The 247,838-nt window shown below is 44.9% G+C and overlaps 6 protein-coding genes across 9 annotated transcripts; 3 read left to right on the forward strand and 3 right to left on the reverse strand.

Annotated features, from left to right (window-relative positions):
* Window positions 1–4,484: 4,484 nt before the first annotated feature.
* On the forward strand, window positions 4,485–138,714 carry NXN (nucleoredoxin). Its single transcript, XM_031968738.1, has 9 exons — window positions 4,485–4,985; window positions 122,715–122,872; window positions 124,411–124,654; window positions 124,788–124,874; window positions 125,190–125,280; window positions 125,600–125,725; window positions 132,780–132,959; window positions 134,148–134,272; window positions 137,348–138,714. Exons 1-9 carry the CDS (start codon window positions 4,608–4,610, stop codon window positions 137,528–137,530), a joined length of 1,572 nt encoding a protein of 523 aa, XP_031824598.1. The 5' UTR covers window positions 4,485–4,607; the 3' UTR covers window positions 137,531–138,714.
* A 6,941-nt stretch (window positions 138,715–145,655) lies between these two features.
* On the reverse strand, window positions 145,656–154,599 carry MRM3 (mitochondrial rRNA methyltransferase 3). 3 transcript variants are annotated; one of them, XM_031967762.1, is made up of 4 exons: window positions 154,231–154,599; window positions 152,676–152,920; window positions 151,895–152,062; window positions 145,656–146,312 (listed from the first exon to the last, which is right to left on the reverse strand). In XM_031967762.1, exons 1-4 carry the CDS (start codon window positions 154,581–154,583, stop codon window positions 145,717–145,719), a joined length of 1,362 nt encoding a protein of 453 aa, XP_031823622.1. In that variant the 5' UTR covers window positions 154,584–154,599; the 3' UTR covers window positions 145,656–145,716. The 3 variants fall into 3 exon arrangements, with proteins under 3 accessions (XP_031823622.1, XP_031823624.1, XP_031823623.1); XM_031967764.1 differs by lacking the exon at window positions 154,231–154,599 and adding an exon at window positions 153,116–153,620 and having other exon boundaries at window positions 152,734–152,920; XM_031967763.1 differs by lacking the exon at window positions 154,231–154,599 and adding an exon at window positions 153,116–153,617.
* Window positions 154,600–154,670: 71 nt separating this feature from the next.
* Window positions 154,671–164,161, forward strand: GLOD4 (glyoxalase domain containing 4). The gene is made up of 9 exons (XM_003770093.4): window positions 154,671–154,794; window positions 156,514–156,563; window positions 158,230–158,350; window positions 160,161–160,305; window positions 160,974–161,110; window positions 161,191–161,277; window positions 161,641–161,754; window positions 161,834–161,920; window positions 162,980–164,161. The coding sequence occupies exons 1-9, from the start codon at window positions 154,684–154,686 to the stop codon at window positions 163,043–163,045; spliced, it is 918 nt and encodes a 305-aa protein (XP_003770141.1). The 5' UTR covers window positions 154,671–154,683; the 3' UTR covers window positions 163,046–164,161.
* Window positions 164,162–168,248: 4,087 nt separating this feature from the next.
* Window positions 168,249–168,714, reverse strand: LOC116423461 (diazepam-binding inhibitor-like 5). Its single transcript, XM_031967765.1, has one exon. The coding sequence runs from the start codon at window positions 168,639–168,641 to the stop codon at window positions 168,381–168,383; it is 261 nt and encodes an 86-aa protein (XP_031823625.1). The 5' UTR covers window positions 168,642–168,714; the 3' UTR covers window positions 168,249–168,380.
* Window positions 168,715–170,564: 1,850 nt separating this feature from the next.
* GEMIN4 (gem nuclear organelle associated protein 4) lies at window positions 170,565–176,757 on the forward strand. 2 transcript variants are annotated; one of them, XM_031967761.1, is made up of 2 exons: window positions 170,565–171,021; window positions 173,085–176,757. In XM_031967761.1, the coding sequence occupies exons 1-2, from the start codon at window positions 170,604–170,606 to the stop codon at window positions 176,255–176,257; spliced, it is 3,591 nt and encodes a 1,196-aa protein (XP_031823621.1). In that variant the 5' UTR covers window positions 170,565–170,603; the 3' UTR covers window positions 176,258–176,757. The 2 variants fall into 2 exon arrangements, with proteins under 2 accessions (XP_031823621.1, XP_012405296.1); XM_012549842.3 differs by lacking the exon at window positions 170,565–171,021 and adding an exon at window positions 171,640–172,100.
* Window positions 176,758–176,975: 218 nt separating this feature from the next.
* On the reverse strand, window positions 176,976–186,753 carry TLCD3A (TLC domain containing 3A). Its single transcript, XM_012549849.3, has 5 exons — window positions 186,267–186,753; window positions 185,787–185,870; window positions 180,463–180,667; window positions 179,577–179,672; window positions 176,976–178,699 (listed from the first exon to the last, which is right to left on the reverse strand). Exons 1-5 carry the CDS (start codon window positions 186,386–186,388, stop codon window positions 178,430–178,432), a joined length of 777 nt encoding a protein of 258 aa, XP_012405303.1. The 5' UTR covers window positions 186,389–186,753; the 3' UTR covers window positions 176,976–178,429.
* Between the last annotated feature and the right edge of the window lie 61,085 nt (window positions 186,754–247,838).

Raw genomic sequence — 247,838 nt, forward strand, 5'->3', positions numbered from 1 at the left:
TCAAAAGTTTTAGGGCCACTAGATGGCGCAGTGACTAAAGCACTGGCCCTAGAGTCAGGAGGACCTGAATTCAAATTTGACTTGAGACATTTAATACTTACTAGTTGTATACACAGACTCTGGGCAAGTCGCTTAATCCCTATTACCTTGCCAAAAATAAGAAAAAAAAAAAAAAGCTTTCAAATTCATGTGACAGAAATTATTCATTTTTGGGAGACTGCCTCCTTCCTTGTTTTGTTAAAACTTTTCTACTAGCCATAGTTATGAAAAGTACCCAATCTTAATCTCTTTGAATTATTTTTGTGGCATGAAATTTCTTGTTCAATCCAAACATCCATTTTGTGTGTATTGTGGTGTATAAATTATAGGATACTTTTGACAGAAATCTTCATTGTAATAGGATTTAACCTGTAATAAAAAAGAATAAATATATATGTGGAGTGTATGCATATATGATTTCATATGCCTTTGAGTATAGTGCCTTACAACTGACAGAACACATCTTGTTTATTGGAAGCAATGTTAGGCTAGTGAAAAGTACCCTAGGCTTAAATTCAGAGAAACAGTTTGGAGCTGCCCTTCTGCCATGATTGAACAAGTCACTTAACCTTTAGGATCTATTTTCTAGTTATCAGTGAAATGGGAATAATAATACCTACAATCTCACTAGGTTGTTGTGAGCAAGCAATATGCTCCATAAATGTAAATGTTAATTTCCACATACTGCCAAACATGTTATAAGTCATGAATATATGAGCAATAATAATATGCCTGAATGACCAATATGTATAACTTGCTAAATACCAGGAGGGACATTTTCTTGCAGTTAGTCTTTTTATCCATAGAAACATTGAGTGCTCTCCATAATTCAAAGGATGTCAACTATTATTTTAGGAAGCTAAACTAGCCTCATTGGGCTACTTTTTATAATAAGCTCTCACTAGTATTAGAATTCTGGAATCATTTCCATTGGAAATTCCCCTTTCCACACCAATTTAAAAGGCAGCTGGTGCACTTGGCTTCAAACCAAAACCTGCTTTACCAGTGATTCTCTAAATTTTATTTACACTGATTCTTATTTCATGTGTAGTAGGCTCAAACTCTCACTTTCCCAGGTGCCAGATGCTGGTTTGGACACACTCCAGTGGAAAGTGCTTTCCTGTAAAATACTAAAAGTGAAGTGCTAAATACACACATGCACACACACAGCCATTTTATTTCAGGCTTGCCCCTATACATCAGTAACACTAGCCAAAGGAAGTAGTATAATCATGAGTTCACTATTTTGCCTGAACTTGCAAGTCCCATGATGCCCTCTTCTCTTACCATTCCAGCTAAATGGACTTGCCCTTTTCCTGACACGTAACGTATTTGCGTATCTATAAGCTTGAGTTTAAAATTATGTTTAACATGCTTCAAAGAGTGCTTTAAAACATGCTGAAAGGGGCTTAACAAATATGGTTTTTTCCCTTAAGATACTACCATTCCAAACTTAAAAAAAAAACTTTTTTTTGTACTTAATATTATCTTATTTTTACTAATTACATGTAAAAATGGTTTTCAAAATTCACTTTTGTTTAATTTTGAGTTCCATTTTTTCTTCCCTTCCTTCCTTCTCTCCAAAACAGCAAGCAATCTGATATAGGTTATACATGTACAATCATGTTAAACATCTTTCCACATTAGTCATGTTATGAAAGAAGAATGAGAAAAGGGAAAAACTACGAGAAAGAGGAAACAAAAGAAAATGAAAATAGTATCCTTCAATATGGTTTCAAATTCCATAATTCTTTCTCTGGATGTGGATGGTGTTTTCCATCGTGAATCTTTTGGAATTGTCTTGTATCATCGTATTGCTGAGAAGAGCTAAGTCAATCATAGTTGATCATTGAATAACTGCTGTTCCTGTGTACAATGTTCTGGTTCTGCTCACTTCACTCAGCATCAATTCATATAATTCTTTCCAGGTTTTTCTGAAATCTTCCTGATCATTATTTTTAATTAAAAAATTGTATTCCATTACATTTATAGAGCACAACTTGTTTAGCTATTCCCTAATTGGTGATCCTTTAATTTTCAATTCTTTGCTACCACAAAAGAGCTGCTATAAATATTAATGAATATGTTTTGATCAAAAAGCTGCAGCATTCACACATACAACTTTTGAGACATTCAGGAACCTTTAGCCATGTTATGTAAACATCCCAAGTGAATTAATTAAAAACCCAACATTTCATCTATAATTGAACATACATATCTATGTGTAATTAGGCAGTAACCAGTTAATATTGTCACCATAGTGACCAATGCATTGATGCGTACCCCTTCTAAAAACTAACATGGAAATCCATCTATGCTGTGTATTAGGACAATAATTTTCCTTGTAATTACAGGCAGTCCCAAGATTTTCACATGCATAGTGAGCAACAGTACTAATGGTGAAAATAAGGAGATATAAATCGTATCTTGTTCCTCTCCTCTCCTCTTGGCTTTCCCTTCAATCTTTTCTTGGGTTATGTGGTAACATTTTACTGAATTGAAAATCCAAGTACTGCCTTGTTCTACACTAACAAAATTGAGAATCTTAGCCCTGAATTTTCCTTCCTGTGCCAGAAAGTTGTGGTTATGTTCTGAGGCTTAAATTAGCTCCCGTAAAGCATTTTAAGATTGTTGGTGGAAAGCCACTATAGAAAATCAAAATATTCTGCTTGGCACAAGGTAGTGTCTTGTTTTCATATTGGAGTTTGGAATGTCGACATTTGTTTGGGGATTTGTCCACTAGATGGTGGTAGAGTCCAAGAAAAACTTTTTACGATTTCTGGGGTATCCCCATTTAAAAAGCTAAGGTTGGGGGTGCCCCAGTGTTTTGTAACTGTGATCTTGGATCTGGACAGCAAAACTTGGTACTCTTGACACAGAGTAGAGGTAAAGAACATTTTTGAGTCAGGGGATCTGGGTTCAAATGTAAACAGCACCGGATAACTCATTCTGGTGCACTCAGGCCCTTGGTTTCCTCTTCTGAAAAATGAGGGGTTTGGAACAGATGATATTTAAGGTTCCTTTCTGATTTCAGTCCTAGGGACTGAGTCTTTTGCCTGCTGACCTGGGAATTTGAATCACAGACCCACCTGTTAAGAGCCCTGGTGCCGCTGGGTGCCACTTAGGTGCTCATCAGATGGTGGGGTAGCAGGGGTGAGATGCCTTGAGATGTCCACTTTTTCTTGCCCCTCTTCCCTGGTGAATGCGCCCCTGGCCTGCTCTGAAACTGCACAGTGCGTCCATTCAGTGAAACCAGCCAGCGACACCAACAAGTGTCGCTTTACTTGAGTGCTTGAAGGATGGATGTTACGGGGAGACACGGTTCCCATCTCCAAGGAGCCTATGCGCTAGTTAGCAGAAGGTTTAGGCGTGGTCCCTAAGGGGGCTGATTGTGTGGTAGTGACCAAAGGTAAAACGGGAGTTGGGGAGAGAGAGACAGAACTGCCGCCTCAGGCTCACGGAGGAGAAGAAAGGGCCGGGAGGAGCAGCACTACTGGCCGCCCGGTTTTAGACGTCGGCTGAATGGTCCCCTCTGGGCCTGAGCGAGCCCGGCCAGACCGCCTCTGAGGTTCCCTGCACTTCCAGTGCCTGACAACTTATGGCCGGCGGGAACTGGGACTCGGCTTTGGAGGAAGGCCGGGAGGTGGGGAAAGGGGCTGGGGGGGGGGGGGGGGGGGGGGGGGGGGGGGGGGGGGGGGGGGGGGGGGGGGGGGGGGGGGAAGGGAATGATGGGAAGTGAGGGGATTTCTGTGAAGATGGAAAGGCTGCTTGGCTTGGCAGGGGTGCTGCAATGGGCGCATCATGGGGCAGACCCGGAGACAGAGCCTGGAGAGAACTCGGGGGCCAGAGGAAAAGCCGGCAGGGACCGGGATTGGGGCTGGGACCTGGCGGTCTCCTCCAGCTCTAAGCCCAAGAGCCTGCGAGTGTTCCGGAGCACAGCAAGTCCGCAGAGGACTCGGGTTCGAGTCCCATCCCTGCCGCTGATGTACTCGCTAGCGTTTGTGCGGTTCCCGCCGGCTAAGCGCTTTGTGATTATTTCCCGGGTTAGCCTCCCGACAATCCTGGGAAACGGAGACAAACGCAGGCTAACGGCCTTGCCAGGGTCACAAAGCTAGTAAGCGTCTGGGCCGGACTGGAACTCTGCCCGCCTCGGGTCCCAGCTCACCCCTCGCCTTCTCACCCTCCCACGCGATTTGTCAGAGAAGGGGATGGGCCTCTGGGTGCCCTTCGGCTCCGGATCGAGCGTCCTGGGGCGCCTGGACCCCCCAGCACGCCCGCTGCCCTCCCGGGGCGGCCCCTTCCGCTCCCACCTGGCCGCAGCCCGGCCCTGCCTGCAGCCCCCCGGGCAGCGGGCGCCGCCGCGGCACCACGGAGCCCCCTAGCGGCCCTGGCGGGCAGTCGGGCGGCGGCGGCGGCGGCGGCGGCGGCGTGGGGGCGGGGAGGGGGCGGGCGGACGGCGCCGCTCTCCCAGTCCGCATTTGCCGCCTGCGCGCCGGCTGCCCGCAGTTCGCTGGGTCGGAGCCTCGGGACGCGGCCGGGCGGCAGCCGCAGCGCGCGCTCGCTCCAGGATGTCGGGCTTCCTGGTGGAGCTGCTCGGCGAGAAGCTGGTGGCGGGCGGCGGCGAGGAGGTGGACGTGCACTCGCTGGGCGCCCGCGGGATCTCCCTGCTCGGGCTCTACTTCGGCTGCAGCCTGAGCGCCCCCTGCGCGCAGCTCAGCGCCAGCCTGACCGCCTTCTACGGCCGCCTGCGGGGGGACGCGCCGGGCCCGGGGCCGGGCAGCGGGGGCGCCGCCGCCGCCGCCGCCGCCGAGCCGGAGCCCGAGCCCGAGCCGCGCCGCCGCCTCGAGATCGTGTTCGTGTCTTCGGACCAGGACCAGCAGCAGTGGCAGGAGTTCGTGCGGGACATGCCGTGGCTGGCGCTGCCCTACAAGGAGAAGCACCGGAAGGTGAGCCCCCGGCCCCGCCGCTGGCCGGCCAGGCACGCCTGCGAGCGCGCCGCCCCGCAGCCCGGCCGGCCTGGCCCGCGCCTCGTGCCCCCGGGCACGATCCTTCCGCTTTGCCCTCTCCCCTCGCCGCCGGTCCGTGCTCGCCGCACCGCCCGCTTCGCCCGGGGCTGCGGAGACCGGGCTTCCCGGGGCTCCCGGGGAAGCGGGCGGCAAAAAGTTTGACATCCGCGCCCCGCCCCCGGCTCCGTGTCGGTGCGGATTCCCAAAGTGGGACTGGCTAGACCGGGAATGCCGAGACCCCCTCCCCGCGCCCGCGATCGCGGTCCGAGGGGGGGGCGGCGTCGGGGGAGGATTGTCCAGGCTCGCCTCGCTCCTTTCTCTGCCTTTCCCACCCCCACCGTGTTTGCGCCATTGACCCAGCGCCGACTGCTTTCCCAGTGGCCCAGCGTGCCCCCTTCCCTCTTCCCCAAGATTCCCGGACAAGAAGAAGCTTCTTGGGCCCCATTGGGGAAATCGGTTTCTCCCACTCGAAAGGACGGAGCCCAGGCCGGCCAGATGTTGCTGGAGGGGCCCCTTCCTCCGCCTCAGCCTATTGACTTCTAGCTGATCTATTGGTCTGTTGTGGGGGAGGGGGGTTGGCCCCCTACCCACAATGCCGGAACTGGGAGGCTTCCTCCTTTCCCTCCCGGGAGCAAGCTTCCAGAACCAGCATCGTTGATACCGATGCCGCGGTGATCGGCGCCCCGATACGCCCGCCTTGTGAAAGGGATCCTGACAAAAGGTTAGGAGAAGCGCCCTGAACGCCTGGGAAGGCTTCCCTTAGTCCCTGGGTCGTTCCCTGCGCAGCATCAGGCCAACGAGGGGCTTTTTTCACCATGTGGGATGCTTGCCCCAAGAAGCCCCCCCCCCCTTAGACACACACCCCATGGCCCTGTGGGCTAGCTCTCACTCATCAGGCTCCTCTAGCCGGAGGGAGAGCTGCTTGCCGGGTGCACGGTGCCTGCCTCCAGCTCCCCTTTCTAAGGGGGCACGAGATTTTTCGTCTTAGATTCGGGTCCCGAGCTGGTAGTTGGAGATTTAAGATTTTGTGGAAATGAGAAAATGGGTGACATTGACACTTGACTGCCGGTTGAATTACTCCGGAGACGAGTCAAATCATGGAGAATAGTTCATCTGGATTAAAAGGTATCTTTGAACGGGGCATTTATGGAATAAAATGAAAAGTTTGGGGCCGGATGTTTCATTTTAGTGACTAATAAAATCAAGTCAATTGTGAATCGTTAACTATTGACCTTTTCTTCTAAGACATTCAGTTTATGAGGTGATCAGGGGAATTGTGTAGGAGGAATATCTGGGGTCACTTAGTGAGTGGGTTGGCACCAAACCCGTATCTTAGGTAGGAGTAATCTGCCTAAAAACTCAATTAGGTTGAAGGAGCAAAGCAAAAATCTCTCTTAGGAAGTGGTCTTAAATGTCTGGAATAAATCTTTGTTCTTTGAGAGTGGAGGAGGTACCATTCTGAGCTTGGAAATAGATAACACAATTTAATAAATTTGTTGTGGGGGAGGGGAGTTGACCCCTACCCACAATGCCGGAACAGGAAGGCTTTCTCCTTTGTAATTTTGTAAATTTGATATTGGGAAGGCTTCTCACCACTTCAACATCTTCATTTGCAAGGCACTGAGGTAGACTGTGAAAACTGGTACAACTCCTCATTACTCTGCCCTAATTGGATAAATTAATCTTTTTTAAAAAAATATATTTTTATTGATATCTTTTGTTTATACTTCACCTACATTTCCCATTGTATCCTCCCATCACCAACTCAAATGGAGGAAAAAAATTGGTCAGAAAAATTACCCAACATAATTATAAATTTGCCTTTCTACAGTGTTCCACACCTGTAGGCCCCCCCAAAGATCGAGGAAGTGACAGAGGCTGTTTCTTCTTTGGGCTCAGACCTGGCCATTAATTGCATAATATTTGGTTTGGATCGTTTTGTTGTTCTTTCCATTTATGTTGTAGTCCATGTGTATTGTTTTCCTGGTTTACTTCAGGCTGCTTTGGCTCAAAGACGTTTTTCTGTGCTTCTCTGTATTCACCATTTCTTATAGCATAGCAATTAAATAAGGTAAATTTGGGGATTTAAGCTATAGTCTGGATTATTTTGCATACTTTTCTATATAATCCAAGACATTGATATGACACTTTTTATATAGCACTTTTTGATTTAGCTACACATTTGTTCACAACAATCACATGAGACAAGTAGTGTGTGAGCCTTGTTATACTGGCTGTCCAGACCCAACTTGCCCAGGCTTACATAATCTGGAAGTTTCCAAGACAGTATTGAACTCTGAGAAGAACCAGGTGCTCCAACCCTAGGCCCATTGTTCTTTCCACTGTGCAGCTAGTTATTAATATGTGCAAATTATAAGCATGCATGACAAATAAAAAGCACTGGGATGTTTGTGTTGTTTTTTTTTAAAAAATAATTCTTTAAGGGGGAAAATGTCAGGTTTATAAAGTTATTTACCAAAAGCTTATCTTATGTTCCCTATAGCCAATTTTAGTGTTCCCTAGCATTAAAAAAAAAAAAAAAAAAAATCAGTGTTCTCATTGAGTAGCTAATAAAATTGGCTAGCATTTGAAACTCTGTACTGCACTGCCAAAATACTCTTAAAGTAAAATCTTTAAAAGATTAAGATCTGTTACTGAGTATTTTTCACTGATAAAGAATGGAATCAAGATTTGGAGGAAAGTTTGTTATCTTTCATATTAGAAAATGAATATTGTATATTCTCATGGATCTGGGCTCATTTGGTTAGAACACAAATGTATTCAACAATCATTCATTTCTAGCAAATGCTTACCGAGCTACTGAAAGAAAATTGTATTAAGGATGCCAGTAGTTGAAAGTTCTTTCCATATGGACCAGTTAATTTGATATAGGAAAAAGCTCGGTGACCACAGACTTCACCCCCCCTTGTTTATAACAGAGTGAAATATTCTGCAAAACTCACTCAATGCAAAAGTCATCTCTGCTATGGAAACAATGCTGCTTTGGGTTTTCTAATTGGATTTCTTGAATATAGATTAAAGATGCTGGGATCAGCAGCCATTTATTAATCACCTCCTGAATCCCAGGCTATGTGTTAGAGTACTGCTTAGAAAGATAAAAAACAGTCCAGCATTATACTCTGTTGGAGAAACACCACATAAAGAGCCATCTATAGCTCACGTATATCTATCTTTTGCATATACATTCATAGAAAATAAACAGAAGTTAATTTCTCCTGAGGATAGGGAGCTCTGAAAAGGCCTCAATATCTAGGAGATGAGTTTTGAAGGAAACTTAAAAGACTTTCAAGAGGCAGAAATAAAGGAAGAATGCATTTGAGATTGGGGGTGGGGGTGAGGGTGCGTTTTGCCGTGGCCCAGTCCTTAGGCCTGTTATGAGTGAAGGGCAACAAGTGGGTCTACAGTATATGAAGGGAAGTCATGTGTAGTAGGTCCGGAAATGCGAGCTCTTTGGGCTGGAATCAAGCAGCGAGTGCACATTCCAAAGCATCTGCAGTTCCAGGTTCCCTCCAGGGCCTGGGCATCTAGTTTGGTTTCAGACCTGGAGTCTTGTCCCAGGAGTCAGATGGGCTTTCTGTTGCCAAAAATGGAGTTAGCAACAGGGAGCCAAGCATGCTTTTTGAACAGAGGACTGACATAGTCAGACATGTGTGTTAGAAATATATCTCTTTGGCAGCTGTGGGAAAATAGATGAGAGAATGGAGAGACCGAAGGCGGGGTGTCCATTTAAGCAATTGTAGAGACTCTGAGTGCCTGAAATCTGGCTGTGGGAGTACAGAGAAGGAGGGATGGTGCTCAAAGTCAAGGATACCAGGCATTTGCCTGGATATGTTGGATGCAGGCAGTGCCATCATCAGGGAATGGCGTTGATGTGGCGAAGCTGAGGGCCTGCAAAGGTTTTAGAATCCTGAGCAGATATAGCAGTTAGAAAAAGGAATGGGTGTGAGTCTTTGTAAGTGACCAGAAACCTTTTCAGAGCTCCCCCACCTTTTCTCTTTCTCCCTGTCCCTTTCTGAACTGTGGTCCTTGTAAGTGTGGTCTTTGTAAGTGACCAGGAACCTTTTCAGGGCTCCCCCACCTTTTCTCCCTCTCCCTGCCCCTTTCTGAACTGTGATCTTTGTAAGTGACCAAGAACCTTTTCAGAAGCTTCCTCTCCCTCCCTTTCTGAACTGTGGTCTTTGTAAGTGACCAGGAACCTTTTCAGGGCTCCCCCTCCTTTTTTCCCTCTCCCTGCCCCTTTCTGAACTGTGGTCTTTGTAAATGACCAGGAACCTTCTCAGGGCTCCCCCTCCTTTTCTCCCTCTCCCTGCCCCTTTCTGAACTGTGGTCTTTGTAAGTGACCAGGAACCTTTTCAGGGCTCCCCCTCCTTTTTTCCCTCTCCTTGCCCCTTTCTGAACTGTGGTCTTTAAGTCTTTGTGGTCTTTGTAAATGACCAGGAGATCTGGTCACTTACACCTTTTCAGGAGCTTCCTCTCCCTCCCTTTCTGAACTGTGGTTTTTGTAAGTGACCAGGAGCCTTTTCAGGGCTCCCCCACCTTTTCTCCTTCTCCCTGCTCCTTTCTGAACTGTGGTCCCCTTGTAATTCTTTGTGGTCTTTGTAAGTGATCAGGAACCTTTTCAGGAGCTTCTTCTCCCTCCCTTTCTGAACTGTGGTCTTTGTAAGTGACCAGGAACCTTTTCAGGAGCTTCTTCTCCCTCCCTTTCTGAACTGTGGTCTTTGTAAGTGACCAGGAACCTTTTCAGGGCTCCCCCACCTTTTCTCCTTCTCCCTGCCCCTTTCTGAACTGTGGTCCTTGTAAGTCTTTGTGGTCTTTGTAAGTGACCAGGAGCCTTTTCAGGGGCTCCCTCTCCCTCCCTTTCTGAACTGTGGACTTTGTAAGTGACCAGGAACCTTTTCATAGCTCTCCCTCCTTTTCTCCCTCTCCCTGCCCCTTTCTGAACTGTGAAACAGCAAGCCTGCCTCATCACTGAAAATGACACTGTAGAAGCAGCATGATTCTGCTCTTTGGGGTCCATGACCTCAGAAGAACTTGCAGTTCTGATGGCAGTGATTTCAGACATTTAAGTACCCTCCTTGTGCAGGGCAGCACTAATGAATCCAAAGTTCCTGCTCCTGAGAAGCATACATTCAACTGGAGGATATGACACGTACATAGTAAAATAAATACATGGTCATTTAGGGAGGGAAAAGTCAGGTACCAGCAGATGGGAGGATTCAGGAACAGGGAATGAGCACGGGAGCTGATCTTTGAAGGAAAATGAGTGAGTGCATTCTAGGAAAGGCTGTCAGCTTGTGGGAAGGCCTGGAGATGGGAAATGGGATGCTCCGCAAACCAACTAGTCATGGCAATATGCAAGTAGAAACACTCTAGATAGGTTTCTGATGACGTTATAGCATGGCTTAGTTTTCTGAAATTGAAGGTATTAGAGGTCTGGGAGACATGACGTGTAATTAATTAATACTAATATAAATGATAGAGTAGTGAAGAGAGTCCCTGTGTAGTATCCTAAGTAGAACTGATCAGGATATTTCCCTCTTTTTCCTGGACTGAGTCTGCACTTTTTCTTGCATTGTAAAAACAGCATTTCACACTGAAAGGAAACAAATGTTTGAGATTATGAATTTTTCTAAATTTCCATTAACTTAGCATCAGGAAAATAATAACTAGTATTCCTTAAAGCCCTCCACATCCTTCTTTCCAGTAAAAAAACAGGATTATGGTTCTAATTATTTACTGGTGGGCATTTCTCTAAAGAAAATTGAAAAATTATGCAGGAAAAAGAAAATGCCATGTGGTATTTTTTCTGTTCACTTCCTTTTTCTATAGTAAGCAGCTTCAGAGATGAGCCTTATGTGTTGTGTGCATTTCTGTTCAGCCATGTACCCCTATAAGTGCAATGAGAAAATAATACATATAAAGATTATGGGGTCTTAACTGCCCCCTCCAAGGTTTAATCTGTTCATGCTTGTTTTAGAAGGGGCTTTTAAAAGTAATTTATGCTTGAGGTTTTATATGTTGTTGTTTTTTACGTACCACTGATGTTATGGAGGTGACTGAAAATTTTAACCAAGAGATAATAGTATCTTGTAGGTTAAGTTTACTAGGGCAATTATATCTTGATATTAGATTCATAAATATCAGATTTGTTTGAAAGCATCCTTTTCAAACAGACAGAATTTCTTGGATTAATAAGTAAGTTTTTGGTCATTTTTATTTCTTATATGTTAGGTAGAAGACAGTGCATTTTCTTTGGAAAGTTGATATACATATGGACTTTTGATATTTGGTATATTCATCTAGCTCAGGAAGAGTTGAGAAATCATTTTCATCCTTCTCTGGGGCAAAGAAAGTCCTAACTGATGTTCCATCTGTGTATCATACGGCTAAGACTGTTGATCATTGGATGCTTAGAACTGGGCTCCAGGCATTCCTGTTTTGGTTTAAAGGGACTGATCTCCCTCCTTAATGCAAGTGCCTTCCTCTTTATAACTCTTTATAACTGTGTTTAGTTCCACTCCTCACAAAATAAACTAGGAGTCAACTCTGATCTGTAGTGTTTGTGGGTCATTTCTGGTCTGACTGGTACACTCATGGAAGGCTGGTTCATTTCTATGGCTACTCTAGAAGGTTTTTTTTTAATTATATTATCCATTACCTTTTTATTTGGAATGACCCTGGAGGTCCCAGAAAAAAGCACACAAAAAACTAGAACCTTAGGTCCTCTTAGAATGATCAGGAACTCCTAAATACTTTGGATGGTGAAAGATCTGCATACAATCGGTCCTAAAGATCTCTCTCTATAAAATATAAGTCCTTAAAAAATTTTAATTTCTCCATCCTCTGAAATGTATATGACCCATATGAAAAGGTAAAGTTTTTTTTTTTTTAATCATCCCTGTTAAAGTGAATTTGGGTCTCTTTTTTTTTCCTCCTTCCCTCTCTCCTCCCTCCTTTTCTCCTCCAAAAAAAGATATTCTTTCAAATAAGAATTTGAACCCGTCAGTTAAGTTAGTTGAAGACTATGTGAGAAAAATTACTAACCTGTCCATCTCCTTTGATCTGAGCATCTGTTTCTCAGAAATCAAAGAAAAAATTTCCATATATTTTAAAATATTCAGAGCAGTACTTTTTGTAGCAGTAAAAAACTGGAAAAAATTATGGGGAATGGCCAAAAAAATCGTGTTACTTGAATATAATAGAATATTATTACATATTAAGAAATGATGAATATGAATAATTCAAAGAAACTGATGTACTACAAAGGGATCCGAACCTGGAGAATGATATGCACAGTTATTTAAATAAAGATAACACTAAAAGACAACAACTATCAGATCATTTGCAGTGACCGATGTTGATTTCAGAGGACTGATGCTGGAACATGTTTCCTTCCCTCAGCAGAGATTGACTGTGGTTATGGAATATTATGACTCTCATTCCTTCCTGGTCAGTGTGTTGGATAAATTTAACATTTGACAAATGTGAACAAACATGAACATTTTTGTATCCAAAGAATAGGAAAAAACCATTATATGTAAACCTATAACTCTCTTTATATATAATTTATTACTTTTTGTTTTTAAAGTATATTCTAAATCAACATATTAGTTCCCAAAACTATCCTGTTTGTCTGTTTCTCTCTGAGCCTCCTCCATTTCTGTGCACTTTTAAAAGATGCTTCATTAATACATTTTTTGATAACATTGCTATTAAATAAAAATTACTTTTCCCTCTCCTAATTCTCCCTTCTTCCCCCCAAAAAAGGAGAAAAAAATAGTCACCTAAGCAGATCTACATATTGACCATGTTAGGAAATTTCTGTCTCATTCTGTATTTTTAGTCCATTCTCTTTTTTTCAGATGGGGAACAGGCTTCATCAAGCGGTTACATTGATTAAAGTTAAATTTTTCAACATTGTTTTTCTTTACAATGCTATTGCCATTACATCATTCCCCTGATTCTGCTCACTTCATTCTGCATCAGTTCACACATATCTTCCCATATTTCTCTGAAACCATTCCTTTCAATCACTTTTATTGCACAGTTATATTCATATGCCATAATTTATTCAGCTGCTCTTTATTGAACAGTTTTTCAAAATTGTTTTATTTTTAATAAGAGAGGGAAATATAAAGGGAATATATAAGTATGGAATTGTAGCATGTATACAAATTGCATCAATAAAATATTTTTAAAGTAAAATGTGGCTTTGTAAGGATAATCAAGACAAACATGTTTAGAAAAAGCATTACATACACTCAGTACATACTGTGATAGGAAGAGCAAGACTTTAGAGAACATAAATGCTCACTTCAGAGAGAATAAAAAATAACGTAGGATAAAAGGCTGCAATAGTTAGAGTGTTTAACTGTTTCCCTAGAAAACTAGGTTGGAGATAGGTGTCATGGGAGGCTGTTTTTCAGAACTATGCCCAGTCTAGTTTTAAAAGACTTACTTGGTGATTTTTTTTCTTTCTCATTTTTTCACTTTTGATCTGATTTTTTTTGCCCAGCATGACAAATATGGAAATATGTTTAGAAGAATTGCATTGGATTTCTTGCTGTCTTGGTGGGGGGAAGAAAAATTTGCAACACAAGATTTTGCAAAGGTGAATGTTGAAACTTTGCATGTATTTGGAAAAATAAAATACTATTAAATGTAATTGGGAAATTTTAACAAATTAAGTAAAAGTACAATATAACATTAAAAAATAAAAATAGAAGACTTAAGCAAAATATCTTTCTTTCCCCAGGTGTTGACCTTTTCAGATATTTGCTTCAGATTTTTTTCATTCTGCTTTCTAGTTACTTAATCACACCCCACATACCTTGGAAATAAATCAGAGTAGTTGGTTACCACAACTTGAGGCTTTGGAATTTATCAAATTACACATTCACCAAGTCATTGGAAGGTGGTGGTGACTCCTGCTCTCCCCCAAAACCCTCCCCCCCAAACTTTTTACTTAAATTTTTTTACTTAAACTTTTATTCATTGGAAACTTTTATTCATTGGAAATGAAGATGTATAAATGAAACAGCTGAGAGAACAGGGGATCGGAGGAAATCTCAGTTTCTTTAAGCCCCAGGATATCACTAATAATGACAAATCTTTCTCTGTTTTATTTTCTAGTCTGTCCACAGGCTGTTTAGGCCCCTGAAGTCAAAACATGAAGGCAGAAATGGTTACGGGGCAGCAGCTTTTGAATGTCATTTTAAGGTGCACGATTCGCAAAGCACCGTGTACCAACTTTAGCCTCTGCCGTTATCTTGCCTCTGAATGCCGTTATCATTCCATGTTATAACTGAGCAGATTCCTAGAAGCCCATGACTGGTTCCTGGTCCTCTGGCCAGTAAGTGGGGGGAAGGATTCCATCTGAGATCTCCACTGGCTGAGTGCATGCGCCTTCCTCTGTACAGCTGGCTCTCCTTAAAATCCTGTGGTTGTTAAGATGATTAGACGTTATTCTGCTTACACTAGTCCGTCAGATTTGGTCAGTTTGGTAGATTACAGGGTTGTGTTTTCTCCATATTGGAAACATGATGCAGCAGAGCGATTAGCAAACATTTGTAGCGGAGGAAAATTCTTCTCTTTGGCCGAGCAGGATGGGCTTTGGATTTCTGTTTGAAAGGTTTGCTCAGATATCAAGCCATTTGAGCTCCAAAGAACATCCTTCTAGGTCTGGTTTTGACTTTGGAATTTATCAAATTACACAATCACCAGACCATTGGAGGGTGGTGGTAATTCCCTCAAAAAAACAAAGCAAAACAAAAAATGAACGAACGAACGAACGCAACAACGACAAATAGCCAATACCATGAAAAATTTCCAAAGGTATCATTCATTCAGCAGCATTTGCTTGTTGTATTGATTTGTAGTCTGATGGTGGTTAAAATAGCTAAGCCAAAGTAAAGCCAAAAATGAGGGTTGGGGCCGATATTGTTGATTTCCATTGTTTTACCCAACCCTTTTGCTCATCTTACGTCTATACAAGTTTGGGGAGGAAGATTTTGAAGTCCAGTATTTTATACAGAAAGACAGATTGAGAGATGCTATAAGGCAGAAATGTCATACACATCACTGGCGACAATCCCTAGGGGAACTTGGAGATTAAAATGTAATTGGGAAATATTTAACAAAAATACGATAAAATATGGCTTACATTACATTTTAAGACTAATTCAGTATGTTCCCAGGGACCCTTGTGTACAGGTTAGCCCCTCATTGCTATTTGACTTTGACACTGTTGATGTGCTTAGTGGTTAGCATCAAAAAAGACTTAGATTTCTCTTCAGGGAATAGGGGTGTGATTATGAGCAAGTTGCTTAAATTTTCTGTGCTTCTGTTTCCTCATTTATGAAAAGTGATATGAACTTACTGGCCCCTGAGGACATTTTCTGGCTCTGTCAGTGACCCTGTAAACCCTGGGCTTTATTGCTCCACAGTCCTAACGCACTCCACTAGCCCCGTTGGGGCTGGGGAGCAGAGGGCGGGGGGATTGCCAGGACTCATGAACAAGGGGCTTTCACAAATTAAACAAGACCTCTCTGCAGTTTTGTTTTGGGGAGCAGGTTAAAAACTGGACACCCTATCACCCTTTCTAGCCCATGATGGCTGAGCTGGGAGGATTAACAGGAAAAGAAAATTTGCTGCTGTACTTTATAACTCCTTATTTCTCATCTGTTCACCTGGCTGATTTTAGAGTGCTTAATGCCCTGTGCTTAATTAATTTTACCTTTATGCATGTTTAAGGACGCTGTTGAACAAATTGATTTTGAATTGATTTAGTTTCTTACTGGCAAGCCTTCTAACTTCATCAGGCTTCTTTGTTCTGTTTCTACCTTGTGTTTTACTATTTTCTAAACAATTAAAATCTTATTGAATCATTTGATCCAACCAACATTTATTTAAGTCCCTAGTAACTGTAAAGGGCAGTGCTGGATGTAAGTAAATAAAAGGAAATTTGCAGCCACCAAAAAATTATAGAATATCAATACATTTTATTTTTATGAAGAAAAGCAGAATGAGAAGAGAAACCACGTGGTTATCCAGCTAAATGTGAATGGTGGTTTTCCTTTTCTGAAATTTGGTGGCATTATAAAGCTATGAAATGAGAAAAATTTTAAAGAATCAAAATGAGTTCTACCTCTCTCCTCTTTCCCCCAAAGATCCAGAATTAGAGACAAAGAAAGGTTGCTTTTCACCCCTTTCAGCAGCATCACAATTTTTTAAACTTGAAGTTTCCAGGAAAATTGTCCCTTGCCCATCCCTCCCTATCTATCCTAGTCAGTGAAAGAAAAGCATTGTTATAGATGTGCTTGCATACATAAAGGGCGTGGGATATTTTATAAGTAAAAAAAAAATACAGTTTTAAATTTTCTGAATGGTTACTCTAAAGAATAGACAAACAAATGCAAACAATAATGCATTGAGATTCTTTGTTATAAAAGGAATTTCAGACCTTAGAAATTAAAAGTTCATCCAGTTGGAACTCTTTAAACAAGCCAGCTAAAGATTTATTTTTAGTGGGGAATGAGGGGAAAAAAACCTTATGGTTCATTCAAAAAGAACATTTGTGAAAAAGATTGCATTTATGAATACTTTTTCTTTTTTTCTAAGTTGAGTTTAATAATTTTTCTGTTCCATAGGGTAACCAAGAATTGAATCACTCAACAATTTGTTGCCCCCTAACTTAAAATGTTTTAAGAGCGTGAGGTGAGTTAGCTTGATGTGTGTACAGAGTATTAGATGCTCCTGAGTTAGGGGAAACCTGATAAAGTTTGGCAGTTTGATAAATCTGATACCTTCTCTAGTATCTACTCTCTAAATAGTCCATTCTTTCCTCTTTAAGGAGATAATTAAGGAGTTTTTTTTCCTAGCCATCAGCTTGTTCTTAGTATTTTTATATTATTACAATAGAGTGTTAATTGAACTCTGATCACATATATGCTATGCAGTATGTGGTTTCACTTAATGAATGCCTTTAAAGATATTTAAATGATAATTTAATATTAATAATAAACAAATGGGCGCAGCTAGGTGGTGCAGTGGATAGAGCACCAGCCCTGAAGTCAGGAGGATCTGAGTTCAAATCGGGCCTCAGACACTCAACACTTCCTGTGTGACCTTGGACAAATCACTTAACTCCAATTGCCTTAGCAAAATAGATAAATGAATGAATGAAATAAAAGATGTCCCAGCTAAGGAAAGCTCGAACTATTTTAAATTGTACAGTGCATTGCCCCATAATCAAATAACTGATCATGAGAAGGAAAGTAGGAAGAATAATTCAAAAACTCAGTTCTCAATTTCAGATGCATCGTCCTTTAAACTGAGAGAGCAGAATGGGCGTTTTTCAAGTCAGTTTAATCACTTACCTTCTGTTTATAGACCTATAAGTGTGATTTTAAGAAACATTTCATATTTACTGTATGTTTATCCCCTTTCTTTTAAGTCATTTGCAATGCACTCTGGGCTCTTTTCATATTAATTTTCTTAGTGTCCCACAAGGTAGACAGCAGGAAGCCTAGAAGTTTGACATCTTAAAAGGTGTTTTTAATAGAAAATGAATGTGGAAGTAAGGAACAGCTATTGAAGAACTTAAAGCAAAGAGAAGATAAGGTTTTCTCATACTTGGTATTATTGACTGAGAACAAAACACCAAACGTTCTCAAATTCACATTCTTTTGTCCCTGGCTCTTGATTTCTTCTTCTTAAAGAAATTTCAAGAGATACTTACTACTGAAGAATGCGCATCTAGAATTCCATTGGAAAAAGGTATTCACAATAAAATAAGGGGGGAAAGTTTGTGCTTTTTTGTTCACATTTTATAGGCCTTCCTCATCACTGTATATTATACTCAGTTAGCTAATAAGCATTTATTAAACATCTTCTGTATGCTAGGTGCTAAAAATAGACCAAAATCCAAAAATTTCTCTTTTTTCCCCAAGGAGCTTACATTCTTTTTTTATAATAGCTTTTTATTTTTCATAATAATATACAAAGATAGTTTTTGACATTCACCCTTGCAAAACTTTGTGTTCCAAAATTTTTCCCCTCCTTTCCCAACTCCTCCCTCCCTTGACATTGAATAATCCAATATAGGTTAAATATATGCATTTCTTCTATACATATTTTCACATTTATTGTGCTGCACAAGAAAAATCAGATTAACAAAAGATTAGAAAGAAAAAAGCCAAGCAAACAACAACAAAAAAGATGAAAATATTATGTTGTGACCCACATTCAGTCCTCATAATCTCTGGATGCAAATGGCTCTCTCTGTCACAAGTCCATTGGAACTGACCTGAATCACTTCATCATTGAAAAGAGCCATGTTCATAAGAATTGATCATCACATAATCTTGTTGCTATGCACAATGTTCTCTTGGTTCTACTCATTTCACTCAGCATCAGTTCGTGTAATTCTCTCCAGATCTTTCTGACATCATCCTGCTGGTCGTTTCTTATAGAACAATAATATTCCCTAACATTCATATACCACAACTTATTTATCCATTTCTCCAACTGATGGGCATCCATTCAGTTTTCAGTTTCTGGCCACTACAAAGAGGGCTGCCACAAACATTCTTGCACATACAGGTCCCTTTCCCTTTAAGATTTCTTTGGGATATAAGCCCAGTAGTAACACTGTTGGATCAAAGGGTATGCACAGTTTGATAACTTTTTGAGCATAGTTCCAAATTGCTCTCCAGAATGGTTGGATTCATTCACAGGTCTACCAGCAATGCATCAGTGTCCCAATTTTCCCACATCCCCTCCAACATTCCGCATTATCTTTTCCTGTCATCTCAGCCAATCTGCCTGATGTGAAATGGTACTTCAGAGTTGAAGGAGCTTACACTCTATCAGAGGAGATACGTATATATATAAAAAGAATAAATACAAGGTAATTTGGGAAGGTGGGGCATTAGTACTTGGATGGGAGAAGATTAGGAAAGATTCCTTGGAGAATTACCAGGTTCTGGAGATCGAGAGATACCAAAATAAAAGAAATAATGAGCTCCTGTCCTCGAAGAGCAAACCGAAGGATGCAACAAATTAATTTCTGAAGGGAGACAACACTATCCAAGCTGGGCTTGGGGGCCTTGCAGTGAGCCCAAAATTCCATCTGTATTTCCAGCCCTCAGTAAAATGTCAGGCTAGTAAGAATTGGAAATAATTGGAAGTTGTTTAAGTTCTTTGATTCCACAGTAAAACCATGTAATGGAAACTCTTAAGTTCTGTGGCATCTGTGATTAAAAACAAACTTGAATTTTTTGTTGCTCATTCTTAGACCAAATTTACAGTATATTTTTATATGTACTGCAACAGTTTAGCAAACTTAGAAAAACACTTAAGTTTAGCTGTATTATATATTTTATATTATAGAAAAGGAAAACTTTTCCTAAAGAGAAAAGCAGTTTACCTCTGCCTCTCCCTGAAACATGAGCATAGACACCATTAGAAGGTAGATTCCTGTAACTTTTCCACAGGCAGAAAATTTTATCTTGGGCTGTTTTTGAGTAGTCTCAAGCTGGGTGTGGTAAGATTGGCTGTGTGGGGGATAAAATTTCACTTTTTTCTTCAGGAATTTTATCCAGATGATTCTGTTTTGCTTTCTCTTCCCACTTCCCACTCCCCTCATTCCACCCCCATAGAGTCCCTAGGATTAAAATCTGTATGGATTTAATCTGTTTAAAATCAGAAGATATTCCTTTTCTCCATCCTACTGCCCCCCCTCACATAACCCCCTTTAAAGTGTGATCCATTCAGCACAGTATTCTTTTGATCATGGTGACTTGCAGCACCAACCCCTCATCTGTTACTCATTGCTCAAGGTTTGATGTAAAGTATAAAGACTGGACAGAGTAAAATGTCCACGGAAATCATGGTGTAGCTGCCAACATCCCTCTGAATGACTTTGAATCGGGAGACCCTTTCAGGAGTGTTTTCAATACATTTCAGTTTTCAGCTCCATCATTTTACAGTAAACTTCCAATTGAAATGTTCCCCAATGATGATGCATTGTTATTCTTTAAAATATTATACTTAAAAAAAAAACATTTTTCTGAGGTGTCTCATTCCATTCCTTTGATTCCTGGTAATAATTTATACTTATAAAATTTATACTTTGCTGGAAGGCACAATCCGGAACTTTTGGGGGGTATCTACCATGGCTCCTACCACCATGTCTTGCATATAGTAAGCCTTTAACAAATATTTGAATAATGTTGTGGAATACTACCTGAACATTTTTTAATCAGGCACTTTCTTTTATGTAGCTTTGTTGAAGTTTCAGGAGTTTATTTGGACCTATTTTGGTGGGACTCTTGAATTTTGAGACTCTTAAAGTACAGATACCCAATAATGAACCTTTTTGTAAGATAATCTAAATCTATTTCTCCATATAAATGGAGGTATGAGCTTAAATTTCTTTGTGTGATTAAGGCATTTTGTATCTCTTTGTAGTATGATGTGTACACTTGTATATATGTACAATCAAATGAATATAAACATTGTTTTATGTATTTTTTATTTTTTAAATGCAGTTTATATTTCATGTCTTGCTAGATATTAGTGACTTTTTCTTTTACCTTAATAACATTTTCCTCCATTCTCAGAAGGATTGTAGGAGCATCAAAGACATCTTGTCCAACCTTCTCATTTTAAAAAATGAAGAACTGAGTCTTGGGTTAAACAGCTTGTCCAGGGTCACAAGTAGTAAGGAGCATGTCTGGATCTGAATTACTCTCTGACTTCAAATTCAGTGCCCTTCCATTGCTCACTCTGTAGGCGCAACCCTTTTAAAAGAAACTTTTAAAAGGAATTAAATTTTAATGTTTGTTAATGGCAGGCAAGCTCTCCGTGTTCAGTTATATCTTAGTTGGATAATAACAAGCCCAAGATATCACTAATCATTACCTCTAATTTATGTGAAATACCTCAGTAATGATCTCATTTCTAGTGAAGACAAGGAGTTACATTACAGACTTTTCCCCTTGCCCTTTTCTTTCTCTCTCTCTCTCTCTCTCTCTCTCTCTCTCTCTCTCTCTCTCTCTCTTTTCTCTGTGTGTTTCAGTCTCTTTCATTCCTCTGTCTCTGCTTTCTCTCCACCTGTCCTCCTTTTTTTTCTCTTCTCCTCTTGTTTCCTCTTGTCTTTTTTCTCTCCTTTCTCTCTCTCTGCCCTTTTCTCTTTTCTCTTCACTCTTCTTCATCTCTCTTTCTCACTTTCTCTTTCCTCTCTGTTTTTCTCTCTCTCAGTGGCTCCCTCTGACAAGCTTAGGGGGGATATGATCTGGACAGACATTTGAAAGCATTTTCAGTCTCTTGAGAGAGGGGGCCCCCATAGTATTGACCTATAGCAATGAGAAGAGAGTGTCTGTGAGATTCCCACTACTGCTGCCCAGTCATTTGGATAAATTAAGAAGTTCATTCTTTGAAGCTGTCAATCTTCCCTTTCAAGAGTGGTCAGATTCATAAAAGAAAAAGAGATTTTTCAGTGAGGGGGCATTTGTGTCCGCAGTGCCTTTTATGGAGATGTCTCAGGCATTTTCCATTGCATATAGGCTTTTTGTGGGGGAAGTGTGTCCCACTTAAAAAAAAAAACACAACACTGCACAAAACCCCAAAGTTACAAAACAGATAAATTGAGGGGCTGAGTGAATATTTGGGGCTTAGGAAAGCAAAGGCTTACTTTATATGATAAGTGCTCATGATGCATTTAAAATATTCAAAGTAGAAAAACGATCTTTACAAGTTTTTAAGTTCACATCTATTGTTGGAAGATGGACCAGTTCCATGTCAAAACCTCTTTTGTCAAATACTATGTACAAAACCTCCAAACCTTCTGGTTCTTTAGTGTTATGCCATTAAATAAGGAAAACTGCTTATAAATCCTATTCAAGGTTCACAAGGGAAGCCTTGATATACTTCATATGATATTCTAACATGTTGCTAGGGGGGGATGTTTAAGTAGACCAAAGACAGGAATTATGAAAGCCAGACTACAGATCTGACTGAGAATAAGCCAAGAAGGGAGAATAAAGTTTTAGAGTGGAAATTCAAATTGACTTGGAAATGAGGCAGATTTTATTTTTAATGTCATCAATATCATCATCAATATTGATGACTGAATTTATGCACCACATACATTTTTTTAATATAGTGGAAACATGATCTTTGCCTACAGGGATCTTATATACTAAAGGGATGGTGAAATAGAGAATATTTAAGGGTTTATGCTCTGTGTAAATAACAACACACAGATATATGTATCTGTTTCAATTAAGCTATAGAAATAGATTTATTTGAGGGGCCTAGAATTTTGAGTGAATGGGGAACCATCATTACTACTATAACATTTAGAGTTTTCATATGTATGAAAATATTTATAGCAGCTTTTTGTGATGGCAAAGAATTTGAGTGGATGCCCATCAATTGGGGAATGACTGAACAAGTTGTTATCTATAAATGTCATGGAATACTATTTTTCTACAAGAAATAATGAGCAGCTCTTGGGCCTATATCCCAAAGAGATCATAAAAAAAGAAAAGGACCTACATGTGCAAAAATGTTTGTAGCAGTCCTTTTGGTAGTGACTAGGAACTGGAAACTGAGTGGATGCCCATCAATTGGGGAATAGCTAAATAAGTTATGGTATATGAAGGTAATGGAATATTATTGTTCTTTAAGAAATGAACAGCAGGATGATTTTAGAACGAACTGGAGAGACTGACATGAACTGATGTTAAGCAAAGTGAGTAGAATCAAGAGAACAGTGCACACAGTAACCAAAAGATTATGTGATGATCAACTGTGATGGACTTGGCTCTTTTCAACAATGAGATGATTCAGGAGAGAGACAATGAGAGGATTATGGGGACTGAATATGGATCACAAGATAGTATTTTCACCTTTTTTTGTTATTGTTTGCTTGCTTTTTTTCTTTATCTTTTTTTTCCTTTTTGATCTGATTTTTCTTGTGCAGCACGATAAATATGGGAATATATTTAGAAGAATTACACATGTTTAATCTATATTGAATTGCTGACTGTCTAGGAGAGGAGGGTGGGACAAAGGGAGGTGGAAAAATTTGGAACACAAGGTTTTGCAAGGGTAAATGTTGAAAACATTTCTAGTAGTAGAATGTGCACATTGATAGCAGCAACTCATACATGGGAAAACTTTTACCAATTCAGGTTAGCATCTTATCAGCAACTTTGAGGAAAGTTCTGATGATAATGTATTAATTCCTTGGTCACTCCTATTTCCTATTCCTTCTCTATCAGGAAAGGAGGGGAAAGAAAAGGGGATTTATGATTACAACATTTTCATAATTAATCTTTGTATGTATTTCAAAAATAAAAAGCTATTATTAAAAAAAAGAAAGAATGAGCAGGCAGATTTCAGAAAAATGTGGAAAGACTTCACTGATACTGAGTGAAGTAAGAACCAAGAGAACAATTTACACAGAAAACAGCCACGTAATATGATGATCAACTTTGATAGACTTAGTTCTTCTCAGCAATAGTTATCCAAAACAATTCCAAAAGACTCAAGGTAAAAAATGCTATCCATATCCAAAAAAAAAAAAAAGTATGAAGTCTGAATATAGATTGAAGCATACTATTTTACCTTTTTTCTTTTTTGTGGTTTTTTCTGATTTCTGATCAGAACCTTTGTTCTGATTTTTCTTTCACAAACATGACTAATGTAGAAATATGTTTAACACGATTGTATGTGTATAATCCATATCAGATTGCTTGCTCTCTTGGGGAAGGGAAGGAGAAGGAGAGAGAAAAATTTGGAACTCAAAATCTTATAAAGATGAATGTTGAAAACTATTTTACATGTAATTGGGGGAAATTTTATTAAGTGGGAGGGGGGAAGAAAAAATCAGCTCTATGAGAACAGAGACAGATTGTTTTATATGTGTATACCCCCCATGCCTTAACACAATTTGTGGCACTTAGTATGCATTCAATAAAGGATCTTCATTTATTCATTAAAAACAAATCAAAAATAGGGTCTTGATGCCCTCCAGAACCTTGGATGGATAATCAACTTTAACTTTATTTTGCCTAGGCCCATCATTTCCTGGGCTTTTGCCATATTGTGCTACCACATGCATCTGAATTCTCTTATCCACTTTTCTAAAAGCTGTTTTTCCCCACTAGAACATAAACTCTTGAAGATATCAACTATCTTGTCTTCTTAGATTTGTATCCCCAATTTAGTGTAGTACCTGGCACATAGTAAAGGTAGTAAAATAAATGTTCATTCACTCTGTCTACCTAACTTTGTATCTTTCCATCCATCCATGTATGTATGGAAGTATCCATGTTTTATTTTTGTAAGTATTTATGTATCTACCTAACTATGTAGCTGCCCATCCAGCTCTTTATGTATCCACCTGTCTCTGTCTCCATCCCTCTCTCTCTCTCTAGGGCAGAAAGTGATATCATGGTTATCTGGTGGTTTAACCTGCTTCATTTATAATGGGATAAACTCTTGGGCCTTAGATAAGTCACTTAAACTCTGGACCTTCTGAAAGGGTTGGGTTCAGTGTCCTCCATAGGCCCTTCCATCTCTTTCAGATTCTCCACTGCTTTTCTGTTTCATGAGGCAATATTACTTGTAGAGTTCTAGTATCCTACTCTTGTCATATTTCACAAATAACTTTACATTTTAAACCCTTGTTGACCCTGACGGCCGTGTTCCTTTACTTGGCAAAAAATTCCAATTATTTGAGGGCTGAGGCTGTTTCTGAGCTCTTTCTACTCCTCAGTGTGGTAGTTGCTTTATATCAGTTCAGTTTTTGGAGGATATGGTCATAATAATCACTTTTTTTTGCTTCTTGCCCATTTGGAGGCATTAACTACTTATTTGAAAAGGTTATGTTTTAGCCATTATAATTGGACACAGTCTCTGTTCATCTTTATCCACTTTTCTTGTTTAGTCTTGATTTTAATTTTTATTTCAACTAATAGACAATCTGACTACTTATAAACAGATGATTCAGAAATGACTCCCACATCAGTAATTAGTTGTTTCCTTTAAGATGTTCTCATTTCAATTTTCTTATGTTGTATTTAGTTTTTCTCCTAATTAGAACCTATTGAGACAGTTCTGAAAGAGAACAACAAGGAGGCTAAAAATGACCCCCATTCCATCTCCTACCTCCTTGCATTTGCACAGGATAACCCCAATTTCTGTAAGGCCCTCTGGCTGCCCCTGAGCTTCTTAGAGCCCTGAATTACCTGCAGGTCTCAGCTTAAGAGCTGTATCCTTCAAGAAGCCATTTTTAACTCCTGGAGTTGCTAGTACTGCCCTATTCCCACCTCCTCCAAGACCCTATTTATTTTGTATATATCTTTATCTCTCTTCCCTTCCCTACCCTTCCTGCTCCCACCTCTTCCAATAGATTAAAAGGTCATGGAGAACAGAGATTGTTTTACCTTTTTTTTTTTTTTTTTTTTTTTTTTAATTTCTAGTATTTAGCATAGAGCCTGCCACATAAAGGCACTAAATTAATGCTCATGGATTGGTAAGAAACATCTCCATATAAGAAACATTACTTCCTTTCACAAACCCTTGGTCCAGCTAGAGTCTACCTTATAATGCTCTTAATCACTAATAATTAGAAAAATGCAAATTGAAATTGTTTCTACTGAACATCCATTAGATTGACTAAGTTGACCAAAAAAAAAAAAAAAAAAAAGAAATGACAAATGATGGGAGAGACTATGGCAAAACAGTAATATTAACACATTATTGGTGGCCTTGTGAATTGGCCCAGCAATTCTAGGAAACCCAAAAGCTTAATTTCAACATTTGAAATCCATAAGCAGGAACAGGGAGATTATTAGCAGACTCCCTGAAATATTTTTTGAGAAGCAGATTTAATTCTGTTTTATTATTATTATTATTATTATGATGATGAATCGGACAAATGTAAACAAACTCCCTTTCAAAGAATAGAAAAAGAGTACTGCATGAATCTCTACTATGTATAGTTTATTATTTAAAAATATTTTAAATATTGGCTTGGCTGCGTTACCTTCTGGACTTTCTTCTGCTCTCTTTTTATATATTTTTTAAGGGATTCATTGATGCTCTTTTCTGTCTTTTTTTTTTTTTTCAGGTATTACTGTTACTATGAGGATAGGAATTATAATGGTCAGGATTCTTTTAAATTGTTTTTAAATGTTCTAAGATGCTTTGTAGGATGAACCGCATCAGTGTAGTTGTAACATCTGCTTAGCTTAAGCGGTAGAAAGTTTTGTGGCAGTTCTTTGGAAGGGAGGATGTTTATGTACTGTAGCTCCGGCCAAACAGGACACAGTAGTTCAGGCAGGAGAGGATGAGGGCCTGTTTCTGGGCTCTGGCTGAAGGTATAGATTTGTGAGGCGATTTTTGGCACAGAATAGGAAGAATGAACAACACACACACACACACTCACAAACACACACACACACACTCACACTCACAAACACACACATTCACACTCACACACACAAACACACACTCACTCACACATACACATTTACACACTCACACACTCACATTCACACACACACACTCACCACACACATACACATTTACACACTCACAAACACGCACATGCGCCAAAGCTTCTCTGTGTAGTGCAATAGACATGTGCCACTGATTAGCGGTAATAGTTGGGATCAATAATAGTTGTGAAATTAAATGGGATAATGGAGCTGGAAATTTTTAGGAACTTCCCCCGCTTTGTGCACTAGTTGGAAGCCCCCAAACCAGTTCTGTGTCACTCTCCGGGGGCATATTTTTATGGGCTGAGTGGGTAACTGAGAGCTTCCTTTCACAGTTTTGAATTTTCATTGGTTCTGACTATTTCTAGCAAAGACCAATCGGCCGACGAACATTCAGGAGTTTGCCTTGTCTAAGACACTCATTACAGATTGTCAGGAATATCCGGAAGGACAAGGCAGGCCCTTGTCTTCTTCGCAGGATGAAGGAAGGAACCATGAGCACCGTGGAGGACAGAGAAGGACTCCGGGAGTTATAGCATGTGGAAGGAGAAGAGAGGAACCGTGGGCTGAGCGGCTCAGTGCTCCAGGTTGTTTGTGCCCCAGGTACCCTTCCGTCCATCAGTCCCTCTTAGACTTTCCATAAGGGGCCTTGGAGGCTCTTCATCTCACGGAGAGGAAAACGGAGCCTGGAAGGGTTCAGAGCCAGCCCCTGCGTCACCATCTAGGGCTGCTTCTGCCAGGCGGCTCTCTCCGTGCTAAGGAGCAATATCTGTTATTTACGCTGCGGGGCAGGAACGACGGCAGCTCTCGTTCACGTTGTGCTTCATGCTCGCCAACAACCTGTATCAATATACACAATATCACGCACAGATAATGTGAAACGTAATGTTGTTTTATTGCAGTTGACCTTCCCCTGGCCCTGAGCTGGGCTGAGGCACAGTCCGGGCCTTACCTGAGAAGGCCTCTCTGGGGCCAGCCCGGCCAGGTTGGGGTCCCAGAGTAGGAAGTTTACCGGTCGGTATTTGCTGCCTCTCCAGGTGCAGGCTGCTCTCCAATGTCGGGGGGGGGGGGAGGGGAGAAGCCCTAGGGAGCTCCTGCAGGACTTCCCCGGGGTTCTGCTGCACTTGGTCACCGTGGGAAGAACCAGAGCTGACCTTGCCCTTCTCAGGACTGAGGCGCTTTAGAACCGGGAGGGAACCTAGAGTTCATTTCGCCCACCCCCTGTGTAAATTGAGGTGCAAAGAGGGGGAGGGGTGGCTTGATCAGACCAGAAGTGCCATCAGTACAGCTGGGGCACAAGGGGCCTGGCTGCGGTTCCATGGTTCTCCTCGCTGGGCTCCCCTGGGCACTCTCTGCCCGGTCTGAAGGAGGCGGGAGAGGCCGGGGGCAGACTCACAGATTTTACTTTGTGCTCGTGGAGGACGGGGCCCTGTGGGGCACTGCCAGGCTGACATGCAGAGGGGAGGAGGACAGGGAGTTTGGCGGCTGCCGGACGTCACTGGACCTTGTGTCCAGGGCTCCGAGAGCGGAAGCCCTTTCCCGGGGCCGGGGAGAAGAGCCGTCGGACTCCTGGATGGTGCCCGTGGGGGCAGAAGCCGGCAGGTGATGTCGCTGCCAGCAGCGCTTGGGGGGCATCTCTGCCCCAAGGGGCGCGGGGTGTGAGGGAGGAGTCGGGGAAGGCCGAGGGCCCGCACTTCCGAGTGTCACGGGGAGTGGCCCAGCTGCCTTGTGGAGGGGATCTGGGCCGGGGAAGAGCACAAGAGGAAGCATCAGAAAGGCGGATTGGGCCCAGAGCAGCTTTTGACAAGTGTTCATCCTGGGACTCATGAATATCCGGAATGATGACAGCTGGGCAGGAGAACTCCTGCAGCAGAAGGGTTCAGACTAGAGGGAAGGCTCAGTGGGTGTAATTCTTCAGGGTGGGGAGAGTTTCAGAAGTAATTTCTTGTGAATAAATCATCTGCAGCGCTCTGAAACCCTCAGGAAACCATGTCCGTGTTTCCCCTGCGGGGCTGCCTCCTTGGGACTGACGCCGGGATGTGCGGTCCCGCAGCCTTGGGGAGAGGACAGCGTCATCCCGCCTCACTTCCTGTCCCTGCTTCCGGGCTCTGGGAGGTCCCAAGGGAAATGTGAATTATTTATTGACTAAGAATTAAAGCTCCTCGGTGAGAGTGTGGCCCGGGTGTAAGATTGTGAAGGGCAGAGGAGCCAGTTTAAGAGCCGGGATGGGGTAGAGCCGAGGCTGCTGAAAGGGCATCGCCTTCTGGGACCCCGGAGACATGCCGGTGGGGCAGCGCCTGCCGCCGTGGAAGGGATCCCTCTCTGGGCTGGACCTGACCTGGGGTCCAGAGAGCTATTGCTCGGAGTCTTTCTGAGCAGCGCAGAGGGCAGCGTCTTCCTCAGCCGGCCTTCCACCATTTTTATCCCCCTGCAGAGAAGGCTTATTTGTGATTATGGGGGCATTGGGACCCCGCGGAAGCGTTTCTGGTCAGCCTGTACTTGCAGGATCGTGCACAGACCTAGAACTCAGAAGCGTGACAAAGGCCCTGCCGCTCAGAGAGAACCTGGCCTAGCCAAGACCCCGCCACCGGATTTGGGCCTGACCCCGAACTCAGGGTCCCGCCCTCTCCCCACCTGCCTCTGCAAGCCCGAGCCCTCTCCCTCCGTACCCGACAACCACAGATATCAGTACATTGGAAGAGAATCGTGGCCAGGCCAACAGGGGACTCAGTTCCGGGGCCCAGCAAACGCACTCCCCGAGTTACCCCGGCCCCAGACACGTGTGAGCTCCCAGGGAGCCTCTCAGCCCGGCCCGGGTGGGACAACCACTCACTGGTGAATTGGGAGCGCCTGAAGGTCTCCCTTGCGGGAGAAGGAGAAGGGTTTGTTCCAGAGGGATGCCAGTGGTCAGGGCTGAGTCAGACCTGCAGGTGCCAAGGCCGTCTACCTCACCATCATCTGCCCCCGAAGGCTGGGCGGTCCTGCTCCCCGAGCTCCCACTCATGCCAGAGTCAGGAAGCGGCCGGGGAAGTCTCCAAAGGGGAGAGATGAAGAGTGGGGGGCCTGGCCCCTTCCTGTAAGGGGGGAGCCTCTGAGCCTCTCCCCGGGGGAGAAGTCACCTCTGACTGGCCCGTTAGCAGGGTTAGGGGATTTAGCAAGTGACGGGGTCCGGGGTGAGCGGCCTCCCCGAGGCTGGCTCCCAAGCCGCCTGTGCAGAATTCCTGAGGGGTCTGAGGAGGGGATGAGGGAGGGCAGTGGGACCCACAGGGGCTCACGGGGGGGGAGCGCTGTTCCTCGTGCTGCACAGGGAAGCCTGGCAGCCTCCCCCTTGTGTCTGTCAGGGGAGGGGCCCGCAGTGGGACAGGTTGGCGGTGTCGGCACCCCGGGCCCATCCTTTGCTTTGACTGGAGGAATGCCGGCCCCCGCCTTCCGCGCCCTGCCCGGGCTCATGCCTGTGGTTTTACTACTTTCATATATTTCCATACATGGAAGTGGAACGTGGCCAGCCTGGACTCACCGAGGTGGCTGCAGCGGGCTGTTTGTTTTTCACAGCTGACACCCCACCGGCCCCGAGTCTCAAAGGCTGTTTGATGGAAAATGCCCCAGCCTTAAGCTCCCATGCCCACAACGAGGAAGAGCAGCCAGTACAAACTTGTTCTAGTCTCTCTGGGGTGAGTCCCAGCTTCTTCCACGGACCGGGCGAAGATATTTCGTCGGGAGATTTGGGACCTCATCCGTGTGGGGCCCGCCTCCCACGGGGCATCTCGGAGCCCACCCACCATTCTTCTTCCCGGGACTTTTCTTCCGTCTGTATCCCACAGATAGTTTTCCTTTTGCATTCTTCGGATACTAGCGCTCAGTCTGTCCCTCTCTCGGGCCCGGCTCTTGCTATGTAACTCAGCCAGCAAATAAACAAAGAATTCCTATGTCTTCCTAGGTGTTTTTTTTTTTACTTGAAATCTCCGATAATGCACATTTAAGTCTTGAAAAGCAAAAAGAAATGTTTATTTTATTGAATTTGGGAAAATTGATGAACTGCAAAAGAAGTTAGAGACAAAAATAAAGCGCCCAAATCAGAAGCTACGGAACTGACTGAGATGGGATTTGGAGAGTTTATTTTGGTGTGGTGCAGTCCCCCACTGCATGGGAGTTGCCGGGATGGAGACCCTGAAATGACCGAGAACAGACATTTTCATCCCCTCAAGGAAACATGTGCTCCAGGGTTTGAGTCCCAGAGAGCAGATCCTCTGTCTGAGGCAGCCATGTGATCCCGAAGCCATATTTGGAAGTGCCTGCACTTTTGTTCAACCCTCTGCTCAGGGGGTTCTTGGGAGGAGGGAGAGTGTGCTTCTCATAGAGCTGTGGTTTGTCAGGGAGAGCCGCTGGGAACTTGTAACCGGCTTTTGCTAACTGCGCCTTTGTTGGGTAAGTCTCACCTGAGAGTCGTGCCCACGACCCCGCCAAGCTTATTTCCAGGGTTCAGAGCCTTCATATTTGTCATTGAATATATAGATATAAGTATGGAGATGGATACATCGAAACACACACATGTATGTGTATGTTTATGTATGTATGCATGTATGTTCCTTCTTCCAGAACATATCAGTGTAAATTCTGAATTGTGGTTTAAAGCCAGAGCTCTAACTTGTAGCTGTCTCCAGAGGGCCAGGGACTAACGACTGAGACGTTCCATATTGGGCCTTGGATGAAGAGTGACAGAAACCCCTGCTTGGAAGGGCCAGTGACCCTCAGGAGCGAAAACAGACTCTTCTGTTTATCTAAGTTCTGGAAAAAAGTTCAACTTCTCTGACATTTATCACCATAATTTATATATTTTTTGGTTAATATTAGCTTTTTATTTTCAAAATACATGCAGGGATAGTTTTTAACATTCACCTTTGCAAAACCTTGTGTTCCAGATTTTTCTTCCTCCCCCTCAGAGAGCCAGTAATCCAATATATGTTAAACATGTGCAGTTCTTTTATCCATATTGCCATAATTTTCATGATGCACAAGAAAGATCAGATCAAAAAGGAAAAAATGAGAAATAACCAAGTAAATAACAACAAAAAAGTGGAAATTCTATATTGTGGTCCACATTCAGTTGCCATAGTCCTGTCTGTGGATACAGATGGCTCTCCATCACAAGTCTATTGGATTGCCCCGAATCCCCTCATTGTTGACAAGAGCCACGTCCATCAGAATTGATCATCATATAATCCTGTTGTGGCCATGTACAGTGATCTCCTGGTTCTATTCATGTCACACTGAGCCTCAGTTCCTGTAAGTCTCTCCAGGCCTCTCTGAGAAATCCTCCTGCTGGTCGTTTCTTATAGAACAAAAATATCCCCTAACATCCATACACCAGAACTCATACAGCCCTTCCCCAGCTGATGGGCAGCCACTCAGCTTCCAGTTCCTTGCCACTACAAAGAGACCTGCCATAAACATTTTGGCACACGTGGGTCACAATTTATATTTTGAGCTTAAAATAGCAAGACTGATGCTTTTTCATGGCTCCAGCCTCCCTCCTTTCTCTAATTATGCTAAGGGATTATGTTGGTATTCTTTCTTGACTCTGCTGCTTCGGTTTTTTAAAAAATCCCATTGATTTCCTAGCTTTAGTCAGTGCTGCTGACCCCGACTCCTCTGTCTCTTTGCTAGTTAAAAGAGGCCACGCTGGGCCGGATAGATCTGTGCACCCCAGAGACGCTGGGCTTGCGGGGCGGGTGGAACTTCCTCCTGAGTAGAAGATCTGCTTTTAGCAGTTCTGGTTTTGGGTGATTCCTCAGGCAGGCTGTCATCGACCCACTAATTGCTTCACCTCCAAGTGGGGGGCCAGTATTTGCACAGATTACGTCACGGCCTGCCCAGCTGCTCTGCCTCGGTGTGGGAAGATGGATGCTGGCTGAGTGACAGCGGAGCTGCTGTTTACCCATGGTATATGCAGGGCTTCCAGGATGCCTTTGTACTGTGGTGTGTGAGCACAGAGCAGTCAAGAGGAGAGAGAGGCCGGGGGGACTCGGGAGCACGGTGAGAGAAGGAGGAAGCTGAGGGGCTCCGCGCACAGGCCCACAGAAAGAAGGCTCTGGCTGCTCGGGAAGACGTGGGAAGGGGTTTTCCAAACATTTTTCTCATATGTAGGGAAATGAAGAGCAATAAAGGAAAGGAAAAGGCAAAAGGAATTATGTTGTTTTCCTCATTGTCGGTGACATATCAAAAGGTACTTTTGTCTATATTTCACATTTAAGAATGATAATAATGGCTAATATGTATTGTGCTTTCTGGTTTTCCATGTACTTTCCACGTGTTATTTCATTTGATTTTCCTGACAACCCTGGGTTGTTTTTTCCATTTTGCAGATGAGGAAACTGAGGTAGGTATTGGTTAAATGACTTGCCCAGGGTCACACATCTAAGTGGCTGAGGCAGGATGTCAGAAGCAGGGTTTGAAGAGGAATTTCTGACTCCCTGAGCAGCCCCTTCCCTCCAGCTACTCTCCTACCTTTGAAGGCCATGCAAAGTAGTGAGACTTCCGAGGCTGGATGGTGTCAGTAATACTGACTTAGTCAGTTAGCAAGTATGTCTTGGGGTCTGTGTCAGCGGCTTTGCAGGAAGCTGACCCTCCATGAGAGAGAGTGCAAAAAGCTGAGGCCTAAAAATAAACAAACAAACAAGTAAGTAAGTAAATAGATAAATAAATAAATAGAAATTTAAAATAAAAAAGCTGAGACCTGCTGCTGACCAGCTGGGTCACCTTGGGCAGGTCCTGTGGCTCCTTTTGTGTTTCCTGACTTATCCCTGGTTCCCTATGCACTGCACCACCCAGCTGCCCCATCTCACACTCTGGTTAAGTCTTTGCAGATATTCTTTTAAAATCAGTTACTGGCCTTTAACATTTTATATGAAACTGGATTCAGTGGCGGTGAAGGTGAACCATAAGGCTAAATGTCCCATAAAACATGATGAGGATAACAAGATAATGTACTTACCTGCGCCACCCATGTGACAGCTCTTACAAACTTCCAGCATCTAATGCGGGACCTTGTACACAGGGGGCACTTAATAAATGCTCGTTGGCACAACAATGGCAGATATTTTGGCTGGCTGTAGGAAGATGATGCTGTGAAATCCTGTTTCTGATACTATCGGGTATCCAGAAAAACTCAGGAGTTGTAACAAGAGGAGTGGGAGCTATATTTGGACATATTAATTCGTCACTTTTTAGTAATGAAAAATTGAGAGGAATCATTACAAATGATGTTTAGTGACTGACTTGGTATGCAGAGAAGAAGGGAATAAAGACCGAGAGGTTGTTGATATTTTTAAAAGACCAGTTTTTGTCACATGAAAGCCCAAAGAAAGCTTTAAGACTAAAGGGATCAATAAGAAAAAAAAAAAAGAAAAGAAAAGGTTTTTAAGTAGGAAATGATAAGAGACAGGGGGTGGGGCCTATCTGTGAGATGGGGGAGCAGAGGGAAAGAGGGGACCATCCTCTGGCTTCCTTAGTAGCCCCTGGGAGAAGCCCTCCCAATAGTAGAATATCCATATTAAATTACCACCGAAGGTCTTCTGTGTGAAAAGGAAATCTTTAGTTACTTGGGGGAACCCTCTTGTCCGCTGATGATGATGGTTTTATAATGAGCTCTCCTTGAAGGCACCTGGTACTGCGCATCATTAGGGCCCGCCCTCGGTGGCGTCCCAACCGCCCTGTCCCTTTTGGCAAGCTGCTGCTGTACCGTCGGGGAAGTCGGTGGGTAAGTGCCCAATGAGCGCTTGGGATTGCCGCGCTCCTCTGGGGGAGCAGCGCCACATTCCCTTCCTTCAAAGTGTCAGCCAGTGGACAGGGCTCTACGAAATGGAGCAATAATGAAGGCCATGAGGCTGTAAGAAGCGGAGCAAGGTCTGGCCTTGAGCTCCCAGCTGCATCAGGACAATAGCAAGGCTACCTCCCATACAGCCCTTTTGTGAGAAAAGTGCTTCATAACCTTCGAATGCTCTAGAAAAGTGAATGAATGAAAAAGCATTTATTAAGGGCTTACTGTGTGTCAAGCAGAGAGAGAAGCTGAGGCAGCTTCTGCTTTCAGAGACCTCCCATAAAAGACATTTCTGGCACAAGGCAGAAATGAAAGACCTGGTTGTCCTTCAGGCAGGGCCACAAACCTTAGTGATCTTGTATAAGTCACCTCTCTTCTGGAGGCCTTCGTTCCCTCCATCTTTAATGGAGTTGCTCTTCAAGGCCTTTTCCACTCCAAGTCCTTTGTGACTATTAAGAACTTCCAAGAAGAGGGAAGGACCCTTAGAGGATGAAGACAGCCTGTGCTAGGACTTGGGGAGCCAGGGGTGGAACATGTCACATGAGGGAAGGTACGTGGGGGTCGGGGGGGACAGTGAGGAGGCAGCTGGACTGGAGCAGAGTCAATGGAGGGAGCCGGGAAATTGGACTGGGAGAGTGGGTGATAAGTTACTGAGAACTTTAAAAGGTAAACTCCTTTTACTATGATCTTAAGTTCAAATCCTGCCTGTGAACATTTCCCCATAGCTCCATGACCCGAGTAAGTCACTTTAACGCTCTGTATCTCAGTTTCCTCATATGTAAAAACTTTAGAAGGAGTTTACCTCTGAGGCAGGAGCAGATGGGACCTATCGAAGGTTGTTGAGCAGAGGAGTGGTCGTGAGATTTAGAGACAAAAGGTGTCGTAGAGGGGATCTAAGCTGATGGGAAGGGTCATGGCTGGCAAGGAGCAGAGCCGGCCTTCAGACGGACCTTCTCGGGGTGGCCAGCATGGGTTGGTGGCGGCGTGCTCACGAGAGATTCGGAGGGGGGAAGACCCAGGCTGGGAACCGTAGTGCCCCGGACCTGGGAGAGCGGTGAGAGGGAGGATGGAGGGGAGGAGTTTGTGTCACTTAATGATGTAACACTCAGACCTTGTGCTGTAGGGAACTCCACAGCGACAGGGAGCTAAGGAGAGGTCCTTTCTGTCTCCCGTTCTCATCACTCCTGTGGGATGATCCCCCTCAGGAAATGCTTCTTAGGGATTTTCTTCCCTGTTGGAGTTGTTTTTGGAGGATCACCCCCCCCACACACACACACACCCTCACACACTCACACACACATATTAATGAGTAATTTTCTCACCTTCCCTTCCTTGCCGAGAAGGAGGAGGAGAGCTCAGAAGCCTCCTCTTGTTTTTGTTTGCTTTTATGAGTTTTTGCCCGTCTGGCTTTCTCTCGTCAGCCTTTTGGTTTCGTTACTGTGTGTGACAAGTGTGACTTGGTGTGAAGAAGAACAGAGGGAACCCCCAGAAGCCCCGGGCCGCTGGAATGGGGAGGGAGTCCTGGGCTGGCCCTCACTCCCAGAGCCACACACCAGAGACAGAAGGACCCTTCTCTTTGTCACCCGGGACAGATCGATTTCCTTTGGCCGTCTTTCAGACCGGAGAAAGAGCCTGAGAATCCTTCCACTGCACTTCTGTTTCTAAACTAGAACAGGCAAGAGAGATAGCACCGCTGATTATTACTGAGACACAATTATTGCTGACAAGAAAGGGAATGTCCATATAAACTTCAGTCCATCCACAGGCATTTATTAAATACCTACTGTATGCCAAGCCCTGTGCTAGGTGCTGGAATTATATAAGCAACAAAGAATCCTCATTTTCAGGGAATTTTAACTTTAAAAAAACAATATCTGAAATAAAGTATTATTTAAATACCTAAAGGCTGGAGATATAATACTCATAAAATATATGTTGTACTGGAAAAGCGCCTGATGGAACAAGACAAAGAACAAGACCAGAAACAACCACCTCTTTCTTATCGTATGTTTTCAGGTGTCAAGTAGAAGGAAGAGTCCCTCCTGCCAGGCCTAGCTCCAGCCCTGCTCTGGCTGGCTGGGACTCATTCTCAGAGACTAACGGTATTGCGTTCCCTACTTGTGAAGAAAATACTTGGTACATTTTTTTCTTTTTAAAAATTTTGACAATTATTTTATTGATGGCCTGTTCACCTTTGAACACATCTCCCTCTTCTTTCCCCACCCAGCAAACCGGCTTTCATAACAAACTAAAAAAAGAGAACAGAATAAGCGCAGCAAATCAGCCGATACTTTGACTAGATCTTCCAGGGCGGCTCTGTCCCCCTAGTCTCCTCCTTCTGTGGAGGAAGGGCCTAATTCTCAACTCTTCTGAGTCCAAAATGTTCTGTTTTCTTGGTATTTCCATTTTCATTGTTTTAGTCAGTCATAAGATCACAGGTTTAGAGCTGGAAAGGCCATTGAGCTTAAGCCTCTCACTTTTACAGATGAGGAAACTGAGACACAGAGAGCTAACGTGACTTACTGGTCATGGGGCTAAGAAATGTTTACAGGTAGGTTTTGAATTCTGGCCTGACTCCAAGCCCCCTGGCCCACCCATTATACCGCTCTCCCTCTCAAGCCCTTTACAAAATGGAAGCTTTTATTCTTGTTACTGGTATTTTCTCATGTTTAAAACATGGGGGTTTGACTGAAGAAGCTCCACATTCCCTTTCCCTCTCTGAGGCTGTTTTCACCTTTTTCACTTCTATAAAATGTGTCTTAGCTCTCATTTGTAAAGTTGGAACTTTACCAGTTAAAAGGTCATGAAGAGTCGGGCCTTCCCCTGAAGGAGTCGGGGTAACCCCAGAGGTCGTCCCTCCACCTCTGGAAGCAGGCAGGCTCGGACCGCCCGTGGGGTCATCCCGGGCTGGAGGGGGTCAGGTACTCCTTCGCCTGGGTGCCCGGCGAGCCTTTGCCCGGGAGGCCCCGGCAGGTCGGGCATCCGAGGCCGGCCGGCCCTGAGGGCCCCGAAGGAGGCTGTTGCCTGGCACTGGCGGGCGTGCTGCAGGCACGCAGCTTGTTGGGGCAGGAGGCCTTTGCCCGGGCCGGGGGAGCTCTGCTTTCTTGGCCCCACTCCTGGGCTTTCTCAGTGCCTGGGGCTCCGGTGGTTTAGAGTTTCGCTTGTTGAAGGTTTTTTTAGTCCTTCTGAGTGAGTTTATTGCGGCCCCCTCCCGTCCCGCCCTCCAAAAAGAACACTTTGATAGCGGACTACATTTCTCCTAAGCCAGGTCCGTTCCAGGCCTCCTTCCTTCTCTTCCCAATGTCTTCACGGCCTCAGAGGAGCAGAGAGAGTTGAGGGAACTTGTGAGGGAGGTGCGAGGCTAAGGCCTTGGTTCTGTGGGTGAGCACCCGAGGTCCGGCCCGGCCAGTCAGGGCTGGGGCAGGGTCTGGGAGCCTGGGGTGGGGCTGTGCTGGAGTTGGGCCCTTCTCCCAAAGACAGCCGCCCTCAGGGCCAAAGGAGGGAGATGTCTGTGCTTTAAAACAAAATGAAACACCCAGTAAATTCTGTGACGGGTGATGGGCTCTGGGCTGTCAGCTGGATTCCCTCTGATGTTTGTCTCCACAATCCCCTCTTAGGGTCTGTACAGTGGGAGCAGAGGGGTGTGTATGTGTGTGTGTGTGTGTGTGTGTGTGTGTAGACAGAGAGATAGAAGAAGGAAATATAGAGGGGGGAGGGAGGGACAGAGAAACAGAGACAGAGCAAGAGAGTGAGAAAGGGAGAGAGGGAGAGAAGGGAGGGAAGAGAGAAAGAGACAGAAAGAGATAGAGACAGAGAGAAGGGGAGGAGAGACAGAGACACAAAGGCAGAGAGACAGAAAAAGACAGAGACAGAGAGGAATGAGAGAGACAGAGATAGAAACAGACACAGAGAGAGGAGAGAGACAGACAGAGACATAGAGGGGAGAGAGACAGAAAGACACACAGACAGAAACAGAGAAAGAGAAAGAGAGAGACCGAGACACACACACACACACACACACACACACACACACACACACAGAGAGAGAGAGAGAGAGAGAGAGAGAGAGAGAGAGAGAGAGAGAGAGGAGAGAGAGAGAGAGAGAGAGAGAGAGAGAGAGAGAGAGAGAGAAGGAAGAGAGAAACCGACAGAGAGAGAGAGAGAGAGAAGGTGAGGGGAATGGAAATGACTAGGAAGACCTCTGTAAATATTCTCCTTAATCAACACATACTATTTTATCCACTTTCCTCCTTCTCAGTCAAGTTTGCTTTATGTAATTATACTAGTGACTGTGGTTTCCAGATTTCTTCCTAGCAAACCTGCTTGACGACTCTAGACTTGCCTTAATAAACTCCCCACCAGGGTCTACCCTGGATCCTCCTCCGCCTGGAATCCTTGTCTCCTCCTCCTGCTCAGGCTTCAGGCCTGCCGGCCTTCCAAGCCCTGCCGGCCTTCCAAGCCCTGCTTACCACCCACCCTAGTGAGTTTCCTTGGACTGGCCCACCTCTCTCTGCTCTCCCAGGCTCTTCACTCACATTCTGTATAACTGTGATGAAACAAGAACTCACGATCCTATTTAGCTGCATTTAAAAAACAGGATCCCTACATTGTTCTTCCATTCCATTCTCCTCGCTCGTTTTTGATCCCAGAGCTTCTGATTCCACAGTATCAGGAACTGTTGGGAGGGTGTGAGGAGAACAGAATGCTTGTTCATGGGAGACTCTGATGGTTTCCCCCTACATCCCCCTGGAAACACGTGCCTTCTAATAGTGGAGCCCACAAAATTGCAAGCAGTGCCCCTGCCAGCTCTTCCCAGGGGATGGTAAACCTCATGCAGTGGGTAAGTAACTCTTAGTCTAGGATTTTAAATTAACTTATTAATTCTGAAGGCTTCTGTGCTCCAGTTATTCTTCAAAACAGTGAAAAAGATTGTATTTCTGAGAGGAAGGGTGACTTTGGAAGCTGAAGATTCAGGACAAAATCCCACCTGTGTGACCTTGGGCTTCACAGAGAACAGTCAGAACTATTATATTATATTCTACTATACAGTATGATATAATTAAACAATATTATACTAAGGGAAAAGCATAGAGAGGCCCAGAGCAGTCCGACGAGGAAGAAAGACCCGTTGGTTGGGGCTGAAGATCTGCATTCTAGTCCCACCTCTGATATCCCTCCCTGAGGAATCTTAGGCGAATCCCTTGTCTCTCTGCCTTTCCTCCATAATCTGGACCAGATCCTGCTTAAGCTGTAGGTCACCATCCCATGTGGGCTCTTGTAACTGACTGTGGAGGTAGCAAAATTGTGATTTATTATGAGTAAACGTTTGGTTTGTTTACCTATTTTATATACCTATATACCCGGGTATGTTTCTTGGGCAAAAAGGCTTGTGAGTGGGAAGTTTAAGAAGCCCCATTCTCCGGGACCTCCGCGGCCCCTTTCGTCTCTCTATCTGCTTATGAGATGGAGCCTTCTCACAGGCTGGGGGAGGACCCTGACAAGCACAATGGTGATGGTCACAGTCCCAGGGAAGCAGGGAGAATGGGGCCTGGAAGCTGGTGGGGAAAGCTCGGAGGGTTGTCTGCTGGCCAGCATGGAGGTTTGGCTGGGGTCAGGGGCCTGGACCTTTTGTGAGGCTGAGTGACTTGGGTTCCTCATTCTCCAGCTGCCGTCAGCAGCCCCCAAACAAGAGAGGATTTGGAACATGGACAGAGAGTGCAGGACGTTGGTGTGGTGGGAAAGGGCAAGGGGGCAAAGGACTCCAGAGTGCTCGCAAAAGCAGGGGCGGCCGGTCTGGGAAGAGAACCGCGTGGCTCCGTGCCCTTCGCTCGCTGTTCTCTGCAGAGGAGCTGAGAGACTTTCCAAGTGGGTGAAACTTTTAAAAGTCTGGGCGATGCAGCAGCGAGCGGCAGCAGAAGAAGACTTTGTCGGACCAGAAAGTCAGCAGGGAGTCAACAGGGCCGTGACTGGGATTGGGAGCCGGCCAGACCAGCCTCTTCGGCAGCCAGAAGCGTGTGGGCCAGCTTTTCAGATGTGGCTCTTATGTGGCACAGACGGCCCCTTTTTTACTGAGAAATGACATGTACTTGCCTGGCTCCATGTCTAAAAAAATACATGTTATTTTTCCAAAGTCCCAAAGAAAAACCGGTACCTAATCGGTCTCTTAATTGGGGCTCCCAGGTTTAACAGAGCAGGTGAAGGGAGGGATTCAATGGCTGAAAAGGCTGGCAGCTTGGCAGGGGATGCTCCATCCATCATCGGTCTCTGACAGCCACCACCCTGCATGAGATGGCGAATCAACGTTGCCTCTCCGTGTGAGCAACGCACCCAGCCGCCCGTATTCCGCAACCTCCAAGCACAAGATGGCACATGTCGGAGGTGCAGTTCCCAGGGCCGGCGTCCCCGCTGAAAGGCGGAAGGCTCCCAAAGCCAACACAGCCAGTTACAGACCTGCTGGGTTCTGTCAGGAGCCAGTCCCCACGTCTGGTGTCAAAATAGGAAGCTCTGTCCTGCGATGTGGGAGCGGCGCGCAGTCTGGGAAAGGGCCCTGCCTGCGGGCACAGGCATAAGCAGCGGGATGTTGGGGGGCTTCTCTGGCCCTCGGGCTTCTGTAGGAGAGCGTGACTCTCGGGCCCTGTCAGCTTCTGCGCCCGGGATCCTCTTCTCCCAACTTGCTCACGGTGATGAGTATGTTGTGGATGTTTCATAAATGTTGATTGTATAGAACTAAATAAGGGGCTAATGTGTGACCCAAACCCTGATCTGGAATGTTTTCTCTCTTATACACACAAATACAAATTAATCTTCCTTAAGTTGATCAAAGAAGTTGTGTAGAATTTTAGGCACTTTACTTTTAGAGACTCAATAAAGACTTGTCCAGTTTCTAAAAGGGTGCTAGGAAATTCTCACCATTTATTTTAATTTGCTTTCCTTTTAAAACTAAACGTCCGCCTTAGAGTGCACGTGAGTGACCAGGGTATGGGCAGGAGGATTGCAAGAGCCAGCGGGGACAGGCGGTGGAAGGCTGGGGGGGGAGGGGGGGGAGACTGTCGTGGGGCTGGGATGAGAAGTTGGCTCCCTCCCAGGAGGTCAGCAATCCATGCTCAGTTGCACCTGCTGCGGGAGAGCCCCCATTGTGAGCTGTGGCCGAGCTCTCTGGGGAGAGCAGAGGGCCCCGGGAACAATGGCTGCTTGTGCACATGCCCAGGCTGCCGGCCGTCGGTGATCCTGGCCGAGACCCCACGGTCCCGCTCTGGCTTAGTTTGAGCCTGTGTTTATGACCTCCTCGGCATCCGGCACAGAGATGGCTTCTCATTTGTGTGCTTTGGCCTCGTCTTTAGAGAATGGATTTTAAAGTCTAAAGGCTTCTAAAGTTACTAATAACTAATCCTTGTTTTCCTGGGAAGCACTTTTATTCTGAATAAAAACAGTCTAGGTACATAGGAAAGATAAGCAGAAATCTGGAGCTTTGAAGAATTAAGATTCAAATGGGTAACATTTTGTTCTTTTTTATTAAAGCTTTTTATTTTTCAAAACATATGCACGGATAATTCTTCAACATTAACTCTTGCAAAACCTTATATTCCAGTTTCTCCCCCTTTCGCCCACTGGCAAGTAGTCCAATATATGTTAAACATGGTAGAAATATATAACGTTTTGTTCTTTGTTGTAAATTGTAGGTGAGTGGGCAGCCAAACCCTGATCTCTAAACTTAATTTTCAATTGATAAAGGATAAGGAATATCTTTGCTTGAAGCCCTAGTATTTAGGATATTTAGGGTGGTAGAGAGCAAAATATCCGATTTTTTCCCAAACATTAATATGTTAGTATTTATGTAATAACTCCAAGCATTTAAGAACAAAATAGACCATCCTCAGAGAGTCAACAAGCATTTGTTAAGTCCTTGCTGGGTTTCAGACATTGGCCTAGCAAAGGATGATTAAATAAGCAGCTCCTTCCTTTTCAGCGCTTATATTGTTTTAGCCAAAATACAGTTACGGCTAAAATCCCCGTGACAGATTTTTCCCGTTTGCTCTGATTTTTCTCTCCCAACATAATTCATCAAATAATATGTTAAAAATAAATAAAATAAAATTGCTATGACATAAATGTAGTTTTGGAAAGGGAAGGAGACTAGCAGCTAGGGAGTCAGAAAAGGCTCATATAAAGGTGGGGCTTGGTGGAATATTTGAAAGTTTATTATTTTAAGTTAATTAGATATTGGTGTAGGGGAAGGTCAACATAAAGATGCCCAATGAGTGAGAGTGAATGGCAACAAGGAGAGGCTGAAGGAAAAGGAAATGGATTCACGCCAATGATCATGGAAATCCTTTTGTTCAGCACAATCTCAAGCTGGCCTGAAAGATGTTCCCCAACTGTATTAGCACCAGGCCTATGGTTTTTTCCTCTGGAAATAGGAAATAGGCTTTCTAATTGCCTTGCTTTAGAGAATTAGTTCTTATCTGACAGTTTGCTCCTTCCCTTCCCCCCATTCAGTTTTCTACTGTCCATTCCACAAATTCAGTGTATGCACAGAATCATCTCCTGTTCTTCCTTCCTGTGCTCTCTGTGAGTAATTATCTTGTTAACTTAATTCATTTCTCCCTTGCTGACCTTAAACACCAAACAACATTAGCATTTTTCCCATAAGTAGTAGATTTGCAAAGGTTACATGAAACTATGAATTTCTGTTTTGAATAAATTGCTTTTCTTTTTAAATATATAATCCAGTATGTAACTTTCAAAGTTGTTCTATGCTTATGTTTCTTTGTGCCCTTCCTTTTGTTCTTCTGTACATTAAGAAAAATGCTTCGTGACTTTCTTTTCTCTTTCCTTCTTTCTTTTTCTTTCTCCCTCCCTCCTTTCCTTTCTGTTTTCTCTTTTTCTTCTTTTCTTTTTCTTTCTGTCTTCACTTCTTCCCTCCTATTTTCCATTCTTCTTTCCTTTCTGTTTTTCTTTTTTCTCCATTATATTTACCCTTTTCTTGACCCCCTTTACCTCCCCCACTGCCATTTTTAAAAAAAGGAAAAACAAAACCTTTGTAGCAAATATGCACAGTAAAAATAAATCCCCAAGTCAGACAAGTCCAAGATCATTTGTCTTATTCTGATCTCTGCCATCTTTGTCAACTAGATAGGTACCTTTGTTCACCATGGTCCTCTTCAGCTGTGGTTGGTTCTTGCATTGATATGGGTTCTAAAGTCTAAGTTTGGAAAACATTTTTTCCTATAGTCCTTCAGATGCAAACCCCGAGGTATTTTGATGCTGTCTTCATAAAAGAAAGGGAACATGCTCACTTCTGCCCTGCAAAATGACTTCAAGGGAAAAAAAAAAAAAAGCATTCATTTTATAGCTGGGAGCATCGGTGCTTTGCCTTTGGAAATTGAGGGAATTTGTAGGATAAGGGGCTTGAGCTGGAAGGGACCACAGAGATGTTCCAGCCTCCTCATTTTATGGCTGTGGCTAGAGTTCTACACTCCCTATCTGTGTGACCTTAGTCCTTTCACTTGGCTGAGCATAATTTCTTCATCTTTAAAATGGGAATGATAATGTTTCCCTTACGGGGTTTCTGATATCACAGATTTAAAGCTGGAGGGGGTCCTGACACTCCATCATCTCGTCTGAAGGATGAGGAGGATCTGGGACCCAGCGAGGTAAAGCAGCTGGGTTGCAGTCGCCGACAGCAGGTCATATGAATCCGAGATCAAATGAGATTGTGCATAGGTCCAAGAGAGGCACGGGGGTCGTGGGTTACTTCGGTGTGGCAGCAGAGCTCTAAGGTAAGGGACCCCCTAGGGTCACCACGTAGCTTTTGCCAGGTTTACATCCTGCACGTGGGCCCCCTCAGCCCCTGTTGTTCTCCAAAAAGCCATCCCGTTGTACCCACGGGCACCAGGTGACTGGTGGGAGAATGCACTGGGAGGAGAGCGTTTGGGGATTGATGGTTCTGCGGGGCCGTTGCTGAGAGCTGGGCCTGCGGGCTGACTGCTCATGGGCCTTTTTTGCTACAGTGGCCCCCCGGGGATGTGCCCCCCAACCCCCAGGAGAGCAGCCCCTCTGGGGGCCACTTTATGAGGGTGAGCAAGTACACGCTGAGAGCAGCCCAAAGGAGGCTCACTGGGGGCTGGACTCTGCCCTGAGAGGAACCCTAGATGTGGCCACAGGTTAAAGCACCTATAAGGGGAACAAAATATAAAGATTTTTGCATTAGATTTGAGTTTATTGGAAAGTTCATGTGAATAAAAAGGCTTTCCCCCCCTTATTTGAAGTAAAAAATAAACACAAAAAGGTGTTTGATTTGTAAAATAATATCATAGATTTGGAATTACAAGAGACCTTGCTTAGGTGTTTTTACTCTGATCCTTTCATTTTACAGGTAAGGAACCAAGGGCCAGAAAAGTTCAATGTTTTGCCCAGGGTCACCCAACTAGTAAGTAGATGAGGTAGGATCTGCACCCAGGACTTTCTGGCTCCAAGTCTAACATTTCATCCATTCGCAGCGCTTCCCCGCAGAGGCAGAACAGGTCTCTAGGCCCATGAAAAATATTCCCTGGATAAATTACTTGGGATTCTATAACAACTTTGGCGTGGCCCTTGGCTGGCTTTAGTTCAGCACTTTCCCCCAAGTGCAGTTTGGGGCATTCCTTCCTTGGGTGTTACTCATATTAGCAACTGAAAAATGTGTCCGCCCGGCCTTCATGACAAGGGATTTCAGTAGCAGGATGTGAGTTTTCAGCCTAGTGGGATTAGCCGTGGCGGTCCGCCCTTCATTACCAGTAATTGTCCAACATCCCCCAAACCCCTCCTCTTTGGTAAGTGTGTTGTTCTTCATGTTTAGACTGAGCATCATCTGTAATCACATCCCTCATTTTCACTCCTTCCTCAGCAGTTACACCTGGGCAGGAGCAAGCCGCAACTCTGACCTCTTGCAGCAGGACATGAGGAGTTTCCCATTTCCCCTGAGCTCCAGGATAAATCTCTCTGGTGGCAACTCAGATTGACTTGATATTGCTTTAGTTGGAGAGTGAAAAAGAGGGAGTGAGACAGAGAGAGATATTTACTGGGCACCTACTAAAACTCACCTGAATGACTGCAACAATCAGGACAGGAGAAAGCAGAGCTAGGTAATTCAGGTGAAAAAAACCTGGGCCTTAGTGGGCTGTGTCGGATGCAACGTAGACAGTCGTGTGAAATGAGGAAGGTGATGCTGCCTTGCTGTATATCTGCCCTGCCTGGAGCACATCATGGTATCATGTTTATTTCCAGGCCCCACATGGGGAACATATTCAGAGGATGGCAGGTAACGAGGTAAGAGAAAGATTAAATTTGTTCTCTCTCTCCCAGAAGACAGAACTGGGAGTAATAAGTACAAGTCGGTGAGGGAGCAGTTTCAGGTCTGCACAAAGAACAATTCCTCACAGAGCTGTCCCAAAGTGGAGGGTCTAAGTTCCCTAGCCCTGGAGGCTCCCAGGAGAGGTCTGGTGGAGACTGTTCATTTGTACCACATGATATGCTGGTGGAAATTCCTTTTTTTTCACTTAGGTTGTGATTGGAGAGTTTGGAGATCTCATTCAGCCCTGAGATTTTGTGACTTTGGCAATTAGGTGACTCATTCTTGGCTCCAGAGCAGGAAAGGAGTATTTCTATGTGACAACTTTGTAAACTATTATAAAGTCCTGTGTAATTATTACTGACACTTAGGCAGATCTTTTCTACATTAGCCTTTAAAGAATCTACTTTTAAAATGTAAGTATGGGGGAGTGACTTAACCTTATCAATACTTTCTGTAATTTTCATTTCTGTATTTATATATTCTCATGCTACCATTTTGTGTTATGGCATACAATATATCTTTTTTTGTAAATAGTATTTTATTTTGCTTCAATTACATGTAAAGATAGTTTTCAACATTCATTTTTATGAGATTTTAAGGCATATTTTTCTTCTTCCCTTTCCCCTCCCCAAGACGGCAAGCAATCTGATACATGTGGTCATGGAAATGTACTTCCACATTAGTCATGTTGTGAAGGAAGAAATAGAACAAAAGGGAAAAGCCACAAAAATAAAAAAAAGTAGCCTTTGATCTGCATTTAGACTTCATAGTTCTCTCTCTGTTATGGACAGCGTTTTTGTCATGAGTCTTTTGGGATTGCCCTGTATTATTGTGTTGTTGAGAAGAGCTCAGTATTTATGCAGTGTTACTGTTGCCATGTACAATGTCTCCTGCTTTTGCTCACTTCATTCAGCATCACTTCATGCAAGTCTTTCCAGGTTTTTCTAAAGTCAACCTTCTTGTCATTTCTTATAGAACCATAATATTCCATTACATTCATATATCACAGCTTGTTCAGCCATTTCCCAATTGATGGACATCCATCTTCTCATTTTCTAATTGTTTGCCGATACAAAAAAACTGCTATAAATATTTTTGAAAATGTAGATTATATTCTCTTTTTTATGATTTCCTCTGGATAGATCTTTTATGCCTCTTCATGTGATAATTTACTCCCCATTTTGCCTCCCTCTTTCCTCTTCTCCCTACAATCCTTTTTTTAAATCCCATAATTCATGTTTTATTGTTACATCAAAATCAACTTATAACCACACCCTCTCAGTATATTCCTTCTAACTGCCCTAAAAGAGATACATTTCTTTTTTCATTCATTCATAAATGTACTAAGGATAACAACTATGTCATATTCTTGTGTGGTAAAGCAAATATTTATTTGAATAAATGAGTGACCACCTGACACTTTTATTTAGAAATTGCTTGGTCTTTAAAGTTCTTTACAAACTGGTTCCCATCTACCTTTCCAATCATTTTATATTACTTTCTTTCAGATATTAGGCCATGTCACACTGGCCTTCTTGCTGTACCTCACATACGATTGTCTCCTTGAGCTTCTTAAATTATTTCCTGGATCTAAAGTGAACTCCCTCGGTCTTTGAGAATTTGTTTTTTTTTTTCAAAGCTAGCTCAGGCTGTCTCTGTTTTTGGGGGCCCTTCCTGGATCCTCCCCCAAAGAACCTTTTATTTGTTTGTTTGTTTATTTATTTGGCTCTGAGTGCACTGTGCACTTGTCAAAGGTGGGGACTCTAGTTTTTGTCCTCAATACCCAACATATAATAAACAACACATTATCACTTGATCATGGTTCCTTGATGGTCATCTCATCTCACTTCCACCTTTTAAGATGTTTTTCATTCTTTAAAACTCTGCTCAAAGATCCCTTCTCCGTGAGACTTTTCCTTCTCCCCCTAAAAAAAAGATTTACCTTCATTTTTTTTTTTTTTGTAGCATGTATCTATTTTGTGCACACTTCACATCCACGTTGTCTCCCTTGCTACACTGTGCTCCATTTGGGCAAGATCTGTTCATTTTAGTTTTTGTATCCCAGCTCCCGACGTTCAGTAGGTGCTTAACAAATGCTTGTTGTTGAGAAGGTAGAGCATCTTCCCTTCGCTTTTCAGCGTTGCCTTTGGTAGGACAGTGATTCCCCAAGGAAATTTTATTGTGACAGAAATAATTGTTTGGGTTAGAATTTTATTTTGGCCTATCTCACCATTAGAATCCTGTTACTGAAGCAATAGTAGATAATGGAATGTTTAAATAAGGCTATAAGCCTTGAGACAGGTAAGTGTAAATGAGATTCAGTTGTCTTTTGATTGAACACATTTTAGGCATCTTCTCTCAGAGTGAAAGAGGAAGTAAAGTGGTAGAATTTGGGTTTTCTCCCAGTGTGGCTTAAAAAGTACTTTCTTTTTAAACTATATTAAACTTAATCTATGGACATATTTGAGTAGGGAAAAAACCATTAGTTTTCTTGGGGAAAAACTGTGTAATCATTGTAAATTATGTCCTCGGGGCAGAAATCCAGAATTCATACTTTAGAAGATACACAAAACATCTGTGAAACCGGTTATTAGCATTACTATAAAATAAAGTATAACTGTTCTTCCATTGTTTGTTCTGAAAAATTTCCCTTTGAATTAGAACTAACTTCCCAGAGACCATTAGGGTGAACATCTGTTTGAGAAAATTGAAAATGTTTTATGTGTAATTTATATTTACAAGATGGACAAACATGGCTCTGAGTTCTTTCTTAGGTTTTCTAGTTCTGGTGTTCATCTCTGAAGCTGGATATGCTGAAAGATTGGAGGCAGTTGTTAGTCAATACTTGTGATTCCATTCAGCTCGAAGAAGACTCGTTCTTTGGGAAGTTTATAATTATCGGGAAGATATAGACAGTCAACTTATAAGATTGGATGGCGATCAATCAACACATATTTCCTCAGGTATCTCCCGTGTGCTTACTTGCCTCTGCTAAGGTTCTTCCTTAAAGCAAACTGCCTTTGAAACCCTCCACAAGCCTTGATGACAAAGTATCTTGTGCTTTGAGATGGAAAATCTTGGTCTTCCCCTGAAAGTTTCTTTTTCTGACTCTGACTGTCACCCATCTCCCCTCCCTCAAGCTGTGCTGGCGGGTACCCCTTGGGATCATCCAGAGCGACCGCTGAGTTGGGGAACTGGTAGGTTCTGGTTCGGTTTGTTCGCTTGTTTGTTTGCTTTTCCATGTAACTTGAAGCCCTTGAATTTAAGGAATGTTCAGGCTTCAGTAGTAAAGTTCCGTGGTGGAACCTACTGGTAAACAGTAATATTGCATCCCACTTGTATTAGCTATTATGAGACAAGTTCCAAGAGGAGCCAGGGCACAGTTTGGGATTTGAGGGTATTTAAAAATATATAAATGTATCAGTGAATGGAGTGGGGAGAGGAAAACTTAGAATTAAGAAAATTCTGCTTTTACAAAGAAAATCAGTAGGAAAATAAGTTTCTTTTCTGAATTAATATGCTGGCACCTAAGGACGTGTTTAGTATTTCCTTGACGTAGTGTTTAACAAATATTTCTTATATATATGCTATTTACAAAATACAGCCTAGTACTGGTTCCTTGCACATGGTAGGTTTTCAGTAGATGTTTGTTGAATGGAAGCTCTATGCTGCCTTTGGTAAGAACCTACTTCACTGTGTTGCTTTGAGGGTCAACTCAGAAAATACATGCAAAGTGATTTGAAAACTTTAACGTTTGTCATTTAAGGGCAAGAGCTTCAAACATGAGCTGTTCTCTGTCAGTGGCCCCAGCTTACCCAGGGACTGCCACCGGGCACTGGAGGGAGATCTGGCATTCAGAGGAGGCAAGTGCCTCGAACTCGCCCGGGCAGGGTCCGAGATGGGAACCCGGAGCCGGTGCGCTTTGGACCTCTAACCCAAGGAGGTCCGAGTTCCTCTTCTGTTTCCTGCTCTGGTAGCTGGGAACCCCAAATTCTGGCCTAGTAAATACAACCCAGTGAGCTGCAAGAACGCGGAGACAAGAAAAGGCTGCTCTGCCCCCCTCCTGACAGCTATTCCTTCGGACAGATCAACCAGACTCCTACTACCCAGCCCTGCCCAACCTCTCCCAGGGCTTCCTTAGCCTGTTAAGGCAAATAAATGAGAGAGAACCCCAGTTGGGGGGACTGCGGAGATCCTGAGGAAGGCCCCTAGAGAGCGAAGTCCCACTTTGTTTCCCCACCTCTGGCTTTGCTCCCTCCCTCTGTGGCCTTTTGTGCTTCCAGGAGACCCGTTCCAGCCCTGTTCATCACATGGGGAGGAATGGTTGGTTGCCTGCCCTGTGAAACCTGATCCGGGGCTATCGAGACATAATGGCCATGTGCTTGTGGTGGCTGACCCACCTGTCACGTGACCCACCATCCCCAAGTCACTGCCATCAGGATGATGTCACCTAGGGTTTGATGCCCCCCAATTATCTCTGGCCACTTCTCCCTTACCCCCGAATCAAGCTTTCCATTCCCTCAGTGGGAATTACGACAGATCCTGGTCATTTATCTGGGAATAATGCTCTTAGATCCCATGGAACAGGAAATTCCAAAACTACTGATAACACAGGAAACAGAGGAGGCTCAGAGAGAGAGAGTGTGTGTGTGTGTGTGAGAGTGAGTGAAATCTTTCTCACATCTGTACATATTTTTGTTCTTTCTGGATAGTGAAATAAAATTCTATTGTAGGGGCTAAGGTCAGGATGAAAATTATGTTATGACTTAAATGATATTATCTAATTAAGATATTTCTCTTAAAATTAAACCATTTTCCCTTAAAAAATCTCATTTTTTTCATTTTTCTTTCTTTTAGCAAGAAAAGAGATAAATCGGGGAAGCTAACCTTCATAGCCTTACAGACTAGTTCTCATTTCTTAGCAGACTTCTACAACCTGAGGTTAAATTGTCAGCTGGCTGAAATTTATCTTCCCAGCTTCCCAAGGGCTTTTGGTCTCCCTACTTCCAGATGCCCATCGCCTTCATGTTGCCTTCTCAGTATCCAAAGCCCTCTTGCTCCAGAGTTTCCTCTTCCTCCTCACTCTGTGGAAACCCTTTTCTTTCTTTTTTCTTCCAAGGAATAGGCGAGGTTCTCATCAAAGTCATTCACCCCAAGGTACAAGTAAGGCTTAATCTTCTCAGGACAGAGTCGCAATTTTAACTGAAATGCACTGGTGGAGCTCCCAAACCAAAGCCGTCTCCTCCTTCCTCCCCCCACCTCTGTCCCCAGTAAATACTTAGTTTTGCCGATGAACCCCGAGCCTTCCAAACCCACCTTTTTGACCTTTTCAAGCAGAGCCACCCACAGATCCCCAAATGGGACTTTTAATTAGATCCCAGCCTGCTGGGTACAACTCTCTCACTTTATAATTCAGGAAAACTGTGGCCCAAGGAGGGAAATTCACTTGCCCCAGGTCATTAAGAGTAAGGGTCCCTGCCTTTTTCCCCCAGTGCTCTTTGGGCACAAAGTCCCTGTTACCAAGGATGTCTCTGGACCCTCACTAGGTCCTCGGGCAGGGAGCACATTGTTTAACTGAATCATGGAAACCTGAGGTGCTGATTTTAGGGTGTTCTGTGCCATGGTGGGTAGGGGAGAAGGGAGGAGGGTGTTCTCCAGGACACGGGCTCTGTGGCCTTGTCCTTCTGGGGCTCCTACAAAATTAAAATATTCCGTCCCAGTGTGTGTCACGAGGAAGATTACTGCCCCATGGTATTCCCAGAGCGGCCCTCCCAGTGTGTTCTGACAACAAATGGCAGGTTTTGAGATAAAGACTTGGGTTCAAATCCTACCTGAATAACAATGGGCAAGTTACTTCAGCTTTCCCGGCCTCACTGTCATCACCCAGAAAATGGGCTCAACAGTCTCCCAGATCCCTTCCAATTCTATTTAGGAGTCTGGGTTTCAAAAAAAACCATGGGCATCTGTCCAAATTTTCTGTATTGCATCCCCTATTTTGAAAGTTACTTACAAAAGAATTCCTGATCTGAGTCCCCCGAATAAAACACTGCTTTTTGCTTTGATTGTGATTTTACAGGTGTAGGGAATCCCTCTCCCTATGCAGATCCTCCCTGATTTCCAGCTCCCAAGTTTTGGGGAAGGCCTTGGGTTCACAGCTTACCGACATGTGTCAGACAGAAGAGGGAGGGACTTCCTGACTCCCAAGGCCTGCTCTCTATCCAGGATACCCTATCCCCTCCAGTGTCATAATACTATAAAAATATTCATCTATTAAATTAGCCTTCTCTCAAATAATCTCATTACTCACTGTCTGTGCCGTCCATCTCCATCTTTTACAGCAACACTCCGTCATCTACTAGTTTGGTTGGGCAGATTGTCACCGTTAGCAGAGTAGCTGTTTCAAAATAGAATGTCTTGAATATAAATGCATGAAGAGACCTTCAGGAAAACCGAGGAAGCTCTCAAAGGGTTTTTTAACAATGACTTTATGCTGGGAGAGATGTGAAGTTAAGGATGTCCTACTGTGCCATTATACAATTTAATCAGAAAATTTACACCTTTTCCCTCCCAAAATGGACACTCATTTTTGCATTCATTGTTCTAAAAATTATCACATACAATCATAGCTTAAAGTTTTTCAAACATAAAATAAACTTGTTTTTCATAATTTTCTTTTTCTTTTTCAAAAAATAGCTTTTTGTTTCCAAAATATATACAGATAGTTTTCAACATCCACCCTTGCAAAACCCTGTGTTCCAAGTTTTCTCCCTCCCTTTCCCTCCTCCCCTAGACAGCAAGCAATCCAACATATGTTAAATCTGTGCAATTCTTAATTTTAATATTTTTTAAAATGTGATTTCTAAGGGCTAAGATGTTAAACAAATCCCCTTTATTAAGTAACTAAAGCTTACTCAGTTGGAACCAAAGTCAAACACTGACTCCTGACCCTTACACTGATTAGAACTAAGATTCCTACAAGTCTCCAATCTAATGAGGGGGAAAAAAATAAGGTGGTGATGACATTCATTAATGACTTCCAATGATGATTTTTTTGGGTCAGATTTTCTTCTTGGGGCCCTTTCTCCAAACAATTAGAGAAGGGAGGGAAAATCAGTTTAATAAAGACCAGACGTCTAGGAGCCCAGGGTCCATACTGCAGCTCTTTTTCTTAACACTGTAGAGGCTCATGTAACTATTATAGCTATCCTTCCTTGGTTAGACAGGAACTCTTTTGGTTTGATGGAGTTTTAAAATATCATATAGTAACTAAATGGATAAAGAAAGGCATCTATGTTTCATATTACTGTCCAGATAATACCCATTGTGGCTCCTACAAATTTTTTTTTTCTAATTTGGTGGAAAAAAATATAACTTCCTAATGAAGTGAACTGGACCAGTAGAACACTGTAACAACAAAATTATGTGATGATCAACTATGATAGACTTGTCTCTTCTCAGCAATTCAATGATCGAAGGCAATTCCAATGGATTTGGGATAGAAAGTGCCATTCTCATCCAGAGAGAAAGCTATGGAGACTGACAAGACTATTTTCACCTTTTTTTGGTTTGCTTTTTCTTTCTTAGAGTTTTCCCCCCCTTTTGTTCTTATTTTTCTCCATGATTAATGAACATATTTAAAATGATTGTGTGTATGTATGACCTGTATCAGATTGCTTACTGTCTTGGGAGAAAGGTTAGGAATGAAGGAAGAAAAAATTTGGAATCCAAACTCTTATAAAGATGAATGTTGAAAACTATCTTTACATGTAATTGGAAAAATAAAAAATTGTTGAAAATTAAGAAAAGGCCAAGAAGTTTGGCAATTTCACCGAGAAGACTGAAACATAATGTAGTGAAGAATCTGTGAAGTATACATTTTCCTATTTTCTTTCATCCTGAAAAAGGACGTGCAACTGTACAAACCAACTAACTGTGGCAGTACTTTTGCTGCTACAAGAACTGGTTTTGTATAAAATTTGTTTCTGGATTTGAACTCCTAGGGCCTGGGTTGGAATTCCAATTGTACTGCTTATTATTAGTTTGACTTTGCCCAATAATGTAACCTTTCTGGGCCTCTATTTTCTCATTTGAAGAAGGGGATACTGGATCTTTTAGGATCCTTCCATCTCTAATTTTTGCTTGTACCAGCAGGGCAGTTTGAGGAACTTGCTCTACCTCTGCCGGCCTCCTTTGCCTCCTCTATCCAATGCGAGAAGGGTTGAGATTTCAGCTTGCTGACCCTGTGATTCTTGCCTTTCCCATTCCCTTCTGCCACCCACAGCTTCTCCTCCTTTGCTTAGACTTAATTATGGAAGCATAAGAATGACTGTGCATATGATGAAATCCTTACCAGATGAATAATACTGCTGGTTTTCTTGGTGTATTTGCTCACTAACCTATATGGTTTGATTCTCCTAGAACACACTCATATGTTCCTGACTTAGTAACCATGGAGTGGAATGTAGAAACATTTGCTAAGCACTTACTGGGGGCCGGACACTGTGCTAAACATTGGGAATAACAAAGGAAAATTGAGATATTTCTCTCCTCGTATAATTGAGTGAGACAACAAAGACACACAGGCTTCTCAGCTATAGAACTGGCAGATGGAAAGACCCAGAGGTCCTTAGGCCCAGTGACATGGCAGACAGTGATAGGCAAGGTGTTGTTCTGTTTAATAGAAGAATTGTGGCTGGTGATTCCTTGTTCATCCAAGTCCCGTGGGTGTGAGTCTGCTCACAAAAGTAGGGAAGGGAGAATTCTAGTAGGATCAGAGCAGGAAGCACGCTGTGTCCTGGCACTGGCCAGGTTAGGATCTCCTTCCAGTGCCCGCTGGTAGACTCTGGGTAAGTTGGGACCATGTTTGAAGCTCTTGCCCTTTAAATGACGAACTTTAAAGTTTTCAAAGCACTTTGCATGTATTTTCTGACTTGACCCTCAAAGCAACACTATGAAGTAGGTTCTACCATCTGAAACTGGCTGAGAGAAGCTTTGTGTGCCAAGCTCTGTGCCAAGCCCTGGAGGTGGGCACCCACCTTCCCGGCTCCCAAAAGAAAGCAGAAGACAGTCCCCACTCTCAGAGGAGCCCACTCTAAATAACTATGTAGAAACACATTATAAACAAGGATAAATTGGGGGTCATCTCAGTGGGAAGGCACTAAAATTCAGGAGGACTGGGAAAGGCTTCTTATAGAAGCTGGGACTGGAAGGGAGCCAAAGAAGCTAGCAGTAAGAGATGACTTGGGAGAATGGTCCAAGTGAGGGGGCAGTTAGTGAAAAATGGAGTGATCTCTTTGAGGAATAAATAGCAAGGAGATTGGTGTCACTGGACCATAAAATACGCAAAAAGGAACAAAGTAGAAGCTGGAAAAGTAAGAAAAGATCAGGTAAGGCCTTTAAAAAAGAATTTTCTATTAATCCTAAAGGTGATTGGGGGCCATTGAAGTTAATTGAATAGAGGGTTAAGTCTTTGTTTTATTTTAAAAATTTAAATATTTTTAAATTTTATTTTTAACGTTCATTTTTAAAAATTTAGAGTTCCAAATTCTCTGTCTCTCCCATCCATTTAGAAAGCAAGCAATATGATATCAATTATACATGAGAAGTCATGTAAAACATATTTCCATATTAACTCTGTTGCCAAAAAAAAGGCAAGAAAAATAAAGTGGAAAAGTAGGCTCTATACTGTTCTCAGAATTCATCAGTTCTCTCTCTCTAGAGATGGATAGTGTATTTCAACATGGGTCCTTTAGATTATCATGTATCATTGTCTTAACTAGAGTAGCTAAGTCTGCTTAATATTTTATTTCCCCCATTACATGTAAAAACAATTTTTAACATTTGTTTTTAAAATTTTGAGGTCCATGTTCTCTCCCTTTCTCCCTCCCCTCATGAGAAGGCGAGCAATTAAGTATAGGTTATACATACGTATAATACAAAAGATTCTATCACATTAGTTATGTTGTGAAAGAAAAAATAGACCCCTCCCAAAAAAAAACCTCAAGAAAAAGAAAGCAAACAAAAAAAAGTATGCTTCAAATTATATTCAGAGACCTTCACTTTTTTATCTGGGCATGGATAGAATTTTTCATCATAAGTCCTTCAGAGTTGTCTTGGATCATTATATTGCTGAGAACAGCCAAATCATTCACTTTTCGTCTTACAATCATCTTACAATGTTTCTGTTACTTTGTACAGAGTACATTTTGCTTTGCATCGACTCACATAAGTCTTTCCAGGTTTTTCTAGAGCATCCCACTCATCATTTCTTACAACATACTATTCTGTCATAGTCACATACCACAGCTTGTTTAGTCAGTTGATAAGTATCCTCCCATTTCCCAGCTCCATGCTTCCAGAACAGAATTTCTATAAATTGCTGTCTGCCTTTTCCCTTTTGTTTTCTTTTTGAATACAGACTTAGTGGCACTTTTAGATCAAAGGATATGCATGGTTTAATATTTGTTTGGGCATAAAGAATGGTTGTGTTAAAGAATTGCTCTAAAGAATGGTTGAATCATTTCACAACTCCACCAACAATGCATTAATGCCTCATTTTTCCTCCATCCCCTCCAACATTTGTCATTCTCCTTTTTCTATCTTTATTAGCCAATCCATTTTTGGTGTGAAATAGTGCCTCAGAATAGTTTCAATTCTCATTCCTTCAGTCAGTGATTTAGGGCACTTTCTCTTATGACTCTAGCTAGCTTTAATTACTTCATCTGAAAACTCTTGATCATTTATCAATTGGGGAATGGTTATTATTTTTATCAATTTGACTTAGTTCTCTGTGTTTAAGAAATGAGACCTTTGTCAGACTTGCTTTAAATTTTTTTCACAGTTATGATTGCTAAATGTATTTCCTCCCATCCTTTTTCCATCTGTCACTCTGTTTATTCTATTCTTCACTCTGTCCCTCCTCAAAAATGTTTTGATTGTGACTATCCCCAGTCTTTCCTCCCTTCTGTCACTCCCCTCTTCTTTTGTCTCCTTCTCCGTCTATTTTCCTGAAAGATAATATAGATTTCTCTACCCAATTGTGTGTATATATTATTCCCTCTTTGAACCAATTATATTAAGAGTAAGGTTCACTTATTCCTGTATCCCAATCTCCCCCATCTCTCCTTCCAATGTATAAGCTTTTTCTTGCTTCTTTTATATGAAATAATTTATCCCATTCTCCATAGTGTTTCCTCTTACTCTTTAATTTTATTTTTTTAGATATCATACCTTCATAATTCAGCTCACAACTGTGCCCTTTGTGTGTGTATATGTATGTGTACCATTTATATGTGTGTGTGTGTGTGTGTGTGTGTATTGTAAAATTACATCCATAAATGAGTTTATTTTCATCAGCTTAAGGAAATTGTGAAGGAGATGGCAAGGGCTGAAACGATAATAGGATGATGAGCTACAAGGACCTTAAAACAGCACACACCTCCCAGCCTTCTCTAGTTGATGCTGTGCTTGGGGGAGATGAAACTTCTTGTTTCCATTGTCCATGTGCAAGAGTTTCCAGAAAAGTGGGCCTTGAGTTGCACTGAAGGTTTTTTCCCTTGGAAGTGATTTGAGTAAAACTATTGTTCTTTTTCTCCAGTTGACTGAAACAATGCTTTGGCAGCTGAAGAAATGCCTGGAACTCTTGGAACTTCAGTCTTTCCCTCAGTTTTCTCACTTCAAGATGTGTCTTTTCTTTCTTTTTTTAAAAGTGTGTCTTTTTCTTTATTTTTTCTCCTTAGTAGTATTTTATTCTTCCACATACATGTGAAGGTAGTTTTCAACATTAATTTTTGTAAAATTTTGTGTCCCAAATTTTTTTCTCCCTTTCTCCCTCACCTTCCCTCCTTCCCAAGCAGCAAGCAGTCTGATACAGGTTATACAAAAGTTTAATCCTTTTAAAGATATTTCCCTATTTGTCATGTTGTGAAAGACCAAAAGGGAAACTTTCACAACAAAGAAAAAGCAAACCAACAAACAAAAAGGTAAAAAAAAAAAAACCTGTTTTCTTCCATTATCAGTTTCCATAGTTCTCTCTCATCATGCAGATGGTCTTTTTTATCCCAAGTCTATTGGAATTGTCTTGGATCACACCATATTGCTGAGAAGCACTAAGTCTGTCATACTTGGTTAACACATAATCTTGCTGTTATTGTGTATAATGTTCTCTTGGTTCTGCTCACTTCACTTAGCATCAGTTCATATAAGTCTCTCCAGCCTTTTCTGAAATCAGTCTGCTCACATGATATTTCTTTTCAAGACACAATTTAACTAAATGTAGAAATAAGATACTCTATCTGAATTCTTGGTGACCTAAGTTTTAGGAGCTCGGGGAAAAGAAAAGGAGGAATTTGGAAGATAGGACCCAATGGCCCAAACTCTGCTCCATAGTCTTTCATTTCATTGTTGACCTGTCTAGCATCTAGAATCCCTTTCCAAACTTGACCTTTTAGTGGTTTCTGTGTCCATCTCTAATTCTGGATTGCACCATAAATAGTTCACTTTCTTTGTTCAATTTTTGGCTACTAGAAAAGGTCACAAAAACTTCCTGACAAAATCCACTATAAATTCATCTTATCCATAGAAGGCTTTCGTTGCTACTTAATAAGCCTTTTAATAATTTCTTTTTAGTCTCCTATCCCTTTTTCCTTATTTCCTTGAAGTATTTAAGTATTATTTATTTTCCTACCATGTCTGTCTGTCTCCTTAAACCATCATCACACACAGATAAATTTGCTTCATGCTTTAATAGAAAATCCCAGCCACTCATGACGGTCAGTTCCTTCCTCTCTTCTTATCACTATTTTTTCTGTAGGTGAATCCATGATCTTGTCAATGTAGTTTCTCTCTCTGCCAAATCACAATCTTTACTTTCTTTCTTTTTAAAATTTATTGTTAGTTTTTGACATTTACTTTTATAAGATTTTGATTTCCATTTTTTCCTCCCTCCTTCCTTTTACCCCTTCCCGAGCTGGCAGTCAATCTGATATAGATTATATATGAACAATCCTATAAAGATATTTCCACATTAGTCATGTTGTAAAAGAAGACTCAGAACAAAAGGGAGAAGCCACGAGGAAAAAAAAAGAACAAAAAAACTGAAAATCGTGTGTTTCAATCCACTCAGACTCCATAGTTCTTTATCTGGGTGTGGACAGCATTTTCCATCACGAGTCTTTTAGAATTGTCTTAGCTAATTGTATTGCTGAGAAGAGCAAAGTCTATCAAAGTTATTCATCCGCACAATGTCGCTGTTACCGTATACAATGTTCTCCTGCTTCTGCTCCCTCGGCTTCAGATCATGTAATTCTATCCAGGTTTTTCTGAAATCATCCTGCTTGTCGTTTCTTATAGAATAGCAGTGTCCCATTACATACGTTCATATGCCACAATTTGTTCAGCCGTTCCCCAATTGATGGACACCTCAGTCTTACCTTTCTTATCCTTAGAATTCTTATTCTGATGGATCCCTGGCCACCTTCACTCTATGTGCCCATATTCAGCTTCTGTGTCCAGTGCCCATCCTGGCTGTCTTTTTAGCCCAACCCAGTCTCAGGCCACTGTTATTTCTCCTTCCTCCTGCTTTCTACCTTTGTCTGGGGGACGATAATAAAATCAATAATGTTCTGGTACATGTCAATCAATGGTCCTGTGGCTCATCCTCCAGTGATTTTCCTTAGTAACACACCTTACCCTGGCCACCAATTCCCATGTGTGTTGTCTCTCAGCCCTGGAATTTATGTTCCCCCTTTTTTTTTTCCTGAAGCAATTGGGGTTAAGTGACTTTCCCAGAGTCACACAGCCAGGAAGTGTTAAACATCTGAGGCTGGATTTGAACTCAGGTCCTAGTGCTCTATCCCCTGCACCACTGCACTGCCCTGTAAGTTCCTTAAGAGCAGGAACTGTCTTCCTTTTTTTCTATTTGTATTTCCTGTGCTTAGACCAGTACTTTTTCATTCATTTACTCTTGTCCATGGCTCCCATAAAACTCGAACCTCTGATTTACCCCAAAACTGGAAACTTTTTTCTAGGTCTTTTAACATTTTGTGGGTATCCATGATCCTTCTCCTTATTCACATGTTTTCTTGAAAGTATGGTTTACATTTATTCCATACAAATCATTGACCATGCTATAACCCACTATTTCTATTCCTTAAGGAGTTTCTGTCCCTCATTCATTGCCCTTTTTGCCTCTGCATCATCCACAATTTTGGTTTTTTTGAAATCGTGGTATTCCTTGATTTGCAGCCAAAGACTATCATCAGGAGGATATTGGGATAAAAAGATATTCACAGTTGTCATGGAGGATGTTATACTTAGAATACAAGACGAAAAGGGATTCCCTGCAAATGGTAGCTCTCTTGAGGAAATAACATGCTCATTTGCAGCAAGCCCCAGAATGTCATGGAGCCTCCTCAAGGAGATCCATGGCTACTTGAAGTAGATTTATCTAGCAGACCTCTATCCCTTCCACCGTTTTTTCCTGTACAGTAGTGTTCCTTCATATTCATTTACCATAACATGGTCAGCCATTCTGCATTTAGTGAAAAATCATGGCTTCATGTGCAATTCTCTTTTTCTGTTCTTTGCATATGGAACTATTGACGGTTTTTGTTTGTCAAGTTCATAACAAAAAAGAAATTAAATAAAAAACCTTCCCCAAAGAACTCTTCCCCATGATGGTACTGTTTCTATTAACAGTACCACAGTTCTTCAAGTTACCTTGCCAGACAATTAAGAACAGTCACTGACTTGTCCCCCTCTTTTACCCATCTATCCAGTAGTATCCTATAGTAAATGCTTAATAAGTGCTTATTGGATTGTATGGTTCCATCTTGCCTCACTAATTTTCCTGAGATAAACACTTCTATTTATTGAAATTTCATTCTTACTTTATGACTTTGTGCAAATGCCATTTTGTGATTATCCCTATCAGGACCGATCTCTATATTCCTATAGTTCACAGAAATGATATTCTGCCTTTTAATAGAGACTTGTGTGTCTGCCTTCTCTTTACAGCCTTCTGTCCAGTTTTTATTTGTCGTTTTTTGTTTACATCCTTTTACAAGCCTTCTTGTCCAGCTTACATGCAGTATATGTGTATACATACATGTGTGTGTCTCATTCTGTATTTTGGGGCTTTTCTCTGTCAAGAGCTGGGTAACATGTTTCATCATTAGTCTCCTGGAATTGTCTTTGCAACATTGTCACTGTATAAATTGTTCTCCTACTTCTGCTCCCTTCATGTTACATCAGTCCATACAAGTCTTCCCAGATTTCAGAAACTAACCCATCCTCCTTTATTACAACACAATAGAAGGCCATTTCCAGTCGTCCCGATCTATATCTGGCCACTGGACCCAGATGGCTCTGGAGGAGAAAGTGAGACCCTGCCCTTCCTCACTTAAATCCAGTTCACTTGCCCATCATGGCATCCCCTCCCTGATGTTGTGATGTTAAACAACAACAATAGGTTGTCTGTTGAACGGATCTTGAAGAACAAAGGACAAACAGCAATAACACAATGGCCTAGTAGTGTTCTATCAGATTATATGCTGTAATTTTTTTTTATTTAATAGCCTTTTATTTACAGGATATATACATGGGTAACTTTACAGCATTAACAATTGCCAAACCTCTTGTTCCAATTTTTCACCTCTTACTCCCCACCCCCTCCCCTAAATGGCAGGATGACCAGTAGATGTTAAATATATTAAAATATAAATTAGATACACAATAAGTATACATGACCAAAACGTTATTTTGCTGTACAAAAAGAATCAGACTCTGAAATATTGTACAATTAGCTTGTGAAGGAAATCAAAAATGCAGGTGTGCATAAATATAGGGATTGGGAATTCAATGTAATGGTTTTTAGTCATCTCCCAGAGTTCTTTTTCTGGGCATAGCTAGTTCAGTTCATTACTGCTCCATTAGAAATGATTTGGTTGATCTCGTTGCTGAGGATGGCCTGGTCCATCAAAACTGGTCATCATATAGTATTGTTGTTGAAGTATATAATGATCTCCTGGTCCTGCTCATTTCACTCAGCATCAGTTCATGTAAGTCTCTCCAGGCCTTTCTGAAATCATCCTGTTGGTCATTTCTTACAGAACAGTAATATTCCATAATATTCATATACCACAATTTATTCAGCCATTCTCCAACTGATGGACATCCATTCAATTTCCAGTTTTTAGCCTCTACAAAAAGGGCTGCCACAAACATTCGTGCACATACAGGTCCCTTTCCCTTCTTTATAATCTCTTTGGGATATAATCCCAGTAGTAACACTGCTGGATCAAAGGGTATGCACCGTTTGATAACTTTTTGAGCATAGTTCCAAACTACTCTCCAAAATGGTTGGATTCGTTCACAACTCCACCAACAATTATGCTGTAATTTTTTAGCCATCCTGAATTTGATGGGATTCCTCTCATTCCGGTTATTTGCTACCTCAAAAAAAAGCTATAAAATTTTGCATCTCCTTACAATTTATTATGCCTAGGACTAATCCATCCTTTACTAACCCTTCCTCAAATTTCACCTTCTCCTTTCTCCCCTTTCCCTCCTATTTCCTTCCTTTGACCAGTTCAGGTGACAGTGAGGTTCAAGTGTCACCCGTTCCCTTTAACCCTTCCTCTTTGGGCAGAATTTTGTTTGTATTACCCAATTATATAAGATAATATTCCTGTACCTTCCTTTCTCCCTCTCCCACCTCCGTATTCTTTTTCTCCTTTTTTTCCCTAAGACATAACAGAATTAGACCTTTTGTCTAATCAGATTTCCTCTGTGAATTTTGATCATGATACCATTCAGAGGGGACACATGCGTCCTCTGCCCACATTTGAATCTGAGTATTTTATCCTTGTTCAGACATCTGTGATGGTTCATTATTTTTATCTTTTTGTGTTTCTCTTAACTCCTGTGTTTTAACTGTAGAGTTTTTAAGCTATTCTGGCATTTTCCTTAGGAGTGCTTAGAAGTCCTCAATTCATTAAAGGTCCATTTTTTCCCCCCTTTTTGGAACATACTCAATTTTTCTCTGTAAATTGTTTTTGGCTGTAACTCCATATCCTTTGCCTTCTGAAACATTATATGTTTCTTTGTGTTTTTGTTGTTCAGTCATTTCAAGTTGTGTCTGACTCTTGGTAATCCCACTTGGGGTTTTCTTGGCACTTACACTGGAGTGGTTTGCCATTGCCTTCTCTAGCTCATTTTACAAATGAGGAAATTGAGACTAATAGAATGAAGAGACTTGCCCAGGGTCACACAGATTTGAACTCACAAAGATGAATGAGCTTTCCTGAGTCTAGACTCAATACATCATCTAACTTCCCCATCCTTTATGGTGACAGCAGCTAAAATCATCTATGATCCTGACTGTGGCTACTTAGTATTTTTTTTTGACTGCTTACTGTAATTTTTCTTTGATCTAGAAGTTCCAGATTTTGTCTATAATATTCCTGGAGTTTTTATTTGGGGATTTCTTTTGGGAGGTAAGCAGTGGGTTATTTCTGTTTTCCTTTTGGCCTCTCTTCTATGAGATCTGAGCAGACTTTTTTTTTTTTTAAGATTTCTTGATATATAATATCTAGCCCTTGTTCTGGTCATGGCTTTCATGTAATCTGATGACACATTTCTTTGAGAGCAGGAACTGCCTTTCGCCTCTTTTTGAATCCCTAGCACTTAGCAAAGTATCTGGCACATAGCAGGCGCTTACATGTTTATTGATGATTTATTGACTTCATCTGTTTTCCAAATATGCATGAAATGCCTTGTATTTTTCTTCCCCTTTTTTAGCCTTTTAACTTTTTTTTTTGGCTGTTGTCTTATGGAGTCATTGGTTCTCTTCAGTCCATTCTCATTTTCAAGGGGTTTATTGCTTGAGAAAGTACCTCTTGGGACAACTGATAATTCCCTTTCCAATTTTTTCTTCTGTAACTAATTTTTCTCTAGTATTTTCATTTCTTTCATAAAAACATTTTTAACGATAGAAAACACCCTTTTTTCCATCTTTTTCAAGAATTCTAGGTGAATTTGTGTCCAAGTTTTGTTTTTCTCAGAGGCAGAAGCTTTGCTTATAGATGTTTTGAAATAATGATTCTTTTTGGGTTTGTCTTGAGCATTCTTCTCACCATAATAACTTTAAAAGTTGGGATCCATTTTTTGTTTGCTTATTCTTTTAGATGATTTCCTGTCTTCATACTCGATGATTGAGTTAGGCTCTGTGCATTTCTGGAGGGAAGGTCTGGGCTGGTCCTGTGGCTGCTCCTCTAGTAAACCCAAAGGGAAGCCCTAGTCAGTTCCAGAACCTTACCTGGGAGAAAGGGGATTAGAACCTTGTTATTCATCAGACCCCATCGACAGGGGCGGACAGATGGGATTTTAAAGGTAAACTAAGGGATTGTGGGATTAGTGTCATCTGTAGGTGCCAATTCAAAGAGGGACTTCACCCTGGACCGAGAGCCATTTGGTTTGATGCTCCTTGCTTCTTGGCCCAATTCTCACAAATCCTAGAGAAGGCTTTGCCAAATACTTTGAAGTTTGCAAACTGATTGGCTAAAAATCTGTCTGACTTCTGATCTCAGAAACTCAAATCATCATGAATTTGAGCCCCTCCAGACTTTGTAGAGTTAAGAGTATGCAGAGATCATGGATAGATTTAAAACATGGAGGAAAAAGAATAAAATACTGAGCAGGGGCCCTTCAAGGAGCTTATACTTTAGTTGGGGAGGCACAATGTGGTGGGGCATGGGGAAAAAGGAAGGTAGCTAATGGGAAGTGCTTTGCAAACTTTAATGCAGTATGTAAATAGTATTGTTATTTTTAAAAATAACATTGTATTAAGTACAAAGTGATAAAATTAAATGACTTTCTAAATTGAATCTACTTTCTAAGTAGAATGGAGGGAGTGATCAAGGGTAAGGAAGACTTGCTGAAGAAATTAGAAAGTTTGGGGAATGTACTTAAACATCTTACCATGTTCAAAACTGTGCTAATGCTGTGAGGATGTGAACAGAAAAAGTAAGTAAATAAAGCAGGCTTCTTTTGGATTAGTCAGAATTTTTCCCAGGGTGATGAGGAGAATCTTTCTATACAAAACAGGCATCACGGGAGGTAGAGCATGAACAACATGCATTTATCTTATCTCTCTCCTGGAGAGCCTTGCCCCAAATCCTTCTACTGTCTTTCTCTAGCAACCTGCCTTGCTCAGTGTTCCTGGTGGAAGCCTTTAAATTTGTAAATCCATCCCAAATTAAGTCATCCAGGGCAGAAGTTTGGTTGGGGTTAAGTGTTACAAAGGTAGATGATTGCCTGAAGAGTTGCAGGTGGCCTGAAACCAGTTTTTCACCAGGATCTTTTGTCAGTATTCATTAATTCACAGAAATAATATTGCTATATATCTGCACAAAGTGGATTTTCTGGTGTTTGGTATTTTTTGTTTTTGTTTTTAATTTGTCAGATGTGTTAGCAAATATACAAAGTGCCTTGTGCTAATAAATACTTTAAAAAGTAACTCAGCATTTGGTAATAATTTCTTTTTCTCCTGCCATTCTGACGATCAGAATTTAAGTATCATGGCTTTGGCTCCTAGAAGGTCTGTGAGGAATGTGATTTGAACCCACAATCAGCCAGTTTGGTGGGGAGGGAGTCACCTAATTTTGAAAGTCTTTGTGATATCATCCATGCCTCAGAAGAAAAAAATAATTTTAATGTTTTCTTGGCAATTAAAATGCCTCTCGTTGAGGAGAATTTTATGATGATACTTTCATGAGTTCTATTTAGAATCTCACAGTCACTAACATTTGGTAAATTGGTCTGACTTCATTATTTCTGAGTGCCAAAAAAATCTAGTTTCTATTAAGCCCTTTTGGGAAAGCCACACTTTGATCTATTGGATGGGACATTTCCAGTTAGTGTATAACTAGAGGCAGGTCACAGACATTATTTTTAATAGCTCCTTAACCCATGTTTCATATCTTAGAATATGAAAGAACACCTCTGAGCAGAGGTGGAACAAAATTGCAGGCACTTCCCAATGTGGCTTTGGGATTATGTGGCTGCTACAAACAGAGGACTTGCTCTCTGGGACATCAAACCCTAGAGCACCTCTCACCACATGTTTCCTTGAGGGGATGAAAATTTATATTCCATCCAAGCCACACCTTCTCGGTCATTTCACGGTCTCCCTCCCCTGAGATAATAAACTATCCAAATCTTGTTTCAGTCAGCTTCATAATTAATGTTTTGGGCATTATGTTTGTCTTTAGCACCTTTGGCAGTTCATCAATTTCCCTAAATTCAATAAAATAAACTTTTCTTTGAGCAAACTGCTGTCCTAAGCACAAAGGACACGAACATGAATAGATCCAGTGACACTCATAGAAGAGGATTACAGACAGAGGGCTAGTTAGAAAGTGTCCAATAAATACATTGTTGGTAGAACTATAAATTGGCCTAATTATTCCACCTGGAAAGCAGTTTGGAATTCTGGCTAAGAAATTGGTTTTCTCTTTTTTTATTCCTTCTTATAAAGTATGGCTCTTGAGGAGGGGAAGAGGGAAGGTGGAAAGGAGATACTGGAAAATGTAGGTATTATAAAAATAAGAATTATGAATAAATTTTATTTTTTTAAAAAGGAAATATCTAGTCACTTTCCTAAAATATAACAGACTCAATAGAATTAAATTGCAAAGCTTCTACCCCATTCCTTTTTTTTTTTGAGGGGGGTTCCATTTTGAGATAGTTCTTGCTATCTATCTCTTTCCTTCTCTACAACCATACACTAGAGAAGCCAACATTTGACACGTGTGTGTGTGTGTGTGTGTGTGTGTGTATAAACCATATAATACATACTTCTCTGGAAGTGGATAGCATCTTCCTTCATAGATCCTGTGTAGTTGATCTGAATATTAATATTATTCATAATAATTTGATCATTCACCATTATTCTTAGAATAGTATTGTTACTGAATACAATATTCTGGTTTTTCTCATTTCTCTCTGCATTATTTCATGCAAGTCTTTCTAGGTGTTTCAAAAATCAACCTGCTTCTTCTAATAGATTTGGGATGGAAAGGGTCATCTGCATCCAGGGAGAGATGTAGGGAAACTGAATATGGATTAAATCATAGTATTTTCACCTTTTTGTTGTTGTTGTTGTTTGTTTGCTTGGTTTTAGATAAAATCAAACCGCTCACCATTTCTTACACCACAGTAGTATATCATCACAATCATAAACCACAATTTATTCATCCATTCCCCAATTGATGGACATGCTCTTGATTTATAATTCTTTGCCACCCCAAAAAGAACTCCTGTAAAATACTTTAGAACATGTAAGTCCTTTTCCTTTTTCATTGATCACTTTGGGAAACAAATCTAATAGTGGTATTGCTGGGTAAAAGGGCATATACTGTTTTATAACTCTTTGGACTTAAGGCCATATTGCTCTCCAAAATGATTAGATCAGTTCATAGTTCTACCAACAGTGAATTAGTGTCCCAATTTTTACATATCCCCTCCAACATTTGTTATTTTCCCCTTCTATCATTTAGCCAATCTGATATATGCGATAATATCTTAAAGTTATTTTAATTTGCATTTCTGTAATTAATAATGATTTGGAGAAGTTTTTCCTATGATTATATTTACTCATCCTTCCCTTCACTTCCACTCAGGTCTATTTTGTATGAGATTATTTGCTCCATTTTACCTCTACCTACTAAATTTTATTTTTTAAGATCATCCCATCATAATCACCTCAACTCTAAGCCTTCTATCTAGATATACTTTTTCAAACTACCCTAGTAATGACAATATTCTTAAAAGTTGAAAATATCCTTTTCCCATATAACCTTTTCAATAGCTTAATCTTATTAAATCCCCTATAATTAGTCTTTCTTATATTCTGATTCTTGTCAAATTTTCTATTTAGTTCTGGTCTTTTCCTCAATATCTGAAAGCCTATTTAGTTAATTAAATATCCATATTTTTACTTGCAAGATTACACCAATGTTATTCTTGGTTGCTCTTTGGAATATGTCATGCCCTTTAGTGTTTTATTATAGGAGCTGCTATAAATCTTATATCATACTGACTGTAGCTCCACAATATTTTAATTATTTCTTTCTGATTGAAATATTTTCTCTTTCACCTGGGAACTTTGAAACTTAGCTAAACATTCCTGGGAGAGTTTTCATTTTGGAATCTCTCGGGTGGTGAAAGGTAGATTTTTTTTTCAGTTTCTATTTTATGCTCTAGTTCTAAAATTTCAGGGAAATTTTCCATTTTCCTTAATAATTTCTTATAGTTCTAGACTCCCTTCTTTTGGTGATAACTTTCAGCTAGTCCCACAATTCCTATATTATCTTTCTTTGATCTCTTTTCTAGGTTAGTTGTTTTTCTAAGGAGATATTTCATGTTCTCCTATTTTTAAAATTCTTTTGGGGTGTGTGTGTGTGTGTGTTATTGTTGTCTTATGAAGTCATTAGATTCTCCTTGCCCAATTCTAATTATTAAGGAGTTATTTTCTTTGGCAACTTTTTGCCATTTTTAAAATAATTCTTCTCCCTCTTTCTTATATAAAACAGTTTAAAAGCTTGGTATTTTAGAGGGAGTAGCAGTTGAATATAATATTGGACTGTATACTTGGAGATTTCAGTTTTTCCTCATAGAATTAAAACTGAGGAACAAAGATTAATTTTATCATTCACCTTGTGTCACTAGCGTGACATTAAATTTTAACATGACATTAGGAATAGTTGGATATGTTGGTTAGAGGCTAACCATTTTGGTCTTTGGTTCAAAAATGTAACATTCAGAGCCTTCAGCATTTTCATAGAATTTTAGAATATCTGAGTTGAAAGGAACCTCAGAGGCCAACCTGTCCCTGAAAAAAGCATCTCCTCTACAATACAGCTAACAAGTGGTCATCTGGCCTTTGGTTAAAGACCCCAGGTGAAAATTAAAAAGAAAAACCTCAGCCTAAAGAAGAAATAGGAGAAGATACCTCCCTCATCAGTGGAATATGACATATAATGTCAATTTTTTTCTTCATATGTTAATTAGTTTTAATGATTTTCCTCATTTTGTTTGTCTTTTTTAAAATTTCTTTGTCATAAGGGATGGAATTCTGTGAGGGGCAAAAGGGGAGGATCACAGGGGGGAAATCTAGGTGAGGTGAAAACAAAAGATATCAATACCTTTTTTAAAGATTTCATATGAGAAGAAAACCACTGAGACAGTCTGTTCCATTTTTGAATAGTTCTGATGACTAGGAAGTTTGTCTTTAAAAGAAGTCTAAATTTCCCTTTTAGCTTCCACCTTGTACCTACTTGTGCCTCCTGAAGCAAACATTCCCCTGGCAATGTAAAAGCCCTTCAAATATTTGAAGTCAGGTATCGTCCTTCTTAGGGCACCCAGGGAGTGCCATAGTGCCAGAGTCCGTTCAATTCCCACCTCAGACTCTTACTAGCTGGCTGATCCTGAGCAAGTCACTCTAATCCTGTTTGCCTCAGTTCTCTCCTCTGTAAAATGATCAGGTGAAGGAAACGGCAAACTCCTCCAAGCATCTTTGTTAAGAAAACCCCTAATCTCCTCTTCAGTCCTCCAGCTCATCTTCCTAGAGCAGGTGATCTCCAGTTTGTTAATGTCCTTCCTAAAATGAACCAGACCCATCTATAGCACAATCATTGTTTCTGAAACCTCTCTTGATGCAGCCTACATAGAAAACCCCTGAGAATCAGCAGATCACTGAAACTAAACAATGGCTTCTCTAATTTGGAAGTACCAGAGCTTTCAGAGCTGGGAAGAACGTCAGAAATATAGATTTAGAATCATGACTCCCAGCTGCCATCTGATCCGGCCCATCCCAGGAAGGAATTTTCGTGACGTCCCTGACCGGGTCCTCATCCAGGAAGGGGAATCCCAGCGATCCAGAGGCAGATGGTTCTGATAGCTAGGAGGTGCTGGAATCAAGCCTTCCTGCTGATTGAGCTTTCTGCCCTCGCTCCTGATTCCTCAGTCAAACCAGCCAGAACAAGGCCTCCCCTTTCTTTTACCTTTTAGTGAATTGGGGACAGTTATCATGTCCCCTGAATCCTTTCTTCCCCAAGTAACCACCCCCAGGCCCTTCAGGCTCTCTTCACATGGCCTGAAACTCAAGAGCCTTCACCATTCTGGTAGCCTTTCTCAAATGCTTTCCAACTTACCAGTGTTCTTAAAGTCTCCCTTCCTACATTTTCAGTCTTTTTAATCTTTCTCTCACACACTCTGCAGCTCAGTTACACCAGCCTGTCCCTTGAACGAGCTTTTTCATCTCCTTTTTCCTTATTTGGCTTGGCTGACCCTCAATCCTGAAATTCTTGCCTCCCTCTTGTAGACTGCTTGGTTTTCCTGGCTTCTTTCCAGACTCGGTCTAAGTCCCGCTGTCTTGGTTCCCCCAGCTGTTGGTATTTTCTTCCCCCTCTGGATTTATCTTCCAGCTGCTCTGCTTTTATGCTGTAGAGACCTAGTTATTTGCACATTGTCTCCCCCGTTAGAATTTGAGCTCCTTGAACTACATGTCACCTGTGAATTTGGAGACAATACCAGCTCTGTCTTTATCCCAGTGATTGATAAAAATGTTAAACCCCGAAGGTCAAACCCAGCTCCCTCACACAGTTCTCGGGAGACCTCTTGCTAGGTGACAGTGAACCATGAACAGCTGTTTATAGCTGAACGGCGCCCAGTTTCACCTGACTGTTCACATCACTTTGTATCTAGCCATTCAGAAACTTTCAGATCCTTCTAATTGTATTAGCCCAGATCTCTAGGTATTTCCCACAGAAATAGTGTGAGATGTTTTATTACTTGCTTTGCTAAAAGCTGTCTAAATTATATCTACAACTCCTTCATCTATGAGCTTAATAACTGTTAAAAAAAAATGAATCGTGCATGATCTGACCTTGATATAACAAAGCTTTTTATTATTGCTAATTCCCAGATATCAAAGTCAGGCTCAATGGCTTATAGTTTACAGACTCTGTTGTCTTCCTTTTAAAAAAAAATCTGGGCAACACAGCTCAGCCTGCTTATTTCACAATGAAAAACCAAAGAAAAAGGCAGTATGATGTGGTCAGTTTGCTGCATTTGAAGGCTCCAGGATTTTAGGGGGGTTAACTGCAGTCCTATGACTAGTAAGTACACAAGTCACATGGGCTTGGTTCAGAACGGGGGAGCAGAGCTGGACTCTCCCCAAACTCTTCAAACTCCATTGCCTTTATGCCCCAGCTTCCCTCATTATCATTATCCTTGCCAAATCAGAAAAAAACTACTATTTAAATACCCAAATTATTTCTGGAAAAAAGGAAAGAGAAAAATAGGAGAAGACTAGAAAGAAGCCGAGGGCAAGACCAACAGATGCGTCATTTCCCAGGTCCTTGGAGAAGTTCACGGCAATTCCTTTCTATTGCTTCTTCTCTAGAAAAGGTTCTAGGGTACCACTGTCATTCCACTTTGCACTCAGGAACGTGGGCATTGGGCATTCGTGATCACCAAATGCCAGGAGGAAACGGTTTGATATTCAGGCCCAGAGAGTGGGGACAGATTGGAAGCAAGGAGATGGGTAAGGAGACTCACAGCAGTCCTAGAGAGAGGTGGGGATAGTCTGAATTAGTGATGGCTACAAGAGTAGAGAGAAAGGAGATGGAGAGGAAAGATATTGTGGAGTTTGGAACCAATGAGATTTGTGACAAATTGGGTATATGGAATAAAGAAAAACGAGTGATTTGGAATAATGCTGGAACATGGCTTTTTCCAACAGTGAGATGATTCAAGCCAGTTCCAATGGTCTTGTGATGAAGAGAGCCATCTATACCCAGAGAGAGGACTGTGGGGACTGAGGGTGGACCACAGTGTAGCTTTTTCACTCTTTTTGTTGTCATTTCCTTGAATTCTATTTTCTTTCTCTCTTTTTTTTTTTAACTTTTTGATCTGGTTTTTCTTGTGCAGCAAGATAATGATACAAATATAGATGCCTATATTGGATTTAATATATATATATATATTTACCATGTTTAATATATATTGGATTACTTGACATTAGGGGAGAGTGTGGGGATAAGGAGGGGAAATTGGAACACAAGGTTTTGCAAGGGTCAATATTGAAAAATTATTCTTGCTTTATGTTTTGAAAATAAAAGCAACTTCAATAAAAAATAAATTTAAAAAAGATTAATGCTGGAGTGGGGAAAAAACTGGGTGCCTGGAAAAATGGCAGTGTCCTCAACAGGGATGGGGGGAATTTGGAAGAGGAATGGGTTGAATGGAAACAACTGAGTTCTGTTTTGTACATTTTCATGTTGTTTGAAATGTTCACTAGGCAGTTAACTGGGATAGGCCAGAGATGTGGGCTGTAGACCAGGATCTAGAGATCAGTGAATCTTTGGTCTGGGGATGATATTTAATCTGTGGGTGCTAATGGAGGCACCAAGTTAAAGGGAAAAGAGGGCCTAGGACCGAGCTTTGAGGTCCGTTCAGTGCAAGGGGGTGTTTTATGGAAGGCGATCCAGCAAAGGGGGCTAAGAGGGAATGGTCAGCCAAACAGAGAACCAAGCCAGGTTCAGTTCAGACAAGAGAAAACTAAGAGATCAAGAGGAGGGAGAAGAGACTTTGGATTTGGAACATAAGACATCATTGGTAATTTAGAAAAGAGCCGTTTCAGTTGAATAGGGAATCAAGGATGAAAAAAAAATTAACCTGAGAACCCAGAAGAATAGAAATAGGGAAATCCCATTGGAATAAGGAAGGGAAGCCCCCCGCTATGGAGGAGACCCCCGGAGGTCTCTCCAAGTCAACCCCCCTCATTTCCCAGGTGCTGACCCTGAGGCCCGGGAACAGTCCCACAGCAAGGACATTGAGAGCTGGGGTTTGAAACCAGGCCCTCAGCTTCTAGAGCCGGGCTCTGGCCACGCTCCCATTTGTCCTCCCTCCACAGTTATTTTGGAAAGGGAACGTAAGATAACTGCAGGCCCCCAGAGGTCTCAGAGGGCGGGGATTCTGGGGTGGGCAGGAGTTCTGACTGAGCATCTCTAGGTGCTTGGTTTGGCTTCAGTTCTGACGCACCGGGGGACGTTGGGGGAAGGCTGGGGTGGGAAGCATTGAAGGCCATGTGGCCGTGCTAGTGATAAGCCAAGGCCGGCCGTGGGGGGCAGTGAGATACAAGCCGTCCTTCTGCCTGGGGGCTGGGCATTGGTCACAGCCAGGAGACCTCTGTTCCAGGAAAGGGGTATGTTCATCGCAGGGTGTCCTAGTTGTCAAATATCGCACAAACCCTGCGTTTGGACAGAGGCATCTGATTCCAGGCTCTGATTGTTGTCTCCGCACTCCACCAAGTCCATCCCTGAGACAGTTAATGGAAATTCTGAATATTATCAGTTACATGAAGAGCTTTAGAGGGTGCTTTCTCTCTGCTCATATTAATCAGAAGAAACTTCCTGTTTGGGTCTCTGAGCTCATCGTGATAAATCCCTGATTAATCTTTAGAGGCCTTATTGTGTGTGTGTAATTCCCTGTTCAGTTGTGTGTGTGTGTGTGGAGGGGAGGGAGAATGCAGTTCAGGGTATGCTTCTTGTGCAAAAGCGTCCCTGCCCAGGGAAGAAAAAGCTTTTAAAAACACGAGAGCCTAATTTCCCGTAATGTCGTTTTTTGACCTTCTCTTCCAGGAAATACTTGCTACATTGACATTGTCTTTGTTTTGGGACATATCCTTGAAGATAAACACTTTGCATATGTTTTGGTTCATGGTAGAATGTAATGTAGGAGGAGGGGTTTTTCCCCTGTGGACACTTTTTCCCTTTTACATATGGGTTGATTAGGTGGCCACTGGGGTCCTTCCAGCTTTCAGATTCTGTGATTCTGTGAACCTCCTCCGGTTTACAGGCTCATAGACTTAGAGCTGGAAGAGGCCTTGGAGAACATCTAATTCTGTGAACTTAAAAATATATATTTTGATAACTGTTTCAACATCTTTGGCTTCCTTATTATAATCCTGTTTATTTTATTTTATGTATTTAAAAATGTTATTCTGGGAAGAGGTCCATAGGGTTCACCAGACTGTGCCCAAAGGGGTCCATTGCATATGCACACACACACAAGGGGACAGAGACTGAGACACAAAGAGACAGAGAGAAAGAAACAAAGACAGAGAGGAAGAGAGAGAGACAGACAGACAGACAGACAGACACAGAGAGGGAGTGGAGGCGGGGAGGAAAGGAGAATCTTCCAATCTAGACCAACTATCTCACTTAATGACAAGAAAAGTGAGACCCAGATACTTAGGGAATTTGACAAAAATAACACAGTGAGTGGCAGGGCTGCAATTTGAACCCATGTCTTCAGAGTGTCCATGTTTTTTCCCACTGCATCACATCCTCCAGGCTATCTTTTTCCTTCCTCCCTATTTCTTCCTCTCCTTTCCTTCTCCTCTCATCCCTCTCCCATTTCCCTCATTTCCCTTTCTCTCTCTTTTTTCTCCTTCCTTCTCTCCCCCTTTCTTTTTCTTTTCCTCTTTCCTTCTTCCTTTCCTCCCCTCTTCTTCCTTATTTCCCCTTTCTCTCCTTTCCTCCCTTTCCATCTCCTCCCCTTCCTTTTCTCCTGCTACCCACTGTCCCCTGCTGCTAGGAGCATTTCATAAAGCTGTAGTAAGTAGCCTGGGTTGATGAGCCGCCCATGAGCCAGCTTTCCTTCTTAAGGCTAAAGGCTTCCTTCCCAGCTCCGGATCCCATCTGAGCAGTGCCCTTCCTACCCTTCCCTGGGCCTTCCCGCACTTCCAGGATAACTATCCCCTAAGCAGATGTTGTCAGACATGTGCAGACAGAGTCGTCCTAATTCAGTCTAATTATTAAAATTCTTGGCAGGCACGCTGCATGAATCACCTCCCCCCAAAATTACATTAAAGTTAATGTTACAAGTCTGACTTCAGCCCACAAAATCGAGGAAACATGGAGTTTTATGTCTGCAAATGTGGCCAGACTCAAAGACCTTAACTCCTGCTTCACCTCGGGATGGTGGATTAATGGCCAACCGAGTGTTGTATAGGGAGGTTCTACATTCTTGATTCTTTGATACTCATGGGGCTTCATTTGCTGTAAATTTATCGAATAACTATTTTCCCCTTAAAAAGTACTGCTCCCCTCCCAGTTCCCAACCCCCAGATTGAAGCAAGTTGCAGAATGGATGGAAAGGGCCTCAGCTTTGGCTCCTGAAGACCTGATTCTGGGGATTATGTTCAATGAACTTTGATCTGGAGGAGGGATGAGAAATGCCTCTCAGCCAAACAGTTTTTGCCATTGATTTTTTCTTAATAAGTTTGAGTTGTATTAGCCATTGCCTCCTTTTTTTGGGGGGGAGGGGGGCTCTCATAAGGACTTTCAGCATCCTCCAGAGCCAGATTCCAGATTATGTTATCTCTGATATTTAATTGTTTTTTTTGTTTGTTTATTTAATCATTTTTTAAAGGGATATGACTGCTGCTAGGGAGACATCTTTGCCACTGCCTAAAGGCTAAATTACATTAGCATTTGGTTGTGATTCTAGGTACACTTGCCTTCTGAGCAGATGAGAGAAAATGGACCCATGTGGCCAAAGGCCCAGAGATTTGGGTTGTACCCAATGGTGGGAATGGTGGCGTTGGGTTCCGGGGCCAAGCCCGGCTCCAAAGTTGGCGTAATGACCCTGAAAATATTTTCAGCTCCTAGGCGCAGAAAGCCAGCGCTCACATCACCAGGCCATATATTAAAGAACGAGTTGAGAAAGAAGCTTGCAGAGTCTAACTCACAGATTAAAACCAGTCAGACGCTTCAAACCCGTAGATTGCTTCTGACCCCTCACTGAGGTTTTGAGATTAGTTCAGCAGAATGTTCTGAATTCTTAAAAGGATTATTGCCATGTGGGGGGGGGGGGGGGCAAGGAAGTCCAAGCAACAAATTTTCTTTGTATTCCTTTTTAGGCATATACGTCTGAGTGATTTTTTGGCCTCCCTGCTCAGTATTAACCTTTAATTCCAGTCCCAGTTGTTAGAAGTTTTTAGAATTAATACCATTCATTTTTCCCCCTTAAAGCTGTAACATCATTTGGAACCACACAAATTCACTGCCTTCTTCCTCCCCCAGCCATTCAGCCCATACTTAAGCAAAGTCAGAACCCCAGGAGGAAACAAATGTAAACATTCTCACCCAACTGATGTCCCCATTCTCACCCACCCAGATCCCATCTGCCCAGGATCACACAGGAAGGGTCCCTTCATAACAGAAAAAGAAATACGGCTTTCCTCAGCAAGAACAATAGGGAGAATAGCTCACGTGTATGGATATATATGTCTCTACTTGTGTGAATATGTGTGTTTGTATATTTACATCTATGTGTGTGTATATATATAATAGATATATATACATATATATGTATGTATACACATACGCACATGTATTGTATTTATTTATATATATATATATATATACACATATACATACATATTCACATGTATTTTATTTACACACACACACACATACACACACACACATGTAAATATTATTCCCCTTCAGACCTAGATAAAGAGACTTGTTTGTGCTTGGAAGGTAATCTGGTATCAGGGAAAGAGCACCAGTTTTGGAATCCAAGGACCTGGCTTGAATCTCTCCTCTGTTTCCTTGTATCCTTGGACCCTCCCTCCAGATTCCTCAGCTAAAAGTCTCTTCCAGTTCTGGATTCTATGCTCTAATGAAATCTTTATAAATCTAAGTTCAGCATTTTTTCCGTATTCCATCACTGAACTTCTAATATTTCTTTTATCTTTTTTTTAAAGGCAAAGACTCTGATATTTAGTATTAAGTCTATCATACCCTTTGGAAATTCAATAAACATTAAGAAATAGCTTAATTTATTTTTATTTTTTTTCTTTATTTTTATTATAGCTTTTTTATTTTCAAAACATATACGTGGATAATTTTTCAACTTTGATCCTTGAGAAACCTTGTGTTCCAAATTTTCTCTCCCTTCCCCCCTCCCCTCCCCTAGATGGCAAATAATCCAATATATAATAACTTAATTTCTTAATGAACTTTTATTTCTCCATCTAAAAAAGTATAAAATTATGCTTTCCTGATATAACATATGGAGGACTTCCAACTACATGTTGCCAAACAAGTCTTGATAATATTAAATAGGATGATTCATTTAAGGTTTGGCCAAGTAATATATAGTTTTGAATGGACCTTTGAGACCCCCACTCCCAGCCCCCTTGGAGCTAGAAATCACGTAAGAGGTTACTTACCCTGTTTAATTTTCCTGCACGCCTCCTCTTGGTAATGGAAGAGCAGGCAAGATAGAACTTTTTTGCATTAAATTTGAATGACTGCTTTTTTCTTCCTGATTGGCTGGATAACCTTCGAAAATGCTTTCTCTCTTTTAAAAATATATTTTTACCGATATTTTTTTGTTTTCCAGCATACCCTCCCTCCACACTCCCATATGGCTATTACTTATTTAAAAAAAAAAAAAAAGGCAGTTCAACAAGTATAGTCAAAAATAGCAAAAAAATCTGACATATGCAATGTTCCACACCCTTGGTCCTCTACTACTGCAAAGAAGCAAGAGTGGAAGCTTAAAAGATACCTTTAAAAATTGTTATTTTGTTGATATAGTTTATTTTAAAATAATTTTCTTTCTGTCTTATTTTTACTTTACCTATAGTTTCTCCCTCTGTTCCTCTGAAAGAGTTTTCCCTTGTAACAAAGAATAAAAAATAGGGGAAAAAACAATTCAGCAAAACCAGGCCATGTATATGAAGCAGAATCGGTTTGATACTGTATACAGTGTATCACACCCCCCCTAGCCCTCCACCTTCACAGAGAAGTGAGGAGAATCCAGAAGGTCCTTTCAAAAGGAAAACAGAATGTGTTTTCTGACTTTTATAACAAGATCCACGTTGACAGCTAATGACCCACTCTTTTAGTCCCGTAGCAACCTTATCGCTTGGCTGTGTTTTGCTGTTCCCAAGGGGAACCCCAGGTCCAGGAGGCTGCTTTGATTTGTAGCCAGCTGCACTTCCTGACAGGGTGAGAGTGGGTGGGAGCAGCCCTCGTCCCCCTTTCTTTTTAGAAGAGGGTGTTCAGATTCTGTATCAAGCTCGGCCTGGGCTTGCCCGGGACCTGCTGGGAACTGAAGGCTGTTTTCTTTCCCCATAGAAAGTCTTTTCCTGGGCACAGCGGTGATCGCTGCCAACTTTATTTTCAGGAAAGTGCGTGCCAGTGGGACTGCGGCTCCATTGTTGAGGATGCTAGTGTTTCCATTACAAATCCCCTGTTTATCGGCTATATTCACGTCTCTGCGAGGGCTGACTTAATTAAAACAGTAAGACTCATGAAGGTATCCGTCTCCTAGCAAAAAAGAAAATTCTCTGGGATGTCTCCGAGCTGCTGGAGATGTGGAGTGAGCGGATTAATGATTACACTCTAGTCAGGGAGTCAAAGCCGCCGTTGGGTTATTCTTATCATCAAAGAAATCTGGGGAAGTGAAATCTCAGCTGGTTGAGGAATGAGAACTTGGAAGGAAAAGAGAAAGACTATGCTCAAAACTTTTGGATGAGGGGTCACGGAAATGGGATGAGTCTGTGCTTCTTCTCTAGGAAAAGTGGATCATTTTAGTCAGTGTTTAACAACTTAAAATGTAGTGCTGTTATACGTTAACAACATGAAGACTGTATGGAAAGGGAACTAGTTCAGCAAGTACTTTTATTAATTATTAGTTTTTATTATTAACTTTGTTAATAATGATATCATTTTATTATTGATATTAATTAAAGTTTTTATTTTCAAAAGATATGCATAATTTTCAGCATTCACCCTTGAAAAGCCTTGTGTTCCAAATTTTTTCTCTCCCATCTTCCCACCTCCTCCCCTAGTTGGCAAGTAATCCAATATGTTAATAAACATGTACAATTCTTCTGTACATATTTCCACAATTGTCATGCTATACAAGAAAAATCAGATCAAAAAGGAAAAAATAAGAAAGAAAACACAATACAAGCAAAACAACAAAAAAGGTGAAAATACTTGTTGTGATTTACACTCCTCTCTGGGTGCAGATGACTCTTCATCACAAGATCATTGGAACTGGTCTGAATCATCTCATTGTTGAAAAGAGCCTCATCCATCAGAATTGATCATCCCATAATCTTGTTGCTGTGCACAATATTCTCCTGGTTCTGCTCATTTCACTCAACCTCAGTTCATGTGAGTCTCTGAAATCCTCCTGCTTGATCGTTTCTTATAGAACAGTAATATTCCATAACATTCATGTCCCGTAATTTATTCACCCCTTCTCCAGCCGATGGGCCTCCATTCAGCAAGTACTCTTGAAGAAGGAACACCGTTGTCGCTTCTTGGGGTTGGATTTAAATTTGGAGAGCAGCCTGATCAAGGGACCTGATGCTTGGGCCATGACACAGGCCGGAGAGCAGCAGGAAGATTCCCATCTCCTAGAATCATCAGTTTTTAGTGGCCTTTGAGGCCTTCAACGCCAACCCCTTCATTTTCCAGAAGAGAGGCTCAATAATCTTCCAGGGTCATCTGCCAGTCAGAATCAGAGGCAAACTAATCTGCCTTTTAAAACATTCTCGCTGCGGGCTTTATACCTATTCCTTCCTCGCCCCTCACCTGCTTGCCCCTCTTTTGTTTAGTTCTTTCAGCTTTGATGAGCTTCAGATAAATTTCACTCTGCTCAGGCTTGAACAGAATGTCCGGAGTTCTGGATTCAGATCCACGCCTTTAACTTCTCAGGAACTTACCCCATTTGAAAAGGGAAAGGGTTTTCCTGTTCTCAGCTATTTTGAGCCTGCATAAATTAATATCTGCAAAGGACTTGGAGATCCTTGGAGGGAGTTGTGCTCTAGAAGAAATGAGCTCAGAGTTCCCAGAGTGAATCAAGAGAGCCCTTTTTGTGGGGAGCTCCAGAAGGTTAGGGAGGGGACTAAAAGGTGACTGATGTCCAAGGGCAAAGATTTCTCCGGCCCTACAGACAGACTCCTTGTATTCCGAGCCTTGCTTGGGAGAGCTTGGCTAGCGTGCATCAACCATGGAGACCTCTGGGTACCCCGTACGGTTTTTTCAGAGTAGAAAAAAGGCTCTATTCTCCCGGTAGAAATGAGAAGAGAACCTAAAAAAATCAAACTGTTGCTTCCAGAATCTAAATATGAGTCATCTGTACTGCTCTTTTCTCATAAGTGATGTTCCCACTTTTTTCACCAAACCAAAATGTAACCAAAAACTGACTTGCTTAGGAAACTCCCAGAATCAGCTCATTTGTGAGGCATCTTTGGGCTAGGGAGCGGGGCGGGGTGGGGGTGGGGGGGGGGACTTCTTAGAACAAAAAGATTCTGCGAGGGATATAAAACAAGTTTTATTAAAACTTCAGTTATCTCCCACCTGCTGATACTTTGTGAGGTTCAGAGGGAAAGGGATAATTGAGAACAGCACCAGAGATTTACACAAAGCTTGCTGGTTATTGTTTTTTTTTTTTTTTCTCATCTTAAAAAGAATTTGTTCTTAATCAAGCTTATTTCATAGTAAGCAAATTCAGACACATAATTCACATTGGCACATTTAACATTTTTCAAAATTAGATCCTTCACCTGTAAGTCATTAACTTTTGTCATTTCAAATCAAATATCTAAATTAAGACCTCAAGAGGTTTGATCCATCTCGGTTTTCTCCTTTCCTTTTTTTTTTTTATTTTTCTCCATCCCTCCATTTTTATTTTGAATATATCTTTATTTGCAGGGAGAGGTTGTAGTCATTTGGGATTAGGTGACTAGCTGATGGTTACAGAACTAGTATACCTTAGAGGGTAAATTTGAACCCAGGTCCTCCTGACTCCAGTGCTGGAGCTTGCTCTAGTATGCCATCTAGATCTAGGTTTGTTTTGTTTTATTTTAAATATAAATTTTAACATTTAAATTTAAATTAAAAATTTCAATTTTAAATTTAAATAAAAATTTTTATTTTAGATTAAATTTAAATAAAAATTTAAATTTTAAAATCTAACATTTAATTTCTTTTAAACAGTAAAGATTGTGAAGTAGCTAAATTTTTGCCCCTCAGCCATAAGGAAAAGCTGTGTAGATAAGCCAGGAACCATCCCCAAAACACTTGGAAAGACAATTCTCAGTGAGAGAAGAAGGTATTTTGTCCCACTGTTTTTATCTGAACCTTCAAACCCCAATAAACAGCCTGAGCTGGTGACCTGTCTTATCTCCTTCACCAGCATTTTAAATGCCAGGCACGATCCTTCACCCACAGCTTAGGGCAGAGACCCCCTTGGTCATTCTGCTTCTGGGGATTTGTTTTTCCACATTTCTCACTTCCCTCAGTCTTTCTTTTGGACTTAAGAGTCCAGTAGCGCACGGATAGAGACAGTGACCAACAGAGGCAGTCAGGGGCTGTTCTCACTTCTCCATCTTTGGATTCTGAAACGCCCTCAACTCTTAACATCACCTCCTTTTCCACAGCCTGGAGAAAAGCTCCAGATCTTGCTTCCTTGAGCCTGGAATTTCTAGGAACCAACAGATGCAGACTCAGCAGGAGCCCTTGGGAAGGACTGGACATGGCTCTCTGCTCTGCCCTCGGGTGCCTCGGTCACTGCTTATTGCAGGTTTGTTTCCCGTTTAAAGAGCCTGGCCTTTGGGCTCTCAACCTTGGAAGTCACAAAAAAAAAGCCTTTGGTGGTGATCTAGAGAGTCCAACCTCCTCTTTTTTTAAAATCACAGATGAGGAAATTGAAATGCAGATGGGTTGTGATTTATCCTAAGTCATTTATCCTAGGTACTTAGGAAGCATAAGTCCTAAGCAGAACAAGCCCCCTGACCTCTGGCTCAGCTCCTTTTAGCCAGCATCAGAGCCCCTTGCTCTTCCTGGCTATAAGGCACTCCCTCCTGCCTCTCCAGCCATCGGGTGACATCCCCAGGACCTTCAGCTCGGGCTTCTTTCTTTCTGTTTCTTTTGTGAGGGGACGGGATGGCCCACAGACACTTGTGGGAAACACCTTTCCTCCTCCTCCGAGGCTCCATCTAGGCCAGGCAATGGAGCTGCCTCACTTTCAAAGGCATAGGACACATGGAAAACCGTGCTCACGGAGCTGCCCTGACTGCATTCCTGTTTAATTGGGTAACACTCACACTCTCTCTTTTGTACTTGTTTACCTTAGAGCTAGTTAGGACAAAGAAAAAGGATTTTCTTCTTGGCATCTTGACTTGAAGGATATATGGCTGTGGAGCTTTAGAAGGATTTGGAAAGTGTCCCAGTGTGTGGTTGGAGGAAGAGGATGGGAAAGGGTGAGCAAGGTAGCATGGTAATAGTTCCAGTGGTCTTGGAGGGAGCCATCTACACCCAAAGAGGACTGTGGGAACTGAGCGTGCATCACAACATAGCATTTTCTGTTGTTGTTTGCTTGCAGCACAATAATTGTATAAACATGTATACATATATTGCATTTAATATATATTTTTAATATGTTTAACAACATTGCGCTACATGCCATATAGAGCTAAGGGTGGGGGAAGGAGCGGAATATTTGAAACACAAGGTCTTGCAAGGGTCAATGTTAAAAAATTATTCATGTATATGTTTTGAAAATAAAAAGCTTTAATTAAAAAAAAAAAAGATAGCATAGTAATGACAGACTCAGATACTGACTTATTTCCCCAGATCTTCTGACATTTTCTTCCTTGGGTCCTGTTCCTCAGGTTGGAAATTATCAATCAATAAATGTTTATTAAACACCTCATGCTATATTGGATCCACAGGTAAAAGTATTAGACTAGATTATAAAATAAGATTAAAAAATTCCTCTAGGAAATTAAGTCAAAGTGAGTGAGAAGAGATTGGTTAGGTAGGAAATGTTCAGAATAATACAGTGGACCCTTGGTCTCCTTGGTCTTCCCATCCCGTGTGCAGAGCCTGACTATTCATGCCTTCTCATCCCACGTCATTCTTGGCCATAACCTTCCCTAGATTCAGCCTAGCGTGCTAGAGGCCCTCTTCTGGGTGCCTTAATAGTTCACAGATGCCACGCCAGCGTTCGGCCGTCCCCTCAGTTATCCCTTGTTCTCACTGATGGCCGGCCACCTCCTTTCCCAATTATCCACATTTTTGATGTGGTCTTAGCAACCAGAACTGTAAGGGCTTTTACTTGTCCGCTTTCCATATTTCTCACCATTTCTAGAGAATTAAAAAAGGAGCAGGGTCCACCTCCCTGGGTTGGGGCTGTCCAGCCCCAACAATTAGTTCTGGGATTTAGAATCTTTAAAGTTGTTCAGTTAGAGGATTTAGTCCCCTCCCCCTCCTCCCTTTCCCTGCTGGTTCTTTCTTCCAGGAGAAGTCCCTGACTGTTAACTCACAACAGTGACTCCTCGTAGCTTAGCAACATTGATTCTCATATAGCAATTCCTCCTTCTGGGCTTCTTGCCCTTCTATATAAAAAATCATCTGAAAGTATCAGGTGTCTAAACCACAGCTTACTTGCTTTGAATTTTCCCTTTGCTCCTCATGGACAAAGCCCTTACCACCAGCTTCGGTGGAAGGAAAGTGCCAGTGTTATTTCTTTCTTTAATTGTGAAAATCAAACCGGTGTTAGGGGAGCCAGGAGCCAAAGCCCAAGAGACTCCGTCCTGAAGTTTGCCCTTCATTCTCTCACCCTCCCACCAGAAATTCAGTTTGTTTCCCAGTTAGTTCAAAAGGGATAAAGCTTGAGAAGTGCTTGTATGGTAATAGAACCATAGTGGGTCCAGAAAGCAGCAGCCTTTACTCACCCGGAGGCACCCGATTTCTGTTCTTCCTTGATCCACCAGAACTCTTTGGTGCTGCATAAATGGCCGCCTCCAGTCCAGGTTCCACAGGCTTGTCCCGGGCCTTTGTTCAAGATGGTCAGCAGTGCAGAACCAGCGAGGGACTCGGGCTGGGCTGGGCTGGGCTGGGCTGGGCTGCAAGGGATGGGGAGAGAAATCCAGAGAGCCGGAGGCAAGACGTGGGAAATTGGAAGTGGAAAATGCCTTCTTTCCATTGGTTCCTAGAGTCTGAGAAAAGCGAGAAAGGAGCACATGGCAGGCTTTCACCTTAACAGGGCAAATCCCAGAAGGTACCCAGACCCACTGGAACCGCAGGGCGCTGACCCTCTGCTGCCTTCTTACTTTTTTTGTCTTGACCCAAATCCCACAAACCCCATTCCCGGCAATCTCGCCTCCTTTTCCCACCAACACACAATGTCTGCCCCGCTCTGGAACAGGCCTAGGATGCTCCTCCTTGTTGGTGCACTTGTTAGTGAGTAGTAGTTTCATGTCCGACTCCCTGTGACCCCATTTCGGGTTTTCATGCCAGAGATACAGAAGAATTTGCCATTTCCTTCTCCAGCTTATTTTATAGATGAGGAAACTGAGACAGAGTTAAATGACTTGCCCAGGGTCACGCAGCTAGGAGGTGTCTGAATTAGGGCTCGAACTCTGGTCTTCCTGGTCAGATGTGGCCTACCTCGCTCTCCCACCTTATTCCAGTTACCTCTCCTGGTACTTAATTTTAGCACTTTCAGCCTGACGACAGACACTTCATAAATGTTTATTGATTGGTTGGTTAAAACATCTGCAAACTTGAAATGTTCTTAAGTGCATTTAAAAACATAAAGTCATTTAGTTCGCCTGTTGTATTATACATTACTCCCTTCTCTACATTTTACAGTCCAGCTAAAATGACTTTACTTTTCCTCACACGTGGTTCCTCCCATCTCTAATCCCCCTTGCTAGAATGCACTCTCCCCTCACCTTCAAAATCCTCCTTTTTTTTTCTTCACAATTCTATTCAAGCATCACCTTCTGTCAAATGAGGAGTATGATTGCACGTTGCTCCCTGCGTTGTTGCGAAGATAAATGAGATGCTATTTGTAAAGTGCTTACATAGTAAATGCCACATAAATGCTTATTATTATTATTATTTCCTTCTATTCAAACTCTACTCGGCTACGAATGCCTTTCTTCAAAAAGAAAACACCACTTTTGCTCTGTAAGAATTTATCTGTACACATTATCTTCCTCTGTAGAATGGAAGCTCCATGAAACAGACTATTTCCCCACTTCTGCTCCTGCTCCTACTGTCGGTTCTTAGTCACGCTGCAGTAGCAGACGTACCTGCCCTCTGATGATCTGCTCACTCCTGAGTTAGCCTTGTCATCCCACCTGCGAGAACTTCTCCGGATGGAAGATGTAAAGGATTTGAACCATATCTCTTATTCCAGCTTAAGAGTTATTTTGTTTTCACGCCTTAAATTTGTTGGATTTGGCACGAAATAAGGCAATCTCTAGGCAATAAATAGTAAGCAAAGAAAAATAAATCAGAGGAAGGAAAAATCGCCTTCAATGGATAGTCGGATAAAGATCCCACCTGCACACCATCATTCTGTCTTAAGAGCACCAGCTCAAATGGGGAAACCTGGTCTTGTGACAGAGGAAATTAAAAAAAAAATTAACTTTATGAGGTAAGAATAGGAGTAGGGAACTGAACTTAGAATTTGATTACTGTAACTTTTGAGTGAGGAAACTCCCAGCAATCAATCCAGGCTCCAGTACTCTCTCCTATTTGGAGGTGCGAAGAGGGAGGTCCCCAAGAGCTGAAGTGCTCAGCATCCCACAGCCTGAATGGGGCATGAGAAACAAATGACTTTTCCATCATTACAAACCAATTTTCCTCATGCACTGAGGAACTGTAAGTAGGAACCTAAAAATCGCCAATGTGTCCAGGGAATCATGAGGAGTGTTCCAGGGAAAGTCCTTCTCTTCAGATGGACATGAAGCTTGGCTTTCTGGTCCAGAAGTTCTGCCTTCAGTCCTTGAAGCCATGAAGGGTGTATGGGAGGAGTTTGGACTCCGGGTATAATGGAAATTTGAAGCTCTCTGTTGGGGGAGCTCCAAGAACAAAGAGTCAGCATGAAGCTTCTTTTTGAGGATTGTGGGGAAGGGGGAAAAATGAGACCTACACTTTTTTGTGATCCCAAAGACCTTTGTGATTTAGTACAGAAAGCCATCTGAAGTTCTCTATCCATGTTCTCTTTTTATTTTTTCTTTCTTTGCCTTCCAGTCCCAGTTAGTGCTATACTGTGCTCACAGTAGGCCTTCAATCTTAACCAAGTACAACCCCCACCACCACCAAAGTCAATGAATGGAGAAAATGAAAAGGCATGATTGTAGGGGGGTAGTCTATGCAAAAAATGCCCTTTAGTAGTTTACCATTTGTTAAAAGAAAAGCCATGTGTGTGCTTTAGCCTGAGTAAGTTTAGTTACCCAGCAGCGTCTGTTGAACTTGATTCAAATTTTCTTGCCAGTTGTTCATTTGACCCTGTAAAAGTCCTCCCCTTTTTCCTTTGAATTCTTATCCAGTGTTCTGCAAGGAGATCCTGTTAATTCTCACAGTTAGAAATTCTTCCTTAGCTTCTGGCCCAGTTCTTTCTACTTAATTTTTCTGCAGTGTACTCTGGTCACCTCATTAATTACAGAACTTTCCCGGCCCACTTGACATGCCCTTTCAGATGGTTGCCAGTGACTATCACTTCCCCAGTTCCATAGTTTTTATTTAACATAGATTTTTAAAATGAAACTCCTCATTAATATCTGGATCCTGAATTACTGCAGTTTCTCTTTGCTGAATTCTCTTCAGTTTATCGTTGCTTGCTATGAACATTGTAAAATGATGACTGGCCTTAAGTGCGTCCTCAAAGAATTACACTGCTTTCCTTCTGAATGTGCAAACTCAGTGTCATATCTTTGCAATTTAAACTGGGGCCACTCAAGATTGCAAAGATTATGTATTGTAAACATCTCCAAACTCTGCTTCCTCAGATTCCCCTTGCCTGCAATTCATGCCCTTTTTACTTTCATTTCCCAGAATCCTTTTCTTACTTCCAGGCTCAGCTCAGATGCTACTTTTTCCTTGAAACTTTCCCTCATCTCTCCAGATAAGAATGATCTTTTTCTTCTCAGTTTCCTCGTCCTGTACTTGCTTGCATACCTGTTGTGTGTCTCTTTCCCCCCAAAAATACAAGCTCCTTGAGGGCAGGTATTGTGTCCCTATCACCTGCCATCGTGCCGGGAACATGGCGGGCTGGTCCTGCGATTTCATTGATATAGCCGTCTCCCATTGAGGAAAATCATCTTTTGAAAATTATAGTCTTAGGAGAGTTGGGTAGAGTATTAAGTTTCAGTGATTTGTCCAGGGTCTCACAGCCGGTATTTATCAGAGGTGGATTTGAACACAGAACTTTCTGGTTTTAAGGTTAACTCTCTGTCCACTCACACAGTGAGGGTTTAATCTGTGCCTGTTGGTTGATTGTGTCCATGTTATTTTCCCCCAATAGACTGCAAACTACATAAGAACAGGGATTGTATTTTGTCTTTGTATCCCCCGTGCCTGACAAAGTACTTGGAACATAGTAATTAAATAAATGTCTGTGGGTTTTTTTAAGTTATTTCAGCCAGTCAGCTAGGTAAGTACCTGTTACGTACCTGGCACTAAACAGCACCTGTTGGACAGGTGTTTCCAGTCTCATGGCGGGAGACAACAGCTACATACAAGCAAGCATTGTGTCTATTGGGACTTCAGCTGAGACTTGAAGGAGGCTGGGAGGTAGAGATGAGAAAGAGAGAGTTGCAGGTAAGGGGGACAGCCAGGAAAGGGAATGACGTGTGTGACTAGACAGGAGGAAAGCATAAGACTAGGAAGGGGCAGGCTGTAAACAGACAATTTTATCTTTGATCCGAGAGCCACTATCAAACATGGAAGTCATGTGGATGATATGATTTGGTGATTTCCTCCACAACACTGAAGCCCATTTGTTATTAGTTATTTGAAAACTCTGGCTTAAAATAGGTTCAAGCAGAATGGATTCCTCCTAAATGGTGTATCATCTAAAAAAAAAAAAAAAAACTCAGCTTGAGCCCACTTTTTTGGGAAGGTATGTTCTTTTGCATCCCAAGCTCCTTGCCCACTTTGTGAATGATTGCAATAAAGTTAGTGGCTTTGAAGCTTAGTTTCCTTTTCTGTAAAAACTGGGTAAGCTTGTATTCATCGTGGCTCAGAAATTTGGTTTTTAGCTTTGTGAACTTGGTTTTTTATGTGATAAAGCGATGTTTACAAGAGCGTGCTACGGTGACGGGCAGCTAGGGGAGAGTAGAAAACCTGGGTGATGGGTAGCCCCGTCCAGCCGTGGTGACAAACGTATTCTCTCCTAAGAGATCCCTGCAGTCTCCATCTGGCCCACATGCTGTATCGTACCGGGTTTTGTTGTTTGTGTGTTACCATGGAAGCCTTGTGAGACTTCTCTCCCCAAAAAGCTCTTGTTAAGACTTACTTGTAATTGTGGTATATGAATATTATGGAATATTACTGTTGTGTAAGAAATGACCAACAGGATGATTTCAGAAAGGCCTGGAGAGACTTACATGAACTGATGCTGAGTGAAATGAGCAGGACCAGGAGATCATTATATACTTCAACAACAATATTATATGATGACCAGTTCTGATGGACCAGGCCATCCTCAGCAACGAGATCAACCAAATCAGCTCCAAAGGAGTAGGAATGAACTGAACCAGCTACGCCCAGAAAAAGAACTCTGGGAGATGACTAAAAACCATTACATTGAATTCCCAATCCCTATATTTATGCACACCTGCATTTTTGATTTCCTTCACAAGCTAATTGTACAATAATTCAGAGTCTGATTCTTTTTATACAGCAAAATAACGTTTTGGTCATGTATACTTATTGTGTATCTAATTTATATTTTAATGTATTTAACATCTACTGGTCATCCTTCCATCTAGGGGAGGGGGTGGGGGGGTAAGAGGTGAAAAATTGGAACAAGAGGTTTGGCAATTGTCAATGCTGTAAAGTTACCCATGCATATAACCTGTAAATAAAAGGCTATTAAATAAAAAATAAATAAATTAAAAAAAGACTTACTTGTGCCAGGCCCTGTGCCCGGCTCTGCGACTGCTACAGAGACAGTGCTTGCTCTCAGAAAGTTTACCTTCAAGTGGGAGACGTAACAGAGAGAAATAGGCGTGGACAAGAGGCGTTCCCAGTGGATGAATATGCGCCAAGGTTTGCCATATAAATGGAATCGTGTGCCATTGCTACTTCTGCAGCTAAAACCGAATATTGGGACAAATCTCAGCTTTCCCCTGGCTCTGATTTTAGAAACTTGGAACCTTTATTCTAGGAGGTTGTAGGTAAAATGGATTTTTCCACACTCTCCTCCACAAGTTGCTGAAAAAAGGAAAGGAACAAAGGAGAATTTTTATGTCCTGTTTGTTTCCCATTGCGCCTGTGTTTGTCTCAGCTCTCCTGCACTGAGGTGATGGGTGTCAGGAACTTTTGCATGTTGGAAAATTCTTTCTCAAAAGGTACTTTAGGGCATCTGTTGTCTTCCAAGAGTGAGGAAAAGGATGTGGTAGAAGTTCAGTAGTGGCTGTTGTTTGCCTGGGAGATTGGAGCTCAGCCATTGATACTTAGAGCTCACCAAGAGCCAGAGAAGCTGTATTTCTTTTGCAGGAGTTTGATGCCAGAGGAATTCGATTCCATCCTGTCTTTAGTCTCCTCCCTTCTCAGTGACCAGCAGGATCTAGAGGCTTCCAGATATTTTTGCCTTGAGTTCTGTGCCCTAATTCCTGGCCAAAGCCACGGCTCAGTAACGGGCCGTTCACCCTTCCTGGGGGTAACTTGCACGAGACCTAATTCTGCTTCCTCCAGCTTCCACCCATTTGTTCCTAGACCTGCCTCCTGGAGCCAGGCAGAACCTGGAAGATCTTTCAGGGTTCTTGTAGGTGTTGAACCAGTTGAGTTCTTCCCTGACTCTGCCCTTGGTTCCTGGTCTCCAGGGCATTTTCTGCCTTTCAAACAAGAAATGCCCCCCCTTTGTGGGCTTCCTCTCTCTTGCTCACTCTCTGTGTATCCTATTCCCGGCCCACTCTCCTGTTTTCCATGAGGGGAGGCTACCCCCCTTTTAATCTTTCAGGTTCCCTTCTCAATCTCACGTCTTCCAGGAAGCCGTCCTTCCCAGAACCACTTCAGAGCAAAAAAAAGAAACCATCAGAAAAGGCTTGCTTTGTGTTTCTTTCCCTTGCTTCCTCCCCCAGAGTTCTGCAAGTGTTTGTTTAGTTTTTATAAAGGTCAAAAGATGGGATGATTTCAGAAAGGCCTGGAGAGACTTACAAGAACTGATGCTGAGTGAAGTGAGCAAAACCGGGAGAACATTGTACACAGCAAGAAGAATAATTATGGAAATGTGTATGGAAGAGTTGTACATGTTTTACATATATTGGACTACTTGCCATCTAGGGAGGAAGTCAGGGAAGGGAAGGAGAGAAATTTGGAACACAAAGTTGTGCAGGAATGAATGTAAAAACTATCTATGCATGTGTTTTGAAAATAAAAGCTATAAAATAAAATTGAAAAAATAAAGATCATAGACTGACTATAGCAGCTACCATGACTGCCCCTAAATTAAACCTGGCTGATGGGTAATCTCCTCTCCCCTGATTCTTTCAGTTGGGCAGGAAGAGAGAAGGAGCTTCCAGAGAGTTGAAACACCAAGGCTTACTCTTGTCTAGTTTTTCCTTCAGCTTTGAGCTTCAGCCCCATGGCCAACTTCTTCCCTCTGGGTTTAATTATTCTCAATTTCTCAGGGAACCTATGAGGCATCTGACAGACAATAGAAATTCCTAATTTGTTTCTGGGACCCTTGGCCCAGGAGTGGGTGGTAAAGATGCAAAATGGGAATTCTCATTTATCCTTTAAGCTGGAAAACCATCAGGAAGGGTTTGGTTCCTCACCCCTCTCCTGTGAACTCCTCCTTGGGGACCAATTGTTGTTTGATTTTAATTAGAAAAATAAACAATTATTTTGAGTTTTCCCCTTGACCCTTCCAAGCTAAGTTCAAGCCTTCCTTCTTCTGTTTTAACACAAGTGAATTACAGGAAATGCTGCCCCTTGGAGGAATGATCTTTAACAAAATTTATTCTCCTGGGAGAATATTTAGTAATGGTCAGAGAAGAAAACCAAACATGAAATAGAGAGTCATAGGATCAAAAGGATCCTGGCTGTCTCAAGCTAGAAGGGAACTCCGAGGCCATTGAGTCCAGCTCCTGGGAGGATCAAATAAAAATGATTATTTTAAAATGCTTAGCACTGTACCCAGCACCTAATAAACACTATAGAAATGTCAGTTATTATCATTATTATTATGATCACCTGTAGGACAGGGAAAATAACACCTATAAGTACCTTCCTCCCAGTTTACTGTGAGGATCAAATAAGATAATCATTGTAAAATGCTTACTTAGTCCAGTGCTTGGCTATTATTATTAGTCTGCACTGTCTTAATTGACATGATTCATAGTGTTGTTTTGTGTGTTTTGTTTTGTCCTAAATAATAGGATGTTACATCTCTGAGGGTCCCAAAGACCACCCAGTCTCAGGCCTGCCTTTTCTTCCACATTGATTTGTCTCGGAAGTACAAGGAGCTGCTAAAATGGAAGCCAGGCCAGGTTCTTAACTCCATGGGCTGCTCCCTTTCCATCCCACCTAGTGCCTCTTGTCCATCTCTGTCTACAGCTTCTTCCTGGTCCATCTCCTGGGGATTATCTGTCCCAACTTTTTTTTTTTTGTATCTTCCTGACTTTTTTTGTATCTTCCTGTCATCCTGGTTGTTATAGAATGAACACAACTTGATGTTTTGGACTTTGGTCCCCCAGGATCTTCTCTTGCAATGGTCAGAGAGCCACACTGACCTCTGCTCAGCAAACCCTCTTTGCCTAGAGTGAGAAGAGAGGAGACCCGAGGTTTCTGAATCTCTGTTAGCAACAAGGTTTTTACATGGACTTAAGGACACTATCTAAAACAGCTGTGTTGGATTCATTTCTTTCCCATCATTCTGCTCCTCTAGCCTACCATCACTCTGCCGGAAAGTGGAAAATATGATCCATCCACAATCCTCTGGAATTGTGATTGGTCAGTGTATCGATCAGAATCTGTAAGAGTTTTGCTGTAAGTCATACCCAGAATTACTGGACTGTGCATACTCTTTGACCAATATTAATCCCATACCCTCCAAGGAAATAAAATAAAGAGGAAATAGACAAAATATATGTGTGTATGGCTGCTCTTTTTATAATGCAAATTACGGAAAATTAAGGGAGCCGCCCATTCTTTGGGAAATGGCTGAACAAAATATGACGTGTAAATGTTAGGGAATGCCGTTGTATCCCCCACAAAATGGTGAAAATCGTGGCTTTTAAAGAAATCTGGAAGATTTTTATGAACTAATAAAAATCAACGAGATGAATTGAAAGAGCATTTTACTATAATGGCGAGGAACTGGAAATTGAGTGGATGACCAGCAGATGGAGAAGAGCTAAATAAGTCATGATATATGAATGTAATGGAATGTTATTGTTCTATAAGAAAAGATGTGCAGGCTGATTTCAGAAGAGCCTGGAGAGACTTATATATGAACTGATGCCAAGTGAAGTGAGTGGAATCAAGAGAGTATTATACACAGAAACAGTATTATGTGATAATCAACTCTGATGGAATTGGCTCTTCTCATCATCAATTCAAATAAACTTGGGATAGAAAGAGCCATCAGCATCCAGAGAGAGAACTATGAATGCTGAATGTGGATGAAAGCATGGTATTTTCACCTTTTTGCTGTTGTTAGTTTGTTTCCTTGGTCCAACCCATGTCATGACAGAGATGAACTCCCTGTGTGGAATTGGAACAAGACCAATGAGCCAGTTTTATTTGTTTGATTATATATATTTGATACAAGAGTTTCTTTTTTTCCCCAATGGAAAAATGGGAGAGAAGTTAATTTGTTAGTTTTTAAAAATTAATTTAAAAGATGAGGTTGACCCAGGATACTAATAGATATCAGGGTCCATTCTCTTAATTTAGATTGTCATCGTTTTAATGATTTTCAGTAAGACTAAAAAAATTTTTAAATTAAAAAAAAAGAGGAGGTTGTAGTTATTGTATAAATGGTTCTTCCACGTTATCATTTCACGCTGCATCACTTCTTGGATTTGTTTCTGAAAGCCCAGTGTACTGATATCTGTGAGTGTCTAGAATCAGAGCTGAAAGGGACCCCAGAGGTCCATCCCTCTTGTTTTATAGTTGAAACTGAGGATCTGGGATGTGTAGCAACTTGCCCAGAGTCACAGGTAGTTGGGCACCCCTCCCCAGTCATCTTGCATTCTTCCTTTGATGCAAGTAAATGCCTGACCTCTGATCTAGACTATAGAAAACTGAAAAAAGAAGGTTTTGGGGGTCTCAGGCTTGCTTTAGAAAAAGAAACTTAACTTCCAGTTGTTTGTGGTTGGCAGAAGAATGAGAGAAGTCATAACTTTGCTTGAGAGTTTTATTCCTGTGTCTCCTCTTTCCCTGCTCCCCCAGCCCTCTACTTATCATTGAGGGGTTAGATTCAGAATCTGCACTTTCCTCGGCTTTGCACTTCTCAGGGATTAGAAATGCTATTTTTGTGCAAGGGATCCTTTCCAAAAAGTCCGAATTTAACATGCCAGAACGGACCATTCAGCAGCAAATTCATCCTGAAGGTGGCGAGGAACTCTTGGAAATTTTCTGTAAGCTCGACCTGTTCGATTCTGAGACACCGGCCGTGTCCCCCACTTGAAAGAACTCTCTTTCTCTTTCATAGTGGAGATGGGTAGGGCCGAGTAGCGCTTCTTGCAGCAGAACACGGCGCCCAGGGCTCAGAACTGATCTAACAAGCTCCCCTCTTGAACCCAGGCTTCTGGTCCAGCTTCCTGATCAGAGGGGATTAGACGGCAGCTGGAGTACCAGGAGCTCTTGGAAGGTCTCACAACCTCCAGCAGCAGCGAGTTGCACGAATGCCTGATCTCTCTCTCTGGGTTTCCTGCCTTTGATGTAGCCCTGTATGTGTAATGAATAGCTGCCTTTTAAAGGAAAACAGATTTGTGATAGAAATTCTCAAAAAGGACGCAGAGACAAGAAGCAATGACTCACTTTGCCATTTTCACAGAAGTCCAAAGGGCCATCCAGGAGTCCGGCCGGATGCATTAAAGCAGCTGCTCCCGGCTTGGGCCAGGGCTGCTCCTCGCCTGCCCTCTGGGACGGGGGCTCAGACCTCTGATCCTGACGAGGGCCCAGACCACTGGGCCTTCTCACTGGCCCAAGTGCTTTCTGAGGCAAAAGGAAAGATGTTCCTTTTTTTCCTCTTTGTTCCATTAACTGTTCTTTTACAGTGCGAGGGATTGTGTGCTAGGCCCCTTGCTTAGTTCCTAATGGTCGGGAGAGCCCTCAGCATTGCTAGTGGAGATGAGGGCCCCCTGGTGTAGTGGCTGGAGAAGGGTCAGCAAACTGTGGCTCCAGGGCCAAACCCGAGTCGGGAATGCATCTTACATCTTTATATGGGATAAATCTTTATTTTTGCTAACTCCTGGCCTAGCATATCTGACTTAGAGTGAAAAATACCTGGGTTCCAATCCTGCCTCATCTGGGCAAGTTGCTTTAACTTTAAATTTTCTCACCAGTAAATGGGGTTAATGGCACCTCCCCGCTCTAAATCTATGAGCTTATGAGCCAGCATTATCATGTAAAGATGTAAGCCCCCATATCTTGCTCTCACTCCACCAATAGAAAGAGAAAAATAAGAATAAAAGGAGAAAATCACGAGAGAAAAAAAAGTGAACATAGCCTGTGTTTGATTTACATTCAGTCTCTCTGGCTGTGGATGGCATTTTCCATCTTGGATCACTGAGCCGCTGAGAAGAACCCAATCTATCGTAGTCGATCATCGCCCATTCTTGCTGTTATTGTGTACGATGTGTTCCTGCTTCTGCTTGTTCCGCTCAGCATCAGTTCATGGAAATCTTCCCAGGCCTTTCTAAAATCAGCCTGTTCGTCACTTTTTGTAGAACAATATATTCCATTACTTTGATATGTCCCAGCTTATTCAGCCATTCCCCAACGAGTGGGCATCTACTCAGTTTCCAGTTCTTTGTCATCATAAAAAGAGCTGCTACAGACATTGTTGCACGAGTCGGTCCCTTTCTCTCTTTTGTGATTCCGTTGGGGTACAGACCCAGGGTTGGCCCTGCTGGATCAAAGGGTGATTAATGCACAGTTTGGTAGCTTTGGGAGTGACTCTCTCAGCGTCTCGAGATGGGACTTGCACTCGGCCCTTCTTTACTTCTAGGTTAGCACTTGAAGGAGTAGTTAGGATTTGGAGGTTCAGGGGTAGGGCATGGGTTTCTAAGCCAGTTTCCCTGGCTTTAAGGGACGATGTCTTGATGAGATCACTGTTTTTGTGCTGTGGCTGGGGTGCTAATTAGTTAAATCCAGCTACAATTCCTCAAAGGCAAGGGTGAACCGAGGAACAATCTGAAGCAGAGCTACTATTTGTTCCCATCTGTGGGAAGGAGGGCCCGGCTCGCTCATTCCTTATTTTCAAATGGGCAAGATCTGAGGCTCCGGGGGCTGAGGGCAATCCTGAGCAGAGGAAATGCTTTAGGAAAAGTGGGGTGTGGGATTTATTAACTGCTCCATTATTGGGCCTGCTAATTTGCAAAGTTGTATCAGTGGCAGAAGACACCCCGGACCGATACAATGGAGGAGGGCAGGGGAGGATCTGAAATGCAGCCCTGGCAAATCGAATGAAGATGTTGGAGGGCACTTCTGATGGAGCATTTAATCGGTTTTGACAAGAGAGGAACTCCACCGTGGGATCCCGCAGCCTGTCTGTGGATCCGTGAAACAGATTCTGACTGAGCTGATAAGGTGCTTCCCTTCCCAGCCATTTTATTGCCGCTAGTGTTTTGTTCTTGAGTGATTTGTGTTTCCCTTTCCCTCCAGGACAATATTATCTCCATTTAATCCCGTCATGCATAACATAACAAAGTGGCCACAAGCAAGTTTTTGCTTTGGAATAAATATCTTGGGAAGTTAACATTGGACAGTTGGTTTTTGGTTCCCTGACATTAAGGAAGTTTTTAGAAGCAATTAAAAACCACCAGAAACACAAACAAATCCCTAAATTCCAAGTGGCCTCAAGACTGATTTCCCCATCTGAACTCTCCCGGTAACTTGGCCAAGGATCCTCCCCTTCCGCATCTTCCCTCCTTCTGAATTTCAGGTTCATGAGAAATCAGCTTCTTCTTCGAGCTGAGCCTTAAACATCAGCTTGAACATGTCTCTTTTCACTTGAGGATCTGAATGGCCAAAATATCTTCCCCAAGGTCACAGCCAATCTTTGAACTCACATGGTCTTTTAGAACCAATAATTCTTTTTTGTTCTTGTTTCTAGTAGGTTTTTTAGTGGATTCTCCAGGATTCTTTAAGTATACCATCGTACCATCTGCAAAGAGTGATAATTTTGTTTCCTTCTTGTCTAATTCCTTTAATCACCTTATCTGAATTCTGCTAATGTCACTGACTTTAGTTATATTCCCCTATTTATGTCTGGGAGTTACGAGGGAGTGCAGCGGATAGAGCCCCAGGCCTGGGGTCCCGGAGACCTGAGCTGGGATATAGCCTCAGATACTTTCCGGCTTTGGGCCAGTAATTTTAAAAAGGCAGTGATATCCCTTTTGTCAACAGTTTAGGCGCTTGGAAAGTTGGTTTATGTTGGGCTCACTAACTGCCCTGTCCACTACTCACAACCTTGTTCCTTTAAGCCAGGAAGCTGAGCATGGATTGGAACCGGGAGTGTGTGCTTTGGGGAAGCTACACTTTGACCTGCCCAGTGGGATTTGGGGAGGTGGTGATTTGATGCCGACAGCTGCCTCCGCCGCCGCCGCCTGTTCTTGGCTTTCCAGAATGTCCTTTTAAATGATCCATTTGTTTCATGATACATTGCACATAAAGGATACTGAGGTTTCCCTTTTGCCCAGGATTGGGGGTTGTTTGGCTTATTTTCTTTCTTTATTTTGCATTCTCTCTTGCAAAGTTTGTTGTTGCTGGTGTTTTCTGACAGGGGATTAATGTATTCACACTGACCAGAGATCAGCAAACTTAATATAGATGATTAATCATGAAAATGGCGTAATACTTCAGTGGCCTTATTTAACATCGTGGAATGCTTTGCCGAGACTGAGAGTGGTGTTATTAGCTTACTGCTTTGCCCTGGGCTGAGGGAATATGGCAGGAGCCAGGTCAGGACCCACAAATTCCAGGTAGAATGGATGAATCCATCAGAGAGCATTTATAAAGTATTTTCTTATACATGACTTATTCAGACTCTATGGTAGGCCCTGGAGATGCAAATGAAAGGTAAATACAGGATCCCTGTTCTCAAAGAGCCCCCATTCTAGATTATCTGGGCCCTTCTGTTCCTTAATCCTGTCAGCAGGACATCTGCCCCTTATAATTTAGTATTAATTAAAAAAAAAAAAAAAGGAATATTCTTGTCAGTATTATCAGTTAAGGATGATCCCTTTCAACTTGAGAGAAGAAACAAAGAGTCATTGAAATCCCCATTTCAGAGAGGGGAAGAATTCTCTAAAATTTTCTGATTTGCTTTGCTAGAGAAGGTCTTAGCTTTGGGTCATAGAGTTTGGCTGGGCCACAACATCCCCCTGCCAGGTCAGCCCCGGCCTCCCTGAACTCCTGACATTTGCCTGTGAAGTGCCACTTACCTAACTTGAGAAACTCAAGTTATTATTACTGAATTGCCTCTTTCTAAATTTGTAACTAAGGAAGTCTACTGCTTTGCACATCTTTACTTTCGCAAAACAAAAAAAGTGATGCTGCCTTTCACCGAGGATTTCCTAGTGCTCTGTGCTGACTCAGTATTCCAAAGAAGCAGGATAGCTGGGCTGCTCAGTTTCTTCCCATCATGCTCAGCACAGAAAGCATTTTGGAAAATAGGCTTATGGGAGGTTTGTAGTAATAGCTCCTGCCTCCCGTGGTTGTGAAGATCAAATTGGTGAAGTGCTTGGTGCAGAACCTGCAGCGCAGTAAATGCCGTCTAAATGCTAACTATGACCATCCTCCTCCTCTTCTTCAGCATCATCGCACTCATCATTATTTGGAACAGAAGACACCTTCTTAGAGTAACTAGTGCAGCCCCTACGTGAGAAGGAAGAGATTCTGTCCACATCAGCCTTTACCCCCCTCAGCCTTGCCCCTGGGCTTTTGTGGTATTAAGCACTTCCTATGTGTCACACACTGTGCCGAAGTCTACAGATACAAAAAGGGGGGCAAGGAACAAATACAATCTGGCAATAATCAAGATAAGTAGGATATGATTAATAGAAGGAAGGCTCTGGAATGGAGAAGATTTGGAGGGACTTCCTGTAGAAGGTGAGAAAATGGTTGAATCCCCCTTATTCCAGAAGCCAAAATCTGATCCAATGGCACCCAGCTTTCTGAGAGTCCTCCTTGAGAATTCAGACTTTCTTAAATATCCAGAGCTTCCCGATAATTAGACTTTCAAGTGCTAATCCCTTTAGTGCCGGGGCCTTTCTTTTTTATTATCACTAATTTACAGAGTTGTTTACATATTGTCTCCCTGTGAACACTTTGAAAACAGGAACTGTTTTTTCCTTTCTTTATATCTCCAGAACCTAGTGGGGTACCTGGCCCATGATAAGCAACTTAACAAATGGTTGTTGACCGTTTTGTCCCTAACACACACACACACACACACACACACACACACACACACACCCTTATTTGTATTATTGTTATTTGAATTTTTTAAATTAAAATCTCTAGTTCCTAGCTTAGTGCCTGGCACATAATAAGCACTGAAATGCTTTTGATTAATTGATTGATTTTTAGACCCTTCTGACATTTGCTAAGGGCAGAGAGAGGAAGGAGAGGGAAAGATAAGGTTGTTTTTTGGGGGGAGGGTGGGAAGAGTCCAACCACTCTTGGAAGGCACCAGTGGTACTGCCCACCATCCCTTCAGTTGCTGGCTTTCTGGTTAGCGGTTAGTTTTACAAGGTTCCTTGCTGGAGAAACAGCAGGAGCTGGGCCACCGGGAACCCTAGCTCCCACTTAGAGGGTTTGTGGAGCAGAAGTAATTTCACTGCCCAGCAGCACCAGAGATCGGGGCTCTGAGTCAGCAGCCTCACGGGGCTTCCGGATTTACTGCCTGACTTATTTATTATTACATTATTATTACCTCCCAAAGGCACTGATGCTGCAAGGCCAGCCCTCCTCCCCATTTGTCCTGCCCACCGTTCCCCCTGCGTTCTTTCCCCAAAGGTGGCAGCCATTCTTCCTCCCTCTTGTTTGGGCGGACATTCAAATGGGAACCTAGAGGAAGAGTCCGTGTGACATGTGACATCGAATGCTGGACTTTGAGTCAACAAAACCTGAATTTGAATCCTGCCTCGTCCACTTAGCAGCTGTGGATCCCTGAAGAAGGCCCTTTACATCGGACCTCAGTTTCCTCTTCTGTAAAAGGAGGGGGTTGGACCCGACGGTCTCTAAGCCCTCTTCCAGCTCAGAGACTCTTGGAACCCACAAACGGGGACATCACAGCACCTACCTCCCAAGGTTGTTGTAAGGATGCAGTCAAGTGAGTGTGTATATGTAAAGTGCCATGTAACTCTTAAGTAGACTTCTTGGCTCCCTCCGTTACAGTCCGGCCCCATTTGGACCGGCCGAGTTTGCCGCCTGTGGAGCTTCTCGTCTGCCTTCCACCCAAGGCCGGCTCAATGGCTGCCTTGAGAGAGCCGGTCCGCGGCCTGGGAAAGCCTGGTATGGTGGATCAATTTGTATGTGGTTTCCATTCAGAAAGCCACGGCGGCTTAAATTTCCTGGGGGAGTGATCAGATACATAGTCGAGACCTGATTCACTTGGACATTTTAGTCCTGGAGGAGGAGGCCGTCCAGCTCCAACCTCAGAAATGCTGGCTGGGCCAGTCCCTGGGCTTGGGCTTCTTGGGAAGCCCTTCATACACCACCCTCCCCATCTGCCCGGCTCCTTCAGCCATCTAGCTGCTCAGAGGCGCCAGCCCATTTATCTTGGGTGTGTCCGTTGACAGCCATGAATTTTCTTTTAAATTCAGTTTGGGCTTTTTGGTTGGTTGGTTTTTAGATTTGATATTTTCAATTAAGGGACCAGCTAGAGGGCGAGTTCTGGGCTTGGGATCAGGAAGACCTTTATTAGCTGGGTGATCCTGAGCCCGTCACTTTGCCCCGTTTATCTCAGTTTCCTCCTCTGTCAGATAAACTGAAGAAGAAAATGGAGATCCCTTCTAGCAGCTTTGTCAAGGGAACTCCAAATGGGATCATGACTGAAATGACTGGACAACATGAATGATTAAAGATCCTCCTCTGGACACACAAGGGTTTATCAGTGTCCTTCTGAACCCCGGTGCTCCTGGTGACATGGTCAGGGCTGAAGGTGCGCAGTCACCGAGCCTCCCTTGGCCACCCTGCCAGGGCTGCCCTGTAACTGTCACCATTGTTTTGTGTCCTGTCTCCTCTGTGAGCCTGACAATTATGACATTCTGTTCCTTCTTCTGGGCCACCGATAAAAATGTTGAGAGCAAAGGATCGATCCGGATCCCTGGGCCCTTCCCTCTCATTTACATCAGCTCATTAATGACTCCTCCTTAAGTCCAACTTTTCAGCCTCTGCATCCAGTCCGAATCTTTTTATTTCCACCTCCAAGGATAGAATGCAAGAGACTCTGTCCGATGCTCGAGGAATATCCAGCAGTCTGCTGTGGATGGCCTCTGGCCTTTTTACCCCTGTTCTGCTCTGGATATTTATGCGGTTTTTACAATTACATTTAAGCCGTGGTACAGCTCACAAGTTGGTAGTCTGTTTGAAAGACCCCCCCATTCCGGAACTGAGAGACCTGGGCCCATTCCACTATACCCATCTCCCTGTGCAAATTTCTTTTCTCTTTAAAATAAGACTGCAGTCTTCCCAGTCCCTCAGGCTCTCAATGTTGGCCTTAACCTGGACTTCTCCCTCTCCCATTCCTTACGTCATGCCCAGTCTGTTGCAAAGGCCTTTCGATCTGGCCTTTATAACATTTCTCCTCCGACACTGCACCGCCTTGATGCAAGTCCCCATAACCTCACATCCGGGCTATTGTAATAGTGCCAGGGACAGGGAGGAGGGTCTACCTGCCTCAGGTCTCTCCCCTCCCAATCCATCTTCCTTTCAGTTACTAAGGCAATTTTTCTTTTTTTATTAAAGCCTTTTGTTTTCAAAACATATGCAAGGATAATTTTTTCACCATTGACCCTTGCAAAACTGGTGTTCCAATTCCCCCCCCTTTCCTTCACCCCCTCCCCCAGATGGCAAGTAATCCAATATATGTTAAACATGGTAAAAATATATTACACCCAATATAGGCTTACATATTTATACAATTCTCTTGCTGCACAAGAGAAATCAAATCAAAAAGGACAAAAATGAGAAAGAAAACAAAATGCAAACAAACAACAAAAAGAATGAGAATGTTATATTGTGATCTACAGTCAGTTCCCATAGTCCTCCCTCTAGGTGTAGATGGTTCTCATCATCTCCTTGTTGAGAAGAGCCCCATCCACCAGATAACCACGTCATATCCCCCCCATACTTAATAAATTCTAATGCCTCCCAATTACCTCCAAAATCAAATACAAAATCTAACATTTGGCATCCAAAGCCCCTCATAACCTACATCCTTCCTGGTCTTCTTATACCTTATTCCCCACCACGTTTTCTCTCATCCAGGGACACCGACCTCTGGCTGTTCCAAGCAAAATCAGCTCCATCTCGCACCTCTAGGCTTTGTCTCTGGCTGTCGGAACGCTTTCTCCCCTCACCTCCATCCTCTGCCTTCCCTGCCTTCCTTTCATTCCCATCTAGAACCCTGCCTTTTACAGAAAGCCTTTCCCACCCCTCCCAGTTATTTCCTAGTTAGTCTGCATGTTGCTTTTTTGTTTGCTCACTAGTGTTTGCTCTCTCCTGTTAGACTGTGAACTTCTGGGGAGTGGGAACCGTTTTTGTGTCTCCAGGGCTTAGACAGTGCCTGGTGTATGGTACACAATAGCAAATGTTTATTAACTGACTGACAGGACGGATTCCTGTCTCCCCTACTTCCCTGACAGGTTTTTAGTAATATAGCCTGGGAAGAGATTTTGAAAAGGCACAAAGTACCTTGTAAATAAGTATTTGGGGCAAGTAAAGCTTTGAGTTTGTTATAGGCTCACTTAGCACATGTTCTGCTACTGTGCCTATAATATTAAACATTACATTTGGCAAATGGGGGGGATCCAAGGCAGGCACCTCCCTCTCTCCCCCATTGATTGACAAGATCCTCTTGCCAAGAAGCGTACCCTCAGCTGAGACCAACTTTCTCCATTTATAAACATGGCATAAACCATGTCAACAAGTGGGTGATAAATGAGGTGTTTGGAAGCTATGTCAACAAGCATTTATTAAGCGCCTTCTGTGTGCCAGGCAGTGATTTGGGTTTAAGGGGTTGATTGGCCAGTAATAGCACCCTCCCCAACCCCTACTCGGTCATTATTTTGAGGCCTGATTGGCTCAGAATGAATGTAAATACGCGTCCATACGTCCACGTACTTAATTCTCCGAGTGTGTAAATGCTTTCAGAATTTAAAGGCAAATACAGGGACCGTTTTTGGTATTAGAAATAGAAGTTAACAAACAAGACAAAATGAAAGGTAGGTTTGAAAACTTTTTCTTTTTTTCCTGTTTATACAATGCAATTCATAGGTTTGGCTCATTCTAAACTTGGGTTAGGTTTGAAAGTGGCGTCACACTTTCCTCATAAAATACCAATCTCTGTGGAATTCGCGTTCCTCATTTGCAAAATGAAGGATTGGGGTAGCTCGATCACCCCTCCTTAGGCTCCCTTTTAGCTCTAAATCTGTGATTCTGTAACTTTCGAATCTGATGCTCCAGAATTCAGAAAAGGTTGGGCCGGCCTGCTGACTAACAACAGCTTGATCCCCTCTCAGCTCATGCATCCCCAGCACCTGAGGCTTTTGCCATCCCAGAACCCGGTCCTGGCCCTAGGATTGCCTTCCTCCTGTCCCTAATTCTTAGTCAATTATCCTGTAATCAGAAACTGGGATTTTCACCAGCGAGGCAGATCGCCAGTATTGTTTCTTAGAAGGAAGTGTTTGGATCTGATTGTGCAGCAGCCCTTTGGAGCTAGCCGGTGAGAAACACATCGGTGGCCAGCGGAGACTCCATTGTGGAAATGACTTTGCTTCCAGAATCTGAGCACTTTTGTGTTTTGGTGGGAACTCCCATTTAAACTTCCTGCTTTTTCCCCCCCTAAATGCTGAGGCGTCAACCTGGCCCGGGCTGTGGCTTTTGACCTTCTACTGAAGTCTCAGCGGTAGCACCTTGTGGAGATTTAAAAGAATCAGTGTTTTGGGGGGCCATCACGTTGTTGAGGATGATAGATGATAATGTAAACTCAAGGAGATCCCCAACTTAATTAATATCTCTTTATCCCAGACCCTTGACTCCCCTCAGCCCCTAACTTTACCCTGACATCCTGAGAGAGAAATGGGAATTGATGTTTCTTTGTAAGGGCGAAGACATGTAGAATTGATGCTTTTTTCTTCATTTACTTCCAAATTTATTTCTCTATTGAGTGTATAGCTTTTTTTTTTCCATAGTCTGCATGAATTGCTTGGATGCATAAATTCAAGGACACATGTGTTTGTGGCTCTCACATCTGTCTTGAATTTCATCTTTTCCACCCTGTCTTCTCCTTTCCAAACAATTTACCTCCCTCCTCCTTTCTCTCCCTGTTATTTATTTCATTGTGCTCTGCAACCCTTTCATTTCTAGAGTCTGAGAAGGGGAACAATGAAAAGCAATTACAGCCATATTGAAGCAAGAAATGCTTCACAAGCCATAATCCTTTTCTGTAGACGGGCATCTTGTTGGTGCCTCCCGATCCCCAGAATGTGGACGAAAAGCACCCTGTGCTGGGGCCGTGGCCAGCAGGCAGACCCCACTGCAGCTCGCTGGTCTCCACAGGTCCATGTAGAGCCATGAGCTTACAAAACCCCTAGAGAGCTGGTCATGTTTCCATCCTGGGCCTTGGCCCAGTTGGATCTTTTTTTTTTTCCCCTGGCTGGAAATTTCTCGTTTCATTTGAAATGCTTCTCTCTTTTTTTTTTTTTTCTTCTTCCTCTTGTCATTTGGCTTGGGCTCAGCTTGGGACTTCCTGACACAGGAAAAGAGGTAACAAGGGGTTGATAACTGGGTACTCAGAGAGTTGTGCCAAAAAATAGAGCCTGCCCAGCTCGAGCAACAAGTGATAAAAGAACAGAACCAGGAAATTAAAAGGGACCAGTGACAGACAGGTATGTGGCTGAAATGATAAACATCTGTAAATTCCAAGAGACACCACCTTTCCTCCTCTTATTTTTGCTTTCAAAATAAATCTTTCAAAAAAAAAATCTTAACCCATGTACTCAAACAGCTAAATTTGTGGGTACTTTCCCAACCCACTAAATGTTGCCAGAGTTTTTCAGGGGGGGGGGGATGTGTTTGTGTGTATTACTGTTATATGTTAGTATTACTAATTACTAGTAATTACTGTTACTAAGTACTAATTGCTGATTAATTACTAGTTAATTATTAACTACTAATATTGCTATTATAATCCTAGCATCAGAAATTTAGAGGAAGGGATCTCTGAGATCACTGAGTTCACTTTCTCTTTTTACAATTAAAGAAACAGATCCAGTAACAAATCCAAGAAGTCCATGCTTCAAGAAACAGACGCCCCTAAGGATCATAGATTGTAGAGCTGGAGGAGACGGTGGAAACCATCCAGTCTCCTGCTTTATCCTTCTTTCTTTTATCTCTCTGCACAGTCACATTATAATTAACAGGAGTCAACATCTGTTGAGTGCCTGCTGTATATACATAGGGCACTCCCAGAAGCCAGAAATATGAAGAAAAAGAACATAGCACACAGTTCTAAAGGCTCAACATTTATAATGGAAGAGATTATTTTTTGTTGAGATTTGCATTTTCTTGGTGCAGTGGATCATAGGATCACATTCAAAGGGCTGGAGAGACCTTAGAAGCCTCAACTCCAACTCCTTCATTTTACATATGAGGAGACTGATTTCACCCAAGGTTATATAGTTAAGAAGTGTTAGAAGAAGAACAAGCTCTTTCTGACTACTGGGCTGGTCCCAGAGAATTCTGGGTGAATTCACTGGGTCAGTGATAAAAAGAAAGGTCCCATATATGCTCTAGTTTTATAGCAGCACTTTTTTAAAAATTGTTTTACTTTTTCCTGGTTATGCATGTATATGAACTTTTAAAATACACAATTTTTAATCAATCATGTTGGGAGAGAAAAATCAGAACAAAAGGGAAAAATCACAAGAGGAAAAAAAATTGGGGGAAAAATATTGAATATAGTCTTCTCTTTCCAGATGCAGATGGTGTTTTTTATCCAAAGTTTATTGGGATCAGCAGCACTTTTTGTAGCAACAAAGAACTGAAGACACGAGATCTGCCCATCAGTTGAGGAGCAGTTAATTGAATAAAGTGTAGTACTTAAATGTGGTGGAATATTACTGCTGCTATAACCAGGGGCTAACATGAGCTGATGGTTAAATTTTCAGCGTGAGCAGGGTTTTTTGTATCTCAAAAATTGGCAATGCTACAGATCAGGACTTGATTTATTATTTTGTTGATTGTCTAGGCTTACGAAAGTCATGGAGAAAATGTTAATGTTTTAGATTACACTTAAAGCTATGTCTTGTGCATTTTTTCCCTCTAGCAAATTAGTTGTTAAATATTTATCATTTACCCCTGGCTAACCCTAACAAAAACAGCGAATGTCATGAGCATGGGTTCTTAGCCTTAGAAAACTCATGAGCTGATCCAAAGGGAAGGTAGCAGGATAAGCAGAACAACACACACAGCGACTGCAGAAATGTAAATGGGACCCCAGCCACAAAACATTTGAAAATGAATGCTGCAAAATCGTTAAGGACCAGACTTGTCCCCAAAGAAAAGATATGAGGGATTCTTAGTGGAGATTCCAGATTCCCCCTCCCCTCTTCTTTATAAAAGAAATATCCTCACTGAGGGTGTGGAATACTGCATTCAATGCCAAATCTTTTCAATATATTGTTTTATTTTGCTGCGTCGTTTTTCCTCTTCTTTTTTAAAATTCCTTACTGTGGTTTACAATATATAATTTATACTTTTTCTCTGGGAGGAAGAAGAGAAGAGATTATGAAATGTAATTGATCTATAAAAGTGTAGTATCTGACATAGACTTACAAAAAATGTAAACTCCCAGTGCCATTCTGCTGGGTTGGTACCATATGGTTCCATGACTGGTGTATTAACAGAAGGAGCATGTTAGCCGAGCTTTCTGACTCCAGAGCTGGCCTTTAAGCTCCGGGATTGTACATGACATCTGAGTGTTTGCAGAGCATTTCCTAAAAGCAACCTGGGGAGGCAGCTCAGAGAGGGGCCTTCTGAGCCACCGAGCCGGCCGGGCTTAGGTTCAGTGGCCCAGACAGTCCTTCTGGCAGGGCTGGGGCGGCGTGTGGTGAAAGATCCAGGGAAGAGGCCCAGCTCCCTTTTTGCTGTATGACCCATGAGCCCACCAGGGAAGGAGAGGGGTGGGCTTCTGGATATTAGGGGGCTGCCACCCACAGTTCTTAAGCGAGAGCTTGAGGGGGTCCTTGCATCATCACGTGAGTCCCTGCCCTGTGGGAGTTCTCCATAAAGTAGTCTTTTTGAAGGCGTCTGTTTGCCCTTTGAGCAGCTTGGCCGCCCAACAGAGTTGCGATAGAGCTCTCTGTGCTAGAGTTGGAAGACTTGGCAGTTCAGTTTGAGCGAGGACCTCAGTGTCAGGTAGTTTATCCTGCTGTGATCTTCAGAATCTTCCTAAGGTCCTTCAGATGGAAGTGATTCCGTTTTCTGCCATGGCCCTGGCGCCGTCCAGCCCTGCTTGGACTTTGTAAGTCTCTCCAGGCTTTCTCTGGGGAGGGATTCTTAGTGGAGAGCCTTGTTTTTGCCGGGCTTTCCTCTCTGCGTGCTTTGGCCGGTACCTTTGCCTCCTCAGTCTGCTGCTCGAGTCCTTAGCCAATCGACCTGAGGTGCTAGAGAAACATAAGGCCTTTTGTAGCACTTAACCACGGTATTGGCTGTGAATGGCAGTGCTGGTCTGGGGCAGGTCCCTTAGGACAAGATCATCGTGTTCCTCGATGGATGGATACAGGGATGGAGAGTCCACAGAGGGACAGACTGATGGACTGATGGTAGAACATTCAGTAAGCAAGTACTCTGTACCAAGCGTTGTACTGTAGAGAAATAAATATAAACAGTGCAATAGTTCCTGCCCTCAAAGACCTTGTACTGTAATAAGAATAATGATAATAGCTAACATTTCTCTAGAGTTCACCGAGTGCCTGGTAGAGTGCTAAGTACTTTATGATCCTTATAACAGCCTGGTGAGGGATGGGGTGGGAGCCAAAGTAATATTCTTTATTATTCTCATTTCACAGATAATTATTTTTTGGAATTTTATATTATGAAATATTAATGTTCTGTAAGAAATAATCAGGAAGATGATTTCAGAGAGATCTGAAGAGACTTACAGGAACTAATGCTGAGTGAAGGGAGCAGAACCAGGAGAACATTGTACACAGCAACAGCAAGATTATATGATGATCAATTCTGATGGACGTGGCTCTTTTCAACAGCAAAATGATTCAGGCCAGTTCCAATGGACTGGTGACGGACAGAACGATCTGCACCCAGAGAAAAGACTGAGTGTGGATCACAACATACTATTTTCACAATATAGATATATATGCATATATATATGTATGTATATTACATTATATTTCTCATTTCACAGCTAAGGAAACTGAGGCAGACAGCTTGGGGAGAGGGATGGAGACCTGGAGCACATCAGAACCAGAGGGAGCTTCCAGGGGGTGAGATTAGAGATCATAGTCCTGGCACTGAGAGGGCTGAGGGTCTGGAAACAAGCTCACTCTTCCTTCCATGTACAATTCCTTTCCTGGGCTCACTGTTTCTTCTGAGCCAAGTTCCCCTAAGGATTTGGAGTTTTTTCTCAATGAAAACACTAAGAGACCTCTCTATGCGCTGATGAATTTCATATTGTAAAGTGAACTTCCCATGATAAGATCTTTTTGGAGGAGCAGATAAATAAAACTTTCCAGGAAATAATTGAAAAACTACACCATTCATAATATCTTTAGCTAAACTGGAGTGTGTTCTTGGTGCTGTCCACAGAAGGTTCCAAAATGGGATGAACCCAAATCCCCCTCCCTTACAGGAGGCTCTTTGCAGGATGCAGAGGTCTTTTTTCACCTGCATCCTCAGGATAATCTACAAAAAGACCGATACCTGCATTTTACATGAGGAGAAAGCTGAGGCTCCAAAAAGTAGATGGCTTTCCAGAAACCTCCATTTACTTTGTAGATATCCACATGTGTTTAGTTATTTGCCTGTTGTTTCCCCATTAAAATCGAGCTCCTCTTTTTAAAAAAAATAGTATTTTATTTTTTCAAATACAGGCAAAGATATTTTCCAGATTCACCCTTGTAAAACTTGGTTCCAAATTTTTCTTCTTCCCTCATCTACCTATCCCCTTTCCCAAGAAAGCAAGCAATCTGATATAGGTTAAACATGTGCAATTCTTCTAACCATATTTCCATATTCATTATGCTGAGCAAGAAAAATCAGACCAAATGGGGAAAAAAACTAGGAGAAAGGGGGGAAAAAAGAAGCAAACAACAAGAAGAAAAGGTGAAAATACCATGAACTTTGAATCTTCAGAGTCTTCATACTCTGGATGTTCAGGGCTCTTTCCATCCCAAGTCTATTGGAATTGTCTCGAATCACCTCATTGCTGAGAAGAGCCCCGTCCAGCACAATTGATCATCTCATAATCTTCTTGTTGCCCTGTACAAGGATCTCCTGGTTCTGCTCACTTCAGTCAGCATCAGTCCCTGTAAGTCTCTCCAGGCTTTTCTGAACTCAGCCTGCTGGTTGTTTCTTACAGGACAATAGAACAGGAGCTCCTTGAGGGCAGGGCCGTTTGTCTTTCCTTGAATCCCCAGGCTGGGACAGTGGCTGGCATACAGTAAGCGCTTAATAAATGCTTGTTGACTGACTGGCAGCGGGAACTTTCTGAATCTCTGTCCTGTCATTACTTGCCGTCAGACCCCTCTGCTGATGCCCCCAGGTCGCCTCTGTTGCTTCCCTCTCTGTTTCTGTGACCACTGGCTTGTTGCTCCTGGCAGCCCCGTTGCTGTCTGGACTCCTGCGCACGATGGAGGCTTGTGCACCGGGCGCTGGCTTTAGGAAATCCCTTTCGTCAGCGAGACTGACAAAAGGACCGGCTGCTCCTTCCCTTCTGTGGTGCTGGCCGGCACCTGGGAGCCATATGTTGCTTTGTACGGAAAACAGACTGCTCATCTCCTGGCTTTCTGTTCTTGACGCAGGAAGTTGTATTTGTGCCGTAATGAGACTCTTGCAGTTGGCACCATAAACGCCCAGAAGTCCCGGGTCTGGCAGAGGGCCGGGATCACAGGGTTAGTGTGCACAGCCTTTTAGTGACCGAGCGCTTTTAAGTATCATCTTTGGAGGCTTCTGGGCCCCCCCCCATTTTGTGATTTTTAAAGCCAAAGATCATGGGAGGTCAGGGGGGAAATGGTATAGAATAAAGACAGGTCCCCGTAAGTCCTGCTAATAGAGCCTGTAGGTGGGGGAGGAATAAGGGAGCCCGGTGGTTCCAGGTCACACGTTGGGATTGCGGCTTCCCCATGTGCTAAAGGCACACGGGACACCATTGTCCACCGGCCTTTGTTTAGTGCTCGGTGACAGAGAGAGAGGCAGAAACACCCCTCCTTGGGGATGGAGCCAGATGCGTGGGGGGCCCAACTGGGGCAGGAGTAAGTGCGGACGAGACGGGTCCAGCTGAGGAGGTGATCTCGTGGGGGGGGGGGGGGCGGGGGAGAAGAGCAGGGATGGCCTCTGGGAGGAGGTGAGAATCAAGCTAAATCTCACAAGAGGCCAGGAGGCTGAGGGGGAGAAAGCGCTTTTCCCTCAGCCTCTGCCGGGGAAAGGGCCCAAAGTTCAGAGCCAGTTTGTGTTTGAGGAACAGCGAGAAGGGCCCTGACCCCGGATCATCGGGGAGAAAACGGGCTGCATAAAAATACGTCCAGGGGGTCGGCTCTGGTCCGAAGCCTCAGGAAGGCCTGCCCAGAACCAGCTTATCCCCCATCAGCGGGTCCCAAACTCCATGTTCAGGGAAGAGGGCCAAGGATCCCTTGTTGAACGGACCCCTGACCCCCGAGGATGGGAGGATGTGGGTTTGAGGGGCCGGTGGATAGAGGGCTGCGCCTGGACCTGGAAAGACCGGAGTCCTCCTCATTCGACACTTCCCGGCTGGGTGACCCGGGCAAGCCCCCAGAACCGTTCTCAGCTTCAGTTCCCTCGCCTGGACCACGAGGGCGAGCATAGCGGCCCCCACGTCCCGGTCATTGTGAGGATCCAACAGCAGCTCGTTTCTGCAAAGCCTGTGCAGGCCTGGAGGAGAACTCCTGGCTGTTGTGTCGTATTTCAGGACAGTCTGGGAAAGGGAGAAAACCTTTTTGTGCCTTTTGCTCTCTTCCTTTTCTCTAGCTCCCTCTATTGAAGCCAGTTTCAGGCTGGGTCTTTTGAGGAGGAGATTTTATAGCAGGAATTGCTTTGAAATGAAGTTTTGTTGTAATTAAATGTGATGATTAATGGGCTGTGAACAGAATTGACTAACTCCCTCTAGGGAAGCATGTGGGAGGGAGGAGGTCACCAGTTCCATCTCTCTGGAGTAAGCCTGAGGAACTCTTTAGCCAGCCCCCCCCCCTTTGTGGCTCTCGGGGGACTCGGCCTGCCCTCCCTCCCCAGCAACATCCCACCTAGCTTTGCTGTGGCACCTGGGGGCCGGCAGCCTGCATTCTGGCTCTCCCCGGGCACTCCGAAGCAGCCCACGGGCAGCCGTCAGCACCCCCGTCATTCAGCGGTCACAGTTTGAACTGGGGAGCCTCTGCTTTTTCCAGGGCTCCCCGCCTCGAGCGAAAACAAAGGCTGCCCAGCGCAGCCGCCCTGCAAGCATCGTGTTTCCATTGTTAGAGTTGGCCGTGTGGGTTCGATTTGAAATATTATAGCTTGGAGTTGGGCCTCTCTGCTTTCACCAACTTCCACGGTCCCCCCAGAGCTGTCCATGCAGGGAGGGGAAGGGGGGGTATGGGCCTCCATTCCTCGGCTCCCCCCCTGCCCGAGGAGAGGAGCTGTGGGGCCGCCCGGAGTCGTCCTGAGGGAACCCTCCACATTCAGGTCGCATCCCTGGTGTTGCCTGGTCAGCCTTTGATGCCGGAGACTTTAAGAGTCGTTGCCCCCATTCATGCTCATCAGATGCTGTTAATTAAGGACCCATGTGGTCTTTGGGCTGTGTTGGCCAGGGAGCCAAATCCTGTTACATGGGCCTTAGGCTGAAAACGGGGACATGGCCAGCCCCTGAATGGCTCGCCCGGGACTCCCCCCACTGAAGTACATCCATCCGTTAAGTGGAGGAGTAAGGGTGTGGGAAGCCTTTTAGCCACCCTGATAAAGGGGGCTTGAGAGGCAGAGAGGGGCAATGTTTGGTTCGAACAAAGAGAAGGCCCTGGACCTTCTGGGACGACGGCCTGGGGCGCCCTGGAGCAGCAGAGAGACGTGGAAGCCCAAAGCTCTGTGGGCGCCGTTCCTTTGCTGAAGCCCACTGACAGGTTAACACCTTTTAACGTACGGGCGGGCCCCAGCAAGCAAGTATTTGCCCCTTAGGTTCAGGAAGTCAGCAAAACGTGGGTGCCCGCCTGGCCTGGAGGTGACCGAAAGGTCCATGTTAGCTTCCCTTCAGACAGTGCGCATGTAAGTCATTCACGGGGGCCACTGTTGCCTCATTTCTTTGTACCTCTGGTCCGTCCCTTCTTCACTGGCTCTTTCACTTTAGCATTCTGAGCTTTCAGCCCCAAACCCTTAATGACTCCCCCCCCCCCCTCAGAACTGACACGTGGCCTTGGGCGTTCGGGGCCCAGCTGGGCCCTGGCCTGGCTTTCCAGCCGGCGTGCTTGTCCTCTAGTCACTCGTTTCTGCTGTTGCGGCCTTGCCCTCTCCCCGCTGCTCCTGCCGTACTCCGGGCTCTTACAGGCTTGTGTCCCCCTTCCTCCTGCACCTGTTGAAATGTTTCCCTTCAAGGCTCAACCCAGCTGCTACCACCAGACACCCGTGGGCCCCCCAGAAGAACATTCTCGCTCTTGCCCCTGAGACACACACTCGGCACAAGGGCTATTTGTGTACCAGGCCTTTTTCCTCCTCCCACAGAATGTCCTGAGAAGGGGCTCTGGGAGAAAGGGAATATCTTTGTATCCAACTTTCACAAAGTAAGCATTTAATGGAAGACCCGTGTAGTTTCCAGGATCACCCATGTAGAGCTAGGAGGGATTCTGGAGGCCACCAGGTCCCACTCTTCCCCACTTCATTTTACTGATGTTTGTTGGGTGACTGGCCAGCAAATGCCAGCAGTTGGATTTGAACCCACGATCTTTCGGACTCCGGTCCATCACCCAGAATAAATAACTGACCCTGACCTAGCCTGAGGGAGCTGGGTCTTCTTACTGGTTTGTTTTTAATGCCATAATGACTCTCCCTGGGGAAGTGGTGAAGCTTCCCCGGGTTTCCTTCGGCCTTCAAGGCTGTTCCTAGCCCAATGACGATGGAAGGACTTGAACTTCCTCTCTGGGTTCTCCTTCCTTGCTCAATTCTTGCTGATGAGTTCCCTTGGCAAGCCTGAGCTGTTCCCACCCTGGGGCAAAGCTGAGAGAAAGGAGATCAGATTTATTTGTAACCTGCTCCAACCAACCTGTTCTTGCCTCTTTAATCCTTCCTAAGGACCAGGGGGACCAGTTCAATGGACAACCAGGGGTCTCCCTCACCTAGCTTCTGATTGCCCTGGGACACCTGGTGAATGAATAGACAGGACTGGGAGTGACGAGGGCTTCCCTCACAGTCACAGATCACAGGATCTAGATCGGAGGCAGGAAGGGCCTCCCTCTTTGAGGGAAGGACTTGCTCAGAGTCACCCAGAGGTAGTAAGTAGCCAAGCCTGGAGTTAAGGCCCATCCTCTGCCTTCGATGCAGTGTTGTGTCCATTTGACCGTGTTATCTCCAGAAATGATTAAGAGGCTTTTGCTGTCATAAAATAATGCCTCAGACTGGCTCCAGCCTGTGCGGTCGGGAAATTGGTGAGTTTGTAGTCAGTGTCTGTCACTTAATAGCCGGGCAGAATGAAGGGGCTGCATCAGGGGACTTCTGGGGGCCCTGCTGCCTTCGGAGCTACAGTCATAGCAAGGGGCTGCATCAAGGGGTTTCTGGAGGCCCTGCTACCTTCAGAGTTACAGTCATAGCAAGGGGCTGCATCAAGGGGGCTTCTGGGGGCCCTGCTACCTTCGGAGCTACAATCATAGAAAGGGGCTACATCAGGGGGCTTCTGGGGGCCCCGCTACCTTCGGAGCTACAGTCATAGCAAGGGGCTGCATCAAGGGGTTTCTGGGGGCCCCGCTACCTTCAGAGCTACAGTCATAGCAAGGGGCTGCATCAAGGGGTTTCTGGGGGCTTGCTAGCTTCAGAGCTACAGTCACAGCAAGGGGCCTCAGAGGCTGACCAGACCGAACATTTTACTGAGGAGGAGAGCTAAGTGACTTGCCCAGAGTCACCTAGTCAGTAAAAGGAGCAAAGCTGAATGCACTGCTTCTGCATTAACTATTCTGCCTGTTAGCTTGAGATAAGGTAAGGATAAAAGAGAGGGAGGAGAGTATGGGAAGAGGATATATGGCTAGTTACTGAGAAATGCCCTAGTTAACAATGATGATAACAATTATATAAATATAATTTATATTATAGCACCTACTGTGTGCCAAGCAGTGCTAAGTAAGCACTTACAGTTATAGCTTGCGGGATTCTCACAATCATCCCAGGAGGTAGATGCTATTATTCTCTCCAATTTACAGATGCAGAAACTGAGGCCGAGGGGAAATGACTTGCCTTGCCACAGCTAGTAGGTGGCTGAAGGCACATTTGAATTCAGATCTTCCTGGCCCCAGGTTAGAGTGCTATCTACTCTGCCTCTGGTCGCTTCAACCATTTAAGGACTGTGTGACCATCATTGGGCTGATTTTTTTGGGCAAGGAGAATTATTTGTTGGTGGTGCTTTTAAAAATTAATTAGTTATTTTAATACTTTGCTTTATAAATCTTGTTGGGAGAGAAAGATGAGAATAAGAGGGAAAAATAAGAGGAAAAAAAAGGAAGTGAACCTAGCATGTGTTGATTTAGATTCAGTCTCGTTCTTTTTCTGGATGCAAATGGCACTTTCTGTCCAAAATCTATTGGGATTGCTTTGGATCACCGAACTGCTGAGAAGAACCAATTATGCATAGTGGCTAATCACACATTCTTGCTGTTATCGTGTACAATGTGTTCCAGGTTCTGCTTGTTTCGCTCAGCATCCGTTTGTGTAAATTTTTCCAGACTTTTTTAAAATCAACTTGTCCGTCATTTTTATAGAATAATATTTCATTACCTTCCTATATCACAACCTATTCAGCCATTCCCCAAATGATGGGCATCCACTCCTTTCCCAGTTCTTTGCCACTACAAAAAGAGCTGCTACAAATATTTTTGCATGTGTGGGTCTTTTTTCCTCTTTTATGGTTCCCTTGGGTTACAGACCCAGTAATGGCACTGCTGGGTCAAAGGGTGTGCAGAGTTTATCCTTTGGGCATCGTACCAGTCTCCAGAATGGTTGGATTATTTCACAACTCCACCAGTCAGTGCTTTTTAAAACTTAAATATTTTTATTTTTATGGTCTGCTTTTACATTATTTAATAAATCCTTCCCTCCTACCATTTGGGAGCCATCTATTGCAACAAAGAACAAAGCTGAGGAGAAAAAGCAGTTCTATCCCTCCAGCTGGCACCTGCATCGGATCCCCCACCATACCCAGTGCCCATCTCTTTGCAGACTTGACTGAGGAAGGCACCTTCTTTTATACTCTCCTTTGGGGCCTGGCTCAGAGATGAGCATTTCCCAGCATTCATCATGCTGGTTTTATTGTGATATTCTTTCGTCATTACCTTACATTACATCACTCTAGTGGTTCTTCTTATTCCGCTTTGCCTCCAAATCTCGTGTTTCTCTATATTCATCAAGTTCACGTTTCCATGCAGCCGTAATATTGTATTATATTCACACATCATGTGTCTAACTCTTTCCCAGTGGATATATCTACTCTGTTTTCAATTCTTTGCTACTATAAAAGGTGCTGCTCTAAGTACTTGGATGTATGGGACCTTTGTCTCTGCCCTCCTTGAGGCACTAGACCTCAGAGGAGGATCAGGGACAAAGGCATCTCTTTGGTTGGGCTACCATGAGACACATGTAGCTAGGAGAAGATGTCGAAGACTAGCCAGTCAATTCCAGGGGACTTGTGATGGAAGAGTCATCCATGTCCAGAGAGAGAGCCATGGAGACCGAGGGTGGATCACAGGTTTTTTGTTTGTTTGTTTTCTTGCTTGTTTTTTTTTTTCTTTCTCATTTTTTTGCCCTTTTGATCAATTTTTTTTTTTTTTTTTTTTTTGCTCAGCATGATAAATGTGGAAATATGTTTAGAAGAATGGCACATGTTTAACCCATATTGGATTGCTTGCTGTCCAAGGAAGGGGAGAAAGGAGAAAGGAGAGAGAAACATTTAGAACAAAAGTGTTTTTTTGTTTTGTTTTGTGCTGAGACAATTGGGTTAAGTGACTTGCCCAGGGTCTCACAGCCAGGCCAAATTTGAACTCAAGTCCTCCTGATTTCAGGGCTGGTGCTCTATCCACAAGATTCAAGGATGAATATTGAAAACTATCTTTGCATATATTTTGAAAAATAAAAAGTTATTATAAATTTAAAAAAAGAAAAAAAAAACTAGCCAGCAGTTCTCCTAGTGTAGCAGGAGGGGCTCTGGAGTGGAGCCAAAGGAAGCTTTGTCATTACCAGTGTGACCTTGGGCATGTAATTTAATCTTTTGGGGCCTCCATTTTCTTTTTGTAGCAAAAGGGGGTTGGACTAAATGCCTTCTAAGGTCCCTCCCAGCTCTAAAAGGATGATGCAATTATCCTACCCAAAAGTATGTTGAATAATGAAGCCTTATAATATGAATAATGAAGAATGAAGAAAAGGCTACTAAGGGCCTTCAGGACAAGAAAACATAATGACCGTGGTCTTCATGAAGCGTTCCGGTGAAGGGCTAAGTTTCGTATTCAGTGTCATGCTTTGAAAGCAAAGTTTAGCACCCGATGTAAAGCAATGGCCAGGTCATTGCCCCTTGGGCCTGCCGTGCATCGTGGTGATATCGCGTTATTTAGCAGAAGGTGTGGGTGGCAGGAGGGTTTTAGGATCGTCAGACTGGGTGAGTGATAATCGTCGGCCACATTTGCTTGGACAGAGCGGAGGCACATTTGGGGGACCTACTTCTCAGCAGCTTCCTGCAAAAAAGGAGAAAATATTATTTAGCAACTGGATAAGTTTCAGAGTTTGCCGGAAAAGGATCAGCTGATCCATCTAAAGGAGCCTGTTGATTAATCCCACATCTGTGTTAGCTTTGGCTTGATCCCGCAGATTTACAGCAGCTGTTAAGAAACAAGAGCTGAGACTCGCCCCCCCCCCCCCCCCCCCCCAGTCAAGTGTAAGATCAAATCCTCCCAGCAAGAGGCACATTCTGGGTCATCCTCCAGAGCGGAGGCTTTTCAGAAATGGCTGACGGGGCATTTTCCTGTGGCATCTGTGGGCATTCACAAAGCTTATTCTGGGTTCAAATTAATTTGTGATTTGGCTCTGCTGTTTTGCATTTTAACAGAATGCATTGGTTCCCCTCACTGCTCCTTTTTGATATTTGTGTCATTGTTCAGAGGGGTTATTTTTAAAGTCCTCGTTTTCCTCTGGCCGGCATTCCTAGGCTGATGGCTCAGACCACAGCTTTTGAATAGCTAACTAGAACCAGTCTCCCAGAGGGGAGGAGTTGAGACTTTTCGAGTAACTTGATAGCCCAAATTTCCCTTTTGGACGGTCCCACCCATCTTGTCATCCTTTTGATTTTCACCAACTTAAGGCAATATTCCCAGGACTCTTTTTTTCCCCAGTTTCCACCCTTCAAAGAATGAATGGACTCTCACTTTTCTAGAAAGACACAAGTCCTAAAAACTGATGGACTTGATCTCCCATAGCAGTGGAGGTTTATGGATCATTGGGCTTCATATTCCATTGGAGTCCTCTTTGGGGGACAAACATCAGGGTCACCCCACAAGTGCCTGAGGAAGAGAAACAATCATGGAATGGGAATAAGTTGGCCGTTCCAAGCCATAGAGGTATGAATCAGGATCATTACCTTTCGGGGTAGTTTTGTCAGCCAACAAGTATTTATTAAACACTTTGTGCCAGAAGTGTAGAAGGAAAAAGTACAGCCAGCTTACACGAGATAATCTTAGAGGAGAGGGCAGGAGCAGCTGTGGGGCCTAGCAAAGGCCTCTTGACTTTCAAGCTGGGCCTTGGAGAAAGTCAGTTTGGATTTTGTTTTTTTTTTTCCTTTTCCTTATTCAAGTGGATACTAGATCCCTGATCGGCATGGAGCATGTAAGTCTTTTACTATCGGATGCAGCCAGGGTTGACTGCCTCACTCCACTGGCTCATCCCCAGCTAAATTTCTCAGTCCTCTGACTTTTCTACACTTGAGTCATCCTGACCAAAATGGAAGGAATATAGCAGTGATCTCTGTTAGAATCAAATGCTGAGCCCAACCCAAACCACTTTGGGTAGAGAAAAAGGCAAATCTCTCCAGTTGCAATTTAAAGACAGATTCTGCTGACTGTCTTTGTTACATTACGAGATATCTGGATCTCAGAAAAGCACGTCAGAAAGCATTTGTTTGTTCTGTAGAAGATGTTTTGGGTAAACATCCCACCTGCCTTGGGAGAACAAGTCCCATTTCTCCCTCCCCTAGTTCCACAGTAAGGAAATGAGTCAGTTGAATGACTTCAAAGGATCAGATGAAGGGAGAGAGGGGGGGTGGCTTGCTCCTCTGAGTGGTTATTGGTCTTTGAAGTATCTGGAGGGAATGGCCAGACTCTGCCCAGCACTTTGGCTAATTTGTTAAAAGTCAGAGAGGGGTTTGGGTTCAGGAAAAACGGGTACTGCGATGTGAGGGCTGCTTTCCACCTCACCTGTGGCTGGTAGATTTCATTCACCACTGATACACGAGATGTCAGCATACTCATGGAGAACGTGAAATTCAGTAGACCTGAAAGACGAACAGCTCTTGTTGGGAATGGATCGTGTCCAAATGACAGGCCTGAGTGAAACAAGGCTGGTGACTGAAGGCCCGCTCACCGACGTTGGTGCCTGGATCCGCGGTTTTCGGGGTAGCTGCAGAGAAGGGGAACGCCAGGAAGCCGGCATAGATTTCACAGTCAGAACTAGGTTAGTCAACAAGCTTCTATTTCTGCCAAGAGGAGTGAAAGACAGGCTTGCGACAGATCAAATGCTGCTTGCTGGAAAGCACCACTTGCCACCATCATCAGTGTGAATGCTCCTGCCATGATGAACCCTGAGGAGGTCAAAGAAAAACTTATGAAGCCCCAGACTCCCTCGTCATCAGTGAAGTTGTCAATCAAAGAGAACGAGCTGTAATTGTGGGTGACTTTAGTGCAAGATTGGGCACAGACTGCTCGACACATCCGGAGGTCCTTGGGAGTGATGGAATCAGAAAACTCAACAGCAGCAATCACTTAACCCTGAAGAATTGGGTACCTTCTCATCAGCCACACTGCCTTCCATTTAACGAAACGTAATAAACTGTGGGTGCTCCCTTGCAGCAAGCTTTGGAATTACATGGACTGGGATTTAAGGAGAGACCAACAAGAAGGGAGAGTGAGAGATCTTACACTAGGAAGACACTTGGCAGTCAGAAAAGTAGTTATTGCAAGGTCTCTCTGAAGAACTTTGGAATAGATTGTGTGACTTGGGAGACTGCCAAAGGGCTGCCCAACATGGCGTGCCATGCCAAAGAAGGGTCGGTGCTTTGTGAGCAAAGTGGAATTAAAATTGCTTAATAGAAAACTGACACATGCAAATTTAGAGACGTCTCCCTTGAAATCCATGTGAATTATGGTAGAGACTTCCTATGATAGAGACAATCTGTGATGGAGACCCCCGAGCTTGTGCTGGTCCGATCGGCCACCATTGGACACACTGTGCTTTGACTGCAGCATGATGATGTCATTTTGGTCCTCAAGAGTGAAGGGCAAGGGTCATTTCCACCGGGAGGGGTCGGAGCTAGTCATCAATGAGCACTTATTATGTGCCTGCTACATATAAGGCATTGTGCATCACAGGGGATGCTCACTAGAAAAAAGACAGTTCCTGCCCTCAAGGAGCTTACAATCTTGAGAAAAGACAATACACAAAACAAAGCTGAAAAGGAGGAGGGTTTTGGAAAGGGAAGGAGAGGTCCCTGGGTACCCAAGCATTGCAGCTGATGGAAAATGGGGACTTAGTTGGGAAATTCTGAGTCCTCTGTAAAGTAAGACTTTGGGAAGAGTTTATTGTTCCGCCCGTCTCCCCACCCAGTACACATTCGTTATCAGCCACCATCACTGAGCTGCACTTCTAAGTATGTCCTTCTGCAGCTTTCCCTTTTACAAATGGTCAAGACCTAGTATAGGACTTGGTCTGTAATATGACTCTTAAGTAATGTTGACTGAGAGAAAGAGCTCCAGCTCCACCTTGCCTGTTTGCCACTGTGGTACCGGGAGCCGTCCCAGTGCTCCCTCATAAAGTCTTCAGGATCCCTCCCAAGTAACAAGAGGCTCACTCTTTTAAGTGACTGCTCTCATTCATGTAGCATGTGGAGTTTGCAGGAATTTTACTTGTATCACTTCATTTGCTCTTCCCTACCAATACCTATGATTATCCCCATTTTGTAGATGAGGAGACAGAAAGGAAGGGGATAAACATTTAAGTGCCTACTATATATATGCTAAATACTGTGCTGAAAACTTTACAAATATTACCTCATTTGAACCTCACTGTGACCCCAGGAGAGAGGTAGGTGCTATGATTATCTCCATTTTACAGTTGAGGAAACTAAGGCAGACAGAGGTAAAGGGACCAAGACTATATATCTAGTAAATGTCTGAAGCCAGATTTAGACTCATCTTTCTGACTCCAAGTACAGCACTCTCCCCACTGCACAGCAACCTAACTGACCCAGTGTAAAGGGAAAATTTTTGCATTTTACCAGGGATATTTGACTAGTGGTTCATCTTCTGGAAGAACGAGACAAGAGGGAGTGGGTAAAAGTTGCAGCAAAAAAAATAATAATTTTACTAAGGAAAAGTTTCAAGTCCTCAGAAATCTGGCTTGCCACACATTCCCTTCCACTTCCTTCAAGTGTTGTGTTCTAGCCAGTGTTCCATCTCCTGCCTCCATTCATTTGCCAAAAAACCTTCTTCCTTGCCTGGAACTAGGGACTCTTCCTAACCTCCAGCTCCCAGCATCCTCATGTTCCCTCAAGACTTCAGAGACTAGTGAGGAAGCTGTTATCATAGTCATCTGGTGATGAAGACCTGAGCGTGCAAACAGATGTAGGAGTATAATGGATAAAGACTTGGCAAGCTGGGGACATGGGGTGAGAGAGAAACCAGATATTTCCTGGGCGTCTGCTCTATAACTGGATTGAATAAAGAAGAAGCATATAAATAACTTTGCACACCTAAAAGTGCTCCATAAATGGTTGTGTTAGTTGTTTATTCTCCACCACTTTATTATAATATATATTATTATATAGGATAATGGATGGCGCAGGTTCTCCAAAGCCATACGAATGGATCACAAACTCTATCATCTCCCTAGGCCAGACAGGCTTTAAGGGAGCCTGATTCTGGGTGGATATCTGAGGATTGGTCCTTAGGGAATGAATATCTTGACCCCCACACAAAGCCATCTCCTAAGGAGGAAGAGACTGAGCTGTCCTTGTTGGGAGTCCTTACCTCAAAGAAATCAGGAATCTCTTGAAGGGTGGGAATAAGAACTCGGTCCCATAAGATTGATTAAACCCTCCAGAATATCCGCTGCACAAGACAGCGGATATTTCTGTCCTCAGGGATGCTTCCACACAGAGACTCGGCCACCCAGGCTTGAGGCTAGCGCCATTTCCCTTCCTAAAGGGAAGGGATCAATCTCAAGACTCAGGTAGCATCTGGGCCTGGGAGTCTGAATAATTCCCAGATTCCACTCACTGCTCAGTGAGGATTTTTGAGCTTTCCCCCCTCTCCTGCTCTGTTTTGCACAAAGGCGGAAAGGCTGGTTTTATTCTAGGAGGGACAGGAGAAAATTAGAACAGCAGAAACGAAGGTGGGGACGGGAAGTGGCCGTGACAGCTGGTTCCTTAGAAGGGGAGGTGAGCCGAGGTCAGACGTGCTAAAACGATCCTAAGAGCCATCTTCTCGAGTGTTCGGCGGACCTTGGAAAGCCGCGCCAGGCTGAGGGGACCATTAGCAGGGCAGCCCGAGTCTTGGCAAGCACCCCCCACGTGCATCGCTTCGTTGCAGTCGGCCCCTACGGGAGGATCAGCAGAGGGCCACCTGCTGGCAACATCGCCTCCGGTTTGACATCAAAATCAATCTGTTTGGGCCCTCACAAGCACCGGCGCGCTCCCAGCCCACCCTTTACAGCAGGCCTTGGACGACAGCTAATCTTTGTGCTCCCAGTGAGATGGTCTTGTGTGTGTCCAACCGCAGCTCTCTCAGGACCTTTAAGCCAAATCCCAGCTGGGCTCTCTGGAATGTTGCAGCATTGGTGTTTTAAGTGGCTGTAACTTCATTTCTGGTCTGGGGAGCCAGCCAGGTCTCTGGCCCGAGGGGAGAACCAGAGCAGGGAAGGAAACCTTGGCGGGGCGCTCTTGGGGGACCCCGCCACGGGGCTCAGGGCAGCCTTCCATCTTTGGCCCTCTGAGGCCCGAAGCTGCTAACCCTTATTTCTGAGTGATCCTCGGGAACAATCCTTTCCTCCCTTCCTGAATCCTAAACTAATGCTGATTTTAAAATATAATATTATAACGGCAGCAGCTTCAGGTTTTCTTTGTTTGTATTGTATAAGGCTGGATTTAGGGCGCAGCTCTGTTTCTTTGAAAAAGTCACACCTTCTGTCAGGCTGATTCCCAGTATCATTGCCCAAGTAGCCAGGTTGTCTAAAGCTTCCTGCAAATAAATAAATAAGAAGGAAAAAAGGAGAGGGAGAGGGAGAGAGAGAGGGAGGGAGGGGGGGAGGAAGAAAGGGAGGGAGAAAGGAAGGAAGAAAAGAAGAAAGGGAGGAGGGAGGGAAGGAAGGAAGAAGGGAGGGAAGGAAGGAAGGGTGTCTTGTACATTTGCCTTCATCTCACTGTTGCCTGTCCCCCTCCTCTTAGGCCTGGAAAGCTTGAAAGAACATTATTCTTAATCTGGGTATATCAATCCTTAGTTCATCTATTAGGCAGGAATTGCGCAAGATCTGGGCTTTCTTGGCCTTCATGTTCGGATCTGGCCGGCCCTGGAGGACTTCCGAGATCCTCTGACATCTATATCCCTTTACAGCAGCTGGCACAGCACAGATGTGCATTTATTAAGCGCTTACTGTGTGCTCAGCACTGCACTAAGGTCTGGGCCAACCAAAATGGAACCGCCCCAGCTTTCGAGGCTCTCACTGGCGAATGAATGAATGAATGAATGAATGTATTTGGGGCCTGACCGACTTCCTCTTGTTTTCTTACAGCTTAAACTATGGAACAAATACCGAATCTCCAACATTCCGTCACTGATCTTCATCGATGCTACCACGGGGAAGGTCGTGTGCAGAAATGGGCTGCTGGTGATCCGGGATGACCCCGAAGGTAAGCCTGTGGGGGCCTCCTCTGTCCTTTCTCAGCCCTAAGCTGTACAGTAAGCAAAGTACAAAGCATGCAACAACAGGTATGATCTAATAGACAAATAGAAATATATTCTAAAGATAATTGGATTTGCCTTGCTCTAAAAAGGATCTTTTCTTCATAATGATTACTGAATTTTCCCAGTTTTGGCCAATTTTTATTTAAAAATAAACTAGGATGAGCCAATATGGAGTAAAAGGGAGCAGGACCAAGAGGAGAATAGTTATACTAATCACAACAATAAAAATAAATAAAAACAGCTCACAGCCCCTTGGGTACTCCGGGCACAGTGTGCTCTTTACTAAAATTCTCCCTTTTGATTTCCCTAAGCACCCTGGGAGGGAAGTTTGGTTTTGGGCCCCATTTTACAACTGAGTAAACTGAGGCAGGAGCAGTTCTGTGGCCCTGGCCAGGATCACCCTGCTAGTCACTGTCCGAGGCTGGGTCTGGATTCGGGACTTCCTGCAGCCTTCACAACATTGCAAATGGAAAAAGTCACAAAAGCAAAACTTCTACCGGCCTCACTGGGCCCCAGAAAAAACATGAGGCTGTGCCCACCGAGTCTGCCAGTCCATTTTGCTGAATCCATTTCCCTCTCTGTTGTGAGGGATGGCTACCTGGGAAGGGAAGGGAAGGGATGTCGGGGACGCCTGGGAGGTCCCACCTGAGCACCGCTGCCCCGGTGCTCCCGGCCCCCCGGCCCTTTCTCCCCCGCGACCCCAGGGTTAGGGGGATGTGACCCGGGAGGAGTCGGGGTCCTGCCGCGGGTCACAGCCGGTGACTAAGAGTCGGTGACTGTCCCCAGCGGCGGCACCTGCTAATTAGCTGTCAGGGGCCTCAGGGTTAGTGCCCAGAGCAGGGAGAAGTGGAGGGGGCGGGGCGGCGGGCTTTGAAGGGTCCCCACGGACCCCCTGCCCGGGGGCCCATTTTCGGGCGAGGTTCCTGGGCCCGGGTTGGGGGCCCCTTTGTCCCTCCGGGCTGCCTGGGAGCGGGTAAAGGGAACGCCTGAAAGCTCGAGGCCCGGCTGCCTGAGGCGAGGGGCCCGCCCGGGCGGTTTTCAGGAGCCTTTGTCAAAGCGCCAACTTGGGAGAAAGGACTTTGGAATCCGCCGCGGTGTTTAAATGACCTCAGGCGACCAATGGCCGCCCCTTCTCGCCTTTTTGGGGCCCGGGCTGGGGCCGGGAAGCCGGGGCCGGGGCAGCGGGGGCCAGCGGGGCTCTCGGGCCGGGGGTGGGGAAGCAGGGGCTGTCGGGGGGGGGGGCAGCCAGGGCTGCTCGGGCCCGGGGCCGGGGGCCAGCAGGCTGCCCGGGCGGGGCCGGGGCAGCAGGGCGCTCGGGCCGGCCCCCCGGGGGCCTCTCCCAGCCTTTTTCCCGGGGTCCCGCCACCCCCCTGTTCCTGCTGGGTGGGGGGATGGGACGGACCGACTCTGGCAGATTCTCCCAGGGCCCAAGGGAGGCCTGACTGAGCGTCCGCTGCCCGAGGACCAGCCCGGCCCACTTGGAAAGCCGCCCGCCCCGGGGGGAGGGGCTGTGGTTGCCATAGTTTCCGCAACGGCCTGGAAATTGGTGACCCACCTCTAACCCCTTCCCACCGGGCCTTATGCAAGGGCCTTCCCCTGGGGACCTCCCGCCTCCGGGGGCGGGCCCCTGCCCGGAAAAGGGGCCCCGGGGGCGGCGGGGCCCCAGCCCGGGGCGGACTCCCGCCCCCGGATGCCATCCGGCCCAGTTTGGGCACCGCCCGGCAGCGGGGCATCGGCCTTTCCCCGCCTGCAGATGAGGAGCGGCAGGTTGGAGGGGCCGCCCGCGCTCCGGTGGGCCCGGATGGCCCTCCCGGGTGGGGCGGGTCCCTCGCGCCGGGCGGGTTCCGCGGGCCTGCGCCGCTGCCCCGTTTCAGGTCTGGAATTCCCCTGGGGGCCCAAGCCCTTGCAAGTCCCGGGGCGCCCTGCCAGAAACAGCCGTCCCGGGAACAGCTGCCTGGAGGCCTCACGTGGGCGCCCGGCCCACTGGGTGGGAAGGCCCCTCCCTTCTCCCCTCCCCCCCCCCCCAGGCTGCCTCCCATTGGGGTCCTCCTGGCCCCTCCGGCCAGGGGGCCCCCGGGGGGCGGGCACCAGGGGCGCCTGGCCGAGGCCTGAGCGCCGGGGGGATTGCCCCCTGTCTTCCCCCATGGGTCGTTCTTGGGGGGGGCCCCGAGGTCGGAGGCGGAACTTGGGCGCCCCCACCGTCCCGACCTCAGGGCCGCCCTGGCGGCCCCTGCCGGGGGTTCTCGGCCCGGAGACCGGAGGAGGACCCCGGCGCCAAAAACGCGGCCTTTTTCCCCTGCAGTGCCCGCCCTGCCGGAGCCTCACCCGGGTCCTGGTGGAGTCCTACCGGAAGATCAAGGAGTCGGGGCAGAAGTTCGAGATCATCTTCGCCCGCGGGTTAACGTTCGGGCCGGGACCCGGAGGTGATCCCCTGACACCCCCCCGGAAGGAGGGCCACCAAGCCCCTGACCCCCCGGCCTCGATCCCTGGGGTCCGGGAAGGAGAGTCCCCCGCTTGTGCCTGACGTGGGGCTCCCCAGGGAGGGCCAGCGGGACACGGCCGGGCCTCCCGGGGCGGAGCTTGGGAGGGAGGCCCGGCGGGAACAGGGCTGGGAATGGCCCCCCCGAAGCCCGGGCGGCCCTTGGGATGGGGGTTGCGGGGGATGGGGGGGGGATAACGCGTCAGCGGGGGGGAGGGGTTGTTCGGGCGGAGCGCTCACGCGGGCCCTCTCCCAGGTCCGGGGACCCTTCCAGTATTTCAGCGAGATGCCCTGGCTCGCCGTCCCGTACGCCGACGAAGCCCGGAGGTCACGGCTCAACCGGCTCTACGGGATCCAAGGTAGGATGTGAGCCTGCCAGGGGGCCGGCGGCCCCCTCCCCCAGAGGGCCCGCCCACCGCCAGGGGCCCCGCCCCCACCGCCAGGGGCCCCGCCCCCACCGCCAGGGGCCCGCCCCCACCGCCAGGGGCCCGCCCCCACCGCCAGGGGGCCGCTTATCCGCCTGAGAGCCCACCTGCCAGGGGCCCCGCCCATCGCCAGGGGCCCCCCGCCCCTCCTGCCCAGCTGGGGCGCCCTTCCAGCCCCCCCCCTTTTGCATTTGTCCCTGGGGGTGAGCTGGCCCCGCGGGCCCCTCTGGGGGAGGGAGGGGGGCAGAGCCTCCACGGAGCCAGCCTCCCCACCCTCCGCCTTCCGGGCGCAGCCGCCATCTCCGGGGAGGGGGGAGGGGCAGCGTCTGATTCCCCGCCGGGCCGCGCCTTGGGAAAGCGGCAGGGGCGGCGCCTGATCAGAAAGTTTCCTGGGCGTGAGACTAAGCAGCCCCTTAAGGGAGTGGGGTCGTCCCCGAGCCCTCGGTCCCACGCTGTGGGCAGGGCTGCCTCGGGCGCACTCGGGCCGCGGGCTCTTTTTCCCTTTGTGCATGAGGGAAAACTGAGGCAGAAGGAGCTCCCTGCGCAGAGACCATTAAGCACCTGACGGAGGCACAGCTGTGCCTAGAGCCTGGGAACTCAAATCGGAGCAGTCCCTGCCTTAAAGGAGGGTCCTTGTGCCTGGGTGGTCCGAGAGGCGGAGCAGCAGCAGCTCAGCAAGGGGCGGGGCTCTCAGGGAGGGGGCGGGGCCTCGGGCCTGCCCTCGGGAAACTTCCTTCTAGCGGCAGTGACGGCTCAGGCAGAGGCAGCTGCGGGCGGGCGGTCCGGGGGTGTCACAGAGCAGCGAGGGGGGGGTGGGCCAGGGCCGGCAGGGCCCAGACCGTGGGGGGGAGGCTGCGCCAGCAATGTGAGCCAAGGTGGAGAATGCGGAGAGAGTTACTGCGGACCGGGCAGAGAGAGAAGGCTCAGCCAGGATCCGGGGGCCCAGGCAAGGGAGTGGGGAGGGACCATCAAACAAGAGAGAGAGAGAGACCCAGAGACGGAGGGGGAGACGGAGGGAGAGACAGAGACAGAGGGAGACAGAGAGAGACACAGAGAGAGGGGGAGACGGAGGGAGAGACAGAGAGAAAGAGAGAGAGAGGGAAAAGGAGAAAGGGAAAGAGAGGAGGGGAAAGAGGAAGAAAATGGAGAGAGATGGAGACAGAGGGAGAGAGAAACAGGGAGAGAAAATGAGAAAGGAGAAAAAAGGAGAGAGACAAATAAAGGGGAGGGGAAAGAAAGAAATGAGACAGAAATGAGAGACAGAGAGGGAGAGAAAAGGAGAAAGGAAAGAGAGAGATAGAAGAGAGAGGGAAAGAGAGGAGGAGGGAGAGAGAAGGAAAGACACAGCGGGAAAACAAGAGAGGGGAAAGACAGAAAAGGAAAGAGAGAAGGAGAGAGTTGGGGAAAGAGAGAAGAGAACTCGATGGGGAGAGAGGGAAAGGGCTAGTAAGTATAATGGGCATTACTGAGGTATCAGTGCACAGAGCAAGCTTCTTCCCAGACCTTTTATTGCTTGTTTTTCAGTGAACAAGCCTTTATTTTCTTTCCTTCTTACCTCCCCTCCTTCCATTTAGAAGAGAACCCAGCCCTCTCACATAAGTGCACAGCCAGGTAAACACCTTCCATGACATGCGTGGCTCCTGGTCAGTCCTGCGGCATCGTGGTCGGGCCCTGCGCCAGTCAGAGTTCTTGTTTGTCTTTATGATGTTCTTGTGTAAATTGTTCTAGTTCTGCTCCTTTTACTTTCCATCAGTTCATACAATTCTTCACATTCCTCTCAAACCATCCCCATTCGTGGAGCAGAGTGTTGGGCTTGGAGTCAGGAAGACCTGAATTCAAATTCAGCCTCAGACACATCAGTTGTGTGGCCAGGGCCACGTTGCTGAACCCCACGGTCGGGGGATCATGGCAGGGCCCACCTCCGGGTGTGGCTGTGGGAATCAGATGAGAGCCTGTTGTAAAGCGCCTCACCCGGGCACTGGCGGGGATTGTACCTCATTCTGCCAGTTCCCGTTTGGGGAGCACTCCTTCCCTCTCCGCGGGGGGCAATCCTTCCCTCTGGGGGGGCACTCCTTCCCTCTCTGGGGGGAACACTCACCGGTGCCTGTATACATTTGGGTTCTTTTCCTCGTTTCTTGAGTCCCTTTGAATAATAGAACACAAATGTATAAACACTTTAAAGACTGGGGACATAGTTCCAAATGCTTTATAGAATGGTAATAATTAATTGCCAAGTGCCCTGCTGATTGCTTGGGCTCAAGTAAAAGGCAAGACAGCCCCGTTCTCAAGCACCCTGGAACAGGGAGAGGCGGCATATCCAGGAGGCTTTGGCTGCAAGTCCGAGCATTGGGCCCCAGTCCTCAGGACGCAGCAGTAAAGCAGATGGTCCGGCTTCTCCTTTCATGTTTCCGTTGGCAGGAGCCCATCCACTTCAGCTGCTGAACATCATGGCAGGGATTTTAAGGGGGAGGACTCTGTTTTCTGGGTCCCAGTTAGTCCGGGCTCCTGACGGAGGTGGGCACTAAACTCACAGTCCCGCCCCCTGGCCAGTGTCTGGGGCCAGGCCAGCAAGCAGGGCAAGTGCTGCTGTTTCAGGGCTGTTCCTCGGCCAGGAGCGCGAGGGTCTGCAGAGAGGTTTCCGAACACGTCTCCTTGGGCTTCCCAGTAGCCCTGGGAGGTGGGCACCCCTTCCCGGCCCAGGCCTGGCCTGCCCCTGTCAGCCAGGAGCCTCTGAGAAGGTCGTTGTCTCTGTGGCCACCCACCCACCCCGGTGGCCGATCCAGGGGCTTTTCCCAGGCGCCACCTGTCAGACCTGCTCAATGTGGCTGCCTCTCCCCCTCCCCCCCAACTGCTGTTCAAAGGCCTTTGCTTGGTTCTTGGTCTCCGTCCTTCCCAATCAGCTGCATGACCTTGGACACGTCCAGTTTCCCCCCTTCCCCCTCAGTGATAGAAAAGGCCAAATGGGCCTGGGAAGAGCCAGGCAGGACCCGAGAACGACTCGCCAAGAACAACCACAAACACCTGATTGGGCCTCGACAGGTGTGAAACATTAGGTCCAAGGTTCTGTAAGATCCTGGGGTCTCATGTTATCTGTAGTTGGACAGAATTAAGACCAAAGCTGAGACCCTGTGCCCAGCGACAAGGCTGTCAGGCAAACTCGGCCCAGACAAGAGCAGGGCTGGAGAGGGCAGACCGGGCAGCGATGACTGCAGGCCTGCCTCCTGGCCCGACCCAGACCACCTGCATCACTACTGCCCTCGGCCATTTCCGCTGTGGGACAGACCATCCTCCCCGCCGTGGGACAGGCCATCCTCCCCACCTGGACGGGCTATCCTCCCCGCCGTGAGTCAGGCCATCCTCCCCAAGGTGAATGGGCCATCCTCCCCGCCATGGGACAGGCCATCCTCCCGGCCCCTCTCGCCACCTTTCCTTCCTGCCATTCCTAGAAACCCCATAAGGTGACCGTGGGTCTCCCTGTGACTCCACTCACCATCTTGCAGCCACTGTGTCCGAAGCCCCCTGGGTCAGCCGCCGGCCCCCTGAGAAGAGCAGAAGCTCCCTAAGGGCAGGAACTGGCTTGGTTCTTGTTTGTCAGTAACTTGGTGAACTAGTGATCCTTCCTCTGCCATCCTTTCTTCCTGGAAAGAAATGAGAAAGTTGTTCCCTTCTTTTGAGAATTACAGAGTGAGAAAGTCTGCATCAGTAGAAAAATACCCACATATATAAAATCACGACTGCTTCTGCAGGCCGTGCACGTGCTGCGGAAGAAAAACTTTGTGATTTGAGCCAGAGGCATTGGAGAAACCGGCTCACTCCTCCATTAGGCAGAAGAGGAAATGCCGGCTTAGAGAGTGGGCAGGGGGCTCACAGAGCCAGCCCCCCTCTCCTCAGTGCAGAAAGGGGTGGCCACACCATGCCTAGGGCAGCCCGGGAGGCCGCTGGCAGCAGAAGCTTCCCCCTCTGACTCCTGAAGCTTTCCCCTGACATGTCTCCAGGCCCGGTTGGCCCGTGCTGGACTGGGGACCCTCCGATGGCCCTGGAGTCGAGGCTGGCCCATGGAAGGAGGCAGGCTCTGAGGCCTCTGCAGAGAGCCGGGATAGGGGGCAGCTGTGGGAAGCTGTGGCCCCAGATGGGAAGGGCTCTGGTGCTCCCCATCCCCCCTGCGGATACTCACGGTCCTCCCCTCCCCCCGGTGCCTGTTAGGGCCGAGTCTACCAACGGGCATCCAGTGGAGTCTGGCCTGGAGTCGGAGGCTGTGCAGCATCTGTGAGGTGTCTTTGTAAATAATATATAGGCCCCTGGTCAGGGGAGCACGGGCCACACTGACCGGAGTCAAGCTCTGGGGTGGGGGGGGGGGGGCATCCCTCCCCTTTTTACAGAAAAGGCTGCAGGCCCGACCGGGGAAGAGGCTGCAGGGGGCATTGAACTTGCCGGGAGGCCCGCCCCGTGCTGGTCGTGGGGGCCTGACCTGCCACCCAAGCTCTGCTTTCTCGTCTGTGAACTCACCCTGGATTTATAGAATGGTGTCTTGGGGCTGGCAAAGTGCTTTGGGCTGGCCTTCCAGTGTGAGCTTCACCACATGGAAGTAGAGGAGGAAGCTCTGGCTCGGGGGCTGCATCTCAGGCCTTGCAAGGCTGCTTCGAAGCCTCCCTGTGTCTGTGAGATCCTGGGCTTCGGCCTCGCTGCCCACGAGACAGACAGCCGGGGCCAGGGCCCCCGAGGCCTTTCCAAGGACTCAACGAGCCTTCCGAGCCCTTCCTGGCTGGCCCCCAACATGTCGTCTGTCCCGGCGGCTGCAGCCCAGAGGCCTTGTTCTTCCCATCAGTCCCTGGGCCCTGCCCCATTCTCCAGCCTCTGGGAACCCTGTCTCTTCCCCGTACTGCTCAGGCCACTGTCACCCTCTTCATAAAAGCTTTCCTGACCTCTTCCTCCTCCCAGACCTGCCTTCTCCAGACTGCTCGGTGCTCTCTCGCTCTCTCTCTCTCTCTCTCTCTCTTTCTCTCTCTCTCTCTCTCTCCCTCCCTCCCTCCCTCCCTTTCAGCCTGCTGCAGCAGGGCCACCTGAGGCTTGTGGGAGACCTCCCCTGGCCCCGGAACCTTCCCTCCAGCGGAGGAGGGTCTTTGAGGCTTTTGCCTGAGACCCCACAGTGTCTTGTGTTCAGCAGTGAGTGGGGCTGAACTCGGCCCAGGACTGAAGCCGGGGCTGAGATCCGTGGAGAGGGAAGGGACCCCTCTCCGGAGCCAGTCAGCAAGCTTCAGTTCGGAGGCCCCTGCACTGGGCCGGGAGACACCGCGAGGCAAAGGCGCCCTCTGCCCTCCCCTGAGGGGCTTTTGCTCCCAGATACAGACCCGTAGGCGGGACCAACGGCAGCCGATGCAGGTTTAGGGCTGAGGAAACTGTGGCTCGGAAAGCACAGGCACCTGCCCAGGCCTAGGTGGCAAGAATCAGAGGCGGGATTCAAACCCAGCGATGACACAAGCCTCCTAATTTTACGGAGAGGAAAGGGAGGGTGAAGGATTTGGGGAAGGCCACGAATGCCTTGAGAACCTGATCTAATGTGCCCCAAGCGGCCTCTGGCCCTGGCAGGAGGTTGCCCCTGTCTTGGGGCCACCGCCCCCCCCAGCTGCCCTGGAGGAAGTGCATGCAGCCTCCCCCTCTGGCCCTCCCTCCCCAGAGGCAGTTTGCCAGCCTCTCCCCCTCCTCGGGGGCTCCCTGGCCCGCTCCCTGTGGGGTTCAGTGTTTGGATGCTGCCCTCTGGTGCTCAGAGCCTCCATTACCAGGCCCCACCCAGAGCCCCTTTCCCTCTGGCTCCACAGCTCCCAGTCTGTGGGCTCGCCCTGTGGCCAGCCGGGCCCCAATGGCTGGCTTGGGCAGGGTGGGGGTGGAGCAGGCGCCCCCCCCCCAAGCACCGAGGGCCTCTTGGGCACCGTGGAGCTGGAGAAGCGCTAGTGTGTCCATCTGCCCCCCGCCCGGCACAGGCCGCCCGTGCCCTCTCACCACCCACTCCTGGGCCACTTAGAGCCCGGCTTGTGCTGCCCTGCGGGGAGGGGGCCAGGCCCCCAAGCACACAGAGCCACAGTGCCCCGGGCCCCTGGCCGGGGGCTCCTGCTCCTCCCTACAGCTCTGTGCGTAGGGCTGAGGGCTGGGCCCTCCTGGGCTCAGCTTTTTGGGCTGTGAGAGCTCCCTCTCTGAAAGCCTGTGCCAGCCGGGAGCTTTCCGGCGCCTCTTTTATTGTACGATATTTAGTGAATCTCCAATGAGTGAGAGCGTCCTTGGGGGGCCGGGAGCGGGGCCGTCGGGGGCTTGTTGCCGAGCGAGGGCCTGAGCCAGGGTGGGAGAGGAGTGTCTGCGGCCGTGCCCTCTGCCACAGACGGGAGGAGCATCGAGAGGGAGGAGGGCTTCCTTGACCTTGCCCCAGGAGATCGGGCCTTTTCTTTTGGAGGGATTCGGGTACATGCCCCTGGCCCCGCTCTCGGGTCCCTTTCGGGCCCAGACTTTGATCCCACAGAGTAAAGGAGCCATGAAGATGTAGAGGAAAAACAAAGAGACGTTTTGGCCTCCCAAGGTCCAAACTGGGAGCAGATTTGGCCCAGGGGAAGGAGCTGTGCAGGGTGGGGTGGGAGGGGCTGCCCCAGATCCTGGTGGGCCGGGGGTTGTGGGCGTCAGTGGTTGCTGCAGAGAGTGGGACCGAGATCAGTCCAAGCCTGTGGAGACCCCGGCCAGGTGGCCTCCTCGCCTCCCGGGGGCGTTGTCTGGGGAACCTCTAACAAGGGGCACTGGGGGATACCGGGTGCAGGCAGCCACAAACTCAGCCACATTCTCTGCTGGAGTGAGCGGGAGCCATGTGTCTGTGACCAGCCCTAGCCAGACGGGGAGGGGACCCCCCTTGCTCTGTCCTGTCCTGTTCTCCCCAAGGCTGCGGCCTTGTGGGGGCAGGGCCAGTGGCTGGGACGGGCAGCGGGAGAGTCAGTCTGTGCTCTCCCCCCAGGCATCCCCACGCTCATCGTGCTGGACCCCCAGGGAGAGATGATCACGCGGCAGGGCCGGGTGGAGGTCCTGAATGACGAGGACTGCCGAGAGTTCCCCTGGCACCCCAAGCCTGTGCTGGAGCTCTCTGACTCCAACGCCGTGCAGCTCAACGAGGGCCCCTGTCTCGTCCTCTTTGTGGGTATGGAGCCCAGTGGGGGCCATGTGGGGGGGGGCGTCCTGGTACTCGGCTGGCGCCTGGGTGGGGGGGAGGGTCACATCCTGGCACTGGGCTGGCGCCTGGGGGGGGGGCTGGGGAGGCCCCTTCCCACAGCCTCTTTCTGTCCCTGCTGAGGCGGGACCTGAGGCCTTTGTCCCCATTGCCAAGCTTTGCTTTGGGCCCCAAAGGCTTGCCCACGCCGCTCTCTGGGCTGGGGCCCCTCCTGTTGGCTTCTGGCTGGGAGCCGGCCAGGCCGGGCCGAGGATCTCCCTTGTGTCCCGACTCCGGCCCCGACACCAATAGGGGCCTCGGAGGCAGCTTCCCCGCCCCCACCTTTTGGGCCCCTTCAATCATGGGGCTCTGCCCAGACCTTCCCTTCTCCCCAGAGACCAGTCGCAGCCCCCGGTGGGGGTTACCTCAGCCTGCGGCTCAGGCTCTGAGACTCCTCCCACCGTGGCCCCTGGGCCCCGCTCGGGGGGACGGGGGTTGCGCTGGACTTCAGGAGAGCCCCAAGAAGTCTCCATGGCCGCTCCAGCCCGAGGAGGTCCCCAGTCCCCTTTTCAGACAGTTTTCCGCTATACAGAGGCTGGGAACAAACCCCCGGGTTACACACTCTCTGGCCCATCCTCCTTGTCTTATGGGGGAGCCCCCGAGGCCCAGGCAGACAAAGGCCTGCCCACAGATCCCGGTGCCCCGGGCGGCAGAGCTGGGCCTTGCCCCGGCTCCCCTGGGCTTCTCCTGCATGTCCCACGGCCTCCTGGGCAGCTCCCAGAACCAACCCGATGAGGGCATCCCAGAGCCACGCCAAGTTCTGGCCACGTGGGGCCAGGCCGGGGCCTAGGTCTGCCTCCCGTCCGCCTCTCCCTCCTGGGACCCTTGGGATCACTGGCCACGTCTCCCTGTGTCTGTCCCCTGGACCCTGGGTCGCTCTGGGTGGGGGGGTGGTCTGGGAGCAGTTATGGAGGTTCTGACACTGGGTCCTAGATCTAGAGGCCGAGCAGGGCCATTCTACAGAGGGGGTAAGTCGGGCGGCTGAGGGAAGATTCAAGCCCCGGCCTCTCGGGGTGACCACAGAGAGGGTCCGTGTCCTACAGCGGGGGCCAGGGGGGGCCCGAGGGGGCCGGGGGACCTCGGCGGTCACAGGGCGCTTCCTCGTCTCTGCCCCTGCAGATTCCGAGGACGACGGTGAGTCTGACGCAGCCAAGCAACTCATCCAGCCGATCGCTGAGAAGATCATCGCCAAGTACAAGGCCAAGGAGGAGGAGGCCCCGCTCCTGTTCTTCGTGGCGGGAGAGGTGAGCGGGCGGCGCGGGCTTGTCTGTGGGGGCCCCGGAAGCCGCGGAGGGAGCTGGGCCTGCCAGCCCCCCGAGGAGGCGCTCTGCCTCTGGGGCTGTGGCTTCTCACCCTCAGGGTCCGGAGCCCCTCCCTCCACCCGGAGCCTCTGGAGGCCGAGGCTCGTCCAAGCTCCCCCGGCTGTTCTTAGGCAGGGTTTGAAGCCCGCTCCTTCCACTGCAGACGCTGCTCTCCCTGGGGGAGACAGAGATGGGAGGGTTTCCAGCATGGTCAGTAGCCACAGACCGAGAGTGGGCCCATCTGGCAGATGAGCAGACTGAGGCTGCCCTGGGCCCCTCCCTCCCACACTGCCACGCCCTCTCTCTGAGAGAGCCCGGGAAAGGGCCACAGGCAGGGGGTCCAGCCCGGGCGCGGGGCCGAGGAGGGGCGCTGAGCCAGCCCCAGCAGCAGAGCTGGCTTCCCCCGCAGTCCCACACGCAGCCGCTCCCAGCAAGCTCGGTCCCCCCGCCCCCCAGCTCTCACACTGGCCTGACCAGGGGCCTCCCTCACAGCCTCCTGCAGCTTCCATGGTCACAGCCGCACCTTCTCACAGGGAGGGGGGAGATTGGAGAGCCCTTCTGTTCTAGGGAGGCCGGAGCCGGCCTGGGCAAGCTCCAAGGGGCCAGGGCCCTTTCCCCGGGGCCTCCCTCTGGGCTTCTGCAGCCCGGGAAGAGCCTCCTTAGCTCACCCCTGCACGGCGCGTCTGCCCTGGGAGGGTCACTCCCTGACCGGCCGGCACAGTGGCCCCCTGCGGGAGGGGTGAGCGCCTTTACCCAAAGCCCGAGAACATGCCGTTTTACAAATAAGCCTCGGTGCTCTCTGGGGGCCTCTCCCCCGCCTCGCCACCAGGCCGGGCTAGCTGCCCCTTGCTAGGGAGGACGGGCTCCATCCCACAGAGATGGCGAATCTCCTCGCAAGATGGCCGCGGTGGCGCGGGAGCTCCCCGCCCCTCCCCCAGCGCATCCTCCCAGGCGCTCCCCCGCCTCTCCCCAGGCAGCCCATCCCTAAGCCTCTTATGGGGAAGTGCATAAGTGTCCCCCTCAGCGGGCGCCTGCGTCCTCACCCTCCCCGCGGCTGGAGCTCCGCCACGTCCATGTTTCACGCTGAGCTCGGTCCCAGGCGAGCAGGGACAGCTGGAGAGAATGGCTGAACACCCTGAATCACCCATTCATCACCTCCTCCATAGTCTCCGGGGCTAAGCCCGTCTGGGCCCCTTTGCAGGCCGGACCGATGAGCCCGGAGGTTGCGGGGAAACAAAGCCGGTTCGAGAGGGCCCTGAGCCCTCGGCCCCACACACAAATGGCCCGGGGGCGGCTCCCACGGATTAACCTCCGAACCCTTTATCTGGTGTGGTCCAGAATAAAGGGCAGCCGGGAGTGGGGCCTGAGGCCCAGCAGGGGCACAAGTGCGAGCTCCGGGGTCCCTTCCCCCCCCCCCCCCCCCCCCCCCCCCCCCCCGGCTCTCCCAGACGCTCCGCAGTTTCCAGAAAGGAAAATCAGGTTTTCTCCTGGAAAGTGATGGCCTTTCTCAGCCACACGTCCTGATGGGGAGTGTAGAACACGTGGCTGCAGGGCCCGCGAGACCCTGGGCAGGGGGCAAGGGAAGGGCCAACCAAGCTTCCGAGGGCCGGGACGGGCCGGAGAGTCCGGTGATCTAGGCCTCCTGTGTGCGGGGCACCAGGACCAAAGGCAGATGGAAATAGGCCCTTGCCCTCCAGGAGAGGATAGAGAGAAGCTTGCTGAGGAGGAAGAGAGAGAGGAGGGGAAGAAAATAAAGAGGAGGAAGGGGAGGAGGAGAGGAAGAGAAGGAGGAAGAGGAAAATAAAGAGGAGGTGCAACAGAGGAGAGTTACAGGAGGAGGAGGAGGAGAGGAAGAGGAGAAGGAGGAGGAAAATAAAGAGGAAGAAGAAGAGGAAGGGGAGGAGGAGGAGGAAGAAAACAAAGAGAAGGAAAAGGAGGAGCAGGAGGAGGGGGGGTCCACACGAAGCAGTCCCAGCCCAGGGCACTGGAAGGACGGCCAGGGCACTAGGAAGGGCCTCAGATGTTGGGGTTTGGGCACTGGGGCTAGCATAGAAGCCTGAGGTGGAACAGAAAGGTCCAGGCTAGCCAAAGGGGGCGTGGCTAGCCAAAGGGGGCATGCAGGGAGGGAATTAGTATGGCCACAGAGAGAGGTCAGGGCCGGGGGCCGCCTTATCTCAGCGGTGATGGGAGCCCCTGGGATTGCGGCAGTAGGAGAGTAGCAGGCCAGCCTGCTCATTTTACAGATGACCAAACTGAGGCGCAGGAAAGTGAGGAATCCTGCCTTTCTACCAGAAAACCGGAGCCAACCCCATAGTCACCTCACTTGCCCAAGGCCTGGCCATCCTAGGGCCCGAGTTCAAATCCTATTACTAATATGTATTCCCTAGTGACCTTGGCTGAGGCACTTTCTTCGGTCTCTGCCCCTTGCATATGGGATGAGGGGCTGGCGATCCTTTTGGCTCTAAATCTGTGATCCTGATTGGGAGGGCAACAGGAGGATCCCCAAATCTGCTCCCAGAGTCCGGCCTTGGCCCGGGGGGAGACTCTCCCGCGGACAACCAGGTGTCCCGTTGCTTCTTAGACCAACCCAGAGCCAGCTCCGGCTGCTGGGGGACCCACCTTCCCTGAGGGCCGGAGAGACAGCGAGGGCTCTACAGCCAGAGGGCCCTGAGCAGAGAGGGAGGCATAATGGGGCCCACGGTCCCAGGGTGGCTGGGCCCACTTAGGAGCCGGCTGTCCAACAGACTCACAGGGACCAGAAGAGAGCCGCCATGAGCAGCCTTGCTTAGTGGTATCCAAAGAGTCCAGGGGAAGAGACGGCTCGCCCTGGGGCCTAAAAGTGCCCCAGGGGGCTCAGCTGGGTCAGGCAGAGAAGGCCAGCCCTGTTACCCACTGTGCTGGGGGCTCCCTGTCCGACATCCTAGGCCGGGTCCCCCGGGCCTTGCCCACTGGGCTGGGGTCTCCGTGCCTCATTCCGCTCCAACTGCTGGTTTTGTCTCCCTTCTGCCACTCCCGTAGGACGACATGACCGACTCCCTGAGGGATTACACCAACCTGCCCGAGGCCGCGCCCCTGCTCACCATCCTGGACATGTCGGCCCGGGCCAAGTACGTGATGGACGTGGAGGAGATCACGCCGGTCATCGTGGAGGCCTTTGTGAACGACTTCCTAGCAGAGAAGCTCAAGCCAGAGCCCATCTAAGGGGACCGGGGCCTCCCTGGACACTATTTAAGACTCAGCCGCCTCCTCCCCCTTTACGCCCTTGGACTTTTCAGCTGTTTCTGACGCTCTCCTTCGCCCTCGTGTGTGAGCTCCTGGTGGTGCCTTTTTAAAGTTCTGAGGGGGGCGCCTCCTTCTCAGGGGCAAGAGTCCGTGTCTTGGAGACGGCTCCTGCTCCGCACTGACTCATCTGGGCCAGAACGGGGATTTTTACAGGGAAATCCTGGCCGGGGTGCCCCCCCCCAGGTTAGGCAGCAAGCAGGCGGGTAATTTGACCACAGTCCCTCTCCGGGCCCAGACCCGCTCGTGAGCACATACCCAAGGACTCTCCGGGAGGCTGGCGGGTGGGGGTACTGGGTGTCGGTGCCCACCATCAGTTAGGCTGGTCTTGGCTCGGGGAAGGGAGGTCACGGCTTCCTCAGGTCCTTCGGGTGCCGTCCTGAGCCAAGAGGGAACTCGGAGCCCCTCTCTTCTCTGCCCCCTCCCCCACCTTTAGGGCCCACCTTCTCCCAGGAACACCCCCGCTGCCTTTAGTCACACTCATGGCCATCCTGGTTCCTCGACCAAGGGCTTGTGCCGTCTGTCCTCAGAGGGGCCCGAGCCCTACGGCCAGGCCCCTGGCTAAGGTGGCACTGGAGAGCCCCCCCGGGGTGTCTGCTGGGACCCTCGGCTCCCACAAGATGAAAAGCACAAGACAGATCCCTTCCCGGAGGTGGTCTAGCATAGCCCCCATCCTTACAGGGGGAAACTGAGGCCCATCTAGGCGGACTGACTTGCCAGAGCTCCCACAGGTAGTAAGTGGCAGAGCCAGGATTTGAATCCAGGTTCCCAGACTGAACCCAGCGTTATTGCCCCCACATCTTACCTCCCTCCCATACCAGAAGGCATCCAAAGGAGCAGTGTTCTCTGAAGCCAGGAGCTTGGGCCTAGAGCTGTGTCAGGCCTTCCCCGCCGTGGGCACGGACCGGCCTCTGGGAAAGGGCCCCCAGCCCCTTGGGGTGACTGCTCACAGGAAGACCCAGCTCCCTAAAGGAAGCTATTGACTTTGCGCGCCCTTGCTGTGTTGTTTTGTTCATGTAGTTCAAAGGGTAGGAAGTTAGTCTAATGATGGCCCAGGTCTGAGATGCAGTCACTTAAAAATAAAACAGGCACCTTTGGGTTTTTCACTGGCGTGTAGAGTTCCTTTGGGAAGGGAGCTGTCGGCTACTCGTCCACCATCAGCCCCCCCGCTTTCACCCCCAAGAAGTGCGTGGTTGGGAGCTGTTTGCGCAAGGCTGCTGGGTCCTGGCAGAGGAGAGAACAATTCTTATTTTCTCATCGGCATTTAGGACCCATGTCTGGATCAACACTACCAGCCATGTGAATCCCTTCCCTGTGGTCTCCAGAAGGGGCATCAGCCCTCTGTGGGCTGCCCACAGATGCCCCGATCCAGAGCCCTGACCCCCTCGTCTCCATCTCAGTTCTCTGGGTATTGGGTGTTGGACTGGGCATCAAATTACCCACGGGTGGGCCCTTCCTTATTGGAGATCCAGGAGAAGGGTAAGAACTTGGTAGCCGGAACGACTGAGAAGCTGTCAGCCGAGAGGTGGTGATCCTGTGATTTCCCTGAGAACTAGTAGATAAGGAAGGGCCCGCAGCTGTGTCTTGCTGCTCCCTGCCCACTGTCCAGGCCGTGCCTCTGAGGCTATTACCCAGAAGTCTTGGGCAAAGCCCAGCCATATGGTGGCAGATGCCGGAACCCCCGGGGTTACTGGGGAGCCTGAGGCTAAATCCCTTCTGTCCAGAAGTCTGAGCTCCCCGTAGGCTATAAACCAGCTGGACGATCACAGTCTAGCACCAGAAGGTAAGATCTCTGCGGGGAGAAGGGAGGCCACCGATGCCCCTAAGGAGGGTCAAACCGGCTAGTTTGGAAACAGAGTAAGTGGAGGCTCCCATCGTGATGGGACATAGGATCGGGGCTGTGAGTAGCTGCTGCGCTTCTAGCCTGGGCGAGGCAGGGAGAATCTGGCTCTAATTTAAAAAATAAAAGATACGGACAGTGGTTGGAAGCCCTCAAACCTGACCTTGGCCTAAAGCTCAGTTGGGCTTGGGACATAAGAGTTCGTGGCCTGCACTGTGGTGCGCCAAGTTTAAATCTGAAACGCGTCTCAGGGTGAGTTGAGGCTGGCTGAATGTTTCCATTGGGGCGGAAAGAGAAGAGAAAGGGGAGCCGGAGGGAGGCCTCCACCTGCATCTTTCCTACAAGCCAGCAAAGGATCCTGTGTCCCACTGAGCAGCTGCGTGTCCCCTGAAGCAAAAGGAATGAGGATTTCTGCCAGGCGGCCCCTGCAGGAGCCGTAAGTGGACACCAGGCGAAAACCAAAAACGAACCGGGCTATCTCCGGGCCTCTGCTGGCATTTCCAATTCTGGCTCTGGTAGACCTGCCAGCTACATCAGCTGGAGTCCGCCCCAAGGAGCGTAAACTGTTTGAAGGGAAGCATACGTTACTTTGCAACATGGCCGAAGGCCGGCTCTCTTCCCCTCATGCATCTGTTCCTTGTAGTGGTTCCACTGGGATAAAGAAATTAAAGCTATAATACCACCAAGAGCAGAACAGGGGCCTGGCCCTTGCCCAAGAGCGAGACAGATGTTGGTGCAAACCAAGTGGGTGGTAGGAGCACTTCCCCCAGAGCAGCTCAGGAATACCTTAAAATTCTTGTCACTAATTAGAAGCAGGTTAAAACATCCCCTGCGCCCTCTGTAAAGCTCCCGGCAGCAAGAAACCGCGCCCCGTTGGTAAAAGTCAGGGAGGTGACTGACTGAAACTGCTACCCCAAGGTCCCCCGACTTGTTTTCTCCACAATGACTTCCAGATCAGGCCTTACCTATTTGCTAGACAAAGACTTTCACCACTGTCACTGGCATTGAGGATCTGCTTAGCAGACAACAATGGTGGGATGTGGTCCACGGGGAACAGAAATCAGACCGCAGGGACCCATGGCACTGGAAGGTTTAATTCTCCATTTCAGTGGCATCAGGGCTCCCCTTCCCTAAATCACAGTGGCCCATTACCACGAGGGGCACCATCTTTACTTACAGTGGTTACAATGCAGGCTTTATTTTTTCCCTCTTATCTAACGACTCTGAAAGGCTCTCCTTCCCTGTTCCTCCCCGCAGCCATATCCAGGCCATGTTGGTGTCAGTAGAATGATTCCCAAAGCAACAGATTGGCATCATAAAGACCGGGGAAGTGGGCCAGAACCGATCAGCCGGACCGCGCGGCCCAGACAGGCCCTTTCAAGTTGTTTATAGTTACTTGGCTTAAGAAGAAAACACGTCTGCCCTCACATGTGTTTGTTACACACACGCACACACAACCCCATGTGTGTGTGAGCCGTGCCAGCTCCCCCATTCCCAGCGTGAGCAAGGCCAGCCCTCCCCCTTCCCCCAATTCTGGACTACCCTAGAGCTGCAAACAGTGGGTTGAGAGCAGACAAAACTCCAGGATGTTCATCTTGAGCCTTGCCCCGGGGAAGGGGGGTAGTTCCTGTGGGGTCTGCCAGCCCAGGGAGCTGCAGGTTCCCAAGGTGCCCCTGGGCCTTCCCTTTGAAGGTTGTAATTTAAGGGAGGATGGGTTTTTTCCTTTGCTTCTTCCATGAACCACTTTATTGACCTGGACAGGGACAAAAATAAGGGGGGGGGGGGCGGGAGGGGGTGAAGAGGGCGACATTCCAGCTTTCCCTGGAGCAATCTGGTGAGTGAAAACTGCTGTCTTTGGGGCCAAATGGCAGCTGTTTATTAGCCCTGTTATTAGGGTTAATGGGGCATATGCGCATGCGTGGAGGGTAAAACCCAGTATTTTCCAGGAAACAAAAGGTTTGTTGTTTTGTTTTCGGAGCATTTTATGTGGAAAACAACATACTGGGTAAATTTCTTTCATGGCTATTTTGGTTGGAATTTTACCCTAAGGGGGGGCCAATATTACATGGGAGTGGGGGAGGGATGGCCTGGAAAGCAGAATCCCTCCAAGTAGTTCTCAAAAATAAGGGAGGCTGGACTAGATTGCCTCCCCAAGTTCCTTCCAAGCTCATGTTTTTGAGCATGAAAAAACCCCCGCTATGTCTATGCCCTTTATTCTTCTAGGCTATCGCCAAGCGTGCCCTCTCCACACATGCTATAGAATGCACCCCATATTAAAAACGCCCCACTCGATGTAGACCAGGCCCTGCTCTTGAGGGCTTCTAGATTTCCAATTCTATTTCAGTGATGTTGTGAAAGGGAAAAAAAAAATATTTCCAGACATGTGGACAAATCTACAGCCCAAGGCAGGTGACGGCAGAATCTAATTTAGAGGACAAGATCCTTCCTGGGCTTCTCCCAAGAGGCAGTGTGGGCTCATCAGCTGCTAGCTGGGGCCCAGCGGGTCGTCCTTATTTTTCAGGCATAATATAATACGAAAGACAAAGGTTTCTCTGACACCTGAAGTTTGTTTTTTTTTTAATTCTTTTTCAGCACCAGAAATCCCCAGCAATGCATAGAACTCATTCATATAATAAAGTTTACAAAGTGCTTTCTCTTCATAATAACCTTAAGAAGTAGGGCAAGTCTACTTTACAGATCAGGAAACTGAGTCTGAAAAGTTGTCTTGTCCAGCCCACATCGCTGGTTTCAGAATTTGAATTTGACTCCCAAGAGCCATTCACTGAGCAAGCATTTATTAAGCACTATTATGTGCCAAACACTCTGCTAGGTGCTGGGGTACGAATAATCACCATAGTCCCTGCACTCAGGGAGCTTATAATTGCAGAGACCTGTACATATACATGCAAACAATAAGCATTTACTAAGAGTCTACTTTTTTGGTAGGCAGTGCCAGGTGAAGGCTGGGGAGAGGTCCCTTTGCTCCAGGATTTTGCGTTGATTTAAGATGTACCAGAAAGGGCTACTCTCAGTCTCTGAGGATACGTTTGTGTGTCATCACTCCCATCAGCGTGAGCGTCTGGAAAATGGGGACTTTCTATCCTAGCTGTTTAGACAGTACCTGGCACATAGTGGGCACTTAAAAGATGTTTGTTGGCTTGCCATGACTTGGGAAAATGCCCCAAAAGGGAGATTATTGTGATTCTGAAGACAAGTGCAAAATCCTCAGAATAGTAAGGGGGCACCTGGAAGCCATGCCACGAGAGGCAGCATGGGAGAGGGAGGAGGAGAGTCCAAGACCCCAAAGAGGAAGGCTCAGAAAGGAGTGACTGACCAAGATCACCTCAGGAGAAAATGGAGGATGAGATCCAAAGCTGCCACCTTTCAGCTCAAGCCCCCTGTGCCTCCTGGGTCCCTACAGATCGGGACGGGAATATTGGCTGTTCTTTGGTCCTTGTGTCATCTGGAGCAGGGACTATATTTCTCCAAACCTCAGTTTCCTCATTTGTAAAGTGAGGGAGTTGGGCAAGAAGCTCCATTGAGCTTTTTCCAACTATCTAAGAATGATAAAGCTACTTTTAAATCTTTGAAGAATTAATCTGTCTCCAAAGAGCAGAAAATGATTAGAAGCTATTTGTGGACAGATGTAAGTACTCTGGGCCTTTCCAGTGAGGTAGAAGCTCTTTGTTACTGCAAGTATATGCAGGAAGAGCAGCTTTTTTCAGGGTTACTATAAAGGTACCCATGCTTCAGGTAGGTTTTAGGTAAAAATTATTTCTTGGGTTCCCTCCAACACTTCCACACCGGAGAGGAGACCAAGGCATATACCGAGGCATATGGGCAGGAACAGGACCCGCAGTGCATTGGCGCTGACTTTCTGCTGCTCAGACCTGTGCTGGAGAGGGTGTAACACAGCTGAGCAACTGCTGATGTCGCCCCCTTTAACGCATCCGTTTCCTTGCCATGGAGCAGATGAGGAGCTGCTACTTTTCGAGAGGTTTTCCACAATTATTGTTCTTCCTGATTGTTCGGCGATCGTGGATTTCCTGAGCAAAGCCCCATTTTGAACAGTTGAAAGCAATTGGCTTGCCTCCCTCTAGCATCACCTGGGAGGCACTGAGCAGGTAACCTTGGGGTGCTGGTTCCCCCGCTGGGAAGAGAGCAGCTCTGGTGGGCAGGGGACCCGTGGCCGGCTGTGCCTCATGGCCTCATATGCCCAGGGCCCCAAAGTGAGTCCGAGGCCTTCCCCAGGACCGGAAGACAGAGCTAAATTCAGGATAAGCACATGTAGGAAGGCCGGGTTTGCTCGCCCCGGCTGAGCTGGCCATGGGCAGGAAGCCTTGGAGCAGGTCGTACCCCTACCCGCCAGCTGCCCGCTAGCCGACACCCCAGAAATCCTCAGCCTCTCCAGCTCGGGTGCCCATTCCCCAACCCCCGTGCCCCTGCTGGGAGAAGGCCCCTCTCTAAACATAGCGGGGGAGGATGAGCAGCCCAGGAGGGCAGTCTATTGGCGGGGATAGCAGGTGACCCAGGGCAGCCCGGAGGCCCATTGTGTCCAGTTTGATGTTAGAAGAGCCCCTCCCCACCACTGAACCCAAATCCTGGCACATGGCCCGCCCTTCCCCACCCCGGGACAAACATCTGCTGTTTTCATGGCGCCCGAGCCCTGGGCCACGGCTGTTCCTGGTGGCTCAGATTAAACATACATGAGTCCTCCCCAGTGGGAGAAAGGTTGGCCAAAAGCAGGCTGGGGGAGGGAATCTCTTGCCTTGTGTGGGGGTAGAAATCTGTATGACACTCGTGTGCACCGTCCCCCACCATCCGGCCCAGTAAGCCCATGGCAGCACTCGGCCGCCTGCTTCCCTCGCATCTGTGGTAGATCTGCGCTCTCCGGGGTTCCCGGCACGAGGCCCCGGGGGCCTGAGCTGCCACGGCTGCTCAGTCTGGGAAGTGAGAGACCGGGCAGAACCCTCCGCACATTCCCCACCAACAGACGCTGCTCTGTCCCCCAGGGACACCTGGCTATCCCCATCAGCCTGAGCAAGGCAACCATGGCTCCCTTCACTCAAGGACGGCAGGTGCCAGGACTGTAGCTAGAAAGGGGAACATGCAAGGACCAAGTGGTTCCTGAGCAGGGCAGAGATGGGAGCTTAGGTTTCAGTTGCCAAGGACAAACTTAAGACTTGCTACCAGAGGCCAGAGGCCCACTGGTCAAGTGTACTCCTTTTGGGGAGGAGGGGTGAGACCCCAAAATCCTCCCTAACTCTGAGACCACCCTTCTACTCGCCCTTTTCAGGATCTTCACTACCCCACCACCTTCTGCCTTGGCCGGATCCCCCTCCCCTGGGGGAAGGGAAGAGGCACGGAGCCTGTGGGTAGTAATCCGAGTCCCTGACATATTCTCAGGTTGCCTAATTGTTCCTGTGGAGGACAGAAGGTTATAAGTACTGGGCCACATTGGTTCGAGTCGTTGCAAATTAAGAGGAAACTATCCTGCTTTCCTGAGAGTACAACCCCCGAGGGGAGCTGGCGTCTGCAGGGGGAAGGAAGCCCTCCAAAAGCGGGCTCTGCAGGGGGCCGCGGGGGTGGGGGGATGGCACCCCGGCAGCAGACACATTCCCAGCATACCAGGCGAGCATGAGGGCCCAGGCTGCTGCAGTCACTTATCCAGAAGGAAGCCTCCTCCTCGGGCCTTTGCTCCCACCTGGCTGCTGACAAGCCCCTCCACAGGGACAGCTGGCAGCAAGGCTGGCCTCCCTGCCCGGCTCAGCATCTGTGGGGCCACACCAGGTCAGAGGTGAGAGGTCGGCCCCCTAATAAAACCCACCAACTTGGTGAGCAGTGTCTGGAGGGGCCCTGCTTATTACCTGGGCCTCAGCACAACCCGGCCCGGCCCAGAGGAGCTCTGGGACCACCTGCTCCACCGCCTAACGGTCTTAGTATAGGGGATCCCAGAGGTTGCCTCTCGGCCCCATGCCCCCAGAAGGCATCTGGATCAATGGCCCTCCCCGCACCCCTCCCCCCAGGCTTCCAGGCAGGAGGGGAAGCCGCTGGGATCTCCTGTTTAAGCCCGGATGCTCTTCCTTCCCGGCCATTGTTGCTGCTGCCCCCTGCTGGCGTTCTGCAGGAGAGGCAGGCTGGGGAAGCCACCCTGGGCCCAGGCCCTCCCCGATTTTCTCCAAAAAAGCATGAGCACTGGAGACACTGCAGGTTCTAAGAAAAAAGTATAATCAGAAAACTGGGGACCAGGTGACTGTCCAACGGCCCCCTAGCTCCTCAAGCGCGAAAACTCCTCCTGGAGAGCACCAAGGTCCTGAGCAGAGGTGGGGTCCTCGCTGCCGCCCATCAGCCTGGCCTGGGGGCCCCCACCTCTTAGCTGCCTTCTCCCCTCGAAGAGCAGGATGCTGGCCGCCATGGCCGAATTCAGGCTGTCTACGCCCGGCACAACAGGGATCAGCAGCCTCTTGCCCCCGGTGCTCTCGGCCAGCTGCAGGGACTCCACGCTGACCCCGTGGGTCTCCCCCCCTATCACTATGGCCACCGGCGCCTCTGTCCAAGCCATGTCGTAGCTCTGGACTTTGAGGTCCGGGAGCCAGTTCCCGGCTGGCACTGCTTCCCGCAGCTCCTCCTCCTGGTATTTGCGATGTTTCTGAAAGCGCCGGTCACACACCCCACCCTGGTCACTGGCTCTGCCGGACTGCTGGGCCCCGGCGTGCCGGCCGCAGTTGTCGGCCACATGGACCCTGGTGTCTGAGGGTAAGTGGTCGGGGACATGCTTCCACTCCAGGTTGCTGATGATGGGCACCTGGAAGTGAGCCCCCATGCCAGCCCGGAGCACCTTGGGCTCCCACGCGTCCACACAGCCTGCAAAGGAGAAGGGAGAATTCAGCGATGTGGGGGGGCCGAGGAACGGTTGCCCGGTCAGCAGCCACTTCTGCTGGCCGCTCCTCCAGCGACCCCGGAACCCTCCTCCCAGGGCAGTCTCCACTGCGGGCAGACCCTGACCCCTCAAAGCACGATGACCACAGTGACCTCAAAACTTACCCTGCGGTCGGATGAGCTGAGTGGGTCAAGAACACTCCTGTAACAAAGACCAGAGACCACCTCGGGAGGGCAGGGACACAGCTCTGGGGAGAAAGCCCTGCCACCGGGAGAGAAGGGCCTCGCCGGTGCATAGGGACAGAGCCCATGGCAGCCTGGGACCCGGGACCCAGGGCCCAGAGCTGGGTCAGGAAGGGCCCGGGCCAAGAGGGGGTGTTTCAGGATGAGGAGCTGCTGAGGTCCCAGCAGGATGAGGACAGGAACACGTAAGCAGCAGAAAGGGGGCTTGGTTCCAGCTTCTGGCTCAGATTGTGCCTACACAGGGAATCAGGGCAGGAATCCCAGACCCAGAGGAAGCCCGAGTCACTCTTGCTGTAGCCGACCAACACGGGCAGGGTCCAGCAGCATTTATCACTGCCTCGACCCAAACCCAGGTCAGAACCGGCAGAACTCGGACCGAGGGGCAGCAATCAGACTCTGCCCCAGAATTTGGGGGCCTGGGCTCTCCTGAGAACATGAAGAAAGCAGCAACAGGACCAGGCCAGACCTCCCTTCCAGGGGTTCTCAGAGCCCAACCCCAACATTGAGTCCCAAGTCAGGAAGCAGGCTGGAAGAAGGAGCAGACTAAAGGATCCCAGTTGTTAAGTTACTGAGATGACTACAAAGCCAGAAGAGAATGACCGACACGGTGACACGCAAAACCTCCAAGGGAAAACACAGCTGAACACAGACTCAATTAGAACTCCTGGAAAGGATGAAGTTTTAAAATGTTCTTGTCAATGAGATGAGGGCCCAAGAAGGGAAAAAATGGAAATGAATTGAGAACTATGAAACAGATTTGGAAAAGGAATTAAGAGTTTGGCATAACAAAACTTTGCCCAAGCAACAAACTGGACCAAAATTAGAAGGGACCATAACTCCATGAGACAAGAAATGTTAAAACACAGTGAAAAGCCTGAAAAAATAGAAGAAAACGTAAGGTATCTCATAACAAAAACACCTGACCTGGAAAGCCAATTAGGGAAAAGCAATTAAAAATCCTCAGACTACCTGAATATCATGCCATTAAAAAAAAAAAAAAGATTTCAAGATAACTTAAAAAAAAAAAAAGCTGCCCAGATGTTTTAGAATCAGAAGGCAAAGTAGAAATAGAATCTAATTCTGAAAAGAAAACCCAAAGTAAAAACTTTTAAAGTCAAAATTCATAGTTTCCAGGTCAAAGAGAAAATACTGCAAATAGCCAGAAAAAAAGAATTCAAATACTAAGCAGCACAACAGTCAGGATCATATATGATTTAGCAGCTACCAACCATAAAGAAGCAGAGAGTTTGGAATATGACATTTCAGAAGGCAAGAGATGGGAACTTTCAGCAAGAATAACTTTTCCAGCAAACGGACTATAATCCTATAAGGGAAAAAATGAGTTTTTCATAATAGACAATTTCAAAGCATTCCTGATGAAAAGACCAAAACTGCACAGAAACTTGGAAGTTCAAACATAGGAGTTAAGAGAAATATAAAAAGGTATAAAAGAACTAAACAAGGATAAACTTCTTGCATTCAAATATGGGGAGATATTACTTGTGTCTCCTCTGAACTCTAAAAGGAGCCTAATTGGGCAGAAGGTGTGGAAATTGTTTTATTTTGTTTTGATGATCTTAGAAGAATAGAAAGAGAAGGAAGAGGAATATACTCAAAGAGGATGAAGGAAGGAAGGGGAAGGAAGGTTAGGGAAAATGATCTTAAATAATTAGGGAATACAGATTTAAGTCTAAATAAAAAGAAAGGAGAGAGATCAGCTAACACTTGAACCTTATTAGAACTAATCAAAGGAGAAAATAAAACACAAAAAGGTGAATACCAAAATATATTTCACTGGAAAAAGGAAAGGGGAGAAATGACAAGGGGGAACTTAAAACTCCTAAGGAAAGTAAACTCTAAAGATGAACAAAAATAGTGACATAGAATGGGAATCTTGTTCAGGGAATGCCTGAATAAATTATGGTATAGGGATGTAACAGAATACGACTATTATATGAACTGGGGAACGGGACAGTTTCAGAGATACTTTGAAGTACATATGATGTAGAGGAAAGTAAGCAGAACTAGGAGAACAATTTATACAATGACCACAATATTGTAAGACAAACAATTCTGGAAGATTTAGGAACCCTGCCCGGTGTGGTGACCAACCACACACGATTCCAAAGGACTCAAAATGGAACTACCTCCTGAAAGAGGCAAAGGACTGAGACAAACATATATTTCTTGAGGATATGGCTGAAGTGGAATTTGTTTTGATCGACGATACATATGTTTATGATGAAGGGATGAGAAGGAATGAAAGTGGATTTTTACTGATTTAAAAACAAAAAGACTAAAAGGAGTTGATCACAAGAGGGCCCATTCCTTTGTGGGGCTGACCCTACCCATTTTTGCCTCTAGGGCAGGCCCTTTTCTTTGCCCTCTCCTCTCACTCCCATTTACTACCTAAAAAAAAAGTCCAGTCCCCTATCCTGCCTTGAAAACTGGAAAGCAGGAAAACAGTAGGCACCTTACCATAAGTGTATTCACTTCTACCTACTCTTCCTTAGTGGCCCACTGTGGTGCAAGCCCAGCAACTTTCTTTTTTAATCAATTGATTTTACTTTGAGACATTCTTTCCCTCCCACTTTTTTTTTTTTTTTTTTTAAAGAAAACAATAACAACAAAACCTGCTTTTAATCACATAAAATACATTTCTGCATTGATCTTGTTTTTCAAAACCCTCGAGCTGCCTTCTGAGCCCTTTGCCTCTATTAGGGGCTGGGCAGCAGCATGCTTCAGAATTGTGACTGGTCACTGTGTTGACCCGAGTTCTAAATCTTTCAGAGTTGTTTGTATCCGTGCTGTGGTTAATAGTGTCTAAATTGTTCCCATGGCTCTGTTTGCTTCATTTTCCCTGTCTCTGCCATCACAAGAAGCTGTTATACAGACAATTCTCAGATGAAGAAATTGAAACTATTTCTAGTCATATGAAAAGATGCTCCAAGTCATTATTAATCAGAGAAATGCAAATTAAGACAACTCTAAGATACCACTACACACCTGTCAGAGTGGCTAAGATGACAGGAAAAAATAATGATGATTGTTGGAGGAGATGCGGGAAAACTGGGACATTGATGCATTGTTGGTGGAGTTGTGAACGAATCCAACCATTCTGGAGAGCAATTTGGAACTATGCCCAAAAAGTTATCAGACTGTGCACACCCTTTGATCCAGCAGTGTTACTACTGGGCTTATATCCCAAAGAGATCATAAAGAAGGGAAAGGGACCTGTATGTGCACGAATGTTTGTGGCAGCCCTTTCCGTAGTGGCTAAAAACTGGAAACTGAATGGATGTCCATCAGTTGGAGAATGGCTGAATAAATTGTGGTATATGAATATTATGGAATATTACTGTTCTGTAAGAAATGACCAACAGGATGGTTTCAGAAAGGCCTGGAGAGACTTACACGAACTGATGCTGAGTGAAATGAGCAGGGCCAGGAGATCATTATATACTTCAACAACAATATTATATGATGACCAGTTCTGATGGACCTAGCCATCCTCAGCAATGAGATCAACCAAATCAGCTCCAAAGGAGTAGGAATGAACTGAACCAGCTATGCCCAGAGAAAGAACTCTAGGAGATGACTAAAAACCATTACGTTGAATTCCCAATCCCTATATTTATGCCCACGTGCATTTTGGATTTCCTTCACAAGCTAATTGTACAATATTTCAGAGTCTGATTCTTTTTATACAGCAAAATAATGGTTTGGTCATGTATACTTATTGTGTATCTAATTTATATTTTAATGTACTTAACATCTACTGGTCATCCTGCCATCTGGGGGAGGGGGTGGGGGGTAAGAGGTGAAAAATTGGAACAAGAGGTTTGGCAATTGTTAATGCTGTAAAGTTACCCATGTATATAACTTATAAATAAAAGGCTATTAAATTAAAAACAAAAACAAAAACAAAACAAGAAGCTGTTATAAATATTTTTGTTTGTATGGGCCCTTTCCCTTTTTCTTTGTTCTACCTGGGATGAGGAGCTGGAATAGTAGCAATGGTGCTGGGTCAAGTGGAATGTGCAGCTTAATAGTTTTTTGGGCCTGGTTCCAAATCCAGAAAAGCAATCCCAGTTCACAGCTCCACCAACAGCCCGTTAACATACCTGTGTTCCTACAATGCCTCCAGCATTGATCACCTTCCTTTTTTGTTTGCTGGGCCAATCTGATGAATCTGAGGCAGTACCTCAGAGGTGGTTTATTTCCACAATCATTTCTGGAAAGCTTTTCATCTCAACATCAGATGTCAAGTAGGCAAGTCAGAAAAATGTGATGAGGGACGGAGGGTGGAGCTGAAGCGGGTTTCCTGTCTGCCCCAGAGGTGGAAGAGCAGCCAAGAGGAGACTGTTCTCCAGCAGGGCCCCCTGGGGCTCTGACTCCCATCAGAGCTTCACGAGCCTCTGGGGCATCTGAAGCCTCCCAGTCCTGGGGGTCGGGGAGGGGGGAGGGACGGTAGTTAGGAGGAGCGGAAGAGAAAGAGCTGGAGAAGGGTTTAAATTCTTAACATGATACCTGGGATTCTAGCAAGCAGAACTTTGTCCCCTGCACTGCAGCCAGTATCAACTTGAACACCAGCTGGGATTCATGGGGATTTGAGTTTTTCTCCTTCCAAAGAAGAAAAATTTCTCTTCCTCAAAGTAACAAATAACAAAACAGGAAAAAACAAGGGGAATCTCTGAGGTGGCAGCAGGACCACAATTATAGGCTTGCTTGTAGGCCACAATTCAGCCATGTCTCAGCGACTGGTGCCAAGATCAATTTACATCCAGTCTGAAGACAGCGTGGCTGCTTAACCTCACAAATTTCTCCCAAATGTCAACGTATATCTCAATCCACTCATTCCCCGCCCCCCTACCGGGGCCCAGTTTGAAAAAGGCACTGGCTCAGGAGTCAGGACACGCGTTCAAGTCCAACTTCTGACACACTGGAAGGTTACTTGGCCTCTCAGGGGCCTGTTTCCTCATCTATTAAATGAAGGAAGTTGGACTAGGTGCCACTGAGGTTCCTTCAGATTTTCGGGTTATCCTATGACTTGGAAGTGGTTCTGTTTAAATCCAAGGGTCTTCACCTTCCCTAGAAGAAGAACCTGTAAAGGCTGGTTCTCATCTGGAGTCTGTTCTTGGTACAGAAAATTACATACAAACCCCCAAGTTCTAGAATTGAGAGCCATGAAACAGACACAAAGCCACCCTTTGCCACTGGCACTGTATCCCTTTACGGGTACCTGCTTCTAAGTGCTACTCTCCAAAGTCACTGCCAGCCGCTCAGCTGCCTTGTCAGAGCCCCCAGGCAAACAAGCCCCTTACCTTTGGTGAGCAGCACCTTGCAGCAACCTGCCCCAGCAGCAGATCTCAGGATGGTGCCCAAGTTTCCAGGATCACGAAGATTGTCACAAATCAGCACCAAGGGCAGAGAATGTTGAAGTTGGGTCTCCGGAAACTTCATCTTAGCGTGGTCAGGTTTGGCAAAAATGCCTAAGGGGACAAAGCAGGCGTTCACCACACTGAGCCCGCGACTCCTTGGCCGAGAGATGCCTCAGGAGACTGCCTGCAAAGCTCCTTGGAAGAGAAGCCGTCCGCAGGTCAGAGCTCACCTGGGGGAGCCCCCGTGGGGGCTCTGGCCCCAGCCTAGCTCGGTGCTCTCAGACCAAAGGGAGACAAACGAGCCTGAGGGGCCTGCGACCTTGCACATCCTAAGCAGCAGAGCTCGAAAATCTCTTTACCTTTTCTTAAAAGTTCTGCCTCATCCCCTCCTCCTGAAAAGCTAGTTTCCATGCGCCGAAGGGGCGGAACGGAAAGAGCTGGTGCTTGAGAAGAAAAAGAGACTCTTTGGCGGCGGGGCCATTCTCGGAGCCGGGCGCTATCAGCTCACAGGACTCTTAGTGAAGAACCACCATGATGACCAGAGGACGTGCAGGGAGAGGTGAGCCCAAGCAAGAGTCCCTTGGGACCGAGCGCACACCCTGCCCGGCCCTCCCAGCGGACCGGTTTCGGGCCTGGCTTTCCCCGCCCCTCCGAGGACCCGCCCGCGCCAGACATCCGAGCTAAGGCACAGCAGGCCGAGACACACTCACGCCGAGCCACTGACCCATTATTCCTTGGGGAGCCACGAGGTCAGACCACTCCTTGATCTCATCAAACTTCACCTTGACGAGGCTGGCCCCTTTCAGCTTGTCCCCGGGGAGCTCCTTCACGTACTCCAGCCGGCTGAAGAAGACCGTCTGCGGCTGGGCGCCGGCTCTCAGGGCGTCCGCCATCAGCCTCCGGCCCTCCAGCAGGATCTTCCCCTTCTTCTCCCGGAAGCTCCGAGACTTGACGATTGTCATCACCTTGCTGCGGCGGGAAGGAAGACAGGAACGCCCGTGAGTCCGGGGCTCCCTGGGAGCGAGAAGCGGGGCCCCGGAGGGGGCGGGGCCACGGGGGGCGGGGCCGCGGGGAGGGCGGGGCCGCGGGGAGGGCGGGGCCGGACCGGGGGACCTCCGTCCCATCCTCCCTTCTGGGCCGGGGCCAGCTCTGGAGTCGGAGGACCTGCTCCGCGTCCGGCTCTGCCATTCCCGGGAGATGCAGCCCTTGGACGGGCGCGCGGACTCTGAGAGCTCATCTCGCGAGCTTCCCTGACTCCCAAAGGACCCTTTTTCCCGAGGCAGTTGGGGGTGAGGGACTCGCCCAGGTCCCACGGCCGGGAAGAGTCGGAGGTCGGCGCTCCCTCCGCCGCGCCCCCTCGCGGCCCGGAGGGACCTTCCCCACTGAGACGGCCCAGCCGCGCGCACGGGAGAGTGAGGACCGGTAGAACCCCCCGCAGGCCGGCCGACGGTGCGGGGCTCGCGGGCCCGGAAGCCCAGATCACTCCGGCCAGAGCCCGCGCGGGAGGTCGCGATGCTCCATCTCCAAGTCGGAGACAACGCGGGGTTTAGGGGTTTGCGCTTTGGGGGGGAGGGGTAGTTTCACACGCAGCCGCTTGAGCGTTTTAACGGAGCCCGTTTGCACGCAGCGGACCCTGTTAAGGGGGAACAGCAGCGAGACTGCGCGGCCAGGCGGAGGCTCAGGCGGTGACGGCCTCGCGCTTGTTCCTTAACTGCCTTGTGCTTTGTGAAACCAGGCGCCACGCTGCGGCAGCCAAGGGCGGGGGGATCCCGGGCGTGTCGCTTCTCCCTGCCTCGGTGTCCCCATCTGTAAAATGGGCCGGCATCTCTGCCGAGAAAACCCCGGGGGGGGGGGGGGGGGGCGAGTCCGATTGGACGCCAAGGACCAACGAGGGCGTTCACCGCCTCTGCGGGAGAGAGTTAGCGGAGCCGAGGGGAAAGGGAGGAGGGAGGGCCAGCGCTGCGCCTGAAGGAGGCGGGAGGGGCGATATTCCAGGGAAGGGGAACAATCTGTCAACAGAGGAGGGCAGGAAGATGCCGGGAGGGGCAGGGAAGGCCCGGGGGCTTCACCTCCGGGCCGGGCGCTAACCCACTCCTTCTGGCCCCGGAGGGAGCGGGCTGGGGGCGCCGAGGGCCCGGCACGGGGCGAGGAGAGGGGCCACCGAGCGGCGGAACCAAGGAAGAAAGGGAGGAGTCCCGGGGGGATGCGGAGCAGCGCAGATGAAAGGCCGGAGGGGGGAGGGAGGAAGAAGAGAAGAGGGCGGGGGGGGGGGGGCTCACCTCAGCCTCCGGTCCCCCGGAAGGGCCCGCTCGTAGCGCAGCCCCAACTCCTCCCACGACCCGGAGCTTGCCGGCGGCTCCGGCCCCGCCTCCCGGCCCGAGCCTGGGCTCTCCCTCTTCCGCCGCTCCGGCTCCGGCCCCGGCTCCCGGCCCGAGCCTGGGCTCTCCCTCTTCCGCCGCTCCGGCTCCGGCTTCACCACCGTCCCCGCCGGCCCCTGGCCGGGGCTCAGCACCCTCACGGGCCTCCGCCTCAGGGCCCGCACCCCGCGCCGCGTCCCCCCGCCCCAGACCGGCCCCGCAGCGAGCAGCAGCGTTCGAAGCCCCCAGCCACGGGAGAGCCCGAGGGCCGCCATCTTTGCGCGGACGTCACGGGCGCGCCGGCGTTAGGGACGCCTCCGTCATCAGCGCGCGCCGGAAGGAGGCGCGCCCACCGCTGCAGAAGAAGTCCCCGGGATGGCGGAGGCGGCCGTGGCGGCGGCCTCGCGCCGCGCGCTGCATTTCGTTTTCAAAGTGGGCAACCGCTTCCAGACCACACGCTTCTACCGGGACCTGCTGGGAATGAAGGTGACGGGGCAGCTAGTAGGCGGTCAGGCCGCCCGCGGGCCCGGGAGCGACCCCCGAGGCCCGACCCCCTCCCTTTGCAGATAGGGAGACTGAGGCTCGGGGAAAAGCGGGCGCCCAACCGCCGCTGGGGACCCCGTGGGCCAAGCAGCCAAAGCCCTTTATCTTACCGAAAGGGGGCCTGAGGGGTCAGGCGGGAGTGGCCCCCGGGCTCGGGGTGGGGCGTGGCCGAGGGGCCGGGATGTAGGGCTGAAAGACCCGGGGCATCGGAGAGAACAAGCCCCGCCCCTTTCGCAGGCCGCCAGGCTGAGGCTCTCAGCTCTCAGTGGTTCGCCCGGCTCAGCCCCTCCCCCCCGCGGGCGGGGCGTGCCCCGGTTGTGAGTGTGCGACCTTGGCCCCGTCTCCTGACCTCGAGAAGAGAACCGTAGGGCTGACCCTTTTGGCAGGTGTGCAGAGCAAGGGCCGTAGTGAAACAGGCCAAGGAGTGTGCCCCAAGGCAGGTGGTGAAAGGCAGGCAGAATTGGACCAGAGAAGACGACCTCCTTTCCCTCCCCCTGGCTCTGGGTCTGTCATCCTGGCTCCAAGCCACAGTCCTGTTCTCTCCTCTGTTTACCCCCCATCCCCAAGGCCCGCTTCATTCCCCTGCTTTCCACTTCCAAGGTCATTGTAAGACCCAAAAGGCCCAAGTCCTCTTCCCCAGGATTCTCAGCTTCCTCACGGGCCCCTGCCTCCCCCCTCTCCCCCCAGCGGGGGGAGCCAAGTGATCTCCTTAGCTTGGGATGAGGAGCGCTGGGAAGCTGTGGGCGGCTCCTCCCTGGGCTGCGGGCCCCTGAGGGCCAGTGTCTGGGGCGTGATAGGAACTTGGCGCTTCCCTGGTGCCTCTTGGAGCAGGACCTCTGCGGACTTCAGGGATGCAGAGTCACCTTCTACCACATGAGGCCATCGGAGAACAGGGAACGAAGGCCCGACTCCGAGCCTCACTCCTTGTTCTTAGTCTCCGTTCACCCTGAGCCTCCTCCCTGTCCTGGGCTGGCCTTGCCCCCCAAGTGTCCCCTAACACAGCTAGAGGGAATGCCCTCCCCCCAAGCTCTCTTTGCTCCCTGTCCTCACGCTAACTTGTATTACACCTGTTTGTGCACTAACTGGCCCCCAGTCTGGTTCTCAGCCCTTGTGCAGAGCCCTGCTGGAGCCCCGGCCCCAACCAGAGTGTTCTCGCCATCTGTGGGCCCGGCCATTATCGTATCTCCCCGGCTAGAAAGAACACTGCAGGCCAGTGCCCTTCCCATCTCCCTCCTGATGGCACCCAGCACAAGGCCTTATACACCCCAGGTTCTCAGAACGCAAGTGGGAAGGCACAGAAGGTTGGCATGGGGGACTTTGGGGGGCAAGAGCATTGCAAGGAGTTAGTGTAGCAAGATGGAAAGAAAGGCTGCCCCCATGTCTCCTGCACGTCGTGCACGCGGGTGTGTGTGCGCTTGCACACAAGGGAGCAGTTATCCAAAGAAGGACACCCACCCACTTTTCCCCTCCCTACTCTGGGTGGCCTTGAATCTGCGTTACCGCCCCTGCCCTTGGCCCACTACAGAAGAGTTCAGATTGCCGGCCTTGGTGGAGGGGACGCTGCTTTGGAACTGAGACGGAAGCAGTGGAGTCTTCCGGTGACGGAGGTCCGGGCGGACCTCTGGCCACACAACATGGCAGCTGACACTGACTTCCTTACAGATCCTGCGGCACGAGGAATTCGAGGAAGGCTGCAAGGCTTCCTGTAACGGGTAGGTCACTTTTCTATATGTTTGTATTTCCCAATGTGTCCCTCCCCCTTCTGAAGAGCCGCACACCAACCCCGTCCAACATTGTATGCAGGATTCACTCCACACCCATAGTCCCCCACCTCAGGGGGCATGTTATTTCTTAATGATGTCACTTCCTGTTCGGAAGTTTTTAGTAGTTTCTTATGTCAAGGATTCTTTCCTTTTTTTGTGACCTAGACCCCTCTGGCAGCAGCCTGATGAAGCCTAGAGACCCTTTTCCTCATCCCTGGCTTTAAATGCATGAAATAAAACATATGGGGTTACAGAAGAAAGCAGTTTTATTAAAACAGTTATCAAAAGTTTTAGGGATAGAAGTTAGGAGCCCCTGTTCTGTCACCTCAGGATCAAATATAAGCGTCAGACTAAGCATTTGAAATCCGTTGAGGTCTTGCTTCTGCTGATGCCCCCAAATGTTTTTCGTATCTGTCCCCGTTGATCCTCGCTGCTGTGTTTGAGCTAAGCCGTGATGGGAATCTGGAGTTGCATTCAGCCAGTAAGCAAGCACATAGTGTGTGCTGTGTCCTAGGCAGGGAAGCCGTCCTTGCCCTCACAGTCTGGCCAGGAGGGAGGGGTGTGTGTGTGTGTAACAGACACAGGATGAGTTGGGGACGGCACTAGCCACTGAGGGCTTGTTAAGGGGATACTGTCCTCTGTCCCCTCCCCCAAGCCTTGAGGGAAAGCAGGAAATCTGAGCCAGTAAAAGAAGGTGGACATTCTGGGCCAGGAAGCAGCCAGTCCCTAGGCTTGGATTGTTGTAATGAGGAACAGGATGGGACCATGTGGAACATGACTTTGGGGTGAGTCATGAAGATGTAGAAAGATCCCTGTATTTGAGGGCAAAGGACCTTGAGCGTGTCAGACCCTGCTCTGCTATTCCTTTGGTCACTATGGGCCTCCATTCTCCATCTATTAAGTGAGGAACTTGACTGGATAACCCCTAAAGCATCCCTTCTCATTGTAGGTAGGGATGTCATCTCTTTTGCTTTTCCACAAGCCATCCCTGCTCCATCCTCATTTTCACCTGAGATCCTCTGCCTCCTCAAGACCAGTTCTGGGAACAAGTTAGCTTCATGGTTCAGGGCTCTGTGTCCTAGTGATTACTGTTCTTGGTCTCCCCACGTTGCTGGAAGCTCCTTGAGGGCAGTGTTTGCTTTTGTGTCCCAAATACACAGTGCTTTGCATAAAGTCGGTGTTTACTAAGCACTTATTGACTCAATAACTATTAGCTCCCTTGAGTTCTGAATCTTTACAAAGTCATCACTTGAGTGAATAAGTAGAAAACACTCTTCTCAAAGTGACCAGTTTTTATGGAAATGTACAAGTAAGCCCTTGGTGGACCACTGAGCATCTTTTGGAGCTGGGTAACAAGCTAATGGCTCAAAATGCTAAATTTTAAGATTTCTGTCCTAGACAGTGGTCACAGCTTTAAAAGGCAAAATCTTCAAGTTGTGCTGGAGGCTTACTTAACCATGTTAGAAACCTAGAACTTTTAAACAGGTGCTTTTCTTGGATCCATAGGGCTCACATCTGGGCCTTCCCAGGAGCCCTTTCTGTGCCATAGCTGCTGGCTTCCTGGAGGCTGGAGGAAGAATTTCCTGTTGTCACTATTCTTTGGCTTTGCTTCCAGGCCTTATGATGGGAAGTGGAGTAAAACCATGGTGGGCTATGGGCCTGAAGACAGTCACTTTGTTGCAGAGTTGACCTACAATTACGGCATCGGCGACTACCGACTCGGCAATGATTTCCTGGTAAGGATCATGAATTTCCCCTGTGGTTTTTCTGTAGCCTCTCAGGAGGACAGATCATCCACCTGGATCAATGGCCCTGCCCCCAGCTCAGGAGGAGGTGGGGAAAAGAGAGACAAGGATTGGAGACTGGCTTTGAGGGGGAGCCCTCCATAATACTTTGGGGGGAGGACAGATCATCCACCTGGATCAATGGCCCTGCCCCCAGCTCAGGAGGAGGGGGGGAAAAGAGAGACAAGGATTGGAGACTGGCTTTGAGGGGGAGCCCTCCATAATACTTTGGGGAACACACCTGTACTGTGGCCTCAGACCTTCCTAAGCCCTTTTCCTGCTCTAGCTCTTCTCTCCCCCTCCCTACTCCCTCTGTAGTCAGTCAGCAAGCATCAGGTAAATGTCTGACACAAGGACTCTAGGAGCTGGGGGGGAATCAGGAGAGCTTCAGAGAGGAAAGATGGCACCCACTCTGAGCCTCAAAAGAACAGGTGAACAGGAAGGCCTGCCAGGCCTGGGGCACAGCCACGGGCACCGTGGAGAGATCCGGACTATAGGGTCGAGAAGAAGGCCGGCTTCCCCACCCCCCTTCCTGAAGCTGGGCAGCGTGGAAGGGGTAATAGCTTGAGGCATTTCACAGACTCAGAGTCTTAGGCCTTAGGACCCAAATCACTCAGGCTTCCTCCATGGGCACTGTCAGTGTCCTCTTCAGCCTGATCCTTCCTGTCAGCTCCCTGGCAAGCCCAGGTCCAGCTTTTGTAGAGTGGGATGAGTGATTATCCAGGCTTGGGGAAGGGCTGGGACCCTGTAGACATTACCCACGGTTACAGGCTTCAGAACCAACTCCTGGATCTTCTCAAGACCAAGGTTTGGGCTGCCTGAGTAAGAATTACATGAACACCAGGCGTCCCGGGTCTTCTTTTGTTTTAGCTGATTTCGTTGGTTGAGGGAACTTGTGGCAAGGAATCCATCACAGTGCCCTGACTTAGTGTCACACACACACCCCCCTCTCTCCCCCCATGTGCTCAGTGCGAGGAGCTCGCATTCTAACGGGGACACCAGCGGGAGAGACAAAATACGGGTCATCTGGGAGGGAGGGGGAGGTGCCCCAAACAACCCCAGGATACAGACTGGGCTCTGATGGCACCTTTTCAGGTGACAGAACTTTGGAAGGTTTGGAGGTGGGAACAAGTTCCTGTGTAGCCTGAGTATCAGCGTACGGGAGGAGCTGGCGCCAAGCATTGTCTCCACCCACTCACAGTGACTCTGGCACGGTCACCAGGGGAAGAGTGGGGGGCCCAGGAGAAAGCCTGGGGAGGGGGAATAAGAGGCCGGGGAGGGCAAGTGAAGACAGCCTCTGCTAGTGTCCTAGGGAACTGCTCACGGCCCTGATTGGCAGCCAAATTGTCATGGACACACAGGGCTGTCCAAGGCAGGGATTCCTGACTTGTGACCACGCTAGACGCCTCGAGAGGAGTCTGCTTCCGGGGTCAGAGGGGAGCCGATTATGCAAGATGGTGGGACCATTTCTCAGAGAGTTCTGAGAGGACATTGGCAATGGATGGCTTATCTTACATCTTGGTGGGGAGATGCACTGACTTCTTCAGGTCTCTTCCTTGGGATTGACCAGAACTTATCTTCTGGGAAATCCCTCCTTCCCCCACCCCCCCACCCCCACCCCCACCCTGGCTGCTGCTGATCGGAAGGGGAACTGAGCTGAGATGAAGTCACAGGTTTGAGCCTTATCTTGCTCTGGAGGTGAAATGAGCCTCTTATCAGCCTGGCCATCAGGTGGAGTGACTCTGGTATGCTTTTGTCCTAGGGCCTCACCCTGGTCTCCAGCCAGGCCGTCTCCAAGGCCAAGGAGGCCGAGTGGCCACTGCGGGAGATCGCTGAGGGAGTTTTCGAAACTGAAGCCCCCGGAGGATATAAGTTCTATTTAAAGAACCACAGTCAGCCCCCATCAGGTACTTACTGGGCAGTGCCCTCCTGCCCCCCAAGGGCCAAGTGCAAAGGGAAGAAGGCCTCTCAGCAGGTTGGGCACAGGGGGTGGTTTCTGCCCCCTGGCTCCTCTTCTCCGGAGCCAGGCTGTCTCCAAGTGTCTCAGGAGGCACTTCTGCCCCTCCTCAGCCTTGCCACCTCCAAGCTCTTGAGGCGGGAATGAAGCCAGAATCTGGGGCACTGGGAGGGTCTGGGTGTCCACTTGCTCTGTCAGCTGCCTTTTGCCTTGTGGGTAGAGCTGGTTAGTGCCAGTCCATCAAGTTAAACACCTGCAAAAGAGCCGGAGTCCTCGAGGACCTGTCACAAAGATTGTGGCCCCTTTCATGGGTCAGATGAAAGGGGGTCCCTGACCTCTGGTCTCTCCTCCCCATCCCTAACCCTAACCCTCCAGTACTGCGTTCCCCGTTGTTGTTCTGGTGGTCTTCCCTTGGGGAGCCTGGGGGGGGACAGGGAGAGGAGCGAGCAGGGACATGGGGGATCAGGCCCCTGCTCAGGGTCCTGTTGTTCTCATGGCTGGTGTACACATCCCCACAAACCCTTGATGAGATGATGAATGTGGGTGATTAGGCTGGGGCTTAATCAGCGAGGAACAAGAAGGCACGAATGGGTGAGTAGAGTTGTTTCTGACCCATAGACCCCGTGCTGAAAGTGACCTTGGCCGTGTCTGACCTGGGCACGTCCCTGCACTACTGGTCGGACCTACTGGGCATGACGGTGTATGAGAAGGACGAAATGCAGCAGCGGGCTTTGCTGGGCTACGCAGACAGCCAGGTGAGCGCCGGGCTGGGCCCCTTGCGGACCGGGGAGGCTCGAGCCACCCTCTAAATTGGACGTCTCCGGGTTCCTTTCAGTGCAAGCTGGAGCTACAGGGCATCAAGGGAGCTGTGGATCATGGGACGGCCTTTGGAAGGATTGCTTTCTCCTGCCCCAAGAGAGAGGTAACCCATTCTCATCGTCCTTGCTCCCAGGCCTTGACAGCCCTACTTGGCCCTCGTCCCATCTCCCCCTTGTCCCATCTCCCCCAGCCCCTGTTCTCTCTCCCCCCCTGAGTGACTGGGTGGTTCTGGCTCACTCCTGTTTAGTCTTTGGTGGAGAGCATTGCCCTGAGCCCTGCCACGCTCCACAGCCCCACGTTCCCAGGGGGCTGCTGCCCCTTCTTGGCCACCCCTCCCAGCTGAGATACCGAAAGCAAACAAAGGGAGCCAGGGTTCTCTCCCTCTGTTTGACATTTGCCTGCCCCACCTGGCAGAGGCTGGCAGGGAGCACCTCCTGACCCCAAGCCGCTGTCTCTGTTTCTTAAGTTACCAGACATAGAAGCACTGATGAAAAAGGAGAACCAAAAGATTCTGACTCCCCTCGTTAGCCTGGATACACCCGGGAAAGCAACGGTCCAGGTGGTCATTCTGGCCGACCCGGTAAGGAGGAGCCTGTGGGCGGGGCCGGGCCATCAAGCCACCTTTTAGGCCCAGACTGACCCTTTGTTGTCCTGTTTAGGATGGACATGAAATTTGTTTTGTGGGCGATGAAGCATTTCGAGAACTTTCCAAGATGGATCCAAATGGGAACAAATTGTTGGATGATGTGAGTCTTGTTTATTTTCTAAATACATGTCCCTTTTTGCTCCCCTTGTCCTGGAATACCTTGGATTGGGATGGAGTGACTCTTGCTAGGGTGCTCCGATTCTGACTTGGAAAACCATTTCTTCGGTTTTGGGAGCTGGAGAGAACCAGGTCTGTTGCTTTATTGGGGTGACAGCAAGTACCAATGTGGAAGATGCCAGAGATGCCAGCAAGGGGTTTTTTCCAGGCTTGGTCCATATTACAGAAAGTTTTTCATTATTGAGCTTTAAAGGCCATTTTCTCTCAGTGTCCCCCCCAAGCCTACCTTGCTCTCTTTGCTCCTTTCTGCCTCCTGGTTTCCTTTTAAACCTCAGCTCAGATCGTTTGTCCTGGAAGCCTTTCTCAGTTTCCTTCACCGGAGCACCTTGACCTTCCTCTGTTGATTATGTCCAGTTTATCCTATCCAGAGCTTGGACATTCATAGCATTTGTCTGCTGTACTCTTGAAGACAGCAGGAATTGTCTTTGCCTTTCTTTGCATTTCCAGTTCCTACACAATGCTTGGCACATAGTAGGTGCCTAATTATTATTGACTTGATTTAAGGGAGGAGAATAAGAGGTTGAGTTGGTATTTTTAATACTTAATGGCATTTTATCACATTCATTGTCAGATATCTCATTTCCTTTTCCTTCCCCAGAGAGCCATCTCTGAGGAAAAATGAGTTCAACAAAGCAAACTTATGTCAGTTGAATCTAAAGTATATTCTGTGTTCCTCATCTGTAGTCTCCCATCTCTGCAAATAAGGGAGAGTGGTATATTTTCTCCCTGTTCTCTGAGGCCCAGTTTGGTCAAAATAATTATACGGTGGTTAGTGTCTGGTTTTTAGTTTGCTCTTCTTTCCATTATGCTTCCTGTGTCTTGGGAGCTGGCGGTGTGGGGTGGCCAGTAGTAGCACTTAGCCCCTTCGGCCAGTCACTCCTGCTCTAATAGCCCCACTTCTCAGCTGGGGAGCCCTTCGTGCCATTCCAGGTATTTTTGCCTCCATTATAACTACCATCTTCCCTCAATTCTCTTTGGATAGGCAATGGCAGCAGACAAAAGTGATGAGTGGTTTGCTAAAAAAAACATACCGAAGGCTTCTGGATAATGGAAGACATCATTTGAATAAAGACTTAAGCTGTTTGTCTCGACTCCCATCCAGCACTAGAGATGGGAGTGTTTCCTGAGGCTCTTATTTTTTAAGGGGGGCCCAAGGACATAGTCTTTGTGCCTTTTGGGGAGAAGTGTCTTAATGAAATTTCAATTCTGGATCTTTAAAGTTGTCTCCTTTCGTAGGCCCACCATTATGATCACAGATTAGTTACGTGGGTTTGGTGGGGGGACAGGTTCAGCAAGTTCACGATTTGCCAGGACTTTAGAAATAGTGGCTTTTTCCCAGAACTGGAGCCCCAGTCTGAGCAGATACTGTGACTAAGGCAGAGACCCTAGAGCTCTTTACTAAAAGAACTTGATGTAAAAAGTCAGTCAAATCAGATTCTGTCAATGAAGGACATGGGTTCACTATCCCAAAAGAACACCAAAGTAGTAAGTTGATGGTAAGCAGAAGATTCATAAGTGGGAAGTGGAGAAGGCATGAAGAATTTTATGGGCCATCTTCCTCTCCACTTTTCAAACTTCTGTGGGACCAAAGGAAAATGGAATGCCGCTCTTTTTGAATTTCTTGAAATTATTTAAATAGTACTAGCTTTTAAATCAGTCTTCCCTGTGATTTATAAGAGTGTTTTGTGTCCCTTTTTAGTATAATTGAGTATGGAGATTTCATTTAATATTCAATTGACTAGGGTTGGGCTTTGTTCATTTCAAAAAGGAGAAAATTCCCCCCAAATAGTGTGTTTATAATCAGTACATCTGATTCTTAGGCTCAGGAATTAAAGCAGTGATGGGTTAATTCTTTTCATAAAGAGGATGGAACGGGGCTGTCTCAGAGCCACACATTAAAATTTAAACTGTGAGCTCTTACTCATCACCACCTGAAGCTGGGATTTTAAGAGAAAACCTTGATTTATAATACAACCTTAACAATGCTTTTGAATATCAATAGACTTGGGAAGATTTTCACTCATCCCTGTAACTCCTAATTCATATTTCAAATGATGCTACAGAGTATCAGAAAGTAGTTAGGAATCAGGATTTTTCCAGAACAGATGGTACATTTTTTTTTTCTGTATAATATACAAATAAAGTATATGATTACTCAAGGTGATTTGATAGTGATATTTATTCTGCTTAATGGTTCAATTATGTTCTATGTGGGGAAGAGAATTGTTTACATAGACCTTGAATTGTCAATTTCCTTCTCAGTTTTTTCAGTGATTTGTGAATTCTATTCCTTTTTTCCATCTTAAGGCTTTTCCCCAACAGCCTTCTCCTGAACTGTTCAAACTAAAGTGGGTACACCAGCCAGTGGCAACACCCCCATGCCTTATGTACCTGGGCTTGTGGTAAGGATCCAGCACACAGGGTGCCCACACTTGGTATGCCTGTGGAATTTTAATTACCCATTGTGAAGGTTAAGAGGGAAATACCCACTAATTTATTGCCCATTTGCTTACACCCTGGGGATGTGGTGACACTCGTTCTGCACAGGGCGGGGTCAAAGTACATCTTTTTTATCTAGGTAGTTGAATGTTTGAGGTCCTCAGTAATTCTTTAGTCAGAAAGAACCTATAAAACCATTTCCTACATAAGGAAGAAGCAACGGGTGCCTACCAGATGGGAAGACCAAGGTACTGATCAGTTCTACTCATTATTGGTCACAGAGTAGCTTTATTATTGGATGTAAAATATAGGCCTATCCCCTAGTCATCAAGGACAGGCATAAAAGTACATTTCAAAGATAAACATCCATATGTTCACCTCTGTTGACTCAGAAGAATGTTCTGTATTCAGAATTAGATGAGATCTTTAAGAGCTGGCCCATGTTCTCCTCTGCCTTCCTCAGCATCTCTTGAGGGGAAAGGGCTCTGCGTTATTGCAGGTACCCTCAGGGGTACCTGCAGCTCTCCCCACTTGCCTACAACGAAACCCAATTTGGATTTGTCAGTAATTTTAGAAGAGAAGCAAGGGCACCCATGATTGGGAACTTGACAAACAGGCTAGTAAATAAATATTGAAGACACTCCAGCTTGGACTACAGTAAATTTCTTAACAGAAAAGTCACAGTTCTGTGTTTTGAGATGGAAAGGCCATGGTTCTCTAATCCAACTTATTTCCAAAAGGATTCCATGCTTTACAAATGGTTGTCTAGCTTCTGCCTTAAAGACATCTAGCAAGGAAGGACTTCTACCTCTCCAGGCAGCCCCTTCCAGCTCCTCTAATGCACAATTTGCACATAGCCAGGAGGGATTAATAGCCCACACTCTGTGATGGCATCAGGCCCAGTGTCCTGACAGCATCTGGCTGGATATCGGGATAGGAACTGAACCAGCGATTTTATCAGCATCCGGCATTCCCCAAGGGAAGAGATTGCCTGGGCAGATTGTCATCTCTGCGACTGACTAAAGAGCAAACCCACAAGAAGCAGTCGCATTAAAACTAATTGGAAACATTGAACGACATCAGGGGTATTGATTTTTCTAAGTGTGTGGCCAGAAGGTGGACACCCCGTAGGTAGAGCAGTGATCAGAGCACGAGGCCTGGAGTCAGAAAGGCTGCTCAAGTCTAACCTCAGGCAAATATTCACCAAACTGTGTCGCTGGGCCTCCGACTCAAGTTTCCTCAACTTTCCCTGGTGGTTGTGAAGATTAAATGAAATGTTTGTGCAGGGTCTGGCACAGGTGCTGCACAGCTTCTATGCCTGAGGTGGTCATGGTTCTGGGAGCCCAACTTTCCATGACACCAAACCACTTCTGAGGTAAGAAAATCAAAGATATTCCCTGCTGACTGTCCCAGAGACCAAAAAGGAACTATCTTTGGTTGCTATAGACTGTTTGGCAATTTCACACATTGTTTTAAAAACTTCCAATTAGTTTAAATTTTCAAAACCACGTCTTTGACCTGACTTTTCCCCCACACTAAAATAAGCCCATGAAGTCTTATCACTGCTAAATTCTTAAATGTTCCATGATCAATCTAGGTGCTAAGTGTGGAATTGAGGGTGGTTGTTTTCCCCTCCCCCAACCCCACAAACACAGGTACCAGTAGTGGGTACACTGGGTAAAACCAAATTCTACCCAGCCTATAAAGATGTCCAACACATCACCAAAGGAGCTTTGCTGTTAGATAGCTATCATTTCTTGCAAAAGGGCCCAAACAGGCCCACCCAGCCTGCCAGAAGAGGAAGGAGGCAGAGGAACAGCATTACGGTGTCCATAGGTCACAGTCCAGTCCATCTTTGGCCCCTAGCAGCTTTCCTAGTGGCTGTCAGATTGTAAGACCAAACAGGAGGCTTCCCTCCCTCAAAGGCAGAAGAATTCCTTTGAAAACGATCTTGCTTTTCAGGTCACATTCAGTGACGAGATCCCAGCATTTAAAGCCACAAGGCGCCTCTGTTCCTAATGTCTACCTAGAAAGAGGCAGACCAGCCCCAAGTCGTTTCTGTTTCCATTTCTGATCATAGACACTACAGGAGGATCTTAGAGCAGGGGCTATAAAGCTGGTCATGGTGGGCATCCTGGGATCGCAGAAACACTGTGGCAAAAGTGGTCATTTTGGGAGAGTGCTACAGTGGGAAACCCTAAGTTGCTACAGATCTGTTTTCCTTGTAGGGCTTTCCAAAGCTTTGTAATCTTTGTCATAGTTTAGCAGTTGGACGAGTGCATTCATGTATCACTAGTTGGAGAAATAGTGGGATTCCAAGTTGGGCACGTTCGTTTTGCTTAGATATGTCTTCCCAGGGAAGATTATATTCTGAGACCAATCAGAAGTGAAAATAAAATGATAGAAGATACTCCCAACTCTTCCCCCACTTGGTGAATGTCTTTCAGCAGAAATTTTCAATGTATCTCTTCTGTTGTGATTTTTTTTCCTCTTAAAAAAATCATAATACTTATACAGATTGCTTGCTGTCTTGGCAAGGGTGAAGGTAAAAGAGGGAGAAATTTTAAAAATTTGGAATTCAAAATCTTACAAAAATAAATGTTGAAAACTACATGTCATTTGAAAAATTGAAATTTAAAATACTATGTTGTGTGGGATGTTTCTCTGTAAGGGGGAGGGGAAAGATTCTGGGGATAACTATTAAGAAATAGATGTCACAGAAACTCAAAACCCCCAGACTTTGGGGATAAAAACTGCTGGGAATATTGGAAATTGGTAGGCAGAAACTAGGTATTGACCCACACTTAACACCATGTATCAAGATGGTCAGAATGGGTTTATGATTTAGACATAGTGATATTATAAGCAGATTAGAACAAAGGATAGTTTACCTCTCAGATCTGTGGAGAAGGAAGGAATTTATGGCCAAAGAACTGGAATTCATCATTGAACAAAAAATAGATAATTTTGATTATATTAAGCTAAAAAGCTTTTGTACAAAACAAAACGAATGCAGACAAGGCTAGAAGGAAGCAATAAACTGAGAAAACAATTTTTATATTCAAAGCTTCTGATAAAGGCTTCGTTTCTAAAATACATGATTGACTCAGATTTATAAATCAAGCCATTCTCCAGTTGATAAATGGTCAAAGTTTATGAATAGACAATTTTCAGATGAAGAAATTAAAACCATTTCTAGTTATATGAGAAGGTACTCAATCACTATTGATCAAAGAAATGCAAATTAAGTCTGAGGTACCACTACACACCTGTCAGATTGGCTAAGATGACAGGAAAAGATGACGAATGTTGGAGGGGATGTGGGGAAACTGATACTATGTTGGGCTTCTAGTGGAAGCTTTAAGAACTTTGCATTTATATACAACAGGTTGCTCTCTACACCCACACAACAACTGTCATTTTCATCTCTACTAATGTCTTTGGGGCTGGTGGAACTACTTTTACCTTTTAAAAACTTGGACAATATGGCCCAACTTTGCTCAGGGTGTTATTAGTGGCTGTCAAGAGCAGAACCAGGATTAAGACCCAGGGCATAGTTTGCTCACTAAAACTGCCATTAACATGGTTTCTCCCTAACAAAAATGGGGCTTCCCAGAGCTGTATCTTACAAGCCCCATAGACCATTGCAGAACAAAGCTGGCTCCAGACCAAACCTGGACTGGGGATGGCTTACAGAGCTTAGCTTCTGAAGAGGGGAGGTCTCTGGGGATCAGCCCTTCTCGGGGCTCTTTCAGGCCCAAAGCAGATCCATATCCTGCTCCTCCCCCCACCAAAGAAGTCACAAATCCACATTTGGGATTTGCCTTTTAAAGCGATTTATTAGTTATAGTTCCTAGCTATGTTCCTAGGGTCTCAAAGGAATTCAGTCGCCCTCCATAACAAGATTAAGTTGATTCTTCCCCTCCTGGGAAGGCTGGTCTCTTTTAACACTGTCTGCTCTTTAGCTCTTCCACTTTGGACACGTAGACCCTCATGGCGTCCAGCTTGGACATCCCTTTGCGGCAGTTCCAAGCTTCCCACTTGGCTTTGGCTTTGAAGTCGGTGACTTCTGGGCAGGGGATGTTGACGTCCCCAATGGTGGCCTGCTTGTAGTAGCTATACACTACCAGTTTCTCCTCGTCAGTCACGGGGCCTGTCAGCTGCTTAACTGCTGCACATGCCAATTCAAATTCTACCTGGGCCATCAGATGCTACTGGTTGTAAAGGTGGGCTTATTTGTCGGTAGCTCTAGGGGAAAGGAAACTTGGTCTTCAAGGGCTAGAAGAGAAGAAATTGCAAGAGAACGTGACTCCGGGCCGTGGGGCAGAAGGGGATGATTAGTGCCACGGACCTAAGTGGTATCAGGGAGCGCTGGAGAGGCTGAGCAAGGCCGGCTGGGAACGGCAGCGGGGCCTGGGACAGGAGTTAGTATCAAAGGCTCTTGGGGGTCTTGGAGAACTTGGGGATCAGTGTGTCTAAGTGAGGCATGAGAGTTCTTGGATTGAAGGGGGGCCTTTGTGTGAGCCCCCCAAAAAGAATGTGAGAGCTCAATAAAATGTCAATGACACATGTGGGTGTTTGCATGGACACAGATGCTGCTCAGCACCGAGCTTAAGAGCGTGTTGAGGAGCTCCTTCGGTATGAGATCCGAAGGCAACTGTACTGAGCAGAGAACCTACAAGTGCAGGGCAATGCGGCCCTGGGGGCGCAGGAGGATCCTGACTTCCTTGGCTCCATTGTCAAGGCTGGAACAGACCGGTCTCCCCCTTCCCCACTTTTTATTGAGATTCTCATGATGTAATGAACAGTGCCGGATTACAGAGTTCAGAGGCAGCCTCAGCACACTTACTAACCGTGTGACCCTCGGCCTGCCTCAGTTTCCTCTGTTGCAAAATGAGGATAAGACGATCCCCAATACCTCCTCAAATGAGATCACACATGAGGAACTCCCAGTGAAGAGGTGCCTGGGGCTGCTCGGAGGGTCCAGAAGCCCGGGGGCACGCAGCCGGATGTCCGGGAGGGATCCAGCAGGATTTCTCTCGGTCACTATCTGTGACACACTGACACACGCCTCTCACAGTCCACAGGCCTCATTTAGTGCCCAGAGAAAATGCTGCTTCTTCTGTGAAGCTTCTTCCGTCCTGCTCTCCAGGCAATCATGACCTTCCCCATGACCTAAACGTCCTCTGCCTTATGGTTATATGTGACTTTTTGTTGTCCTGACACTACTCTAAGGCCTCGCCCGCAGACCTCTGACAGCACTCTGCTTAGCGGCCCTTGATAAATGGGGCAGCTCCTCTGAACAGGTGAAAAGTGAAACCCTCTTGTGTCTACAAAGGCCTGGGAAACACCTGTGAGGGAGGGGGAGGCTGGTGGAGGAGGGCGACAAAGGGGACTCCATCTCCCTGAGACTGAGTTTCCTCGCCTGCAATAGCAGGACAATCACCGGGACACCTCGGGCCTGGAATTCTGCCTTCTGCCCAGTCAAGCGTTGTTGGGCCTTTCTCTGCCCCCTGGAGCCGAGGACCAGCCCGAGAAAGTGCAAAATAAACCTAAAGGTCCAACCTCAGGGCCAGTCTAAGTGCTGGGAGCCCAAGGCCAGGCCCACCCCACTCAGGAGCAAGGCCGTGAGGCCCCAGCCCCCAGGGCCACAACAGGAGAGGAAAGGAGATTGAGGGCTGCTGGGCCCTTGGGGAGGGGTCCTTCTGTGCCCCAATGAGGGGATTCTCTATGGGAGGGGCTGTCTAGGGGCGCTCTCTATGAGGCTGCTGTGTCTGTAGGGAGAGGTGGTATCTAGAGGAGCACCCCTGTGTCTGTGGGAGGGGCGTTTAGAGGGGTACTCTGTGTATGTCTGGATGGGAGGGGCGTTTAGAGGAGCACCCCTGTGTCTGTGGGAGGGGCGTTTAGAGGGACACTGTGTATGTCTGGATGGGAGGGGCGTCTAGAGGGACACTATGTCTGTAGGAGGGTGTATGTGTCTGAGTGGGAGGGGCTCTAGGGAGGGGCGTCTACGGGCATTCTGTGTGTTTGGGTGGGAGGGGCATCTCCGTCTATGTTGCTGTGCTCAGGTCAGGTCAAGGTCAGGTCAGGGTCAGGTCGGGTCATGTGCGCACGAGCGCACGCCCGGCCGCCCGTTAGCCGCTACTTACTCGAAGACTCCTTGGTTGATGATCCGGGCCGGTAGGGGGCGCTGTCGGGGCGGGGAGGGGGAAGGGAAGGGAAGGGGAGGGGAAGGGGAAGGGGAGGGGAAGGGGAAGGGGGAGGGGAGCCCCTCTAGGCCGCACTGGGTCTCGTTGGTCGGTTCAGGCACCCACTACAAGAGAAAAGGGGGAAAGGAGGAGGGTTTGGAGGAGCGGACGCGGCCGCAGCCGAGAAGGCCGGAGGCGGAGCTGGGACTGCGGGCCGAGCGGCCGCGCGCGGGGGTTAGCGGCGCTCCCCATTGTGCGCTGGCGCCCGCGCCACAATCCTCGGGAGCGGGCCTCGGGCGGGCGCGGCGCGGGCCCGCGGTGGGGGCGGGGAGCGGCCAGCCCCGCAGGGCAGCGCTGCCGCCGGGGACCGGAGCCGCCGCCATCGCCATGGACCTAGGTGAGCGAGCCGGGCGGGCCTGGGCTCCTTCGGGGCGCGGGCACGGGCGAGCATGCGCGCTGAGCTCCGCGGCGCTCCCGCCTCCGCCGCCGGCCCGCTCGGGCTCCGGCCTTTGGGCGGGATGCCGGCGGGAGCCCGCGGCTCAGGCGGCCGAGCCAGGAAGCCCCCGCGGGGAGGGAACGGCGCCCTCGGAGGGGCGAGCAAGGCCTCAGCCTCCCCACCACGTGCGGGCTCCCGGCGCCCGGGCGGGAACGGGGCCAGGCCCCCCCCCCCCCGCTCATGTAACTGATTAAAACTCCCACGCTCCTCCCAAAAACCCCCGCGCGGGCCGCCCCGGCCCCTGACTCCCAGGATGCGGAGGGTGAGCGGCCAGGAGCGCTCCACCCCTGCCCGGGCGCCCCAACCCCCCAGCGGCGCGGCGCCCCCGAGAGCTGGCCACGTGACCCCCGGGTCCCAGGGAGCCCCGCCTCCCGTCACGTCTGCCCCCGCCCAGGCCCCCAGAGCGCTCTCCGCCGCGTCCCTGGGAACCGGGGCTTGGCGGGAGGGGCCTCTGCCCGGGAGGGGCCTCTGCCCGGGAGGGGCCTCTGCCCGGGAGGGGCCCCGAGGAGACCCCACGGCCGGCGGGCGGGGCCCGGGTGGGAGAGGAAGAGCAGGGGGCTCCAGCGCCTTTTACAGAGACCCCCCCTAACAGGCACTACAGGAGCGCTCAGGGGGCTGCGCTGGGCCCGCAGACCCCCAGGAAAGAGGCAGGACGTGCACACTGGGGGAGAACCCCCGAGGAAGGCTCTGAGGACTCGGTCCTCAGCAGCTCCGCCGGGGCAGGGAAAGGCGGCCCTTCTCAGCGGGAAACCTGACCTGACAGTGGCCGAATGGCGACCCCCAGAGAGCAGGAGCTTGGGGGAGGGGCCGGCACAGAGGGGGCTCGGAGGAATTCCTGGCCAGGGAGAAAAGTGGAAGGGAGGGAATGAGAATTCTCAGTGAGGCGTGTAGAAGGCAGGGAGAACATCCCAGAACTCTGGCCTTGAAGCGGAGATGGCCCCTGCGGTCCTGGCTGCCACTTGCTAGTTGTGGGATCTTGGGTGAGTCACCTTTCAGGGCCTCAGCTCCATAGAGCGAGACCAGATGCGTTGGTTTGGAGGCCAGGTCCATGTTCGGTAGAGAAGTAGAGACAGAAGCGGATCCGAAATGCTCCGGGAGCAAAGGGGTTAGAATTGCAGGAAGCCCTGGGGGGCAGCAGGCCCCACGCAGGTCAAGTTTGGCTTCACAGGTAAGGGGGAGCCCCACCAGCTCCGCGTGGGATCGAAAGCTTGGGCCTGCTAGTGCCGGGCATGCAGATACAGTGAATGAAACAGTCCTTGGCGAGAGGGGCTCGTGTCCTGGGGGGGAACGCCAAGGCCACATAGGAGCTTGTGCAAAATAAAATGCAGAGTGAGATGATTGGGGGCTGACCAGAGAGAAGGCAACTTGGGCTGTTCTTGAAGGAGGCCTCTGAGTTGGAGCCCATGGGGACCGACCCTTATGCCTGAGATCACCAGAGGAAAAGGGTTTGGCTTCCACCATGTAACCTCACACAGGTTCTTTAAAAAAAGTGTCTCCTCTTCCTCTCCTGTCCATGAAAAAGCATTTCCTACTGATCCCTCAGCTCTCCCAGTCTGGCCAGATTTCAGTCAGAGCCTGCTTTTCTTGATAGAAAAGAAATTATTCCTTGAAATCTGAGCCTCTTTGAAAGCTTGTTAGGGATGTGTGTGTGTGTGTTGTTGTGTACGAGATTACATGTATATACACACATAATCCATCTATACACAAATAAACTATTGTGCACACGCATATCTGAAAGAACAAAGAACTGGTGGATCCAGCTGACCCTAATAGCCATAGCTCTGTAATTGTTTCCAGGTGGCAAAGGGGCAAAGCAGGAGGTGCCAAGTCAGTGCATATGAGGATGCCCTTTGGCATATGGAACCTATTTTAGGTGGCCAGTTCCTTAAGAAGAAAGGGTCCTTTTCCAGGAAGCCTTTGTGTTTATTGCCTCTGCTCATCCTGCCTGTTTTCCTTCTGTCCAGGACCTTTGAATATCTGTGAAGAAACAACCATTCTTCATGGGGGATTCCTGCTGGCCGAGCAGCTGTTCAGCCCGAAGGCTCTGGCAGAACTCAAGAAGTCCGACTGGGAGCAAGTTGGACGGCCCATCATTGAAGCCTTGCGAGAGATCTCCTCTGCAATTGCCCAGTCCCACCCCCAGGCTTGGACCAAGAAAGCTTTGATCATCATCTGGGCCAAGGTCCTCCAACCCTGCCCCATCACACCTTCAGACACAGATGCTCGGTGGCAAGAAGACATCTTCTTTTCGGTGGGGAACATGATCCCCACCATCAATCACACCATCCTTTTTGAGTTGCTCAAGTCCCTTGAGGCCTCGGGGCTGTTCATCCAGCTCTTGATGGCCTTGCCTTCCAACATCTGCCGTTCAGAACTGGAACGCTTTGTGGAGCACGTGGCCAGCGACACCTCTCTAGAAGACGTCACCTTCTTCTTGGATGTCTGGTGGGAAATGATGAAGCACAAAGTTGATCCAAAGGACCCCCTGCTCACCCAGTTTCGGACAATGGCGCACAAGTACCTATCATCTTCAGACGAATTCTCCCATCCGCCCAAGAGGTTCAAGGCTGACCCGGACGCCTGCCCTATCATGTCTTTGTTAGAGGTGCTGCTGGACGGCCTCAAGCAGATCCAGAACAACATCACGGCCCCCAGCCTGAAGTGCTGCGCCGTGGCTAACCTGGCCGACATGCTGACTGTCTTCGCCCTGGTAGAGGAAGACCCGCAGGAGCTGTCCATCACCGTGTACTTGGACAAGCTTGCAACTGTCATCTCCCTGTGGAATTCTGATGCCCAGAACCCTTACCACCAGCAGGGCCTGGCCGAGAAGGTGAAGGAGGCCGAGCGGGACGTGAGCCTGACCTCGCTGGCCAAGCTGCCCAACGAGACGCTCTTTGTGGGCTTCGGCTACCTGCACAGCCTGCTGCAGCAGTGGGGGGAGGAGCTGCAGGCCACCCTCAACAGTAGCCAGAGGCTGAGCTACGGCAGCTACCGCCTCTGTGACAGCCTGACTTCCCTCAACCAGAACTTGAAGGGATACCAGGACACCAAGGATCTCTCGAAGGATGAGGGGCAGCTCGTCTCGGAGCTGGCCGAGTGCGTGAAGAACTTCCTGAGGAAGACCAACACGATCCTGAAAGACAAAAGCTCGGAGGACATCACCGCCTCGATCGCCATGGCCATCATCGGGCAGAAGATGGACCGGCACATGGAGATGTGCTACATCTTCGCCTCTGAGAAGAAGTGGGCTTTCTCGGCCGAGTGGCTGGACTGCCTTGTGAACAACAAGGCCCTCTTCCGGGAGCCAGGCTTAGTCCTGCAGCTGCTGGAGACGGTCACGACGATCGACACGTCGGGCCGAGAGATCTCGCCGACCAAGGCGGAGGAAGTCACCAACTTGATCCTGGACTGTTACTCTGACCTCTCTTTGTTGGATAAAAACAAAGTGCTCTCGGGCATCCTGAGCTCCTGGGGATGGAAGGGCCTCTCTGAGAAGCTGGCCACCTACATGGAGGGCTTCCAGGAGGATCTGAACATGGCTTTCAACCAGATCACCCAGAGTGCCTCTGAGCAGGGCCTCGCCAAAGCCATCACGTCCGTGTCCAGGCTGATCGTGCTGCACCCGGAAGCTACGGTGAAAAAGATGTGCAGCCTCGCCATGGTGAACCTCGGGGCCCACAGGTTCCTGGCTCAGATCCTCAGTGCCTTCCCCGCCCTCCAGTTCCCCGAGGGACAGCAGGAGCCAAGCTCAGGCACCTCTCTGCTGGCCTCGTGCCTCAAAGAAACCGTCTGGGGGAAGCTTTCGTCGGCCAAGGAGGAGAAGCAGTTTTTGGAGTTCCTTGGCTATCTGATGAACCCCCCAGAGCAGGAAACTAGCACCATCCCCTTGACCCCTCTTCTGGCACCAGAGGAAGTGATTAAAGTGTTTGTCCTTCCTTACTTGATGCTGCATGTGGAGGAGGTGGACCTTTGTCTCAAGATCTTTGTTCAGGCTCTGGAAGCAAAGCCATGCTCGGACGGCTCCTGGCTGCTCTCCTGCTCCCCGTTCCCTCTCCTCTTCACCCTGTGCCAGCTGCTCGACAGCTACACCAAATACTGGCAGCACCCCAAGGCAAAGCGGCACCTCTCGCTGGAGTCCAAAGATATGGTGATCAGCATCCTGGAGCAGCTCTCGGAGGTGGTGCTGCCCAAGGAGGAGAACCCCAGTCCAGAGAACTGGACCAAGTCCTTGTCCTGGCTCCACCGGAAAACGGAGCAGCTGGACTGGATCGTGGGCTTGCGGCTACGGACTGTCTTTAAGGGTCATTTTAAGTGTGAGGTACCGGCCACGCTCTTTGAGATCTGCAAGCTTTCTGAGGATGACTGGACCTCCCAGAATCACCCTGCCTATGGGCCCGGCACGGGCCTTCTGGCCTGGATGGAGTGCTGCTGCATCTCCGCTGACACTTGTGAGCACATGCTCTCCCTCCTGGCGGTGGATACAAACAACCCCGAGGAGGTCAGCTTCTTCAGCAAGGGCTTCCTGGTGGCCTTGGTGCAAGTCTTGCCTTGGTGTAGCCCCAACGAGTGGAAATGCCTGCACCAGTTGACCAAGAGTCTGTTGCAAAAACAACTGTTGCACGTCCCGTACAGTCTCGAGTACGTCCAGTTTGTTCCATTGCTCAACTTGAAACCTTTTGCCCAAGAGCTGCAGCTCTCTGTGCTCTTCTTGAGAGGTTTCCAGTTCCTTTGCAGCCCTAGCTGTTCCAACTGGCTTCCTACGGAAGGCTGGAGCCATGTGGTCAAGCTCATCTGCAGCAGCCTGACCGACCTACTTGACTCCGTCAAGGTCCAGTCCCTGTGCCCATGGGCCCAAGGACAGGAGAAAGACTTGACACAAGAAACCTTGTTTGTTTACACTCAGCTTTTCTGTCACATCCTCCACATCATGGCCATGCTTCCTGAGGAGGTCTGTGAGCCCCTCTACGTTCTAGCCCTGGAGATCCTCTCTTACTATGATGTCCTGAGCAAAAGTGACACCTCCACAAACGCCCTGCTCCGGAAGGCAAATGAGCAGCACTTTCTCAAATCCATCGCTGAAAACGTTGGCCCAAGGGAACAGCGGAAAACTTTGCTGCAGAAGATCAACAACTTTTGATGACCCACACCAGGAAATGCAGGTCTTCCATGGAAGTGAGGCAGACCCAGGGCTAGACGGGATACAAAAACTTCCTTTCACAATCATAGGAGATAGGAGAGGCAAGATATACCAGGGGTACAGTATGTAAAGAAGAAGGAAATACTTTCTTGGGCATTTGTAATAGTTATAATAAAATTTACCTTTTCTTTTGAACTTTTCCCATCCTTTTATAATTGGTTCCAGATCACCACTCTTAGGCTCCAACATCCTCTGAAATTTTCCTCACTGGACTTGTGGCAGCCTCAAGTCATGCTGGAGAGGATGCTCTCTGTCTAGGACCAGACCTCCTGATCCATTCCCCAACAAGTGGGCTAATGGATTGACTCACAGGTTATGAGGGAAGGGAGATGGGAGAAATTGTTTTAAGTGTAAAGTGAGTGCCGGTAGGAGTCGGATGCTCTTGTTGTATGGGGCAGCAGCAATAAAAGTGAACTCTCATTGGGCCTGTCCTTTGGAAATCCAGAGTTTGGCTGTCATTTGGTTGGAGCTTCCTGGCTAATTTCCTCACTGAGATTGGCTTGAAGGGAAATGGGACAGCTGGGATCCTCCTGTGGCGTCCCCTAAGACCACATTGGCCTGAGCTACAGGAAATCCCTCTTAGACTGAAAATACTCAGGAGGTATATTCTCCCTGAGTCAAAATAGGAGCAGAGACAATGGTCACCCCTTCCATCAAATGGTTTTAAAAAGAAATCTTTATTGATGTCTTTCACAATGAGAGTAAATAGGAAAAACATTAATATAATATAATCTCCTTGAGGGAATTTTTTCTTTCAGTTAAATTATCAGTAAACACAACACCAAAACAAGCTTCTACAACTTGTATAGCATTTTAGAAGGTTCAGAAAAACAGACAGCACCCATCAGACTGAGACAGCAAGAGTCTGAAACAAGTCCTTGCTGTTAAGTCAGCTACCACTTTTAAAAGACAATGGAATCACAACTGATGGGAAGGCCACCTTATTTTTAAAAATCCTAACATAAAAAACACTTTACCATAGCATAATGACTAAAACATCCTATTTTTCTGAGAAATGTTTTAAGAGTTGGCACTTGGACTTCCCTCTTGAAAGGGGGCTGGTGACAAGGATAGTTAGCCATAAGGAGGGGTGGGAAGGTAGCCAGTGATCCTTTTGGCTTGGATATTTGTATTAGACTCCTTTTGAAGGTAGTTAAGTTGTCAAGGACTCCTGGTTAGAACACTAAGTTATAAGGAACATAGGAAAAAACACTCAGTAGTCCAGACGTGAATTTTTTTAAGGCCACTAGAGTCTCATCTAGGTAAGTATGTAAGGCATAGGCTGGGAAGAGGTTAAAATCCTGTTGTTTTACTAGATGTCAGGCAGTCCTTTGCATACGGACAGAACAGACTGGGTGCAAGGGAGCAGTCGGGAGAATATGGTTTGCCAGTTGGTCCTGATTTCTCTAATTTGGCTTGCGAAGTTGAAACAGATACAACTGGCAATCCCATAAAAATTGCTGGCTCCTCGGTAGTATTCCCCTTCCATCCCAGCCCAGGGGAGGTGGAAGTGAGTGTCAAAACACTGGCACCAGGGTAAGAGTAAAGGGAAATGGGGCATCTGAGGCTTACAATGTCAGCCTAGGAAAGAAAAAAGTAAAATGTAGCCCCAGGTCTTCTGGCCCTATTCCCACAATGTACACAAGTAAATCAGCAAAATGTTGCTTTGGTCCTATTGGCCCAGAATTGGCTGTTCCTTGATCAAAGGAGGTGAGCAGAAGGATGTGTGAAAGGCAGGCTGTAAAGCCAGCACGCAAATAGCCCAGCAGAGGCTAGCTCATCACCGGGTCTCTTCCCCCAGGACTTCTGTGGCTCAGCTCGAGCTTATACCCCGCCACAAAATCCGTCCCAGCCTTGGGTGGTCATAAGCCAGACCCCTTAGCTCCTCATAAGTCACAACACGATTTGTAGTTGTGCGAATGTGCTTCTGTTAAAAAAAAAAAAAAGCAGAGTGGAGAGAGAACGTGATTGTTCCTTATAAAACCCGACCCGTCTGCTCCTTATTGACTCCCACAAGACAGAGCCCATCCAAGGCCCGAACGGTTCCATGGGGTGCAGAGGCGGCCGGGGGGGGAGACGCCTTTCTCTGCTCGCTCTGGGTCACGGGCACCACTAACTGTCTTTTTTGGCCTGGGAAGTGTTGAACATCTGGGCCGCCTTCCTGCAGAGCAGAGCGAACCAGTAAAGTTGGGGCGCAATGAGGAAGGCGTTGATGACGTTGCACAAGAAGGGGATGCGGAACGGCGTCTCCCACAAGCTCAGGCTCTCCTCCCGGCTGTAGGACCAGTACATGAAGGGGAAGATGAGGATGCGGAAGACAAAGAAGGTCACCAGGGTCAGCGCGCCGTTCAGCCTGTACAAGAATGTGTCTTGTTTCTTCAGCTGCAAGAGAGAGCGGGGAGAAGAAAGTTCATCAGCGGCTGGAGCCAGGGGAGCCTTTGGGCTCGACCAGCAGCCACTGCTTAGATTAAATGTGTGTGAGTCGTGTGTCTGTGTGTATGTGAGAGTGTCTGTGTGTGAGTGTGTGTCTGTGTGAGTGTGTGTGTGTATGAGTGTGTGAAAGTATGTATGTGTGAGTGTGTGAGTATGTGTGTCTGTGTGTATATCTATGTGAGAGTGTGTGTGTTTGTGTGTGTGTGTTAGTGTCTCTGTGTGTCTGTGAGTGTGTGTGAGAGTGTTAATGCTATTCTGAGGCTGAGGTACTCGAAAGGTGGGTATGTGGAAGGTTGGTGGTTAGCCTGTGTAGCCCCGGGGGGAGCAGATGCAGACACAACTTCATGCCTGACAGAAAGGGGGAAGAATCCTAAGCATGAGAAGCATCTGGAACCGGAAGAGGGGCCCCGCTGCCCCCTCCCTCGGGGCTTTCAGACAAAAGCTCCCTCCCTTGTGGGGTTTGTTGTAGAAGGGACTGTGGCGCTCATGGGCTCCCAGGTTCTCCCACTAAGATTCTGGGATCCTTCATATAGAAAGAGCAAGCTCTGACCACAGCTGGGCATGCCCTTCATGTTCTAGTGATAGGGATGACCTCCCCACAGAGCCCAGAAAGAGGGTGGCCCGCTGGGCCCTCCACCAGCACCCAGTGGATCTCCTACCTCATTAATCTGTGACTAATTTATTGATAAAACACGGTCTGTATAATACAGTCATCCATGCATTAGCTTGCAGGATGATCCGAAGCAGACCAACTTTCTGGGGCTTTGTAAAATGAAAGGTTTGGCTAAATACTCCCATCCAGCTCTGACCCCGATTCTTCACATACCAGGATCAGAATTCTGCCCAGTGACACAAACGGGGTGCTGAATTCTGCTGTGAAGATACAGCCTACAAAGAAGTCACCACGTTCTCCCCGTAGTACCTACAAGTGAGAAGATATCAGGACCTGAGAAAAGTGCCTTTGGAGAGAGAGAAGGTGGTGGGAGCCAGGCAGGCGGCGGGAGCCAGGCAGGTGATGGGAGCCAGGTCGGCCACAACGGTTGAACATGGAGGTCAAGGCAACAGTGTCCAAGCTGCTGCCATCCCTGGGCAATGAGCTCCCCAGCCAGGAGAATGCATCCGAGGCACCCATTTACAGTCCCCTACTGTCTCGCCTTTCAGCAAGCGTAGGAGTCCAGGTCCAGCCACACAAAAAGCAAGCTTACTTCTTGTTCTCCTGAATTTCACCTTCGTGGTGTCAAAATACTACATCAGTCCCATGCAAAGAAAGCAGTTACTTGGTATTATAGACAACACGCGACCAATTGCAGTTTTCATTTTTTTAAATAATTGCTTAAATAATTGGGTTTGCACCAAATAAGTGTAAATAGGAAGAGCCTGGATGACAGGTTTGCCCCAAATGTTGCCTGCAGGCTAAGGACAAGCCTTGCTAAACAATGAGAAGGTTGGCTAAAGAGGGAATTCCTGGGCTATGATGACCATTAAATGGACCAAAAATACCCATCATGGTTCTGTGCTGGCATTTTACATGGCTGGCATAAGGAGCTGGGCAGCCATACTGGAGCCAACCAACTAAGGGAACAAAAGAGACTGGAAAGGCAAAGGGCATTCGAGGCACGGCCACGGTTCCCTAAGCGTGGAAAACATCCCCTGCTCCTCCGGAACACAAGTTGACTTGGCAACGATGGCGACACGGTCCCATGAACACTCACCTGTGCAATGGGTACAAGAATAACCAGAATGAAGATATGGTGCGTGAGCATGAGGCGATCGTGCTTGAGGAACCTCTTAAAGATGGCGAGAGTGTGCTTCTTATCCTTGCCTCGGTTTCGGTACCAGTAGCAAATGTACATGGCGCCAAGGTCGTAAGTCATGTACGGAATTAAAACCCACACATATTCTCGGGCAAGCCAGTGCCTAGAGGGAAGCACATGAAGATTCTCAAAGCCAGTTCTGTGAGCCTGAAAGCCAGGGATCTTCCCGTTCCTGACTGGGGTGCGGGACTGACCATTGTGTAAAGAGCGCTCCAAATGCTCGCCAGCAAGGGAACACCTCTAAAGAAACAGCAAAGGGAAAAGGCACAAGGAAGTTGCTGAACCATTTGCTGTGGATAGCGGATGAGGGAGCCAGATAGAAGGCAAAAACCTACTCAACATCCTTTACTTCTTAAATGAGGCCATCCAATATGTCACTTTTGTCTTGTTCAGCGGGTCCCTTGTAATGGACTTAACTGGCCTTTTGTGGTACATACAAGTTACCCATCCCTCAAAGTCACCAATACTCCCTTCTAAGAAAGTGATGTGGGAAAATAAGAAAGAAATTAAGGAGGTAAATTGAATTTTAGAAAAGTTAGGTATCATAGACCTTTGGAAAAAACTGAATAGGACAGAAAGGAGTATACTTTTTTCTCAGTGGTACATGGAACCTACACCAAAATCAACCATGTATTAGGGCAAAAAATCCTCAAAATCAAATGCAAAAAGGCAGAACTAGAAACTGATGTGGGAGTTAGACCAAAGCTCCTGTTTGCTGTCTAACTCCAGCGGGGCTAATGTGCCGTTACTCACAAGCTGTGTAGTCTGAGAACCCCAAGCCTCCACGTACATACCTCAGTTCCCCATCTCTGAGACATCCATCTGACTAGAACTTAGAACCCCTGCCCTAGTGTGGCCGTAACCAGTGACTCGGTGACCTGGGTGATAATTCTCCCTGCTACTCCAGCTTGGGTCCCCCTGTATGTCACCAGTGTGAAAATAACCAAGTTATGGTGGTTTTTCCAGAGGGGCTGGTATGAATTTATGAGCTGCTTGCCCTAGGACATTGTGGGTAGTGTCAGCCCTTTCCTAAGGATCTTTTACTAAAGCCCTGAGACGGAGCAGGCGATGGTGGCCCCGGTGCTAGTTAATGACTAACCACTCCACATACAAAAATTGTATCTAAACGTGTAATAATAAAATCCAGCCTCGGTATCCTGGGAGAGAGGCAGCCCTCGGTGCAGTCTTCCTACTGAGCTGGTCCCCAGACTTCCTGTTCCTTAATTACGCCGTGAGCAAACAATAGGAACTGTAATCAAGCCCGCAATGAATGGAGTAGCTGTAATATGAATCAATTACCTGGCTTTGCTCGTGCAATGCCTGAAGAGGTGTGGCTGGTAAATGGCTCATCTTTAGCTTCCATGGAGCAATTCCACAATTAGAATAACTACACCTTTGGAAACACAAGAAAGTCCCGAAAGCCTAGTGGGAAAGCCCGGTCTGGTCTTGAAGGGGAAGCTCAGAGAGCTCCATTATTTACCATCACACAGAATTACAGCTCTGGGACAAAGGTCTTCAGAGCTAACTGAGTGAATAACAAGACACCCGGCTTCTGGTCCGGACCCTGTGCATTTAGACAGATCTGTCACTACTCTGAGTCTCAGTCTCATCAGGAATGGCGACCACCTGCTCTACTTAATTCACAGGGTTTTGGAGTTTCAAGTGAGTGAATAATGCGAAAGAAATTAATTCAGATGCCAGGGAGTGAAATGCCCTCGTGTACCTCCCTGATTAAAGTAGTTAAAGCAAACAAGGAAAATAAGTCTGTGGGAGTAAAATGTTTGGGTATTTGATGAAGACTTTTCAGGAGATTCAAGAGCTTTTACAACATCCCCCCATCACCAGGGTTAGATGATTGGATTCAGAGCTGGACAAGCTTTACCCGGAGTCTGTGAACTTGGATGGGAGGAGAGTGTTATCCCACCTCTGACTGAAGCCCTCGGGTGACAGGAGACTGAACCTTGCTGAGGCAGCTCAGGTCACCTTTGGACAGTTCCAGTTGGGAAGAAGTTTCTCCTCAGATATAGCTCAAACCTGGCTCACTTGTTACCTCCACTCCCCCTCCCCCTATTGCTCCCAGTTATGGCTGATCCCCCTTTTAGATGAGTCCATCAGACACCCAGGGGGCTTTCATGTCTCTCTAAATCAGGGATTCGTGAACTTTTATTTTTAGGTATTTTGGTAACTACTTCAACTTAACGTGTTTCCTTTGTTGTTGTTGAGTCACATTGGGCTCTTTGTGAGCCCATTTGGGCTTTTCTTGTCAAAGATAATGAAGTGGCTTGTCATTTCCTTCTTTAGTTTATTCGACAGATAAGGATGGAGGCAAACATAGTTGAGTGTCTGAGATAGGATTTGAACTCAGGGCTGCCTGACTCGGGCCTGGCGCTCTAGCCACTGGGCCGCGTAGCTGCCTCCAGAACTAAGGATGCCAGTCCTCCACTGGCCAGCTTGAAGGCACATTCCTCATCTCCTTCCAAGGCACAGTACAGTTAAGAGATAGCGGTCCTTGATCTCCTATCAGCCATACTGAGTTTCTGCACACTGAGACTCTATCTACCCACAATCTCCCCATTCGCTATCTTTGAAACACAAGTACATGTGCCATATGTTTATCGTTATTAGTAATAAATACTCAAGTTCACAAAGAGAGAAAGCTCCTCTGAGCCAAGGACTCCTCCTATGTGAGAAAGGGACAGCCCATTTCCCTTTCAATCCACAGCCTAGAGTAACATCACCTAGTTACAAGCGAAAGAGACAAAGGGAATACAAGCCCCAAATCCGAGGCCAGGAGATGAATTCATCTTGAACAGCATTCGGATTCAGCCTGTGACACATTTGTGTGTGATCTTGGATTCTTCCCGGTCCTTTGTGAAATGAAGGTGTTCACAAATAAGTAATTTCATCAGTATAGGGAACTGCCTAAAACACCCTCCACCAGTGCAGGTCAGTGGCCCACCTGTGATTCTTAGGTGCCCGGGACCCTGAGAGAAGAAGCCATAAATTTGTCCACTGTCACACAACTAGTAGATGGCAGAATCAGACCTCCATCCCTCTGCCTCTTTTTAGCTCATTTTTTATTTGAATTTTCAGGATTTACAAAGTGCTTTCCTTTCAACAAATCTGTGAGCTATGTCATACGAGCATTCTGAGGTTCTATGATGCATCTTAGATCAAACAGCCAGTGTGAGGGAGTCTGACATCGGTCTTGTCTGATTCCAAGGTAATTGTCTCTCCTGGACTTAAAGAGCCAGAATCAGAGAGTCACTGCTCTCTAGTGTGTTCACTAGAATTTCCTCATTGTTTTAAAGGAAAGGGAACTGGGTGAAGGGGAGGCGACCAGTAAATCCTTACTTCCTATAACAGCAGGTGGTACTGATAAAGGGGGTGCCTGCAAGCACCAATAAGCAGTCCCTTCCCAAAGAACTATATTAAAAGCTAGAGCATAACTTTGGGCAATTATCAAGATCTCATTCTCCTCCTCTGTAAAATGGATTGAAATTCCCTTCCAGCTTTAACACACTAAATTCATTCTGCCCTCCTTTAGTCTCTATAAAGTGAGTTCATCCAATAGAACCCATTTCAAAATGAAGGGGACCAAGGAAAGGCAATGCAAACTGCTTTCAAGATCAGTTTCCCACCACCGTATAACCTAGCCCAGAACAAAAGCTTGGGGCTGGGAAAAGCATATGAGAGACATGGAATAAAATATTCTAAAGTCATCAGAGTCACTGAAAATTCACAGCCACAGGTCGGTCACACCTAGACCTTCAGATCTCTGTTTGAAATGTGTCCCACTGAATTAAACACCTTACTCTTGTATGATGTGGACAGAGGAGGACTTCCCCACTTCCTGCCTAGTTTGGGACATGTCATACATGAGATGGGCCTCTGAAAGGGAGTTCAGGATCAAGAATCCCAGCTTTGCCAGGTCTAGAAAAAGGGGCGGGGTCACCTGAACTAGGGAAGATTATTTTTAACCAGAAAGATCCACTACATTAGCACTGCCAATGGGCCAACCAAAAAACAAAAAAAAAAAAAAATGGAGACATTTCAAAGAACCTAGACCTCCAATTCACTGAACTATAAAACATGTTGTTGTTGTTTTTTTTTTAAATTATTGGTCTGAAGAAACAATAAGTTTCTGCTCTCAGGAGAAGAATGGGAACTACTGATGTGGAATGCAATATACATCATTAAGTACTGTTATAGCAGCTGACTTCTTAAATATTTTTCTTTGTTATAAGAAAGGTTTTGGAGAAAGAGAGTAGAGGGGAGAGTATAAGGGCTAAGGGGAAATGACTGATGTAAAAACAAAAAGCAATAATAATTTTTTTCAAGATTTTATGAGATCTAGGTTCTAACTAACAGTTTGCTTTTTTGGGGAAAAAAAAGTTTAGTCTTATTTTTTTAAACCTTTTGCATTTAGATCACCTTCACTTTAAAACATATGCCTCCCCCTCCCCTTCTTTCCCCAAGAAACTCTCTCTTCTAATACAGAATAAAAAAAGAAAAACAGTTCAGCAAAACTAACTCACATCAATCCTGCCCGACAGTATGTGCACTATTCTAAACCCGTGGCCCCCCACCTATACAAAAAAGACTTTTCTTTTTAAAGCCTATTTACTTATATCATAGCCCTTGAAATTGTGCATTATTTCTCATGTGCAACTGAGGAAATCTCAGCGAATTTTTTTTTTTTTTTTATCATGGGATCACACTATCTCAGGTTGGACCCAAGCCTCCATTCTCTTTATTTTTATTGGACCATGTTTCTTTCAAAAGCTGCCCCCGTATGAGGCCATTATCAATACTCCCTAGGGCAGGTAGGTGGCGCAGTGAATAAAGCACCAGGTCTGGAGTCAGAAAGACCCGAATTCAAATCCGTCTTCAGACGCTAGCTGTGTGACCCTGGGCAAGTCCCTTAACCCTTCCTCAGTTTCCTCATCTGTAAAACGAACCGGAGAAGGAAATGGAATCTCTGCCAAAGAAGCCCCCCAAAAGGAGTCACAAAGAGGCGAGCACGACTGAAAATGACTATGAATCCATGCTCTAGTGTTCACTAGGATTTCCTCTCGAAGGTGGGAAAGGAAACCGGATGAAGGGGACGAGCCGGGAAAGTCCTTCCTTGCCTCCCATGACTACAGGTGGGACGGCTCAGGGGGTGACTGCACGCACTAAGAAGCCGGGATGTTTATTCTCCCCCCGTCATTAGCACTTACCTGCAAGAGACTACATCAGGGCAGGACAGAACAATGAGGAGCCCGGAGCTAGAGGCCAGGACAGCCTGGATGGAAGAAACGAGCCTAACAGGATAAAAGGGAAAGGGCGAGAAAGAGACAAGAAATACTTCACCAATGGGGGCAACTGGGACGAGCCACTGCTCTGCCCCGCTGGGGACGTCCCCACTCCCTGCAGAGCCAAGGGCTTCCCCTGGGGCATCAGCCCCCGAGAGAGCCGGATCCCCACTGGCCCCAAAGCTCCGCGCTGCTCCGCGCCGGGCGCGCGTCCCGCTGAGGGTCTGCGGAAAGGCTGGGCCGGCGGGAGGGAGGAGGAGGACAGGCAGACAGCCCACCTCGGCTTCCTGCCGGCCGCGCGCCCCCCAGCCCCGCCTAGAGCAGCATGGCGCGGGCAGCCCGAGGTCCCCGGAGCCCCCACGGGCAGCGAGCGCTGCAACATCTGGAGAGACCGTGGCCGCGTACCTGTTGCTGAACGTCAAACAGTCGAGGACGGTCCATTGGGGAAGCGCTCGGTGCAGCCCCCAGGCGCAGAGCACGAAGAAGCCGGGGAAGGAGAAGGAGAAGAAGACCAGCGTCAGCGGCATTGGCGCAGCGGGTCCCCGGCCGGCCGCTCTGCGCTCGGGCCCTTTCGGTTCGGCTCAGCTCGGCTCGGCTCAGTCCCGCTCCGGAGCCCAGCCCGGCCAGGCCCGGCACGGCCCGCCCCGCCCAGTCCCGTCCCGTCCCGTCCAGCCTGCCGCGCTCCTCCCACCGCCCACCTTCCTCCACCCCCGAGCTCCCTCAGCCCGGCGCCCCCGGAGCCCGCGGCCCCGCGTCACGGAGGGGGGGCCCCCGGCCGGGAGGAGAGCGCGGCCGCCGGCGCCCCGCTAACCTAGCAGCGGCGGAGGAGGAGCGGCGGGGCCCGGGAGCCCGGGACGTGGCCGGGCCGCGGCCCGCAAGGCACTGCAGCTGCTTGCTGAGGCTGCCGCAGCTGCGCCCCACCCGCGCGCCCGGCCCAGCCCTGGCCAAAGGCGGCAGTCCCAGCCCGGAGAGCCGGGGAGCGAGCGAGCTGGCCCCGCCCCGAGGGAGCCTTCCCTTCCGCCCCTCGCGGGGCTCCGGGGAGCCAAGCAGCCCCGACTAGAGCCCGCGGGCTCAGGGGCTCGCTGGGGGACGGGCGCCGCGGGGAAGGAGGCCGTTCCGTCACCGAATTGGCTGCCGGCCACCTCGAACCACGCCGCCCGCCCTCTCCGGAGTCCCACCCCACCCCTTACCCACCATCTCACCGCTCCAATCCCATCCCTTCCACCACCCTCTCCCAGACGCCAGCCTCCCTCCGCCTCCTCCCCTCCATCCACCCGGGAAATAAACACCCCGGGACAACCGATCCATCAATCGGCTGACATTTCCTTAAGTCGCACTCGGAGCTGAAGATCCTGAGCCAAAAAGGAACGAGCCCGTCCCCTCGAGATCACGTTATATGGGGGGAAACAACAGATAGCAACCCAGCACCATTTATTAAGCGTCTGCCTACATCCTGTCCTGGACAGTGGGGACTTCCAAAACAAAAGTGCTGCCTCTGCCCTCCAGGGGCTTCCATTCTACAGCTAGGGAACGTACGCCGAACGCGTCAATGGCGGTTTAAGAGCACGGCTGCTGAGACACTAGCAGCCGGGACTCGGGAAAGGCCTCTCCAAGGAGGAGGCTGGCTTGGGACGGGAGCTTTGAGGGAAGCTAGGAATTGTATGAGGCAAGTGAGGAAGGAGAGCATCCCAGGAATGGGGAACAGCTTAGGCAAAGGCTCGGTGATGGGAACAGCTCGGCCCGAGTGCACAGAGGGGAAAAGTACGTGATAAATCTAGATAGGCAGTCTCGAGCCAAGTTGTGAAGGGCTTTAAATTAGCCCACTTTCAGGTCAAGAACCCGAGATTTCCCACTTCCCCGGTTCCTCTGCCCCGATGCTGCCAAAGTAATTTTCCTTCAGCGCCGATCTCACCGTGGGACTCCCTCCATCAACTCCGCTGGCTACCTCTTGCCTTTGGGTTCAATTATAAACTCCTCTCTTTAGCTTTCAAGGTCTTTTAGAACTCTGTCCCCAACCTATCCTTTCATACTCTGCAATCCAGTCAAACTGGCCACCTCTCTGTTCTCGGCACACAACACTCCGGCTTAATCTCCGTGGCTTTGCGCTGATGGGTCACCTCTAACTGGAACAGATCCTCCTTTTCTTCCTTTAAGACACAGCCCAAGCATTGATCCTTTCCTGATCCCATTTGTTAGTAAGATTCCTTCCCAATTACTTTGTCTTTAATTATTTTGCATGTATGAACTTTGTCTTTAATTACTTTGTATGTATTCACTTAATATTTACTTATACTTATAAATTTATGTTATATTTTAACTGTGTGTTTTTACATTCCTTCACTAGAACTTAAGAACCAAGAAGGGATTGTTTCTTTGGGGGTTTTTTGCCCAGAGAGGAGACATGTAATAAAGGACTGTTGGTTGATTGATTAACAGATAAGCCCTTAGCCCCAAATCCCACAAACCTTAGCTTTTACCCAATGTAACTAACACCAAGCCTATGGAATTAGAACTGGAAGGGAAGTTAAAGAACTGCTAGCTCAATTCTGTCATTTTGAAAAGGAGAAAACTGGGATGCAGAGAATTCCGCAATAAAATTCAGCAAACATTTACTAAGTACCTATTATGTCTCAGACTGTCCAGAGAAATGAAATAAAGTTGAAAGCAGACTTAAAGGATCCATAAGGTAAAAAAAAAATACTTTAAAGCAACACTTTTTGTTGTAGCATAGAATAGAAAGCAAAAGGTTGCCTCCCAATTGGCAAATGGCTAAGCAAACTGTGGTACAGGACTATGATGGAATATCAGAGGGTTATGGGAAATCATGAATAGAAAGGATCCAAAGAAATCTGAGGAGATTTTCATGAACTATGTAGCCTGAAGAGAATAGAAATACTGGAATAATTAATAAATGATTTAATAATGTAAAGGAAAATATCTTTGAATGATGTTAGAATACTGATCTGGACTGTAGTCAATTGTGACTTCAGAAAGCTGCTAAGGAAGCATACTTCCTGATCCCTCACTGAGAGAAGATGAACTAAGGGTATGGAATATCCACATACATTTTCTGCCGGATATTTGTTATAAAGAAGGGTTTCTATGGGGTTAGAGGATGAGTTAGGGGAACGTGATATATAAAAAAGAAAGAAAGAAAAGAACATTAGTAAAACATTTAAAAATGAAAGGAAGCAAAAAAGTTCAGAAGGGGACAGAAACAAACAGGGCAATCTTGTTATTGCAACTCTTCCTGATCCCTTTTTGGCATTTTCTTGGCAAAGACACTAGAGTGGTTGCCATTTCCTTCTCCAGTTCATTTTAAAGATGAGGAACTGAGGCAAACAGGGTTAAGTGATTTTACTATTGGCTTATTATTACCTTGCTAAATTTAATCTGCACTTGAATTTTTTAAGTCAGGAATTGATGATTTCATTTACCAACCTCTTTTTTGTTGTTGTTCATTCTTATATTTTGAGATGTTTCTGTTTGCTGATGACTATTAAGTTCATGATAAAAAAACACCCAAAATAAAATGGCTTGCCAAGTTCTCATAGCATGTCAGTGACTAAGCTGGCACAGTGGCTTAAGTGGGAGAGCCTACCTCTGTGCACAAAGCACAGCACAGAGGTTCTCTCATCCCAATCCTGGGCCAGCAGCCTATTGTGGTCCTGGGGATAGGTGTTTGCTTTGTTTTAAATAGGAATATGATGAAATTTTCCTGTACCAGTGTGAGATGGATCTAGGTGGGTTAAATTTTAACAGATTCAGAGCCCGGTATCCTGAGAAACAACACAGAAACAATGTTATCAGTTTCCCTTTCCCTGCTCTGGCAACTGTTCCATGATTTCCCTAACTTGTGCCTTTCTGTCTCTGGCGCCTCGGGAGTTGCTCAAAACAAAACCCATGATCCATTTCAGGCCATTGCTTCTGAAAGATGTTCTGGAGGTTTTCTTCTGGCTTTCCTCATCTGGACTTTTAATACTGATCTAGCAAAGCACTTTATTAAGTACCTCCAAGGGCCGATACCACTGCTGAGCACAGAATTCGAACAAATAAATTGAAAACGGTTCTTGCCCTCAAGGAGCTTACCTTCCAACAGGGGGAGACAACTTGGGTGTTAAAGCTGAAGGAAGATAATCTTTGAGACAAAAGCAAGCCCCAAGCTTTGTGGCTGCTGTTCCTGGGCAGGTGTGCTCACCTATTGTAGTGTAAGAGAGAGAGGGGGGAGGTACACACACACACACACACACACACACACACACACACACACAGACTTTTGACAATGCACATCAATTGCTTCTCATTTTTATTTTAAAAAAAAGAACTCAATATCTAAAGTCTCTCCAGGCTGTATGCTTTTTTGAGATAAGAGAATTTTTAAAAGAATTAATTAAAATGACTTTCCTTTTATAATAAGAAATTTTAAAACTGATCTCAGTAGGTGGACTGCTTTGGGAGGACGGAGGCAAGAGTCGCTTAGTATGTGACCTCATGGATGGAACATGATCTGCATTTTAGAGGGAACTTCTACATGTGTCAACATCATAAAAAAAAAAAACACTCCCAATTATTCTTTAAATATTCCAATAAGATTTGAAGATTGCTGTCAACATTTGAATTCTAGAATGTTAGAGCTCAAAGGGACCCGAGAACTCACCTATCCCAGTCCTTTGATTTTACAGAAGAGGAAACTGAGGCACAGAGAGGGCAAATAACTTGTTTGGTCATTTTTTAGTCGTTTCTAACTCTGTGACCCCATTTGGGATTTTCTTGACTAGAGTGGTTTGCCTATTTCCTTCTCCAGCTCATTTGACAGATGAGCAAATCAAGGCAAACAGGGTTAAGTGACTTATCCTGGGTCACACATCTGGTAAGTCTCTGAGGACAGATTTGAAGTCAGGAAGATAAGTCTTCCTGACTCCAGGACCAGAACTTGGTATGGTATGGCGTTCCCCAGCCCAAACAACTTGTCCAAGATTCATAAATCACCATGATCACTGGTAGATTAAGATACAGATTAAACTGAATTGAGGTGTGATACTGAATTCATTTAGAAAACAATTTCTAATGAGCAGGACCAGGAGATCATTATATACTTCAACAACAATACTAGATGATGACCAGTTCTGATGGATCAGGCCATCCTCAGCAACGAGATCAACCAAATCATTTCTAATGGAGCAGTAATGAACTGAACTAGCTATACCCAGAAAAAGAACTCTGGGCGATGACTAAAAACCATTACACTGAATTCCCAATCCCTATATTTATACATACCTGCATTTTTGATTTCCTTCACAAGCTAATTGTACAATAATTCAGAGTCTGATTCTTTTTGTACAGCAAAATAATGTTTTGGTCATGTATACTTATTGTGTATCTAAGTTATATTTTAATATATTTAACATCTACTGGTCATCCTGCCATTTAGGGGAGGGGGGGGGTAAGAGGTGAAAAATTGGAACAAGAGATTTGGCAATTGTTAATGCTGTAAAGTTACCCATGTATATATCTTGTAAATAAAAGGCTATTAAATAAAAAAAAAAAAGAAAGAAAGAAAACAATTTCTAGGCAGCTCCCTCTCTATCAACTAGGCAGGGATGAGGCAACCAAATTAGAAATCCTGAAAAATATGTAGAATGGGTTTAGCAATGACAGAAGGTATTGCCCAACAACTGAGACAACAATGGGGAAACAGACTTAATTTACACATGAGGAAACTGAGGCAGAGTTAAGTGACTTACATAAAGTCAAACAGCTAATAAGTGTATGAGGTAGAATTTGAATTCAGGTATCCATGATCCCAAATCCTCTACTCTATTCCTGCCATGTATATAATTATCTTCTTTTAAAAAAATAACCTTACTGATGTCTTCTTTTTACATTATTTTCATTTCCTAAGAGAGCCATCTATCCTCACCCGCCAAGTAGACTATTCTTTTATTATTTTTTCCAAGTTATTCCTTATAAGAAAGGTTTTAAAAGATTTTTACAATCAGGTCAGTAAAACTAACCAAAAAAACCAGTTAAACTATAATAGAAAGATATTTAAAGATTTTTACAATCAGGTCAGTAAAACTATGCCTGATAGGGCTAGGGTGCAGTTTTTAGGGGGAATGTAGTAATAATCCTAAGACTATGGGATTTTGCCTTGGGAATAATGTAGTTGGAAATGATATATTTCTTCTCCTAGCTTTTAGGGAAGATGTAGAGATAACCTGAAAAGTCCCTTGCCTTTGGAAGTGCTGTAATTCCACCAACATTGCTGGCAGGCGGGCCTGTGGGTCAGGGATCACAAAGTTTTTGAGACAATAATGGGGTGTATATCAGACTACTCCTCAAACTCACCTGTAAGCCATAAAATTGGCTTATCAGTGACATGAAGCATCTGGTCTTTTTCCTCTAAGTTTATCTTCTTGCTCCTGGTTCTTTGCTAAATTCTTTTGGAACTGAGCCCGCTGTAACTGGCATCACAATTATAATAAACTTTGCCCCTTGACTTGGAGATGGGTCCGAGTCTGCACATTCTTTTGCGACACTGATGTCGCTGGTCTGGAACCCCAATATTTTGGGCTCTCCTTTGAACCCCCAACAATACTTACAGGGTGCCACATTCCCAGTCTTCCACTTCTTTAAGGAAGGGCAGGACAGCCCATTTTCTCACCTTTTTCTTTTTCTTTTTTTGCTGAAGCAAATGAGGTTAAGTGACTTGCCCAGGATCACACAGTTAGGAAGCTCACCTTGTTTTCTCATGGTACAAGAATGATCTTCCAAATGAAGGCAATGGATGCTCCTTGCTTAGCTACCAACTGGCCCAGTCCCATCCTGTCTCAGCATCTGACATTTGATGAAGCTTCTCTTAATTCTCCTTCAAAGGTTATGAAGAGCCCAAACTCTAAGCATTTCTCAGCTGAGCACATGATGTTCCATGTTTCTCTTCCCACCCCAGTCCCCTCTGCTCATTCATTCTCTGGGAAGTGACAAGTGGCTACAAGTCCCATTTTCCTGTTTTGTTGGAAGGGCCGGGCCCCAGACACTAAGAAAGTTTACTTTTTTTTTCCTTTTCCTTTTCTTTTTCTTTCTTTTTTTTGGGGGGGAGGGGGAGATGGAGTGAATGATTTCCTACCCAGCCATTAATTTCCAGAATCCTTTCCAAGCTGAAATAAAAGAGGCCGATGCTAGTTTCATATCTGGTGACATACTTAGAGAAAGTGAGGGAAAACCAAATCCCAACCCACAGCCTGTGCATTGCCTGACTCACTGAACAAGTAACGACACGTATTGTTTCTTCCCAACTGATAGAAGAAGCTGTGGGCAGATCAGGAGCAAACTTTTGCTGCCAATCTCCCCACCCGCCCAGTGACATGGGTCTCCTGGCTGTTTCAACCTCCAGACCCTCCGTCTCTCCCCTCCACATGTTCTCTCTGTCCATCCCCTCAGCCTGGAAAGCTCTTCTTCCTCATCTCCACTCCTGGCTTCCCAGAACTCCTTCAAATCCCACCTAAAATCTCACCTTTCCCAAGAAGCCTTTCCCAACCTCTTCCTGCCTTCCTTCTCTTCCTTATTTCCCATTTATTCTGCTTATCCATTGCTTACTTTGTGGATATTCTTATTATTTCCACGTCTCCTCCATCCACTTGTAAGCAACTTGAGGACAGGGACTATATTTTGCCTCTTTTTGTATCCTGATGCTTAGTACACTTCCTGATTTATAGTGAGCACTTAATAAATATTAATTGACTGACTGACTCATGCTAAATAGCTGAGAAATTTTCTCAAGAGACGAAAGGAAGTCCCAGCCAGAAACTATTATTCAGATGAACTTAAACTCAATATGACCAAAACAGAATTCATTATTTTTAAAAAATTATTTATTAGTTTTCAATATTTACTTCTATAATATTTTGATTTCCATTTTTTTCTGATTTCCCTTTACCCCTCCCCAGCATGGCAATTAATCTGCTGTAAGTTAAACATGTATAATCATTTTAAACATATGTCCACATTAGTCATGTTATAAAAAAAAATAATTAGATCACAGGAGAAAAACCATGAGAAAAGAAAAATAATGAAAAAAGTAAAAGTAGTCTGCTTCAATCAGCATTCAGTCTTCATTCTTTCTCTGGAGGTGAACGGCATTTTCCATTCTTCAGCACTTGTCTTGGATCACTGTATTGCTATTGTATTACTATATTATTATATAGTATATTATATATAATATATAAGTATATGTATATGTGATATACATATACAATATAAAATACAATGTATATTATATTGCATAAGGCTATCATAGTTGATCTTTGAACAACCTTGCTGTTACTGTGTACAGTGATCTCCTGGTTCTTCTCACTTCACTCAGCATCAGTTCATGTGAGTCTTCCCAGAGAACTTGTGATTTTCCCTCCTGCCTCATTATCTTCTCTTTCTCTTCTTTATCTCCCTTTCACTGCTGAGGGCACCGCCATGCTCCCGATCACCCGGGGCTGACAACTTCAGCCTCACACCCCACTCATCACTCCCTGTGTGTGGACAGGGTGAATGTAGAAAACTATCCATATGTTTTGAAAATAAAAGGCATTTTAAAAATAATTAAAAAAAAGAAAGAAAGAAAAAGGATCTTGGCTTTCTTCAATATCCAGCTCATACCCCTTCTTCTACAAGAGACCTGTTTCAATTTCCCCACCCCCAACTTGTGCCCTTTTCTCTGGAATGACTTTCCATCTACTCTGTACATATCTTATGTGTAGCTTGTGTTCTCTGTGCTCGCAGTCTAGATGTTCACTTGCAAGATTCTGGTGGGTATCCATCAAGGACTGGAGTATCCTTTCTCTAAAGCCACCAGCGCAAGTTCTGTTCTAAGTGTTCCTAACAGTGATAGGTGCCAGTAACTAGAGATCAGGACCAATCAACATCAATGACCTTTTATAAAGAGATTCAAAGATAGAGCAAGAACAAAGGTTCTTGGCCAACATTTGCTATTTCAAGCATTGTATTTCATTTTTGTAATTTGTATTTGAAAATTTATACATTTCTATTCTTTGGATTATAAACAATATATATATTATTAAAAATACAAAAACAATTTGTATATGAAATATACAAATATGAAATATGAGGAGCATATCATCCCCTTTATTACCCCAGTCTCTGGGGAAAGTGGGCTCACACACCCCATTTTCTTTTTTTATTATTATGGCTTTTTAGTTACAAGACATATGCATGGGTAATTTTTCAACATTGAACCTTACGAAAACTTCTTTTCCAATTTTTCCCCTCCTTCCCCCACCCCCTCCCCTAGATAGTCCCATTCATGTTAAATATGTAAAGTATATATGTTAAACACAATATATTTATATAATTATTTTGCTGCACAAGAAGAATCGGACTTTGAAATAATGTACAATTAACCCGTGAAGGAAATCAAAAATGCAGGCGGACAATAACACAAAGAGTGGAAATGCTATGTTGTGGTCCACACTCCACATCCCATTTTCTCCATAGCATTGGTCCACCCAATCCAGATGTCCAAATGGCCATCGTTGCTAATTGGCCCTTTGCCTCAGCTGCTGCTGGGGCTGGCACCTAAAGCCCCTTTCTCCATCTGTGGGGCAATGAGGCTAGTCTGCCTATGAACTCTGACACAGGCGTCCAACTCCTTCCAGAGGTAGATCAAGCACCGAGGCCCATGGATTCATGGGGCCACACTTTGGCCTCAGCTGTACGGAAGGTCTGAGGTCTTTCCCTTTAGAGAAGCAGCCTAATCTCCCCCCCAGACCCATCTGGCAGGAAGAACTCAAACCAAGAGAAGTCAAGTCTGCCTAAGGCTTTGAAAACACCCTCCTCCCTCCACTTTGGTTCTGCAATTGCATCCAATCAAAGGGACTGTCGTTCCCCATATGGTTAGTGATAAGAATTAGCCATTTCCTTAGAAATCATCACAACCCTTTAAAAGCATCCCGGGTTTTTTTGATGAGGAATTTCACTGTGGCATTCCGCATGCATAGTTTTAGGGTTCGGCTCATTGGCCAGTCCTAAGTTATATGGACACACACATATAAATATATATATATATGTACATATATACATACACACATATATACATAGACATACAAAGACATATATGTGTGTGTATATATGTATGGAGGTATGTGTATAAAGCTCATTCAAATGCAAATTTCTTAAAAGTAGGATGCTTTGGGACAACTATCCCAGTTTCCATTCATAATAAAGAGTCAGGTCCCCAGTGTGTGGCTGGCTGTGCTATGTTAGTCCTGAGGGGTTGGAAATGTCCTTCTAATTATGTGGCACATGAGCCCCCACTAGTGTGCTTCTTACCATGATTATTAAGTGACACCATTTAATAGACCAACTCAATTAGTTTTTGAAATAAATATTTAGTCAAATGCCATGTAAGAAAAATTGGTACAAAGCATCTCCCCCAAGTCTGTGACACTACAATCAGCACGGTGCCTATAATGTATGAAATTTTTGACTGACTGATTGATTGACTGACTGACTGAATGCGTTGAACCATCCCAGAAAAGAAAGAAAAACATTTACAAAAATTTGATTGACAATTTGACTATATCTGACAACAGAAGCAACATCCTCCACCTATTTGTTCTCTAGAACGGAGATGAATCATTGTAATTAATCTGAGTTTAGCTGTCTTTTAGAGTTATTTTCTTTTACACTAAATAATAATGTCTTAGTTTAACTGTACTTGATTGGTTAGCCACAGTTAAAATCATTGTAGCATATTTAACATGTATTGGACTACCTGCCATCTAGGGGAGGGGATGGAGGTAAGGAAGTGAAAAGTTGGAACAGAAGGTTTTGCAAGAGTCATTGTTGAAAAATTACCCATGCATATGTTTTGTCAATTAAAAAAAAAAAAAAAGATGTCATAAGGAAAAAAAATCATTGTAGCAGAGATGACTAGCTCTATAGCTAAAGCTGTTACTTCATATATGATCTTTAATTGCTACAGGATTTTACAGTTTTCAATACATCTTCACATCTATTTTCCCACTGAGCCTTATAACATACCTTGGAACATAGTCAGAGTGTGCAGTAGAATACCCTATTATTTACAAACATACCCAAATTTTTCCCATCCATAAAAAACCTTCACTGAATCTCATCACCTCCCGTAGGGACCATCCCATACCCCTCTTCCCTTTCTCAGCCATACTCTCCCTCCCCCCCATTTTTTTTTTTTTAACATTGGTTGTCTTCATTTTCTCTTTTTTTCCCCATTTACTTCTCAACCCAAGTAGTCTGACTTCCAGTCTCATTACTCAACTGAACTCATTTGTTTCAAAGTCATGAAAGATCTCTTAATTGACAAATTAATTAATACTTAATTGACAAACCTGACAATATTTTCTCAGTCCTCGTTCTCCTTGATTTCTACAACACTTTTGACACTGTTGAGCATCCTTTTCTTCAGCTCCCTCTCTTTTTTGGATATTTATCATACTTCTCTTTTAATTCTCCTTCTGACTATCTCAGTCTACTCCATCTTTAGTCTCCTTCACTGAATTACCATCATATGGGAGAGTGGGCTCCCTTTTTTCCTTTTTATAATGTCTAATCAGCCTCAATGGGCTCAATGAACCTGTCAATGCACATGGCTCCTCCTGAGCCGCAGCCCTGCATGGGAAACTTCTCAAATGTGCTGTTCTATCGAAATCTCACTATCCTTACTCAAAAGCCCTATGATTGTCAACTCTGGGGCCATCCTTCATTCCTCATTCTCGTCCACAACATTTTTATACTTATGACTCCATTTCCTTTGTCTTTGACTTTCTTCAGGAACATGACTAATAGCAGCATCACTGGGTAAAACTTTAGCTATATTTTAGTGACTCTTATTTTCTAGAAAGCTTTAAAAAATTCATAGCTCCATTATCAATGTACAAACAGCTTTTACTTTCTGTAAATTTGCATTATGCACATTTGACTTTACATAAAGATTCTGAAAGAAATTTGCATTTCAAAAAACTATCTGGGTTAACTTTACTATACAGTACTCTCTCTGTTTCTCTCCATCTCTCTTTCTCCATCCTTCCTTCCATCTCTCTCTTCCTCTTTCCTTCCTTCTTCCTCCCTCCTTCCCTCTTCCTTCCTCCTCTCTCCCCTCTTCTTTCCTCTCATTTTCTCTCTCCCTTTCTCTTTCATTTTCCCTTTTAGCTCAGCAGCACCCATCCAACCCCCCCTCAAAAACACCCCACCTTCCAAGCATAACAAGAAAGCTGCTGCTGGGTGGGGACTTGGCTTGAGACCTCCAGGGCTAAAAGAAAAGATCTTTGTGCCCACCCACCCACCCACCCACCTCCTAGCATGTCAGACCCTTTGCGTTTGTCTTCAGGGCCTCCCCACTTAGGTACCCTTTGTCTGTCCTTGGCCCATGGCTGTTGTCCTGTAATCTCTTGTCTATATTTCCAGCCCCGTGGGTTTGCCCCCACCTTCTTCATCTCCAGCTAGGCCCCCATGTGTCTGGCCCTGACTCCTATCTGTTCTTCCTCCCCCCACATTTCTTGAACCCTCTGCTGGCCCCCTCCCATTCCTCTAAGGCCTCCTTACCATCTCTCTCCATCCCTTCTTTCCCCACTTCTGCCACAAATTCACATTAGGTGGCTTTACATAGAGCTCTACAGAAAGGTCCAATCACAGAAAGCGAGAGCTCTAATAGTGTAATAGTGCAGCCAGCCTTCTCACAATCCCTCCATTAGTTGTTATTTTCCAGTCCTGCCCATAAATTGCATGTTAGATTTTTAAAACTTCCTGTACTATAGAAGTCTGAACCAGAACTCATTATCCTTTGTCACTTCTCTATTTCTGGCAGCCCTGGTGCATATAACCCCTCATCCCTTCTCACTGACTCCACGGACTCAGTCAGTTGTCATATCCTGTGCTCCTATCTCCACATCTCCACATCCGCTTCTGCCCCTTCTCTCTGCTCAGTGGCCCGCTATTGCTGTTCACCATCCCTCATCTAGATTATTATATTGCTTCTTAACTGGTCTCCCTCCCTTTCCTCATTCTCCTTCCTCCATACTATTATGCCACAGTTCTCTTTTATTATTCTGACTTATTTTCCCTAATTGTCCTGACTCGGTTTCCCTGAATTGTTCTGCCTCAGTTTATAATTGTTCTGCTCAACCATCCCTCCCTCCTAATCATAATGATCCTTATAAGAAGAAAGACCTTCTATCTTAGACACTGTCAGAATGTTGGGTGCTTCTCCCCACTCTTTAATCCCAATTACCAGATGTCCCCCATGCTCCCCTCCCCTGTCAGAACCTGATTGTTAGTCCCGTGTTCCCGTTCTCAGCACCCTGATTCTGCCCCTGCTTCGGTCTACCCCCTGTGTCTGAGCCACATGTATATATGTCATTGAGAGCTCAGTTTGCTGGATTCTTTGACAGACGATAGTCTCATTCAGCCCTGGGACCAACCATGGATCCATTTGGTCCCAGTCAATCTCTCCCTTTCAAATTAAATATTAAATATTCTCTAATCTCTATCTTGCCTCAGTTTCTCCTGCATTACAACACAAGAGAAACAGTGATTCTCCTAAAATTCAGGCGTCACTTCCACGCTCAATAAATCCCCAAAGCTTTCATTTCACTATGATCAGTGTTTGGTATTTAAAGCCCCAAATGTTACTTTTTGGATTTATTGTGTATTACTCAACACTGGCACTATCAATTCAAATGGCCTTCTAATTTTCCATATGCCCTCATTTCTGATCTCCGTGCCTTTGCGCAGGTTGTGCCATGTGCCTGGAATATCCTCCCTTCTCACTTTAGCCTTTTAATTTGCATTTCCCTTGTCATTAATGATCTAGAGCATTTTGTCACATGGTTATTAATAATTCACATTTCCTCCTTTGTCAACTGCCTGTGGAGATATTTTGGCCATTTATCTATTGGCAAATGGTTTTTGATCTGACTCGTGTGAATCAATTCTTTGTATATCCTCCATGTTAGATCCTTTCTAGAGAAATTTGCTGTTTTTTATTTCAAATCGATTGTTTCCCTTACAGATCCCATTTATATAACACTTCAAGCTTTGGAAAAACCTATAGATACGCTATCGAGGTTGATGTTCACAATAGTTCTGTGCACATATTATTATTGCATTTTACAGATGAGGAGACTGAAGCTGAGAGGTTAAAGATGTGCCCAAGGTCCCAAGGTTCAGAAGTACCTTAGACAAGACTAACTCAGCTGCTCTTGATTACAGGTCTAGGGCCTTTTCTGTGCACCATACTGCATAGCTGTGTAATGACTGCAAGACAGAGTGAGGGTGATACTTTGCAAGCTATTTCACTTAAGATTCAATTAACTCACAAGTCAAGACATTCCCCTCGTGATGTAATGATGCTCGTTCAGAATGAGGGACCAATAAAAACAACAAAATAGTCACGTAGTTCTCGATGTATTTATTTTTCTTGTACCAGAGCTTTTCAGTTTCTGTAATCAAGATGGGTCATTTTGTCTTTTATGATCCTCTAGTTCTATTTCCCTTGTTTTAGCTGAGAATTCTCCTAGCCATGGAGGACCATTTGGGGGTTCACTGGGGCATGTAGTATATTGTTTGTCCTTCTTTCTCGAAGCGGTCCATGGCATTGGGAAGGAGGATGTGACGTGCAAGTAAACTGGATTTAAGTGAAGGAGGCTGTGCAAGGTCACCTGTCTCATTTTCCCCTCCAAAGCCACCTGGGTCCAGTGGCCAGATATAGATCAGGATGACTGGAGATGGCTCTGGAGGCAGCAGGAGACTTGGGGCTTTTTATAGGTCTTTTTTTTTTTTAGGTCTTTTTTATGGGTCTTTAATAGGTCTCAGTTTGACTCAGGCAACGCCCATTCAGTGATTAAGGCTAGGTAAGAAATGAGGCAGAGAATGACTTTTTTTACCTAATCAAAAAAAGAAATCCAATTTGAGAGGGGAAGACCTTCTAGGTTTCTAGCCATTTATATTCACTCTGAGCCAATCAGGGCTCAAAGAATGATCAATTGGATTTGATATTTAAAGCCCTGTCTTTGAAGAGTTTAGCTACAAAGAAATGATAGCTACTGGGGGTAGAAGGGTCAAGGAAGGGTGTTTTCAGAATAGGGAAGCCATAGACATGTTTATAGGGAATGAGCCAGTGGAGAGGGAGAGAATGAAAATAAGTGAAAGAATGGAGAGGATGGAGGCAGTCTGTGGGAGGAGACAAGATAGAATGGGATCACTCAAACAAGGAGAGGGGTTAGTCCGGGTAAAGTGGCTTTATCTTATGAAAGAGAGATGGAGAAGAGAGTGGCAGATCTCTGAGTGATGGGAGATAAATAAGAGGGGACAAATGGAGTTCATCATTGTTCACAGTAACAGCAAGATTATGTGATTATCAACCATGATAGACTTGGCTCTTCTCGACAATACATAGATCTGGGGGCAGCTGGGTGTTGCAGTGGGCAGAGCACCAGCCCTGAAGTCAGGGGGACCTGAGTCCAAATCTGATCTCAGACACTTAACATTTCCTGGCTGTGTGACCATGGGCAAGTCATTTAACCCCAAATGCCTCAACAACAACAACCAAAAAATACATTGATCAAGACAATTGCAATAGACTGGGATGAAAAAATGTCATCTGCATCCAGAGAGAAAACTATGGAGAAAACTATAGATCAAAGCATACTATTTTTACCCTTTTGTTTGTTTGCTTCTTTCTAGTGGCTTTTTTTCCCCTTTGGGTCTGATTTTCTTTACACAACATGATAAATATGGAAATATATTTAGAAGGATCGTACCTGTTTAACCTATATCAGATTTATGTTATTAATGCCTTGATATTCATCAGTGTTTCTGGTCTGCAGTTTTCCGTCTCTTATTTACCTCTCATCAGTTGATGCATCAGGGCCATATTTATTTTAAAGGATTCAGCGATACCCATTTTTCCTTTATTTTTTCAAGCAATTTCTACAGTATTGAAATTGTTTTTTTTTTTTTTTTTTTTTAACATTTGAGAGAATTTATTTGTAAACATATTAAGGCCTGGACATTTATCCTTTGGATGTTCATTTGTGGCATGTTCATTTTTTTTTTGTTCTTAGATTCAGTTTTTTTCATTCTCTATTTCTTGTTCTATTAATTGGGAGATTCTATATTTTTATGAATATTTCTTTTATTTCTCTCAAGTTATCTGTTTTATTGGCACATAATTAGGCAAAAATAGTTTCTAACAACTCTCTTATTGTCTTTTCTCTTTTTGCATTTTTGATACTGATTTGAATTATCCCTTTTAAAAATTAAGCATTCATCTATTTTAATTAATTATTCAATTATTATTATGATTAGTTTTATTATTATTAATTAATCATCTATCTATTTTTAAAGACTAAAAAAAACCAACTCCAAGTTTTACATATTTGTTTTCTGTTTTAAAATTTTGCTCATTTTCAGAATTCTATTTGTGCTTTTATTGCTTTTCCAATTTTTTAGTAGTATGCCCGATTCATCGATTTCCTACTTCTCTCATTTTATGATGCAAGTAATTTAAAAATATTTGTCCAAATCCAAAAAGAAACATTAAGGTGCCCAACAATTATTGTTTTGATGTTTGTTTCTCTTTGTAGGTCAATTAACTATTTCCTTAAGCATTTAGATGTTATTCCATTAGGAGCATATAAAATTAACTTTTAAAAATATGTTATTTTACAATCACTAATTGTCATTTCTTACCACTGTTCTTCCCACTAAATATTTTTTAAAAAAATAAAACAAATACTCATAATACAACCCATCTCATTCAGCAATGACAATTTCCACATCAGCTAAAGCCAAACTATCTGTCATTCTGCATGCTAAATCCATCATCTCTCTGAAAGATAGCGGGCTTCAATTATAATCCTCTGAACTTATGGTTTATTATTGCTCTGATTCTATTCTAAAGTATTTTGTTGTCATTATTTTCATGAGATTATCATTACATAAATTGTTCTGGACATCTAGGTGGGGCAATGGATAGATTGCTGGACCTAAAGTCAGGAAACATCATCTTCATGCATTCAGATCTCTCATTAGACACAATACCAACTACGTGAACCTGGGCAAGTCAATTAACCCTGTTTGCCTCAGTTTCTTCACTTGTAAAGTTCCTGGAGAATGAAATGGCAAAGCACTGCCTTATCTTTGGGGGGAAAACCCAAATGGGGTCACCAAAAATCACATACAATTGAGAAAATAAACAACCACAACCAAAAAATTGTTCTTTAGAGGTCTTCCCAGTTTCCTCTGAAATTGTTCATTTCATCATTTATGATGGTCAAAAAGTATTCCATTACTACCCTGTTCCATAATTTGTTTAGCTATTCCCCATTTATTAGTTTCCAATTTTAAACCTCTTGAGTTTTTAATTCTGTAGGAAGAGAAATCTCCCCCCTCCCTTTTTTTTTTTTTGGTGACGCAATTGGGGTTAAGACTTGCTTAGGGTCACACATCCAGGAAGTTTGCCTTTCTGCATAATATAGTCTTCCTGTTTATCTCTTTTGGCTATGTTTCTCTTGACTGTTTTCTTGTCTTGATAACAGTTGCTATCCCAACTTGAGTAACTTCACCTCAAACATAATAGAATTCTATGCTATCACTTCATCTTTTTTTTTTCTTTTTCTTTTTTATTTATTTATTTATTTAATAGCCTTTTATTTACAGGTTATATGCATGGGTAACTTTACAGCATTAACAATTGCCAAACCTCTTGTTCCAATTTTTCACCTCTTATCCCCCACCCCCTCCCCCAGATGGCAGGATGACCAGTAGATGTTAAATTATCACTTCATCTTAATTCTTTGAATCTTTATGTATTAAATGTGCTTCTTGTAAAAAAAAAATCCTTCCATTAATATGTATATATAGATACATATATGTGTATATATGTATAAATACATATATACATTATATATTCATATGTATTTATATATACATATTTATACACAGAGAGAGTTTCAGATTGTGCCCTCTAATCCATTTGCTACTCTCCTGTTTTATGAGTGAATTCATTCCATTCAGAATCATATTTTTGACTATTGGGTGCCTATTTTCTCCCATAATATCCTAATGTTTTTACCCATTGCCCAGACAGTCCCTGCTATTATAAGGAAAAAGAAAGTGGTGAAAGAAAGAAATGATGTATAATCAGAATGGTATGATCTTCCTTCTTTGACCTTCCTCTCTATGACACATACATTTATATTCAATTTTACAGGATTGGTTATTCTTGGTTTTAAGTCTTTTTCTTTTACCATTTACCATTTCATATTTCAAGATTTCCTTTCTTTGATAATAATTTCTGCTACCTTACATGTTCCTGACTATAATAAATCCTTAATACTTGATTTTTTTCTGCCTTTGTACTAAGAAGTTTTTTTTTAATCTAAAAACTCTGGATATTGACAGTGACATTTTTGACTATGTGTAATTTTGTTTGTTTTTCCAGGAAGTGACAGATAGATTCTTTCTCTTCTTGCTTTCTGTCTCTAATAGTTTTTGTTATTTTCACTCATGATTTCTTGAAATATGGTATCCCCTTTTCAGAAAAACTTGGAAAGATTTACATGAACTGATACAAAGTGAAATGAGCGGAACCAGAAGAACATTGCATACAGTAACAGTAACACTGTGCAACAATCAACTGTGAAGAATGTTTGTGGCAGGTCTCTTTGTAGTGGGCAGAAACTGGAAACTAACTGGATGCCCATCAATTGGAGAATGGCTGAATAAATTGTGGTATATGAATATTATGGAATATTATTGTTCGGTAAGAAATGACCAGCAGAAGGATTTCAGAAAGGCCTGGAGAGATTTACACAAACTGATGCTGAGTGAAATGAGCAGGACCAGGAGATCATTACATACTTCAACAACAATACTATATGATGATCAATTCTGATGGACCTAGCCATCCTTAGCAATGAGATGAACCAAATCAGTTTCAATGGAGCAGTAATGAACTGAACCAGCTACATCCAGCGAAAAAACTCTGGGAAATGACTATGAACCATTACTTAGAATTCCCAATCCCTCTATTTTTGTCCGCCTGCATTTTTGATTTCCTTCACAGGCTAATTGTACACTATTTCAAACTCCGATTCTTTTTGTACAGCAAAATAACTGTTAGTACATATATGCTTTAGCATACTTAACATGTATTGGTCTACCTGCCATCTGGGGGAGGGGATGGGGGGAAGGAGGGGAAAAATTGGAACAAAAGGTTTGGCAATTATCAATGCTGTAAAATTACCTATGCATATAATTTGTAAATAAAAAGCTATAATAAAATTTTAAAAAATCAACTGTGAAAGACTTAATTCTTCTTAGCAATACAGTGGTTCTAGACAATTCCAAAAAACTCAAGATAGAACATACTATTTACCTACATAGAAAGAATTGATAGAGTCCAAATGCAGATCAAAACATCTTATTTTCACTGTCTTTATTTTTGTGTTTTTTTATGTTTCTTCTCTTACAACACAATTAACATGAAAATGTTTTACATAATGCATGTATATAATGTACAACAAATTGCTTACCATTTTAAGGAGGGAAGAAGGAGGGAGAAAATTTAGAACTCAAAATTTTAAAGAAATGAATGTTAAATTTTTCTTTAAATGTATTTGGAAAAAATAAAATACCATTTATAAAATATGGTATTCATATTTCTTGTTTGGTCATAATTTTGAGAGGGTCCATTGATTCCTAAATGATATTTTTTTCATTGTTTTTGATAGTAAATATCTCATCTGTTCTTTTTTAGGTTTTTTTTTTTTGCAAATATATATATTGGGTCTCCTTATCTCACCCAAGCTGAAAGTACAGTAACAACTAACAAGTCTAATCCCACTGCTGATCAGCATGGAAGCTTGGTCTGATTTATTCTACATGAGGAGCCTAACGGCCTCACTCCTGGGGACTTACTGTGTAGTGATGGCAGAATTAGTGAGAACACCAAATCAGTTTTAGCATTCCTGCATCTCAGAACTCCCCAACTCCTGAGAACCACCAGTTCATGCTCTCCAGCAGTAGAGACTACAGCATATGGTACCACATTCAGATATGTATTTGTTCTAATATTTTTATTTCCTGATCCACAGGAAGTTCTGTTTGTTCCACTCTCCTTTCAAGGTATCAGTTACAGAACAAGTTTATCTATGTTTTTCTTTAAGTTATTCTCATTCCAACTTTTCTATTTTCATTTCCCTGCCTTTTGTTTTAATTCTTCCTTTATTTTTTCCTATCCATTCTTAGCACCCTTGTAGCTGGACAATTTTTTTTTTAAGTTTCTAGTTGTGATTGTTTCAGAATTTTATTTGGAATTTCATTTGGGACTTCTTTTAACCTATGATATTCCTTTTTTATTATTCAGTCAACTAAGTCTGACTCTTTGTTATTCCATTTGGGGTTTTCTTGGCAGAGATACTAGATGAATTTGGCATTTCCTTTTCCAGCTCATTTTACAGATGAGGAAATTGAGGCACACAGGCTGACGTGACTGGCCAGCTCAGGTCTAAGACTTCCTCTGTACTCGGGAAGTGCCGCTTTCCTGATTCCTGACTTGGCACTCCATGCACAATGGCACCCTCTAGCTGCCTTTGTTGTAGGGGGATTCTTCCTTCCCACTCCTCCGAACTTTTCCTGCTTGGGTTAGGATTTTGTGCCAGGATCAGGTGCTGCCTTTTTCTGTGCTATTGGAGAGAGGCCCCGGCCCTGTCTCCTCCTGCACTCCTGGGCTGGAGGGATGAGCCAGATTCTGCCTCGGCTGTGTCTGAAGTTGCTGCCCCAGAGCCTCAGTGAAGACCTTCCTTGCCTCCACAGTCTTGTCATGGATTCCAGGGCCATCCTGGAGTGGGCAGCTGGATGCTTTCTGCTTCCTAAATTCTTCCCACCACCACAGTCTGCATATTCTGCCTGTTTTCTGGGGCTTCCCCAGTGATCTTTCCTATTTCCTGGTACAGTGAACTCCACAGGGTCATAGCCTTGTAGCAGCTCCTCCCAAGGGGTGTTGCCTTTTGTCTGATCTCTTGGAGTGTATTCCCAGTCCTCCCAAAATCCTTGCCTCCCCCTAGTTTCTTTGTGCCAGATCCCAGTGAGAGTCTTTGATCCCTGGAGAAGCCCATATTTTAAGTCCCATCTCCTTGCACCATCTTCTATGGGATGGAAGAGCTGAATGGTGTTTTTCTTTGATTTTGGAATTTTATTTGATACTCTTCTTTACTGTTAATAGGGGTCCCTCAGAGAATCCAAGTCTGCCTTGAATATTCCATGTCACTATCTTAACCAGAAGCCATTTCTATAATCCAATCTAATTTCCAAATCCCTTATATACAAAACAGCTCCATCTTACACAGATTCCTACACTCTGGGACAATTCACTTTCATATGTTGAGACCAATTCAGATGGTTGAGGTTCCTATCAATCACTATTGCTTTTCTGCATTCCTTTTCTTTTCTTTTTATGAATTTTTTTTAAAACATAAGCAAGGATAATTTTTCAACATTGACCCTTGAAAAATCTTGGGTTCCAATTTCTCCCCTTGCTTCCCCCCACCTTCTCCCCTCGGTAACAATTGATCCAATATATATTTTTTTGAATTTTTTTTATTTTCAAAACATATGCAAGGATAATTTTTTCCAACACTGACACTTGAAAAACCTTGTGTTCCAATTTCTCCCCTTGCTTCCCCCCACCCCCTCCCCAGATGGCAAATAATCCAATATATGCTAAACATGATAAAAATATGTGTTAAATCCAATATGTGCATCCATATTTATATGGATTTTCCAGCATTCCTTTTCCTCAGGAACATCTAGTAACTTTGAAGAAGATCAAATGAAATTTCAAAACCAAGTGAAGTAGCTACTTGCTGTTTCCCAAAAGAGCTGCTGAGATCATTGCTGCTGGGCGGTACTGACCTGCTTTCCTGCTGCTACAGCACAGGTGTCAAATGGGCTTCCCCATGGAGCCCACAACACTCTCAAGTGTGGCCAAACCAGATCAAAATGGATTTGGAAATAATTTAATGAAATAAATAAAAATGCAGTGAAACATAGACCTGTTAATATGTGGTTTTCTAAGTCGAGGCTCCTTCTTTATGATTTAGTAGCCCCTTTTCTATCTGAGTTTTGTCACCACTATGTCAGAAGACTTCTTTAGTTATGGAGACCTCTTTCCTGTTCATGACAGCAGAGAACTTGCTTTTTCACTTTCTTTTCTTCCCTTCACTTCCAGACCAATTGATACATCCATAGTGACGGTTGTCCTGGACATGTGGCATAGGAGTGTTGGTGTGTGGTTCAAAGGGAAGCAGAAGAAAAACATCTTTAGCTTCTCCCCACTCTTTCCCAAAGGAGATTAATCTAGTTCTCCCCACTCTTTCCCAAGGGAAATTAATTTAGTTCCTGTGAGGAAGGGAAGCAGGAAGTTGGAGCCAGAAGCTTGGTTTCTTTGTTCTCCTGGGAGACAGGGGGTCACTGGAATAGAATTATATCTTAAGTAATATTATTTTAGGGAATGTGTTTCTTAGGTTCAATCTAACTTCTAATCATTGCTTCTTTGACTGGGGAATAAGGGAGAAAGTAGACTCCAAGCTTTAGATCCAAGGCTTAATTCCTTTCTCTCCAAATACCAATTCCACAATGAATTCACATACAAAATAGCAAAGAGACCCATTTATCCAAATTGAGAGCAAAAAGTAAATCAAAGAAAGTCTCTGCATGAGAATATGTATCAAACAACATGGGGTGGAAGAGTGTTCATGCTGAGAACCAGGTAACTCAGCTCAACCAGTAGTCCTAGATCTCACCCAAAGGGATGTTTCCCAAAGTCTCTAGTGGAACAGGCTGGGATAGGGACATGATGGAGACTTCTCAAGTTGTTTTCCCTTCAGTAGGAATGTCCTATTTTTTCTCTTGGAGCTGGAAGCCAGAAACACCTGACATGACTGCAGAACTCGAAAAGAATGGAAGAAAATGGAAACCTTACCTATCCTCTCACCCTTCAGCCAATTCCACCCTGCCCCTCATGAAACAGGGGCATTGATCTCCACCAATTAGGAGAGAGTCCCATATCAATGGACATTTTTTTTTTTTTAGCAAATTCTTTTCAACTCTCATCATACCATTGGTCATGCAAATTACCATGGAGTTTCATTTAGCAACACCAGAGGAGCAGGTAGAGCAGGCAACATTTGTCCTGCATCCATGTATCTGCACCCACATTGATGTTCCTTTCTCTTCCCCAACTGAAGATGAGGAAACCAAGACTCAGATACATTAAGAAAAAAAAATGAAGGCCAAACAGCATTTATCTATGAAGTGCTTAGAGATTTCTGAAGTGAATCCACTTTATGTGTGAAGTTTAATAGCCAACTCAACTAGATCAGAGAAGAGAAATCTTAGATCCCAGGATCACAGCAAAAAATAAACTGGGAGTCAATTCTGTAGCATTAACTGAAACTTAATTAACTATAGTTCTATAAACTATTCCACTCATCTGCTTTTAAAAATTAAGACTAAAGAGCTCTATCTTCACTACACTAAAGCAGATAATAAAATATTAACTTCCTTTCTAGGAAAAGGTCAATTAAAGAAGAGAATCTAAGTAGGGAGCAAAAGAAATGGAGGTAAATTAAAAAGAAATGGGGGAAAGGGGGAGGATCTCATTGGTCTTGTACAGTAACCAAGAAAAGGAGACAGAAAAAAAGCAGCAGCATGGAGGGAAAGGCTGTGAGCCATAAGGAAGACATAGAGAAAGATAAACTGAGATCCAAGCACATCCAAGCAGGGAAAGAGACTTAGAGAGCAATAGACTAGACTTGAGAGAGAAATGTGAGCATCCATAGGAAAAAAACCCAAAAAGATATAAAAAGGACGACCACACCCAGAAAATGACAGGCATAAAAATAGAGAGGAACACACACACACACTCACACACACACATACAAACACACTACACGACTCTACACAAAGACTTCCCCACATGCAAGAATTCATAGTCCCTATTGTTTGTTGATTATGAAAAAAAAGCAGATGATTCCCAAAACTAAATGCTGCCATACTGACTCTTTTCACAAAAACATGTTTTGCATCCAATTGCATTATCATCATTTAAGATTCCTTGAAAAATAGAATAACAGAAATAACCCTTTCCCATTCCTCTCAGATCACCAACATCACATGACCCATAAAACAGGAAAATAGAAGGATGCTTGCCAACTGTGTTCTCGCTGTGGTGGTAGGGATCAGGGGAGGGTTTAAGAGAAGGAAAGTGGCAGGTTATTCTCATTGGCAGATCAAGCCCAGAATATGATCACGTTTCTTGGCAGAAATCTGTAACCACACAAAATATAGGAGCCTCATTTTCCATGAGAAAAGATCAGAGAGAATAAGAGCGTCTATTGACCAGACTGCAACACCCAGTTGGATGAGCAAACTATAAAACTGGCCGTAAGGATGGTATCTGCAACAGGTAATAGCCCTGCAGTGTGAGTTGAGTCCAGAGTTGAACAGAAGGAGGCTAGCTGGATTCCCTTAGGGAAATTATGAAGGATTAATTATTAATGTATATTAAAATGAATAATTTAAATAGCAACCACATTGTAATGTTGTATATTGTTGTAATAGGATCATAATCCATTATAATAATCATTATTATATCACAATATATGGTAGACTATAATTATATTGTTATATGACAAATAAATTTATAATCATATCGATTATAGTAGCAATATTATGATGCTATATAATACTACTATTGTGATAGAAAGCATTGTATAATTAGTAATATGGTGCTTTTACAACTTAATTTTAATGCAATAATTAATGATAGCTGGCATTTATAGAGTGCTTTATGGTTTGTAAAGCACTTTACATGTTATTTCTTTTGATCCTCTCAACAATCTTTTTCCCCTGAGGCAACTGGGGTTAAGTGACTTGCCCAGAGTCACACAGCTAGGAAGTGTTAAGTGCCTGAGACCAGATTTGAACTCAGGTCTTCCTGACTTCAGGGATAGTGCTCTATCCACTGCACCACCTAGCTGCCCGAAGGTACCCATTTTTACAGATGAAAAAACTAAGGCAGACAGAGGTTAAATGATTTATCTAGGGTTGTATTGATAGTAAGGGTCTGAGACAGGATTTAGATTCAGGTTTTATTATTCCTCCCTCCAAAGCTACTTGAATGCTCCCAAGTTTTCCAGGAAAACAAAGACCAATCTTTTTAATACTTTTGAAATAATTTTAATAAATATTTTATTGGTATTGCTATATGGTAGCAAAATATGAAATACATGGTCTTCACAAAATTAAAAACGAACCACAGAAACCCATGCTACATGGGGATGTAAGAAGGCTGCAACACAACCAATGAGAAACTTCAAAGGAGGGCTGAAGTCATGGAAATGAACAATAGGAAGAGAAGAAAGATTGATCATTTGGGTGAGGGATGACAGATGGACAACTGGAGTGCACCAGATGTTCTCGTTGCCTGGAGAAACAGAAGCTAAATGTTCAATTGTGTGGATGGATGAATTTATGGGAGAAGATGCTCAAGAAAGACCCTTGGTGAGAACTTCTCAATCAATAATATGACCTATTCATTTGAGTATTTGAGTCAAGTGAGGGAGTTGAGGTGAGTATTCTCCAGTCCTTTGAAGCTTTAAACTGATGATCCTATGATGTGAGGAAGGAGAGAAGATCAGAGTTCTTGCTGGCAGGAAACCAGAGAGCCTCCTGAAATGGCCCTAACAGGATGGGAAGAATTTCGACAGCAGAAGTGGGAAGGGAAACTGTTCCCCCAGGTGAAGGGTGTGCTAATGGCACAGAAATGTGAAAGGGAGGGAGAGGTTCAGTACCGTAACCAGGTTCAGTTTAGCAAGAGCCTAATCAGGGAAGGAGAATCAGAAGAGATCGCAATCACAACAAAACTCCCATTTGACTCACAGAGGGAGATGGCTGGAGCTGGGATGTCAAAAGCCCTCTCGTCCAACACCCTCACTTCCCAGCCTGGGTGCAGGAGGAACTGTGGAGTTACTCTACTGGTAAAGCCAGTACTAACTGTGAGTCAAAGCCAGAGCCCTGAACTACCCATCCAGCAGCCGTTCCACTAATAAAAAGTGTTGCTACATTTACACGGAGCATTCCCATTTTCTAACTACTTTGTATACATCAACTTTGAGCAGCAGGATAACCCACTAGGGGAGGTAATACAGGTATTTTATTTGTAAACTAGGATGTTAGGGTGTGGTTACATCACAAGCATCAAAGGTGGGACTTGAATCCGGGACTTGAGCCTGCACTGGGATGTGGTAGGTAAAAGAGCTTGGGTGCATTAAAAAAGGGAGAATGTCCAGAATTGAGATATGTGTTACCTAAGCACACTTGTAGTACCGTGCTCACTCATCTGGGGGCCACTTTTTAGATGGGGTGTTTGTAGTGAAGAAGGTGGGGTTTTGGGGAAGAGCTGGCCTTGGGGGCAGAATGACTGAGTTCAAATTCTGCTTTTAAAGAGACCGGCTGAAGGGAAAGTCAGGAACTATATGAGCAAAACTACAAAACACTTTCCACACAAATAAAGTCAAATCTAAACAACTGGAAAAACATCAAGTACTTGTGGATAGGCCGAGCGAATATAATAAAGATGACAAAATTCCCTAAACTAATTTATTCATTTAGTGCTATACAGATTCCCAAAAAACTATTTTACTGATCTAGAAAAAATAACAACAAAATTCATATGGAAGAATAAAATGTCAAGAATTTCAAGGGGATTAATGAAAAAAAAAAAAAAGCCAACGAAAGTAGCCTAGCTGTTTCATACCTAAAATTATATTATAAAGCCGTAGTCATCAAAACCATCTGGTATTGGCTAATAGGAAGAGTAGTTGATCAATAGAATAGGTTAGGTTCACAGAACAAAATAGTCAATGACCACAGCAATCTAGTATTTGACAAACCCAAAGACTCCAGGTTTTGGGATAAGAATTCACTATTTGACAAAAACTGCTGGGAAAATTGGAAACTAGTATGGCAGAAAGTAGGCATTGACCCACACTTAACACCGTACACCAAGGTCAGGTCAAAATGGGTTCGTGATCTAAACATAAAGAATGAGATTATAAACAAATTAGAACATAGGATAGTTTAGCTCTCAGATCTGTGGAGGAGGAAGGAATGTGTGATTGAAGGAGAAGTAGAGATCATTACTGATCACAAAATAGATAATTTTGATTATATTAAGTTTAAAAATTTTTGTACAAATAAAACTAATGCAGACAAGATTAGAAGGGAAGCAATAAACTGGGAAAAACATGGATCTGATAAAGGCCTCATTTCTAAAATATATAGAGAACTGACTCAAATTTATAATAGTTAAAGCCATTCTCCATTTGATAAATGGTCAAAGGATATAAACAGATAATTTTCAGATGAAGAAATTGAAACAATTTCTATCCATATGAAAAGATGCTCCAAGTCATTATTAATCAGAGAAATGCAAATTAAGACCACTCTGAGATACTATTGCACACCTGTCAGATTGGCTAGAATGACAGGGAAGGATAGTAACCAATGTTAGAGGGGATGCGGGAAAACGGACACTGATGCATTGTTGGTGGAACTTTGAATGGATCCAACCATTCTGGAGAGCAATGTGGAACTATGCTCAAAAAGTAATCAAACTGTGCATACCCTTTGACCCAGCAGTGCTACTACTGGGCTTATATCCCAAAGAAATCTTAAAGAAAGGAAAGGGACCTGTATGTGCAAGAATGTTTGTGGCAGCCCTCTTTGTAGTGGCTAGAAACTGGAAACTGAGTGGATGCCCATCAGTTGGAGAATGGCTGAATAAATTGTGGTATATGAATATTATGGAATATTATTGTTCTGTAAGAAATGACCAGCAGGATGAATACAGAGAGGCTTGGAGAGACTTACATGAACTGATGCTGAGTGAAATGAGCAGAACCAGGAGATCATTATACACTTCAACAACAAGATTATATGACAATCAATTCTGATGGACATGGCTCTCTTCAACAATGAGATAATTCAAACCATTTCCACTTGTTCAGTGATGAAGAGAGCCAGCTACACCCAGAGGGGGGCCTGTGGGAACTGAGCGTGGACCACAACATAGCATTTTCACGCTTTCTGTTGTTATTTGCTTGCATTTTGTTTTCCTTCTCAGGTTTTTTTTTTTCTTAGATCCATTTTTTCTCGTATAGCTAGATAACTGTATAAATATGTATGTGTATGTGTATGTATATATATGTGATTTAACATATATTTTAACATATTTAACATGTATTGGACTATCTGCCATCCAAGGGAAGGGATGGGGGAACGAGGGGAAAATTTGGAACAAAAAGTTTTTCAAGGGTCAATGTTGAAAAATTTCCCATGCATATGTCTTGTAAAAAGTTTTAATAAAAAATAAATTAAAAGACTGTAATACTACTTCTAGGTCTATATCCCAAAGAGACCATTAAAAAGGGAAAAGGTCTCACATATACAAAAATGTTTATCGCAGATCTCTTTATGGTGGCAAGGAAATGGAATTGAGGGGATGTCCATCAAGTGGGGAAGGGCTGGACAAATTGTGTTATGTGATTATGGTGGAATATTATTGTTCTAGAAGAAAAGATGAGCACCAGGTATTCAAAGGGTCATAGTTTAGAGTAGAAAGAACCTGATGGTCATTTGGATCAATCCTTTATTGTATAGATGAGATATTGTATATCTAGTGTATAGATAGACCTGAGATTGAGAAAAATGAAGGGACTTACTCAAGGGTCACATATTAATAAGTGGCAGAACTGGGATTTGGACTCCAGAATCAAGGTTCCTTTCCATATACATCCCTGCTTCCCACACCAATGAATCAAAGATCAGTTCCCCAAAATATTATGTTAAAATAATCTCAGAGTAGGGTGGAAGTAAGATGGTGAGGAAACACGTTGGCCAGAATTGGTTGAAGGAACTGGGATTGTTTTTCCTGGAGAAGATAAGATTCACAGATAGGGGCTAGGGCTTGATAGCTACCTCCAAATATTTAAACAATTATCTTATGGAAGATGGATTAAACTCTTCCCATTCTATAAATTTTATTTTTATATTTTTAATTTTTATTTATATATAAATAGATATTTATATATTACATATAAATATATTTGTTTATATATAAATAGATATATATTTATAAAATATTACAAATATTTTATAGTTATTTTATATGTATATACATATATATATAAGATTATACACATACTTTTTTTTACATATTTTCATATGAGTCATATTGAAAGAGAAAAATCAAAACAAAAGGGAAAAACAAGAAAAAAACTAAGAAAAGTGGAAATAGTACATTTCTAACGGCATTCAGTCTCCCAAGAGTTCATTCTCTGGATGTGGAAGGCATTTTCCATCCAAAGTTTATTGGAATTGCCTTGTTCACTGACTGAGTCGCTGAGAAGAGCTAAGCCTATCAGAGTTGATCATTATACAATCTTACTGTTGCTATGTACAGTGTTTTCCTGGTTCTGCTTACTTCACTCAGCATGAGTTCATGTAAGCTTTTCTTTCTGAAATCAGCCAGTTCATCATTTTTTATAGAACAATAATATTCCATTACTTTCATGTACCACAACTTATTCAACCATTCCCCAATTGATGGGCATCCATTCAGTTTCAAATTTTTTGCCACCACAAAAAGAGCTGCCACAAACATTTTTGCACATGTGGGTTTTCCCCCTCCTTTTTGATCTTTTTGGAATACAGACCCAATCAGTAGTAGTACTGCTGGATTAAAAGCTATGCATGGTTTTAAAACATAGTTTTGCCCTTTGACATACCCTTTGACCTAGCAATATCACTACTAGTTCTTTATCCTAGAGAGATAAAAAATAAAAAGGAAAAGGACCTATATATGCAAAAATATTTATAGCACTCTTTTCTAGTGGCAAAGAATTGGAAATTGAGGGGATGCCCATCAACTGGGGAATAGCTAAACAAATTTTTGTGTAATTATAATGAAATACTATTGTGCTATAAAGAAATGATGAGTTAAGGGCAGCTAGGTGGGGCAGTGGATAGAGCACCAGGCCTGAAGTCAGGAGGACCTGAGTTCAAATATGACCTCAGATACTTAACACTTCCTGGCTGTGTGATCCTGGGCAATTGCCTCAGCAAAAAAGAAAAGAAAAGAAAAGAAAAAAAGAAAAATAAAAGAAAGAAAGAAAAAAGAAATGATGAGTTAGATGCTCTCAGAAAAACTCCAATTGCCTCTGGAAAAAAAAAAAAGAAATGAAATGATGCGTTAGATGATCTCAGAAAAACCTGGAAAGACTTTTATGGGCTGAGGTAAAGTGAAATGTCCTGTGTACAAAATAACAGCAATATTGCAAGATGATCAGCTGTGAATGACTTAGTTATTCTCAGCAATACAATGATCCAAGACAAGTTGTTCTAAAGGACTTATGATGAGAAATGCAATCCATCCCCAAAGAAAGAACTGATGATATCTGAATACAAATTGAAGTATACTTTGTTTTTACCTTCTTTATTTTTTGAAGGTTTTTAAAATCTATGTTTTCTTTCACAATATATAGAAATTTTTGTGTGACTAGACATGTACAACATATCAAATTGCTTGTCTTCTCAATGGGGTGGGGTGAGGAGGCAGTTAGGGAAAACATTTGGAACTCAAAGTTTTTTTTTATTAAAGCTTTTTATTTTCAAAACATATACATGGATAATTTTCAACATTCATCCCTGCAAAACCTTTTGTTCCAGATTTCTCCCCCTCCCCCCTACTCCCTCCCCTAGATGGCAAGTAATCCAATATATGTTAAACATGTGCAATTCTTCTATGCATATTTTCACAATTATCCTGCTGCACAAGAAAAATCATGGAACTCATGTTTTTAAAACAAATCTTAAAAATTGTTTTTACAAATAACTGATGGGAAAAAACACTAATTTTTTATAAAGCTTTTTATTTTCAAAACATATGCATAGATAATTTTCAATATTCACCCTTGCAAAACCTTTGTGTTCCAAGTTTTTTTCTCCCTTCCTTCCCCTAGCCCTTCCCCAGATGGCAAGTAATCCAAAATATATTTAAACATGTGCAATTCTTCTACACATATTCCCACAATTATCATGTTGCACAAGAAAAATCAGATCAAAAAAGGAAAAAAATGAGAAAGAAAACAAAAAACAATCAAACAACAATTAAAAACTGAAAATATACACTCAGTTCCCACAGTCCTCTCTCTGGATGCAGATGGCTCTCTCCATCACAAGACCATTGGAATTGGCCTGAATCACCTCGATGTTGAAAAGAGCCACATCCAACAGAACTGATCATCACATGAATGGAAAATTTTTCAACATTGGCCCTTGCAAAACCTTCTGTTCCAAATTTTCCCCTTCTTCCCTTCACTCCCTCACCTAGATGGCAAGTAATCCAATAGATGTTAAACATGCTAAAAATTTATGTTAAATCCAATATATGTATGCATATTTACACAATTATTGTGCTGTACAAGAAAAATCAGGTCAAAATCAGTACAGGGACTGACCTTAATATTGTGTTCATCCCCAATGAAGGGATCTAACTGCTGAAAAAATCACGCCAAAAAAGCATGGGAGCAAGCCCACCACCCTGCTCCACTCACTGGTGACTGAGGAAGCATGAGAACATCATCCTAATTTGCCCAGAATCCATGAAAGCATGTTGCATGGAAATTGACACACAACACTGATGAACTTTTCTAGGTGACCCAATTTGGCCACAATCTTACACAAGTTCTCACAATTCCCAGTTTCAAAGCTCACTTCCCTTGGCAATATTCTTTCTGGGGAGGTCCACAATGAGGATGATGTTGACACAGACATAGCTCAGTATTTGGAAATCTCTGAAAAAGAGTGTGGGAGAGAAGAGTATTGGACCGAAGGTCCCCAGAACCATTGGCTGACTTCATTGTTGTACACCTGTGAAATCTGGGCAGGCGACCAGTACCATGCTACCAAAGGCCATTTGCATTTGAATTGTTTTAGGAAGGTTCTGAATATTACCTGACAAGACAAGGTACTGGGCACTTTCCTGAGCTGAAATGACAAACATTCAGATTCTATTGCAGAGAACTCAGTTCTGGCTAGATAGCCGGAATGTCACCTAAGAGGCTTTTTTATGGAGATCTCACACAAGGCTGGTGCTCCTGGGGGGTGTCAGCAGAAGTGGAACAAGGACACCCGCAAGGTCTCTCTGAAGAACTTTAGGGTTGATTATGGACTTGAGAGATGCTGGCACAGGAGCACCTAGCATCAAAGAAAGCACTGTGCTGTACAAGCAAAGCAGAACTGCAGGTACAAGGGAGACCTGAGATGCACAAATGTGGAGATCTCTCCATTCCAAATGTTCTTTAAAAAAAAAGTTTTTATTAATTTTTAATGCACATTGCTTTATGAATCATATTGAGAGAGAAAAATCAGAGCAAAAGAGGAAATTCACTGGAGAGATTAAAAAAACAGAATAAAGAAGTGAACATCACAGGACACTACAGATGTTCAAATGCACTGGTTATGGCTGATCTGTGGAGAGCCTTCTGAGTTTGAATTGGACTGAACAACAATAGTCAGACACATTGAATCTTGACCCCAATGTTGTAAGAAGCACGAACAACAATAGACTGAGAAAAAACAAACAATTCTGTAGTCAGGCAAGACCCACTCAGAGTGCCTAGGGCCAGCACTTTTAAAGAACAGGTCAGTGAAGAGCAATGTGGGAGGAGTCAAGCAATAGAGACTTAGAAAATGGACACTGACCTTGGACTCAAGGTTCCATGAGGAAATAGGCCCCAGGACAGCACTATCATCTAAGGGACTCCATGAGGAAACCAGGGGAGGGAGCAGTGAGGTGCTTACCAGACATCTCATCCCAGTTTCCTATTTGAATTGATTGTTCCTTTTACTCACAAGACATAAAATTCAAGGGATTTTTATCATGAAAAATTAGAAGGACATTTAGGACAAAGCCCCAGACACCCTACCCTAGTTAATTGTGTCTTTGTAATCTAAAGTTTTGTGGCTAAAGCCCCATGTCTAATTCTTATTTGGTCACAAAACTTCGATGACTAGGCAGTAAGGTGTGATGGAAATCCGGATAATGGATGAAAAATCAATGATCCCAAGTCAGAATCCCATTTCTAATATTTACTCATTGGATACTTTGGGGCAAAACACTTTGTTGTTTGGGTCAATGTCTTAATCTGGAAAATGAAAGCACTGGATTAAAGGTCTAAGGTCCATTACATAGAATTCCCAATTCCTCTATTTTTGTCCGCCTGCATTTTTGATTTCCTTCACAGGCTAATTATACACTATTTCAGAGTCCGATTCTTTTTGTACAACAAAACAACAGTTTGGACATGTCTACTTATTTTGTATTTACTTTATAATGTATATATTTAACATGTATTGATCATCCTGCCATCTAGGGGAGGGGTGGGGGGAAGGAGGGGAAAAATTGGAACAAAAGGTTTGGCAATTGTCAATGCTGTAAAATTACCCATGCATATAACCTGTAAATAAAAAGCTATTAAAAAAAAAAAAAAAAAAAAAAAAAGGTCTAAGGTCCCTTCCAAACCTGAAAGCCTATGAAAGTTACTTTCTCTTATTTTTTAAAACCTTTCCTAATCCACCCTTAATTCCAGTGCCTTCCCTCTATTAATTATTTCCAACTGATCCTGCCTAGTTTCCTATTACATTGTAAACTCCTTGAGGGCAGGAGTAACCTTTTTATCCCCAGACTTAACACATGTGGTACTTGGTACCTGGTAAACCCTTAAGAAATGTATATTGAATGATTGATCAACACAGTGATTTCAATGGTGTAGAGCAGTGGTATTAAACTAATCTCTAGGAATATTGCTTCAGAAAGTCACAAACTAAAATGATCTATGTTGTATTGCATTTTTATTTATTTTGTTAAACATTTCCCAATTACTTTTTAATTTGATTTAAGGAATTTGGAGGTCAGAAGGCTGGGAACTTGAGACCTCTAATATGGAGAATTAAAAATGGAAATAGTTGTACCTGCTAGAGTCTTTTGAGTTCCTTGGAGCACTGAAAAGTTGGATGACTCATACAAGGTCAAGTAACTTGAGTATGTCAGAGGTAGGCTTTGAATCCAGGTTTTCTTGGCTTCCCTTTTAGTCTTACTTTTTTAAAGCCAGAAATATAAAAACATGAACCCTTCATTTCTTCCTCTTTAACTCCTGCTCCCTTCAGATCTATTTCTCTTTTTTTCTTTTTTCTCACACTCCGATAAAATTGCAGACAATATGGAGATCTTGGAAGCAGAGAAGATAGATAATTCTCTGGTCCAAATTCTTTCAAAAAGACCTGAGTTCAAATCCAGCCTCTGACAGTCACTAGTTGTGTGATCCTATGTAAATCACTTAATCCTGCTTGCCTCATTTTCTTCATCTGTCAAATGAGCTGGAGAAGTAAAGGCCCAACCATTCCAAAATTTTTGCCAAGAAAATTCCAAATGGGGGTACAAAGAGTTGGCCATGACTGTATGACAACAACCCCTAATACATGAATAGACCCATTTTCATAAAGATTTTGTATATATGAAAAAGTGGGCCCATGGGTAGGTAATCAATATCTTTCTGGTCACCATTTTTGATGATAATAGTCTGCATACATATACTATATCAGATTACTTTCTGTATCGGGAAGGAGGGTAGTAAGGGGGGAAATTTTGGAACACAAACTCTTATAAAAATGAGCATTGACATTTGGTATTGGTTAAGAAATAGAGGAATTGATCAGTGGAATGGGTTAGTTTCACAGAACAAAACAGTCATACAGCAATCTAGTTTTTGACAAACCCCAGCTTTTGGATTAAGAATTTGCTATTTGACAAAAACTGCTGGGAAAAATTGGAAACTAGTATGGCGGAAAGTAGGCATTGACCCACACCTAACACCATACACCAAGATCAGGTCAAAATGGGTTCATGATGTAGATATAAAGAATGAGATTATAAACAAATTGGAAGAACATAGGATAGTTTAACTGTCAGATTTGTGGAGGAGGAAGGAATTTGTGATCAAAAAAGAACTAGAGATCATTACTGATCACAAAATAGATAATTTTGATTATATTAAATTAAAAAGCTTGTATACAAACAAAACTAATGCAGACAAGATTAGAAGGGAAATAATAAACTGGGAAAACATTTTTACATCCAAAGGATCTAATAAAGGTCTCATTTCTAAATTATAAAGAGAATTGACCCAAATTTATAATTGTTCAAGCCATTCTCCAATTGATAAATGGTCAAAGGATATGAACAGACAATGTTCAGATGAAGAAATTGAAACTATTTGTAGTCACATGAAAAGGTGCTCCAAATCACTATTGATCAGAGAAATGCACATTAAGACAACTCTGAGATACCAGTATACTCCTCTCATCCTGTTTGTCTCAGTTTCCTCATCTATAAAATGAATTAGAGAAGGAAATGGCAAACAGCTCCAGGGTAGTGCTCCTTGTAAGGAAGATTTGTTAGTAATCTGTCTCAAACACTTAGCCGAGAAATTCACTTATTTTCTATTAGCCTCAGTTTTCCTCATCCATGAGGACAATATTAAATATCACTTATCTAATTAACTTTTAACTAAATTTATTAAGATGTCCTAATATTACATTTACTAGTTATTAATTTATTATATGGTATTAATTTCATACAATATTAATTGAGGTTAATATTGAAATTTTAAAAATATAGTTAATATTAAAGTATCAATTGATTGATAATAAATAATAAAATTTTTCTCCAAAGGTTGTGAGGATCAAATGGGCTAACCTATGTGAAGTGTGTTGTAAACCTTAAAATCCTAAATAAATGCTAGCTTTTGTGATAGAAATGTCAATAGGATCTCTGGTTCAGAATGTCCAGTAAGCAGATGGTGCAACCGGGGCCAAAAATGTAGGCCTGGAGGCCTTAGCAAAGAGAAAATAAACCCATGTGAATGGTTGTGATTACCAAGAAAAAGAAGAGAAAAGGGGGGCAAGGACAAAGAACTGGGGTACACCCACAGCTAGGTGGTATGTTGTGGATGATGAGCCATCATATTCCAATATTCCAGGCCATGACAATGAAAGCCTTGAGCTGGGGTTGGAACACAGAGAATGGAATGTTACAGAGGGATGCCAGATACTGTGGAAAAATAGTCCACAGGATTTGGCAGCTGATTGGGTGTAAGAGGAAAGGAAGGGGCTGGGAGACTGGGGGGATGGATATTGAGATTTTAAGCCTAATTAAGTGAGAAAATGATGATGTTTGTAACAGATACCCAGTGGTCTGAGTGATGATCCAGTTGAGCTCATGAGAGCTTGGAAGCATGATGTGGAGTAGATTACAGTTTTGAATTTGTTGACTATGAGTTGTTGGTTGGCCATCCGGACATAAATGGCCAGCAGGATGTTGGAAATACAAGCTTCCCTTGGCTTCGGGCTAGGCTGAAAGACACATTCTTTACTTTGTAAATTTTCTTTCATTTAAAAAAATACTCACCTTGTCTGAACAAACTACTTTGTAAACTACCATTACTCTCTCTGGATTACATAGCTCAGGAGGAGAAGAAACTATCTATATCTATATCTATATTGATATATAATGTGACACACATATATATAGCTATAATGTATATGATATGTATATATGTGCATCTGTGTATAATTTATGTGTATGTTATTTTATTATCTGTTCATATTACATGCATGATTGCGTGTATATATTGTGTTAGTATATATGATATATGTATATGTTACTGGATATACATTGTACACATATAGGATGTATATGATATATATGTAAGTGTATTGTGTATAGGATATATACATCCACATGTATACATATGTACATGTTATTGTATGGTATGTTTATATTATATACATGATGTGTGTATATGGTGCATATGTATGTATATGATATATGTATATGTTATTGGGTAACATTGTGTACATATAGGATGTATGTGATATGAGTTGTGTTGTGTGTAGGATATGTGTGCATATACATGTATGTATGTTATTGCATGGTGTGTTTATAGTTGATATATGGCATATATGTACATGTACATATACTACATGTCATTATATATGTTCATATTATGTATGTGGTTGTGCTATGTGGTATATACTATATGGTATATATGCTATGTGTATTATGTGTGTGACATGTATGTACATGTATATGTAATATACAATATTTTATGTTATGAGTATGGTATATTTTATATTATATGTGTGTATTGTTACATTATTATATATTATTATGTGTGTTATGTTACATTGTTACATTATGTATTATATCATATTACATATATAGGCACATATATTGTATATATATGTGTATGTAATACACATGGAGATTATCGAGCTAGTGCGCCATTTGCATCTTGTCTGTGGAACCATGAGACACATGTCCATGGTTACATCTTATGTAATGGCATAACAAATGCTATGTTATGGGCCACACTCAGCTCCCACAGACCTCTCTCTGGCTGTAGATGGTTCTCTTTATCACTGAACAATTGGAACTGGTTTGAATCATCTCAATGTTGAAGAGAGCCACGTCTATCACTCTTGTTGCTGTGTATGATGATCTCCTGCTTCTGCTCATTTCACTCAGCATCAGTTCATGTAAGTCTTTCCAAGCCTCTCTGAAATCATCCTGCTGGTCATTTCTTACAGAACAATAATATTCCATAACATTCATATACCACAATCTACCCAACCATTCTCCAATTGATGGGCATCCACTCAGTTTCCAGTTTCTGGCCACTGCAAAGAAGGCCGTCACAAACATTCGTGCACATACAGATCCCTTTCCCTCATTTAAGATCTCTTTGGGATATAAGCCCAGTAATAACACTGCTGGATCAAAGGGTATGCACAGTTTGATAACTTTTTGAGCATAGTTCCAAATAGCTCTCCAGAATGGTTGGATCTGTTCACAGTTCCACCAACAATATATCAGTGTGCATGGATAATTTTTCAACATTGATCCTTGCAAAACCTTGTGTTCCAATTTTTTACCCCATTCTCCTCACCCCCTTCCCTCAGATGGCAAGTAATTCAATATATGTTAAACATGTTAAAAATATATGACATTGAACTGTTAACAAGAACACTTTCAACCATTTCTGAATGCATCATACTGACAGTGTTAAGGACACTGTTAAGGACACTTTCAGCCAACAAGAACACTCTCAATCATTTCTAAACTGATCCCACTGATGTTGAACTGTTAACAAGAAAACATTCAACTATTTCTGAATGTATTGATCTTATAAGCTAATTCACATCTACCTTTTCCTCCATGAGAAAAGTATGAGATGCTTTATCAAAAGCTTTGTTAAAATCTAGAACCTCCTTTATCTAGGAGATAGAGATTGTTTAATAAACTTCTCACAAAAGGAAATGAGATTAGTCTGGAATAAACTGTTCTTAATGAAATAATGAGTCATTGGAGAATTTTCCCAGTATTTGAGGTTAAGCTCAGTGACCTAGAGTTTGCAGACTCTGTTATTTCCCTTTTTTAAAAATCAGAACATTATGTTCTAATCTCCAATAATTGAGTATCTCTCCTATTTTCTATGACCTTTAAAATATCAAAAGCACATCCGTCAATCCTTTCAGGACCTAAGGCTATAATTATCTGGACCAGGGTCTTCAAAAAAATCAACCTTGAGTAAAATGGAAAATGTTTTAGTCCCTTTTTCTTATCATTCTCTATTAACCACTGCATTCCAAGATTCCAAGGTATGGATTTGAAGGTGGAAGGAATGAGATAGCATCTTCTTCCCCATAATTACTATCCTGGAATCCCTGATAAGGAGAGAGCAGCTGGAACATGAGAGAGGAGATTTTTCCTATGTAGAAAGGGAAAGCCGGGAAGTCATCTCTAGAGGATTCCAATATGCATGGATTTGGAGGACCATAGCATCCCCTCCCATCTCCAACAAGCTGTAGAGTTCCTCTTCTGAGGACTTCTAAGTGTCAGGGGTGAGTTTTCTCCTTTTCTCCTCTAGGGTAGACACTAGTTTATTACATAATCTCTTGTCTGGGGAAATGTAAGAAATGAAACAGGTAAGGGAAAGGATCAAGTCTTTTCATTTTAAAAAGCCTCAAATTTCTACAGAAGCTTTGTTCCAGTGCTCCAAAGAGGGTCCTAATTTTTCTGTGGATGGTACCAGTGTTCATGGCCTGCACCTGCACCTGTCCAGGGTCATGGTGAAGACAGTGCAAAGGAAGCAACCAGATTGGGAATAGAAGTGAGGATTGAAACCAGAGGAGACTCAGTGCCAGAAACTGCCCACCATTAGGAAAGTGGTGGTGATGAATCAGAGAATAGAGAGATAACCTCATTCTCTGCTTTTCCTATAACTTAGAGAGCCAGAGCTGGGGCGCCCTACTCATACAGAATCTCCTCCTCCCACATACTACTTCTTCTTTCTCATGATCTGTGGGTATGGGATATTTAGGACCTTTCCCCAGATACCCAAGAGCAGGGAGATAATTCAGGAGGACTACAGGAGATGGGGGGCAAAGCTCTCCATGTAGGAGAGCTTAAAATTTTTCCTTGTTTTTTTATACTTTTTAAAATTATGTGGTTACAGTAAGTCAATTGAATATTATGAAAGTACTTTAGAAATTTGATCTCAAACATGGGATAGGAATTCTGAAGTTATAGATTATCTACTTTAAAATATATGTGTATATACATTCAGATAAATATGTATATATATGAAGAATATATGTATTATATTAATATACATATGTGTGCACATATACATGTGTTATGCAGATACATACACATATATAGACTATATGATATATAGACCATCTACATATATATATCTGTCTTTCTCTCTCTCTCTCTCTATATATATGTCTATCTATCTATCTATCTCTATATATATAGATAAAGATAGATAGATAGATAGATACACATACATATATATAAATACACCTTATATAAACACATATATGAATGACTTCATCATCATCTCCTAGTCTAAGGTTTGGTCTAAATTCAAAAAATGACAAGTATGGGTATTAATTTGCCCAGCCATGTGGTACCAGAGAAACCAGCTCTTTCTTGCAAGACTGCTTGGTTGATGACCCCAAATAATAAACTTCTCAAATATTATACACACTCTCTGAATAATTAATTTAGTAACACACTGTCTTTCTACCAGCTTAAAGGAAGACAACCCACAAGCTGATTTGGGGTGTTTTCATTATCTGGAGTGAATTACCAAACAAGGCACACATACAGAGCCCACACCTATAACAAATGTATTCTAGATTTGGTAGGAATTAAGGTCAAGTTAGCTCATCTGTAATTTTGCATATTGTCTCCTGTAATGTTCTTAGTTTGGTTTTCTGGAGGTCTCGGACAGTCTTCCTTTCAGCAGATTAATCACCACACGAGTAGCTAGGAGTTAAAGTCCAAATCCTTTATTAGCTATTTCAAAGTCTTGTCTCCTGGGACCTGGTTAACTTTCTTAAAGGCCTTCTGGAGTCTTGGTTTCAGTGGAGAAAATGCAGGAGGAGAGCCTGCCACCAAAGTGGTGTGAGATGGGATGAATGAATCTGAGTCCAAGGGCTTGTGCTTCAGCCTCCAGTCTACTTGTCTTCTCTATCTCTGAATGAATCTGGCTGAGGCTCCTAGCTTATATGCTCTAGACTGAGTATAAACCAATCATTATATCACTAGGAAACCATTATTTGTTGTAAGATTAAATCAATCATACTGAACTTTGAGAACCATTAAACACCATGCTAAACTACATAATCATTGTCTCATCAATTCCACTTAGTACCTTGTAAGAATCCTGGTTTCAAGTTCAGAGTTCTGGCCCATAACATCTCCTACTTTCTTTTGTTTTAGAATATAGGTAGTCATGCCCTTCCTGACTTCTCAAGAAGGTGAGAACCCCCCAAAAAAGAGGTGATCACGCCTTCCCTGACTCCTCAAAAAAGGGGTGAAAACACCAAAAAAAGAAGTGATCATGCCCTCCCTGATGTCTCAGTAAGGGAGATGAAAACCAAAAGAAAATGGGGAATCAAAAGAGATTAATGGGTTTCTAAAGGGTCTCACTTGAAACAGTTATACATAAATCCATCAACATGGGAGTTATTACATAACAAACAACACAAATCAACACAAGGAATTATATATGTCCATAAGTCCTAGAATAGTCCAAAACCAATCTATTGTACATTACTTCGTGTGTCTGAGAATCCAATGACTCCTGCAAGTTTTGAAGTCCTGCAGTAGTCTCATCTTGTGTTAGGGAATACAATGATTCCTACAGATTTTGAAGTCCTGCATCAGTCTTATCAACAATTTTTCATCTCAAGGAATCTAATGATTTCTGCCGGTTTTGAAGTCCTGCAACAGTCTTATCATGACTCAGGGAATCCAATGATTCCAGCTGGTTTTCAAGTTCTACAACAGACTTATCAACAATTTTTCATCTCAGGGAATCCAATGATTCCTGTGGGTTTTGAAGTTCTGTAACAGTCCTATCATCAGCCATGCTCTTTCAGTGTCAGATGTTTTTTAGGTCTTCTCCTTTGTTTCGAGGTTTTTCTCTTTTTCTGTCTTTCTCCAATGGACAAGGCAAATACAGCTTGTTGGGACCCATCTAATTCCTTCTCCATCTGTAGAGATACAAACAAACCCGTTTTCCCAAGCAGTTAGCCTATCTGGTCCCCTTTCATTTGCCATTTTCTGGATCTCTCTTCATCACTTGGTGATTACACTGGAGCTACTCGCACTGGATAGTGCCCTTCTGTTGGGTTAAAAAGCCTGTATTTTCCCCACTTGTAATCCATCTGCCATCTGATTGCTTTTTTGCTGATTGATCATGTCAGAGTCCTGAACTTCTAAAGACTCTCTGGGTGTAACCTCAGCTGCCATCATACCCCACCTGTTTTTTTGTTTGAGGTATTTGAACTGGGCCCTGCCTCTCATTTCCCTGGGTCAATCCACATTCTGAGGCCCAGTGGAAATCTTGATTGCATTTTGAACACAGGGTTTTGGGTTTTATTCTCTCACCCTGTTTTCTCACTCTATCTCTATGACTACATTGAGCTTTCAGATGCCCAACTTTACCACAGTGAAAGCATCAATGAGTCTCTCTGGAAGTCCTTTGCCAAGAGGAACCCTGTCTTCCCATGTTCTGCATCATAGTCTGGGTATAAAAGCTCTCCTACTAATTTCCACTCATCTGGATCTAATTCTTTTTCCTTTGAAAACCAAGGAGATGTGTATTGTAATGTTTCTAAAAGTTCAATGATCTGCATCTAAGTTACAATCAAACCTTGGTTTTTCATAAGTCTAGCAATGCTTTCTACACATTTTCCTTGAATCAGAAAAGGCTCCTTTCTAAACATTTGTCTCATTTCAGCTGCAATACTAGTTTAGTCCTTTACAGAATTTCCTTCTTGCCTATTTTTGTACTTACCCTTATTTCTGGATCACAGATGTAGGTCCTTTTTTCTTTTTTTTTTCTGAAAATTGTTCTCCAGTTTTGTGGCTCCTCTCTCATTCTCCCATCCTCCAAGATTTTTCAGTGTTCATTGATATTAGCTTAGCAATGCTATCTTCCAGCTCTAGATTAGTTTAGACTTCATGATTTGAACTATTTTAAGATATCTAGATGTTGTCTGACCAACTTCTCACTTAATTTGATTCCCACTCTAGCTAACTCTTTTTTGGTTCTCTTTTTCTATATCCAAAAATAATTTTCCTTTCACTTTTGTCTTTATATCTCCAGCTCTCAACCTAGAGCCTGGTGCAGAATAGATGTTTAATAAATATCCATTGTTTGACTTACAGAAGAGGAAAGAGATTGAAATTAAATCACCCCCATTGTCCATTATCATCATCCTGATTGGAGGTCCTATTTCTTCTTAGAGATTTTTTCCCTTCAAATCAAGAATTTTTTTTAAGTGGAGAGGGAAATTCATGAGGGGGGTGTGGGGGCAATACTTGAATCTCACCCTCATTTGAATTAGTTCAGAGTGGGGAAGAATATGTATTTACCCAATGGGAAAAGAGAAAAAGAAGCAGCTAGGAAGAGAGAGAGTAGGGATAAGAGGGAAGACACATTAAAGGAGGTAGTGGTAACAAGCAAAAAAGCCTTTTGAAGAGCGGCAAGGCTAAACAAAACAAAATAAAACAAAAAAGAAGATAAACAACAGAGAAGAGAATAAAGGAAAACACATAGTGTCACCATAAAACTATTATAATAGTAACATCAAATCATTGATCACAGATAACCATAACAGATATAATGAAAAAACTTGACGCAGGATTACCACAAAGCTTCAATTTTTAAGAAGACAAAAAAAAAAAAAAAACCCCAAAACTCCCCACAATATCTGTGCAATAAAATGTAGCATGTCTATAAATAAGAAATTTAATTAGCATTTTTCCAATTAAATTTTTAACATTCTTTTTTTTTTAATTTAATAGCCTTTTATTTACAGGATATATGCATGGGTAACTTTACAGCATTAACAATTGCCAAACCTCTTGTTCCAATTTTTCACCTCTTACCCCCCCACCCCCTCCCCTAGATGGCAGGATGACCAGTAGATGTTAAATATATTAAAATATAAATTAGATACACAATAAGTATACATGACCAAAACGTTATTTTGCTGTACAAAAAGAATCAGACTCTGAAATATTGTACAATTAGCTTGTGAAGGAAATCAAAAATGCAGGTATGTATAAATATAGGGATTGGGAATTCAATGTAATGGTTTTTAGTCATCTCCCAGAGTTCTTTGTCTGGGCATAGCTGGTTCAGTTCATTACTGCTCCATTGGAAATGATTTGGTTGATCTTAACATTCTTTTTTTTAAAAAAAATCTCTCCCTTCCTTTTTTACCTCCCTCTTCCCTTAGGCAATAAACATTTTGATATGGGTTGTGCATGTGCAATCAAGCATATGCAATATTGATGAATAGAATTCTAGAAAATTTAGATGTGATAAGACTTTCAGAGAATAATGAATGGGAATAGAAAGAAATATATCTTTTTCTCAGGTGTACATGGCACCTTCACAAAAACTAATCCTTTTTTAAGCCTAAAAACTTCTCACCAATTAAATTTACCTTTTTGGGACCATAATACAATAACAATTACATTCCATGTTAACATATACTTTAACATATTTAATATATATTTGACCAGCTAGGGGAAGAGGTGGGAGGAAGGAGGGGAAAAGTTGGAACAGAAGTTTTTGCAAGGATCGGTGTTGAAAAATTACCCATGCATATGTTTTGTAAATTTTAAAAATACATATTTACCAAAAAAATTACATTCCATAATGGACCTTTGAAACAGAGATCAAAAATTAGTTAGAAATCAGACAAATCTAATCCTAAAGATTGAATGAGTCAAACAACAAATCACAGACACTATCCATGATTTCATCAGAGATACTTGCAACAAAGACATAACATACCAAAATTTATGTGATGCAGCAATGCAAAAGGAAACGTTTATTTCTCTAAATGCTTATAACAATAAAAGAGAGAAAGAGCTGATCAATAAATTGGAATAAAATTTAAACAATTAGAAAAAACATATTAAAAATGCTCAATTGAACATCAAAATAGTTTCCCAGAAAACCAAAAGAGAGATGAATAAGATTGAAAGTAAAAATTCTATTGACTAATAAATTAAACCAAAATCTGGTTTTATGGATGGGGAAGTAGGGAAAATAAAATGGATGAATCACTGATTAATATGATTTTAAGTTAAAAAAGAAACCATCTGGGGAGTGGGAGAGGTAAGGGAAGAAGAGAGAAAAATCTGGAACACAAAATCTTACACATATGAATATTGAAAACAATCTTTACATGTATTTGGAAAACAAAATAATATTGGAAATTTTAAAAAAGAAAAAACACATTATCAGTATGAAAAATAAAAAAGGGGTAATTTCACCAATGAAGATGAACTTAAAGCAATTATTAGGAGTTATTTTGCCCAACTGTATGCCAATAAATCTAACAACCTAAGTTGAATGGTAGAATATTTACAAAAATATAAACTTTCCAGATAAATAGAAAAGTAAATAAAATACTTAAATCATCATATCAGGGAAAAGGAAATTGAACAAGCTATCAATTACCTTCCTAGGAAAAAAAAATCCCAGAACCAGATAAATTTACAAGTGAATCCTACCTTACATTTAAAGAACAATTAATTCCAACACTATATCAATTACTTGAAAAAATTGCCAAAGAAGTTCTACCAAATTTCTTTTATGATGCAAATATGATGCTGATACCTAAACTAAGAGGAACAAAAACAGTGAAAAAAAACAACTATAGACAAACTAATTTCCCTGATGGATATTGTTGCAAAAAAATTAAATAAAATACTAGCAAGAAGATTACAGCAACATATCACAAAGACTATACACTGTGACCAGGTTGGTTTAATAGTAGGAATGAAGGGTTAGTTCAATATCTGAAAACTATTAGTTTAAATAATCGTATCAATAATTTTTTAAAAAGCTAATCTTATGACTATATCAATAGATGCAAAAAAAGCTTTTAACCAAATACAACACTCATTCCTATTAAAAATACTATAAAGAATAGGAATAATTGGAACTTTTCTTAAAGTGACAAGAAGTATCTAAGACTGCAAGCAAGCATTATGTGTAATGGGTATAAGTCAGAAGCCTTTGCAATGAGATAAGAGGCAAAGCAAAGACATTCATTATCATCACTATTATTCAAAATTGTATTTAAAATGCTAACTTAAGAAAGAATTCTGCGTTGTAAACCACAAGATATCTTAGGAGATTTCAACAATCAAAACAACAGAAATGTTAACTATAGCAATAAAGACAAGAAAAAGAAATGGAAGTAACAAGAATAGGCAATGAGGAAACAAAAGTATCACTTTTTGCAGATGATATAATGATATTCCTAGATGATATGCTTAGAGTCAACTAAAAAAAACTCATGGAAATAATTAAAAACCTTTAGCAAAGTTGTAGGACATAAAATAAACCAGCATTTCTACAGATCACCTACAAAACCTGGCATTAAGAGAAAGAAAGAAATTCCATTTAAAACAACTGCAGACAGATAAAATCTTTGAGAGTCTACCTGCCAAGACACACACAGGACCCATATGAACACAATTAGAATTAATTTCAAGTCTCAGGTTGTCATGAGCTTTAGTGCCCCTGACATCATTGTTACACAAACACATACTACTTATGTATGCATCATTATTTCCTTTGATATTTGCTCTAGCTTCTATCTTTTGAATAAGTCTCCCAATCCTTTGTCAGCCTCCCCTTTCCCTCTTCACTGATATGATTTTTATTTATTTTTATTTCATGTTTCTTGGGGTTTTGTAGATGTATTTTCTTTTTTTTAATTAAAGCTTTATGTTTTCAAAACATAGGCATGAATGATATAATTTTTATGACGGTTTTAAAATTTTAATTCTTGTGAACTTCCTTTTTGGCCAATTTCCTCTGAAAATTATGAAGTCCCTGGCTCCTACCTTTCTTTTTTCTGCCCCTTTGAAATAAGATCTCCCCAAATCTAGGGCACATGCTAGACAACATCTGACTTTCCTCTCCTCCTTTGTTCCAAAACTCTTGTGATGGACTGAGTCAGCCACTTGCCCCCAGAGTTCCTGTTGTTTCTATTTCAGAAACTATTTCCTCCTTGTAATTGGAATCAGGTTCAGAATAGTGATTTTCCTTTGTGGTTCCTGCTATTTTTTGAAGGGTAATGAAATTATCATTAAGGCATGTCAGGAACACTAGTACACCAAATGAAATCACCATCTAATGAGATCTGCCCAACTCATTTCATGTTGCTTCAGATCTCCAGATAACTTACTCAACTTTCCCAGACTCTAGGATGCCTGTCCCCTCTGGGGGCAGAGGTGAAATTTATTTAGCAGACAAGACAGGAGTGCACAAGTCACAAGAAAAAAATCCAATTATTTAATTCAATCAAATAAAAGTCAATAAACATTATTAAATACCTGCTGTGTGCAAGGCACTGTATTAATTGATGGGGATATATTAATAATAATTTTTTTCTTATTGTTCAATCCTATTAATTACATCTGACTCGTCATTCTCTATTTGGAGTTTTCTTGAAAAACGATCCTTTTCCAGCTCATTTTACAAATAAGGAAACTGAGCAAATAGGTTAAATGACTTGCTCAGGATCATACAGCTAGAAGATGAGTCCTCCTGAACCTCTGTGCACTCTGGCACCACTTAGGTGCCCATAATAATAATAGCTGGCATTTATATAGCGCTTTAAGGTTGGCAAAGTATTTTACTTAACAGCATCTCATCTGATTCTCACAACAATCCTGGGAGGTAGGAGCTAATTTAATTCCTATTTTACAGATAAGTAAATTGAATTTCAGAGTGGTTGAATGAGTTGCCCAGTCACAAAGCTAATAAGTATCTGAAGTCATATTTGAATTCAGGTCTTCTGAAGTCCGAACCTCCTCACCACAAAGCTGTGAAGTAAGTATTATTATTATTATTCCCCTTTTACAAAGGGGGAAACTGAGGCAGAGAAATGTTAAAGAACTCAGGGTCACTCAGTTAATAAGTGTTTGAGGTCAGATTTGAACTTGGGGTTTCTTGAGTCTATGTCCAAACTCGATTTACTTAAGTCAAAATGGAAAAACAAAAACAAAACCGGACTCTGCCCCAAGAAGCTTACAAGGGACACAGACTACAGATGAACAAATAAGTAAATGGCAGGTAAGTTTAAAAGGGAGAAAGCACAGACAAGTAGTGAGCCTGGAGAAGGAGGATGGCACTTGAAATAAGCCTTGAATGACACTCCAGGTTCTGAGAGATCAAGGTAAGAAGGGAAGTTGTCCCCAGCAGGGGGGAAGCATCAGATGGAACAGATGGAACAAAAAGGAATAGAACAGAGCACGTGGGGGACAGAGTCAGAGGAAATAGGGCCAGAAGGGGGTTGGAAAACCAGGCTGAGCACTTTATGGGAGAGACCCCAAGGGGGCCACGTGGCCAGGACTGCCCAGGAGGAAGAAACAGGATGGAAGCCCACAGGGAGCCCACCTAGGACCAGCTACTAAGTGGGAAGGCAAAGAGCTAAAGGAAGGCAGAACCTGCTTGAGATGTGGTGGATGGATAAGATTTAGCAATTGATTGGCTATCGAGGTGAGTCCAATAATCACCAATCTCACTCCCACTTCTCCAGCGGCATTTTCTGGGTGAGTAATTTTGCTCTTCTTGGCTCATCTGCAACAGGAGGACCTTGGACCAGATCTTCTCCAAACCTATGAACCTCCCATAGCCAGGGTCTAATACGCACACAGGCGATAGATACGTACATCAGCTTGCTTAGCTGATACAACTCTCCATCCAGGAGAGGCAGGGAGCTCGTTTCTGGGAGACTCCACAATGTTCTAGAAGGGAAGGGCTTTAGAGAGACCCTGGAGCATTCATGGACATTCATAGACCGGGTCCAGCCTGCAGACTGTGTGTTGAAAGGGAGATTGTTTGATTTGCTGTGAGGCAATTCAGAAAAGTCGCAATCTCTGCTTGAGTGCTCTTGGGAAAATCTGACGTGTCCTTTGCTCATGATGACCCTCCAACCTTGTGAGTCTCAAAGGTTCAGAGTAGCTCTTTGTCATCCAGGTATTCAAGAGTTCAGGACTGACCCAAGCAATGGGGAATGACTTCTGGGAGTCACCTTCAGGACCCCAGCCCAGTGGTAGCTGAAATAAGGACTTAGGATCAGTGAGATGGCTCAGTGGGTAGAATGACTCTTACTTAGAGTCAGGGAGAACTACATTCAAATGTGACCCAGACATTTATCGTGTGATTCTGTACACAATACAAATTACTCAAGTTACTCAAGTTACTCAACCCTGTTTGCCTCAGTAGAGAATAATTGAATTCATTGGAGTGGATGGGAGCATTGAACATGTAGAAAGAGAAAAGGGGTAATGGCTTTTTTGCTATTTGTTTCCATTATTTTTTTTCTGTATTTTCCCTACAGATCTCCTTAGCTCTAATGAATGAATGAAAGAGATTCTATTAAATTCTTACTGTGTTCTACTTAATGTAGTAAGTGTCAGGAAAGAGATATAAAAGCAAGACAAATTGAATTGATAATTAATTTATGAAATGGGGCAATTGGGTGTTTTGGATTGGCAGGGAAACAGAGGCAGACAGCATCCTGGGGGTGTCAAACAGAATGGTGAAGGAAGGCAGTGTGAGGAAGACAATGGACAGGGCAGAGGCAGAGAATATCACCCATAGAACTGTGGATCAGAATAGGGAGCGCCAGGAAACATGACTCCAATGGAGGAGGAAGACTTCTGTGGAGGGGAAGGAGGAGGAGGGAGGGCAGGGACTTGAAATCAGAGTTTCTATAGAGTTTTTTGGGAGGAGGGAAATAGACCAGCTTCTATCTGGGCCACCATGGGGTTAATTCATTAACCTACCTAAGTCATCTCAAAGTTATCAGTAATCCTTCAAAGTCATCAGTTCACTAGTTTTTGATGTTCTGCAACTGAAGAACTCTGACTTTGGTGTGAGATTTACACAGCACTGGACCAGGACTTTAATCAATAGGCTGATGCAGCCCGTCTTACCGGGATGGGAACTTTAGTTAATACATGGTACAATTTGTAAATTATGCTCCCTCAATAGGAGCTTACTCTAGTGACTGGGAGGGAGTATGTGTGTGTGTGTGTGTGTGTGTGTGTGTGTGTGTGTGTGTAGAACCTGAAGATATAATTTTAACACACTCAAGCCTTGGCCTTGAGGAACGTACATTCACATGAGAGGAAAGAATCTTGACCAGAGAGGAGAATTTTGGTTTGGAAAGTCACGAGGATGGTGAGTGTTCATTGATAGAAGCAGGCAGGATTGATTTGACTGGAGTTTCAGAGCTAGGAATAAGGTGGCGTGAGGTGATGGGGACAGAAGACCAAAGGTGAAAGGTGAAAAAGCATGTCTGGGGCTGGTAGAGATGGTGGGCCATATTAATCAATGAGGATTGAGTGGGGCCCAGAGCAGAGGTTCTGCAGCAAAAAGGGCTCAGTCCCCCAGGATGTGGTCTTTGATCTGTATGGAATAGAGAGAGAAAAGGTGAAGAACTTACAGGAATGTATGAATTCTTTTTCTGTATTTTATTTTCATTATTTCTGTGTTTCCCCTATGAGCTGTATAATATGTGCAGGCTCATATTTACTTGAGCTTTGGCCAGCTAGAAACATATTTATTTAACCTGAGCTGATGACATTTATCAGTATTTGTCATCTATCGATATTTAGTCTATTAGCTTGACCACTGTCTATCTGAAGCCTGAAGGCCTGATAATTTCAGTTTCCTAGAAATCAGAGAGATTTCGGGAAACTGAAACCTTCCATTCCAATCACTCCAGATAGCGACAGCCAATTAGATGCCTCCCCCTCCCCTTCTCAGTGCTCTCTTACTTGTGTGATGTAATCTCTTGTATAAAAGCTGTGTATCTTTACTATTTCTTTAGGCCTCTTACCAGGAGCTTTCTTTTTCTTATCTTGTGAATAAACAACTTTTCTGCCTTCTACTGAGTGATCTCTGAGTAAAGGTCTTCTACATCCCTCACAGATCCAATGGCTCTAGCAACTGGCAGGACAGATTACAATAAGAGACACAGCTGGCACTGGCTGGGAATTGGGGTGACACAATCACCGGGTTGGGGAGCTTGCTAGGGAGGAGAACAGGAGGCAGAGAAGGTCCTCCAAACCTTGCTAACCTGACCAGTTCCAGTCTCTCATACCTCATTCTCTGACATATATTCTTCTGTCCAGTGCCAGCGGTCTCCCAGCAATTCCAGGAATGTCACTCCATCTTTTGGCTCGAGGCATTTTCCTCTGCCTGGAAGAGCAATTCCTCCTGCTGACTTTTCTGGCTATCATCCTGATCTCGCTATTGGACCCAGATGGCTCTGGAGGAGAAAGTAAGGCCGGTGACCTTGCACCATCTCCATCACTCAAACCCAATTCACTGGCCTATCATGGCATTCCTTCCCTGATGTCATGGACCTGTTCCAGAATGAAGGACAAACAAGTCCCAGCCCAAATCCTCCTGTACAAGAAGTCTTTCCCAAGCTCACTGAACTCCAGTGCCTTTCCTCTGTGGATTATTTCCCATTTCTCCTGTTTATAGCTACTCTGCACATGTTTATTTACACGATTGTAAGCTCCTTGAGGGCAGGAGCTATCTTTTCCCTCATTTTGTATCTCCAGTGCTTAGCACAGGGTCTGACACATAGTAAGATCTTAAAGAGATCTTGCTTTATTGATAGATTTGACTGGTACCGTCAATTTAATTGGAAACTTAATAAATGTATATGGCTTTGATGATGTCATGTTCAAGAAACAGGCTGAAGGTGGATGTGGCTGGATCATAGAGTGTGGAGGAGATTCAAGTTGTAAGAAACCTGGAAAGGTAGGAAGGAGCTCGGTGGTGAAGGCCTTTAAAAGCTCAGCAGTGCCACCTAGGAAACGGGGAGGGAAAGGAGGAAGGATTTGGAACACAAAGGTTTACAATGGTCATTGATGACAAATTATCCATGTGTATGTTTTGAAAATAAAAAACTTTAATTAAAAAAAGAGTTAAATATAAAATAAATAAATAAAAGCTAAGCAGCAGACTTTGTGTATAATCCTAAAAGTAATAATGATGTGGATTTACTCTCTTTCCCTGGAAGGGAGAAACCCACTTAGTTATTATCAGCTGTAATCAATAACCAGATTATCCTGTTTGGATAGAGTGACTGTGAAGATGGAACTCTTTATCAACCCCTATCTCCAAATCTCTACATCTTTAAATAACCTTTGAGATACTTATTAGAATATCTTTTTAGCCAGGTCTCCCTCACTCTGAAGTCCCTCCTTTACTTCTCTGAGAAACCTCCAAAGCTGTATTTTCTCTATAAAAGATCTGCTCATGATGAGCTTTGCTAATATTTCACATATATTGGACTACTTGCCATCTAGGGGAGGGCTACCCTGCCCTCATCAATAGGGGGCCACAGGAGTGTACTGGGGAAGGGATTGGCTGAAAAAACTCTTCACGACTTTACTCTTCCTCTGCCATCTTATAGAACAACTTATCTTATTCCTTCCCAGTCTTGGCTAGGAGACTTCTCATCTCCCATAGAAAATTCTTAGTTGCAGATACCAGACTCTTTAGAATAAAGAGCTCTTGGATCGTGCCCTTAATTCCCAAAGAGGGCCACAAGGACATCAAGTTACTGTGGCTGATCAGACCAATACACGCTTGGAAGGCTCGATCACAAGCTGGGCACAAATAGTCCATGTGCAGCTGGCAATCCTTCTGAGCTACATCAACTCTGCTTTGCTCATAGCACCCAGCACCTTCTCTGATAAGGTCACATTATTCTGGGTTAGCCTGTGCCAGTGACTCCCATGTCATGCAATCAGTTCTGAAGTTCTTAAGCTTTTCCTGACCCTATGTGAGCGCTTGTCCTCTGTGAATTCTCCATAAAATCGTCTTTTGGTCAAGTGTCCAACTGGCATTTGGGCCATGTGCCCCCAGCCCAACAGAGATGCACTCTTTGCGGCAGGGAATTTAGTTTAAGGAAGGATCTCAGTGTTTGGTGTCTCATGCTGCCAGGTGATCTTCAGAATCTTCAGAAAACATAAATGGAAGTGGTTCCGTTTCCTGGAATGGTGCTGGTATACTGTTCAAATTTCACAGGCCTAAACAATAAGGTCAGCACAATGGCTCTGTAGATCTTCAGTTTGGTGGTCAGTCTAACACCTCTTCTCTCCCACACTTCCCTTTGGAGTCTCCCAAACACTGAGCTAGCTCTGGCAATTTGTGTACAAACTTATTATCATTGTGTACATCCCTGGAAAGTATACCACCAAGGTAAATGAACAAAGAGCTAGGAAACTTCTAGCTAAGTAGCCCGTCTCTTCAAGACATGTCTTTAGTTTTAAATTTCTGAGTCCTTGGTTTGGATCTTACTGGAGATCTAACTCAAATTCCTAAATGAGAATTCATTCTCTTATCTCCAGGACTAAAATCTCTTATCTCCAGATTTTAGTCTCTGGAAAGCTAGACTATATTTGTCATTCAGGTGACTCTTCACCTAATTGCAATCAAATAGCTATGGGTATCACCAGATTCCATTTCCAAACTTTTTCCATTCTCTCCAACAGCTGAATCAGAGGCAAAGGTCACTGTCTCTTCTCCCACCAGTCTAGCCCCATACCTGCACTCCCACTCTATTTCCAAACTTCTCTATTTTGATAGAAGGCACTAACTTCCTTTCTCCCACTTTTGTTACCTCAACTCCTCACTCTCTGGTGCTTCCTGCCTCCAGGAAATTGCCAAAATTTGCTGTTCTGACTTCCCCAACTTCTCTCACACCTCTCTCTCTACTTATATGACTCCTACCCTATTTCAGGTCCTTTTCACCTTTCTCCTGGATTATTGCAAAACTTTCTTACTAGGTCTTCCTACCTCAAATTTCTCCCCACTTCAAGCCATCTACCCAAATTCTGTCAAAGTGATTGTTTTATGAATCGGCCCATCTGACTTCTCTACTCCATCAATTCCCGGATACCTTGGGGATAAAAAAGTAATGCTTCTGTTGAGCTTTCTTTTTCCCCTCTCCAATAGTATTTCATTTTTCAAAAAAAATTTGAAAAGATAGTTTTCAACATTCACCCTTGTAAAACTTCATGTTCCAAATTTGTCTCCCTCCCTCCTTCTCCCCAAAACAGCAAACAAACCAATATTAAACATGTGCAATTCTTCTAAACATATTTCCATATTTGTCATGCTATGCAAGAAAAATCATATCAAAAAGAAAAAACCATGAGAAAGAAAAAAAAACAATTAAACAAACAGACAACAACAAAAAGTCTCTACATTCAGTCTCCATAGTTCTCTCTCTGGATGAAGATGGCTCTTTACATCCCAATTCTGTGAAATTGCCTTGTGTTTAGCTTTCAAAGGCCTTCACGGCTTTGCTCCAAAAGATCTTTCTGACCACATTGTACACATATAACTTTCCATTTTCGTCTGTATACTTTTGCTCATTTCTACCTCTTTTTTTTCAACTTTCAAGACTTACTAGTTCTCCATGAAGCTTTCCTGACATCTAGTTGCTAGTGGCCTCTGTGCATTTATTCTCTTTATATGTATTCTATATATAATCATATGTGTCCTTATTGTCTGTCTTTCCCTTAGAATAGAAGTGATGTGATTTAGGAGAGCAATTTCGGCACAAATGTTGTGTTCAGGGTAGCAATTCCTAGTTCCAAAAGGTGTGTCTGAGGTTCGCACCAAATGATGAGATTGACATTCAGTCACTAAATGTTAGGGTTCTGTCATGTGAAGAATTCACAATGGCCTTTCTCTTTGGAAAAAGGTAAATTTAGTTAAGAGAAGAGATTATGGACAAAATGAAGAAATACAATAGACACCAGGAATGGTAAATATGAAATAGAGTTAGGAGATTATATAACAATTAAAAATGGAAAGGACAAGTTCCCTAGTGGAACTCATAATTAACCAGGAGAAAGGGAACCCCCATGGCGTTGAGGATGCCCTTAACTGGAAGGCTAAATCCGAAGAGGAGTTTAGCACCCTAAAAGAGTTAGTTATAAGAAGGAGAAAGCCATCATGAGACATGAGGGAGAACACCATGTGGTATGGGGGAAGGATGGGAAAAGACACCATGAGGCAGAGTACCATGGTAGGTTAATCCAAAGGGATTCAGTAAAAATGGCGTGACCCATGGACAGATTTATAGGGGAAATTTTAGCTCAGGGGGTTGACATAACTTGGATTTCTGGCTGGACACAGTAAGAAGGGGCTACCCACAAGCTCCACAGAGGGAGGGACTATAAGGCTGAACTGATCCCTATCAGTGTCCTTCCCTGCTTACTTCAGGGAGTAATTTTATCAGTACTTCAGGCTTTCTCTGCCAACCCCTACCCTACCTAGTTACCTAGCACCTCATCAGAAGCACCTGGTGAGAAGAGATAACTGTATTGAATTCATTGAATTTCTCTTTTCCAGAGAGTAGCACAGTCAGACACAAAATGGGCATTTATTACAAGCTTCATTGATTTCCTATGGAGATCTAGCTAGCAAAGGCTGAAAAGGGTTCTGAGTTCATCCTTCTGTCAAACATTCTCTGCATCTTGGTCCATCAAAAGGTACTTTATCCATAGTTATCTAGGATGCAAATAATTTTAACAGCTTCCTATCTTGCCTCTTTAAATCAAGTATTTATTAAACATCCCCTCATGCTAGGCTCAGTGCAAAATACTAGGGAATATAAAAAAGACAAAACCCCCCAATTATCCCCTTAGGGAGCACACAGTCTAAAGAGGAGAGATACATAGTTGTATCAACAAGATAGAGAGGATGTATTGGAGTTCATTTCAGAGGAAAAAAAATAAGATTAAGAAGGATCAGCCACTATTATTCAATATTGTACTAGAAATGTTGGCTTTAGCAATAAGAAAAGAAAAAGAAATTAAAGGAACTAGAGTAGTCAATGAAGAGATAAAATTATTATTTTTTTGCAGATGATATGATGATATACTTAGAGAATCCTAGAGAATCATCCAAAAATCTACTTGAAACAAGAGCTTTAGCATAGTTGCACAAATCATCAGCATTTCTATCTATCTGCTACTAAAAACAAAGTCAAGCAGCAAGAGATAGAAAGAGAAATTCCATTTAAAATAAATGTAAACAAAATAAAATATTTGGTGTCTATCTACCAAGACAAGAACTATATAAATACAATTATACTATTCACACAAATAAAATCAGATCTAAGCAATTGGAAAAATATCAATTGCTCATGGATAGATTGAGCTAATATAATAAAAAAGACAATTCTACCCAAATTAGTCTACTTGTGCAGTGCCATACCAAACTGCCAAAAATTATTTTATAGATCGAGAAAAAAAATAACAAAATTCATCTGGAAGAACAAAAGGTCAAGAGTATCAAGGGAATTAATGAAAAAAAAATACAAAGGATGGTGGCTTAGCATTATCAGACCTAAAATTCTATAGTAAAGCAACAGTCACCAAAACCATATGGAACAGGCTAAGAAATGAGTGATGAATCAATGAAAGAGATTAAATATACATGGAATAATAATCAATGACTTTAGTAATCTAGTATTTGATAAACCCCAAACTCCAGCTTCTGGGATAAAAACTCACTATTTTACAAAATTTGCTGCGAAAATTGGAAAATAATATGTCAGAAACTCAGCATAGACCTACATCTCACATCCCATACAAATATAAAGTCAAAATGGGTACATGATTTCATCATAAAGGATGATACTATGAGCAAATTAGGAGAACAAGGGATAAATAGTTTACCTGTCAGACCCTTGGAGAAAAGAGAAATTTATGGCCAAAGAAGAAATAGAGAACATTATGAAATGCAAAATGGATAACTTTGATTACATTAAATTAAAAAGTTTTTGCACAAACAAAACCCATACAGCCAAGATTAGAAGGGAAGCAGAAACCTGGGGAAAAATTTTTACAGCCAGTGTTTCTGATAAAGGCCTCATTTCTAAAATATATAAAGAAATGTATCAACTTTATGAGAATACAAGCCATTCCCCAATTGATAAATGGTCAAAGGATATGAATAAACAATTTTCAGATGAAGAAATTAAAGCCTTCTATAGTCATATTAAAAATGCTCTAAATAACTATTGATTAATGAAATGCAAATTAAAACAACTCTGGATTACTCCCTTATATCTTTCAGATTAGCTAAAATGACAGGAAAAGATAATGATAAATGTTGGAGAGGATGTGGGAAAACTGAGACACTAATACATTGTTTGGTGGAGGGAAATGAGTCAACCGATTCTGGAGAGCAATTCGGAACTCTGCTCAAAGGGCTACAAATCTGTGCCTACCCTATGATCCAGCAGTGCCACTGCTGGGTCTGTATCTCAAAGAGATCAGAAAAGAGAGAAAAGGACCCATGTGTGCAAAAATGTTTGAAGCAGGTCTTTTTGTAGTGGCAAAGAACTGGAAAATGAGGAGATGCCCATCAGTTGGGGAATAGTTGAATAAATTATGGAAGTGAAAGTAGTAGAATATTATTGGGGTTTTTTATATTATTTATTTATTTCTTTTCTTTTTTTATTATAGCTTTTTATTTACAAGATATATGCATGGGTAATTTTTCAGCATTGACAGTTGCAAAACCTTTTGTTCCAATTTTTCCCCTCCTTCTCCCTACCCCCTCCCCCAGATGGCAGGTTGACCAATACATGTTAAATATGTTAAAGTATAAGTTAAATACAATATATGTATACATGTCCAAACAGTTATTTTGCTGTACAAAAAGAAATGGACTTTGAAATAGTGTACAATTAGCCTGTGAAGGAAATCAAAAATGCAGGCGGACAAAAATATAGGGATTGGGAATTCCGTGTAGTGGTTCATAGTCGTCTTCCAGAGTTCTTTCACTGGGCGTAGCCGATTCAGTTCATTGCTGCTCCATTGGAACTGATTTGGTTCATCTCATTGCTGAAGATGGCCACGTCCATCAGAATTGATCATCATAGAGTATTGTTGTGGAAGTATATAATGATCTGCTCCTGCTCATTTCACTCAGCATCAATTCCTGTCAATCTCTCCAGGTCTCTCTGAAATCATCCTGCTGGTCATTTCTTACAGAACAATAATATTCCATAACATTCATATACCACAATTTATCTAGCCATTCTCCAGTTGATGGGCATCCACTCAGTTTCTAGTTTCTGGCCACTACAAAGAGGGCTGCCACAAACATTCTTGCACACACAGGTCCCTTTCCCTCCTTTAAGATCTCTTTGGTATATAAGCCGAGTAGTAACACTGCTGGATCAAAGGGTATGCACCGTTTGATAACTTTTTGAGCATAGTTCCAAATTGCTCTCCAGAATGGCTGGATGTATTCACAATTCCACCAACAATGTATCAGTGTCCCAGTTTTCTATTGGGTTTTTGTTTGTTTGTTTGCTTTGTTTTGTTTTTCCTGAGGCAATTGGGGTTAAATGATTTGCCCAGGGTCACACAACCAAGCAGTGTTAAGCATCTGAGACCAGATTTGAATTCAGGTCCTCCTCCTGACTTCAGGAGGATGCTTTATCCACTGCGCTACCTAATTGCTTCGGAATATTATTGTCCTATAAAAAATGATGCATCAAGCTGATTTTAGAAAGTCTGGAAAAAACTGATGCTGAGGAAGCTAGCAGGATCATAAAAACACTGTACATAGCAATAGCAAGTTTGTGAGATGATCAACTATGACAGACTTGATTCTTCTCAGTGGGCCAGTGATCCAAGGTAATCCCAATAAACTGCCATTTGTATCCAGAGAGAACTATGGAGACTGACTGTAAATCAAAACATACTGTTCACTTTTTCTTCCTTTTTCTTCTGTTTTTTTTTCTTTCTCATGTTTTTCCTTTTTGTTCTGATTTTTTTTCCTAACATAAAAAATAAATGTACATGTATAACAAAAAAAATGTTTTTACATGTAACTGGGGAAAATAAAAATTAAAAAGAAGGATTAGGAAAGTCTCCTTGAAGAAAGCTGGACTTCAGGGAAGACTTTAAAGAAGCTGAGAGGTGGAGTTGAGGAGGGACAGAGCATTAGTATGGAGGATATCAGATTCAGGAGATGGATTACCTTGTGCAAGGAAGAGCAGAGGAGGTCACTGGATCAGAATAAGTGTGGATGAAGTGAAAGGAGACTAGAAAAGGAGGGGGATGTCAGATTGTAAGGGCTATGAATGTCCAAAGAGAGGCATTTTTATTGATACTGGAGATACTAGGCAGTTTATTGACTAGGGCAGAGATATGGTTAGATCTGAACTTTAATCAATTTCCTAACAGCATGGAGGATGGACCAGAGAAGGGAGATTTATTTATTTTTATTATAGCTTTTTATTTACAAGATATATGCATGGGTAATTTTTCAGCATTGACAGTTGCAAAACCTTTTGTTCCAACTTTTCCCCTCCTTCCACCCCCTCCCCCTATGGCAGGTAGACCAATACATGTTAAATATGTATAAAGTATAAATTAAATACAATATAAGTATACATGTCCAAACAGTTATTATGCTGTTCAAAAAGAATCGGACTTTGAAATAGTGTACAATTAACCTGTGAAGGAAATCAAAAATGCAGGCTGACAAAAATAGAGGGATTGGGAATTCTATGTGGTGGTTCATAGTCATTTCCCAGAGTTCTTTAGCAGCTCTTGTTGGATCATAGCATGAGGAGGTGACAGCCTGCACTAGGATGGGGAAGTGTCTGAGGAGAGAAGGGACATATATGAGAGATGCCTCTAACCTAGAGTGCTTTGACTTTGGCAACAATTGGATATGAGGGATGTGTGTGAGACAGAGTGAGGAGTCAGGGATGCCTCCCAGCTTATGAGTCTGGGTGTTTGGAGGATAATCACACACTCCACAGCAATAATGGAGTTAGGAAGAGAGGACAGTCTCGGGGGGGAAGGATAATGAGTTCCATTTTGGAAAGGTGAACTAGCAGGTTAGCCAGCTGCACAATGGAAAAGTTATATGTCCATGCAAAGGATAAGGATTGATATGGAGAGGAGAGATCATCTTTATAAAAGTCACATTCTTTCAGACCTGGAAAAAAAAATGGATTGTGCCTCTGATCATTAGGCCACAGGTCATGGAATCTCAAAATTAGAAGGGGCTTTAGAGGCCATCCGAGCCAAGATTTATCCGAAAAAAAAAAATTCCTGGATGATTAGTAACTGTCCAGTCTTTCTTTGTAGACCTCTCATGATGAAGAGCTCACTACCTTTCAAAACAGTCCCTTCCAACTTTGACAGTTCTTATTATTAGAAAGGTCTTTTTTCCCCCTGATATTAAAGCAAAATCTGCCTCTTTGTAACCTCCACCCCTCGATCCTGATTCTGCCTTCTGGGACCAGGTAGAACATGGATAATTATCCTTCTACATGACAGCTCTTCAAATGCTTGAAGACAGACAGTACGTCTAATGAAGAAGGCTCTTTTCATCTTCCTGAAAGTCAAAATTAGTATTAAAAGTTTGAGAAAGCAAGAAGAGAGGCTTCTAACTTGGATGGGATTCTGGCCAGCCGGTTCTTGGGAATAAAAATAATGGGACATTTAAAGGAAATGATCGTTCCATTTTAGGACTAGAGGAAAGCTGGGTCTGAGAGACACACTCATTTTGAGAGGGCAGAGACAGAGGGGGGAAAATCACAATAAAGAAAAAGGTTTTTTTCTTCAAAAGTTCACAGGCTGGTAGACTGTCCAGATAGATTGGTCACGTAACAAATTCCACTCTTCCTTAGGGAGGCAGTTTTTGCCTTGAAGACAGATGGCTTATGTCTGAGCCCTGTCTTCAGGACTCATTAGCTGTGTGACCCTGGATGAGTTATTCCCCTCGCTGGCCATTCATCAACTGTACAATGGCGCCAAGGAGACATATGTACCTTCTAGGGCTATCCATCTGAAAGTGTCCCAGGAATGTTACTATTACAGGGACAGTATGAAAGAAGGCTGGATCTGGAATCCAAAGGTCTGGCTGGGTTCAAATCTCACCTCTGAAACCTAGGACTTGTGTGATATTGGGCAATTACTTCCTTTTCCCTTCCTGTGTTTCCGCATCTGAAAAATGAAGGCGTTGGATGAGATTGCTCACCGAGCTCCCTTCCAACATCGGATCTATTTTTTTTTTAATGTGGAATCAGAGGATGTGCTGTTTATTAGTTGCATAATCCTGAGTAAGTGCCTTTCACTTATCTATAAAATAAGGCAGATCTGTGAAACATCCGGCAATTACTGATAGGAAAAGGATGAGATTGCTCTTCCAACATCAAATCTATTGGTTTTTTGAATGTGGAATCGGAGGATGTTCTGTTTATTAGTCATTATGCTCCTGAGTGAGTCCCTTTCACTTATCTATAAAATAAGGCAGATCTGTGAAACATCCGGCAATTATTGATAGGAAAAATGAGGGCGTTGGATGAGATTGCTCCCGAGGTCCCTTCCAACATCAGATCTATTGTTTTTTTTTTTTTTTTTTTTTTTTTAACGTGGAATCGGAGGATGTTCTGTTTATTAGTTATTATGCTCCCGAGTGAGTCCCTTTCACTTATCTATAAAATAAGGCAGATCTGTGAAACATCCGGCAATTACTGATAGGAAAAGGATGAGATGCGAGGTCCCTTCCAACATCAGATCTATTGTCGGAGGATGTTCTGTTTATTAGTCCTTATGCTCCAGAGTGAGTCCCTTTCACTTATCTATAAAATAAGGCAGATCTGTGAAACATCCCGCAATTACTGATAGGAAAAGGATGAGATGCGAGGTCCCTTCCAACATCAGATCTATTGGTTTTTTGTATGTGGAATGGGAGGATGTTCTGTTTATTAGTCCTTATGCTCCTGAGTGAGTCCCTTTCACTTATCTATGAGATAAGGCAGATCGGTGTAACTTGGGCCATTACTGACAGGAAAAATGAGGGCGATGATGAGATTGCTCCCGAGGTCCCTTCCAACATCAGTGAAAAATGAAGGCGTTGGGGAAATTCGCGCTTCATCATCAGATCTTTCATTTCCCCCCCTGGAATCGGAGGATCCGTTTGTCAGCCACGTAATCTCGAGGACGTCCCCTTCGGTTATTCCCAGACCGACCCGCCCTCTCCCTAAACTTCGCCCTCTTTGCTGTATTGATCCCGGGCCTGCTTATCTAAGAACGCCTTC

Source organism: Sarcophilus harrisii, chromosome 4 (assembly GCF_902635505.1).
Source record: "Sarcophilus harrisii chromosome 4, mSarHar1.11, whole genome shotgun sequence".
NCBI lineage: Eukaryota > Metazoa > Chordata > Mammalia > Dasyuromorphia > Dasyuridae > Sarcophilus > Sarcophilus harrisii.

Excerpts from the sequence above, each read along its gene's own strand:
- LOC116423461 (XM_031967765.1), bottom strand. The coding sequence starts at position 168,641 with ATGGCCCAGGTAGAATTTGAATTGGCATGTGCAGCAGTTAAGCAGCTG.
- TLCD3A (XM_012549849.3), bottom strand. The coding sequence starts at position 186,388 with ATGCCGCTGACGCTGGTCTTCTTCTCCTTCTCCTTCCCCGGCTTCTTC. Across the intron at positions 180,668-185,786 it reads CCTGATGTAGTCTCTTGCAG|GCACTGGCTTGCCCGAGAAT; the intron begins GTAAGTGCTAAT and ends GCTTCCCTCTAG. Across the intron at positions 179,673-180,462 it reads TTCTTGTACCCATTGCACAG|GTACTACGGGGAGAACGTGG; the intron begins GTGAGTGTTCAT and ends TCTCACTTGTAG.
- MRM3 (XM_031967762.1), bottom strand. The coding sequence starts at position 154,583 with ATGGCGGCCCTCGGGCTCTCCCGTGGCTGGGGGCTTCGAACGCTGCTG. Across the intron at positions 152,063-152,675 it reads GGCTCCCCAAGGAATAATGG|GCATTTTTGCCAAACCTGAC; the intron begins GTCAGTGGCTCG and ends TTGTCCCCTTAG. Across the intron at positions 146,313-151,894 it reads CAAGGTGCTGCTCACCAAAG|GCTGTGTGGACGCGTGGGAG; the intron begins GTAAGGGGCTTG and ends TCTCCTTTGCAG.
- NXN (XM_031968738.1), top strand. The coding sequence starts at position 4,608 with ATGTCGGGCTTCCTGGTGGAGCTGCTCGGCGAGAAGCTGGTGGCGGGC. Across the intron at positions 4,986-122,714 it reads ACAAGGAGAAGCACCGGAAG|CTTAAACTATGGAACAAATA; the intron begins GTGAGCCCCCGG and ends GTTTTCTTACAG. Across the intron at positions 124,655-124,787 it reads CTGCAGATGAGGAGCGGCAG|CCCTTGCAAGTCCCGGGGCG; the intron begins GTTGGAGGGGCC and ends TGGGGGCCCAAG.
- GLOD4 (XM_003770093.4), top strand. The coding sequence starts at position 154,684 with ATGGCGGAGGCGGCCGTGGCGGCGGCCTCGCGCCGCGCGCTGCATTTC. Across the intron at positions 161,111-161,190 it reads TGGGCTACGCAGACAGCCAG|TGCAAGCTGGAGCTACAGGG; the intron begins GTGAGCGCCGGG and ends GGTTCCTTTCAG. Across the intron at positions 161,921-162,979 it reads GGAACAAATTGTTGGATGAT|GCAATGGCAGCAGACAAAAG; the intron begins GTGAGTCTTGTT and ends CTCTTTGGATAG.
- GEMIN4 (XM_031967761.1), top strand. The coding sequence starts at position 170,604 with ATGATCCGGGCCGGTAGGGGGCGCTGTCGGGGCGGGGAGGGGGAAGGG. Across the intron at positions 171,022-173,084 it reads CGCCATCGCCATGGACCTAG|GACCTTTGAATATCTGTGAA; the intron begins GTGAGCGAGCCG and ends CCTTCTGTCCAG.